This window comes from Siniperca chuatsi, linkage group LG1 (genome assembly GCF_020085105.1).
Source record: "Siniperca chuatsi isolate FFG_IHB_CAS linkage group LG1, ASM2008510v1, whole genome shotgun sequence".
Taxonomy (NCBI): Eukaryota; Metazoa; Chordata; class Actinopteri; order Centrarchiformes; family Sinipercidae; genus Siniperca; species Siniperca chuatsi.
Genome location: NC_058042.1, coordinates 13,023,809 through 13,268,429, shown reverse-complemented (window position 1 = coordinate 13,268,429; position 244,621 = coordinate 13,023,809). Strand labels below are relative to the sequence as shown.

Below are 244,621 nucleotides of genomic sequence, written 5' to 3'. Positions count from 1 at the left end.
TAAGAACCCCTCATTTATGGGCTCTAGATGTGAAAAGGAACGATTGAAAATCATTACTGAAATATTAAAATATTGTATTGTGACAGTAAACTTCACCTTAGTAGGAGGGTAAGTAGCAAAAGAGCAAGGAGGAAAGTGAGTGATGAAAAAAGAAGATGTGTGAAAAGGGAAAGCCAAGGAGGGAAGGGATGAGAGGATTTATTGTGAAACCTGTGCTGTAGTCCTGTCTGATAATCTGGAAGCAGTGGGTGGGTAGACAGCGGGAAAACACTATATTGATGGGACTGTTTACTCCATTCTCAGAGAAAAAAAAGGCTTGAACACAGAAAACAAAAGAGTGAGAAGGCACAGGCTGCTATCCCTGGGTGGTGGGGTGTTTGTGTGTGTGTCCCATTGGGCCGTTCCTTCAGCTTACCATTAATGTATGAAAACACACATCAAGAAATGTAAAAAGCACCTATGGGGCAGCAGGGTGGCTCAGTTTGGTGCCTGCTGACGATGACTGTTCTCTTTCTGTCTGAAAATAAAATATGAAATAAATGAATAACAGAAATGATACAGCACAGTCATGAATAAATGCAGGTTCTTAACCTTACTGTTGGATCCAAACTGTGAATGTTCAGTAAAATATATCTGTGATTATCCATAATGTCTCTTTTTACACTGAACAGGTCAAGAGCAGAACTCGACCTGAGCTACACCTGTTGGCATCAGTACTACTGTTCCCTACTTCAGTTTGTAACAGTAATTGTATTTGTACATGTGCTCGCCTGTGCATGGTAGACAGATGTGTGTGTTAGGTTTGTGTAGGAGGGATTTAAACTAAAAGTTCACACAATGCTACACAGACCTCAGACCTGTGAGTAAGCTGGGGTGGACTTTCCTAAAACAGAGCAATGCTTGGGATTCAAGCCTTCACTTTTGTGATGCACATCTTCCTGAGAAAAACAGGGAAATACAGCAAGTTATGGCTGAAATTAATGTAAATGTATTTGCTGTTAATGACATTATAAAATAAAACAAGACTAAGAGTCAACAGCCAGGCTAGCGGCTCTGTGAGGCTGTACTTAAGAACAACAGTGCTTTGACTTTAATGCATACTAACATGCTCACCTTGACAACATTAACATGCTGATGTTTAGCAGGTATAATGTTTACCATGTTCACCGTCTTACTTTAGCGTGTTAGCATGATACAAAGTACAGATGAGGTTGAATGGAACGCTAGTTTTGCAGGTATTTGGCGCTAGGTGTAAAGTTAAGGGATCGCCAAAGTTATTAGAATATTTCCCGAGGGGTACATGAATGTTTGTACCAAATTTTATGGAAATCCATCAAAATATTTCACTCAAAACCACAAATGTCAACCTAGAGGAAAAGCCAGGGAATCACCAAAGTCAGTAGGATTCATCCTCTGATGACCGTAAATGTTTGTACAAAATCTTGTGCCAATTCATCCAGTAGATGTAATATTTCACTGGATTAGTGAAAGCTTTGGCCTGCTGGTGGTGCTAGATGGAAAGTCAGAGGATCACAAAAGGTGTCAGGATTCATGCTCTGGGCGAGTCATTGTGTCAGTGTGGGCGAAAGTGGTGGACCGACAGACCTACGACTGACTGTGGAATGGGGAAATGTAAGCCAAGGGAAAAAATGATTAACTAAATTTGTTGTTAATACCATTTAGACAGTGTTACTGTGGTGATAATCCTTCCTTAGTTAAAAATGACCTCTCATATTTCACAATTTATCTCCTTGACTCATTGAAAGGCATGTCCTGTCTGCAGAGTTAAGCTTCTGAAAACACTGGCTTCACGATGAACACCTTTAAGAATGATACAAAGCCCTGTCTGCGTCTGCACTGTGATGATTAAAGCTCTCGTCTAAGTTGAGGCTAAACGTTAACCGTTGTCAAGGTCACAGTAATATCTTTGAGTGAAACAGAAACCTCGATGGGAATATGAAATTAATCTCTGTATGTGTTTAAGCAGTGCTCAGCACTATTCTCCTTAGAAGATCCCAGGAGCCCTTCTTCAGTATACAGAGATAAAAGACTCCAAAGACAACGGTTCAAACTATCTGAGGTTTCACCTCTGAGTAATTTTGAAGACACCAAAGTGTATCGTAATTGGACTCACTCCTGCACAGAGAAACTACTGAAATGAGAGCTATTCAAAAATGCCTATCTTCACCTCTTCTAAAATGCAGGAGTTCATTAATATCACAATTCATTTTGGGGTCTCTGTGTGGGAAGTGAACACTGTCCTTTTACTGTCCAGGTTTCCCAACTCCCAATTACCAGTAATGAAAAATGCCAAAGGCACAGTTCCTACTGAGAAAAACTGCACTTTGAGCACCTGTCCAAAATTACACATTCAATCATTTTGACTTGTTGATGTCGTTTGACTTCAATCATCATTGAAAAATATTTCAACATGTTTCATGACATTATCCAGCACTTTTAGTCAATTACGGTCAGCCTTTTAAAAAGAACCATGATCGGAGCCATGATAATGCTTGTGTAACTACCCTCTAATTCCACTGTATAGGATTGTCTTCTTTAGTGGCTTGTGGGCTGTTTGCACACATGCAGGCCAAGCAACACGTTATAGTTAGTGGCGAAAAGGGACATCCCTGCATCTAAAAAGCTAAGTAAAGCTAACAGCAAAGATAAACAGTTAAGATAACATGAAGTCCAAAGAGGTCTGGGGCTCTATCAGTTCCAGTGCAGTAAATTGTCGAGGAGCAACTTGTATTCAGCCACCGTATGTTAAAATGTGTGGAATAAAGCATGAACATCATCTAAAATCAGTGTTTTATTCATAAAAATATAATTCAATTATATCTTCATCTACTAAGATCACACGGCGAGTTGTAAAATCAGTGTTTGAAACCATGAGCACTAGGGCTGTAGTTAGATGCACCATTTATTGATAGTGACTGAAATTATCCAGGGAGCATCACAGTATTAATGAGGCAATGATTGTGAGGTTTACATGAAGAGATATCCTCTCTGAGAAGTAGGCAAAGCACTTTGTGGAAAACCAACATGTGACAGATACGTCCTCTGGACTGGAGATGGAGCTGGAAGCGTCTGAGCTCTCGGTGGCAAGGCTCAGTCTAGGTAAGTAGAGAGCAGCTGCTCCAGGTGAAGGACTTCAAGTATTGTGGGGTCTTATTCACCAGTGAGACCAACTGCCAGTTAGGGACACTATCCTCACAACCAATGTACAGCCAGAGCTGAGCTGTAAATGAAAGATCTCAATTTACCGCTCAATCCTTGTTCCAACTCTCACCTATAGTCACCCAATGGGTGAGATCAAAGATTCAAGGTGTCGAGATGAAGGCACAGTGTGTTAGAGTGAGGGGCTCGAGATCATGTCGCTTAAACAACAGGATGAAATTTCTCACCAGAATGGCTTCATGTATTGGATTCTTGCACACAGTAACTACCTTAAATCAGCACTGAAAGAAGCTGGTCAAATGTCATCAGAAATTGTTGTATAATCTTTATTTTTCATTATTTTATTAAAAAAAACTATTAACATGTATTAGAAGAAGAATGGGCAGAACAGAAATATACACCATTCTCTGATTAATTATTATTAAGTTCTGTCTTTTGAAATTAAATTTCAGTTTCCAAGAAGAAGCTGTGATACGTACTGGAGAGGAAATCATTTTAAAGCCACAGCAAACATGATACATCTCTCAGCAGGCCTGGGAATACTTGAGGATCCCCCAGAAAGAGTTGAGGGGTGTTACTCAATAAAAGGGCGATTGGGCTATGTAAAAAAAAAAAAAAAAAAATCCAAGTTCAAATAAAAAGTTGTTTTCCTTTAAAGACCATTGTATAAAATTTAATTATTGCAGGAAAAATCACAGTCTAAGTCAAAATAGAGCTGCATGTATTACAGGAATTTCTTTTTTCAAATAACACATTCACTCTCCGAATAGAATATCAGAGAGTAAACATGTTTTTCAAGAGTTTCTGACACATTGCAATGCCTGCAGGATGACACCTGTCTGGATGTGGATGCAAATCATTGGCATCATCATCATTAGCATCTAGCCCCTTTCCTCCCTCCTCTGGATAATAATCACATAGCACATCATATTGAACTCTTTCCTTTAAGTAAAGGAGAATTAGTGTAACCTGACATTTATATTTAGCCTCAAGAAACCTTTGTCTCTGTGCCTGCTACCTGTTAACTAGTTAAAGACTGAACACTATTCTTTAATAGTGTCATTAACGCAGTTGTTCAGATGACAATAGCACTGACTTTGATGGTGCCATCCTGCGATATAGTTGGTTTGGGGGAGCAGTCGTGACTTGTTAAACAATTGTATTAAGTTTGTTTTGGAAGCTCACCTCAAAAAGCTTCATTTACAAAACATTAAATATAAAATACAATAAGAAATGATGAGTATAATTGATCTCAGTATTATCATTTATAAACCTTGAGACTGTAGTTGGAAAAGCTCCATGCTACTCAAGTGGTTCAGATGCTCAAACAGCCTTGATTTTATATCACGATAAAAGTCTAACCTGCTACATTAAAGGTGAAAATGACTAATGCCAAAAATTACTATGCATGCTTTAAGACAACTGCAGCGTGACGAAGGTCGCATGCTTTTAAAATATGATCATACAGTATATGATCAAACAGAGTACCTGAGGAGACTGTACCTTTGGGTGGAAAATAAAAAGCTGTTTTGTGCCCTAATTTATAAGTAGTCATAATTTTACACTGTCAACTATTTGCAGTAGCAGCTTGAATGTTTTTCTTGTTTATCTCTGTGGTGTGTATGTATAGTATATACGTATACAGGTCATATATGAATAGTGAATAATGTATCATTTTAGTTTCTGTAGCATCTTAAAAGATGATTGTTTGTTTCAATACCACTGAGTACTTTTCTCTCTCAGCCATTGACCCAGACATGCATGGCATATGTGAAACAAATCATTTTCCTTTTCTCTGAACAGAAACCTGCCAGCAACACACCAGCAGTATGCAGTCAGGTAGCAGGTAGAAGGAATTGGATTCTTCCTCACCAGTGGCTCCAGGAGCTATCAGCTCCCATCCAGGTCTATGAAGGCAGAGGAGGATTGAGTTTGAAAGATGATAATAGACTCCTAAGGAAACAAATCTATTTCTAAAGGAGAAAGGAGTATGAATTCTCTCACTTCCACCTGCCCCCTCCTCTCCTCATTTCTCTCAGAAGCAGCATAACAGGTCATTTTTCAATTGAAATATACTAATTAAATGGACTCTAGACAGCATGGCAACTATTACAAGTGAAGGGAAGCAGATGTCGTGAATAATGTTTTGTTCTTATTAGCAGAATGCATAAGAACATACATATCTGAGAGCTTACTGTAGGTTTTCTACAATGACCTGAAGCACTGTCTGAAGCACTTTTATATAAAAAAATGTCTGTAAAAAACATGTTTATACACAGAAGGGATTCCTAGGATGGCATAGGAATAACAGGACATTTTAATATTTGGACTTGTACAAATACTGCATCTGAAAGAGCTGTGGAGACTGTGATGTTTTCTATTTCAAATGCAACATCAAAAGTAACCTTTTAGATTACTTTCACAGCAGTTGTAAAACCCCATTTAAAAGAAATACAACCTGTACTGTGTAGAGTGCATTACAGTGTGATATGCAGAAGCAAATTATTGCGTATATATCTATAGATCATATATATTATGTGCAGAAATACACTTAAATACCAGATTTTTACAACATATGCTGTATTTAGTTTTGACATCTGCTGTTATAAATAAGTCATTATTAGTGTTGATGAATGCCAGGTAACTGATAAAAAGAGTTAATATTTGCAAAGCTGAACCAATGTTTTACATATAAGCCACAGTGTCTTCTAATTTCCACACAGTCATTAGTGTTCAGTCCTACCGTGTCCTGCACTGTGTGCAAGTGGTGCTCCATTACATATTGGACGTCCACTGGCTCTTTCATTTCTGGATCAATAAGCTTGAAATCAAGTCTTGAAAGTTTCATGCTGCAAAAAGGCAGCTGTTAAAAGGCCAGGAGCACGTGTAAGCAAGGCAATATCAAGACCCAGATGGCTCCTGTCAGTCCAAGGCTACTGGATCTGCTCTCCATTTCTGAATCCTCGGCAGGTGGATAATGATGATGATGATGATGTTTGTGATCACTGGTCACATCTGGACTCACTGAGGAGAGAGCAGAAACCAACAGGACAGTCAGAAGGATGCTCATTATCAATATAACATCATGGAAGTGGTATTACTGTTTGCATGTTAACTTCAAGGACAAGGTTGATTTATTCTACATTTGTCTTCTTGTCAACAAATCCAAAACCAACAGTGTGTTAGTCTCTCAATACTTTTCCGACTTCCCTCCCCAGTCTGTGGCAGTCATATGTATTTTGGTTTTGTGTTTTTTCTCATAATTATAATTATAGCCATAATGCTTCACACATCTTTCACAGCTGCAATACATTGATGCTCCCACTAAACCATTAAGGGAATTTGTTAATTTTCCACCACCCTATTTATAGTGAGCTGATGCAACTATGGAGCACCTTCAGCCTCTGACTCCTTTGTGTCAACAGCCATCAGAATGTTTGTGCTGAGGTGTTAAGGCTGAACATACATACACAGTCATTACAAACTATAACATTTAAAAATAGTATTAATTAAGAGACTGATGTCTTTCCAGGAAATATTGTTCTTTTAATTTCTGTATAGATTCCTGTTTGTAGAAACTTTGAGATGGCACTTCTGAAAGTGACCAATATCCTTATAATTTACATTCAGGACGTTTACCACTGAGGATCATGATGGATGTAAAATAATTTTAAAAAACTGATATTTCAGGCTCTGCTCTGAATTATGTATATACTCTAAAGTGCTCAGTAACTCCTTTTCAAGATTTGGTGTTTTGGTAAGTTTTTAGTAAGAAGAGGTATAGACAGAAAAGATGGCAGAAAAGAGAGGGGTTTAACATGCACAAAGGTCCCCAGTCAAAATCAAACCAGGTGACGTTGCAGTTCAGTTATGCGTCTTAACCACTACTCTATCAGGATGCCCCACTTTGTTACCCCTAACTCATTCTCTACTCTCCATATTACAGGAGGTGCACCACAAGTGTCATTTCTAAGGGTCTAATGCTTTTTTATGTTTAAATGCTCCCATTGGGTCACATAATTTGTAATCACACAACACATACTCCCTTCCATGCAGATGATATGCTGCTTTATGCCACTTTTACACATCATGATCCTGACTGGTTTTGGTACAAAAGTACCTAATGTATAATCAAATTATCACAACTAGTAGAAGTCCAATGAGAGAAATAAGGCAAAAATCAAACATTCAAAGAAGAACTTGATTTATACTTTAAAACTTTCAGGAACAGTGCTGACAAATCAGACAATTTTTAAAGAATGAGTTGGAAATATAGCTACTTATAGCTACTTTAACCATCTAGAGTATGGATCTAACTGTAGCTAGATGTCAGAGGGACATTCATCAAATTTTACATCCAATCCAAATTTCTTTAGTTATCAGGGTTCCAAAATTAGGGAATGAGCTTCCTGAAGAGCTAAAGCAATCCAGCTATTTTGGAAACATATATTACAGAAGTTGCAGTGTTTATGCAAATACGCAAATTGTGTGTATCAGCATAATCTATTCCATCTGTAGTATGTATTTGCTGCTGATGTGATCTTGTAGTCCTTCACATATTGTATTTTGTACATTTTGCCATTGCTAAAGTCCCTACTTTGTTTCACAGTTTCATTTAAACAATTATGCTTAAGTGACATAATTCTCATTTTGATTATGCAGAAGTATGTTTATTATTAAGATGTTTGTGCTAACAGGTGGAATACCCTGTATCTAAATGACATACTATATGTTAACAGAGCAGAAATTGTCAGTCACCTTCTGGTTCCTGACACTGGTTTTACAGTGTCTGAGGGGTGCATCATTAAACCCAGTCAAACTGCTGAATAATACTGAGCCCATACAAATAAGTTCCTGTCAATCCATCACAGCTTGACTCTTTCTTTGACATTGTAAATAAGGTTTGAATAAGGGGAGATAAGGTAGATAAGGCAATTATTCAGGGAGGTAATTTGTTAATTTTGTTTTTGCTTCATTAGAACTCACAGTTCTTGTTAGTGCAAGTGTACAGACAATATTTGACCAAGGCAAGATACTAGACATACAGTATATGAGATAATGACTTAAAGCTTTAAAAAGAGAACAACAGCCTAGATTTTTCCCCCTCTAACCTTCACATTACATACTCCAAATTGCATGGACTTGAACTCAAACACCCCAATTGTCTACACTGTTGAAATTACACCTTAACAGCAATGAATATCAATTCAGACTGCGCCGCACTGATTGTCAACATCTCTCTCTCTCTGTTCACATCTCTATGGAGACCTCAAGTGCTGAGGGGGCAAATTCCGTGTCCCTTCCTGAGTGAAATAGCATGTCCTCTTTAGCCCTGCTGGTGTTACCTCAGTACACCTCATACTCCAACCTGTTCATCCCCATAGGGAAGGAGTAAAGCTGAACCCCGATAGATGACCTGCTGCTCCAGGACTTTCAAGTTTCTCACTTGGACCCAAGGGTCATAAGTCTTTCGTGGGCAGGATTAGTCTAACCCAGACCCTTTCAGAGTCTATAAAGGGTCTGTTATCAAACTTTATCTTACTAGCAGAAAAATAAGACCAGCTGCAGAGGCCATTTGTACTCTATGGACTTCAATTCCACTTTTTATGGTGCAGCAGAAATAGCCTGCAATTCCTTTCCCCAAAGCGGGATACACAACAATAACTTGTTGCTGTAATGGCTGAATTTCCATCAGAGGATCATTAAAATCTAATCCAATCTAATTTTATCTAATCTAATCTAATTTTATCTAATCTAATCTCATTGTTTGCAGTAAAATAATAGTTAATGAATGGCCACGTAGGTTTTCTAACTTGCAGATTTCACCACATTTTCATATAGAAATATAAATGTAAACTGCCTCTCCTACATGTAAGGGTCCATACATGAGCTACTATTGAAGCATCTGAGTGTGGCCTGAAATTAACTGCCTATTGATTCACTGCCGAGGAGTCCCCAGGACAGGTATTTGAAGGTCTACAGCTCATAGATAGTCTGTCTGAGTTTTTTACCCAAGAGTGCTGAACTTCAACACCTCAATCAATTCCTCTTACTGAAGCTTCAAGGTTTGTAATGCAGCAACAAAATGTAGACAGAATGACAGAATGTATCTTTCAGATGAATAAATTCTGCACCACTGAAACAACTTTTTTAATTTTAACTGCAGAGGCTACACTAAGCAACTCATGCAGAGAAAGTAAAACCTCAAAGAAAGTCATGGACATGAGGTCTGACCTCAAGAGATTTTAAAAAATTCTAATCTTATTTATAGGTGCTGGGTTAAAAAAACTAAATTAAGAAATGGATTGTACACAAAATGCTTTATTTGAAAAAAAAAATCAATAAGAATAATGTTTAAGCACATTTAAGGAACTGATTAATGTACATGAATGCACACAGTGAATTTAATACACTACAGATACATTATAAATGAAATAAAAGCATTAAAGTATGGACACATTAAATAATACTTCAGAAAAAGTTAAGTCAGCCTTACTAGTAAAATGACCAGAGTTTAAAATATGACACCACTTTGATTGCGTGACTTCTGCACATAATCAGAAGACAACTAAAGTTGGATGGAGACCACCTTAGAGAGACTGCCCTCCCAAGAAAAACAACAGAATCAGTCATTTTAGCAAATTCAGCAAAACGACATCTGTATACATTCAAGTAACAAAGCCCTCTAGCGGGCAGAGGAATTATGATTCTTGTCCATCAGGAGCAAAGGAGGAAGTCAGGTGATTACTTCCTCTGCATATGGAGGAGGTCGGTGTGGAAGGATGGGATAACAAAACGTCATACTTTAACACGCTGTTAATTTTTTTTCGGTTCCAATGCTTGGTTTCTTTTAACCATTACCACGGTCATTCCCTAACCTTAACCACGTATTTCTTATTGTAACCACCAAGGTCCATAGTCATTTTAACCAAGCACTTTGTAATAGTTTTGAAACAGTCACTTAACACAGCAGTCACTTAACATTGCAGAGTTTTGTATTACCTTGTATTACTAATATTGCTTCACATGCATGCACAATCAGATGAGGGAAGGTTGAGACTGAAGGAGGGAAAAAAAAGGATGCAGAATTAGACTGTGTTCCACTTCGTTGGGATTAAAGATTCTGCAATGTAGCACTCAACTGTGCATTAAAAATAATCTTTAAAATCTGAAATAAATTCTCAAACTAACATCTAAGTAATGGAAATCTCATCATTTGGCACACATATACTTGATTACAAACACAGACATGTACATGTTACTTAATATCTCACATACACACACACACAGTATTGACTCTGACTGCATAGCAGCTATTAATAACCATCATCACTGCTGAATCTTCTGGCTTTAAGTGGGTTCTTTTTTGTGAATGATAATGAAGGTCCAGGCATAGGGGCATATTACCCCTCTAAAAGCACAAGTACATCCTCAGTGTAACAACCCAATAGAGCATACATGTTTCTTGTGCTATTGAAGTATTTCAGGCCACAGAAAATCAGTCTCCAGTCTTTCTAAAGGCTGAAAATAACTATAGTTCTCTGTCTTTTTTTGGGATCCAAGTACAAATGATTTTGGAAATTTGCTTGAAAAGTTCTGCAGTAATGACATGTTTTAGTAAACCTTCAGCAGAGAGGTTAGGATGTTTGAAAAGGTGCTTGGTCTGAAAAGAGACATAGGTCAGAAAGAGAGGCTTACAACTGAAGTGAAATCAATAGAAGCTGATTCCTGAGGACTTGGACCAACAATGATCAATAACACACTAAGTGCACCAGGAAAAAACACTGCAAAACAACTGCAGCGATGGAAAGTGCCTTTTGTGTGATTATAAGACAGTCAGCATTCAGAGCTGTATGTCCACATCTTCAGCTGGTCTGTTTGAGTAACAGGGTTATTATTAACAGCTCAAGTTTGGCAAACTTTATTATAGCTTCTATTCCTTTAGTTTAGCAATGTTAATACTATGGAGAAGCATCTTACACGGAAACTGTCAGCTCATCCTCATCACTTTCTGATGATTCCATCTTAGTGCTGAAAACAGTATGTTAAGTTGTAAAATTCATTACAATTGAAATCAAACTGCACAGAGGGTGACATGAATAGTGTTTTGTGACAGTTGCCATTCTCTGTTGTTTTAGATTAGGATATACGGTTAGTGTTTCAGTGTTAGGAGTGTTGGAAATAAAAAATATATAAGTATTAAAAGTAAAAGTACTTACTCTTTCAGACTGGTAATTAATTGATGTATTTACCTGTAAACAATATTTAAAAGTAATAAAGTCCACAAAATAGTGGCACTAAATCTGACTACAGTAACTTTATTATACATTTGAGGGGTTCAAATTATAGTTCAGTCAGACACACTTGCATCAAGGAATTGACCATTTATTATTATTATAGTTAGATCTACTATGGTTTGGATTGTACCTCATTTGTACATCGCTTTAGACAAAAGAGTTTGCCAAATGAATACATGTAAATGTAAATGTGGTTAGATTTGGCAGAAAATGCTCTGCTTTTGAGGGAATTATCAAACAATCTGAGCAGAAACATGGATGTTGCTGAGAGAAGTGATCCCCCTAACACATTATGTATATTACACATGTATCTCCGAAAAATATTAGACTAAAGGTATGGAGTCTTACAAAATGGAAATAATGAAGTATACTACCAGAACCTCAAAATTGTACTTGCGCAAATATACTCTTACAATTACTCCCACCTCTGGTTATTTGGCAGATATATTTGTAACTTTTGACAGTATTGTTCTTATTTGTCATTATACCAGCCTTTGCTTCTGAATAAAAAAATGGGTTCATGGTTTTTTATGATAAACACAAATATCAGACAATGTAGATTTATGTGAATAGGCTTCCATTTGGGTTATTTCTGTTTTCAGAACTAAACAATCACTTTGTGAAAGAGCTGAGAGCCTTCAGTCGACTCCCGCCTGGGGTAGGAGCTTCACCACCATTTAACCACATTGATTTCTGTTTTATCTGACAGTGTTATTAGACTGTCTGCTGCAGGAAATAAACCTGAGAGAAGTCTTAGAATGTTCTTTTCAGTCTGCTGTGAACAAGTTAGAGGGATTACACCAGCATAATATTAAGAAGAAGCGATAGCAAAAACCAGATTCAATTATCTAATCCTTCTTTTCCAAAATGTTTCTATATAGTTTGATGGGAAGAGGGTGAGTAAATAATACCCCAGTGTCCAGAGTCAAAGGAGATTTTTGAGTACATTTTAATCATAAATAAGAATCCAAAATTAATACGATTGATAACAGCTTTTGTAGTTCTTATAGCACTGAGATCCCACTGTAATCTGTCTATGGGAGTTTGAAAATGTGTGTTTGTTTGTGTGTGGTTGGAGGATTAATTTCTAACTTGTCTGTTGTAATGCTATTGACATGTTGTAAGTTGTTTTTAAAGTAATGAAAAGGAACAGGATTTGAAAAATACATTATTTTGTTGTGTGTACCAGTAGTGTATTAATAGTGTATATCAATGATGCTCAAACTTTTTCTATTCTTTTCTTTTCTTTTTTTAAATCAAAGGTCCAGTTATAAATATACTATATGGTCAGAGGTCTGGTACAATGCCAACAAACGCAGAAACAAATACAAGTCAAGAAGTTGTCGAAACTGCAACAAAAACTTCTAACATTCAACAACCTTATATAACTTTAAACACCATACATTCAAATAGTAGCTTGAGGCTGGACACAAAAGGTGCTATTGTAAGATGGAGGCACGAATCGAAGTGTTTGACAAGTAGCTGTGGTAAGAGTTTTTCACAATGTTCATTTAGTCTTCTCTCATTGATATACAGTAAATGGGGTGGACAAAATATTAGAAGCACCTCCAAGTATAACACAATACAATTCAACAGCACCAAAAACTACAGCCCCAAAAATTACCACAAGTTGAATCAACACCTCTCTAAAACAGATTCAACAAAAACTGAGCATTGTAACATTTATTAAAGTCAGATTTATTGCACAAGATTTTAAGTATGTAGGCACACTAATAACATTCAAACACAGGAAAATGTGTTCTCACATTACATAATAAGTGGCACATAGTCTGATCCAGATTGGATCCAGATTTCAGCCTGGATCTAGACCTTGGTCCGAACTGAGAGGCCCCTGTGTATTCTTTTTGTCTGACTTCATGATTCATTACAACCTATAGAAGCATGTACAGAAAGGCTGCCACTTGGGAAATTTTTTATATATTTTTTTTTTTAAATCACATCATATAGATGAGGTCCTCTCACAACATCACAGTTAAAAAACATCTAAAATATGTTGTGGCTTTTTCTTGCTTTTCTTTGGCATGACATTCCAAATTTCTTCATTTGTCCATTTTAGTGGCTATATTGCAAACTCTGAATTTGAAACCTTTTCTCAACTGAGTTGTTTTTCAGATGACACACTTTATCTCCATATTTATAGTCTGAGTCGTCTTGTCATGGCTCACAAACTTGTGTGACAATAGATGTGTTCTTGGCATTTGTTGCATTTCCATTGCATTTAAACAGGTCCTTATTGTGGAGAGTCTGATACACACAGCTTTTAGGAGTTTTCCTGACACAAACTCCACGATGTTGTCGTCCTTTCCGGTATCTCCATTAATCTTGCCAGGAAGGGGTCCTGAAAAAGGCGCCTATTTCTGGAACCTGTCTCTATCATTTGACACAAATAGAAAAATGTCTATGTCAAAACAGATGCTTCTGTCCCCTATCCTGTCCATCAAATCAGACAGCGTAAGATGGGTGTCTGCTGTCATCATGTCACAGACGAAGAGGTTTATGTCTTGTTTTAGCTGCCTGTGCAGTTGCAGATTTCCCCTGAGCAAGTGCTTCATCATCGGCCAGACTGATTGCAAACTAATATCTTTGTCCTAACAGCAACAGGTCTGCTAGAAACCCTTCACTTTATGACCCTGTAGGTGATGATACAGAAGGCCTTGAGAAAAGGATGGGTTAAATTATCCCTGTGACACATACATGTAGACACATCAACATACAGTACACATTTTCACTCCCACACTCACTGCGCAGCTAAGCTTCTTAAAATGAATTTTAATGATATAGCCAAATCTGTGTATGGCATATAGAGCATGACAAGCAGGATAAGTGTAAATAAAAAGACACATGCATATTTCTGAGCCAGTTGTTTTCCCCCAGAATTGTTTTGTTTACACAAGAACGAGAGCAACTGAGTAGAGAAGCTAGATGAAGAGAAACCACAGGAGAGAAGGCTGAGTGCTCCCATTCTCAAACAGAACAATTGAATATAGCTCTGTGCTGGGGACGGCATCCCCTTTCAATTAAATTCAGACGCCCAGAGAAAACGGAATAAATTAACTCTTTATCCACAAAAATCATATCATTTTCCACAATATCATTCATTTAGGTCATCTGTAAAATTACAGTGGTTAATGAATAGCCAGTTTATGATGATTGATCCACAGTGAATGCTCCTATATTGTTTTCTTCTTTCTTTCTCAGTGTTGACATAATCAAGAAGTGTCACATCTGAATTTTCAGCTGCCACATGTGTTTACCGTATAGCAGTGCTAGAGGAGGAGGCAATATTAGTGTGCATCACCTGAATTGGTGGAAGTGGATTCATTAACCAGAATCAAATCTGAACCAGGGATCACACACTTATAGTAAGAATACCCTCTGTATTCTACAGCACCTGCAACAAAATCAGCCATGCACACATTTACAGGCTATGTATGCATCATACACAGTCACATGCATCGTACACAGTACTTTATGCTATACAGCTGTAATCTTAAAGCCAAAGGCTGGTGTTATTCTACATTGTTTAGCAATACTAGCGATGTGGCTCTTGGTAGTCTATTAGTCAGTCCACCACATTGGTCCAGACTGAAATATCTTGACAACTACCTGCCAAACTAATGTTATTACCATCAGCCTCAGCTGTTCTCTGTGTTTGGTGCCAATTAGAAAATGTTAGCATGCTAACATGCTAAACTAAGATGGCGTACATGGTAAACATTATACCTGCTAAACATCAGCATGTTAGCATTGTCACTGGGATTATATAAGCATGCTAACATTAGCATTTAGCTCAAAGCATGTATGTGTGATTGACTCAAAGTAAAGTACAGTGTGTGTGTTCATGCAATGAAGGAACTTGTCACCTAGTACAACAGTGTGGCTCGCTGATGTGTTTTCAATCGTTTTTAGGACAACAAAGGGGCTCTGAGACACAGTGGAATAAACTACAACAGGATTTGGCTACACAGAAAATACGTGTTAAAAGATTTGTTGGCGATGAGCAAAATATTGGATATCACCAAGCCAATCTTTTAAAGCAGACACATACTCTGTTTATAACAATTTCATATCACAAAATGAATAAAAAGTCAAATAAATATGAGAGTGGTAGCTCTGTCCAGAGACAGCTGGACTCTCTAAATGTATTGCATTTCTTGTACCCTTACTGAAAAGCAATCACAGACTGGCCAGGTTGGTAAACACAAACATACTGTGTTTACTGACAACACATCACATGACTGTTTGGGTAGAGAAGATCAAACAAACAGATATCTATTGCTGTCTTTTGTGGCTACCACCATGTGAAGTTATCTAGCACAGTTAAGGAACTACATTGTATTAAACAGATAAAACACTGGAGTAATTATATTGAGAATAAGTAAAGTGATTAGTAAATGTTTGTACAGTAAGGTTTTGAATAACTACAACACAAGTTTGCCCTCTACTATGATAAACATCGTCTGACAATCCCCTAATAGTCCAATCACCTTGAATCAGGTCAACCTGCCTTTTGTCTGATTTAATTTACCTCCTGTACTTAAAGCTAAAGTATTTCAAATCTCTGGTCTGACCCCAATAAAACCAGCATCCATCCTGTTTGTGCATTTACAGAGAAAAGCAGGATCAATGGAATCTAATTTAAGGCAGAAGCATTATTCTAAAACACAGAGCCCGGTGCAGCTCTGCATGGAGCCAGCAGAATGATTAAGTGCCTTGGTTATATCCTGTATAGCTCTGCTGCACATGCCACAGTGAGAGTGTTCATGTCCTGGATCCCATCACCCCAGCCTCTATTACATCCTCAGAGCAGTCAATACTGGGCTCTGACCGCCAGTCAGTCAGTCTCAGGTTGCACACACAGGCAGCATACAAATCATCTTGGAAAACTCAAAGCTCTGCATCCACACCTTTTCTTAGCAGGCTGATGTTTGGACAAACCTGTTCCCACAATTTTGGCGTGTCACAGAGAAAACTATATACATAAAGAGGAAAATAAAGGAGTCAGATTTTAGGTAATATACAAAACTTGTACACAAGGCTTCTTATTAGCTTATGATTTGTTTCCTGTAAGTGTGGCCGAAAACAAATCAGTTAAGTCTATGAAGATTGTGGAACAACATTAGTTAATGAATCTATCGTCAGAAAATGAATCGCAACTATTTAATCGTTTCAGCCATTTTTCAAGCAAAATTGTCAAACATTCACTGGTTCCAGCTACTCAAATGTGATGATTTGCTGCTTGTCTTTGTCATATATGAGAGTAAAGTGAATATTTTTGGATTTTGGACTGATGGTTAAATAAAACAGGCAATTTGCATACCTGGGCTGTAGGAAATGATAACAACCACTTTTCACTATTTTCTGACATTTTGTAAATTAAATGACTAATTTATAATGAAAATAGTCGCAACCTACAGTAGAAGTTCAAGGTGCACTACTGACCACACTACAGTCCTCGGCAATATAATCTTTTATTATTGCCTAAATCTAAATGAGAATTATTTAACTGGCAAAAGCAAGCAAGCTTTATTTCTTGTGTTCATTCCTGGCAAGTGATAAAATACAGTCTCAAAACAACCCTGTTGTATATTGTATCAGATGGAGCCAGAGAGTGTTAACAAAAGGAGGGGATGTGTTCAATTTTTCATGTGTAGTTCCTTTTTCCACTGAGGAAAACAAAACATACGAGCCTGATCAAATTGACATGCACTGGCAAAGGTCTGTGCAAGCCTGCCCTTCTCCGTCTCCTTTTTCCTTACCAGCAGCAGCTCATATCCTTGGAGTTAACCCTCACTGAGGTCAATTTTATGCAACAGCAAACTAACAACCTCTTGCACCATATAAACAGGACAAGGTCATCCAGCTATTTTATCTCCGTGTTCAGAAATGTATCTAACTATGAATGGCAGCATTAAAGGTCCTGAAAAGCTTTTTTTCTCAGTTACCTTCTTCTTCTGAATGATGGAGTGCCACATGAACAAAGTTAGGTGTCAAAGTCACAACAATTTTGGTTACAAGACAAAACTCACTGGTTTGAGGTGGACAGGGCTCAGTTGAAAAAGTGATGTGTCATGTGTTTCCATGCACAAATTATGATTTAGCAACATGTGAATCAAAACATGATGGCATCTATGTGGTTGCTTTTGTTGCCAGGCCTCTGTCATTCAAGTCTGATCCACAACACAGTTTCTAATGAAGCAGATTAGCTGATATTTTGATTTTAGTAACAACTAAGGATATATATTTCTGGATTTTAATGCTGATTGTTGCTCAGTTAGTCATACCTATTTTATGTTGCATAGCAAAGGTTTAGATTTGAAACCAAGTTTTCAGGGACATTAAGGGACGATCGTTCTTTGGGTGCTTGAATAAAAGCAGGATTAGTGCTGCTTAAAAAGTATATTTCATGTGATGATGATCATGTGGGAATGTTTTCAGTGTATCATTCCCCATCTGGCTCTATTTTTGGGGATTGTTGACTGAATACGAATCAGAGGGACGTATTGCACTCTCTTCCAGCCTCGCAGCATTATGTACGGGTTAGATGCTGAGCTCAGCATGACGTTAACCGCATCAGCAACCAATTGGAACGCACAGGTGTAGGTTGTGTACACAATAAAGCGTGCACACACAGTCAGAAAAGAGTTGATTAAAAGAAGGAGGAGATTGCTTAGCCAGGCGGCTTGCCATCAGTTCGACAGGTTATAATGAAACACCTCGATCAAGAATTATTTCACAGTTTGAGTAATCAGCTCATGTCAGCATCATAAATAATGAGATCTTTTCCTCAAATGTGGCTCTGTTTTAACCGGTGCAGAGACGATCTTTTAATTAGCAGGACCGCATAGCAACCAGATATTACTCCATTCAGAAAACAGAATTTGCATAATAAGGTTTTTGAATTTGCACTGTTCCCTCTCTTATTAACCTTCCATTAACCTTTAGATAAACATAGGCAGCTCTGAGCATTATTCCCTGGGATCACACACCAAAAGGCTTGGCCCAAATTCATCAGAACAGCTATGGAATTGCTTATAGGTGATTAGGGCACTGATAGCTGCTCGCCTCACTGAGGATGAAGATCTCATGGAAGCTACTCGGGAGCAAGGAGGTTACAAAACAGCTAGAGCTTTGTTTGACTATGCATGTCCTCATTCACAGGTAATTTGAGGGATTTATTGGTGATTGGTAAATCAATACAAGAGGAAACACTGATGATGACAATTTTGAAAGCTGTGTTTCTAAACTGAAGCCTTGGTGTTATTTTGTCTAAAATGTGTTCAGTGGAATTAAATTTCAGTTTGTATTTTGTGTCTGCTTGTTATTTGAAATGAACAGTACTCAAGCAACAAAGAAAGTTTAATAGCAAAAAATCATAACATATCTTGTACAATTTCTCTACAGTATCAAAAAGTAGAGAGAATAATGTCATTTTTGTAACTACTGGCTTTGTGTAAAGGGTTATGATGAGCAGCAGCAACATTTGAGAAATAAAAATCATGAAATGTATAATTATTCTGAGTGAGGACAGAGGTATAATAAAATTATATATATATGCTTGGACCTTCATCAGCAGCATCTATTTAGAGAATTCACAAGAAAAATGCCAGCATTTCAAATCTTAAAGAAAAGCTCAAAGACTGTAACAAAAAACAGAGAGAGAGACCTGCTGGACCTCCAGGAAGTATTCATACCATTTAGATTCTTTAGAGGAGAAAACATGTATTTTAAAAGATTCAAGGAGTTTTCAATAGATAAAAAATAGCAGCTACTTACTGGTGGCCATCTCACAAAAAAGATCTTGTGTAGAAAAAACAACAACTGATTTAACTAATTTCTGATGCATCAGAAGCACTACTGACCACAGCAAAGATGTGGAAAACAAGTCCTCCAAACTAAATAACAAAATATGTCACTTGCCATTGCCTCCCAACAGCATTTTCTGAACTGAAGACCCTACTGGAATTACAACATTGTTTGTCTGCCAAAACTGTTAAGTATAACTGTTACAAAAGATGATTCATATGACCGTTTGCCAATCTGGCACCGCAATGGTTAAGGTTCAGTTATGTTCAGGCATAAAAACTACTTGGCTAAGGTCAGAAATCAATCATGGTCATGTTTAAAAGAAGAATACTTGGTAAAGGTTAGAAAAGGTTGCAGTCACTAACGAAGTAAACAGTGGTCTCTCGTGTCCAAGTCACATGCTATGCACCCCGACCTCGTACCGTAGCCCCGTTTGGGACCGCCTCATCCACTGCATAAGTTCTCATAGTGTGGAGTCTTCTTCGCTGCATTGTGGTGAGCCAAACTGTATCAGGCTCATTACTGCCCCCTGAGACCGGAGGGCAGAAAACACTTACTGGTAGGTTACTTGACAGTTGGTGAGAACTGCAGTTGTAGAGGGTGTTTTTTCTCCAAACGGCCACAAGGGGCAACAATGAGCCCATTCCATGCTCAAAAACAAACTTTGACAAATGACACAAAGGTGAGATTTATGCTTTATCGGAAGTGTTTTCAAACAGTATTTTTCAGTTCACAAGGGAAAAGATAAGCCACTTCTCTAAGCTTTTTTATAGGAACTATCCAGAACAATCTCCTACGCAGTTAGACAGACCTAAACAGGGCTTTTTAGGCATGTGAACCAACAACAACTGCTGTCATTTGTCCTGTTCAAACTGTCTCGATGGGGAAGGTATCAGGTTAGCAGTTGGATCTGCTACTGAGAAAACCTGTAAAAGAAAATGACAGCCAATGTGTTTGATACTAAAGCGTGCAAAATAAATAATAAAAGATAAAAGAAGAGAAGAGGGCATGTTGGTCCAATGTGTGTTTCTTTTTATAGAGTAACAAATTTCATGCTTGATGGAACAGATGTGTGCGTCTTTTAAGCTACTATTATGGCAATTATATGCAAATCTGACAGCTTTGAATACAAATAAGTATTTACTTGAATTGCATTTCTTGTCTTAGCACATACAAATGACTACTCATGCATCATCATAAGCCTGCAAACACTTCACATCACTAAGTGCATATACGTCTGGTGTGGAGTGCCAACAGGGTCACGTCTTTCAGTATAAGACACTGTTAAGCTGCAGTGGGTATTTTACTATCTACATTACAGTTCAAACTATGAAGTCAAGGATTACTATTGATTTTTAATTACTGTGTTGTGCAGTTCAATGTTATATAATTTTAACTTAACTTACTCTTCTATTCTTATTGTTTTATCCTGATTTTTAGTTATTTCATCATTTTGATAAATAAACATTATTATTATTATATTTTTATGACTGATTATGATTATTATGTGTATGACCATCTATTGTTAAGCTAACACTTATCAGGTTACACCTAGCTAAAACTAATGCAGTCTAACACAACAGAACTGCAATAAATCCAACCTTCATGAATGTTATAATGTTCACTGATTTCGTGAGGTGGTGATTCCCCTGTATGGTCATTTTGTAGGATGTCATGTGTGGTGCTGCTGAATTGAATAGCATGATACTAAGTTTACCTTCACTGAAATAAATAGGGTAAACTAAATATTAGATTTTTAAAAATATGACATTAGTTTTAGCTACTGTAAGTGTACCTAATAAACTGGCAACTGACTGTTATTTACTGGGTTTCAGGAGAGAGAGAGAGAGTGTGTGTGTGTGTGTGTGTGTGTGTCCCAGAGGACTCCAGTCTAACGGTTCAACCTATTTCTCCAGTTCAGGCAGGCTCTCCCTGCGGTTGATTAACTTTGTGATCCATTAAGTGGCTTCATCCCCTCAGCAGGGAGAAAGTGCCCTCCACCCTACCCTCCAAGGATTAGGGGAATCCCTTAGACATCATCAAAGGGACTCCAAGGTGAACAGTGTTGCTGACTTTCTATGAAGTGACAATGAAGAGAGCAGCAACCCGGCTGGTCAAATATATATTGTCTTGTTTGAGCACTAACACAACAGCATTAATAGCAAAGGTATTGTTATGACATGTTTATAATACATGACAATTTACTGCCAGTGACCATTACTAATAAGAGGATTAAACTTGGACAAATAAAGGCAACAGTGTTTCGGTCGGGTAGAATGGCACTTTGTGGAAGTCCACATGCTACACGATGAACTTAAGTATATGAGCATTTTTGTAAATCTCTGTGAAGCAAACTAGATTTGTGCTTTTAATGCACTGTATTGATTAAGATTATTTATTTATTGAGTTGATTTCCTTTTTTTAAATAACTTTTTGAGGCTAAATCATCTTAAAACAATCTGATATGATGACATTTGACATATAAAAGTTCCAACACTTTTTAAAAATTTGGCTAATAATTAAGGATTTGGCGCAATATAATCTTTCAGAAACATACACCGTCCCCATAAATTTCATCTCTGTGAACTCTCCCAGATGAGCTTACGTAAAGATTTTTTCAAAATACACTGTATTTAAGAAGATTTTTCTTCCTGTCTGGATGCTGCCAGGCCCATTGGAAGATTTATCTTACATCGCCTGCATGCTACTTACTGGTTCACTATCACAGTCACACCATGAAAGTATTTATTCACAAGTGCACATTCTCCGTACACTTGTATGCTTCTTTGAGCATAGGATTTTATACGGTGGTGGAAGAAGCACTCAGATCGTTTACTTAAGAAAAAGTAGCAATACCACAGTGTAGAAATACTCTGTTACAAGCCAAAGTCCTGCTTTCAAACTCTTAAGTAAAAGTACAAAATTATTAGCATCAAAACAGCTGAACATCAGCTCCCTCACACGAAGAAAGCCCAACAGTGGATGTACTTCCTGCACCAGCTGAAGAAGTTCAACCTGCCAAAAACACTGATGGTGCACTTCTACACCACCATCATCGAGTCCATCCTCACCTCCTCCATCATCATCTGGTTCGCTGCTGCCACTGCCAAGGACAGACTGCAGCGTATCATTCGTTCCACAGAGAAGGTGATTGGCTGCAATGTATCTTCTCTCCAGGACCTGTATGCCTCCAGGACCCTGAGGCGAGCAGGAAAGATTGTGGCTGACCCCTCCCACCCCGGACAAAAACTGCTTTAGACCCTCCCCTCCGGCAGGAGGCTGCGGTCCATGAGGACCAAAACCTCACTTGATTCTGAATATGCAAAGTAACTAGTAACTAAGGGAATCAAATAAATGTAGCGGAGTAAAAAGTATAATATTAGTGGAGTAGTATAAAGTAGCAGAAAATGGAAATACTCAAGTAAAGTACAAGTAGCTCAAAATTGTAATTAAATACAGTACTTCAGTAAATGTACTTAGTTACTTTTTATAGCAATAGGCATCATTTTCACACAACAAATTACTCTATAGGTTGTTTTCATATAAAGGGAAGCTTATTCTTACAGTAATATCCTTTGTAGTATTATTGTTAGAAGCTACAGTGAAAAAAACTGATGTACTACAAAACAATTATAGAAATTTTCTTTTTGCCTCAATTTAGTTGTGTAGTGTGTTACATATCAGGCTGTGTTCACCATATCATTTTGAAACACTGTTTTAATATCAACCTTGTCTGAAAAAAAACAATTAATTTTCAAGCCAATTGTAAATATTTTAAATACATTTATATATTGCATGGATTTTATATAGTAACAAACTTATTACAGTTTTTATTGCAAGTACTGTCTACTAACTAAAGCATGCATTCTCCTTGGATGCCTTTGTGCTAACCTTAAGATAAAAATCTTGAAAGTTTCAAAAGATTTAAAAGACCATTAACTGCAAACCTTACATGTTTAACATTAGTCTCGAACCGTTTCCAAAGCTCAGTTTGACAGGCAGTTATTGGTACAGTACACTATGAAAATCAGCATACAAAAACTTTCTTGAAACAAGTAGTCCATCATTGTTGCCTTTATCATTTTGTTAGAGTTTTCAAAGCTGCTTAAACATCTGCAGTTTGGGAGTCAGCAACTAAAATGCCTTGCATTTATGAGCTGTTCTCAGACAATTAAACCCAGACAAGCAATAAGCCCACATGGGTAGTCTGAAAAGAAAAACGTTAATTTGGTCATTTTTTTGCATTAAAAAAGTTTCTGTTCTGTGAGGCAGACTGTAAAATCACACTTGATTGAGCATTCTTGAACACAGTGGCCAGCTGGTAAAGAGGAAAAGGAAAGTACACTTTGGAAAAGCCACAGAAATTGTATAAAAATAAAAAGAATGAACATACTTTTCCCCCTTGTTTTTAAGAAACACAGTTTCAAATGATTCAGTTATTTGTCCTAAATTCTTCCTCATTTATATAGACAATATATTTCTGCTGTAATGAAGATAAAAGTACCAACAGAAACTGGAGGTCTGATAAACCTTTTTTTTTAAATATAAATGTAAGATAAGTACAGAGTTACAAATACTTTGATCTGTGTGATTATGAGAATATGGATACTGCAATTATCTGTAATTATGTTAATTTGATGAAGGTCATAATCCAGCCATTAATACTTCTATGAAGTGAAGTGTTTTTTGCAGGCGACACTTGCCCAACATAATCTTACATTTTAAAGTCATGTACAGTGCCTCTGAGCATTTATTACAATATAGAAAACCTCAGAGCAAAACACAGCCACAGCTTATGACAGGAGGCTAATATCATCACTAAGCATCTATGCAGAATTCCTTTAAAATGTAAATGTTCAGTGGTGCATATAAACTACATATCAAAATTATTCTCTCAAAATAATGAAACAATCATTCATTATTTTATCAACAGAATGAGGCTTTAAACTAGCAATCAGCTGCAATCATTTCTCATATAAAGTAGTAAATTTTACTGTGTTCAGGTTTCATTCCAACTCTGAACAACTTTTTTTTGTGCACTCCCTGTAGAAATCATAGTGTTAAGACCATGATGCTCGAGCCGAGCACTGCTATGAATTATATGAAGCTGCAAGGCCACAACTTTCATTTCAACTTTTCCTCAACAAGCCCAGACAAGGTGTGAATGTGGCATGAAATGAGGTACGGAAGCAGGGCCAATTGATATTTAATTAATGCTAGGCCTGACTGGAGGGCCCAGGCTCATCTGCTGCATGTCTCATCCAATATGTATGATTTACAAGCGGGCTTCTTGCCACAGCAAACTTTCCACGCAATAAGGAGCATCAATGTGAAGTGGTGTACACAGCCACCACACAGAGGAAGCAAGTATTCTGCAGCAACACACTGTAAATCTTGACAAATGCCATGTGTGTGATTATGATAACATGCAGTATATTTGATGCATAAGATCAAACACATCTGAAGTAGAGTTGGGTATCGCCACCGATTTCCCGAATCGATTCAATTCTGATTCACAAGGTCCTGATTCAATTTCCGATTCGGTTATGGATATTTTAGTAATTATATATTAGTAATATTTTAGTAATATCAATTTTGCTTGGATATGAAAGAGATTCTCAGATAACTAATGCTGTAAATTGTACAAGGAAGCCTTTATCCTGGTGCATTATTAAAAATATAAATGTTTACATTAAGAATTGACCCTTTAAATCACCTATGACAGAGCTGATTTCTCCACTCAGACAACCCAGTGTTTCCCCAACCATTATATTATAAATCGATATCTACAGTGGGTACGGAAAGTATTCACACCCCTTAAAATTTTTCGCTCTTTGTTTCATTGCAGCCATTTGCTAAAATCAAAAAAGTTCATTTTATTTCTCATTAATGTACACTCAGCACCCCATCTTGACAGAAAAAAAACAAATGTAGAAATTTTTGCAAATGTATTAAAAAAGAAAAACTGAAATATCACATGGTCATAAGTATTCAGACCCTTTGCTGTGACACTCATATTTAATTCACATGCTGTCCATTTCTTCTGATCCTCCTTGAGATGGTTCTACTCCTTCATTGGAGTCCAGCTGTGTTTAATTAAACTGATTGGACTTGATTAGGAAAGGCACACACCTGTCTATATAAGACCTTACAGCTCACAGTGCATGTCAGAGCAAATGAGAATCATGAGGTTGAAGGAACTACCCAAGGAGCTCAGAGACAGAATTGTGGCAAGGCACGGATCTGGCCAAGGTTACAAAAGAATTTCTGCAGCACTCGAGGTTCCTAAGAGCACAGTGGCCTCCATAATCCTTAAGTGGAAGAAGTTTGGGACGACCAGAACTCTTCCTAGACCTGGCCGTCCAGCCAAACTGAGCAATTGTGGGAGAAGAGCCTTGGTGAGAGAGGTAAAGAAGAACCCAAAGGTCACTGTGGCTGAGCTCCAGAGATGCAGTAGGGAGATGGGAGAAAGTTCCAGAAAGTCAACTATCACTGCTTTCTGTACCCACTGTAGATATTAAGAAAAACAACTTGACCTGGTTGAGCTTTTTTCACTTTTTAGCTACCTAGCTAATGTCAATGTGCTTATCATAGAAACAAAATCCATGCAGTGTTTTTCTCTCACCGCACGTGCTTCACTCAAAAAAACAAAACAAAACACTAGGCTACATGAACACAAGCCCTAATGTGATTAAAGCTTCACACATCCATGGGAAGAGGCATATATTAAAAGATGGATTTTATTAATCGATATCCGATAATTCAAATGAAGATAGATTATAATTGGAAAATCACTTTTTTTTTTTTTTTTTTTTTTAAACCCAGCCCTAATCTGAGGGCACTAAATGCAATGAAATGTCAAAGGAACTCAGAGTACTTCAACTTTGTTTTGTTTGATTTTTCTATATCAGGATGAAGATTTGTGTTAAAAGGCCTTTGTAATTTCATTTGAAATATTTATAAGCAAAGCAAAATATAAACACCTTTGCTGTTTTGGGAAGCACTGAGCTGCAGAGGACACCTTTTCTTTTTTAAACCCTCCTGTTTTATTAATGAATGTGCTCTATAAAGACGAATCTGGTGCTGCCTGAAGTAAAATAAGATTCACACATTCCCTGCTGGCAGGATGGTATGTTTAAACTGTTTGACACATTCATAGTAACTCAACTACTTGCATTATTATGGACTGAGCACATTGTCTTTTCCCCTGAATATTTGGAGAATGTTACTTGGCTATAAGTGTTGGAGAAGTAATGTTTACACAATGCAATGCAATTGCACTCAAAATACAAAGAACAGTGATTGTACAGTGTTCCCAAAATTACTGTAAAACAGGACCACAAATTATGACATAACTGAATGCTTGAGTGTTTTATGATGGAGGAAATGGATATGTTTAACAGTATTCATCCAAACCACTGCTGATGTGCCAGGTTACATGTTTTTGATGTTCTTGCATTTTCTGCTGTGTGTAGGATTTAGCAATTTAAGGAACATTTTCTGTCCTATTATTGCTAATTATGTATTTCTATATATGAAAGCATTATTTTGTTCATATTGGGCTATTGAGGGTTGAGAGGGGACACTAATACTGTATCAAATTGAATTTCATCTTATAGCAAATGGTCAGCTGATGATCAGTCTTCCATATCATATTGGTGGGTGATGCTTTTTTAAACCATTGATACATGGGTGGGATGATGATTGCTGGATGTTTTTCTGTTATGCTGTCACTGATTGTTTTATGTGAGCTTGTGTGGTGGGTTTAAGCATATGTTTTACATATTTAATTCTGTTTTATATTCAAGCCTGTGTGTATTCTGTGTTTCACCTTGCTGCAAGACCAATTTCCCCTTGGGAACAATAAAGATGAGGTTGAAGGTGGAAAAAAAAGGTTTCAGTTTTTCAGCTTTTGCTTTGGAAAAAGATTGGTCATCTTAAATGGACAGCCTTGTCTCTTAAAAATTCTATTTATTTATATAGCGCCAGTTCATAACAGAAGTTATCGCATTGCACTTTTTCTATAGAGCAGGTTTAGACTGTACTTTTTATATTTACAGAGACCCAACAATTCCCATTTCCATGCCATCAAAACTGAATCATTCCATTTCCTTCTGTTTTTTTCTTTTTTTTTTACACCAGACATTTTATTTTATTATTTTCTACTATTAATATTTTACATCCATGAATGTAATGTTTTATGGGTTGGAGGTTATGTGTTTTCTTACTATGTGTCTTGACTGTTCTGCTGTGATTGTTGTTCTGTCATGAGCACACTGAGGCAAATTCCTAACAATTAAGTTGTATGGCAGTAAAGTAGTGAATCTTGAATTGAATTATGATCAGTTGATGACATTTTGTTGGTGACTACAAAACATTCAATGTCAACATAATTCAGTTGTTTTCCCTACAATATCTGCTACTGGCAACTAAAGTATAATTAACCATTTTAGGATTATGTTTAAGCACTTGGTTGAAGACAAAGTGAAATGAAAAATACATTTTCCAAGTTATAACCCTGTGTCCTTATGATCATTAATTTGTCTCTTGTTACATGCTACATATGTGTCAAAAAATACTTTGAGTATTTTTATACAAAAATCCCTCTCTTTTCTTTCTGTAAAACATAACAATACGTTTGACTCATCTTGAACGTGGGGGCAGTTACATATTTGTATCCAATCAAATGTGATTGAGTGATCAGCTAACCCAGCCCATCATATAAAACTGAACTTGAACGTTAGCTAGTGGGTAGCTAGCAGAGCAATATTTTAGTAGGAGGTGTGTGTTTGGATTTCAGCTAGCAAAAACTTTTTGACTTGTTTACATTTACAAAGAATGTGGTTGAGATCTAACCTATTTTCACCCTCATCCTCCTCCCCCTAATATACAGTAACAACGCAGGTGACGGAGTTGTGGAGGCCAAAAGTCCAGCAGCTCCAGAGCTCTGTATGGCGCTGTATTAGATAAGCCACACCTACTTTTGAGTGATCACATCTGTAGGATTTGTTTTAAATCCCTCTCGTAACTAAACCACATATTCCGTTTCACATTATAGAAGATAAACACACTATCTTCTGTTTCACTGTGATTTTAAGGTTATAGAGAGATTGTCGTCTTGGTTAAATATTGAAAGTGCTGTGTTTTGTTCAACCCACCACCTCCCTAAGACTTCTATACAGTATTGGGATGTCACACTTCATGTATTAGAAAAAAAACTATTACATTCCCAAGTGCATTTGAAAAAGCTTATTAGTAGTGTAGAAATAAATTCTGCAGGAGACAGAATATTAAGATAGATTCTAAAGTTCAGTTTATGTGGAGCCACTGATATATCCTCCCTGAATTAATGCAGGCTTTATTGGGGGGGGGGGGGAGTTTGCAGCAGATTTTACAATCCCATAGTATTTATCATATTTCCAAAAATGTACACAAAGAAATTATAGACTTTAAGGCAGTATATTCCTTCCCAGCTGATGTCCTATATGAATTCATCAGGAAGAGGTAACAGGACATCATTTTTCCTTCCTGGGCCATCTGTCAGCCCCCAACATTGCCCACGTTACATTAAATAAATGCCTGGCTTTTCTCAGGAGTCCCCAGCAGCGTTATTAAACTGCCTTCCTGTGTTACGATGATAGATCTCTTCCAAACTGTGGACCCCCAGCAAGCCCAGGTTAACCATAAATGCAGAACATAAAGAGATTGCTTGTGCGGACAACCAGTATAAGCAATGAAATCAGGCTACACACAGGTGACTGGGTCTTTATTTGGACAGAAGGCAACTAAAGGGGAAAGAATGATAAGCAGTCAGCTGTGCAAGCTGACTGTATTCGACTTTGATAGATATGACAACAATAAAAATAATAAAACAATAAATCCTAATAATAATAATAATATATGTTAGTGAATGTGTCTTGAAGTTCTAAAAGGAAAAATCCACCAAAAGAGATTTTAAATATTTTCCCCAAAGTACAGAATGCATGCGTCTCACTTAAATTCATCATGATCAAAGTAATTCAACCACTGCGAGGGCTGGATTACTAACTGGGCAAAGATGGCAACTGCCCTGGGGCCCCAGACACCCAGGGGTCCCAAAAGCACCAGAATAACTGTGTATCAAATAAAGTTGTGTTTAAAGTTATAATCCTCAAGATTTCCCTGAAATCAAAATCAATAGCCATTCAATGTATTTACATTTAGTAAATTATCTCTCTATATAATAGTTTTCATTGTCAGTGGTGGAGTCCGCCATTCCCGTGCTGGATTCACACGCATGAAGGATTCACAGGAAATGATGCAGCATGTAATCCAGCGTTACTGGTTTTAATTTTCTCTCACTGATATCTATCTGTATTACTGCAAAGGTTTCACTTTAAAGGCATTCAACTGGTAAACACAATGTATTTGTCACAGAGGTTAGTGCTTGCCGCAATTGTTCATCAAAAACGCCTGACAGTCATTTTTAGAATTTTTTGACAGCGGATGAGTTAAACACATGCACCAGTTTTGTCTCTGTTGTATTTCTGACAAACTAGTTACTCAAGGGATGTGTGCCCCCAGAATCTGAGCATTAAACCACACTTGCTGAGTGCGTGGGGGTTCAATAGGGGCCTAACAGCACGTTTTTGTCCAAGGGCACCCCGATAGGTTAATCTGAACATGACCACTGCAAATACATACAATGTCCCACCATGAGACGTATAAATATTCTATAAAGGCTAAAGATCAATGTTTCAATTAATTCAAGTGACAAGCTAAGAAAAAAAATATAAGAGAAAAACATTACACAAGTCACACAACTATTGACTCAACACTTTAAAGGCAAGGCTTAATCCACAACCTTAATGCATACTGTAAAATGCACATATTGTGGCTGACACAAAACAACACTCATGCATATTCTTCAACAAACCCATACAGTACAGGCTATAGTCGATTAATTATGCAATAGCTTGCTGACAGAAACTAGAGAACCTATATCTGCTTCTGCCTCACAGTCACAATCATGTCTGCTTGCCAATTTCCCACCAGGCCTTAGTGACAAGCGTGTGGATGGCGAGCGTGATAATGGATGGTTCTAATGGTCAAGCCTGGACCGCACATTAGGAATCCGGTCGATTCTCAGTATTGCAAACAGGAAGTGTTGCCAGCAATCAATGCTAGGCTAATGTGCGAAAAGGAGTAAGTTGAATGACAGTGTTGCTAATCAATAACTATTCATTTTCAGCAACCGCATTTCCACAAATAGGACACTTAATATTGTGTGATTGGATAATTACCATGTCCAATTAAGGATATGTGACACTAAGCAATGGATGGTGGATAGAAAACATCTGCCACAAGGTGCTAATGGAGACACGCGCCAGACTCTGATCGACAGTTGGGAGATGGATCTTGATGTCTGCAAACTGTGGGATGCCAGCTAAACCTGCAGGAGTCAGATAATCCTCTCTCAACCTCCACGGCACCACAGATAATGGATGTCCATCCTCTCAGATTCTGTTCTAACAGGAATATGCTGCTCCAAAGGGAAAAGGACACAATCACTTTACAACCACTGCATTTGTTGCTAATCCTACAAAAATTTTTTAATGGTTTTGAAAATGCTATCCTATTGCTGACTTTTTTTAGATAAATAATAGATGTTGTCATCTGCATTACTCATATTCTTTATTTTCACTGTTATAGAAAACATTATATAATTCCTCCAGTTTTAGCACAGCTGTAGCCTCATTTGGCTACAGAGTCTGAGCTGACTCAAACACATTTTGGGACCAAAGTGACACAAGGTCAGTACAGATTATCTTGTAGTGGGATGGAGTGACATCTCAATCTCATTCCCTCCAATCTGGTTGAATCCAGCCCGGTCTCTACTGATAATGTCAACGTATTTGAATTTTATGACTCAACACACACACAAAGTCCAGTACTGTTGGCCAGCAGGGCACTCAAACATTTGAAACTATGTGTAGCCCACGCTAGCCCCGAGGTAGACCTGACTTTCTTACAATGCATGCAGTGAAGCCCTCACACATCATGTCTTGCCAATAATCCTCAGAAGAAATGATTCTTATCTGATAAAAGTCATCTCTACATGCCATCTTTAAAGCTTCTTCTCAAATTCAGAACCAACTTGATCAACAGCCCCTCTATAACTGTACAGCAGCAATAATGTGAGCATACTGTGATTAAATGCACAAACCATACATATACAGTGTAGATGCCTCACAGTAGAACACTAGCACCTACTGTACTTTAACTGTTTTGTCTTAATTTACAACATAATAATTTAAACTCTGCATCTTTGATTTACCAGTGTACACAGATAAGTTAAACAACAGGAAAGATGCCACTCACACAAAAATGTAACTGAGCCTGAAGAGGCCCATTACAATTATGATTAAGGCTGATTAACATTACATTGTCATTTTAGTGATTTCATCATTTTGGTAATCCAACTCCTGGTCATTTACTCTCAACTGAAATGTAATAATTGGATTGGATGCATGATGTGCTGAGGATTTCTGTGACAGTGAGACAGGAAGTACTGTGATGCACCGTCACTGCCTCATTCCCTACTGAGAATGATGTTACCAATAACGTGTTTTAACTTACTGTATATACAGTAATTGTTCAGTATGAAAGACCCACTTCCATTGTCTGTCAGTATTCGAGGCATAGGTGCAAATTAAAATAATATGTGTTAGCCTAGAATATAAATTCTTTAGGGTCAATAAAGTTCATGTTGGAGAATGAGGAAATTTCTGATTGTAGCTGATTTCTATATTCTATTTCTATTTCTTTACTGATTAATCAAAAAATAATTCATCAGGATAATCTCACTGCTAAAATAATAAGTTAATTAAATGTGTAAGAGTACTAATACAGTTGTATTCGCTTTGACTTAACTAACCCATCTGCATAGTGCCCAAAAGCGCAAAAGATGAGATCAACATTCAGAGCAGCCCTCTGATATCTGATATCTGATATTAGGATACTGACAAACAGATAAAACACACTAGAACATGGAAAAAGTGCTGCTGAGGGTGTAAAACCTTGTTGGAGCACTTCAACTATCAATTCATTTTCATCTTCCTTTTATTTATGTAAACCAAGAATCTTTGACATTGAATTTGGATGTTACGTTCTAAACTTTCTGAAGCATTACTTACAGGATCCACAGAAATTCTTCCATTCATTTACTGGCAGTAAAGTGATTTGGGAGGCTATATCCAGCAGATACATAATAAAAGGCAAGGTCAAGGCTGCTTTCTACAGTATAATTCAAAAAGCAATTGGAGAGATAATATACTTTCAACATGAGTCTAATGGAGAATTTAATTGCTCAAAACCTGCCCACAACATTATCTTTGACTTTATTTCACTTTTACTTTACAAGAAAGTGTTTCTGGATAGCAATGAAATAAATTTCAGGTAAAATGTTGAGATCAGCGAGGCATTACTTTGATTACTCTACAGGCATTTTGGACCCGAGTGATGAAGAAAAAATATATACAGTTCCACTACATTGTGTTTGCCAAAGGAAGCACATTTCAACAATAAATATACAGTTCTGACAGACAAAGATTCTGATAGTATATTTATTTTTTTAACTCCACCTAAAATGTGTTTAAAGGACCTGTTTGTAGGATTTAGTGGCATCTAGTGGTGAAATTGCAGTTTGCAACCATTTGAATACCACTTGCATCACCCTCCCCTTCCAAGCATGTAGGAGAAACTACAGTGGCTGCGAAACTCCATTGTCCATTGTGGGTTACTGTAGAAACATGGCAGTGCAACATGGCAGCCTCTGTGGAAGGGGACCCGCTCCCTCTGTAGATATAAACGGCTTATTCTAAGGTAATAAAAACAACGATTCTTATTTTCATGTGATTATCCACTAATGAAAACAAACTCGTGAATATTATTTTCCATTTCTGCCAATAGATCCTCCTAAATGTTACACTGGTCCTTTAAGTCAGAGCATTAGCCACTCACGTTTGATAGAACAAATACGGGTGAGTAAATGTTCATTATTCTTTGGCAGTAAACAAGCTGAGACCATTAAACAGCTTGCAAAAGCTGACCCTATTAACAGGTTTTCACTGCATATAAAAGCACCCAGAGCATTTGTTTTATTACTGTGCTTTTTCCTCAAATGGCTTTGGTAGAAGTGGACACATGTAGACTAATACTGCATTTTGTAATTCAGGTCTTGAAAATGAGGATATGCTATTCCCAAAATGTTGAAATGTCTCTCTCTCATTGTTAGGCACAGCCTCAACTCCTCAAAGTTAATTGAAAAGGAATAAAGAAAACCTATTGCAGAAACCACAAAAACATCTCCCGTGTATGCCAACTGCTCCAGTTTTGGCATGTGTGCCTTTTACTGCACAATCATTCATTCATTGGAGGCATTCAAATGAAAATATGAAATTTGGCCTGAGATGGAAAACATTTTCTCCTGCTCCAAGAAGAAGCATAAAAGCCAGTTAAATTGTTTGCTTTAATAAGGCTCTTACTCTGCTGGGCTGTTCAGCTCCAGGGTCTACTGCTTACTATATGTGTGTGTTTGTGTGGTGCAGGTGACAATATGGTGCACTATTAGGGCTGAAACCTACAATTACTCTTCATCAAAACCGGAACTGCAAAAGTATTTACACATTTCACAGTCTCATTGATTCTCGTCAGGACAACATGCACATGACTATACTATGAACTGAATGTATCCCCATAACATGCTGGCCATTAAATCTCGTCTGGCTTGTTATCCAAAACATCGAGTCACAAAATGACTTAACATCTTTTACAAATCTTTGAGTCACTTTTCATACAAGCACCCGATCCATTAGGAGGCTCTAATTTAAACTAAATCTCTTCTTTTCAGAGTAGCTTTTGCTGCCAGCTACTATACCATCCTCTGTTGTGCACTTTAGCAGCAGAAAATTATGAGAGTAACATGCAAACCAATTCCACCAGTTCAACTTCCACTGAAGTAAGTAGTGCTGTGAGGATTTTATGCATGCCAAATGGAATAGCAGCTTCCACAGATAGATTTATTTTTGCTGCTTTGAACAAAACTGACAGTGTGAGAAACAGAGAGCAGAGGAGGAAAAGGCTGACTAGATCACACTTCACACTTGTGTTTTCACATTTTGACTGGTTTTACATTAATAACTTGAAAGGAACTTTCTACTGTTGTTTATTCTGTATTGTTGTTTTTGTTACAGCAAACTGGATTATAAAATTGCTTGAATTGTACAAGGTGTTTTGCTTAAACACGACCTGAGTTAACCAGCATTTTCAACAAAAACATGACTCCTTTGATGTAATCTGGATGAAATAGAAAACTTAAGCTTGGCCTACACTGTACTTTTTTTATTCACCTTGTACTCTATGTTGTGTTAGCTAATACTACATTTTGATTGGCCTTCTTGCACAGCCAAAACGTACGACATCTATGCTCACACCACACAAGTCAATCGACTGGTCACGGCATGGCTGCTCACACTGAAGGTAAACACATTGAATCTGCGATTGGTTTCATCCATTGACTATTCCAATTAAGTTTATTTAAATAAGAAAAGTCCTTAAAAATGTTCACGAGAAAGAGAAAGGCAGTGTTACTTTGTGCAATTCAACTAAGAGAAAAAACAAAACAAATATGGAGCCACAGATGGCTGTGAAGATGCAGACAATATGGCCTGTCTGTTCTGCAGCGAAGTTCAGTTTTATTTATATCACAGCAGTCTCAGTCAAGCCTACAGTAGCCACAGCTTGTAAAGGAATACTCTAGTAATATGAAAACACGGTCACTACAGTTTAGAACAGATTTTTGACAGCAGCCTTGTAGAAAATCAGGCCGCAGAACTGCTCAAAGTGCAAGACAGCTGACCAAAATTTAAGACATGCCAGAAATCCATCTAATTGTGTGACAGCCATATTGTTAAGCGTTAATCCATGTCATCTATGACAACCAATGTCAAAAATTAGTCGGAGGCGACTAATTCAGGGTTAAAATCTGGTTTAACCTGTACAATGTTCGCCTAGCATTAGGTCACAAGTTAATTCCTTCCCCCCATTAAGGCGATGGTCAGTCTGGTCAGTCTGCTCCTTGTGTGCATAACAGCTGAGGATATTTTACTGACTCTTGCTCCTATTAGGCATTACAGTTTGACACTTCTTGTACAATTAGCATAGTGTTCAGACATTTTTTGCTGATACTCTTGCTTCAGGTTATCATTCTGTTTTCAGAGAACTGGGTGAGTCTGAAAGCATCTATAAACAAGATGTATCTATATTCCAGCTTTGCAAATTGTGACAAGAGTGAGAGTGAAGCTTTGTGTATATAATGGATGGCAGTCATAAATCATCAATTAGTTCGACCAGGTAAAATGATAGTGATAAGGTGTGTATCCTGCAATATCTAAGGCTTATTTTTTTGTTTACTGCTGTTTATCACAGTTAAAACCAAAACAAAACAGGAATACATTTTTTTTAATTTAGCAACATCCAGTCAAAACGCAATACTTTAATTAATGAACAGTTTAACATGTCAATTTAAATGGTTAATTACAAATATTAAATCAAATTTTAATTCAGTTGAGTCGAGTCAAAACTTTATCTGAGCTGAATCATACACTAAATCAAATCAGCTTTAAATCACAGTGTATTGAAATGTACATCATGTATATAAATAGTAAAAATAGATACATACTATTTACATTTACCATTACTTTTGACATAAATTTAACAATTGTGTTTCCAAACACTAGACTCAACCTAATGTTGCTCAGAGAGAAGCTTGCAGGTGCACCTATTTATACTTTTTGCTGGTGGACTCTGTGTGTGTGTGTGTGTGTGTGTGTGTGTGTGTGTGTGTATGTGTATGTGTATGTGTGTGTGTGTGTGTATGTATGTGTATGTGTGTGTCTGGCATGTTAAGTGATTGTGATTTGAGGAGAGATATGAGAGTGTTTGAGAGCTGCACACAGTGTTGTGACATTCAATCACTCTGACGTGGAAAATGAGTCATTGTGGGTCTTGAGGAAGAAAACCTGGGGGAAAAAAATGCGACTCCCACAGGGGGATCACAGATCACTGACACATATCAGCTCTGATATCTGACTGATATGATCGTGTGGTTGCAACACTGTTGACACTGGTATATTTTCTGTTCCAGATGGTTATCACTGTCAAATGCTTAGTCTTGTTCTAAGTCTCTGCAGCTCAAGAAACTGTATTTTGTTCATTCAGATAGCATTTGCCTTGTTTCTAAGGTGCTGTGCTCGTCCAAAGGGGCAGCATCGACTCCACATTATCATTTACACTTGCTTCCATAAACAGCCATCTTCTCTAAATTTCAAATTATGTGGTTGAAAACTCAGCATATAAGAGCATGTAGACAGGGTCAAGAGGTCAGTACTGTTTTATTAATCAGAAGAATAAGACGACATCTGGTGCCAAATCTCCTTTAATAGCTGCCTCCCACCTGAGATGTTCGTGCACCACACAGAGTTTAAAGCGAGTGAAATAGTAAAGAGCAAATTGTAGTCAGTTTTGTGGGTGAAAACATCTCATCATGGAGAGAGGTCAAGGAAAACTGGCAAGAGTCATTCAAGCTAACAGGAAGGCCAAAAGTACATGAATAAAAATGCAGCACAACAGCGAGGTGGAGGAGGACATTTCAGTGCCACATCTTGTTGAACACTGAAAATGTGTAGGTTGCAGCACCAAAGGACCCTACAAGGTTCCACTGCTGTCAGCTAATGAGAAGGAAATGAGGCTAAAGAGGGCATATGTTCACCAAAGCTAGATGATTGAATAGTGGAAAGCCTTTGCCATGTTCAAAACCCTTGATTTCTGTTGCAACATGTTGCTGTAGGGTGAGAATCTGTTGTAAATAGTGTTCTGGATCTATCCCGTCTGTGTCGACGGAGCGAACAAGTAACGGTGGTGTAATTCTGTAATTCTTGGCACATATTAGGCCCCTTAATGCCAACTGAGCATCATTTATATGCTTCACCATTCTCAGCAGCTGACCAGGAGCATCCCTTCATGGCCACAGTCTACCCTTTTTCAAAAGGATACTTCCAGCAGGATAATGGACCGTGTTACAAAGCACTCATTATCTCTAGAAGCTTCCAAGAAAATGACAGTGACTTCAGTCAACTCGACCGGCCTTCACAGAGTTCAACCCAACAGAGCACCTTTGAGATGAGCTACAATGGGAGGTTTGCAGCATGAATGCATTGCCACATCCAAAATTCCTAACAAAACAACTTGTGAATTCATGCCTGCAAAGTGTATTTTGTCCTTAAAAAGCCAATAGAATAAGAAGGTAGAATAATCCAATGATAGTGTGATGCTCTGACATAACCTTAATGGTCTCTGTTCTTGTGTTAAATTTAAAAAAATAATAATTACATTGCTATCTCTGTAGTAGTTGTATTGTGAGAGTATTTTGTGTTCTGTTTTTGATGGATATAGGGCAGCAACTAACAATTATTTTCATATCACGTTAATATTGATTATTTATTCGATTCATTGATTAATTGTTTAGCATACATTGATTAATTGTTTAGTCTATGAAATATCAAAAAAGTGAAAAAATGTCCATCACAATTTCCCAGAGCTTAAGGTGAAGTCTTCATTTTGCTTGTTTTGTCTGACCAAAAGATCAAACCCCAAAGATATTAAATTTACAATTATGCATGACAATGAAAAGCAGCAGAAAAGTATCACATTTGAAAAGTATGTACCAGTGGATGTTTTTTAAATTTTTTAAAGCTAATCGAATACACAAAAAAGTTGCCGATTACGTTTTTTGGATTGACCAATCAATTAATCAACTAATCGTTTCAGCATTGGAAAGAACACTTTTTTTAATAATAAAAGTTTTTTTTTATAACTAACATGTCATAAAAGAGAAAGGAGTGTCCATTTTGAACAAATGTGCTTTAATGCAGAGTGCATGTGCAGAACCAGTCGGACACAGTATTTTTCAAAGAAAACACTGATTGCTGATGTATAATTTACATATTTTGGGATATTTTTCATTTTAGTCAGAATATGTTAGCCTGTATTTCATCAACAGCAAACAGGCCATTAGTTTAAAAGGTAAAATAGAAGCAACAACTAATAACTAAAAACATTTGACCAATATGATGGTTATGGTCACTATTAGTCAAAGAAGAGATCACCTGTGAGCAGGTTTGAAACAGAGCAGAATGGAGAGTTTTATAAAAGGATCCTGCACGCCACGAAAAGCTGTTTTTCTTATTCCAGTGCACTAATACAGACCTGGAACATTGCAATCAAAAGTAGATTATTTAAGATGAAGGATTCTGTATGCATTTATTTGAAAACAGACAAGGGTTCATTGCGAAACCACGCTTTTAATGATAATGTAACTGCTGCCGCGCAATAAATCACAACCACAATTTAGCATCAAATTTTAACATAATCAAACCTTTCCTCTTCATTCGTGACCATGACAAACATCAAGCTGTTGCAGCAACGTTTCCTGCCTAGGTATCAGCCTTTTCCATTTTTTTCTCATCCATTATCACTGAAGGTCAACACAGAACATCAGTCTGAGTAGATTCAGACACCTTGTTCCTGTTGGGTGACTCAGATTTTCACTGGTTCACCTGACGTGTTTCTGTCAACCAGTGTGTATGTGAGAGTGTGTGTGTGTGTGTGTGTGTGTCCATGCATGCTTGTGTATAGATGTGGTTGTGGGTGTGCATACTATTGAGAAAGAGGGTGAGCTGAGGGCTTTTGCAGCAGACATACAGTAGATACGTTTTTTCTGCCTGGCAGGGTAGGCAGACAGAGAGGAGGGATGATGGGAGAGCAGCGCGTGGGTCTGCCAGGGCTGCTGCTGATGCACATCTAAGGATGACCTTGGAGGTCTGAGGATGAAGGCTGAGTGAAATTTTCAGAGGAGATAAAGAGGAAGGAGACAAAACCTGCTTGTCATATGTCACCGTGTTGACAAGTGGTGTGGGTTATGCAAAGTCTACTTTCATGTTGCCAAAAGCTGCAGTATACAATTCTGAAAAAAGGGCTGATTTCAGCTGCAATCAATTGCAAATGCTTTTTTCATGTTATTGTAAGTGAAGTGGATTTTAGAACAGTTACAACCACTTTCTACCCACTTTCAAACATAAAACAGTGTTACATGGTATCAGAGTTAAATATCACTGAGGCTACACCACAAATGTTTTTTGAAGCCATGCTAACTGTGTGGCTCAATGGATGGCAGTATCGGTTGCCGGTCAGTCCACTCTTTGGTTCGGAGTGAAATATCTTAACTAACTACTGGTTGGATTGCTATGAAATTTTCATTCACGGTCCCCAGAAGAGGAATCCTAATGACTTCCCCCTGACATTTTCCCCTTAGATTTCTTCGAGCACCACCATGAGGTTGACTTTTTTAGTTTTTTGTGAAATGTCTCCACTACTACTGGAAAGGATTGCCATGTAATGTGGTAGACACATTCGCCCAGGGATGATTTGCAATACTTGGTGATCCCCTGAATAATCGTATATGACCAAATCCCTGCAAAACTAATGACATTCCCATCAGCCTCAGCTGTACTTTGTGTTCAGTGCTAATCAGCAAATGTTAGCATGCTAACAAGCTAAACTAAGCTTAGCTAAACTAAGATGGTAGACATTAAACCTACTAAACATCAGCATGTTAACATTGTCTTTGTGAGCATGTTAGCATTTAGCTCAAAGCACAGCTGTGCCTAAGTACAGCCTCACACAGCCGCTAGGATGGCTGTAGACTCTTTTACTTTAAAAGGTTCACATTCTACCTAGTGTGACTATAAGGATAACCTAATCAAAAACTAAGAACATCAATTATTAGCTAATGAAAAATCTAACTATGGAATGATGCAAGATGTAAGAAATGGAGAATTCAGTCAGCAATGGTGTAATTTATTACAGGAAAGTTTTTGTACCGTTATAACATCTGAGCTCGCAACAGACAAATTGTTGCCAGTCAATATAGCCTTGAAAGCATCTACTTGGCAGCACACAGACAAGAGCCGGGGTGACTAGGAGTAAACCGGCTGGAAGAGGGTCAGCGTCGATTGGTTGCCGGGCCAACAGAGAATAAGTTTTAATGAAACGTTCAGCATCTGTGCTTATTGATAGAGCAGACTTTTGGTAGATGGACTGTGTGTCTGACACTGAGCTGATTATTAAAACAGTTCACAATGATGTGTGCTTGCCCTTTTCATGGTTCATTAACACAATGAGATGTCCTTCCACATGCAAGCCGCAGCTCATTAAGCCAGCCATTAAATCATGTGCGGTATGAGAAAATGATTGAAAAACAGGAATGTGCCATCAAAGATAATGACATCTTACTGTGGTCAAAAAGCTTTGCTTAAACCCCCCCCCCACAAACACCTGGAAGGGAAATGATAAAGAAAATGCAAGGTTTCTATTATCTTACAATAAAAATGTCATTATGTTTGCTGTGGCAAATCAAAAAGCAATTGCATTTTATTTTCATCCAAGCAGGGTTTGAGTTAGAGCAGGCAGTGACATTCAAAGCACATACATAAGGTGGGTATTTCATCTGAAACAGAATCCAATCTGAGCTGTGACCATATATTAATACACAGCAGATATTAATCTGCATGCTTTTATCTGTCTGCTTTGCAGCTTACTTATGTGAAAGGGTACAAATTTTCTTACTCATAAACAGGCAGCGACTAAATCTTTATTTTTAATGTGTCCTTGAACAAGGATATAAAACAAAGAGAAAAAGCCCTGGAGCATTTGGAAAGTAGAAGGTAGTGTGCTCATACAGTATGTCTGTGATCTACAATCAACTGTATGTTATCTTTGATTGATTAGCGACAAGGCATATATCCCTTCACCTCATAAATATTATTTATTGAAAAAGTATAACTATAGATCCAGACTGTCCAGGGCTCTTATGGCCTGATTGTGGCAGAAACCTGCATTAAGTTGATATATTTATACTTATTTGAATGCAGTGTCGCACTGGTTTAGATATCTGTGACAAATAAAGTCTTTTAAATTAAACCACGTCAAAGTGCACAGCTTCACAGACAGTATTTTTGTTTTGCTAACATTACCTCCCTAATCTTTGTTTGATAAAAACAACAATTTGGATAAGTCACTCATATCTAACATTTCCAATAGTTAAAAGCAGGCTGAGTTGAAGAAAGGTGCATGATTATCCATATGAGTTAGATAAGCCCACAGCAAATGAGGGAGGCATTCATGAGTCACAAGAGACTGATTACATAAACTAATCCCACATTGAGGCTAAAACCTCGAACAATCTGTGGAAGAGTAGGAGGCAGCAGGGTTAATGTGTTGTTTAAGGTAGTTTAGTAATCTAGGGCATGTCAAGGTAACCTAAATTCAACTAAGAAAGCATCATAAACATAGAGCACATAACATGAAACACATAAAAACAAACATAGGTCTAAAAGGTACCAAGGAAACATAAACCAGGCTCATACTCAGGCCCACTGACAGCTTTGAGGAACAGATTAAGCTTAAAATTGATTGGGAGTTGCATAAAATGTTTCAGGTAATGCTGCCAATTTGAGAGTATATCAGCTGATTTTTGTTTTTCTGTATATCCAAATATATAGTTGACACTTTACTGTTTGTGTTAAGACATTTCTAGCAGCGCTGCAAAGGTTAAGCTGCAAAAGTTACACAGAACAGCCAGCGGTGTTAGGAGAAATAGTGCATAAGTTTGGCCAATAACCATTGAACTGTGAGGTCTAGAATGAAATATTTTCCCTCAGGTTTTTCAGCTCAAGATAAATCCATTCGATATAGCGGTTTTATTTCTGCAGTCAGAGTTTTGAGAATCCAAATTGTTTGGCTGTGGTATAAAAATTAATGAGACAGCAATGTATCACAACATTTGAGTACATATAAGCATTTGGTTCTGAAGCATTAATACAGAGAGGAAGTTGTATTGTATTTCATAAATAATAGACCACCCATTTCAATTAGGCCAACCATTTTGCATTGAGCCTATAGGGTGTTTCCACCGCAGGACGTTTCCCAGGGGACCAAGAGGTTTTTGTGGAATTGATCGGGAACTAAACATGTTTCAACCAGAGGAACCAGGGACTAAATTTAGTTCCTGTAGAATAGATCCAGGTGTAAAAAAAACGTCTCTGCTTAAGGGGTAGGTAGGTTCTTTCTGATGGTTCAGGAACGTTCAGGCGGAGTTTGCAGGGCTGATTGCAGCTGATTGGTCAAACACAGACACTGCGGCTGCTTCAACTTGTGTGCTGCTTCATTCATAAAACAGGGAAACACTCTAGTATCGATATTAGAACAAGGAGTAGATATTTCTTGTTTAATAATGTTAAAAATAAAGTTAGTCTTTGCTGTTTCCCGACTAGTCAAAAAAAGGAGTACTTAAGGTCACAGTGATGAATACCACCACCAACATGATAAATTGGCAATTTCTAAATGGAAAAACGTCAGTCACCTTTTACCTACAGCTGTAAAAATGTAAAATACTCTGACAGACCAGCTTTTCAAAAAATGCTGAATTAAGACTTTATTCTCGTTATCAAATCATTTGCTCCATAAGCTCTGGACCCTCCTAATGGCAGATGGTGTCTTTTTCTGGCAATCTCTGGCAGCCACCTCATCTGTCTGCTGATGACAGGAGCCATTTTACTAATGCACTCATGCTTCATGTTTCATACGGTACCCTTGATGCTCACCTCGACTGTCTCCAACTGCAGTAGAGGGTGATGGACTTTGGGTGGAATCCTCCATAGAGTGTGAGGATTTTCTGTTTCTTGATATTAACAACCTAGTTTCCTTTTTCTGCTTGTACAATATCAGCTAAATTTCTGACAACCGGTAGGGCATACTGTATGTATTGAGGTGATACTTATGTACGCTGGATGTTACTGCCTTTAGTTGAATTGTTTCCTAAAGCTGTCCTGTCTCCAGTCTGTCATGTGGCTTTTTGATAGTTTGACCCCTTCAGTTCCAGTTATTCTCCCTCCATTTGCATCCAACCGCCTACATGTTTCCACTCCAAATGGCTTCCCACTGTCATTACTGTAGATCCTGTTGTCATTCAGCTTGATGGCTTGCAATGTAGACGAGGTGACTGATGGTAACCCTCTTATGAACCTTTATCCACTCGTCATGGTGATGTGACTGAAAGGGTTAAAGCCTATGCAGAACAGCAACAGGGACGACTCATTAGGTTGGTATGGTATCAGCAAATGATGACTTGTGTGATCGACTTTGAGGGCAGCTTTTAGTGGTTTTCTCCACAAGGCCACTGAGTTTCTGATGAAGTCTCTTAGTTTGTTGTTGACCTTGCATACTGCAAGACGTTCCAAGTATCCACGAGTGCTGCACTGAGTCTTAAGCTTTCTGGTGGTTCATCCAGGCTACAGCTGAGCAATTTGGTTGAAATCAACATCATGACAATAAGAATTTTTTGAAGGATGTAGTTTGTGGTGCTGTTGAGCTATATTGCATTATACAGAGAGGTGTTTCCGTTATTTAGCCTACTCTCATTGATCTAAATGGGGTGGACAAAATAATAGAAACACCTGTCAGTATAAACGCAATACAGTTCAACAGCACCACAAACTGAGGCATCTAAAATGACCACAAAGTTAAATCAATACCTCTCAAACAGTTTCAACAAAAACAATTATAACCTTGCATTAGACTGCATTAGTTGTAGCTAGGTGTACCTGATAAACTGGCAACTGAGTGTGAGTGTGTGTGTGTGTGTGTGTGTGTGTGTGTATATATATATATATACACACACACATATATATATATATATATATATATATATATATATATATATATATATATATATATATATATATATATATATATATATATATATATATATATATATATATACACACATATATACACACACATATATATATATATATATATATATATATATATATATATATATATATATATATATATATATATATATATATATACACACACACATACATATATATATATATATATATATATATATATATATATATATATATATATATATATATATATATATATATATATATATAAGCGGCTGGATAGCTGGTAAGTCACAGGACTTTCACACGGGGGACCCAGGGTTCGAATCCCCCTCGGGACGCATTGAGCATTGACCATCATCCAGTGTGGAACGGCTGGATAGCTCGATTTGGTATGCCACGGGACATTCACGGGGGAACAAGGGTTCGAATCCCCCTCGGAGCGCAATGAGCAATGACCCATCATCCAGTGTGGGTCCTTAGGCAAGACCCTTCACGCAGACATGCCGGCTCAGACGTCGCCCGGCCAAACAAGGTCTGCGTCAGGTGTTGGACATACATGCACAGGATGTGGGATGAATGGTTACTTCGAAACCCACAATCAAGGCTTACGGCGAAGCAACTAGTAGCTCAGTGTTCCAACATCCACAAGCGGCAACTGCTATCACAACTTGAGATTGACGAGGTACAACACAAATGCTACGGCAAGGGGGAGCCAGGACTACAGGTCAGAGGGGAGCAGCTCCCCAACCAGAGATTGGGTACGGAGCCCCAAGAGAAATCACGCTGAACGAGGCAGCGACTGACCTGAAAGATAAGATCATGGCGAAGAATGAAGGCAAGGCAACCCCGACGCCAACTACAACGGCTAAGTGAAGTACCATCCGAAAGTCTCCTAGAAGATGTGAATGCAGCATTGAGAGCGATCCCTACCACAACCATCACTGAAACCAATGAGCTGATATACGCCTCAGCAGCAGTGATCCTAGAGATGCTTGGCTACAAGAGCAACCACGGGAGCCATGAGAGACAATACCCACCATGGAAACGAAGGTTGGAGGCAAAAATCAAGGAGGCCCGGAGAGAAGTGAGCCAACTGACAGAGGCTGAGAGAGGTGCAATGAGAAAGCAAGTACCCAAGAAGTACAACCAGATGCCCATACCTGAAGCACTCGAAACTGCCAAACAAAGGCTCCAAGCCTTGGCCAGCCGCCTAAAGAGATACACGAGAGATAATGAAGCCAGAAGAATAAACCGGCTGTTCGCAACTCAACCTGCGAAAGTGTACGCTCAATGGCAGGGTAATAACAGCAGAGCAGACCCACCAAGGCTGGAAACGGAGCAGTACTGGAAAAGTATATGGGAAAGGGAGGCATCACACAACAGCGATGCACAGTGGCTGGCCGCCCTGAGAAAGGACCACAGCAACCTCCTGAACAGAATCCAGTCACCATCACAGCGGCAGACATCCAAGAAAGAGTCTCAGGTATGAAGAACTGGACAGCACCGGGCCCTGACAGGATCCACACCTACTGGCTAAAGAAGCTCACTGCACTCCATGAGCGCCTAGCAGCACAAATGAACCAGCTGCTAAGAGATGGGACGCACCCTGAATGGCTTACCGAAGGCGCACAATCCTGATCCTGAAGGATCCCGCAAAGGGTACAGTCCCATCCAACTATCGGCCAATAACCTGTCTCTCCACAACATGGAAGCTCATGTCAGGCATCATCGCGGCTAAGATAAGTGGACACATGGATCAATACATGAGCAAAGCACAGAAGGGCATTGGCAGAGGAACCAGAGGAGCCAAACACCAACTCCTGGTTGACAGAACAGTCACCCAAGACTGCAGGGCCCGACACACCAACCTGTGCACTGCCTGGATTGATTACAAGAAAGCATATGACTCAATGCCGCACACATGGATCACTGAATACTTAGAGATGTACAACATCAACAGGACTCTAAGGGACTTCATTGCGAACTCGATGAGGCTGTGGAAAACCACCCTTGAGGCCAATGGTAAGCCACTTGCACAAGTATCCATCAAATGTGGCATATACCAAGGAGATGCTCTGTCCCCACTGCTGTTCTGCATAGGTCTGAACCCCTCAGCCAAATAATCAACAAGACTGGCTATGGATACCGACTCAGGAACGGGGCCACCATCAGTCACCTCCTCTACATGGATGACATCAAGCTATACGCTAAGAGCGAGCGGGACATCGACTCACTGATCCACACCACCAGGATCTACAGCTCTGACATTGGGATGTCATTCGGGCTTGAGAAGTGCAGTCGAATGGTGACAAAGAGAGGGAAGGTAGTCCACACAGAAGGGGTCTCACTCCCAGAAGGAACAATAGCAGACATTGAGGATGGTTACAAGTACCTTGGAATACCACAGGCAAATGGCAATGGCAAGGCGGCCGTGGACTAGTGAGTGTGAGAGCCACTATCCAGGATGAAACATCCAAGATCCACAAGTACATCCAAGATAAGGCCCCAACAGATGACGTGCTCAGGGAATGTCTCAGGCAATGGGGAACAGAGGAAGACGTGCTGGAGGAAGGACCATCATGGGAGGACAAACCCCTACACGGGATGTACCACCGGAACATAACTGAAGTGGCTGATATCAAGAAGTCCTACCAATGGCTAGAGCGGGCTGGATTGAAGGACAGCACAGAGGCACTCATCATGGCTGCACAGGAGCAGGCCCTGAGCACCAGAGCAATAGAGGCTCAGATCTACCGCACCAGACAAGACCCAAGGTGTAGGCTGTGCAAAGAGGCCCTGAGACAATCCAGCACATAACTGCAGGGTGTAAGATGCTGGCAGGAAAAGCATACATGGAGCGCCATAACCAAGTAGCTGGCATAGTGTACAGGAACATCTGCACTGAGTATGGACTGGAAACCCCGAGGTCAAAGTGGGAAACACCTCCAAAGGTGGTAGAGAATGACCGAGCCAAGATCCTGTGGGACTTCCAGATCCAGACTGACAGAATGGTAATGGCGAACCAGCCTGACATCGTGGTGGTTGACAAACAACAGAGGAAAGCCGTTGTGGTTGATGTGGCGATACCAAGCGATGGCAACATCAGAAAAAGGAACATGAGAAACTAGAGAAGTACCAAGGGCTAAGAGAAGAGCTGGAGAAGGCCTGGAAGGTGAAGGCAACAGTGGTGCCCGTGGTCATTGGAGCACTCGGGGCAGTGACCCCCAAACTGGAGGAGTGGCTACAGCAGATCCCTGGAAGAACACCAGACATCTCGGTCCAGAAGAGCGCAGTACTGGGAACAGCAAAAATACTGCGCAGAACCCTCAAGCTCCCAGGCCTCTGGTAGAGGACCCGAGCTCGAAGGATGAGACCACCCGCGGGGGGTGAAGGACCAAGTTTTTTTTTTTTTTTTATAAAACAAAAACTTCCATAACTGATTTTGTTAGTTTTTACAATTTGCTTAAAAACATAAGTTTAGCAACCAAGTTTGGTATTAATATAAAATAGTAAATAATTCAGCTCTAATCCCAGTGGTGGAAAGTAACTAAGTATATTTACTTGTACAGTACTGTACTTTATTTGAGTATTTCCTTTTCATGCTTTATACTTCTACTCCACTACAACTCAGAGGGAAATATTATACTTTTTGCTCCATTACATTATATTACAGTTTAAGTTAGTAGTTACTTTGCAGATTAAGATTTTGTATACAAAACATACATGAATTTATAAAAAAATATGATGTATTTTTGTTAGTTAAACTACCCAACAGTATCGTATGTAAGTACTTAAAATTAGCTCCACCTCGACCAACTACAACAGCAAAATGCTACTTACACATTAATGCATTAGTAATAATAATCCAATAACATAATATATAACGTGTAACACTCATAGGGGCCCTTTTTCTGCATTATGAGTACTTTTGATACTTTAAGTACATTTTGCTAATAATACTTGCATACTTTTTCTTCAGTTATATTTTCATTGCAGGACATTTACTTCTTATGGAGTATTTCCACAGTGCAGTACTGCTACTTTTACTTAAGTAAAGGATACTTCTTCCACCACTGTATAATCCAGACTATGCTCGGGTTAGTCTTCTTAGTCTAACTTTGTCTTCGTTTTTCAGTACCTGGTGCTTTGGGCCTCTGCTCTTGTTTCCAATCCCCTGCTGAGCTTTGCTCGAGTTTCAACACACATGTCCCTTCAGCTTCAAGACTTTGCTGTCTGACAGGAGTTTCCAGGTTTGACAGTAGTTGGATGGTGCTATTCCCTTGTGGGTGCCTCTCATGATCAATATAGTCCTGCCTTGTGTTAGACAGTCAGGGTGGGAGTCTGCTGTTAGTAACTGGTTCATTTGTGCTGCCTGGCATTAATGCAGCACTATTAGTTTCTTCAACCAGTGGGTGTGGATCATTTCAGGACCCATTTGCTTTGTAATGGTAACTGGTTCCTGCTCTGGAAGATTGCAGTGGTCTGGTTTTGGGTCAATTAGCCACTGAGCGTTGGTGTTACTTCATTGATCTTTCACCCAAACATGTATTTTATGCAAGTGTACAGTTCCAGACCCAAATATAAACCAAAGTTGTATTTCAACATTAGCTTCTAAAGCTTTAACTACATAACATTACACATCAGCTACAGCAGCTCCTCAATATCAATGAGACTGACATTCAACACAACCTGACCTACAGCCACTCAGCCAGAATACAAACAAACAGCATTTCCATTCTCCTGTGTAAATCATTGCTACTGTGGCTACAATTAAGTCTTATCATTTTGGCTTTTTACCAATTTTCACTGAAAAAAATATTTTTCACCCACCCAGAAGATTGGTATTTTCACCCATATTTGATTTGTTGATGAATGTAGGATATGTGTTCACCACAGCTTTTGGTAAATTGAGAACAACTCAGAATACGGTTCCATGAGCACCATTTGAGGAGAAAAATAGTGTTTGTGCAATAAATAGTACATTAATAATCTAATTTTCATTTACATTATGGTATTTTTTACAGATCTTTTCATTTTCTTAATTTTTTTTCAGTGTACACTGTAGTAAATTGAAGAAATACTGTGCATAACACAATTGCAGTTTTTTTAGTCATTTAACTATAACAATCTACCTAAATGTACTAGTTGAGCTGCTTACTTTAGTATTTGTATAGTGTATTTCATTGTTAAATACTCAGCATTTGACTAGCAACTGACAACTTTTGACCATAAAACTGCACTATTTGGAAAGATATAATGGTACAATCTTCCTGAGGCATGAAAGTCTTTCATGAATCACTTAGTTATTAATTAGCTCAGTGGGTTAATTTAATCGAGTAATAAAAAGATAACCTAGGAGTCCACCCAGTAAGGCTCACCAGTGAAAGCTTGAGACAAACTGCTGTAAATGACTTCGATCCCATTATCACTGGCACAGAGGAGGGCAGGAGTCACAGCAGGTGACCTAATTTGATCTCATGCTGTAATGAGGATAAAGATCTTACTAATAGACACAGCAAAGTATTACAAAAAACTCCAAACAGCTCCCAGTGATAGGCCTATTATAGTATATGTTCAACAAAGTGGCCATGATGCAATTCCCTATCTCTCAGATCTCTCATTTAGAGCTAGAACACATACAACACTGTAAATTATGACAGAAAATTGGTTGTACGAAATGTGTGCCGTTGAATGCTGTCATGCCAATTATCATTTGTATTGTGTTATCACAAGTATTAGATGGTGGAGGCATTCTACATGCAAAACAATACTCTCCTGCTGAGACACTACTAATTAATAAGAGTCATGGTAAAGGAGCCTCTCTCCTTCTCCTCATTTTGCTTACTTGCTAGAAATCGATTTGTGTCTCTCCTGCTGCCACTGTGTCTGACAGATGTCTTTTTGCAGTACAACACTCACACTTCAAGCAGTCACAGTGTCTGCAGCTGAACTATGCCAGGCCAGATAAAAGGCATAGAGCTGCCTGTTGGGGTTGGAGCATGAAAAAACCTTTCAGTTGTTCTCCACTGCAGACGTTGTTAACAGGTCACAGAAATCCAAGGTTTAGTATTGGATACAGGGCAGTTGAAGAACACCTCTGCTTTTCTTCTTCTAGTTTGTACTTCTACTAGTATGTGATTTCTTATTTTTTTGCATGTTTGTCACACTAAAATGTTTCAGATCATCAAACAAATTTAAATATTAGTCAAAGATAACACAAGTAAACACAAAATACAGTCTAGGAGTCAAAATCCTGACCTGAATCCTATTGAGATGCATGTGGCATGCTCGAAAACCCTCCAATGTGGCTGAATTACAACAATTCTGCAAAGATGAGTGGGCCAAAATTCCTCATAGCACTGTTAAAGACTCAATGCAAGTTATAGCAAACGCTTTGCAGTTGTTGCTGCTAAGGGTGGCCCAACCAGTTATTAGGTTTAAGGGGCAATCGCTATTTCACACAGGGCCATGTAGGTTTGGATTTTGTTTTCCCTTAATAAGAACAACCTTCATTTAAATACTGCATTCTGTGTTTACTTGTGTTATCTTTGACTAATATTTAAATCAGGAAGGGGGCAAACACTTTTTCACACCACTGTTGTAATCAGACACGAACTGTAGGTAACTTTGTTTTTTTAGCCATGCTAAAAAAGCAGCACGGCTCTAGGGATGGCAATGTGAGTCGGTCGGTCCACCACATTGGTCCAGACAGAAATATCTTAACTATTAGATGGATTGCCATGAAATTTTGCACAGATATTCATGGTGCCCAGAGGATGAATCCTAATAACTCTGATTATTCCCTGACTTTTTATCTAGTGGCACCAGCAGGTAAAAGTTATCCAGTGAAATATCTAAATGGTTCCCAGACGATGAATCCTGTTATCTTTGGTGAATCCCTGACTTTTTCTCTAGCGCCACCAGCAGGTTGACCTTTGCGGTTTTGAAGGAAATATCTCAACAACTATTTGATGTATTGCCATGAAATTTAGTACCAAATTCATGTTCCCCTCAGGATGAACTGTAATAACTTTGGTGATTGTCGGACCATACCTCTAGCACCATCATCAGGTCAGAAATACTTTGGTTTATTACTAAATACCTACTAAATACTAAATACCTGCAGCCAAGGCTGCACTTTGTGTTTGGTAATAAATAGCAAATGTTAGCATGCTAACACGCTAAACAAAGATGGTGAGCATGGCAAACGTTATACCTGCTTAACATCTACATGGTAGCATTGTAATTGTGAGCCTGTTAGCATGCTGACATTAGCCCAAAGCAGTGCTATGCTTATGTACAGCCTCACAGAGCCGCTGGCATGGCTGTAGTCTTGTCTGCTATTATCTCACAACTGTGCAGTTATTAATAAGCCACCGTGACTAAAATGGTAAAACTGTATTTATTATATTAAAAGGTTGAGATAGGCAAGGTTTTTATGTAATTAAACCAGGTGTGTAATTATCTCATCAGGCTCAATCATAAAGTAGGGCTGCAGCAGAGAACTGTCTCATCCCAACTACTTGAGACCTTTGGCTTCACCTTATTTACCAAAATGAAGTTCTGGATATCAAAGCTAAAACGTCTCTTCTCGCTGTTATTTGGGAGTGTAAAGTTGTCTAATTACACTGAAATATGAATTTGAGCAACAAGTACATAAAAGGAGTTTAAACTTTTACACTTGCTCAAAGCACACACAACCACAGTCTGGACCAATACAGTTCCACAGATATGGGATACATTATAGCTTTTCTTAATACGTATTCCAATTATGTCTATTATAATTAGTAATTATGATGCTTTACATTGCACTGTAATAGGATGCAAAACACAACACTGTGATCTTACAATAGATTTGACATTGAGGTGCTAGTTCGCATCAGTGTTAAATGTTTGTTTCATTTAATTAAGGAGGAAAAATCACATGTGTGTGTTTGTTGAACCAATAACTGCAAAAACAGGGCCTGATGTGGTGAGAAAATCCATGAAAGATCCTGGATACATGCTCTCTCTGGCAGTGGTGGAAAGTAGCTAAGTACATTTACTCAAGTACTGTACTTAGTTATAATTTTGAGGTAGTTGTACTTTATGTATTTAAATTTTATGCTACTTTATACTCCTACTCCACTACATTTAAGAAGGAAATATTGTACTTTTTACTCCACCACATTTATCTGACAGCTGGAGTTACAAGTTACATTACAGAGTAAGATTTTACAAAACATGTGATCAATGTATGAAATATGATTCTGTGCTATAGATTAAAATATCCAACAGTATAAAGTAGTTCAAATGAACTTCACCTCCACCGCTTGTAACATTAAAATGCTGCTTACGTGTTAAAGCATCAGTAATGATATTCCAATAAGATATGATATACAATATTTTAAAAATCCCCCTCTCACCCCCCTGTGGGCTGGTATGTGTCATCCTCAATCTCGGGAACTCTGTGAAAGGGACCAACCATTCTGCCCAACAAGTACTTTTACTTTAATACTTTAAGTACATTTTGATATTATTACTTTTGTACTTTTACTTAAGTGAAATCTTGAATTTATACAGAGTGGCATTGCTACTTTACTTAAAGGATTAGTGTGTAACATTTAAGAGGAGCTATTGGCAGAAATGGAATATAATATTTATAAATATGTTTTCATTAGTGTATAATCACCTGAAAATAAGAACTGTTGTGTTTTCATTACCTTAGAATAAGCCGTTTAAATCTACAGAGAGCGTGGGTCCCCTTCCATGGAGGTTGCCATCTTGCACTGCCATGTTTCTACAGTTGCCCAGAATGGACAAATTAACACTGGCTCTAGATTGGGCCTTTCGCGTTTTTCGCGGCCACCATAGTTTCGCCTACATGCTTGGAAGGAGAGGGTGAGGCGAGCGGTATTCAAATGGTTGCAAACTGCAATTTCACCACTAGATGCCACTCAATCCTACACACTACTCCTTTAAGTAAAAGAGATAAGTACTTCTTCCACCACTGCTCTCTAGTATGCCATGGATTCCTTACTTTTCTTTGTCTGCATTACCTGACAAGCTGTCAGTGCACCTCCATGTTGAAAAGCGTGAAGTGAATCAATCTTTTTTCTGTCTTCACTGTATGCTTACAATAATTCTCTGGGTTTACATAAAAAAAAACAACACTCAGATCAGCCTAATCGTATTTTTACAAAGACAGCAACTCGGTCAGGTAGCCCAGCGATCTGGAGTGCAATGCAATATTTCTGAAGGATGAACTGCTCCCCTTGTTGATTCTTGTCACATACATAGCAATCTTACACAACAGTAATTCTGCTTAATGAGGATAATCCCTTAAATCAGGCTTGCATTGTCAGTATTGAGCTTATCCCATTTTATTTCCTTATCATCCTGATCTATTGCCAGCATGTTCTGCTGATAAATATCAAAGACAAAAAGGAGAGGGATTATGGATAATTGCAGAGAAATAAATCAAATTGAATTATACATGGTGTTTAAGTTATATATCTGGCACTGAGATGGCAATATGAATGTACTCAATTTACTTTGATAGACTGGCATGCTTGTCATAAAATGGCAGCTGGAAATATATCACACAGCTGCCATTTTGTAACTTCTACATAGTCTAAGATTTTAAAACTCAGACTTTACTGTATAAACACTGCAAAAAAGATCAGAACACCAACCACCACATCACAAATTTTTCTCACTCTGTTTTTCAACACATCTCTCTTACTCTCCCTGTGATTTCATTCACTTGTGAATGATTCCACAATGATAATTAGTGAGCTGTTAGTACTTTTATCTCACCTTCATGGATTTTGTACCCGATTCTGTGGTTGCATTTGCTTCTAGTTCTGTAGTTGTATTAAATATTGTATTTCTGTCTCTTTGGCTTTCTTTTTTGAAGTTTCGCACACAGACTGAAATAAAAACTAACAACGTTCATTAATAGTGTATCACCACCACAGTGATTTAGCCTCATGGTAGCAAATTTATCAACTCTGTTGCTACAGTAAGATGTAATAACTTTTCAGAACTCTCAACTGTATTTCTGGCAACAAATAAAACTAAATTGATTATATTTTCCATCCATGGAGAGCAAAGTTAATGTACTGACTGTCAAAGCATTTGGCGACAGCTCAGTACAGCTGATTTGTACTACTTGCTTGTCTGATCTAAATGAGTGTGATGAGCATCCCAGACACAGCAAACCCTCTCCCTGCACTTTAAGCTGTGTGCTGTAGCAAATCAATTCATGTGCTATTTAGCATATGATATCATTAGGCAACTTCTAGTGACTTCAGTCAAAGCTTCAAATAAAAGTGTTGGGAACCCTGTTGAGGTGGCCTCTTTCTTGAGGAATCATTAGCAATTTTGTTTTGTCATCTTGATCAATGCATATGCAACCAATCTCAGCAATATTTGAGAGAACTTACAATTTTGAAAAATAATAATAAATTAATTGATATAACACCTTTCAAAACAAAGTTACAAAGTGCTTTACAATAAAGCAAATAAGATCCAGCGCTTAAGATATAGACATGATAAAATAATTTAAATAATTGCAATAAATACCGTCGGATTACTAAAAAGCCATTCGATAAAAGTGAGTTTTAAGAAGACATTTAAAAGAGGACACTGAGTTCCACAGCTGAGGGGCCAGAACAGCAAAAGTCCGGTCACCTTTATTGACAAGCCGAGATTTTGGAACCATTAGTAGGGCCCTGCCAGAGGATCTCATACAGCGATTAGGCTCATAGGGAGTTGGCAAACCACAGATATAAGCAGGAGCCTGACCATTCAAGGCTTTAAAAACAAGCAGTAAAATCTTAAAATCAATTCTATAACTCACAGGTAACCAGTGAAGGGCAGCAAGGATCGGTGTAATGTGGTTGCTTCTCTTAGTACGTGTTAAAAGCCTGCAATCTTTGGATGTTTCGCCTGCTGATACCAGAATAAAGTGCATTGCAATAGTCAAGCCTAGAAGAGATAAAAGCATGGATGACTTTCTGTCTGCAGAAGTCTGCAGAGGAAAGGAATGACCTGATCTTGGTTAGCTGTCTTAGTTGTGCAAAGCTGGACTGCACCACTTTACTCACCTGAGCATCAAAGGACAATTCTGAATCAAAAATAACACCTAGGTTGCGGGCCTCTTTTCGAACATTATTATAATTATTATTATTATTATAAGGCACCCAGACTAGAGGAGAGATTATTAATGGTGCTAGTACCTGGGCCACAGGGGGTAGTTATAATTACCTCTGATTTGGAGTAATTCAATTACATACATTTTTTGGACATCCAATTTTTAATCTTGGCAAGGTAGGACATAATACAGGATGCATCTGTGGTACCAGGCTTTATCGGGACATATAAAAATGAACTTGTGAAGCTGATTATTGTCCTTTCTATATGAAGTGATGCAAATATAAAGCATACAGTATCTACTTCATACTGAATGAAGACCTGAAGTTTGCCATCACTGTTATGGCTGCTATTCTCAAGAGGGCAGGTCTTGACTTATGTGAGCTTGTCAGAGGGCCGATGCCAGAGGGGGGAGTAGAGGGACATGGACGCATGCAACAAATCTTTCAAATTACGACAAAATATGGAGTTTGTCCATGCCCTCTAAAACGACACATAGAAGCGTTTTCTGATCTGACGCCCCAAGCAGCAGGACGACATAATTTGTATGCACCTTCCAAAACCGATACAAATCCCTGTTGAAAAATAAATCTGTTTTATGATGCGACAATGCTATGGTTAAGGTTTGTTTAGGTTTAGGCACAAACACAACGAGTTCTGTTTAGAGAAACATTGTGGTTTGGGTTAAAATTACTACTTCGTTAAGGTTAGGGGACCTTCGTCATCATGGTTACAATGGTAATCACGTGGTTGAGGATATGCATGAGAGTGGCATGCTGCAGATGAATGCAAAGAGCAACTTTTCTTTTAGACTGTGATGGAAAATGAATGATAACCCTAACCTACTTAAGTATTTTGGTATTTTTAGTTTCTGTCTATTTGTTAAAGGGGTAATATGTAGGGCAGTGTATGTATGCATATGGCAGGGCAGCATATCACATATCAAGTCATAACTGCTGCTAACTGCCATTAGCTAGTTAGCTCAACTAAGCGGTCCTAATAGCTGACTGAGCACCAGAACCAGAGCCAGGCAAGCGGGCAACAGAACAAGGATCAGCAGCCCGCCAGTGAACACGGCCAGACCAGGACTGAATACAGCTTCTGAGACTGACGGAGGCCAGTTTGACAACAGTAAATATATAGTGCCGAGGTGATTTACAGCAACTCCAACCAGGATTCTGAGTCGGGGGACGACGGCGACACGACCTGTTCAGGCAGGGACAGCAGAGGCGTAAAGCAGCAGAGGACTCAGAGGCAGCAACAGCGTGTAGAAGCAGTTGTATTTTTCAGTTTGATAAGGAAAATAGGTATAAGAATCTTTCCTTTCTTGACATTTTGTGAGTTTATTTAAATTTTTAGGCTAAAAAAGCTAAGCAAGGTTGTGTAACGTAATAATACAGAAAACAAGTGTATATGGTTTTCCAAACAGCCACGTTCAAAAGTAGAGTGCGCCGGGCGTCATTGAGAGGAGGGCAACACTATATAGTTTAAATATGGGGATAACGGCGCACATTTTGTGCAAATAGTTATAAATAGTTTTGTAACAAATGAAAAAAGAAAGCTAGAGAGAGGAGTTCAAAACAAGCTTACTTTCTCACATCCAGACAGCTGGCCAATCACGGTGTGAACTGGGTGTGAATGTCAGATTGTCAGCTTCAGAATGGTCCGACACAACCCACCCAATTCTACTAAACTAGAGGATTATTATTCAGCTATTATAGAATTGCTATAATTCTGTAACAGACATTTGAGCTAACTTCGACTCCTGTCAGCCATATCAATGTAGATACAATGGTAGATACTTGAAAAGCTGAAGAGCTGTTTTGTAAGCAAAACAAAAATAAGTACAATTCTGTCTGCAAACTACATTAGCAGACTGGGTCTTGTATGAATGGCAATGGCCAAGTGTTTATTGGTGACTAACAGTCTCACAGGATTGATCAAATGAGGGTTTAACACGTGTTTATTAACCTGTGTCATACACCAGTTTGTGTCTGAAAGTGTTATATGTCTATGTTGGTTACAAACAATGATGATGGAGAATGATTCAGAGGACAGTGGGTTGCTTGTTTATCTGTGACCTTTATTCACTCCTACAGTTTGAAGAGGTGTTTTGAATTAAATCTCTGATATTATACCTTCTATTTAAATTGCGCCTGCAGACAAACACAGAAATTACCCAATTTTATCTTCAAGAAAAACATTAGATGGACTGATTTTATTTCTTTTATAAAGGTATGGTCCGATTAAGACTCAAGCCCAAGAGCAGTATTTCCTTTCGGTATGATTTGAGGGCATGTTTTTATTTCTGTTCATAAAATATAATGGTTAAGTACTTACAGTAAGTATTTGCTGTGCTTTCAATCTCCTTTATATTGTGTAAGACTCTTTTTCAGTAAGAGAGAGCAATAAAATATTATGTTTTTAGTGCTGTTGTATTCTTGGCTTGCAGATTCTACTAATTAATTTAATTCTAATACAACAATAAACCCCAAAGAAAAATACCTACACCAAACAGCCACAAAAAGAGAAAAAAAAAATTTGTAGCTATAAATGCAAAAAAGCTATAGAATCCTGCTGGGACTGACCAGAGGTCTGGTTCAGGTGGGGACTTCTCAGTATTTGCGAGGGTCAGGCAGCAGGAGACAGATGCTCGACAGAGGTCACAACAGACAGTGGGTCATAAATATGGGAGACAGGCTGATCTGGCCTATGACAAAGAAAGGGCGGCTCTACTGTAATGGGTGATAAATGTCAGAGCCTCCTTACAGCCTCAGATGAGCGATTGTTAAGCAGCTTCCCTGAGCCTGAGCTGCTAAAGCCTCGAGACAGACTGACAAGCAGTAAAGGAAACATTTACACAGATAGAACAGCTTGTTTGGATGACCCCTCCTTCCTCACTGTCACCGTAGGCAAAATGAGAGAGGTGATTAATCAGGTTGTTAGCATGTTTGATGGAGAGTAGAGAAGAGAGGAAAGGAGGAATCCATGTGCTGAGAGGAAAGTGCGAAAGGTAGCAAAACGAAGAGGAGAGCTCCGCTGCTGTGATTCATCAGGGGTTACTGATCCTCTGGGGAGCAATAATTTTTAAAGTAATAGGCCTTGATTGCAATAATGTCCCCATAGCAACTATTATCTTTAATGATTATTATTATGGCTGTCATAAAATGGAGACTGGTCTTATTAAAATATAGTATTATGCAGCTGCACCTTTGAATGTCTTCACTGATAAAAGACTAGTTTTAATTTTAAAATTCTGCAACTTTAAAAAGATTGAATTTAATGCATGCGTTGAAAATAAAAAAACATAAGAACATATTACTTGTTATGGTATATTTATCGCTGTTATTTTATCAATCTTATTTCATTCTTTTGATCTGATGTGCTTTGTGAACCTTGATTATTCTCCTCACATTTTATCTTTAATTTTATAATGAATTGTAAGTTTATAATGTATTGCAAGTTATATGTTTTGAAACCTCTGTGTTTTTGCTTAGTTTAGTTTATTACATTTATTTGTCAGGGACTATCTACAAAGAAACGTAACCTCATACAAAGAGAAGCGATGCTTTATACTGTACCAGATTTAGCTACTAGCTGCTTTCCATCTGCAGCCAGCCTGCCAGGTGCAGGTAGACACAAACATTACTACTACTAATACAATTACTACAAATAAAAGTTTGTAATGCAATGAATACTAAATACAACCTTACATACATACAAATTAAAATCATTACACCCAATCCTATACAATATAAATGCTCATTCCCACTCGAATGTAATATTCTTGCCATTTAACTCTGTCACCTTAGGGTAAAATATGGATGCTTGGATAATGACTGCTGGGTAAAGATGTGTTCACATGTTTAATTGCTCAATAAAAATCACAAAAAGATGAGACTTACATTTGGAAACTCTGGAGACTTTCCTCTTATTTTCGCCACCACCTGAACCACCACAACCGTCCTCATCATCGCAGTCACCGCTGTAGCGTCCCTCTGCATCTCCACTTCCTGTTTCAATCTGGTCCAGTGACCCCAGTTTAGGAATGGACTTTCCCTGCAACAGCTGGTTGTATAAAAAAGACACAGAAAATAAATACATTTTGTCAAAAAAATATCCACATTGTTTAACAGAAGTAAAATGGGTGAATTTATGAGTTTATGTGTCTGTGCTTTAAAAGTTGCTGTTTTCCTGCTGCAAGCATTATATCTACATTATATGTATATCACATTCACATTCAATATTCACAGCAGCATACAGGGAACAAGGTCCCCTCATGACAGGACAGAAAATAAAGAGAAAAACATGGAGAAAATGCAAAAGAGCTGCTGATTATGCTGCTAATCAGCCACAGTCCTCAAAGTAATAAAAAACTTAAAAACTCTCTACAGAATGACCGCACTGCAAATGGCAATTTAAATAAAAATTTCTGTAAATTCCCTTTTTTGTTGTTTGTTTTTAAAATAATATGCCTAAAATATACATTAGGATGGTGAATTAATATTTATCAAACTGACTATGAGCATCAACAATTGTCCTGATCGCCACCAATTACAAACTTAAATTAATCCATAGTACGTTACATGACGCTCACCCTTCTTGGCCGCAGGGGCCTGCATGGCAGCTAAACTTTCTGCTGTATTGCTGTGCAGCAGAATCTCAATCAAAGACTTTGTGAACTCGATACCAGGGGAAATGCATACACTAATTGGCTCATATAAATTCATGGTGCATCATTGGAAACAAGAGAGACTGCTTTGTGTTGATCAGAAAGGTAGTGTCTATGCTAATTAGTTACTGTTGTGGTTCAGTGCAGAGGAGCAAAAGTGTCAGGGTTGCTGCCATGGCTGAGCTGGGACATATCTGTGCTGGTAATTAGCCTGTCTGGGGTCTCTGCTCCTCAATTGTGATGGGTTAGAAGATGGAGAATATTGAGAGGGCAATCTAAGCGCTCCTTCCATGTGTGTAATTGGCATGATTTTCTTTCCATTTATGTCAGAAATCTGACCAAATTTTTAATACATTATGTGGAATAATGACTTTCTGTGGTGCCTGACATTAGCCTGGTCTGGGAGTTTGACTGAATTTTAACTTTGCGCTTCACAGTCCAGGAGGTAGAGCACTGCTTGAGGGCTCAATATGTTCAGAGTTCAAAGGCTGTCTGCTCTGAACCCTGTTTACAGAGGAAACAGCATCTTACAATAATTAGTCTGCACCTGTGAGACAATACACAACCTGAGCTTTAAGATTAACTTTTTTATAGTTTGCAAGGAGGTGAAAGTTTAAGATGTATGTATAAATGAGCCTGTGTATACACTGTTCACACATACAAAGATTAACTCAATCACGTGACTTTAGGTCAAGTCACAACTTTGTTCTTTAGAAACTTTGATGCATGTGGAGAATCATGGGAGAGTTGACTTGACCTCAGTTCTACTGATTTCAAACTTTGATATTCTGAAACATTTTCTAACTTATTGACTTAGACAAATGACTATTTCCTGTTCCCAGTTCATTCAATTTGGTTTGCCATGCACACAAGGCTAGCGATATTCTATATTTTTGTTATTGTTAAAAAAAAAAAACATGACACAAGACAAACAATGAATTGATGCCACTAACAAGCATTGCCTGTGTGGCCAAAGCCTGATATAGATGAACTATTGAGAACACATCGGTGAGCTCTACTGCTGCACTGAGTGATATGTTCCTCCATTACGATAAACATGGACAGACAAGGTAGGGAAGTCAGAAAGTATTGAGAGACGGACTAACACATTGTTGGTTTTGGTCTTTTCATGGAATTTGTTGACAATAACAAAAATTGTATATCACTAGTCATATCCTTTAACATTCTTAGATGAACATTATCCATTAGACAATAATCGTCATGAATCTGTCAAATTTGCTTTCACATCCATAACACACAAGTTATAAAAGAAAACCTGTGCTTTGGGTTTATGTGGTCAGTGTCAGATGACATGATTTGCATCAAACAGTAGTCAGTCATTCATTAGTCAGGTTTTGTTAGCTACTGATATTTCACAACAAACGCATTTGTTCCAAAGTTGAGGAAACATTGGTCATGTTTAACCAAGTCTGTCAATCAGCAGGCTACTCAATTCTTTTACTCTTCAGGGCCAGGAGAGTAACTGCTCTATGTTTGATTGTAATGAACAGCTATACTGCTCTTTCTGACACACAATGAAGCGAGCCTGATATACTATCTGTGTTATTAGCCTCACTTCTGTGACTGACATGGGGCTTTGTCTAACACTGGCTGTGAGACAGGTGCTCGGATTCGTTCGGTGCATATCCAGATGAGAAACCGCTCTGAGTAGGCACCCTTGGGCAGGCCTCTGGCTGTTATTGCAGTGTGCGGAGAGTTAGTGACGACCAAATAATACCAATTACTCTTTTCACAACAAAGCTGCCCACACGCTAATAAACTGCACCACTGCGCACTTAGAATTAATTTTCTGAACACAGAGATCCCCTGCTAATGGGTCATTTTCATTTATTTTAAAATTGCTGCACCAATTAAGAACTAACACCACAGCAGATAATGATGAACAACAACTTTACTGCAAATCCTTACAGTTAAAACAAGTGTCACCCTAAATTTCTTTCATGTAACTGGCTGATTCAAAGAATAGTTGGTAGTATGATTATTTTAATGTCAAGAAGAATGACAGGACTTGATTAAAAAACCTTAAGCATGGCAGAAAATATGACTAGAATAGCAACGTAGGAAATTAATATTGTGATTATTACATTCTGATGCATCGTAGAAAAGGTTTCAGTCGTAGTCATCTGGACACTGTTTTCAGAATCAAGGCGTTTGGCTCCCATCCGGAAGTCATTTTCAATTGTGACTTCGGATGGGAGCCGAAACGTCTTGATTCTGAAAACAGTGTCCAGATGACTACGACTGAAACCTTTTCTACGATAGAACACTCCTGGACGAATGAGGGACTACACCGTCACATTCTGATGCAGTCAGTAGAATCCTAGGTAGCTCCTTTGTAGGATTTTGTGCTGCTCTTCATTCTGCGCAAAGCATTTGCTCTTGTGCGTTTAGTCTGAAACCGGTGTTACACAATATCTAGCGGCTTGCAGCGATTCAGAGATGGCTTTCATGTACAGCTGTCCTATGGAGTAACTGTTTGATCAATGGCGGGAAACACACTCAGGAGAAAAACAGCCGAGTCTCTGCTGTTTGCTCCGCTTGTTTATGAGGATAAACAAGCGATGGCTACAGGAGGTGAGGGAGGAACCAACTGGAGTGTAGTGGAAATTAGGAAAGTGGTTGAACAACAAACAATATTAGCAAAGTAGCAAAAAAATTATTTTCACTGTTACAAACAGAGACCATGCGGCCCTGGCTCCAGGCCCAAACTGTAGGAAGGACAATAAAAAGATATTTAAGTGAGAATTCTATTGTGGACAGTCTGTCTGTCTCTGCCTTCCTGTCACTCACACACACACACACACGCACACACACACACACACACACACACACACACACAGAGTGTATTCTACAATCACATCACTAATCAAGAACAAAATAAAACAAAGAATTCAGCTCACCGATCAATGTATTTTCACTGCACAATTAAACTCGAAACACAACAAGGCAGCACTTTCTCTTTTGAAAATGGCTCTTTTGATTGATAAATTGAGGCAATTTTTGGTAATTTCCCCAATAAGATTTATATAAATAGGTTTTTTTCAGTCTAGGGATGACAATATCGGTCTGGCGGTCCTTCCACCATTTTGGACCCAACAACTATTGTATGGATTGTGATTAAATTTGGTACAAATATCCCTGTTGCCTGAGGATGAATCATAATGACTGTGGTGATCTCAGGACCTTTCCTCTAATGTCATCATCAGGTCAAAATTTCACTTTGTCCAATACTTCAGTTAATGACCAAATACCTGCAAAACATTCCCTCCAGCCTCAGCTATAGTTTGTCTTCAGTACTAATTAGCAAATGCTAGGATGCTAACATGCTAAACTAAGGTGATGAACATGATAAACATTGTACCTGCTAATCATCAGCATGGTAGCATTGTCATTGTGAGCATGTTAGCATGCTGACATTACAATTTATCTCACATCACTACTGTGCAGAGCTGCTAGAGTGACTGTAAACTTAAAATCACCCATTGCTCCTTTTGACTGATATATATAGTCAATTGGGACATATCTGGTGTTTACATGCATTCTTGTCTTCCCTGTGTTTGTTAACTTCCGATCCCCACCCCCAAAACAGCCCTGATATATTTTCTAAATTTCTAATCTCGCCACTGTACACATCACAAACTTCTTCATAATACCAGCTGCTTCCTCAGGAAATCACGACAAAGACTGCAGTTTCTGAGGCGTCTGAAAAGATTTGCCTTGGGAACTTGCTTAGCTTAACTTTTGTCACTGCACAATAGAGATTATATTCTGACAGGCTGCATCACAGTATATGGTTTGGCAGTTTTGACTGTACAGGACTGGAAACTGCAGGAAAACACTGTAAATTCAGCATCAAAAATCTACTGGCAACAGACCTCCGATGGCTCTATGATATCTTCCTTACCGCTGCATAAGGAAAGCCCAAAGCATCATCAAGGACACCAGCCATCCAGCCCACACACTATTCTCACTCCTGCCATCTGGAAAATGCTACCGGAGCATTAAATCACGCACCACCCATCTTAGAGACAGTTTCTTCCCACAGGTAGTCAGAATAATGAATAGTACCCCCCCGCACACACACAAATATGCAGGCACACAGACACTAAAACTGTGCCTACAATGTATATAGTTCTATGTTTATTGTGTATTATACTATCTACTGTGCTTTTTTTTCATTTCTTGTTCAAGGTTGAAAGTGCCACAGTGAAACAATTGTATTTATTAACACAGCTGAACTTCATAGAGGGATCTGCCTCCAGAGTAAACAAACTGAAGCAGGTAAAACTAAAAAAATGAGACTAATTAAACTCTTTTAAACATTTTTGGCTGTAAATGTATTTGTTTGACCTCTATATAGAGTCATTAAAATATGAATACATGCCATTGTTTCAGCATTTCTAAAACAACATAATCAAGCAGAGAAAAAAGGTAGAAAATCTCATTGTACTGCTGTCTAATGTTCAAAATGTTCTAATGCTTGAAATGTTCCAATGTTCAGCTGTCAATACCAATTCGTGACCTCAAGCCATTAAGGTATGTACTTTCGCTGCATCTACAGTAATGGAACAAGGTGATGGCTATGTTACTCTGTATCTTGTAAATGTAAGGGCATTATCACTATATTTATCCTGCCTACACAACCATTCAGTCTACATTTCCCACCACAGATGAAGTTAGATCTAGTTCCCAAAAACTGAAAAGAATTCATAATTTCAGATTAACTCTCAATGACAAGTAATAGCATGCATTTATAGTCAGTTAAAATGTACAGTGCAGATTATGTATAGGGTACATTTCCTAAAGAGGTGCAGGGTGTCATGTGGCAAAATGAATCAGACCTTCAGAGATCCGAGAATTGAATCAAGCTGTGTGTGGGGATTTTTAAGCTCATTAGTATTCGCTTTGAACATGTACTTCTATATGTAAATAGAGGGTGGAGAAGAGATCTTACAATGATCATATTTGCCAGTCAGAGGAGAAAAGTGTCAGGATGTGAGTTGGCTCCCAAGACACACACTGTCATTTTCCATCTCCCTCACTGCAGCAGCAGCACTGACGGGGTGTTTATCCAGACCAAGTGTAGCAGCGGCAAAGAGGCAGCAGGTCAGTGAGTGAGAGGCCAGAGAAATTAGAATACAATGTGAATTTTAGAATAATATTATCATTCAAATCAACCCTTTGTCCTAAGACTCAACATTTGCAAAATCTCAAGTATAATGCTGGCGGTATTCTATATTTTTCTTATTGCCAGCAAATCCCATGAAGAGACCAAAATCAACAATAAAGTGATCCTACTAGCACATAAAGCCTGATATAGCGCATTCCTCTATGCAACAGACCTCCATTGTTGTCCAAAAACTATTACAAACACATCAGTGAGCCACAACTTTGCACTGGGTGACATGTTTCTTCATTACAATGAATATGAGCATTGTAGTTTATTTTGAGACAATCCCACATACACCGTCCTGCTGCTGTAAAATACTCACAAATGCACCAAATGTATATTAATCTGCGGTTGATATAGTCCCCAACAAATACACAATTTACTCCAGTTTGAGTAACATTTGCTAAAAACTACAGTGCCCAGCTGTCATTGGAAATAACTTTTTTTATTTTTATTAAAGTATATATTTCTGACCTGTTTTTAAAGATTTATGTCTTCAGTAGGAACCAATGGGCTTGGGGCTGAGTCACACACAGGGAAAGGAAGTCAGAAAGTATTGAGAGATGTAGATGTAGAGATGTAGAGTAATGGCGGCCTTATCCTTTAACCGTGATCACCACCTTCCTGAACCTTAACCAGGTGTTTTTAATTATCTAAACTCAACAATATCTTAGCCATGCAAGTTGTTATGAGCGGATATGATAGGAAAAAGAAAAGTAAACATTTAAATACACAGAAATACATCACAGTGAACAATTGCGGATACGTTCAACGTGAGCATTTTTCACCAACTTGAATGACGCAATTTATGACCAATTACACAAAGAGGATTATGCTGCTGTTGCTCAAACTGGATTTTAATTATGGATAAGCACATGCATGCATTTAAGATAAAGTTGTTATCTACAGGTATGCAGCTTAGCTGGATTTGTCTTTGAAAGTTTTTATTTACTGCGCTTTATATCCTCATGGGTATAATGAATGACACAATGAGTGTGGGTTAAAAACTAATTATTATGCTGTAGGTTTTGGGGTTTGTCTCCAATTAAGACACAGTCCTGACATATCTGACTTCTTGCTGGATACCAACATGAATTAATCTAACACACTGAATTTGTAATGGTAAATGGTAAATGGAGTGTGTGTGTTAAATATCTCTTCACATCAAGAGAACAGGATGATAGTTATTACCAAGATTGTCTTTACTCCTTAACTGGACTTCTATAGCAGTCAAATGTTCTGATGTGTTATGCACATTTAGGAGCACAACAAATAAAATGTGAATATACTCTCAGCGTTAATCCTTTGGACTAGAAGAGGGGGCATAAATAATTCACAAGCAAAACTGCTGGTCAACCACCACATCAATGACTGGTAAATAATTCAGCCCGCAGACGGGGTGAGGAGCTGCTTGCTCCTGATTTTGATTGAGAGACACAGGGACAGGGCCTACTTATAGATTCTTGATGGGTTTTACCACATCAAGAGGAGAGGACAGGAAAGGAGGAGAGGAGCCAACAAATAATTCATAGGAAAGAGCTGCTGATGAGCAAGATGATGAAATCTAGAGTTTGTACGCTTAGATTGCATGATGAATTTGTCAATAGCTGCATTGCTGTTTTGTGTTTTCCTGCAGTCTCGGCTGTGGAATAGTAATGATACATTTCCATTTGGTTCTAGGGAAACTGGGAGCACTTCAGTTAGTCAAGGTCAGGGGCAAATAAATGGAAATAGTAAAGAACATTTCTGATATGTAGATGAAAAACATGAAAATCAACATTTGCATGGACACGTCATTCTTATCCTCATAAAAATGCTTCAACAGTGGCATCTTTAAAAGGTAATAGAATTTCATCTTTCGCTTTTATCCATATATCAGCCTACACTTCCCTCTTTCTCTCCAGCCATTCAAACACTCAAACTGCCATTCATGCACACATGCATATGTACTTTAAGGTTTAATGTTTCATCATATTAATGAGGTGCACCATTACTACAGTGATTTATAGAAGTAATATACTGTGTAGTGTACACCCACATGTGCACACAGTCACTCGTGTACAATGGAATGAGTGTGTGCACTGGTATATGCAATTGATGTTTTTGCCGGTCATAAACTGAGCTGCCATGAACCCCCCCACACTCACACACACACACACACACACACCCTATATACTTCCTCCCCTTTTCATCCAGTATTCATCTACCACACATATATTCAAAACATTTTAATTTCTAAGAATCACCATTTAACACTGGCTGTATTCCAAAAATCTAAACATGGCCCACATACTGTATCCGCCTCAAGCGCCAGTTTCCATCTTAAACAGCCACATTGTCAGTGAATTATATGATGACCACTTCCTGGGACTTCCTGTCATGTATTCTGTTCAACTTGCCGTGTGATCAACACATTTAAGAAATCAGAGAAAAGAAATGTGAGGGTTGAAATTTGATGTTAAATGACAATTCAGATCATACACACAGGCTGACACTGGGCTGCATTTCACCAGCAAATGAGATGCCGATCAGACCCATTTGCAAATCAATTCTCAATGAGATGATAATGTAAACTAGACTCAAGAACTGTGAAGACACAAGCTGTTAAATGAATCGTACCAAACGTATAATACAAAGGTCTGCAATTCACAACATTTCTTGTAAGATTGCACCTTCCTCTATACTTTTTTTTTTACTCTGAAGTGCAATACAGTATACTCCAGAATCTACAGGAACCATTTTAGATGCCATGTTGATTCATTAGCTCTCTTAAAAACATTTCCTGCCTCAGAAAGCTTGGTCTTAACAGCATGAGTATGATGCTTATGACAGCAGGGTTTCTTTGTGTAAGGCAGCCTGCCTGATGAGGTGTATTTATTGCAAAAAAAAACAACAGTGCATATTAATAAGACCTCATTAACACGAAAAAATAGGTCGCCTGTCATTGCCTTCTAAAATGCAGCTAATGATTGTTTCTAAATTGTTTAGGCAAATAAAACTACTTGGTTAATATTAGTTTTGCCGGAGCAACCACATTGTGTCGACGGACTGGCTCCCTTCAAATTATTAAGAGGGCCGGGGGGTTTTTCACGCAGGGCTCAAGTTGGTCTGAACGCAGCCTTAGTCTATTTTTTTCCCTCTGGCATGCTAAGTGAAGTAATTTCCATAACCAGCTATTAAAATCACACCAATCTGGCTATATGTTGTGAACGTATTACCAAGTATCTATAATGACTGATCAAGGCCCACCATTTTGCTATGAGCTGACGAACAGCTGGTTTAGAGGAAAGTAACGGCCCAATACTGGTCAGTGTCAGTGTGGATCGAATCAGGGGACACCTCAGTATCACTTACGTGCCACTGACTTCTTGCGTCTGGTGTGAATTCGGGTGAGACTTTTTGCAGGACGATAACAACATCACACAAATTCTTTATTATATTCTTTATTCCCACGTTATCATTTGTACCAACTACCAATGCTGTCGTTCTCGGGTGAGAGACGTATACAAATAGAAACCACTTTTGTAAAGCTCAGTAAAGTTAGGACAGATTCTGTAATACTTTCGAGTACTGTCTGTTTCCATTCTGCAAACGCGTTTGGGAGAAAACATACACTGTGATAAATGATTTTGCAAATCAGTGCATTATGTAACTGATATGAGTTTTACAAGTAGCACAACAAAGCATTTCCTGTTAGGAATCAGTTTGACCCAGTGATGGAGTGTAATTTAGTTTGAGAGTACTCGAGATGTTGCTCAATTAATTTTAGGTTATTTGTATCTTGAATTCGCACAAAACCCAAACAAAACCTTGGAATAGTTTACAGTAAGGAGCAACTCATTGAAAACAAGAGCTGGATGATGACTACATACAAAACCGACAAGGTTCACTATTTACCCTATTGAACAGGCACATCATCTTTATTTTTATTTTGTCTGCATGAGCTGGAGGCAGTGCTGGCACAGACCATGAGGATTTGGCAAACAGCACTTGTGCACAAGGGCAAATGTTGAATTTCAACACAAGTAGGTTCTAGCTATAAAATCATACTTTTGAGGGCTCTGCCTTTGGAACACTACTGAAGGCAGCCATCACACTTCAACCAACCACTTCTGGACAAGATCTTAAATTGGCTGCATCCAGACTCAACAAGCAAAATAAACAGAGAAGAATGGCAGCAAACACTTATCACTGAGGTGCAATTTGATCTGGTTACCAGTCTCTCCAAAGTTTGTCTCAAATCACTCAAGATGGAGTTGGTGTCTCAAAGAGCTTGCTGGACCAAGAGATGTAAAATCTTTCATACATTATCATTAGAAATTATTATACGAGATCAATTCAAACATATAAATGAATGGATGAAGCTTACAAAGTTACAAATACTAATTTCTCAGTCAGCGTTTCAAGTGATGAGCTAAATGATTTTAAGACCTAAAGTAATTAAAGTTTTTGGTTCTTGTCGTTCATGATAATGACTCATATTTTCTCACCCATCACATGTACTTATTGAAAGACTATTTGTTGAACAACTAAAATTGCATTATCAACCACATACACAAAAATCGACTCTTGTGTTGCATTTTATTGTGTTCAATTAACAGAAAAGATATAAAGCTGTACTCAGTAGAGTGCAGCTCTCCGCCAGGCCTGGTATCACCAAATGGCGTATGAATAACACGGCAATGTCTTTTTGCGTGTTATCACAATGCTTTTTTTGCTTTTCGCGTGTCATTCCACGCCATTTAGTCTCTACTGACTTATATTGTGCAGAGACAGCGTGTCATTTTATGTGTACGTAATTAAAGTAACTTAACTGACGTAACTAACGTACTTATCTACTGGCCAGTTAAGAGGAGTGTGGGTCACCAGTCAATGGCAGTATAAAACAGAGCAGTCAGTAAAAACTTGTGAATCACAATCGAGATTAGCTGCAGACAGATACACGCACACACAGACACGACCAAACGCATCATCCCCTCCAGGCTTATGCCTGGCGATGATAAATATACTTTTATATTCTGTGGGACTAATTAGCACTATCTTTTCTTTATTATTTAGGTGGGGGATTTTTGTATTACAACTGTGGTTGATACTTAATGCTTTAATTTGCTGAAGGGTGTCAAATGTAGGTGAAATAAGAAGCTTCATTTGTGTTACACTTTGTGTAAACTTAAAATTCAGTGATTTTATGCAGCTGCCTTGACAATTTATGATGCCAACAATGTTATCATGCTCACGCTGAAATGTTTCATAGCTGGAGAATTGTTGGGACTCTAATTAGAGTATTTTTAGAAGATAGCTAAATCTAGTAGGGTGTCCACTAATTTCACTATTGATTAAATTTCACTAGCACCCCAGGTCCAAACAAGACTAAGAGTCTACAGCCAGAACTTTTTGGCAGAAATCGTGCATCTGCTCTGTCATTGTCTTTGAATAGTTCCAAGGACTTCTTCAAAAAAACATTACAAAAACTACGGTGCAGGTGCTAAAAACAGAATATTATTCCAAAACTGAAGCAAAAAACAAATCTTAGATGTACTATTACTATTGCAATACACCGATTTTTGAACAAGCTATGAATCTGAAATTCAAATGTCACATTGAGTGTTTTTTTTTTGTTGTTGTTTTTGCTTCAAGTCAGACCAACCTCAGTTAGTTTTTTCACACACCAGAGATTTTCCTCTCAGCTGGGTGAGCTAACTGATAATGAGCTATATATCAGATGGTGTGCCCAAGTGTCACTTTTCATCACTGTTTGTGACGGCACTAACAAGTTCAAGAAAACCATGTGTAAGGATATAAATGCTTTAGATATAAATGGAACTTTGAGAATGAAAAAAGAAACACAAGAAAGAAACAAAGATTAAAAAACTCTACTACTTGTCATCTAATATTAGTCCATGTATCAAAATACCTGTCAGTCAAACTGGGAGGGATAGCAGGTCCAAGCAGTAGAGACAAAGTTAGTGACTAGCTGGTGAACATAGTGGAGCATTTAGCAGCTAAAAAGCTAGATGTTTTCCGCAGGAGTTGGTGGAGACCAAAAAAGAGAAACTAAAAGAAGAGTGATTACTGGACTTATTATTATTGCAGGTTTAAGGAACTAATTTGTACAAAGTCAAATGTACAAATGTGCTGTCTTAAAGACATAGATCTCATAAATCTCCAAGTCCCTAATTGATGGAGACATACATGATTCTACTAGGGATCAATGACTGAATCACTGACTATTGATCGGTTATTAAATCGGGGGTAACCAAAGACCAAAAACAAAATGTTTTTGTTAAAAGAAACAGTTAGCAGGAAAGGAGATGGACAGAAGATGTAGACAAAAAGAGGTATGTGCAAAAGATACTGGGTGAAAAAAACAGAGGATTTAAAGTTACTGAAGTCACTGAAGTACTTGCTCTCAGCAGATTATAAATGATTACATAATCTGGGCTGAGTTGACAATCATGATCGTTTCGTAGTAGTTACAGTAAATCATGCGCAGCAGATAAACAATTTCTGAGTATTCAAGCTCATAAAACTTTTACATGTAAGTAAAAATCCACAGAACCACAAAGGAGAAAGGAAGCACATTTAAGATGCATATGGCAAAAACACACACAGTGGGAAAGACATATACACAGTGAATGCCAACAAGGCACATCAGGAGCTCTCAAATGGTTATGAAATAGATTTATGTGTTCTGACATCCCACAGATGGTGTGAATTAGTCAGGGAGGGGGTGCCAGCACGAGGTCAAGAGAGATGACCAGGCCTTCAGCCTGGCACTTGGGAAACCAAAGCAAAACATGTGAAGCTGCTGCTGCAGTGCAACCCAGTGGCTGCCACTGCAGCTGTTATTGTAGGTAGAGAAGAGAAAGTGCTCCCGTAAACTGCCCTAATCTCATCATCCTGAGAGATAAACAGCACTGAAAGGAGCCACAGCAGCACAAACCTGTAAAAAGCAAGCTGGCTGATAGAAAAGCTACATTGATTTTGACAAAGAGCAAAAAAAGAATTGTAAATATGAAGACACGCAAACCAGATCAAATGGGTTTCTAAATGTGTAATGATTGATTTTTTTTTCATTGCCTGGAGATGATTTTGCATTTGAGACTTGTTTTCTATTAGCCAGTACTTACTGGTAATATGAAATATTAAATAATGTGCATGCAGTAAATATGTAAAAGCAACGAGAGAGGCTCACCTGATTGATGTGTTTCAGTTTGTCAATGATCTGATTTATTACAGGGTCTGCTCCCTTCACTTTGACTTCGGGGTTGGTACTCTGAGCCTTGATCCCATTGCCCACCACACGGAGGGTGTAGCTGTGAACAAAAAAGTACAAAAAGTATTTTCAGAGTATTTTCATATATCCATCAGTCTTGTTAAAGTGAGGGTAGGTAACGTTGGAAAAACTAGCAAGAGACAGCTAGATTTTGAACGTATACAACTGAAAGAATCCCACCGCGTCCCTCAAAAGCCAATCCCCAAAAACACATTTTCATGCGCAATGAGTGCGCGGGCGGAGTGCACTGCGCAGATAGACAGGTAGATAGGCAGGTAGGCAGGTAGGCCAGCCAAATGAAATGATTGGATGGGCTTATTACAGACCTGTTATAGACAGCCACATATACCTGATTTTTTTCTCTTTTTTTTTCTTCAGAGCAGTTCATTTATTGATTGATGTAAAGACAATTTAACAAATATAACAAAAAATGCTTCTGAAATACATTCCCTACCCTAGATTTAAAGCATAACTGTTGTATATATTGTGATGTTTTAATTTTATCTAATAATGTTTTCTTGCACTAGTTGTATCTATGTTTTAATGTCTTGTATCAACTTGCCTCCTGTCGCTGCCTCTTGGCCAGATCGTCATTGTAAATGAGAATTGATTCTCAATTGATTTATCTGGTGTAAAAGGTGTGTCATAGCTACAGCTATGGCTGCATATTACATGTATGCTATATAAAAACTACATATCAAGCCCTTTATGAGCTCTCTTAGAAATGAAACTATTACACACTGTGAATAGTGTATACTGTACTCAACTACTAATTTATGATTTGTGCTTGAATGTTTCAATATGCGGCATTAATCCTTGTTTTGAAGCCGTTCATTGTAGTTATAGCTTGGTAATAGGCTTCAGTTTACTTCAAGGACTCCTCACTCTTTACTTTCAGTACAGTCTGTCAGCTATAATGACTCTGCGACCATGGTGGCCGGTGAGTGAGCACAATTCACTCACATCTCAATCTCCAGCATATCATTTAATCAAACTAGTAGATCAAGGTAAAGTCACTCATTGCGGAAAGACCTGCTGAGCTCTTTGTGTATGCTGTGCGCGTGCATGCGTACGCATGCGTGTGTGTATGTGTGTCTGTGTGTGTTTGCAACAGTTCTGACAAACTGCAGACGGAGCAGACCACCAAGGTGTTGGCCCGATGTCACTTTGAATTTAAATATCTGGATTAGAGAATTCAAAATAAAAAAATCAGTGGCTAAAATTGTAGCAGCTAACACAAATTGGGTGTGCTCTTCAAGCAACACAAGGTAAGAAAGAAAAAAAAAGTATGAATAAATAAAGTGCAGGACGCATGGGTGCCTAATTTATTTAAAAGAAAAGGTGGGTGGCATAATTCAAATTTAGCCAGGATGTCTGGGTCCTTGAGATGTAATTGTGATGTTAATTTCCTGCAAATCAGAACTCCTAAATGTGATTAGTTTTGGAAAAATACAGCTGCCATTTAGTGTCCTTTTTAATCAGCAGTTATTCTGTTATCGCCACAGTTTTTTTAAATTAAGCTCTTTCTTCCCTTTTTGTGGCCTCTGTCCTCTCCGTTTCTGCTGTGGCTGCTGTCTTTCTTTTGGCAGCCGTGTCAAATGAAATATTAAAGTGAACGTTTAAAAATTGGTCTAGAAAAACAGTGCTTTGGTTCAGAGAACAGACACACATGCCCAAAATTGTATTTATAAAAAACAAATTTGTTTGGCAGATTTATACAAAGGACTCTATCAAAGTGAAAAAACATAACACAATCTGAATTCAAGTAAGATAATATTCAAGTTTCTTGAATCCTGACCAATCAGGAGAAGGGAGTTGAGAGGCAAAAGGTGTTTCATATGAACTCATCAGCAAACACTTTTTGCACATGAAATTAATTGATTCTTTCATCTGAAGAGTATCTTCTACTTTTTTGTGTCAGTGCGCGGGAATTTTCTCTTTGTGTGTTGGGTATACGCACTTGACACTATCTCCTGATAAACCTGGATTCAAGAGTGCAAACCCTTTCACAATTCTTTGATGGAAATATACAACTCTGAGAGACCTGAAATACAAAGACAATAAATTTGGAGTGTTTTTGATGCAAAGTAAATTTTCGTCATTGTTTCTTTTGTAAGGGTTGTGTAAGCCAAAGCGTGTCACATGACCTGTAATTTCAGCTGTGGCCACTACACCAGTATTGCCACATAGCATGGTTTGGAGGTGAAAATCTCTGTATCATCATGCCAAAAAGTGACACAAAGCCAAACAAGAATGGAATTATAAGTCATAAGAAATGGCTTCATCAATCAGCGTCAGACTTGTTAGCATTGAATTGTACATTTGCAGGAATACAAGTTACATTAATTTACTAGCTTTGCTCTGTTGAAAGTTTTTTTCTTGTTTTTATTTTGGCACTTTTGATCTGTGGGTTTTAGTGCTTTTTAGCTTTGTTTTGTTGGTTTCTTTTCATCTTTTTATTGCATCACATTTTGTGCGAGCCCTGAGGGCAAACTTCTCCCACTGCTGCTTAAATGTAAATGCAATTTGTGCAAGTGCAATTAATATTGAGGTTCTTCATTTCCTAATTTTTGCAGGTTGAGCCTATTTAACATTCTGGTAAGTGACTGCATAGAAATTAGTATATCTTTGACACTTTTACATTCTAATGTTGTAATGTTCTAATGAACACTGTTCCTGATGAATAAGTAAACACAGTTACTGTGACTAAAAAAAAATACTCTTTAAACTGAAGCATCACACTGTACATGAAGTATACTTAACGTGTGCCAGCCTTTGATTGCTGGTGGGTTGACCTTTCTTCAACCAAAATTGAGTAACATCATCTTTCATAAATTATAAAAAAAGAGTCTTGATGTAAGGGATTGGAGACATCTTGTGGGTTGACCAGCTGCATGTTAGATTTTAGAGTAATCAGGTTACTACAGTGCATGTTAACTAAATGTAGGGATCAACCAAAACGTAAGTATGAGAGTGAAGGCCCTGTTTGCTCACAGCAGTAGGCGCCTGCGGCTGGAGGCTGATGTGTTGGGACTAAACTGCACCTGAACCGTGTATACTGGAGCGATGATCCCGCTGCCTCCAGCTCTGTTTAATCCCTGGACACAACTGCTGAGATGGAGATTGTATGTGTAAGAACTGGAATGAAGATAGTCCTTGTTGGGTTTGGTGCTACTATAAATTGTTATGGCTACACCTATACCTAAAAAATCAATAGTAAAGGGAGATTACTGTGCCCACTCGCACTTGTAGCCTTTGATAATCTCATAGGTTGTTTATACTTATCATAAGACGCCACCCTACATAACAAATGCAAAGTCCCCCTCTTTGTGACCTTTACTGCAGTCTTTTTCCTCCTTTCTGTACAGTGTGATTAATAGCAGGTTGAAGAGATTACATCAGAGCCATCTGTGCCCAGTTCCACCAAATTAAAATGTGTATAGCCACACATCTGCATAAAAAACTGAATGTTATTACCAAAAACTGTTTCATATTGTGAAAACCACAGACATGCATGAATTTAGTTCAGTTAAATGTGGAAGAACATATAAAATATAATTGGTATTCATGCACACACACACACACACACACACATACACACATAGGCAGCTCCTCTTGCATTCAGTAAGCAATGTATTTCATTATGCCACTGGGATCCATAACATGAAACACATACAATCTCTTGTAACATGCTGCTGGGTTAGCAATGCAACAAAGAGTCTCGAGGGGTTGCAACACCAGAAAATAAGGGTCTGCTCCTTAAAAGGTGTGACAGATAAAAAAACATTGATCACAGTCATCATATATTCTTTAGGTTGAGTAAAAAGCATACAGTAGCATCAAGTACAACCTATAAGAGGATATCAAACATCTGAGTGATTGCCTGTGTCTCTGTGGACCAGCAGCAGAATCTTATAATTCATATCCTTCTCACCAAAGGGACACTTGGTTTGCATCTCATCTCTGCTCACACTGCTGTTCAGCCCTAGATTGAAAATTTCAATCATTTTATTCGTGGCTCTTATCCCTATCTCATTCAACTATATTTGTCTGTAAGTGCGAAACCTTCACGTCTGGAACAAAGAAATCTGAGGCCTCCTTTGCCCTGTTGCTTGACTTCGGGACAAAGTAGGATTTGTATGTCAAAGTAATTTACTCTGATCAGCATGACTCTCCTCCAGAGATCCTCAGTCCAGTGTACTGTAAAACCGTGGTCGTGCATAAAACTCAGATGCAAGCTACTGCGAAGAATCTGATGCTTTCTGATTCTAATATTTTTGTCTTGTGTCATCTTATCTGTATCCCTTTGACTAGGGCTGTGATGAGGAATGATTGAGAATTAGGTATGAATTTGACTGTCGCACAACGCACTGCAACTTACTGTAAGAAAACATCCAAACATCTAAATAGAGAAAACACAATCAAATGAAGAAAAGATGCTTATCAATATGACAACACATATGCAGCATGTGCTACAAGTATATACAACACAACCAAAGACAGAAATGCTGTATGTTGCACAGAAGTTACAAAATTAAGTTTCCAGGAGACACTAAAAATGATGGTCGTGGCTCATGGAGTTACTTACTTCAGTTATAAACAATATGTTAGCCTGTAAATTATATACACTAGTTATGCACTAGGTGTAAAGCAGATACCTGCAATTATATCTGAATCATGCAATCAGAATGTTAAAACTACAATAAACCTGCAATAAGTGATTGTTTGGCCACTTGGGGGCAGCAGAAACAAGTTGTGAACACAGCATTGACATATCATCATCTTATAAGTTGATATGTTGAACTTGTGAGCAAACAGTTGCTTATTTACACATCCAGCTGTTACAGAGCAGAGCATATTCCACTATTTAGCTCTGTTTTTGGTCTCTACCAACTCCTGAGGGAAATATCTGGCTCTTTTAGCTGCTAAATGCTGTGCTAGCTAGTTGCTAACTGTGTCTGTCTGCCATTTGGTGCTGAGCAGGTAAGTATACAGTGGGTTTTTAGAGAATTTCTGCTGAAAAGAGCTGCCTGTTTCAGCTAAACAATGAGCTGAAACTCACTCTAAAGCTCGAGGGGATCTGCAGATTCGGGTGATAATTCTCTGTAGGTTCATCACTACAAGTGACCCCTTTCACATTGTCACATTGTTTTCACATTGTCTTGTTATTTGATACATTGTTATTATAAAAAACACCATCGCTGTAACGGTAACTGCCATTGATGTGTAGTCATCTTCAGTGCATTTCTGTATTTGGTTGTGTTTTCTATATTTGCAGTGTTTTTGTTACGCTGGCACGTGTTGTCAAATTGGTGAAGTTGTTTTCTTCACTTTCTTACTTTTTGTCTATTTGCATGTATTTCCTTAAGCTCTCGGAGGACACCATGGTTTTGTACGAATTGTTGTTAAAATTCAGTATTTGGCAGAATTCAAAATAGTCCCCGGTTTGAGATACATTGTAGATTCCTTTTTTATTTATTTATTTTTTTAAATTAGCTTAATCTGAAAACAACACTTACAAACTAAGACACAGCGTTTCAGTCTGCTAGTTGTGATTTCTGGAAGCAGTTTATTGATGGCCACTGAATATTTCCAACATCATTTAACTAGCAGGTCACAGACTGCTCATACTGTTTTAGATCTATTAGTATGCCTCTGCTGCCTCTGAGGTATCAATCATGAGTTGGAGCTGAGCATGCCTATTAATTATGGGCAGTCACCCCATCTGTCTTTCAATTGTGAGTTTACATGTATAATTACGATGGTGATAAATAAGACAGTGTACTTTTAAATAAAGAGTTTTTCCCTTTTTTTTCCTTCCTAATGTGTGAAGCTGGCCATTTGAAAAACTGTTAAAAGGAGGATAAAACAAGGCAAGAGCCAATTATTTTTATTCAAATTTTAATCTCGAATCAATGTCAGTTATCTATCAAGCTGATGTGTGATTTTCTTTTCAGCTGTGTAAAAAAAAAGAAAAAGAAAAGAAAAGCAGTTGGCTGTCTAAATACAGAAATGTATTTGTCCTGAGAGCACCTTCATCAAAATGTTATGGAGAGAGGAGTTCAGTGGCTCGGGAGATGAAAGAGGTAGACCATGCACGCTGTTCATGGTTGGCTGAGAGAGAAACAAAGCAGGCCTGTGGTTAGTAGGCTAGAAGGCAATACCTGCCTTCAAGTTGTCACTGAGGAAACAAAAGTCCTCATTGTTGAGCACAGAGAGGATTCTTGGAGAGTCTGCCACTTCAAAGCAGCCTGTTCACTTAAGCTCAAAAGGACAGAAAATACTTCAGGCAAGACAATGGAACATATGCAGTTTAATGTGTAAAATCAACAAGAGGGCCATGCTTCAAACAAACATCTGTTTGGTACAATAACCCAGAGTTAATATTGCAGTAAGGATATTAACTGTGCAACACTGTAATTAAATAATACATCAAAATTTCCAAACTTCCTGCAGTAAATAAGTGCATGTTTATATTCCACAACATGTTCACTCAGTAAAGAGTTTTCTGAAATCTGCAGGAATGTTGTTTTTATTTGTGCACAAATTCTGAATCAGATAAATTAATTGACTGACAAAACTTTCACAGACAGGTTGTAATAAGGTATTTTCATAAAGGATTATTATAATCAGGATTACATGGTTTGCCGGTGTGTGTATCTAGAACTGTGTACCTTTACCGGGAGCTGTGACAAAGAGGATAATACAACAGCAGTCAACAGTGCCTCTGGCAAAGATTTAGCTCCAAACATCACTACTGCCATGTTTGTTCCAATTACTAGGAAGCCCTGAGCCTTGAAGTTGTATTGACTAGTGCCAGGAAGACACTATGGAATTAGCCAGACAGAGCTGTCTGAGCAACGTGGCAGCGGTAATTAATATGGTCTGGTAGTTGGTCAGTGGGTAATGGGCATTTTGTGTCAGGAATCTGTACTTACACTGTTGTACTGAGATGTTGGGACTTGCTCTTATGAAGAGACAGAGTAATTACATATTCATAAACAACAAGTTTTGCAGGACTGAGAAAAATAAAAAACAGAATTTGTAAGTGCACTCTAATGCTGGTGAAGCAAACACTATTTTGAGGAAATGAGGGAGGAAAGATTGGCAATGTCAACAACAAAGTAGATTGCATAATGGAAGCTTATGATAATGACAAAACACTACATTGTCCTGATGGGGACACACTAATGTGTGAAAATAACAACAATATTAAATATGTTTCTATTTATTTTACTTATGTTTACGTTGAGTATGGAAGGATTTGGCCTACAGAATTAAGTCAGTGATTTAATCTAAGTCAAAATAGCATGTTTGATTTATTTAGGCCCAGGAAGCCTATTTTCTTATTTTTTGAGGAATGTGGTCTTACATCAACCAAAAAATATGCCAAAGTTGGAAAAAACAGATACATTTTTGTATTTGTGCTTTTATCTGGGCTCTTTTCACTGATTTGAAGTGGGCGTGGTACAGTTGGGAAAAGGTGATGTCACATGCTTCCAAGCACTAATCAGGAAACATAATGCCACGCGTCTAACTTTTTTTAAATCAACATGACAAGGAAACGTTTTGATTGAACGCATTTGCAAAGGGTTCAACATTAAAGCTGAAGTGAACTTTTGTCTCCCCCTTCTGGCAGTGAGAGTAATTACACAATCGCTGTTGACGCGTGCTTATGATGTATGCCTACTGGTGAGCTCGCCCAGGCTCGTGTTCAGAAATAGTTACAAAAATACAGAGAAATGTCCACAGCTCCAAGACAATAATCCATTGTTTAGGTAGAGTAAATGTAAAAGCTACATAGCCTACTCCAAATATATTACCAACCTGTCCAAGAGCAGTAACGTGACATCTGTCCCTTCTCTCAGCGCTCTCTGACGAGGAAAAGCTAAAGCTACACCAATGGTTATCTGTGTTTGTCTTCGCCATCGTGCTTTCTTGTTTTGACTGTAATCCTTCCTCTGAACGCCAAGTTTCTTTTTAATCTGGAGCATCAGACACTTTTCTTGGATGCTTCTTAGGTTTTACACCTAGTTGCTATAGCCTACTCCGTCGCTTAGGTTGCTCCAGAGCCATGAAGAGGGAGAGTTGCATCATCTCCGTTCAATTCAAGTGGCTTTATTGGGGTGACTCAATACAATACAATGTTGCCAAAGTATATTAACACAAACTCTACATAACTCTTCATAATAAACAAAATAAACAAACAATGCTCAATAATAAACATTGTCTCCAATGGACCTATTTTTTACAGCAATGGCGGATAGCGGAGCTCTCTACATGGCTCCCCGCTTCAAGCTCTGGCAAAGGAAATCAAATCAAGCATTGGTGGTTGGTGTAAAACACATCATTACCAGTATGCCAGCGTGGGAATGTCGCCACAGACACCAGATTTAAAAACTCCAGGTATACTGAGAAATAGAGAGAGATTTACCTGGTGGTGATAAGCTTAATCAGCATTGCGTGAACTAGTTTGGCAAGGGCTCGAATGTAACAGACATTCATTTATATGCAAAAGTCCAGAACTCTAGCTTTAATATTGAACGTATCTATAAAATGTTTACTGAACAACATAGCCTATTATATTTAATTTGCTTTCCCTACAATACCAACTCATGGCAACTAAAGCAGGATTAACGCGTTTTTAAGGTCATGTTTAGTTAACTAGAAGCACTGGAATAAGGTTGGTGGATATTTGGGATCAGTATGTCCCCATGAATCAAATATTACATTTTTTATGCTTTGAGTTATTCACTTGATTACACTTCTAATGCCTCTGACTTCAGGTGTATGTGCCCATTCAGTCTATTGAACAATGACACAACAGCTTAAGAGTTGTTCACTTGGTGTTTGTTTGTTTATTCATTCATTCATGTTTTTTACAACATGCACTGCTTGGGGAAATTAGGACACACGCTCTTTAAATGGCACAGAGCCCCAAGATCCTTGCACAAGAGGAGCACAGTGTGGGCTGGTGGAACAGACAGTATGCTAAAACTACAGGGGTCAAATCAATACATGAATTTATTTATTTTTTTCACCAAGTCTCTGAGTAACAACACTATGCAACCACCAGTACACTTTGGTGGTGATATCAAAGTCAATGACAAATTTCAATAATGCCCCTGTAGTTCAAATGGTGGAAGTGTGGAAAAACAAAGCTGATGTCCATCAGTAGTTGAATGAACATTAACTGCTCGATGTTTAACTTTATTGTGCCTGTTGTTGTTGTTGTTATTATAACCTCCTGGTGCACCAGCCTCACCTTGATAGCCACAACTAAACTATTTGTACACATTCCGAGCAAACTGTGTATAAACAGCATTCCTCCAACAATTTAAACACATTTACATAAACAAGTGCCAGCATATGGCGCCACACACTGATGCCCAAAATGACACCTACCCCCCATTCACAGAAATCCATTATTAGGGTTGTAAAAAGCGTGTTATATTGCAGCAATAATTTCCCTGCAAAGCTAAATGGTTCTGTGTGCATATGAGCTACTGCATCATGCACGCTGTTAATGCCAAATAGATATCAGAAGTCCTCAAATGGCAATGGAATTTTTATAACACCTCTTAAATATTTGAGTTTTATGGAAGGTAATAAGGACGAATGGAAAAGTTGCCTATGTAGGAGGTACAATGGCCTCATAAAAGCAGATGGTCAACAAAAGAGGGAATTTTTAAAGATGTTAATGCCCCATAAGGGCAATTATGTTGAGGATTAAACAGATGTGGTAAGAGCAGGGCAGACAATAAAAGACTCATCAGAGCTTTTATGATATCAGTGATCAACATGCTCACATCGAAAATAACATTCTGCTGTATTTTCTTTAGAATGCATGAATGCTTTATCTTTACCATCTATCTGAAAGGTTTATTTGACTGCAGAACACAAATAAATATCCTGCAGAATTTCATGTTCTGATTTCTTGGTCTCAATCCAGTGCAGATTATCAAAATCATCACTGATAAAAAAAAAATGTTTTTCCTCTCTGGCACAAAACTCAAGAGGCTTAGTCGTCTTTGCCATCTTCATCCATTGACCGAGCTTGTCCAAATTTCAACACGTGCTTTATGGAGATGCAGAGAAAAACACATTGAGAGGATGATTAGGAATTTATGAGGAGTTCTGCAAACATGCATAAACAACTCAACAAGCCTAGAGCAACACCCCTTATTTCCGGGCTATCAAATAGTGGAGGCAGCAAGGATGTCAGGTTTAAAGTAAACACTTAAGCAGTGATTGGACTTCCTCTCACAATGGCGATGTTCCAAAACAAGGTGTCTATCCAGCCCTGCAGTTGAGCAAAAGGAGCAGAGATAGATTGTATAAAAAGGCTTGAAGAAGAATGCAGCACCACTCTTATTTAGATATTTAAGCAGGATGTTAACATGTAATTGGTCAGTGCTATGCTCAGCAGTGCTGCAACTCTCAGCGTCCATAAATTATCAGTCCTTTACTTTCAAAGGTATGAGCAGGAAGAAGCACACAATTTCCGCAGCAATTTAAAACACACCAAGGTTAGCACTGATAGAGCTGTACCCTTTTAATCTCATGCTGGCAGAGTATGTGTGCATAGAAAACTATAACATGACTTATTGTTATTATTTTTAACAGGTTTTTCAAATAGTTACTGTAACTAAATGGATATTTGTAGCTGTGCGTTAAAGGCAGTGGTGGAAGAAGTATTTAGCTCATTTAGTGAAATAAAACTAGCAAACCCACAATGTAAAAGTACCCCATTACCAGTACTTTAATTGTAACTAATGGTGGGCAGCATGACCAAAAGAAGAACATTGATATAAATTAAACATAGATTATGATCAATAACTATGAATAATAATAATAATAATAATAATGAGAGATGCATTAAATAAACATTGTTCAGCACGCAGTATGTGATGCCATTTTACCACAGCTGGCAGGAACAAGTCACCACATCTGCTGTTTGTCCAGCAACAGACACTGAGATCACTACACCTCAGCAGCGGTAAAAAAAAATAATAATAATAATAACACATTGGCAAAAGGGACCAAAATACCAGCAGTCTAATCAACCCTGTGAAACTGTTTGTGGGTATTTGCTCTCAGGCCCATTCTTCTTTTCACTCAGTGTAACAGCGGCTGAATGGGCCAAAAGAAAAACTGCTGCTGATGGTAAAGAAGCTCATAAACCTCCTGCAGGACCTCGAAAGCTTCGAGGTGAATGACAGCTGCAAAACACCAGTCAGAGCGATTTGAGTTGTATTCAGGGCTTCTTCAGATTAAGAGGTCTGTGTGTCACCAAATTTAAAAGAATGACAGTCATCATTGGAAGGCAAACAAGTACAGCTGCAGAGAAGCAGACTCAAGGAAAAGTGTGGGTGGAAACGTTATATTGTACGATACATCAAAAATATCAGTGCTGCATGAATTTTATTTTGTTAATTAATATGCATAATGCAAAGTAGAAAATACAAAAGGAGATGTTTCTAATATTTCGTCAGCCCAATTTGATATAAATGGGGTGGACAAAATAATAATAAGACTTTACTGTGAAACGCGATGCAATTAAAACAGCAGTTGGACTAACACCTCTCTAAAACTGAACATAATAACCAAGTAAACGCACATAACCACTGTTTAACCACCTCTCAAATTCTGAAATAGCATTTATGTAGCTCCCCCTGAGCATTAATACATATACTGTGGTAGTTCACAGTTTACACCTGTTACTGAATTAAGACTGGGCTCCCTGTCACAATTTTTTTAGCAAATTCTAGGATCGCTCATTTTATTCTCCGTTTGGACATTGCATCTTCGTGTGAACACTGAGACAGGTATATACTTATTAAAATGGAGCGACCATCAAAGCACCATTTACTCGTGCTACGCTGGAATTAAAAAAAACATCCCACGATTAAAAGAAACCGTTAAAGGAGGAATGAAAAGACAGAAACACATTCAGAAGCAGCTCAGGAGTCTGGTGACGCTGACACATGTACAAATTCAAAGCAGGAGGCAGAAAAACTGTCCAAGCTTCTTGATCTAGATGAATTACTGTTCTGGTAATATTGTTTAAGACAATCTGTAATCCAGATATAAACAAAAGTGCAGCCCCATTAACAGAATTGAAAACACTAACTTGAAAACTTTTAAAACGGCTGACAGATCTTTTAATACAGGGACGAACACTACACAACAAACTGTTGTTTTCCTATGGCGCTAGCAGGTTATTTATATCAGTTACTGTTGTAAACAGCAGTAAATTTGGCGGCGTAGTTGTCAGCTATAATCAATTGAAAAAACTCTCAAAATGCTGATTATAAATGAAACTGTTCACTTATGTGATGCAGCTTTAAGTTTAAACACATCAATTCCACATCAGTCAGTTTTGCTCTTTTGTTATATTCTAAACATTGAGCTATAATCAAGACTATTTTTTTTTTTACAAATAGATGGATGGGTCCATTTATCCATCACAGCACTGTTGGCCGCTGTAGAGTAGTTGAGGTAAAACGGTGGGCAAACCCTTTTATTTACCACAACCGCCCTGATTGTAACCTTCATGAAGGTAGGATTTATTGCAGGGCTGTTGCATTTAATTGCATTAGTTTTAGTTAGGTGTACCTGGAAACTAAAAACAAAATGAATTTTAGAGCTGAGAGTGAAAGTGATAAAATATAATAAGATTGTTTAACATTTTCCTTCCATGTCATTTCATCAATCTTTCTTGAGAGACAGTAAAACTGCTCGGTCTAAGTCAATTTTATAGTTGACTGATCACATACTGTAGCGTCTCTCCCTTCATCCTGTGACAGGCTTATCTGTGTTTATGTTTGCACATTGTATCTCCCCACACTCGTCTCTGTATGGCCAATCACAAGAGGATAATACAACAGCAAAACTGCACCCCTTACCGCTAGTACGGCTCTTAAGTCTACTGCTGGACTCCCCTGAGGTCCATCACAATTAGGCCTCTCTCTCAATCTCTCTCTGTTTGATGCTAAATCAGTCAATATGTTTTCCCCTTAGGAATGGCTCACTGTTTAACTTGCTTTTGTAATTAAGGAAATATTCAACAAACACCAGCTTCTGGATGCTGTGCTCATAGCTGCAGTTCATTATTTTACAAAAAAGCTTTAAAAACAACACATTTATTCATTTAAAGATGGATGAGAAGTGATGTGCGTGAACAGTAAACAAACAAGTGCAGTTGTGAAAAGAAAGAACAGTTGATGCATGGGATTTTGTAGCTAATTTATTATTAGCTTATTCAACAAAAAATTCAACAAATAGTCTGTGCTGTTTTGGATGATGTGTTCGCACCATTTTACAAAGTAAGATTAAAGTTACATGTTTATTCATTTAAAGAGCACAAATTGGGCTGATCCTTATTAGCACAAACTATGATATGCTTCCTTGTTGACTATAGACTTTAGGGGGGAGAGTAATCCATCTTCCCACTGTCAGCCTTGTACAAATAGGCCTACTCTGCACACTCTGTGAAGATCATCATAATTTATCTGAGGAATATTGTGCATTATCCTCCAACACAACTTTTCAGTTACATTACATGAAGTTCTTAACAATACCTCCTGTTTATGAGCTTGGAACCACCTACACGCTCATAAATGCCACTTGATGCCCTCGGCGTGGATTGTATGCCAATGGATTGATGGGTTAATTTATTTGGTGAATTTTTTAAATAAGCCTGAGGGTCGGCCGTGACGTTTTGTGATTATCATCTGTCCTGTTACTGTGCTTTAACAACATGCCCTCACCGCTGGGCACAGCGATTAAGATTCAGTCCTTACTCAAAGAGAGTAATTTACCGCTGCCACAAGGTTCTTTTACGACAGCGGAGTGTCAGTGTAATTTAAATGTCAAAACAATGCCTTGACTGTTATTTCACTTTGGAGGGCAAAATCATTTGCTTCAGAGTGAGAATTAATTCTCATTCTACAAGCCTGACCCTAAGCGTAAATTTCATTATAACAGTATTTTTACAATATTACTTTATTTTAGGTTAATAGGAGATAGTCATCCATCTGACACTCCTATGCTGCAAGATGTCAACAAAGTGTGGTTTCCAAATTTTTATGATTAAGTGTTAATCAATGTATTTTATGGTGGTGTTTACATCAACCTGCCTCATCTGCTTGTTTAATTAGCAGTTTCCTAAATTTCCCTCAATAACTTCCAGTACAGGCATTAAGAATCTAAATTTGTCAGTAGAAGATTTGCAGATACGTTGTCAATTCAAGTCTCTTTTTTGTTTATAGAGCCCAAAATCAGACATTTATCACAGGGCTTTACAATCTGTACAACATACAATCCTTAGACCCTCAATTCAGATAAGTAAATATTACATTATATTAGGTATTTAGAATAAAGTTACCTAATATAATATCACGTAATAAGGGGAAACTAGTTTGGTCACCAATGCACTAGGACAAATAAAGTCAGAGACAAGTCAGACAGGACACAGCAGGCAACATACAGTATGAAAGACATACTGCCACAACAGTACACAACGCACTCATATTAATCTAGCTCAGACGTCCACCTAGCAATGTATTCAATACAATACATCAATTAATAAATAAAAGGCTGACCATAAGTGATGCACACAGGATCAAGCAGGACCAATAAAAGAGGCAATAAATATAAAATTAAACCTTAAAATGTACAAACGCATGTAAAACGAATACATATGAAACAAAACTATGGCTGCAAACAACGATTATTTTCATTATCGATGAATCTGCTGATTATTACCTCAATTAATATAGTAATATTTTTTTTCTATAAAATGTCAGAAAACTAGAAAATGCCCATTACAATTTCCCTGAACCCAAGGTTAGGTATTCAAATTGCTTGTTTTGTCCGACCAACAGTTTAAAACCAAAGATATTAAGTTAACCATCAAATATGACAAAGGAAAGCAACAGATTTGCACACTTGAGAAGTGAATGTTTGGCAAACGATTCATCCAAACAGTTGCCGATTAATTTCCTGTTGATCGTTTAACCGATTAATCATTTCAGCGCTAAACAAAACCCTAAAAATGCCCAAAATGCAACCCATGTCTCAGCAAACAAGCAAGTGTCACGTGTCATTCAAATGCGTCACAGCTGTGGCCGCAAAAGACTTCCTGAATCATTCTGTGGAGCATCTTGGAATCAATAACTGCTCCTTCAACACACTGAAAACCCTTTAAACAGGGAGAAGCTAGCAAACAATTTACGCAGCATGAATTTAGGTGTTACAGATGCGTTGTAATGAGAATTTATCTTATAACAAAAAAAAGTTCCCCCATCCAATTCTGTAAAATGTCAGAGTGACAAATGGAGCGTGCAGCGTATTTGGGTTTGTTCGAGCAGCAGCGCTAATCTTCACAACCTCTTCACACTTCTTCAGCCTGTGTCAACAGCACTGTGAGTCAGTTAGCCATTCATATGCTGCTACAGATGGTCTCATCCCTCTTCTTCAGCTCAGCTGCTGACATGATTCATGGGGCTCTGTGTCTTGATTTAGGGTCTCTTTCATATTTCTTCTCGCCCACAGCAGAGAAGCATTTCTCTAAGATACCCCTGAGGCAATGACCCTGGTCTGCCTGGCCTGCCTGATAGAAAAAAAAAAGAGCTCTGCTGGGCAAAACTGGACTCGACACAACGTACACACACACACACACGTTCTGTATATAATATGCACATATAAGCTAATACAAGCTTGTATGGGCAAAGGCAAACAAGTCAAAGAGTCTTTCTCACAAACACAAAATGTGCTATATAATCAAAAACAAAATTATAAATCAGGAGGTGGACAACCAAAATTGTGCAAATGAGCACTCATTTCTTTGCTATGGCCAAGGTCTCAGCCAACTCATTAACAAACAAGAAAACAGACCACTCTACCCTTCACTTTTCGCTGCTGCTATCACTCTGCTGTTATTTCCACTCCCAAAGTCAATGGAATACATGTCACTAAAAATTAAACCAGCATTCACTGGTGATTGTTTCCCCACTCAATCTCAGTTTGTAGAATTTGTATAATAATAACCTTGCATGTTTCCTTTCTATCTGGAGTCAAAAGTTTTCCTCCAATTTAGTCTCAATGGGCTTCAGATTGCCCTGTCAGAAAGGACTATAACGGAAGACTGTGCGCACCACTTCTTTATCGCTACCAGTAAATTACTTCAGGATCAGATACAGGCTGCCAACTCGCAGAAACTCCACTCACCAGACACAGAGACAGAGAGAGAGGAGATAGAAAAGAGGGCGAGAGAAGAAGAAAAAAAACTGACATGACAAGAGGAGGAGAGCCCCGTGGAGACTGATAGTTTCAGCTGCTCTCAAAGGTCATCTGATGTTATCTAAAGATCATCTTCAGTCACCAGCACTCGCCTTTTTACACTCTACTCAACCGCTGGAGTCAAGCAGCTGTCAATCAAAACTTTCATAACCTGCAGCTACAACAAAGCGGATTTCTCTTCCCAATGTTATCAATCAGGGAGACCAGCCAAATATCAACACGAGCATTAAAAAAAATGACAAACATCACCTGCAGTAGTTTGTAAAATATATCCTTTGTCATTCTGGTTACATGTACTATTTAACAAAAGAATATAGCAAAAATGTGCTGATGTTCATCATTTACACTGAATTTGATAAATAAGAAAAGTAAATAGGAAAATAAAACCAATCAAACAATCTCTAATTTGAAATTTGAAATCTAAAAACGACCCACTGGCAAGTCATATTTTGTAGGGCTGCAAACAATTACTTTCCAATTTATTATGTTCAACACAAGTCTGTTGTTTTGTCAAGCCAACTAAAACCCAAATATTCCATTCAATAAGATGACTAAGAAAACCAAAATATATTCACATTTGAGAAGCTGGAAAAAGTTTTCCATTAAATAATTAACTTAACAAACTTGAATTCATTGATTATTAAAATTGTTGCTGAATAATTTTCTGTCGATCAACTTATCAGTTAATTGTGTTTTCATTACCTTAGAATAAGGCGTTTATATCTACAGAGGGAGCAGGTCCCCTTCCAGGGAGGCCGCCATGTTGCACCGCCATGTTTCTACAGTAGTCCAGAACAGACAAACCAAAAACAGGCTCTAGATAGGGCCATTTGCGTTTTTTGCAAGTTTCACGGCCATCGTAGTTTCTCCTACACGCTTGGAACGGGAGGGTGATGCAAGCAGTAGTCAAGTGGTTGCAAACTGCAATTTCACCGCTAGATGCAACTAAATCCTACATACTGGACCTTTAATACCAAACCTGCTTAATCAATTATCAAAATAATTTTTGGTAAACATTGTATCAGTGGGGTGACCTACTGAATATGAACCTGAAATGATTTCTTGGTTTGTGATAATTATCAAAATCTATGACACATTTCTCATTAAATCTGAAATTCTGTTACTGTAATCGATTCATCATTTAAATAACTTTTCTCTGGTTCCAGCTTCTAAATTGTTACGATTTGCTACTTTTCTGGGTTTTATATCATTGTTCACTAGATATATTTGGGTTTTGGACAGTATGTTGGACAAAAAGAAACAATCTGAATACTTCACAATGGGCTCTTGCATCTTGTAATGCACATTTTTCACTAATCATTTTTGACATTTTATACACTAATAAATTAATTAAGAATACAATCAGTAGATTAATCAATAATATTAATAATAATCATTGGCTGCAGCCCTATTTCACACCCAGCTTCGCTCTGGTCTGTTTGTTTGAAACACTGGTCTTTTTACTTGAAACTCACTCATATTTCTTTAAATGTGTTGCATCATAAGTTATTAAAATGTTAGGTCTGCGGTTACTGCAACAACCTGATTCCCCAGTGGAGATGAATCATAAAACATTTCTGCTAGAAAACGAATACATTTTAGACATTGAAAATTACAGTATATACATCTGTGGACTCATTTCTTGTATTATTGTCTACTATCCCAAAATATGTTTGTATCTTATTGAGGATCTTAATGTCTTTCATCCTGAGATTTGGCAGTTGTCCTCTCTTTTAATCAAAACAAAGGGAAGATGAAAAGAAATCTATTGTAACACATAATATGTCAATAAAACCAGCCAGGCAAATTAACACATCATTTATCAACATTAGCATGGGCTGGGCTACTAATAGGTGATGCTGCTCAAAAGTTATGATGCGATTTTTCTTTTGGTGACCACTTTCATGTCAGCTGACTCGTCCTGGTTGCTCAGGTGATATAAAATAAGTGGCCTCAGAGACCAGTCACATCAGCCTGTGGTGTGGTGTGGTATGATTAAACCTGAGTCATCGGGATGCAGGCGGCGGTCTTTCACACGCGTCGAGGGACACTCGTACTATGGTACAGACGTGCCTCGACTCCTGTCTGCAGCATTGTGGGGAGCAGCTCCAGCGTGGTGGAACCGAGCAGATGGTGAACGTATGCGGCGCTCATGCATGTCATCATCACCTTCATTAGCTGAAGGTGACATATGACATCATCTGGCCCGCGTGCATTATGGGGGCCAGAAAGAGTTGTTTGCTTCTTTTTCTTCTTTTTATTGCAGCATGGTTCAAGGTTGTTGATGGGAGGTATTGTGAGTAATCACAAACCCCCTCCACACACACATACACACACACACACACACACACACACACACCTTCCACAGGCTACTCCCCCTCAAGCCTCCCCCATTCCCACCACCTCCCAGCATTAAGGTAAATAAGGGCTTCCAGCAGAGAGCCAATGAGCACGGGCCACTGAGCAGAGATGCATGTTTGTGTTGCCTTCCTCCCAGGACCCTGCTCGTTTATCTTGGCTGTCAGGTAAAGGGCAGACTTAGAGAAGGTGAAACTTTTTTTTTTTTTTTTTTAATAAGGCCGCCTTGGTTTCCATAGAAACTGCAGGACAACATTACAGGGACAATGATAAGAGAGCAAAGTCTGGTCTCAGGGCATCCCGCAGTGTGCAACATTGTTGTTGAAGACATTTGTGTTTACGTCAGAGAAATGAAAAAGCTATTTAGATTAATTCTCAGGGAGCCTCCAGACTCAGACCTTTTACAGTGGGAGGTGAGATTAATGAGAGCATATTCACACCTAGCTTTCAGCTTAGGTCAGGAGCTAAAAGGTAGGTTTCCACTTCTAAAGAGGTGCTGAGTCTTCTGTGGGTACAAACTCCCCGATAAGGACAAAACAGATCTGAAATGATTGTCTAGCTTTTTTTATAAGGATATCATACTGCAAAATGTAACGTTTAGAGGATATTTTAAAGATACTGGGGAAGTTTAACTGGCTGGAACTTATAAAGAAATAAAACATTGAGCATTTGCCTTCGAAAACTGTCAATATTCCAAATGCAGCCTACCTACGCATTCAGAATACTCTCCAGGCTAAAAGTGCATAAAGAAGAAACAAATTGCACAGGTAATGAATACTTAATGACTACTACATTTTTCACTTTGTGGCAGTAAATGGGAAGCATGTTTAGTTAACAAATGAGTGGAAAATCAAAGGAACAGAAGGTACCACACGCATTGTCAAAAGCCTGCAGCCGTGAGATAAGCTAAGACAATGATACGAAGATATGAGAGTCTTTGTTTCCAGACACACTCCTGCGAGAGAGAAATTAAGTTTCTTCTGCAGCAGAACTCAACATCGATATGGTCCACATGTAGTAATAAAGTCGATGTGAAATAAGGTGCCCTTGATAAGACACAAGACTCTAATTCATGTAGACATGCTTAGAGCTACTCAACATTAGGTACTGAGCTTTTATTCTGTATTCATCCCAACATAACAATTGTTTCAATAACAGAGAAAAATACTCAAGAGAATGCACTATGAACTCTCCATACACAAAACAAAACAAGAAAAGAAATATCAGAATATTTATTGTAGATGTCCATTACGAAAATTGCTCTGTTAGTCTATTGTTTACTGGTCTGTAGTGCAGAACTATTCCTGCTGAGAACTGTGAGAAACAGTTTCTGTTATCAAAACAATATTGCTGTGTCGTTGTGATTAAATCACAAGATGGGACTTTTTATCAGCACCTCCAATTCTTTAAGTCTTTTATAACGAAACAAATAGATCATGCTCACACAGAGGCTTTTCTCACCAAAGACGTGCTACCTTTGCTCCCTCTTTATGAGCATTAACTTCACATTTTTTCCAACTCTTTGTTCCCCGTTTTTCCGCAGCCTCTGATTTATATCCAAGCTAAAGAGGAAGAGTGCTCCGCGGGGACCGAGTGTGTGTGCTCGACGGTAGATGGAGGCAGGCTGATATCACACACCAGGGTGAGGGTGTGCGCTCTGACAGCTCATCAGTGGACAATAAGGCCTTGGCTGTTAATGTCCTGCTACCTGGCACACTGCAGGGTCACAATCTGCTCCAGATGCTGGAGGCAGGCGGCCAACTCGTGGCGGGGGGGGGAATCAGTGCTCAAGAAGCAAAAAGGGAGTGGACTCACTGAAAAATGAATGGGACTAGACAGACACACACATACATGCATGCACCACCTGCAACCAGCCAACTCAGAACTTACAGTCTTTTCTGCACAGTGGTCTTGTTGGCAGTTACTGTAGCAACATCAGGGATAATATCTGAGCACAAATAAATGAAATCTCTAGATAGATTGAAAATTTATCTGTTCAGAGCAATCATGCATAGTTCAAGAACGGGGGGGGGGAGATAAAGACATGCACACGTGCACACACACACACACGCAAGCGCGCGCGCACATCTACACGCACATACAAGACGGACTTATGAACTCAATTTAGTCAGCCAGACAGAGTTCTTGATTCTGTCACTTGGGATAATCGTCAGGATGTGGTACTCTGACCGAGCCCCTGCGTCTAAACCCAGGCAGGATATAAGGTCATGTTGGAGTGGAACTCTAGCCATGCAGCACCCAGACCTCAAGTGCTCCAGTGGTTTTGTGGTTATCTGCAGTAGCCAGCTGTCGCAATACAGAGGAACTTTCAAGAATGTCCCCTCTCCTCTTTCCCTCCTCTCTCTCTCAATCAAAAACTGTCCAATCAGCCCACCCATCTCTGTCCTTCTCTCTTTTGTCTAATTTTAGGATGTGTAAATCTGTGAATTATTGTTTGTTTTGTATTGTTGAATTATTGCTAGTTTTTAGTGTTTGCCTCAAAAGATTAAGACCTAGAATGAGTCAAAACAAAACAATTATGGTTGGTGTTAGGAGCCTGAGTTATAGAACAAGACACTAAATTACCCAGTTGGTTCCCAGGCAGGAAAAGAGAAAAACCTCTGCTATATTTGTATTCAACTTTATGAACTGTTGGTAGCCTTTGAGGTACTGGGGATTCTATACCACATTTATTTCAAGCTGGGGGTTTTTCATGGGATGGAAGGAAACAACTCTTACTTTCTCGCATGACTAAGTGACTAAGAGGACAGCTATGCATAATATATTTGACAGTGAATGTTTAAAAGGTTATTCCTTTCCGTTCAAAATTAGGTCAGTTCATCACTGTAAACGAATGCAGGAGGAGGCGGTGAGACTTGATGTTCTGCAGGGTGTCTGTTTATCACTTAACTTTTGTTGTCGGTCTGTCACTGTCAGGGACAACATGGATAAGACCCACCACTCAATGGCATTCATCATCAAAACTGATGCAGGGAAGCAGTGGAGTGATCAGCAATCTGGCATGTTTCTGGTGTGTGTGTAACCCAAAGTGCAGAGCTCCACCTGCTGGTCAAAGATAGCTACAACAGCACTAAATCAGGCCTGAAGCACAAGCATTTGGATTTACGACTGCAATGACCACAGTCATTTTACTGAACGGGAAGCCACAGTGTTGCCAGCAGGTTTATTAATGGACAACGAGTAGGCATTAATATGTGCACTGAACAAAGATAACCAGCTGTGATATTATGTTTATTTGAGGCAGCATATGGAGAATTCTCTACAATATGTATCTACTATCAGTATGAATTTCACATAATTATTCTTAACCCTTGTGTTTTGTTGAAGCTGGATTTACTTCCTTAGTGTTCGTGGTCCCACAGACACTACTGCTGTATGTGTAAAAATAATGATAACTGCAAAATCAACCAATTTTTTTACCTTTACATATTTTTTTATTCTGATCTTATTAAAACCCAATATATAGAAAAGTATTGAACTAGTAGGTCTTTCCTTGACAAATTACAGAAATAACCATAAAGCATTGTTATATCACTAAATATGGAAATTTTATATGTTATATAGGCATATAGCTGTGTTCTATGAGATCTCAATGCATCATTTTCTGTAGCAGACTTCTAAATAAGCTCAAAATTATACTTATAAATTTAAGAAAAAATTAGAAAAAAGTTTTGAGTTGTCAAAGAGGGGCGGGGTCTCCAGGATCCCAAACAGAACATTTCAAACCTCTCAGGACCTCAGGGGTCATGAGATAATTAACTGCATAGGAAAGAATAAAAATATATTTCTGCAAAGTAGTATGTTTTTATCAGACTTTTCTCAAGTCTTTGCTTTTTTCTTGTAAATTATTTAATAATTTTACCTTCAAATTACTGATATAAAACAATCCGGGAAGGCAAAATTACTCTTTGGCCACAAAGGGTCATTGCTTTGTTTTAAGGTGTCACACGTTGGAGAGTAGAGCGATATTTTACTATTCAACACATGCTGTCCCCTGATGGGAACACTGTGTGGATTTTGCATTGAGGCTCAGACAACCCTCAATGAGGAAGTATGTTCCCGGAGCTGGCTGGGATAACCTAAGCTCTTGATGCTTCTTCAGTGGATTCCTATTAGCAGAGCTTAAAAGCTGTCATTTCACATCTAGCTGGGGGATGGAAGCGGAAATTAGACAAATTACAAAATAGGCAAATGACGAAACAGTCGTATGAGGAACAGAAAAGAGCAGGATAGAATAAAATAGATATGAATAGAGCAGCATAGACCTACATTTACAGAATCAATCCCTTCCCCTGCTAACTGGCCACACATTGAGGAGAGGCTTGCACTACGACTCAGGGCTCTTATTACCATGTCATTAACCTCTTCAGGATTAACCGGGCTTCAAAGAGACACGGGAAAGGTCAAAGTTCAGTGCTCAAACAGCCACTCCAGCGTGAAGGGTGGCCGATTAAACGAAAGGCCACACTCATATCTGCCCGCCTGTCTTCAAGCATCTTTTCGATACATACTGTAACATTCAACCCACAGCACTCATCTCTCCATGGTAAATTCCAACAGCATGCAAGGTCAGTTGCCTTGTTATCATAAAAATAAAAAAACAGTTGTACTCAATTAGAAAAAGGCTCTTTGAAAATATAAACACACCGCCAAACACCTGGTGTGTGTTGGCAGCCGTGAGACAGACTGCAGGTGGGGATGAATTAAAGCGAGTCTACACCGGAGGAGGTAATCATGAATAAAACATCACACTTTCGTACTTGTTGAGGCTGTAGCTTTTTAGCAGAGATAACTCCTGGTTGTTGTCCCTCACTGGCAGGGAGAATGGGAAAAGAAGACTTTTTTTTTAGTCTAGACTTAATAATAAAATAGATTCCAAAATAGATTTGCTACCTTGCGCACGCTCACATATACGTTTTAAGATCAAGTGTCAAACTGAATTAGAAAGTATATGTGTGGCAACTGAAAAAGAATGGGAATCCCTGTAATCCCTTGACTAGGTCTTTGTTTGTCTTTGTCAATCTGTTACTCCGACAGAGAAACAGAGAAGAAATTGTTGCTTGTGTGTGTGTGTGTGTGTGTGTGTGTGTGTGCGCACACACTTATAGAGAGGGGACAGCTCATGGCAACCTGCCATTCCTTCAGTGTGTGTGTATCCATGACGGATGGAGAAAGCATGTGGGAATGTGTTGACCTTTCTGCCCAGACGGGGACAGTGTCTCCAACCAAAGAAGATCACCGTCACTTCCACAGTTTGAGGGATGTTTCACAATTTAATTTTTATTTACCTCCTGCTGTCTAGTGACATAAATCACAAGAACATTTTAATCAGTCTTGCAGAGTGACATACATAAGGGCGTAAGATAATTTTTTATGATACTACTGCCTATATGATACCTGAATTCTGGTTCTCATAATAAAAACTTTTTTCAATGCTTGAAAAAATGTAAACATGTTTTCAGAAAACTTTTTATTTCAAGAGTCTATAATCAATATTTTCATTTCCACATGGGATCACATGAGCACCCACCAAATATCACCCACCTCTGCATTTCCCCTCAGCTCTAAGGTGCTTTTTAGCATCTTTAAGCTAATTGGTTTTATGGCTGCAACTTTACTGTTTTGGTTCACTCTCACCGCTCTTTTCAGCCACAGCAGGCAGCTGTTTTCATCATAAAAAGCTCTAAAAACAAACTGTACACTACCTGCCCAGCTGCAGGGAGACAAAGTTGAACATAGTGGAGCATTTAGCAGCTAAAGAGCCACATATTTCCCTCAGGAGTTGGTAGAGACCAAAAACAGAGCTAAAAGAGAGTTAATATTGGACTTACATTCATCATGTGGACACAAACACAACTTAAATGAATGCTAACGTTGCTTCATACAGTATCTGCTCATTATCTGCTGGATGTTAAAATAGGCAACGTTTACGGCTTGTTTCCGCTGCCCTCAAGTGGCCCCAAAAAATCAATTATTGCCAGTTTAAGAAAAGACGACAAAGGTCTCCAATCTATATTGTTGATGAATAAGTAAACAAGACTGCAAATCTTACGAGGCATTAGATACCAACTTTCGGTACTTAACAGTCACATTCTGGTGTGATAACCAGCCCTACCACATACAAATCTTCAGAACATGCTATAGTATCGTGGAGCAAAACAGCCAAAACATTTGATATGGTTTGTTTTGCAGGTATGGTAATTGAGTCTTATTTTTTCTATTATTTAGCATCATTTCACATTCTAACTGTGAGCACAATAACACAGTTCAATGTGGGATTATTTCAAGTAAAATTAGCTGTCACAAAAGATGGAATGGATGGAACAAATGTTAATAAGCCATAATACTAATCAGAAAATGTCATGTCCAATCCCCCCTCCAGTATGAGTGTGTAAGCAAGGGACAAACCAGGAGACAGAGAGAGACAAAGAGAAAAAATGTGTTTAATGTGTTTACTAAATCTTCCCTGAAGCGAGGCCCCATCATCTACATTCACTCACATAGACATTGAGATGAAAGCTGCTTGTGTTCCTCCTCTATGATCTTATCTGATTGTTCTTTATCTTTTTGTTTACCAGGGACCCAGATGAGGATGTGCATTAAATCTCCCTCAAATCGCAGGCTCCTGTGTCATGTTTTTTGTGTTTGCCCTATTTTATTAAATAAGACAAAGCTCTGGTGCAACTCACTACTTTAAGACCATAAAACAATCTGTGCCAGCACGCACAAAGAAGTTATAAAAGGCATCCGCACACATTCAAATGTAGAGTCACACACACACAGACACACAGACACACACACACACACACACACAGAGCAACTGAACCAATCGTTTAAGGTCTCCGAGGCCTTGATAAGCTTCTGTAAATCAGCCACCATCCGACAGCGAGTTTTATTCCCCTCTCTCTCAGTGAATGTCAGGTTATGACCCGTAGGCAGGAGGTTATTTATTGCTTTAGTCTCAACTTGTGTTGACTCCCAGCCACTCATCTATGGTTCTAGGCTAATAGAAAGCAGCAAAGGGTTGTAGATCTGCTAAGCTGCAGGGACTCGGCTCAATAGTCTACTCAGAGCCTCGTCTCTCCAGATTCTTAATGTCTCTCAATTCTTCGGCTTTCTTCCTCTACTATTTTTTTTTTTTTGGTAATGACCAAATCTAAATGAAAACCTGTGAGTCCCTATCAATAAATGTTGGTGTGAAAGAAAAAAAGGGAAGGAGCGTTAAAGAGCTGAGAGAAGCCCACAGACCATAAACATTTCCCAGAGGCAGCTGGCAGAGATGATAGACAGCCTGCAGCCTGCTGGCCTGCCTCTTTCTCGAACACGTAAGTAACATCTCTATTCTCAGAGATGGCTGCCTCCTTTGTAACAGAAACCTGAGGTGTTATGTTGGAAGGTAACAAAGGATGAAAGAAGTAAATTGTCAATGCCAGAATGAAACTTACCTTAACTCTAAGATGCTAAGAAGGCTGTGAGAGACCTTCTTCCCCTCACCCACCTCCTTCTTTCTTACCTTCACACAGCTACTGCGAAACAATCTCAACAAGGCTGTCATCCTTTACAATGGACCATCTAAACCAAACTGGCAACCCCAACCTCACCGTAGTTTGAAATACGGGCCCACTTGCCATTTCTACAGTGCTGACAGCAGCTGACAGTTAAGAGGAACAACCACAGACTGAGGATATATGAGGGGGTCCTTGAGTGATGACAGCACAGGTAAGATGGAGAACTTTGATGTAATGGAGACAAGGCCGCTGACTGATACTTTGAAAGAGGCCAGTTTGTCTGCTCCAGTTCACAACCATTCATATCCAAGATCTATGTCTATGAGCACTAACAGATAATAGAATAATTCTACATCGGTGTCAGCTTGTTTGTGGGGGTATATATATATATATATATATATATATATATATATATATATATATATATATATATGTGTGTGTGTGTGTGTGTGTGTGTGTGTGTGTGTGTGTGTGTGTATTAGACCGAGGTCAAATGGTGTACAAACGGCCTACTCGTGCCAGGATCATTCAGTGAGAAGTCTCTGGAGCTGGAAACCTGCAACTTCATGCAAACTAAAACCCTTTTCAGACATGGAATACTAACATTGCTGGCTTCATCTTTCTGTTAAAGTGATGGATGTTCGTCATTCAGACAAAAGAGAGCTGCAGATTTTTAAACTTATTTTGCCGTTGAATCCTTAATTAATGACCATCATAAGCAGGGATCCTCTGCACAGTGAATCCACTGATACATTTTCACATCAATTTAATCATCTAACGTTATCAAATTCTGCTGCCTGTTTTATAACATCCGACAGTGCACAAGCACAGAACGACAGGACGTTCATTTGGGATTCCTATTAGCTCACATGCAGTTTGTAAAGCATTTTGCTGGATACTCATTTATTCATCCACGCAGCTGGCATGAATCAACATTGGAAATATATAGAGAGTGTGCTGGTCAGATTATCCCAGTGGCTGTACAACAGTTTTTTTAACCTCTTCTGCTGCTGCAGCCTTTAAGTTCAGATGTATGCCGGGCTGAAAGTGTTACAGAAATGTTACTAGGTCCTCTGCCAAGGTAATTTTTTCACCCTTGTTAGCTAGTTTAATTGTTTTTCTGTCTGCCAGCAGAATATAGGGAAGGTTTTCAAGAAATTAGCGGGCCAGGTAGGTCTTGAACCAAAGAACCAAGGTTTAGTTTAATAGTAAACCAGAAAGCAGATCTCTTCTATAACAATCTTTGTTTAATAGCAGTAACTAAGAAACTAACAGAGATTGAGACCCAATTCCATATTCTAAATGTATCTTTTCAGAGACCAGAAATCAATAAAACATCAAATATAAAGAACCCCCTACAGAAATATTTTAAGATGTATACAAATATTGTTACCTTGTTAAAAAAAAATTATTCCTTATACCTCACTGAAAAATCAGGAATCTATGAATATTCAAATATTGTTTATTTCAAAAGTTTAACTACTGGACAAAAGAAGTCTATGACTTCACTGAAAAGCCCATTTTCAGTATAAGTATATAAGTTCCATATTGGACAAGGATTGGCTTCCAGAGTAGTAAAATCATGCTGGTACGTACACGTGTTAAATTCAGATTTAAGGTGAGCACAGAGAAACTTTCCACCTTCAGCCAATGAATGTGAAAACAGCCTTCTAGTGCAAAAGTAAGGTCAAACATCCAAGTGAAGTAACAATAAGCAAAACACATTTTTGAGTGGAGGAGGGCTTTAAATGAAAGGATTGATTTCTCATGCGCTGCAGTGTCTCTGCTCTTCAACTTTGGAGCAATGTGAAAAATATATATTAATGTATGTAGTGTAAAATTGATGTTTAAATTCTGTCCATAAAAAAGGAGTTGCATAGTCTCAGTACCACATTGCTTTGTTGACACATACATGTAAAATAAAATACCTGAATGCTTAAAATAGTGGAGGTAAGGTATGCAGTTATATGATATGAACCAGTGGCATACCATAAAATTATCAGTGAATAATATTGACACCATGTCTGTCTAATCAGATGGGAGACAAATTAAAGGAAAAACCCTCTTAATAAAACAAACCTTTTTACAATATCGGTTCCATTCCAGCAGGACAGCCCATCACCGGAGGCCAGCTCACTCACACACAGCTGATCCGCCAGGCCACCGTAGTACGTGCGGTAGAGACGTAGACTGTTCAGAAAATCCCTAAAAAAGCAGCCACATGTAGGCACACAGATAATTAACTTGGTTAACAAAGTGTTTTACATATTAATTCTAGATTTAATGAAAAACAAATCTGAAAATAACACTTGCACACATCTGTCATCTTTCACCCATTTACCTTTTCCTGACAGCGAGTGAGTCCCCTAACACCCTGACAAGAGCTTTAAGAGGGATGGATTCTCTGCTGCTGCGCTGGATGCTGACTGACTGCGCAGGCTTCCTGCTTGGTGGGCCACACAGTTTGTGCACCTATTACCCAATGAGACAGACACAAATTTAGGTCTAAACACTGAGTGAGAAACATTTTAAATCTTGCAAAACTGCACTGATGCATGACCAATGAGCCATATTTTAGATGGTGAGTGACAGCTGTTTATACTAAGGCCATTAGTGCAGCCAAGCCTATCATCTCCCATTTCTGAATGTACTGCATGTGCGGCCTATCAAGCAGCAGCGACACTAGACAACCACTAGATGGAGCTGTGATGTCTCTATCAGAAAATGAAAGACACAGTAGTTCAGGAACAAACATCTTGTGGAATTCATTTCATAACATATAATAAATATAGACAGAAAGTTACATGTTCATGTTTCATATTTTATGGTTGGACTTTTATAGATACTTGTGTTTTATTGATAAGGACTTTCTAGTTTAAGTAAATTAGTCCAAGCCTGAAGAGTGACTGTTGCCACTCTCTTCTCTGTCTGGCAGTTAAACTTCTAAATGTCTGACTGCCTTGGAGCTGCACACATGGATGTATTTCTGGAGAGTTCTGGTCTGGTCTGTTCTGACTAACCTGTTGTCTGTGGTAAGTGCAATTTCAAGCAATTCAGCTTTGGTCTCCACACCACTTACCTATCTGACATGGAGCTAGCAGCTGGAACAGCAGTGTAATTCAGAATAAAAATCTCTCCAGGACTGACACTGAAATGCTTTATCCTTAATCTATTCCTCTCCCATTCACCCTGTCAGATTTACTGGTTTTCACCTCCCACAAAACCCCAGTACAGTTTCAACTCAACCATCCTAAACAATACTAAATCTCTCCTCAAAGATGATCTGACCTGTGCTGAGAGGCGGGGTCCATTTTTCTGAGCGTGTCCGACAGCATCATGAAGTAGTGTGTGAACTCCCAGAAGCACTTGCTCCAAATCCTGAGGTCCTTCCATCCGTGCTGACAGGCCCTCCAGCGAGCGAACAAACTCTCTCCAGTGGGTGTCAATCTCTGCCATGCTTGCCAAACAGCCCCGCATCACATTGAGGCAGTAACCCATGCAGGGCTTGGACTGGGTTAACCCCTGTGAAGCAAATTACTTTGGGATCAGTGATGCCGGTGAAGACTTCCATTAATTGTGACTGATAAACTCACTTCAGAGACATGCAACCATACCTGACAGTGAGGACAGTAGTGCATCTTTAGCAGGGCCCGTCTGCACTCGCGGCTCAGCTGTAAGTGGTCTGTGGTATTGATGACCTCGATGCCGAGGTGCAGTGCCTGAAGAAGAAGCTTCCCGGAGACCCCAGAGCGAGCAATCTGATCAGCCAGGAGGCTGGGCGCCCCACCAAACGGTCTCACATCACGGCTGGACGACCTTACACACTCAGCGTAGCCTGGTGATATGTCGCTGAGGCCTGGGTTGATCAGGTGATTGTAGACCAGCGGGAAGAGAGCGTCAAAGAATCGCTGTACTAACTCGTCAATGTTGAACTCAGACCCCAGCAGGAACAGACTAATATCTGTGAAGAGTTCCCGCACAGGGCCCACGGCCTGATCAGCCATGTTGCGGTATGACTCCTGGAGGACGGCATTAGTGTAATTCTCCGCCTGCCTCATCAGGACCTCAAATATATCTGTTGGATGGACAGCAGGAGAGGAAGAGACAAAGAAAGAAAGACAAAAGATTACAGAGGGACTGCAACACATTTCAACACATTGACAAAGTTAAGTTGCACTTGCTGCCTGTTGGGAGTCAGAGAGAGAAATTAATGACTAAATATCTTCTAACTGGTAACACTAAAGGCTGAAACTACTGTCTTGTAATGAATGAGGCTATATACACAATATAGTTCCCTTATTGAGCTTCTACTTCCATTAACCCAGAATGAAGAGAAGAGTCTCCAGGGGTCCCAGCAGGAGCTCAAGCTCCCTGCGTCTTTCCAGAAAGCGAGTAAAGTACGTGTAGGGAAGCAATTTGTTCTCTAATCAAAAGCTGAGCTGGCAAAAAAAATGGAAAAGAAAGTGGTTCCAACACATCAGTGTAGAAGCTGCTGTGATATAATATGAACAGAGCTACAGTATATATAGTGTTTTAATAAACTAACCACTTCTACCAAACCAGCATGAGTGGTGTCAGTGAGAGGAGAGGAAGACTCCTTGTGTCGTGGGAGTTCTTGGAGTGAGAAAAAGAACAAGTGGATAAAACTGAGAAGAGAGATAAGAGGAGGAACATGACGGAAGAAAGGCAGAGGTTAAAAGGCTGAAATGAGGGAGAGGAAAGGTTAAGAGATATGGGGGGATGGAGAATGGAAGCTTTACAAATTACTTCCTCAGAGAATAAGCAGTTATAATAATGTCCATTCCATTTGCATCCACCACACATGTACAAGGCATCGTGCCTGCCATTATACAAGCATGCACACATAGCAGACTCCATGCTTTACAAGGATAAGATGCTCACTTTCAACCTAAAATTCTGCTAAGCTTCACTCCAGAAAATACTGAAGTATCCTAATCCTCAGGCCGCTGCATCAGGAGGCAAAAGCATATCATACTGTTGCTCTTTTGTCTGCCACAGGAGTGTACCCAGTGCTGTAAGCAGTATCTAGTTTTGCTTACGAGTGTGTTTCTATGTGTGTTTTTAGGAGCGGTTGTTTGGGAACATGTACGGATAATGCAGCATTACGGCATCCAACAGTCACATAAGGGGAAAAAATGTCCAGGTCTGCCAAAAACACACTTGAGGACAGAAATAACAGCTAGTTCTGTTCAAAATGTGAAGTGAAGTGCAGTTAAAGATGTTAAAAATAAAGTTGGAACCAGGAGATGGTTAGCTTAGTTTAGCCGGGAGCAGTGACTTCTTTGAGTCTCTGCTAGTTGCCTGGAAACCACACGTGGACGACAGGATACCAGGAAGTTACTGTGCCCAGCTAAGAAATAGTCCGGCACATAACCCACTGCAAAACCTCAATTCGTTTTTTGTTTTTTTAAGGAATAAACAAACTAAATATAACATAGCTGTTTCCCCCTGCTTCTAGTCTTTATGCTAAGCTAAGCTAACCATCTCAGGGGTCACATCTGACTGATACCTGATCCATTTAATACGGTCGATATCAGCAGAGATACCAATTTAGTGTATCAGATGGTGCATCCTTACTCCTGTACAGGCATTTAAGCATTTATCAGTTTGGTCTGGAATAAAAACTAAAGACTATTTATAATCAAATTAATAGTCATGACATTGAGAAGCATAAAAATATCGAGTGTGATTCCATTTTAAAATAACCTATATCATATTTCATTAATTACTTTTGGTTTTTAAATACATTTGATTATACATTTTTGACAACAGAAAAATAACATATAGTATTACACATCACAGTATGATTTCCCTGAAACATGATATGAGAAAATGATAAGCGAGCTCTACATGTTTTACCAGACATGAAGGAATGACCTCAGCACAATAGAAAATGTTCCACCAGTGCAACAAGCTACCCTTTATCCCTTTGTCTCTCTTTTTTCAGTTTTTGTCTCAGCTAATACCTGAGCCATGGCCATTCTCACATCATGTGCTTGTCATGAGTTGTGAGGTAATAGTCAGAGTGAAGGCCTGGAGTTGCCTATGGGGGTATGGGGGCTGAGAGTCTGGGGGGGTGACCAGTGTGATAAGGGCTTAGATAGTTGAGTGCTGTATAATATGCACCGACATGGAAAGATTGACCGAAAGCCCCCTGGAGAGGGCGACTGCGAGGGGGAACAGAGAGGGGTCTGGCATCCCTACAGGCGCGCCGTCTCAAGCAGGCAGCATTAAACACAGGAGGTACCAGGAACTGAACCTGATCGCAGGATCTCGCACGGACGTGAGAGGTTTAACAAGATCTCAAAAACTCAAAGACGTGTGTTTATGTGTGGATGAGAAAAGAAGCCGCACCTCCTACACAGCAAGCACTCAGGTCAGCGAGCGGTATGAAAAAAAGAGAGAGAATGTGTAAAGAATGGCAGATGTGAAAGTGCAGCGAGGATAATATGTCTGTGTGACTGTGAATGAATAGACAGATAAAAGACAGGCACGCAGACAAGCAGAGAAACACAGAGAGAAAGAAATATGTGCTCGTGGAGTACAGTTAGAGATTATTACAGCCCTCGGGTGTATGAAGCAGAGCAGGCAGAGTTATGAACGGTCCCACAGGGATTAGAGCGCGTGCTTCAGGGGGGTTTACCACATTACATTGTGGAGTTAATGAATCCCACCTGTCAAACCATATAAGAAATATCTTTGTAGTAAACTAATTTGTCTGTGTTTTTTCTCCCTCACCCGTTTCTTCTTGTGCTCCCTCGGACGTAAATCTTTCATCAAGTCACTTACTGATTTTCCCGTCATAGGTCCATAAAGGTAAACTTGAAAAGGCATGGATAATAAGCTGATCAGTAATTCTGCTGTCTAAACAAGTCTGCTGTATTAGAAGAACACCTACACAGAAGTTGCTAGCTGTCCAGGCAGTTTTAATGACATTATTTTTCAACAAAGAGAGAGTTTGAAGCAGTGTCTCTCTCACTTGGAGGCCTAGACCAGCGGCCAGGCTTCTGGGCAAGCCTGAGGACAGAAATAAAGAGAGAGGGAAAAAAAAGGAACAAAGAGTAATGTAGTAGAGTTAGAAGGAGGAGGACGAGAAGAAGGTATATCTTTTACCTCTTTGAGAAATATTCAAGCCTATCTGACACTGTTTGCATTTTGAAACAGGCCAAATATGTTTCTTTAAAGCTGCTGTAATCACTATTTTTATATTAACAATGGATGAAATGACTATGTGTAATGTGAAAGGGTTGTCTCTCATCAACCTTGTTTTCAGTAGCGGCATGTAGCCATTTTCAGCTAAAAAGCTCTGAGAAAACAACTGTACGCTTCCTGCTCAGCACCTAGACAAACAAAGTTAGCGGCTAGCTGGTGAAGATACAGTAGTGGAGCATTTAGCAGCTAAAGAGGCAGATATTTCCCTCAGGAGTTGGTAGAGCAGCTGTTTGCTAACAAGTTCCCCATATCAACTTTATAAAGGCGCTAATGTGTAAATGTTGTGTTTACAGCTTGTTGTAGTTGATAACGTTTTCTAACCATATCAATATTTGGAATTATCTTATTTGTTGTAATTTTTTTAGCAGGAAAGAGAGCAGAGGAATGAAAAACATTCAGAGCTGTGGGCCTGTCTTTTGAAGACAGTTTAAAGACAGGTGTCCTGCTGTCTCACACAATGAGGACAAAGAGCAATAAAATAGCTTATAGACAAGACAAACAGACAACAATAAAACAAGTTAGACAAAACATTCTTCATATAGGGCGGCAAAAAAAAAATACATTTTTTGAAATGAATACGGAGTTTGACAGAAAACAACAACAAAAAAATTAAAGATTGGTTGTTGAAAGATTGTGTTCGTGGTTACAATTTTGATTCAGAAGATTAAAATAAAAATACCTGTATAAATGTTTAAATGTAAAAAGAAGAGAGTAAAAAGAGTATTTCGATGTGATGTGGAATTTTATTCCAGATTTTAGCACATGAACAAAAAAAAGGATCTAAACCAGTTAGCATGCATGCAGGTTTCAGTTTCAGACTTTGAAAATGTATTTCAGCATATTTTATTTTATTCTGAACATTTAACTGGTTTGAATGGTATCTATTTCTGATGCATGTTGAAGAAATTAAGGAAAGGATGTGTAACTTTCAATCCATCACTTAGAGTCACTATAAGAAGCCATTATAACATGCCACCCATCAACCTGCATGGGTTTCTCCCTCGCCTGCTGGCATGGTAAACAAATTCTCATTTACGAACAATTAATGTCTGAAAGCTCTGGTATCACTGGCTATCATCCAGATATATTGGCTATTATATACCAATCACAAAGCCCCTTCAGTTAAATTCCTCTGTAGCTGAGCTTTTCTCCACGTCTAAAAGGCTTTTAAATTTGATCCCATTTTCTTCCTTTCTCCTATAATTGCTGCACTTCTCATTTTCTTTAATGTAGGATTATCTGGTTAACTGTGACAGGGGTGGCTAACTGAGTGATGAGTTACACTTAAGGTCAGGGCTTCTGGCAGTTGGCACTAAACTAGGGAAAAAAAGGATTTTTATTTCACATCATTATGCCATCTATCGCTCTCTCTATTCCCCTCTGCATCTGATTGGTTTGGGAGGTAACAGTGATATTTTGACATAAAGTAACTAGATCAGACATCAGATGCAGATATATGACAATTATTAAATCGCCATGGAAACTATAATATACACAGTAAAAGTAGCACAAAGACAATTATAAGTTATGCCAGTTGAGGACGTGTACTGATAAGAAAATGCTGAGTGTTGCTTTCACCACCAGAGGGAGACATTTTTCAATTTAATGTGCAACTGTAGGAAATTGGATCAGTGTGATGTTGAGCAGGAGAAAACAGTACAGCCTGTTAAAATGGGCTAAACATGTGTTGCATGCTCCCTCCAGCTACTGCCCACCATCTCTATAACAACCACAGACAACCGATCCAGATTTTTATGCTGCACTTTGGTAAAATCTTGAGGTAAAGTGAACAGATATTTTTTTTAAATTACATAAAACATAAAAAAACAGCCCCAAAGTGGCAGATTTGCACACATTCCCATATGCTCACATCACCTGTTTAGGCTCAAATATTACAGAAGATGTTACTCATTGATTGAATTGATTAACTGAAGAATGTGCGTCCAGCGGTCTCTTCCTCCTCTCTCACCCTCATTTGTTCTGGGTGTCAACTAAACACCTACCAATAGCTAAATGTAATCCTAACCACAATGCATCCAAACAAATAAACTGTTATTTGATATCAAGGTCAAGATAGGTTTTGTGGCACAGACACACCTTTCTATTCTGGCAGTGAGAATAATTTGCCTTTTGTGACTTTTCGCGAGCATCAAATTTCTTAAATAATCATTAAAACACTGAAACATGACCATCAAATGTGGTTTACAAATCACTGTTTACAACTCCAAGAGATAAAAGTGGTACTACAATTTCAAAGAGATTAGCTGATATAGTTGCTTAAGGTATTATTAATATGCTGGATCAACCAGCCTCTGCTTATTACTGAGTGTGTGTGTGTGTGTGTGTGTGTGTGTGTGTGTGTGTGTGTGTGTGTGTGTGTGTATGTGTGTGTATTTGTATTCACAGACATGTCAATGAGGAAAAAGGTCAGCTGGATGAGAAATAAGAGTCTTTGTAGTCGAAGACCCTTTTAAAAAACAGACATAACACCGAGAGCTCCTGCTATCTCTCACACACTCACAGAATAAGCAGGAGCATGTACTATATTACAATGCATCCCTAAATGTGCACTGTAATGTGTGAGCAGATCACATCAATATCAGCTACTTTGTTTGAAGCTTTCCGTGTTTCCAGGTTTTCAAGCACTCAAATGCCACCAGACGACCTCAGCTGAGCTGTTAAGCAACGCAAAGATGGCTTTTATTAATGTGATTCATCCTCTCTGAATGGCTGTGACCACAACAGAGAAGCCCAATGACATCTGATAGGCTGCAGAAAAGGCCATTCTCCATCTAGAGAGGATGAGTCAGTGGCTCTGTGGGTTCAGCTCATCCCAGAGCAAAAGACATACAATGAAAGTCAAAAACTTGCAGGGTGGCACAGTTATTACAGTCAACAGAAAACTATGCCTTCATTGTGGCTTATTAGCGGATGAAACAAGCACCCGCACGCTTTGTTGTTTCTGGATGGAGTTTGATGACTATGTTTTCTGCACTAATGTTTGTGGCAACTAAAAAAAAACAGAAAAGGTTATAGTTCTAAAATTATAAAACTCAAAAAGATGTATGATAGAGCAACTGACTATCCAATCATCTCCCTATACACTGCAGAGTGACATGCGTGGTAACACTTTATTTTACAGGATTTCTTGTCGATTTCTTAAGAAGTTTACCAGAAAGAATCCTGTAATTTGGAACTAATTACAAGGAAAATGTGAATTTCATTTAAAAAGGAACAGCTCCCTTTTAACCCAAGTGAATGTTCATTTATTTTTGGATTTTTTTTCTTCATATAAATTGAATTGCGTGCTTGACTGTTGACACATTTTCGCATTTTTGCATTTTCAGCAGATCTGCCGTGCACTGACCAAAAGACTCTCTAGGTTATTCAGTTACCTGGAATTAATTCATTGGAAGTGTTCAAATTGAACAGTGCCTCTATTTTCCCTAAAATTTGTACCAAATTACACAGTTCTTTTTGGGAAACTTTGTGGAAATTATAATGAAATAACTCCTGTAAAATAAAGTGTTACCACATGGACTTCTACCTGTCTATCAAGTTTCTGTGACAGCCATTTTATTTTGCCTAACATCAAGAATTAATTACTTCTACATAAATCACAAAAAAAAAAAAAAAAAAAAAAAGTGTGCTTTAAATTTACCTGGTAATAACTTAGGTTTATTTTAATACATGACCTGCCTTCCTCTCAGGCTGTAAACTGGAGGCTGGTCTGACCGAGTTATGCTAACTAACAGACTCTTAAGCTGCTGGATATAGAATGTAAAAATAAATCTGCCTGTAATCTCTGCAAGAAGCAGCAGTACACGTTTACAACGTTAAAGCACTTATTCACCAAAATCAGCTGAATGCAGCACTGTCAGGGTTTTGATAAGAGTTTGAAATAATCTTATTTTAGTTTTTCCTGGGATGACAAATTTTCACACAAGCATGTTGGTTTGTGAGCTCCGTTAGCACACAACACAACACAGACACTTCCTTGACTCAAAACAAATGCAAATGAACGTATGATAAGATAGAAGAGTGACAAGAAAACAGATAAGGCAAATGAATCAGACTTTGCATCAAGACAGCATCATGGTACACACAAATAACACGCATACATCCTGGCAGACTGTCCCGATTTAGCAGGAGATTGAAGCGGAGCACAAAGTGTCATTCATTGTGCGCGAGTGAGCTCGGTGTACCTGCCTGCTCTGATCTACAAACAAACCAGTGAGAAAAACTGGGCCTTTTATGCATGTGTTTGTGTGTGTTAGGGCATGTGCAAGCATGTTCGCATGAGGAGGGGGAGAAATACATAAAGAGGGAAAGGCCATATCAAACTGCCCCATCTCAAAATGTTTCTCTACATAAGTTTCGACCTTCTGGATTGTCAATCTGCCTCCTTTTCAACTTGGCAACAGCAGCACCGCAAACACCGACAGAGTGACCACTCTGACCTGCAGATGGTAGAGAAAAAAGCCCTGGGATGTTTTCTTTTTCCTTCCATCTTCAGTTTCCATAAAGAGGGCATTGTTTTAAAAGTGAAAACAGTCGCCTGCTCAGAGGTGTTACAGAAGTTTGTTCTGGCTCAGGGTTTCTCAGAGAAGGGAGAGGGGTTGATTTATTTATTTAGTTAAAACTATGCATGAGAGGAAAGAAGAGGAAAGGATAAGAGAGGAGAGGAGAGGAGAGGAGAGGAGAGGAGAGGAGAGGAGAGGAGAGGAGAGGAGAGGAGAGGAGAGGAGAGGAGAGGAGAGGAATGATATGAGAAAAGGATGGGACGGGAAGGGAAGGGAAAGGAAAGAAGGAATGAAGGGAAGGAAAAGAGGGGTGGAAATGAGAGGAAATGAAAGAATAAGAGGAGGTTAGGAAAGGAAATGAGGAAAGGAGAGAAGAAAAGAGGAGAGGAGAGGCACATTAAGACCATAAGTCATTTTAATCTATTTTGCCTGGAGTCAGGCTCAGCTTACCATCAGCCCTTATCTCTGTGTACTTCCTCCTCCACATCAATAAACACGCTCCTCCCTATGTACATTAACAGTTGACAAACACATATTTAGCCAGAGCAAATTCAGCCCTTCTGTCAGAAATCTCATAACACCCACCTAAACTACAACAAAAGCCACTTCCCTCCCTCTGTCTATGCATGTACCTTTTTCCTCTCCATCTCTCTCTCTCTCTGCTGCTCTCTCTTTTCTCCAGAAGGCTTAAAAGTCAATATTTGAGGATCTGTTGCAGCTCTTGAACACTTCAAAAGAGCACAGAGCTCCGCTGTGAACATAGCCTTTAATATGCCGTTCAGGAAGAGAAGCAGAGAGGGTCAATAAAGTGGGGCACAAGTGCTTCTTGTAGGGAACTGTGTGTGTGCATGTGTGTCTGTGTGCCGTATGTATAGGTCAAATATCCTTTCATACATGCAGCACATGTAGAAACACAGGTTTAGATTCAGCACATGATGACTCGTAAGACATTTTCAGAGAACACACACACAGAAACCCAGACAGAAAGAGAGTGAGCTGCCACAGCTTTAAGAACCAGAGTGAAAATAATAATATCATAATAAAGCTTTCATTAGCTTTCAAAGGTGGTTCTGTGTGAGGCTGTGGAGGGTTTCCTGTGGCTGGCCTTAGGGAGCTGTTAGATGCCAGTGAAGGAGCCAACAGGCCTATCATAAGCCTGAACAGAGGGCCTAATGCACACAGCACGCCAGTGATTACTCTATTGAACTGGATAATTACATTAGATTTATAAAAAGATGATATGGAACATTAGGTTCAAGGGTCTGAATGTGGTAAGTTGTGTAATTTCACTTCGTTGACTGGCCTACAAAAGAGGAGCCATTATATTATTGATTACAATCTAAGCGTATGACTTGTACAAATGCATACAGGCGCGCTGGCATTCATGCAAAACTACGTCAGAGACAGTGAAGTCAGAAACCGATTTTAACAACAGTAAATCTACAATATATCAAGGCATCATTAAAGCTTCTCTGACAACCTGCTCAGCCACAGCTCATATATGTGTTATTAGCAATGAGTTAAAGAATTTTTGGGGGAAATTAATAATATTGTTCTGCTGTTATCAGCTCTGGTTACCTATGTTGTATTCAATATTCATTCATCTGGATTGTTTCCAGTAGGCCTGCGCAATATGAGGAAAATCTGCAATGTGCGATGACTTAGCTCAATATTGTGATGACGATATGACTTGTGATAAATAAACAAATATTGAAATGTGCATATTAGCTATGCAGTTACTATGTCAACCTGGTTGTCCTGAATATTTTAAATATAACTAAATGTTGTTTCTAGAGCAGCAACAGTAAAGTTTATTACAGCAAAGTCACTATATAAACTCAATATCTCATTGGAAACTAATCAAAAATGTGAATAAAATATCTAAGATATTATATTCCTGACATCAAAATACTGAGCAGAGCTAGCTTGCTGTGCTTGTGTAAAACATATAAGAGACTGCGGACAGAGCAGATTAAAATCTTTACTCGCAAAGGTTTTATTGCACTTACAGTAACAAGCATAGTTGTCCTCAACTCGAGTAATCTTCACTTCAATGTCTCTGCTGGCTGCCGTGCGTGTGCATGTGGAAGAGCTCAGTCCGACACGGAGAGCAGGGAAGAGGCTGCAGCGTGATAATAAATAGTATGGTCTTAGTCCCGGAGCCCGTTTAATACCGGGTTTCCATACCCATCTCTAAATTTATTGATTTTTCTTATTCATAGCGTTTCAGGCAGTCTTTTGTGGTGTGTTTATCATGCATGTTCATATCACGATGACGATGAAAATACGATTTATCGGTCAGCACTAGTTTCCAATGTGTCAGTGACAACTGATGAGCTATTAGCTATATCTGCCTTGCTTCGGCAGGTTTTCATTTTGCAACAGCAGGTGGATACATCTTTCTTTCGTCTTCCTGTTGCCTTAACGATAATAATAATAAACTTTATCCCGATAGCACCTTTCAAACACCCTTATACTATGTAACAGACAGAAAACAGGTCTCACCTTCACTGCAAAGAATATTAGCTGTTGGTAGAAAGCTATTATGGAGAAGAAAACATAGAAAACTAAGACATGCCTTCTTGTCTTGTCGCAGCTCTTGTAGTGTTCTCTAATGTGTACATTAATATGTTGCTTTTATTACTGTTATATGACTGAAAATTGTTGTTAAAAGTACACTTTCTCTGTGTTTTTTGTCTGTGTATGTTTTTAACCCTAATATGTCACATTTGTGTCCTTATGTATTGTGTGTATACTTGAAAGTATCTGATATGTACTGTTTTATGAGCCGTAGCTAAGCTTATTTAGAAGTATCTTACATTGTGGCACGTACATGTAAAAACTATCACGTACATCATGAATGTAAAAAGATGAGCAAAAACTCAAGTGACGCTAAAATTGTCTTGTTAAGCCAATCTGACCTTACTAGAGGAAGCAGATATTTCCAAGGGACAAATCAGAATCCAACAGTCTTATCAGCGGTACTGAACAGGCCATCAAACACTGGACTCCCAGCAGTAAAAACAACATTCATTTGTCACTCATGCCAGGATACTAGTGATAAGAAGGACAATTATGCCATTATATCTGCCATGTAGAGGAGAAGGACAGGATGAGGGGGAAGAGAAGAAGAGGAGAGAGTGGGAGCAGACAGTAGGCTTGGTGTATTGCTGTGTGTTGCTGTGTTTAGGATTTCATCGCCCAGACGACTACAGACTAATCCCTGGAGGCTCCTTCCTTACTTAGGAAATACTTCCTTCCGTCAGACTGACAGAAGAAGTGATTTCTCTTCTCCAAACAACTACAGTGAAACAGAGAAGCACAATCCAAAGAAACATGCCAAGAGTCCATTGTGAGCTGAAAAAACATCATACTGATGTTTTCATAAAAACTGCAGTGTGTTTGTGGTGAGCAGTTTCCTCTTGGTATCAGTTATAGAAAGTCATTTTTCCCAGTCAAATGGTCTGATGCACTGGCCCTAATTTGTGTCTGGTTTACTGTTAAGTTGGACATCTAAATTATTTAAAGAATCTTGGTTTAACTTGAGGGCTACTTTCTAGAAAAAGAGCCTATTATGGCTTGAACCATTCACTTAACATACCACCAAATCAAAGTAACATGGTTTGTGTGGAAAGCTGTGAGTGTCAGTTCAGTCTTTGCTGTATACAGCTAACAGTTGTAAATTTTGTAGCTGCACAGTCAGCTCTCCTGCACAAACATCACACTGGAATATCACATAGTGCTGGTCTCCACACAACTCAACACTATGTGAATCTCTAAAAAGAAAAGAAAACTGTAAATCTGTCATAAAGATACAGTTCCTGTTTAGCAGTGTGCTGTATCATCTAATCTAGAAAATGGCCCTAAGACAACAGCCAGCAGCCATAAATCTCCATTTCAAACAGCCACACAGGAGACAGACAAAGTGCTGACTGGTGTGTGTATTTTTAGGGCTCATCTCTATGCAGTGAGTGGCTACAGTTCAGTGTGCGTAGAATATACGTGTGTGTGTGTGTGTGTGTGTGTGTGTGTGTGTGTGTGTGAAAGAGTCAAAATGTAAGAGAAAGTCAGGGTGTATTCGTGTTAGCAAGTATATGTGACTGTCAACCTCTGGGACACAGCAGTGGTTTAGGATTTGAAGACGTGTGTCAACTGAACTGGATCTCCGGAGAGTAAACTGAACACACACACACACACACACACACACTCGCAGAATGACGGAGAGTCAGCAATTAGCTTCATGTCTGACAATGTAAAAGCTCTCAAGGGTTTCTCGTGGAATGTCAGATGAGGATGCTGGGTATTAAAAAGTTATTTATGGAAAAAGACAATATAAAACGGCAATTTGCATGCCTTAGGTTTCTGTGGATCTAAAGACTAACTAAACTAAAACGAAACATTTGTAAATGAAAACATGTTCACATAAAGGATATGTCATTAAAGAAATGGTTAAACATTTTGGGAAATACTGCTGTTAGATGTGAAGCTACAGCCAGCAGTTGGTTAGCTTAGCTTAGTATAAAAACTGGAGACAGCTAGCCTGGCTCTGTGTAGCTTAAGGTAACAAAATCTAGCTTCCAGTACCTCTAAAGCTCAATTATTAACACGTTATATCTCGACTGTTTCCGCACAAAAGACAAAGTGACAAAAACGACAATTCGCCATTTTATGAGAGGTTATGACTATTTCTTGGCTGGGAACAGTTGCCAGGCAACCAGCGGAGACACCAGGAAATCACTGCTTCCACACAAGAAATAGTCCAGCACATAAGCCCCCTGAAAAATGGCAAATTGGCGTTTTTACACTTCAGCTTGTATGGATTAAACAAACAAGATATATGTTAATTAGTGAGCTTTAGAGGTGCTGGTTGGCAGATTGTGTTACCTTTGACAGAGATAGGCTATCTGTTTCCCCCTGTTTCCAGTGTTTGTGCTCAGTCAAGCTAACTGGCGGCTGGCTGCAGCTTCACAGATATGAGAGTGGTATCAATCTTCTCATCTAACTCTTTGCCAGAAAACAAATATTCCCCAAAATGTCAAACTATGCTAACCAGCATGTCTGACACAGGAGCTGCAATAGGAGACAGAGGAAAAAACTGCTGTGGTTAGTCAGACTACGTTGATCTTTGCAGCAGCCCAAACACTTGGATTGTTGAAGGGTATTGACTCTCAATAATCCTGCTTCCCTCTAAATCCTCATCCTCTGACTTCAAACGCTGTGGTAAGACTTTCAATAGAATTTGGCATCCACCCAACTTTTTCTCCATCAGTCGCTCATTCTTCTTCTTCACATTCTGTTTCACTCTCTGTCCTCCCCTGGTTCAACTGTCCAGCCTTGACTCACAAAGCCAAGCCCAAACTCTGTGGAAATCTTGAGGAGAGGCCCTTGCAATGGCTGGCATACACACACACCAACACACACACACACACACACACTCTCACACACACACTCCTCTTGTAGGAGTGACAACAAAGAAGGCACGGCTGTAGAACCGGTGGACAAAGAGTCTGCTAAATGAAAGGTCCCACACAAAGGAGCAGAGAGCAGGTTAGAAAAAATTTTAAAGCCAGCTGTGAGAATCAACCAATGAAATCTTCAAACAAATCCAACTCAATATTTTCAATTTATGCAAGTAGTCATCACACACTCATCTTGCTGCTTACTATTGAAATCAGTGTTTTAACTCAAATTTAAGCCTTCCCATCTTTCATTCCCTGCACAAACAAGATACACTCATCAGCTTTCTATTCTTGACAAAAATAACTAAAAGTATTCTTTGTGGAGGGACTAATGATTTGCTAGTGTTATGAAACAACATGAGTAAGAATTTACAGGCAAGCTTGCAGCCCTGTGAGGTTGTACTTGAGGTAAACACTAACATCAGCATGCAAACAATCTCACACAAAAAAAACATAACATACCTGCTAACATGCTGATGATTAGCATAATGTTTAGCATTTAGCATAATTTAGCACGTTAGCAGGCTATCATTTGCTAATTAGCACTAAACACAGGAATGTCATTAGTTTTGTAGGTATTTGGTCATAAACCAAAGTATTGGACAAATTAAAATATTGACCGTATGATGACGGTAGAAGAAAATTGAAGGGATCATCAAAGTTATTTCAATCCATCCTAAGGGGGACACGAATGTCTGTCCCGACTTTCACTGCAATCCATCCAAACACCGCAGAGACATTTCACTCAATAAAACATAAAAATGTCAACCTTATGGTGGCGCTAGAGGAAAAGTCAGGGGATGAACAAAGTCATTCATCATCTAGGGGCCATAAAGGTCTGTACAAAATTCTGTGCAAGTCCATCCAGTAGATGTTGAGATATGTCACAGGATAAGTGAAAATGTTGACCTGCTGGTGGCGCTAGAGGAAACGTCAGAGGATCATTAGGATTAATCCTCTTGGGACCATGAATGTCTGTACTAAATTTCATGGCAATCCATCCAATGGTGACAGACATTGCCATCCCCACAGCCATGATGCTAACGTGGCTAAAAAAGCTAAAGATCTACAAATATGTCACTAAGATGGTATTCCGTGGATTACCTCCAGTCATTTTACAGAGAGAAACAACAACTGTTGTTTTATAGCAAATGTTAAACTGTATGTTTACTATTGCTGGTTACTCCCAATCAAAATGTAAAACTGATTTCATTTATTTTACACCTCTGATTTTTTCTTATATACAGTATCAGGTGTAACCAGTAACATCATTTTTTACATGAAAAACAAAAAGCAGCTTCTATGTGAGACAGCCTGGTGTTTCTTGAGGGGAATGTAACATGAGGAATGTTCATTTTCAAGACAAAAGATCCTAAAATGAGTCCTATAAAAAGCTGCATATTTTCCCTGACTGAGGCAAGCAGCCAATTTGTGACCAACATAGAAAGTTTACTGGAAAGGAACACTATGTTACTGTAGTCAGTGATGCAGTGCTGTTCAGGGCTGGTCACAGCACAATATCTGTCCTTGGTAAGAAATTACTGTTTTGAACTTGAGATTCTTGGAGAAATGTGGATTGCAAAGGAGCAGTTAGGTAAGTGTGGTGGCTGCTGTAGCACTGCTTTTAGAACAACTTTTTGCACAAAATCCATCGAAGAGCGACCTGGTAATCCCACTGGAATATTAAAGTAAATGCAGAAGAAGTGTGTTTATCCTAAATTCTGACTTCTGAAGCAACTAGTCAACAGTGGAAAAAATATCTTTTGTCATTAGTAAATAGGCCAGAGTTTGCACTATGCACATGACACAAAGAACCATTTAATTTAAAAGAATACACCAGATATTTTAGGTAGACTTAGTCATGTGTTAATAGTAGAATACATTGAAAATGTCATCAACCAACCAAGTGAGGTGGATACACATATTTTATTTACTTACGTGATGCAGTTAAATGATAGGTTTCACCTACTCGACAAAATAAGGATTTAACAAAGAATTTTGGATTTCGGCTTTAACTGACCCTTTGATTATGAATTTAAGTTGTGTTTTGATTGTTTTTATGTTCTTCACTACTAGGAAGAGCTCTGGCAACATCAGTTTTTTAGTTCAAACCACTTTTGGTCTAAGGAGTAGCATGCCCTCTAGACAGGGCCGGATTAGCCCACTAAAAATGAGTTGTGTGCCCCAACCCAATGTCAGTAGGGGTGGTTGGTTGAACAAAATTGTATTTAACAATATACAACATGTTAATTTCGACACTGGCCTCTCTACAAGACAGGTAATAATGCAGGACCTGCCTGAAGGCCCAAAAAAAATTGCAATTTGCCTTGGGAGCCCCCAGGGGCCTGGAGCCCCAGGATAGTTGCCCACTTTGCCCAATCGGTAATCCATCCTTGCCTCTATGGTGGCTACAAAAAGGGCTTTCAGACTTATCAGGCCTTCAACAACACAACATGCGTGAAGTAGAGCATAAGACAAAGCACATTACATCAGAATGTCACAGTTTGTTAATAAGTGAAATATATTCACTAGTGACATAAATAATGAGGCAAATTAATGCTTTTAGTTCTTTAACAAAATACGTGTTGAATACGTAAAAGAATACTTCGCTGTCCAAAGAAAACCATGCATCTCCAAAATGTGGTGTTTATGAATCTTACAGTATAAAACTGAAGGATAAAGTGTTCTTTTATGGGTTGATAAAATTCTCCTACTTCTTAAGATAAACAAACCATTTAAACACACACTGAATTAGTTAAAAAAATGCATTTTCACAAAGCTGAAAAAAGGCTGTTTTTCTAAGCTCATGAAAAGTTGACATTTTGTAGATAAGTGGTTTTAATAGGACAGCGATCTAAACTGATACCCACACCCTCTCAGATATTTATTTGTGAAATACATTCTGGCATGATCGTAGTGTACTGTTATACATTCCCAGGTTTCACAAAATTGAATTTTAAGTTCTTCTGTGCGGTCAAATTTGTCAGATTAAACACTGGATGTGCCTCAGAGCATATTTGGATTTCAAAGTTGAAGTTTATTTTAATGTGCTGACTTTCTGTTTCATGATTTCTTTTTTTTTCAATCAAATTAAAAATATTCTTTTATAGGATTCAAACCCAGGATTTTGTGGTGGTTACATGGTATGGGCATTAGCCAACTGAGTGCTGACTTTACTGGATTGAACACAACCAGAATTAATCCACTGAAATAGAAACTGCAACAAAAAACTTCATCTGTCTAATCAGCAGCAATCAAAACAACTTTACACCCCCCTACTGACACCTCCTTGTTTGGCACAGAGGGAGTTTGACGGCTGATTGTGGCCTCCTCTCAGTCAAGCAATGGGGCCACTGCCATTCAACTATGTTCCTTTTTCAATTCAAAGAGTAAAAGATGGGCAGTGAATCCTATAAAAGCTGGTTAACAGAAACACAATTAGCATTTATTACTGCATATAGCAAGTCCTGAGCACAACAGGCTAGCTTTCCACTTCAACGAAACCAGCACTCAGTCCTGACTGTTTGATCTTACATTCATCAGCACCACTTGTCTTCCTGACAAAACTGTAGCTCACAATTAGAAGCAGTCCAAATAAAAAAGCAAAGGCTGACTAACTGTGTCTGCTGGATTCCTGTGTCTCATGTTGACTACAGCTTTTTTTTCTTCTTCCCAGGCTAGAAACCAAAATGAGACACTGACTGGAAGGAAGACCACAAGCCACAGAGTGTTAATGGTCACAACAGCTTCATGCCACAGACATTCAAGTAACAGTAGCATTAAATTTATAACAGCCGGTCTCAGCTTGCTCATCAAGTGGTCGTGTAATAATAATTATGGCATATTTAATATATTTTTTAATGTTTTCCAACTTTTTGTTCTCATGAAATACTTACTCAATAAACTTTATTTAGGTTTGCCATGAAATTAGTCTGCATATACAGCACAAGTAGGTATTACTTGTTTCAAAGGAATAGCTCAATGTTTTTGAAAATACACTTCTTTGCTTTCTTGTCAAGAGAAGATCAAAAACACTCTAATGTCTATGCATACAAGGAGCTAGAGCCAGGAAATGGTTATCTGGACTGGAAGCAGGGGAAAGCAGCTAGCCTGGCTCTGTCCACAGAAAAAAAAAACAACAACACACCAACCAACACCTCTAAAGCTCATTAATTGTGTCTCATGTGTTTAATCTGTAAAAAAAACAGAAATGTAAAAATGACGCCGGCTGGGCTGGAGTCTCCGCTGGTTCCCTGACAACCTCTCGGAAAGACTCCAGGAAGTCACTGAGAAAGAGAGTTAAATATGTTGATAGGAAGATTTGAGCCAGGCTACCTGTTCCTCCGTGCTTTCAGACATTATGCTAAGCTAGGCTAATCACATTCAGGCAAATTATTTCAAACAAATTTGAGAGTGGTATTGATCTTCCCATCCTCTCGTTTCCCAAACTGTTAAACTATTCTTAGCAATAATTCTACATTTTGGCAAATATGTTTATTTGTTTGAGCTTTAGAGATACTGGTAGGTGGATATTGTTACCTTTGGACAGAGCTGTTTTCCCCTGTTTCCAGTCTTTATGCTATGCTAAGCTAACAGGCTGCTTGCTGTAGCCTTATATTCAACAGGCAGATATGAGAGTGATTTCGCTCTTCTCATCTAACTCAGTGTATTTCTCAAAATAAACTATTCCTTTGAGGGTTCACAAGCCAAAATGTTCAAAACTACTTGTTTATATTTTTATAGGTTCAGTTGGACCATGACTGACTGCCACACCAGCAGGGACCAAGTTATAACAAAATCCTTCCCTTCTTACATCACAAAAGGAAGGATACCAATTTTATTATTTAAAGAAGCTGGAGTATTCCTTAAATCAAAGCTGGTCCCAAAGGAGGGCATTCCTTTGATCTGGTGATCTCAGACCGTTTTGCTACGATTTGAGCACTCCTCCTCAGACACTCTCTGAGGCATCTCAACAGCTGATTCATAGTGGGTTCTGTTTCTGAGTTTTATTTGACTCCAGCCCCACGGGGCGCTGGGATTGCACAGGTTGGTTGCCATGGATGTAAGACAAACCTGTGCAGGATGAAAAAAGATCTCCCCTGAAGGCCTGCTCAGCAGGCTGCATATTTGTGCATTGTGTTGACGACGTGCAGGAACCTCACAACCAGTGAATGAAAACATGCAGTCCCGAGAGACTTACTGACAGACCAGGAGCAAGAAGGGAGAAAAAAGTGCTGGAAAGCTCAAAGGCCGTCTGCTTGACAGTATGCCATCAACTCAGTCTTTATTCTTCCTATTTTTTTCCACACTAGTTGCTCAGCTATCTTTTAGCTGTGAAATGACTTTAAAAGGCAGCAGTCAGGTTCATTTAAGGACGAGATATTGAAATGTTGTGGCACATTTCTCTGAGGAAAAGAGAAAAATGTAATGAACCATTACTGCAGGATGAGCTGTGCTTTGAAGCTCTACTCATAATTGACAGCTCTAGCGCTTGTTTTCACTTATTTGCGTTACTCATTATGTTAAAGTATTGAGCGCTTTTTCTACATAAAAGATGCCCTTGAAGATTTGTGAAGAACTGTGGCCCATTACAAGCACAAAAACATGAGCATCAAGTCCCCCAGGGGGGAAAACATTTTAAATAGGATTTTATTGGTTTGTGTTATTTCTCAGTGTCTCCTGAGTGTTTTAGACTGTTATACATCTGCATTCCTCTAATTTATTCATCCCCCCTCTCCCTTCAGCTGCATCATATAAAGATGCCTAATTGACGGCTTTGCACAAAACAAATGACCACATTAGCCTGCCCCCTTTTAACTCGTCCTTCTTCCTGTCTGTGGTTGTAATGCATTATACACTCTGTTTGTTCTCTGTTGTCTCTCCAATTACAGTGCAGGCTGCCAATCATTTGGAGACTAAAACTAAGGGACATGTTTTTATGCATAACTCCAACCCACCCACCTACTCTCTATTTTTTATTCCACAAAAGTGTTTTGGTGAAGCAGAACAGCAATGCTGCAAGTGCTGAGGGCAGCCAGTCAACATAACATTTTATTTTAATTTCAAGATGATCCTTAAAGTTGTTCGCCCTTTTCCACTTCCATTATAATCTGAAAACACCCAAAACAAAACTCACAGTCACACAAGATGAATAACAAACAATTCAGTCATGTTAATTCAGCATCACTGAACACTCCCTAGATAGGAAAGACGGATTAAAAGCCTGACTTGTGTTTCTTTTATGTCTGCACATGAACAGCAAAACAGCTCTTTCCCCCCCCCCACACTGTTAAGGTCTAAGAACCTGCCAGACATTTCTGTCCCTCCGTGCTTCCCATACATATGGTGCCACAGTGAGTTTTCACATGTGACAAAGGCTCTTAAAACCTCTACGGTCAAATAGAACAATGCCACGTGGGTGGCTCTCTCTCTCTGGTTGTGTATGCGTTTGAGTGTGTGTGTGTGTGTGTGTGTGTGTGTGTGTGTGTGTGTGTGTGTGTGTGTAAACAGATAGTGTAAACTGTGAGTCAAAAAGTCTGCATCAACATTTGAACAAATATCAGCTTTCATCAGCACAGATTTACTTTAGTAGTAAGACAAACAATATTGAACAGGTGGAGAGGAATAGTTTAGTTTGTAGTAGACATTTTTTTCATGTGAAATTTGAATATACAGTATGATGTATATAGTAATATGATAAATATAAACCACTTTTAATCAACTATGTCATAATGATTATGTATGTCATAACTTTCAAAGGAAAATATGTTTGGATTACAGCTGAAAGGATCGGTCAATTAAACATCCTGTTTTTGACCACTAATAGCGCTATGGAGCAATGTTTCGTTTGTATCATGCGTGCAAGCGAGGACGCACACGCGTGCTTTTCACACTCTATTCCCCTGATCGATAGTTGGTGTTTTTTTTATTTTTCCAACCAAAAATACCAAACCAATTAGCTCTGGTTTTCTGTTTTTTGGAGGAGTTGGTTGGACTAAACAAGCAATCTGAATATGTTAACTTGGGCTTTGGGAAACTGTGAAGAGCATGTTTCACTATTTTCAGAAATTTTAGAGGCCAAACAATTATTCAATAAATCAAGAGAATAATCATCAGAATAATCAGTTATGAAAATAGTTAGCTGCAGCCCTATTTTGGACTGTTATTAAATAAATCATAAAAACACCCTGGGAACACGACATAATGACCTAATAAATGTAATATTCAGAACAGTTATACTGCTGCTGTGCCTCCAATATGAGACTTAAATTGCTGAGCGTCTGTTGCCACTTGTATTATATAGCCTGGATGTTGGAAGCAGCCGCCAATGTTTGTTGACTGATGAGAGCCGATGTTGACAGGGAACTCTGTTTGGTTTGGCAGGAGCGCACACTGTCTGCCATTCCTCAGATGAAACCATGTGAGCGCTGCTCATTTTGTGAGGATTTTGAAAGAGCTACCGGCTCCTGCAGCCTTTTTTGACTTGCCCTGTGAGAACAAACCTGCCAGCTCCTAGAGCTGAGACCGAGACCTTTAAGGGTCAAAAAGAAAAATACACCTTCAGAAATTTAAGGATCCTAAATGCATATTAAAAGCCTGGAGATATTCTATATATTTTTCCTACTGTCAGAAAACAAAAGAAATGAAAAGACCAAAACCAACAATGAACTGATGCTACTAACAAGTACTGTCTGTGTGCCATAGTCCTCCATTGTTGTCCAAAAACACATCAGTGAGCCACACTGTTGCAAAGTGCGACATGTTTCTTTCTTTGAGTCAATCCCACATACAATGTCCTGCTGCTGTAAATACCTACTTGAGCACTAAATGTGTTTTAATCCACTGCTGGAGACAGTCACCAACAAACTCCTTACTCCTGTTTACAGTAACATTTGTTAAAAACTACATATTTTGGGCAATTATTTAGCCTATAAACTACATATTTTTGACCCGCTTTTAAAGATTTACATCTTCAGTTTGGGGCTGAGTGCCACAGACAGGGTAGGGAGAGAAGTCAAAAAGTATTCAGAGATGAAACTAACGTTTTGTTCGTTTTGTTCTTTTTGTTCTTTTCAGGGGATTTGACAATAACAAAAAATATAAAAAAACGCCAGCTTTGTCCTTTAAAAAAGAAAACTTGCACTCCAACAAGTTAACAGTATTTTAGAGGCGGCATGCTTCATAAACTTTATCATAAATGCTGAGTATTTTAGTTCAACTTCAGAGCCTGTGTAGACACATCAAACATCTGACGACAAAAACAGGGCATTGCCCCTGCAAACCACAACTAAAACACTGTGATCATGCGAGACTCTCCTATAAATCATTTGAGTTTAGGAGGAGGATAACAGCATGTCTTTTAACTGAGAGACATCGTTAAAGTGAATTGGTCTAATGATATGTCTGCACATTCAAGTCAGCTCTGTATTTGTTGCCCACCCATTTCAGCCGTCATATGACAGCTATCAGCTAGAGTGGGAGAAACAGCTGCTCCCTGTAAGTCAACTGTCAGTCATTTCTGAGTGAAAGGATGGAGAGGAATGAAAAACAATGAGAGAAAGAGGTTGAAAACAAATGTGGGGGTGGATATGAGGTGGCTATGATGGGATAACTGCGTTCCAGAACTCTAAATATGAAGATTTCATTTTCTTATCAAGATATAGTATAGAAGGACACCTTGCACAGGAAGAGAGGCTATTAGTAAAAGCCCCAGTACATATCCTTGACAGACATTCAGCCTCACAGACTGCCTCCTCCTGAGTCTCCTACAGGAACAGCCAACCTATCTTATCTCATGATCAGAGTGTAGCGGTAGATCTGGAAGGAGGACAGACCCTGCTCTGTTTGCTCTGAAGTGGAGCCTGACTGCACGCACGCACACACTGACTCATCCACTGTTTTTACAGCACCCACACAAACTCCTAAATGTATACTCCAACTCGGAAATACACACAAACATCTACACATACAATTATCCATGTAAACATGTCCGCTCTAATCTCAGCACGCGTTGAAGTGTTTTACTCTTACACCAGCGATGCCTCAAACCAGTTAAGTCTTACCTTGAAAAGCAGCCACATTGCGTGAGATGAGAAACTTGAGGCTGGAGCTGGACGTCTGGAGAAGGTTCTGGATGTCTCTCCGGGCCGCCACCTGGTACTTCTCCTCCATCTTCTTGGTGCAGCAGGTCAGGTTCTTGGACATGCACACCTGAAGGTCTGAACCTAAGGGTCATTGAGATCAAATGTTATGATCTTAAAACACATATGGACAGGGGCTAAGATTAAAATGGGACAAAACTAAGAAGCAGGGCAGCTCAGTGTTTGCTTTACAGTAAGAAAGACTATTTCCATCTTTTGCCATTTCTGTGTGGGATTCCAAAGCCCCAGTCAGTGCCTCTCATGTATCACCATTACATTTGAGTCACAGAGATAAGCATTTGTTTCTCTGAAAAATAAATACCCACCCAGAAGGTCGTTTAATAACACTTACCTCTGTTCTGAATTTCCTGAATCCTCAAAGACTCTTCTAACTATGTAGATGAAAAAATATTCTGTCTGCTCCACCCCGTTTCTCAAGTTGCAACTGTATTTCCTAATCCTGTTAGCCAGAAATGACATATGTCTTTGTTCTTTTTTTCTACACAAGAGAAATACTAATGATATTAGAAAAAAAAATTAAAAATTCAAAATAATATAAAGTAACATCAATATAGTCAAATATAACTGAGAATACATTTTCGGTTCACCTTGTATAAATTAAGCAAATACATATATCATTCACGGCCTCCATTTTTGTTTGGATCTATGGAGAAAAAAAGTAGTTTTGATTTTTCTGAATACCTTCAGAACAGATACGTGTTGTTGAACTGGGTTTTTCGAACATCACCGGGTATTTATTTTTCAGAGAAACAAATGCTTACCTCTGTGAATGTAATGCTAATACACAATAAACTGTGGCTAGGGATGTGCATGCTCTCTTTAGAGTGCTCCACTTTCCTTTACACATTCCAAAGACATGCAAGTCAGGTGGATCTGACACCCTGAACTGCCCGAAGGTATGAATAAGTGAATGCGTCTAACTATCTTCTGTTTTATCTGTATGATAAACTGGCAACTGTTCAAAGTGACAAGCAGCTTTTCTTTCTTTAGCAGCATTTATCAGCAAGAGAACAAGACTAAGAGTCTACAGCTATGCCTGCAGCTCTGTGAGGCTGTACCTGGGCACAGCAGTGCTTTGAGCTACATGCTAACAATAGAATGCTAACACACTCACAATGACAATGCTAACATGCTGATGTTAAGCAGGTATAACGATTACCATGTTCACCATCTTAGTTTAGCATGGTAGCATGCTAACATTTGCTGATTAGCACTGAACCTAAAGTACAGCTGGGTCTGCTGGGAATGTCATTAGTTTTGCAGGGATTTAAATAATAATAAACCAAAGTATTGGAGAAACTAAAATTTTGACCTGCTGGTGGTGCTAGATGAGACGTCACCAAAGTCACCAAGGTCATTACAATACATCTTCAGGGGCCACCAAAAGTAGGCCTACCAAATTTCACAGCAATCCATCCAATGGAAACATTTCACGCAAAACCACAAAAGTCAACCTGGTGGCGCTAGAGAAAAAGTCAGGGGATCATCATGGTCAGTCTGGGGACCATGAATGTCTGTACAAAATTTCATGACAATCCATGTTGATTATTTCAGTCTAGACCAAAGTGATGGACTGCCATCCAAGAGACACACAAATAGCAAAAATAAATGAAGAACAAGGTGCATAAAAAGCACACGATGGCAAATCTGAATGAATAATAGGCCTTCTCTTTAAAATTATTAGGTGATCAAGAAACCGATCATGTCTGTGTGAAATATTGGCAGTTGATTCTGGTCATATAAATTATTTACCATAATGGTAGTACACATGCCTAAAACATAAGGTAAATGCACATACAATGGTTGTGTATGTCTAGCAGTGCACAAGTTAAAAAATGCTTTAATGGAGCAAGAAAACCAAAACACCTAGATCCCGAGAGAAGATCTGAGTCACAGCGTTATCGCCTCACCAAGTGATGTCTCAGGTTTTCCACTACGAACAAATGTAAGCAATCTGCACACATACGGGACAATCAAAACATCTTAAAAGCAACACCAAAACTCTGCAAAAGCCTCTCTGACATGCCTAGGCAGAGCGTGCAGAGCTGTTGCCAGAGACGCTATCAGCTCCCTGCGAGGTTCAAGAGTGAGGAGGGAGCAGAGCAGGCGATGGCACACGTGGAGGAATTCAAACTCTCCCAGATAAGACGGCCTGAAAGCACCACAGGTCTTGCTTTTTTAAATGCTTCCCAGAACTATTTCCACTTCCAACACAACAGACAACAGCTTTGTTTGGCCGAGGTGACAGACTTCTGACTTGCTGTGTTCTGACCTTAACTGAAGGCTGTCTGGCACTCCCTCTTAGACAGGCATGGAAACAGCTCTCTCTCTCTCGAATTCCTGGAATTTCTGACGGTTATTTTTCACAAGCCCACGCTCAATTATACATAACTTCTAAAATCATGCTCTAGGATCGACTATACCTCTCGCTATCTCCCATTACCCATCTGATGTATTTCAGTACATTAATCTGAATCCATCAAGGAAACGATTTACATCTTTCCAATGTCATGATGCATTTGGGTTTGGAAGACGTTCTAGCTGTGTGAGGCTGCCAGAAAGGTCAGCGGAGGTGCAGTTATAAACAGTAGCAAGTGTTTTTACAGGGTTAGTGAATCAGGAGCTTATCATCACTTAAACTCCAGAAGATGCCCATTGCACACAATTTATCTCAGAGAACGTACTTTTCAGTTTGTAATTCTGCAGAGAAACAGCACAGATTTAAATCCGCACAGGCTCATTTAAGGGGCAGGAGTTGGCATTGCAAGGGTTATTTAGAGGTTTGGGGGCATTTGAGGGTTTTCTGTCAATTGAATCTGTTTCCTCACAGTGGCACAGAGGAAAGGGGTGGTGAAGTTTATAGGGAGCAGTTTGTGGCAGGATGGTAGTCAACACCATTAAGATTTATTTTTCCAAGAGGAGCACAGAGAGCAGCAGTAGCAGCAGCAAGCTGCCACATGAAATACCCATAATTCCCCCCAAATCTTGTAGAGAAGTATCATGTGGAATTACATTATGGGTGGTGTTCAGAAAGTTAAGTGAAGCCTACTTTACACAAAATAATTCCTGTTTATCCCTGCAAGCCACTTATCTGCTTTAGACAGCCAACAGGAGCAGAGTTTGGTTTCTTTTTCGTCATGACTAACAAGTAATCTCAGCATCTTTAGTTCCTAGTTTCACAGGATTAAAACAGCACATTTTATATTTGCCCATGCACTGCTGGTACAGTGAAGTAAACAATAAGTGATACCTTTTGTAGGTGGTTTTGTTGTACAAACACCAGGAACATCAATCTCCAAACCTACTCCTGTTGCCCAGTATGAAGTGCTTGAAAATGGGTTGAACATCATCCAGGATGTTTGAAATATTTCAACATTTATAACATAACATAAACTAGAGTAGATAAATGTCCTCCAAAGATTAGATATTAATCTAACAGAATGGACTTCTGAGAGTTTTATTCTTGCAGTAATTTAAGACACATACAGTATTTCCTCTAAATATCTTGATTTATAAGTCCCCTCAAAAAGATGCCATTTAAACAGCTTAAAGCTCTCCTGTTTCTACTGTCTATATTATTATCATAACTGCACACACGCCTCTAAAATGTGTTTTAAAAGGTGTGTTTTGTAACTACAGAGAGTGCTCCAAGAAGCCAGAAAATGACAGGTTTTAACAGCTAGTGCAGTTTATGAGCTCTACAAGAAAGAAATGTTGTGTTAAATAACTTTTTAGGCATATTTTCTTTCACTCAGCGGTGATGTTGATGCTTTGGTTGCTATGAAAATTATAATCAATAAGAAATGTGACACCATTTCTATTACTGGCTGGTTTATTTGGGGGTTTTCCTGCAGTTAAATTCTCATAAACCAGACAGTAACACGCACTACTGCTCAGTCTGGAAGCTTAACTCCAACATACCTGGTCTGGGACTTGGAGGCAATAATTGATTTGGTCCAATTTGCCTGAGTTGGAAAACTTTGCGCACTTCGTCGCATCTGTTTGGGATTCCAAACCCTAATCCAGAGCAACACGCCAGGAAGAAAACGCAGTTCGTCCACAGCACACCCATTTTAATAAAATCCCGGGATAATACTCCCCCAAAATAGAAGCCTGTTTGAAAGTTATGGTTTCTGTTGAACCTATAGTACGCTCAGGTGAGTCCCGTCCACATTTCAGGTTTCAGGATTCAGCGTCGAACATGCGGCGTTTGTGTTTGTGTCGAGGAAACGCTTCAGATAATCATTTAAATCCAGAGAGAAAGTTGCTGCGGTGTGACTACTCTGTTTGAAAGCGGCATGTTGTCCAAGTTGGTTGGACCGAAAGCAGAGGCGGTACCGTAACGTTACCTGCACTGAGCGGCTGGATCTGCAGCTGCAGCCTGGCAGCGCCATCTAGTGGACAGGCTGCAACCTCACTTTAAGACGATTTTTGTTTATGGACAGTTAAATACTATGCAGGCTACAGAGACGAAGTAAATCTGAAAACAAATGTTTGATCATTTTTCATTAAAATTTGCCCAAATTAGGGGTACTATCGTGGATTTTTAAGGTATTCACGAAGGCATTATTGGGCTGCACGATATGGTTAAAAAAAATCATAGTGCGATTATTTAGACACTACCATTGCCATGTGATTCATGATTTGTGGAAATGGTCATTTTTGCATCACAATTTTCATTAAAATCAGGATGGTGTGACATTTGTTGGGGTGTGTACGAAACACACACGTTTTCTTAAATCTGGAGAACAAGATGTGTAGGCCAAGGCATCTCTGCAGCATTACTATACTTCTGTAATATAATGCTGTTTTGTCACATTTTACCTTTATCAAAAAATTGCAGGTTCTGCATTAGGATATTGAACTTGGACGTACTGCGATTTCGGTATTAATTTGGTTAATTGTGCAGCCCCAGGCATGCGTAGTTTAGGATTTTTATTGTCCTTATGCAGAATTCAGCCAATGTAAATTGACACCTATCTGATAACACTAAATAGTACTCAATTTGAAAAGTATTTCTTTTTGTAAAGTTACATATTCAGTTATATTCTTTAATTACTGCCATTACTTAGTATACTTAAACCGAAAAATAAGGTGTTGCGTTTTAATGGCTATCATTTCATTTTACATGAAATTGGAAACTAAAAAGTTACAAATTTAAGGGTCGTTTTCAATGTGAAATTAATGTTTTCCCCTCATTAAATCCCAACCAATTTTAAGATTTTGCTTTAAGATTTAAATAAATGCAGGATCTGGTTATACATCTGCTTGTAACTTGTGGTCCACATAACGATTTCTAACCAGAAAAAAACGACATCAATACCAAATTTAAAAGACACATTTTGGGTATTGTAAGTGATTTAAGGTCACTTCATAATTTTTCCAACATTTGGCATGCAAGTCTTAATATGCAAAATGAACACCTTACTATTCTAGTCATTTGCTCCTGCTCTATAACCAGTGCTGCTCTTGATTGTGGACTGTGATGAAGCTGTCACTCAGGGCTGTGAGCCAACATGTCTACCTGGGGATCCTTGCAGACTGCACCAGTGCCGCAAACTCAATGTGATATTTCAAGATTATAAGATGCTGGGCAACATGATTCATTTAATATGGTGGCAGCGGTGGTCAGAATAATATTAGTAAATTCTTGAATAAGATTGCAGAAAGTGTGGAGCAAATCAGAAGTTATTGTCTGCAAGAGTTGTTGACCAAAACATGTCGTCATGATATTGTGCAGTTTTTACACTTGTTCCAAACAGTTTCTTATTAAAAAAAAAGGTGGCATTACAAAATGAAATACCATGATTTAAAACCTTTTCAGAAGTTTCCAATTAAAATCCAACTGACATGTGTTTACCAACAAAACTACCTTAAACTCTGCAACCCATTAATTGTTAGATCTACATAATAAAGCATTCAGAGGAAAAATTAAAAAAAGTTTTTTATATATTTCAAGCAACATTACAATTAACCAATCCAAACATCTCCATCAGTAAATCATATGCATTTCATACAGACCAAACTGACTAAAACATTACACAATATGGAGTTGAGTGCAGCAGTTTTCTGATAAACACTGGGGTCATGATTCAGGTCGGCTCCATCTCCTCGTTCCTACACAGGCCGGGACAAGTGCAATACCTCCAGGTACACAGCATTGCTACTAATCCCCACCTGCACAGGAAGGGCCATCTCCAGTATCCAGACCTTCATACACATCCAAGTATGTGCAAATACCTACCATGCAGTAAAAAACAAAAACATTCTTGATGAAAAGCAATCCAACTTGGCAGAGTATAGTTCATCAACCTAGTCAGTTTTGCATGGATTTGCACAGCGAACATTAGTTAAAGCTGAATGCAAACCAGCAAAACTGACCGAGTGACGATTAACAGATGAATCTTCGATGATTATTGAAAAACACCTGATTTTCAGAAAGATGCAGTTAGAAGTACTTCAAGTGCTTACATTGCAGTAGATAGGAGAAAACACTACCTGCACTATAAGCACTTTAGTACTGCTGAAACTGAGTCATTGGATGAGAACTTGCAAATTTTCCCGTTTTTTTTTTTTGTTTTTTAAAGAGTTATTTACAGATGTATAATGCAATCAGATTGTGTTTGATGTGACACCCCCAAAACCAAAATCTAAACAGGTGGAGAGCAAGCAGGCCACCATCAGTTTTGCATAGATTTGCACAACTCATCTATTCTTGTAGTGCAACTATGCAAAACTAGCAGAGAACTGCAAGATATTTGAGCCCAATTAGAAATTAAAAATGGTCTGGTGGTGCATATCACAGCCCCTTATGCCAGAAGGAGCACTTAGGGCAGTAGGTGCTAGTCTATTTCACTATCTGCACTAGATGCACCTTAGCACAAAGACAGTACTTCAAATGACATGAACACATCAATGAATCTGCACATCAGTGTCAGGGTATTGCTGTAAGTGCCTCCACTGCAGTAGGTATTACATAGTACTACCTGCACTGTAAGCACTTTGACAATACACAGACCAGTTACAGCTTCGCTGCCGTCCAGCACCATGGGATAGATGGTCACACCGCTCCATGTTGCAATTGTTTGGAGTTCTGCACTTCATGGTTGATCTGAAAATAAAAGAAAAAACACGTGGTAACATATTTAGACAATGAATACGACTTTTCGGCATTGCAACAAGTTAAAGGCAGGTTAGTGTGCGCACGTGTGACCAATTCCTTGTAATTAAATATCCAAAAACACGTGGAATTCGCACATCCCATCATCAGAAATGGGCATCATTATCACTGGTTAACCGATAATTACACGAGTAAGTTGTGACACAAGATGTTATGATTTATTGCAGCAGCACGAGGTCTCAAAAAACATGAATGAGCAGCACAGCCTGCGGCCCGCGTTCCCTGCGACACGGGCGCGCGTGCGCAGGGAACCGTGTTGTTCACCCCTCCCCCACCGTCTTTAACATGGCGCCTCGAAGTGCGCCAACCTTAGCATAAATGACTTTAAACCAAATCAAGCTAAACGCCAACGTAGTCACGTTACTGCACTCTGAAATTTGCAATTGCGTGTTGTTTATTTAAAAAAGGAAATGCCGTGGCTGGCGGTTTCGGACTTCCTAGAAAACAAGGCTACCGTCCATGTAGGAACAGAGGCTAGCAGCAGACCGCAGCCGTGCGCTGGCTGAGCAGGTAGCTTAGCTGCTGCGAGCTGGTGTTAGCTTGATGAAAACATGGCAAACCGTATTAACGTTACTACAGTTACCCTAACTACCACTACTGGGGATGGCACAGGAGCAGCCACGGTGTTTTCAGTTTTAAAAAAATAAAAATAAATAAACAGTTGCCTCTTTTATCTGGTTCGCAAGCTACTAATAAAATTGAGTTTGACGACACTGATTAGCCGTTAGCCAACAACAAACGAGCACACGTTTGAAAATACACCAACGGTGCATCTGTCCAGATGAATATTTACCTACTCTTATCTTTATCTCACTGTGGTGCCCGCCTTAATAATGTTATGTTTGTGTTTACCCCGCAGAACAACTAAGTTTAAGCAGCTAGGCTAAGCTAGCTAAGCTAAAACGCGCGGCCTAAAACTGCCCCATGTGCTGCTGCTTTGTTCTGGGGGGCACTTTAACTCACACACCACTGCACTCGAGACTGAGCAACAAATTGACCAGATTTACAAACTTACTTTTCAAATAGTGGGACTAGCATGTTTATACAAACTCGGGGTTTGTTATCGGGAGGCCAGATTTTTTTTTCAACAGTTGCTAAAGCGCAGCGGAGAAAGCTCCGGAAAGCTTTTCAAATCTCCCTCATTCCCTCAATGGTGGAGCAGAGGGGGCTGCCATGCGCCTCACGTTACACTGTTTTCATCGCCAGCATTATCATTTATGTGTTAATGTTTGGATGTCCCCACCAACATGATATTAAGACACATAAAACTGGCGTAAAACACACCTTTGGGGATTTCATTAACCAAAACAGAGATTAAAAAATAACCCAAAACCCGACTTCCTTGCCGATAAACATGCGCTCGGTAGACACTCACCAGCCGAAATCCACCATCTTCGCTCACTTGCTTGGGCTGCCGTGTAGTCTCTTACCGACAAAAAAGAAATAAATACGCGACTAATGCGAAAACTTTTCTACCGGCGGACAAAAACGAAACATTAAGTGAAATCCGAGCCGATCGTGAGTCAATTTATAGCCCAGATAAGCTGAATAATACTGATTTCGGGGTTAGGAAAGTGGCGCGAAGGCGACCAGTTGGTAACCATGTGGGTGAATGAAGGGCGGCTCCCACTGAACGTAAATATCTAGCTACAACCCCCAACTCTCCCTATTAGCATACATAAACTACGGTAGCCTACTTCCGACCCACATCTTCAACCAAACAGCCTCCACCTCTCCCAAGGAAGGAGAGGGAAACAGACAGATCTCTGCGGTTTTCAGCACCCTTGAATATAAAAAAATGATATGCATGCATAACGTAAAACAGCCTGCTTAGTCATACAGTTTAATGGCCATTAAAGTTTTGCATTGTAATGAAAGATAAATCATCTTAAACCATGGGCTCCGTTTTTATTTTCGTCAGAGTAATGGCTGAGCAGTAAAACTATTTTATATTGACCACATGTTATACTTTAGGTGCCCTCTATCCTCGTTTAACCGCAAAAATAAAACGACTAATTAACCTGTTGCTGCTCCACAACGCATTAAAATCAGCCTATAGTGTGTTATTTTCACATGTATCGACCTGTAGCTCATATATATATACATTTGTTTAATTTTTAAAAAAGGAAAATGGATATTTTTTATATTCTTATATTATATATTATATTCTGAAGTTTTACAGTGTAATTCAGGCCACCTTTAAAGATACAATGACAAAACAATTGGTCAATTATACTCTTGTATATTTTGAGTTTGCTCAACTAATATAACTTAAAATGTTTATATAAAAAAACGAGTACAAAAAATCAGTAAATTCCTTCCCTCCACCCATCAAAAACCCAGAGTTTGTTGGTTGTGAACAGGAGGATAAAGGTCTATCAAAAGTGTTGTTCTTTTTCCAGGGAAAATAAACATTTCCTTGTTTTACGTCTTTGAAAAGGCCAAAATGTTCAAAGAAACATTATTCAGTTCATTATAACAAAATAGGCTAACGGTGATGTCAGATTACAGTTGATTCTCTAGCTTTTGAAAAGTTGTTTACTGTTATTTAAAAATGATTTATAGGGAAACAACAACGAGTTTTGGGTTGGTTATCTGTTTTTGGGCGAGGTTAAATTAGCTTAATTTGAGTAAACAGGAATTCAACAACAATTGTCAATAAGGTTTTACAAAAATTGATTTAAAACAACATTTGCAACTGAAATAATAATAATAATCTACAGACCAAATAAGCAAAATATAAAAATGAAACAGATGAAGTTTTTAAAACAAATTTAAACAATTGTTTTAAGTTAGTAAAACAAATTTTAACATTAGTCCTTATATATAATTAGTCTCAAAATAGTCCAAATACACCTGTACTTCTCTTAAAATAACCCCATTAAAACTACAGATATTTGGTTTGTGCAATGTGAAAAATTGTGGTAATTAGCCTAAAACATATTATATATTACTATATTTAGAATTATGACTGCCTTTTCTGATTTTGTGTTTCGGAGTTCCACTCTGAAATAAACCAAAATATTTTTAACATTTCATGCCCACTGAGAGCTCACAATGTGCTCTTGCCCTGCTCTCGCTTTCTCGCTTTCGCTTGTGCTGCTCTCTCAGATTTAACACAAATGGTTGGATGTCGTGGAGACATTACAACCAAAAGCATAAGCCCATCAAACCACAACAGAAGGGCAGCCGAGTACTGTAACAAATTCAGGGCCCTCAGACAGGATGTAGGGCCCTGACTCTCCACACTCCACACTTTTTCTGCAACTAGTTCAAATTAAAATCTCTCTGAGCACTTTCACAGAAGATTCATTTGAATATGAGAAATCAAAGAATTGTTCAAATACTTTACAGTGAGCAAAGCATAGGTCGATACAAGCCTCCAATACATGTTTCAGATGCTTGCTGCAATCTGCAAAATGGACTTTTCTGCTTTTAATAGAAATTACAATGCCTTTGTGCACATTGACATTTTTGTGCACTATGTTGAATATACAAGCTCCCTGTGTTTTGTGTTTTCTTATATGTTGATGATGGGGGTGACCAGGATTTTGAATTTGCACTTTGATCAAAAAGAGTTACAGTTGTTCATTACAAAACAAAAATCTTAAATATCATATTACCAGTTGACATGATTTAGGTCGATTTCTTTTAACTTAAAATTAATAAAATGTATAAGTGAAATAGCACATTTCACTCACCTTTATTTTTGCACAATTTTTAGGTGGAAATGGTATAAAGAAGATTTACTCAACTACTGTAATTAAGTACACTTTTGAGGTACTTGTACTTTACTTGAGTAGTTCAATTTTATGCTACTTTAAACTTTTACTTCACTACATTTCAGAGGAAATATTGTACTTTTTATTCCACTACATTTAACTGACAGCCATAGTTACTTTTCAAATACAGATTTTACATTAAGACACTCGATAAGCTTATAAAATACAACTCAAAATCCCTTAACTTCTCGTGTTTCAGATGTGTATGAGTTGTTCCACCAAAGAGGCATTTCCCCTCAAAACTTCTCACATGGTTTCATTAAAATAATTGTTCGAAGCCCAAAGAAGTCAAAAATATCCAATGTATTCATTTTAAGCATTGTTGTATTAGTACTTTTACTTCAGTAAAGGTTTTGTGTACTTCTTCCACCCCTGAGGCTATTGGTGTTAGTTCCCCCCTGTTGCTTTAAGAACAAGTTAAAAAAAAATCCTTCCAGTGATGTTTTTGTTCACAACACAAACATGTAAATACAGTTAAACAAATTATAAAAGAAGTGAATTCAAGAGCACCCAGTACATTTTCACTGGAGTTTAATAACAAAGAAACAAGGGATGATCCCTTCAACGAAATGAATTACCACCTTTCCCCCCATTAAACGTAACCCTCTGGTAGTTAAGAGTATAATGGAGGCTTGATGAAATGCAGAGAGGGCTTTTTACCTTTCAATACAAAGTTTTGGAATTACAACAACTCATTGTTATTGGTAACTAACATGTGGTGTTGAGAAGTCACACAAATTTGAGTTGCTGCAGGGCAGATGCTGAAAATCCCTTATCTTTTGAAGAGCGTACGATCTGCTGCTGACCTCCAGTGGGTGTTTTTTTTATCAACTGTGATATCCAGTGAATTGTCACAAACATCTGAATGGGATACATTATGGTAGCTGGCCAGCAGAGGGAACTAGGAAACTAAATACTGTACTACAGTGATACGATTGCTTTTCAACTGTAAGAGGAAGCACTAACCACAACTTCTCCATTTCTGGAGTTTCTGTTGTTTAAAAAAATAGCTTTGTGCAATCCACTGAGTTTCAGAGAGGAGATGGGAAGTATGTATTCCAAACAGTTGATTGGTAGGTTTAACATTTTTAATTATTTAACTGTGATATCTCTCTTTTCTGCATGCTGCTGTAAATTACACTTGGTTGGAAAGTACTCGGGCAGGGATGGTGTCCACTTTAACAAAAGGAATGTTTGATTTGAGCTTTAATGCTCTCTCCCCCAACTGACCAGCAAATAGAAAACTTTTCCTAATACCCCAATATCTGCTCTTCACCACTTCTCTGGGCACACTGTGGGAGTGTGAGCGCTCAGTCATGACCCCCAACCCCCCACACAAAGCCAGTGGTGGGGCTAGTTCCTCTGCATATGGAAGTGAAGTGGGGGGTGGGTGGACGCAGGGAGGTTGTAGACTTCACATCGTCCCATGGGGTCAGATAAAAGCTTACTGCTCTCCTTATTAGACCTCTCCCCTCCTCTTCAAGCTCTATGCTCTCTGCACACATATGATAGTTAAAGATCTATGCGCTGGGATCCGAGCAGGTGTCAGTTGCAAAAGCATTTTAGGACACTTTCCATATGATAGTTTATATTATCTGGGATAAAGATAAAGGGAAAGCTGTCATACATGTGGACAATACAACAGCACATACAGGCCTGAAATCATTTTCTCACTATAATCATCATTTCTGCACTATAAAACTGAGCAGAGAAAAGACTCCGTAGATAAAATGGGCAACTTAAAACACCATGCTGGTAGCACTTGTGATATTCAAGCCTGTACTTGAGATCCAAAACATCCCCTCTGATGCAGCACCACTTCTTCCCCTTTTTTCTAAAATGGCCTACAGGGGGCATGAGCATGGGGGCCTCTGTTTTGTTCTTCCTACAGAAACCCGGTCACCATTGTCTCCGCGTGACCCCGAGGTCAACTGAACTCACCTCACCCAACCACAGCCCATTCAGCTGTGGAGCTTCACATAGGACAAAAACATCTCAAAAGAGCAAGGATCACTTGAAGCGAGGGGGTGGGAAGACATACACACACACACGCACATACACACAGTCAGCAAACACGCTTTGCAGTGTTTCAGAGTCATAAGCTCATTTATGTTATATTGTTTTTTCACAATGTAGCAGGACACCAGAACCATGTACAAGTAGTTCAAAGTGATCAAAAATATATAAGATAATTTCAATGAATCAAATGCAATCAGATGCAGTGAGTATAGTTGACTGTATAGTCAAGATAGTATGCGTACCACTAAGGGTGGTTTAAATTGGCAGAGACATGTTGGTCTATTAAAGAAGTCAATTATAGAAAGTAGTAATGACGTTATCTTTGACACATTTTCTAATTCTCCTTCAGATATTTTAAATACATCTCTTGCCAGAGGGGAAATTGCATTTTGCTGCAGGTTAAGAATGAGGCCATCCATGCCAATGTAATCCAATGTTTTCCTGCAAAGATTTAATTTTAAAAAGCCAATTTACGTATGTTTTCTGAATTCGAACTGGTTTAACTTTAGCTGAGTAGTTTCCTTGTTTGATGCACAGAGCACATGTCCTGAAGATCCTCCAGTATGGCTTCTTGCTTTCAGAGGCAACAGTGTCCCTGGTGGAGAGGAAGCTCATGGAAGCTGACAGGTTGAAAATGTGCAGCATGATGTGGCTGAAGGAGCATGAAACATGTTCACCCATGGATGCTGTGCACAGCGCCACTGGAGAGACTGTGAGACTATTACATGCTTAAGTGTTTTTATGCAAAAAAGATTTTCATTCCCTTTACAGATAGTTTAATAGCTTATAGGCCGATTACATAAATGTGTTGACCTGCAAAGATGACACTGCAGCTGGTTAACATTTTCATGAGCGAGAGTAAAAGAAGATTTTTATGTATAGATCTCGTGTCCCAATGAGTAAAAGATTACTATTATGACAGTAATGACTCTTATTTGGAGAAGTTACAAAACATATCCCAGAACCTTCCACTAGTATTTTGCATTATGACATTTTTTGTCCATTCAAGCTAATAAGACATGAGGAAAAACTCATCATGGTTCTGTTCGCTGCAGAATGACAGTCGCTATCCCATGAGCACCATTAAGTAGTGAAGAGTCATCATGCTCTTCTGAGCAGTGCCTCAGTGATGCATCTACCCACCCAAAATCATTCAGAAAACTGTGCTGAGTTTAAAGTTAGTTTCACGCTAAAAAACGGAAATGTCTAAAAGTCCTTTAAATATAATACAGTGGCTGTAATTGCTGAATAGGACCATGATGCTCTCAACAATAGTTGTATGCAAATAGTAGTGCTGCTTGAAGTCATCATGCACTGTGCTGCTTAGTAATTTTGTAACCACAAGGAAAGCTGAGGGAGTGATTTGCTGTTTCTGATTCAAACTTTCATTTCACCATTTTATTCTATTCATTTTCTGCCTGTGTGCCCATCACTTTCACTGTTGCTCTTGTCGGTTTTGGAAAGCAGAGACGACAGACACTGAAGAAGTGACGACTGACAAGTTGTTTTTAAACTTTCACACTTTTAACAAGTAACAAAAACATTCCCATGTTGAGTCATTTTTGTTTTACGCACAGCCCCCCTGGTTGTATATTGAACACTGTTTAAAAATAATTCTGTTTAAACAGAAGGAGACACAATATTAAATGTATAAATAAAAGCAGCCTGGAACTGGAAGATTAAGTGTGGAATCCCTTGAAATAGTTTTACTTTAATCAAAGCCACAAAATGATGATTTTCATTTCGCTGAACAACATTTCAAACAAAGTTTACACAATTCAGTTGTGATAAATTCATAATTAAGTGCTCAGAAATTTAGTGTGTTGAAGTGCAATCAATCTTTTTTCAGATTTATCAATACATTGCATTGAATGCACATTTACTGTACAAATGAAGCTGCCATGAGCAGTGGCAGCGCGATTTCTTTTCTTTGAAAAAATAAAACTAAAAACAAATTGACATTTGCCTGTGGTGGAGGAGGTATTCAGTTCTTTTACTTAAAAGTGCCAATACCACACTTTTAAAATACTCCAAGTAAAAGTCCTGCATTCAAAATGTTACTTAAGTATGTAAGTATTATCAGGAAAATGTGCTTAATATATCAAAACTAAAAAGTAAAGGAAATCAATGCAGAGAAAAATTGGATATGGATTAATCTGCTGATCGATTTTTTGATCTATCCGTTTATTGTTTGGTTTGTAAAACGCAAAAAAATAGTGAGAAATGCAACATAATTACCCAGAGCAGAGCTCTAAGTGAAGTCTTCAAATGCCTTTGTTTTGAAAAGCAGCAAATCATCACCTTTGAGAAGCTGAAACCATGAAATGTTTTTGGCATTTTTTCTTGAAAAACTCATTGTTCAAACTCAAGTTTTATACACTGTTGGGTAGTTCACTTTCTTAAAATGCATGTTCTTCATAAGTTTTGTGTGTAAAATGATTGATTTGTAAAGTAACTAGTAACTATGGCTGCGAGATAAATGTAGCAAAAAGTACAATATTTTCCTCTGAAATGTGGTGGATGTATGTGTCAGGAAATGGAAATACTTATGTAAAGTACAGATACCTCAAAATTGTACTTAAGTACAGTACTTGAATAAATGTACTTAGTCACAATCCACCACTGGCATTTGCTGCACGCTTCCAAACAAACTGAACACAACTTGACGTTATGACACATCAGTTTCCTCTCTGATTGTCTCTTCAATATATCAAGAAAATAAAGTGGTTCAACAACATTGTGTGCACTTTGTTCAGTGTGACACAATGATAACACTTGGCATTTGTCTGTCTAAAGTATACGGTTAGTGCAATACAGCTCATGCGACTGTTCTTTCACACCAACTACAAACTTTAAAACCAAAGCGAGGGAAGTGTTGTGTAATGACTGCAGCCTGAGTGTGTCCCCGACAGTTGGAATTTAGGATTATCAGCAAAAGACTGGCGTTAGAGCAACAAAGATTAGACTTTGTAGTAGATGTTGGTGGGACTCTGGGGTGTTATTTCCTGAACTATGTACACAGGGGGCCCGTAGTCACTGCTCACACGCTCATAATGACGACAGATCATGCTGTCAGAAGCCCGCAGAGGAAAGACAACATCGCTGCGGTCTGAGCCGTTGTTGTCGCTGCTGATGCTGTCCCGCTTCGGCACAGCCAAAGTGTTGAGGGACACGGAGGCAGGCTGTTGGCTATCTGGGACACAGTGGCGGCGATGGTACCTCCACAGCACGGCCAGCAGAATTATGATGACCAGAAGGAGGATCACACAGCCAGAGACAACCCACATGAACAGTCCTGGCTCAGAGCCGTCGCTGCCACTGGGGTTTGTTTGTCCCGTTTCTGAGCCCAAGTCTGCCATGAGAAACAGAGGAGAGACAGAAAAAAAGGATGAGATCAAAGAGTAAATCAGGAGACTTGACACAGAGATTTGAAAAACACTCAGTTTATGTCCTGGTGCAGCCCGATCAGTATGTGTTATCATGAAGAACCTGAGTCAAAGCTGGACACCGGAGAATGTGCTCTAATCTTCACTGTCTTACTGGTAAACAGCCTGGTGCCTCTCTCTGGCTCTGAATGGGCCAGAGTCATGTTCAGAGAAGGTTTGAGTACAAGTGCAATTCTATACAGTAGTACGCTGTTTTAGCAGTTAGTATACAAAAAAATAACAGACTTTACCAATTTATACCAACAGGAAATGATACAAAATGTGTGATGTGTGGTTGTCAATCAAACTGTTTCCAACTGCTTTGGAAAACTACTGCCAATAAACTGCCAATTTCCCCAAGATTGAATACTTTATGTTTTTGTTGTCCAAGATTTTTTGGAGCTGTTTCACCACAGCTGACAATTTATTAGATTTTTTTCCTGCTGTGAGCAGCTCCTCAATTTCCTTTGTGCTTTGCATTGTGGGAGAATAGTGTCCATCAACAGCTCATCTAAAAAAATCTACCCTATCTGGTTTGAGTATATTTTACTTTGTCACCAGTGTGAACACACTATATACTAAAAATGTAGTATGGGACAGTTATTTGATCCCTAGTATATCAGCATGGGTACAATTCAGATTATTTTTTTCCTTTCAAAATGTTTCCACATGGAGATGCATAGGATGCCTTAGATGTAAGAGGCAGGTGAAAATATTTTCCTTTCTGGAGCAAAGCAATAACATTTGTGAGAATTCAGATATATCAGTCTGTAAAGGACTATACAAGTGTTTTTGCATGTTTGTGCCTGTTCACCTCAAATTATGTAGACTTTAAATCACTGACAGCCATTTCCCAAAACATACTTTTAAAGATCGTTTAATGTATTATTCCTGCCGTCCAGTGTAGGGAAAATTGAAAATACAAAAAACTTCATCAGTGAAGTTTATCAGTACAGCTTAAGGATAAGTCTGGTGATATTCTAATTTTTTCTCACTGTCAGTAAATCCCATGAAAAGATTAAAGACAACAATAAATTGATCCTAACAAGTATTGTCTGACTAGCCTAAGCCTTATTCCTCTGCAGCATAGAGCTCCATTGCTGTTCAAAAACGATTAAAAATACATTAATGAGCCACACTGTTGCTCTGGGTGACATGTTCCTTCATTATGATGAATATGGGCACTGTAGTTGATGAGTTGAGTTGATCCCACATACACCATCCAGCTGCAGTAAATACTCATTGAAGCAACACATTTGTGGCTGAAAATAATCAACAAATACACTGTTTACTCCTGTTGGAGTAACAATTGCTGCATGAGAGAATATATTTGTTACCTGTTTGTAAAGATTCACATCTTCAGTAGGAACCAGTGGGCTTTGGGCTGAGAGTCACAGACAAGGTAGGGAAGTCGGAAGGTATTGAGAGACAAACTAACACATTGTTGGCTTATGGTCTCTTAATGGTAAATATGTGTCAGAACACTAACGGTACATCTGTACATATTCTCCAGGCAATATGTTTGCTTTGTCTTCATACCAGTTTTGCTTTTTATATCCTTTTCTTTCGCGGAGGGGTCCTTGGGCTTGGACTTTGGGCGTGTGGGTGGGAATCTGGTGGGGGACTCCTGGAGTGTTGAAGGTGGATCTGAAGAGCCTGGAATATAAAGCAGGACAGTTGACATGAAATCACAACATATGGCAATTAACAGCATACCTCACATCTCCTCATTTTCACTGTATGGTGGTGTTTTTGTCATTCCTGTGTAGGTGGGTTATGTCATGTCAAAATGGTCCTATTGCAGCTATAATGATGTCTGTTGGATCATTAGTGTTTGGTGTCACTCCCTCAGAAAAAAAAGTAACAAGAGGGTGTTTTCTGGACTGGCTATTTTGCGCCGACAGTCATTCAGGTAAAAATTCATCACAGAAGAAGTAGAGAAATCATTTTCTAACCTAATTAGACCACAAAATGTTGTGTTCCAAGTCACGACTGCGACACTCATTTTCACTTTCTGCCCCTTTATATTTGTAAACGCCAATTTTACAGTTGTATTGAGTTTACTTTGTTACATTTTGCTGATAATAATTCTGTACTTTTACTTAAGTAGGATATTTCATGCAGGACTTTTACTTTTAATGGAGTATTTTTTACATTGATTTATTGTACTTTTTTCCATAAGTAAAAGATCTGAATACTTCTTACACCACTGCTTTTTAAGTCTCTCACAAGTCCCTCAGCTTTATGGAAGTGCAATACTAAATTGCTTGAGTGCCTCTTTAAGTAAAAGAAGATGGCAGTTTGAAGGAAAATATTGAGGTCTGCAAAAAAAAGAGGCAAGAACAACACTTCACAAATCACAGAACAACTGCAGGAATTCATTTAACACCATAGATTAATATTATCTACTGTGTGCAAACGACACTGAGCAGTTTCCCAACCAAAAACAACTGAGAAATGTTTAGACTCACATACCTTTGAGTGAACTATGGATAAAATAAAATTGGAATTTCTTTAAGATTTCATAAAAGGGGTTTTATGTAATCATTTAATTTCCTTCATTGATTTCTAACACATTAATCAACACTTCTGTATGTTCCAGTGTTACATAGCCAGCCAGCTTATTTATAACTGCAGTCTTGTAGGTTTATGTTTTGTTTCAGTGTATTGGCATTCATTCACCACTGGCATTAATTAAATTACATACAATATTTTGCCTAAATGTACAAAATAACTTCATGATTAGATTTTCACTTTTAAAGGCAGAAATCGTAAATCTAAAAAGAAGAGGCGTGACACTACTAAAAAACCAAACACAAGGCTGAAAACTGCAATGACTCCCAAATTGATTGACAGGACTTTTAATATTTGTAGAGATTACAACTAAATCTAAGTTATTAATGTTTTCTACAAGGTTTGTTTACATCAGCAGTGTTTGTAAACACAGCAGGAAAAACAGCCCCATATTTTTAGTTATGATCAGTTGAGAAACACACAAGATGCTGATTTTTCATCTCTAACTCAGACTCTTTAATAATTAATATGAATAATACTTCACATTTCTGAGGTCAAAAAATTCCTTTCGGGGCTTTAATAGATTTAGCTTTTAATGTTTTTAGCAACACACACAGAAACACAGCATATGTTTAATCTGTTTAACTGATTCTGGGCAGCTCAATAGCACACCAAAACACAACATATCATATCATATATGCGGTTACTTGCCTAATAAAATAACGAATAACACCATAATATTGTATTGATAGTTTGAGAAAGGAGAAAAACCCAAATATGTTTTTGTGTGAATATTGTATTATAGAGTGATTTATCCTCAGGACATTTAAAGTAATGCCAGTGAATATGTTCAGAATATGCTTTATGAAATTTTAATGTATGTGATAAGAGCACAAAATGATGAAAAGGGACCACTGGCTATTCTGGTGTTAATACGGAGGGGGGGAAGATTATTGACTGCCACAGCCGGTCCGAATGATCGCATGCAAGATAATACAGATGGCTTTAAGCTGCCAGAGGTTTGAATTAAGGATTTGAGATAATTCATGATGGCAATCTCTTCAGGAGAATGAATAGATGATTGAGATTATCTGAACACTTAGTAATTCCAGAGAGGAGGTGATATATTGCATTACACGTATAATAATAACCAGAATGAAACAATTGTTATTGTTCCTTTAGCATTGTTTGTCAGATATCTGTGTCTCTGTGTGTCTCTATTTCATTCACACACCCAGCTTCATACACATGCCGGCACACACACGTACAAACACAAAGTACTTACTTTGGCCGACTCTCAGCACCAGCTTCATGGATTTGGTTCTACACACTCCTCCATTAGTATTATCCAGACCTTGCAGAGAACCTGTAGAGGTGGCTGATATACAGAGAGAGGAGACAAACATCAGAGTATAACTGCTTAACATTTTAAGTTTATATTTCATGCGATCATCATAATACATGATTATCAAGCAACGCATAGTTCCATTATGATTTCCTTGCAGACAGTGTAGCCGGTTGCCGAGTGTTGCATCACATAGGCAGGAAAAGGCAGCAACACAAACTATGATGTTACACATAGATAGTCACACACTTAAAAACACATAAAACCTGCAAAAGATGCAACCAGGGCTGCACCAAATGATTCATTGATGATTAATGATTAATTAATTGTTTGGTCTGTAAGATGTCCCATCACAAGTTCCCAGAGCCCAAGGTGACGCCTACGTAATGCTTGTTATGTCTCATCAACAGTCCAAAATCCAAAGATATTTGGTTTACAGTAAGACAAACAAAATTGGCAAATATTCATATTGAAGAAGCTGGAAGCAGAGAATGTTTAGCATTTTTACATAATAAATGACTTAAACTATTAGTTGATTATCAGAATAGTTCATTTTCTCGTTGAATCGACTAATCGTTTCTGCTCTAGATGCAAAAATGGGCGGTGGACAAATTGAATAAATACGCTTTTAGTTTAACTAACATAGCAATTACTAAAACACACACACACATACATATACATACCTACACAAACACACACACACACACACACACACACACACTAAGAACTCTTGTTCACCCCTGTCACTCCCACACACACACACACACACACACTCATAGACTTGTTAGCAGCATTTAGGTCAGATAACAACACACAGGCCACAAGCCACGTTGCCATGAAAGCTCCCATCAAATCTGCCTGATGCTGTAAAAGCCTTGTGTGATTTGGGGCATGTAAGCCGTTGGAATCACACTGGCCTGCCAGAGCGAAGTGTGCTGTCAGAGCGCGGCGAGGTGGATGAGGCTACATGGTCAGACTTGCTCTCTATCTCATGCATCACTTGCCACTAAGATGCTGGTTTAACAGACAGCGGCCCAATAACGAGGCCACAGTTTTTGATTCTCACGCAAACTGACAAAGTGAGAGGGAGCCGAGGATGATGGCCTCCTCTTCTCCCAGGAGAAAAAAAAAAGAAAGAAAAAGAAACAGTTGGTAGCATTAATTCAAATGTTGCTCCACCTGTAGGAACCAGCAGCTTGTGTCCTCTTGTTCTACTGATTTTAAAGTGCTGAACACACAGTGAGGTAACACACAGTGACTCACAGGTGATATAATAGTCCCTCCCCTTGAGGAACTCCAAACCCCACAGGTTGGGGCTGAACTCCTGGAACTTGAATGTGAACTTTACGTCCTGGTGAGGCTTGTCACAGTTCAGCAGGGGTGTGTCCATCTTGTCGATGGTGCAGCTCTCCATCTGACTTCGGGAGACCAGGTACACTCGGTAGAACTCCTCCTTCCCCCCCGAGGAAGCGTCTGCCCGGGGACACACAATGTCCATCTTGTCCCCGATCTGAGGATACAGGACCAGACCCTGACCTGGACTAAATCTGTGTGTGAGATAAGGCGAGAGACAAGAAGGTTAAAAGATGAGAAGAGTAAAACAACACAGAGTGACGCATCATTATTTCATTCCCAAACAAAAAAATGCCTAATCAACAGTAGTATATGAGCTTTTCAACAAGATCTTGTAGTTTCAAGACCTCCCGGCATTATCGCATGAATTAAGAATTACAAAATAGTGAAAAATTCTCATCACAAGCCCAAAGTGACATCTTCAAATTGCTTGTTTTGTTTGAGGAACCGGCTTTTGTTTTTTTTTTTAAAGCTGAAACAATTAGTTGGTTAATCGATTAGTCAAGCAACAGAAAATTCATCTGCAACTATTTATGATAATCGATTAATCCTTTGAGTTATTTTCCAAGCAAAAATTCCAAAAAATCCCCTCATTTCAGCTTCTCAGTTCTGAGGATTTGTTGCTTCTCGTTGTCTTATGTGATAGTAAACTCAATATATTTGGATTGTGTCCCAATTTTCGGACATTGTATACATCAAAAAATCCATCGATAATAGAGAAAATAATTAATCAGATTAATCAATAATGAAAATAATTGTTATCTGCAGCCCTCTTGAGTTTACAGTGATGTAAAACCTTGTAAAACATTGGAGAAGCTGGAACCAGACATGACCATGTTTGGCATTTTTGCTTTATAATTTGTTTTAGCTCTACATTACATCTACTCATATGAAATATCGAAACTGGTTTGCAGTAAAAATGGTTGTATCTCCTCTGATTAACTTAATCAATTAGGTCACATTAGAGGGACAAGGCAGCAGCAGAAGGTTGGATCCATCTGCAAGTGTGAAACTGATTCATCCACTTACTTTACGTTGGAGCTACTCCAGTGGATGGACTCCAGAGTGATGGCACGACATGACCAAACGATGGCCAGCAGGATCACGGCACCGCAGCTCCATGTGATTCTCCCCATCACAGGAATAAATCGCAGGTACACAGCGGCTCAGTATCATAAAACAGAGTGAAAACAGGTTAAAATCTGTTGCCTCTGCATGTCTCCGGCGGCTCCAGGTGCGCGCAGAGGACACACTCCTGAGTGAAATCCCACCAAGTTGCGACTCTTCCTCCTGTAGTTGTATGAAATTTTCCACATTGTGCGTAATTGGCTAGAAAATCATTCGTGTGACGAAATTCATGTATTGAGGACAGATATTGTGTGGAGTATTTTAGTCATCAGCTGACTGACCGGTCCGCCCACATACAGGCTCACGCGTAGGGGAGACCGGGGCTGATTGGCACACCCACCCCCCTGTACATTTCTTCACATTGATATACTGAATAAATATCAAAATCATTATATGGTTTTCTCATCTCATCACATTTTTAAAATCAATTATATAATTGATGTTTTAATATATTAAAAAAAGCTAATAATTTATCATGTCAGCTATTTTATTTACAGGAGTTTTTCCTCATCTGAATTAAGGCTTTAAGGATAGACAGACTGAAAATCCTTTTGAGGCAAATTTATGATATTGGGTTAAATAAGTAAAACTGACTTGACTTGACTGACAGCTTATGCTGTAAGGGGGAAACCTGTGATTTGTGTACAGAATTAGTTTTTGTGTATCTGGAAACCTACTCTTGTTTGCATTACCATAATCATCCAGGTATATCCATTCAATATTTATTTCTTTGCACTATTTGTATTGTTTACAAGTTACAGAAACACATGACTTGTGTATATTCACATTGGTGCTTTTTGTATATTTATGCACCTATTTTTTTCTTGTACATAATAGTCCTGTCTATTCTTTACCTTTATTTGTTCAGCTTTGATATCCTTGTTCTTGGCATGTCTATTTCTGTGTAAGTATATTGAGAGCCATTTTAAAATTGGAGTCAAATTCCTTGTATGTGTACACATACCCAGTCAATAAAGCTGATTCTGATTAGTGATTTTTTTCCCATAATCATTTTATCAGAGTTGCCTTTAATAATACCATTTTTAAAATATTATTTATTTTCTTTCTCTCCAGGTCGTTATTTGTTACATCATTGTCGACTGTAATGGGACTGAGTGTTTCTTATATATACTGTATATACATAGATGTTATGATATTTTCCCATTTAGACTTCCACAACACATTTATGTGAGTGTGCATCTCTTTGAGTATATTAGCTATGCACATCATATATCATGGATCTAAGTCAGATGTGTGTAGTTATTATGGCCACTGTGTATTGTTGGATCTGTCTGTGTTTGTGTTCATGTGTTGAAAAAGATAATAAAAATAGTTCAAATATATGTAAATATATTTTGTAGCTGCATGGCTTGCCCTGTAACAGATGTTTGGATATTGTTTATAAAGTCAGCTTACATCTACTGTCTTTTTAAAAAAAAACTCACAACAATTACATTTTAGGCATATTTTATTAGGCCATCTCAAAGAACAAAACTTATCTCCAACTCAGAGTTTTGATTCTCCTCAGTGAAATAACCATATGAGGAGTTCAGGACAAGACAGTACAGATTTGACTGATTGTGCACTTTGCGGTCTTCCCCTGGGAAACACTGATGTGGTGACAAACAGAAAAGACGAGTGAAAGCTGTGACTCAGTGATCACCTTAAATGAACCTTTACTACCCAGGACATAGACAGAGTTTTATGAGATCAGGTCATAAAGATGTACATCTACTTCTTAAAAGTGAGTACATTCCTCAAATTAAAAAAAAACTGTGACCAAATCCACCCCTATATCCTGAGCTTGATGTTTTATTGTTGTGAATTTTGTTTCGATATAACAAAACAAAAAAATCATCATTGAATGGGTGCATTTTCTTTAAAATCCTGTATATACTGCACTTGAGGAGCCATGGCTGTAACCCCCCTAGTTTTCAGAGAATTTAACCTAATGACAAAGTGGTTTAAAAGATTACACAGGCCTTCTGTCACAAGACTAAAGCACCATAAATGATGGCAGAACTGCACAGAACATGTCTGCGTTCCTGTCAGGAACTGACTGGACTGCGTTCAAGGTGCTGGCAACATCTTTCATGTTTATAATTCATCAACCTTGAGTTTTGTTGACATCGACTACCAGTGGTGGAATGTAACTAAGTACATTTATTCAAGTCCTGTACTTAAGCACAAATAGTATAACAGTCACAGGGGACATTTTACCGCATTTGAGCACTTTTACATTTAATACTTCAAGTACATTTTCCTGGTGATACTTACATACTTTTTTCAATGCAGGACTTTTACTTGCAATAGCGTATTTTTACAGTGTGCTATTAGTACTATGACTTAAGTAAAGGATCTGAATACAACCTCCACCACTGTCGACTACACAGATAAAGCAGATGCAGAGATGTTTTCTCATGTTAACACAGATTTATACAGGTCTCTCTTTTGGTTGAGAACAAACTTCAGATATACAACCATCAGATGTTTATGATTGATTTTATTTTCTTGTCATGCATTCAGCTGCCAGCATACATTTACAATGCAGATTCCAAACATAACACAAAGTCAGGAGTCAGTGGAACAGTCTGAATTATCTGAAGCATTTATCAACTAACCACATGGAAAAGACACACAATACAAATGAGAATATATCCAATATGAAATAAAGTGAGTTTAATCAAAAAAATAAACCTCTGCATGTCCTTGTAATTATGAAGTTTTTGGTTTGCCCGAGGATGAAATGGCCAGGCGATTTTTAACTTGTTTAACTGTTTTGTCTTTAACTGCTGAAAATTCAGATCTTAATCTTTCAGTTTTTCTGAATTAGATTCTTTCTGTCTTTATGGGCACACAGTGCTTTCAATGTCAAACTATAGCATTTGCAGCATTTGTTTCCAATATAGCATACTCAAATGTTCCTTTATATGATGGTATAAGTGATACATAAACAGTATGGGTGATTTTCAGAAGGATGTATTATTTTAAAGCCAGACAGCTATTTGTCTATTCTGGGTAATCAGGTTTATGTTGAGCAGACAACGCTGTAAACGTGAATATATTCTCAATTGAATCATAAAGGATTCAATCTGCACATGCCTAGGAAGAGGTTTAATGAGCCATAGTGACTGCTGGACCTATGTAGGTTTACATTTGAAATCATCTTTAACATGGGCTGTGTTGAAAAGGTTGCAACTCAAATGTATGTCGCCCGAAATAAGAATCCAAGATATGCTAAGAACTTTAAATGTGTTGTTTCTCATGTGCCATGACTGCAGCATTTTGACATCTTCACAGAGAGCAGGATCGTCTTTGATAGCAGTGATACAGTGTGTATTAGTCCATGCGCATTTCACCTTGTGTCTGTTTATGCATCATATTCCTCAGTTGCATGATGGGTTGGATGCAGCCATGGTGGCCCTGGTTAGTTGTTTTTTTTGTGAGATCTCCCAGAGCGAAGCTAATGCTAACATGTTAGGTGTCTGCCAATGGACAACCCCTATCACGATTAGCATTAACCTCAACCTGGGACTAGACTTGAGGGCTGTGTCATCATCCACATGCTCACCTCACTGTTCAGACCTGTTGAGGATGTCCTGCAGGGGGTGACAAATTCACTGATCACTGGTTGGCTTTGAGAGATCATTTATACATTTGAAGTGCAATGTTTCATTCACAAGTATTCACTACATAAGCAGATAACTGGACAGTGTTGTGACTTTGTGGTAACCTAGATTACAGTTTCATGTAGTTTACAAGAAAACATTGAATTGAATACCTTATTTTTTACTTTTTGTGAAAAAATAAATCCCAGTTAGGCTATATTTTAAAAGGTCATCTCTATCTAAACTCTTACTTTGCCGACAAAATGGCCCCATTAATTAGAAAACAAAAAATACTGCACTGTAGACACATTGAGCACTATGAACCCCAATTCTCTCACTATCTTCCTTATACTTTCCCTTAAACAACTTGGGTTTCAAATTTAATAAGACATCATTTAGGTATTTCCTTATGGCTGCTCTTTTTATACACCAATTCAGCCTGGTATAATTAGAAATATGAAATACATATCTGTGGGTTTGAACCACTTTTGTGACCCTCTAAAGGGTCAGTGGGATTAAAAACTTTAAGAGCGCAGAATCAGGTACCTGGACAAGTGTTTACCGATTTTATAAAGACAGAAAAGGTCCAGGAAACTGGAACTATAAGTACAGTTCTGTATCTATTATCTCTCTCCAGAGACGTTATGAGTTATAACAGGATGTAACACATGATGTTATATGGACTCTGGTTGAGAATCAAGATGCTAATCTAAATTGAGACATTGTCAGGAAGTAAGTTCATGTTTGTGTGTTTGTTGTAATGGTAGTTAGGTAGTTACTGACCTGTATCCTGAGTACACCAACAACACTTCCTCTTTCAGCAACTGGTGTCTCTCTCCTTTTTTGCCGTGCTCCTCTCTCTCTCTCTCTCTCTTCTGCCTTCTCTGCACCCTCTGTATTTGTCTCTCTCTCTCTCCCATTGAACAGTAAACCAAAATGTGGTCTACATGTCTTTTATACACTTGCGTGTGAGTCATGTGAAATCCCCTTCTAACAGAATGACTATTAAAAAGAAGAAAAAAAATCACGCAACAAATTTGCAGTAGGCTAAGATGCCATTTATCTTTTATGTAAATGCTGCCTACAGAAGAGAAAATGCATCCATTTCTTGGATTTAAAGTTTTTTACAGTTATGTTGACAGCAATAGAGGTTGACATGATGACAGCCGTTTGACATCATGAATTGAATTCAATTATATGTTCAACTAGGTAACACATCAAAGATTTGACGGGAAAAGAGAATAAATGCATGGTTGCGTTTGAGGAACATGTGTAAAAACTGAATCTCCTCCTCTTCACACCATATTAAATTATTTTTAATATGATATTCAGAGAAATGTAATTTATTTAATAAAGCTGGAGATAATTTAAGCAAAATGGATATGAAGAGAATGGATGGTTAAATAAAGAGGACTTAAACACACACTTGGTGATTCCTCACTTTCCCTTAAGAAATAAGACTGAAGCTGTGTCCCAAATCCAAACTACAAACTAATAATCATCATCATCAATAGTTAGTTATTTGTTCTTAGTTCTTTGTGTTTGTGACAATTGTCAGACAAATACAACCACAACAAAAAAGACATAACAATTAAAGACAGACATTTAACAACAAAATGCTCCACAACAACATCACTAACAACCAAGAATTAAGTAGCCTACAACAAAATGCAAGTTACACACATCTCATATTACAAGGATTTGTTGTCATAGTATAATGTTCAGCAGTTACTATACAAAAAAATCAACATACTTAACCACTTTACACTAATAGGAAATTATACAATAGCCTACATGCAACGTCAGATATCCATTAAACTTCACAAACTTCAGCAAAATGTCTTTCCCAAGATTTAATACTTATTTTGTTCTTCAAGATATTTCTGGAGCTGTTTCACCACCACCCACAATTTATTTAATTTCTTTTCCAGCTGTGAGCAGGTCTTCTATTTCCTTTGCGCAATGCACTCAAACATCAACCATATTTAGTCTGCATGGTTTGAGTGTACTTCATTTTCCAGTGTGAACACACTATATACTAAAAACCTTAGAGTTAGTGAGGATTTGGGAAACGCCCTACGAGCCATGCTAACAGCTCTTGGAGATTGTAATTAAGACACAGCAGGGCTTTAAGCTAAATGCTAACATCAGTGTGCTAACATGCTCACAGTGACAACGCTAACATGCTGATGTTTAGCAGGTATACTGTTTACGATGTTCACCATCTTAGTTTAGCGTGTTAGCATGCTAATATTTTTCTAATTAGCACTAAACACAAAGTACAGCAGAGGCTGAGGGGAATGTCATTAGTTTAGCAGGTATTTGGCCATAAACCAAAGTACTGGACACATTCAAATTTTGATCTGATGATGGCTCTATATGAAAAGTTAAAGGATCACTAACGTGCTTACAATTTATCCTGAGGTGAACATGAATTTGTGTGTGCCAATTTTAATGGCAATCCCTCCAGTAGTTGTTGAGATACGTCACCAAAAAAATCACAAATGACAACCTCATGGTAGCGCTAGAGGAAAAGTCAGTAGTGTTTAGTGGATACACACAGTTTGTCTTTGGATCAGGATTTTAAACTTGGATAAAGGAGACTTCTGACAACATTTTAATAGATTTTCTATTGGGGATCATTTCATTAACATCACAGCTTCATATTTACACCTTCACTCACACCTTTACTCATCAAGCCACCTGTACAATCACTGAACACAATGACTGTGCAGGGTCGTGAGATGAATAGGATTTCTGACAGTTATGGGAGTGTCACCAGTGGGGATTTTGAAAGAGACCCTTTTCCACTAAATGACTGTGATCCTGCAAACTATCCTCATTACATAGCTCAGATGCTGCTTATAAACTGGCCCAGAATATCACTGTTTGCTTGTGGTAACCCAGTAACCAAGTCATACTGCTCTGTTTCTGAGAAGACAAGGTGCCTCCCCATCTTTTCTCACTACTCCCCCCCCTGCATTGAGAATTGAATTTTCTTCTTTGTTCTTCTTCTGACTAGCTGGCTGCACACTTTTGCTTCATGCAAACCTTTTTCTTACACTCATTCAGTGGACTAGTATCAAGTACACTACATTCCTGTGAGCGTGTTAAAAAGAAAACACATTGAACAGACAGTCTAGTAGTTGAAGGGAAAAGGATGAAAGTACATGAGGAGGCGGGGGAAGAAGCAGAAATGCGGCAGGGACCCCCCCCTCGTGTACTGGAAATTCACAATGTGTAATATGCCAGCTGAGGAGGTTGCAAACGTCACTTCTTCTGTCTAGCGTTCTGTCTCAGTCTCTTACAAATTACAAATTTAGGGAGGAAGTTGCTTTATAAGTTTCTCTTTTCATTGTTGTGTATTAGTGATCAGAAAACTTCATTCACACAATCGTGAAAATATGTGTGTTGAGAGATTGTGTGAGTGTGTGTCTGTCGCCTCAGAGAGAACCGGACATTCTGTTTTGGTGTTGAGGGGAAAGCAGATCCTAATCCTAATTCTTTTGAACTTCAACTGAAGGGACAAAACATTTTGTCGAGAAGACCTTTATCACCACCATCACCATCACTCATAAACTCATCTACTTTCGTTTTATAATTTGTTTTTGAGCTTCTACCGAGAAAACCAGAAACGAGCCAGTGTGAACGTTTGTCTATTAGATTAAAATGATTTTATGAGCTGTATTTATGTCTAGTCAAAAGGGGGGAAAAAAACATACTTTCTTTTTCTCTCTGGTTCTACAGCGCCAAACTCTGTTTCAGTGTTTCCACGTGGGCAACCTGAGGGCCTGACTTCACTCTGTTTTCCTGTCATATATAGGATATGCATGATGCCCGACAGACATACAGCTGATATGATCTGATAGCCTTTCCAGCTCTCTATGCTGTCATCTTGTTTTGGTCTGTGTGTCCTCAAAGTGTGAAATGTGTGGCACCAAAGGGAAAATTTCAGACAGAGACATCACAGTCAGAGATTTTTAATTCTCCAGAAGACATATAGATTGTTTTTATATCATTACCAACATCTGTTTCAGACCGAAAGCAGCTATTGTTTTACTCCAAAACAATATTATAGAACTAATATCTAGATAAACACTATGAACAACAAAGAGCAACAAAGCAGAGTTGTCTTTCATTCCTGCTCTTTCACAGTGACATGTGAGCGCTTGGTTTCCTCCGATCAAAACCCCTGAATCTAAAATTAGCAGGTTTAAAGGAAGTGTGGGTGAGCTTCAGAAATGGAAAGACCAACACAGGTTATGATTCAGTTCTACAACTACTTTAAATATACGCACACTTCTCAGATTTTTGGTTATTGGAACTGTTGGTCGACTGATTCCATGAAAATCAATGTTCGATCTTTTTGAGGATTTGTCAGTAACTGCCACACAATGTAATATATATGTCATACATCATAGGTTAGTATTGTAAACTGCCTCCACGGTCTCCAAACAGAAACTAAAGAGAAGTCTTTCATCTCCCCAACATGTGATGTCACACTTGTGATGTAAAACACTGAAAACCGAAAGGCTCAGTTTCTAGAGCAGTTAATTTCCAAAGCTCTATAAATAATTATATAAGAAATGTATATAAAAAATGTATTTTAAAAAGCATTACTTGAAATAACTACAATACAAAATGTAGTTTGGTATGTATGCATATAATATATACGTATACATGTGTGTAAAAGAACATCAGTCTTAGTTGAGATTTTAAAAGACAAAAAAATGTGAAACTTGTTAACTGTATTGTAGTAAAGGATTTTTTTTAAGAAAACAAATTATAGTCAATATTTATAACAACATATTTGCACATTTATGTAACATGCATTTTGTTGCTTTGATATCATGGAAATGAGTTGTCATGACAACATTTTAGCTACAAACTGCTTCTGTTTCAGACTTAATTTGATTCATTTCTGTGTGTTTAAAGCCAGTTAATTATTTATATTTTTGTTTGTCTCCTTTTAGCTGCCGCCGACCGTCATAGCATTCTTTATCAGTCAAACCAAATGCTAAGAAAGATTGAGAGGACAGCATTAAGTGACCTCTACACTGTATTTAAAACATATCTATCTATTCAAAAGCATAAAATGTTTCGGATCCTCACATGTATTTCAAAACCCACATGTAATCTTAATAAATGTGAAATGTTGAATGGCCATTTATGAATATGGTTCCTTCATGGTTGTGTAATTATTATTATTATTAATTAGAATTTCTGGGGGGGTGCTAATAGGTCTCTAATGTCTAGTGTTAAAATTGGTTTCATTAGCCTAATGTTCTGTAACCATTCAGCTGATGTAGGAATGATAGAAAGAAAAATAAACAAATTATACAGTAAAATCAAACTTACTAGTTACCTGAACATGTGTCTATACCCTTAATTCAGATTCTGTCTGTCTGTCTTCTCCCACACGAGTACAGTAACAATCAGCAATATCAATCAAAAATGTAATTGCTTCACATTAAAACATGTCATTATAAATTGGTAACCAACCCTGTTTGAGTTCTAAAAGATTATCTTTAGTTGATGTCTCATACTTTTCATTCCGGGTTAAGTATTTAGTCACTGTAATTAATTGACTAATAGTTATGTCCATGGATTGAAGGTGGTACTGACAGCAAAATGGATACAAATAAACATTGAAGTTGCAGTTGTGTTTTGTTTTTGTTTTTTTGCTGTTAATAAATGAACACAAGCTGATTACAGTAATAAAAAGAAAAGAAAATGTAATGTTTAAATATTTAGATTAATCATTTAGATTCTGTTTGCATTCATAGAGTTTGATTAGCTTTAAAATTAATGATTGACAAAATTTTCTACAGAAAAGTTGCTTAAAAGTTACTTTTTCACGACACAGTGGACATACATATGAAAAAAGATATATTTCACTACTAACCAAATGTCACAAACATGTCAAATGTAACAATAAAATCCACTACAATGACTGAAGCAACTGTCTACTTCATTCCAGACATGAATCCTTTAAAGCTGCTCATGTGTTTAGAGTCATGTTCAGGTAAAGTCACAAAAAAATTAATAAATAAGCCTTTAAAAAAACAACAACATCTAAATCCTAAAAACCAGATCAGGAAAGAAATGACCAATTAGATTTCCTTGTTGTTTACAAAATGAGCAGCACTGCCATCTATTGGTGAAGGTCAACTATTGCATCATGTCATCATCACTGTGACGAAGTACTATAAAAAACTAAATGGTGTGGCTTTAGACCACAACAGAGCAGCCAATTGTCATCAAACACTGTAATTTGGTGATATTAAAATGTTTCTTGTCAACAAGACCAAAACCAACAATGAGTTGATCCTACCAAGTATTGTCTGAGTAGCTAAAGCCTGATAGGACTTATTCCTCTGTGTTCCGTTGTTGTCCAAAACTATTGCAAACACATCACTGAGCTACACCGTTGCACTGGGTGACATGTTCCTTCATTACCATAAACATGGGCACTATAGTTCATTTACTCACTGTCTTGCAGCAGTAAATACTAGTAAATTTGTTGACAATAACAAAAATATAGAATATCATCAGCCTTCTAAAATGAAACTATAACTACATATGGCCTAATTTTGTGAACTCATTTTTGCTGAAAAGACGTTTTTCAGTGCATTTAAAAGAGCCTCAAACTCCCAAATCAACCAGCTCCAATTGTAAAGCAAGTATCATAGTAAAGTGCAGTGATTGCAGTATCTTTAGCAACCCACATGTGTGTGGGCCAGAGTGAGATTTGACCCACAGACTTCTATAGGTTGGGAGGCAGCTGATGTAATGGCTGAACTTCAACCTCTGCAAAGCACAAGCACACACTTTTAACCAAAAATCATACTGCACACCGGTGTGAGCTGAATAGTCTAAGCAGAAACTTGTGTTGAATCAACCAAATTCACTTATCAGGTCGCTGTTTTGGTGCCATGAGCATCTTTGTCAACCAACAAGAAGGTTGGCCAGAAAATGAAACCAGGGACCTTTATATTTTGAGGTAACAGTAACCACTAACCCAACATCCTGATCTGCACAGGCACACTCTTTTACTGAAGACTAATTAGCCAAACAACATACATCTGTGTGAGCTGGATGAAGTCTTCTGAAGTTATGAGAGTGATATGGAAAATGACAATAATTGCCCAAAATGTATAACTTTAGATCTAAGTTTTTTAAAATTGTGAGCAGTGGCAGGAGTAGCTGATTATACAGGACATTGTTTATATATAACGTGTTCAAATTATGGAAGAATCTGTATGAAGGGGAAAATTAAGAAAGAGTCAGCCTTCAGTTTCAGAGGCAGTGATTGAGTTTGACAGTTCTCTCCATCGATGACAGGTTAGAACTGCTGTGGGTTCAACGTCTACATTTTGAGATTGTGCTGATATTGTAATGTGTATATATATATATATATATATATATATTAGAATCGAGATTTGAAACCGTGAGAATGAAAGCAGTTTCAATATTTTTTCCGGTGTTAAAAACCACAGTTTGTTACTCTGATGATGTTATCGGCTACTCTAAGTTTCCCTTAAATGTGCAATGGAGCTAAACAGACAGAAAACATTTAAAAGACATATATGTAAAAATCTAAAGCAAATATGGTGCGTCATGGTCAGAAGTATAAGAGGCTGGTCATGAAATCACAGCATCCCCAGTTCAAGCACAACCGGGAGACCTCTGTTGTCTCGTCACTTAATTAAGGCAAAAAGTGCCCAAAAAATACTTTTTTAAAAACTGAAACAAATATAAAACATTTGGAAAAGTTTAACAAAGTTTATTGCTGAATTTACAGTAGGTGCCCAAGTTTTGTCCAGAAGAACAATCAGAGGGAATAAAGAAGTACATTGGAGACCAGGAATGTGCATCACTGAAGCAGGTGCACTAATTAGGTTCCTTGCTGATGAGAAAATTGAATAAAATCATAGAAATCTAAAAGTAAAAAATCTTTTAAAAGCTTTCTAGCTTTTTAACTATTTCCCAGTTGGAAGAAATTGAATGTCAGTTTAATGTATAACTATGTTCAGTCATTTTATGACTCTAAGGTTAATGTTTACTCTTATAGAGCAGGTGATAAAAGCGGTTTGGATTCAGAGGAAATGGCATTTTATTGGTTGAAAAATATTTTGATCGAAAATAGCCGCTGATGTTCATAGATATGTTCATAGGAAGGAGTGTGTGTTGCAATCACACACAGGAAAGAGAGAGAGAGAGAGATTGTTCTCATAAGAGCCAGCAGGCACTCCTTTTTTCTTTATCTCCTGCTCCATTTCTCCCACACACAAGGCAAGGCAAGGAGGTAAGAAGCTAACTCTTTAAATTGATGTGAGGCCGCTTTTAACTGTGACTTTAAGAAATGCTGTTAATCCTAAACTTCTTGGTTACTGGTAGATTCTAGAAATCTGAACTTTATTTGCTTTTAATCAGAGAACCACAACTGCTATCAGTAACATTGGGACAGATTAACGCTGCTTCTGTGCAGAGACCAAAGGAGGTGTGTTCATTACCGCAGGAGTGTTTGCATGCATGCTGTTCCCATTCCAGCTGCACACAAACAGGTCCAGTCTAGATGTACATTCAGGCAGGGCCCTGGGGCGGCGGTGGCTACAGGAAAAAAATAACCTCTCTCTGTAACCATTACTGCTAATACAACACATGACACAAGTACTCTGTGTGTGTGTGTGCGCGCGCGCTTGTATTAATTATGGTGTGGGGACAAAAATATGGTCACATGGTGGCCACTCAACTCCAAAAAGCTGGTCCTTGCATGGTTAACCATTACATTTTCTGAGGATGGGGTTAGGGTAAGTCTCTAGCAAATGAACGTAAGTCATTGCAATGTCCTCTAAGTGATAAAACAAGTGTGTTTGGTGAAGTTGAAGAGATATGACACAGACTACACTGACTGTTGCATAACACCAACTGTATATGTGATCTTTGTTGTTAACTGTTACACAGAAGAGTTTTCAGCAATGAAAAAACACTGAGCAAATGTAAGGGAAGGAAGTCTGTGGTGTCATGTTGGTATGTGATGTGGACACCAGCCTGTCTGCGTTTTAGGCAACTGACATATGTGAAATCCATATTCACATGCAATCATACATGTTGCACATTTTCCAGTTTGTCAATGACAAAATGCACTGCTTTTATTTTCTTGTTATATTTCTAGTGGAATTTCAGTAGAGAAAAACAGCCACAAAATATATGCATCTGTAAGATCAAGTCAATGTCTTCTGTGTTTCAGGCTCATCTCCAGTTTGACATCACATCAATGGCCATCATGAACGGAACACAGAACCGGCTTCTAACTAGCCCCAACAGCTACAACATCAGCTCTTGGCAGGCGGAGGCAGTCAGGGGAATCCAAATCACAGTTACTCTGCTCATCTTCCTGGTGAGCAATCCTCTATGGCTCCGGAGCCAGCCTGTGCCATAAATATTGTACAATTTTTATTTGCATATATGGCTGGAAACATTGATAAGGGGGCTGCATAATAGTATATAATAGTTGGATTCCTCTGTTAGTTATGGGGTTTGGGACTACAAACACAACCTTGTTTAGGGCCACTGAATGACTCCGTCAGCTTGAACTTCTTGTATGTGCAACAGTATTACCTTTATGATAAATTTCAATTCCAGATGAGCATAGACTAAAATGTTGCTCTTAACAATTTTAAAGGAATAGTTCAACATTTTGGGATATACCTGTATTTGCTTTTTTGTCAAGAGTTCTCAAGATGAGAAGATCAATACCACTCTTAGGTCTGTATGGTAAACATGTAGCTGGAGCCAGCAGCCGGTTAGCTTCGCATAAAGACTGGAAGCAGAGGGAAACAGCTAGCCTGTCAAAATCCTCTAAAGCTCACTAACCAAGACGTTATACCTTTTCTCTTTATGCTAAGCTAAGATAATTGGTTGCTGGCTATAGCTTCATATTTATTTAAAAGACATGAGAGTGGTACTGAGCTTCTCATTTAACTTTCTGCAATAAAGCAAATAAGCATATTTCCCCAAAAGTCAAACTGTTGCTTTAAAAGTCTGTCATCCTGAATGACATTCTCTTGGTTTCTCAAGGTGGGCGTTCCTCTGAACGGGCTGGTAGTTTGGGCACTTGGACTGCGGAGTCATCGCCACCTGGTGCGCAGAGGCAGCAGTGAGGAGACTCGTGCTGCCAGCAGTTTCCGTATTTACGTCCTGAACCTGGCCGTGGCAGACCTGGTGCTGCTCCTGCGTACTCCCCTCATGTTGGGCTTTCTGGCTCACAACTACAGCTGGCCGTTTGGCATTGTCTTCTGCCACCTGACAATGTTCCTGCGAGGCCTGGGGTTATACGCCTCCGCTTTCCTGCTATGTGCTGTGGCCCTGGAGCGATGCCTGTGTCTGCTGAGGCCCATGTGGGCTCGACTGCGACGTCCCTCGTGGGCTGTTCCTCTGGCCTGTGGCATCTTATGGCTGTTAGCCACCATCTTGTCTGCCCCCTACCTCCACAGTGCCGTCCTGAAGGAGGTAAACGGTACATACCATTGCTGTGAGAGTGGGGAGTTTGACATGGCACTGTTTGTCACAGAAACGATAGCAGGTTTCATCTTACCCATGCTGGTGTTCTTGGGAAGTAACCTTGCTGTTTTGCTCACCGTTCAGCAAGCAATGCCGCCAACACCCACCACCTCCTCGTCCCCTTCAACTGCCCGCAGGTTGACCAGGATGTACCACGTGCTCTTTTTCACCATGCTCCTCTTCCTCACCTGCTGGGTGCCCTATTTTGTTTGTCGATTCCTGCGGGCCTTGACCGAGGGAAGTTCTGAACTGTATGAAAGAGCAGTTAGAGGCACATACATATCTCTGTTCCTGGTGTACATCAAAAGTGCTCTTAACCCTGTACTGTATGTGTTCGCTGCCCGAGGCTTAGGCCGTGCCATCAGAGCTTCTGTTGTCTCCACTATTGAACGACTTTTCAATGATGACTCCACAGAGTCCATACGAAGGAAGTCACTTAAGAACTCACTTAAGAACTCACAGATGTAGCGGAGAGGTCAACAATGTTTTTACATTAAGTAGTTTTTCTATATTCAAAATATTAAGACCTTTGATCTTTAAAAATGTTAAGTGTGTTAAATATTACTTTTAACTGGTTGATTTCTCCATTTGCGCAAATTGCTCATACCCCCCAAAAAGTGCGCTGTGTAAATAAAAACAGGCAAGACAGGTTTAAGGGGTTGAGTTACTGTAAAGCAAAGCATGTGCTTTAGGCCAGTGTTTTCTAAATGGGTCTGAAAGCCACCGCAAATGGAGAAATAGGTGAATATCATTAATATTATATTTCCTATATGTAGTGATGTAATCCTGATGACTGATTTGAGTGATCTGAGTTTATGACAGGACACTCCCTCCATTGAGGGATCCTTGGCATGAAAACAATTGATTTAAAGGCTTGGATTGATGGTGCCAGAAAACATGAGACAGTTCAACTCCCATGGAAATCACAGCACAGCAGTAAAGTGCAGAAGGAGGAACACACAAACACTGAACCAGGCTGGGTTTCTCTACTGTCAACTAAAATATATATATATGGACACAAGTTTCATCAGTAAAACTAGATGAGTGAAGACTTCAAAAATGCTGCTTCTGTTGTGGCATGCTGAAGGCAGGGTCATAATTAGAGATAAAAATGAATTCATGAATCATCTTGTTCATGTGTTAGTCATTAGGAAACACCTTTATGGTAAATAACAAGCCAAAGTCAACACAGCATCATTTCAATGCCAGTTTTCTGGCCCCAGGGTACCATCTGTCATACGGTTTCCTCCAAGATAAGGCACCATCAAGCTTGCATACTGTCTTAGTATGGTACAAGGAATGTAATACTGAATTTACCTTATCAGTATCAACGGTGACTCAGATAAATCACTCTGTTTAACTCATGCTCAAGGTGTCCAGAAACAGGTCCTAGTCTACATATCTGGTTCTAATTGTACCTCAGAAACCAATGAATGTACGTATGTCTATAGGCTGTTAGAGGACTGAAGCACAACATGCTGAGCAGGAAGTAAATATGTTGCAGGATCATTCTCATTGTGAATGCGCCATACTATCCGAAGATAGCTTTACTATTGTTTGTTTATAAAAGCACACCTATTCTGTCATTGTTGACAAAAGGGATACAACTGTAATTAATGGTAGCACTTAAAATTGATTTTCTTTCCACATTAAAACATGAATACACAAAAGTCAATTTCTTTAAATGTTATCTATTTAATTACATCTGTTCATACAGTCCCAGTTGATTGTCTACAACATGCACTCATGTCTTCAAGGTCCAACAGGAAGAATTTCAATTATGAACAACGAGTTAGTCTTTATTATCTATCTGTTATCTATTATCTATTTGCAAGTACAGTATTTCTTTAATGACATTTATGTGTTCTGGTGTTTAGGCAACAATGACAGAGAAGTTGGATATCTGAACTTTCTCTCAATCAAAAAAAGTGTAATAGTGGAAGAGGGGCACCCCAGTAGTCAAATGGCGAAGGCGCATACCACATGACCACAATGTCCGTGATTTGATTCTGGGTGCAGACCTTTGTTGCATGTTATACCCCTGCATCTCTCCCCTTGTTTCCTGTCAGCCTCTATGCTATCAGCTTTCAAATAAAGGCAAAAAAACAACAACAAAAAGAAAGAAAACTAGTGAAGGGGAAGGAGCAGCATGGTGCAGAGTGTGAATTTCAGTTTACTGTGTTTAAAGTAGAAATGAATGGCAGTTTTTCTCTTATTTTATCTGCCAATATGATGTTCCTTTTATTTTACCAAATTGCGTTTCTCAAACTTAAAGAAACTTCATGGTTTAAGCTTTGCAGTAAATATTGATTAAATTGCTGTCTGCCCCAGTGTCTTTTTTTTAGTACTACTACTGTTGGAAATTTTGTAATTGTACAGTTGGAAACTTTGTAATTCTACATTGTGGCTGCTATTTTGGGGGGGCTGAATTTGATTATTGCAGGTGTTTCACAACCAGAAAAAGTGGAACTGAGTAATATTAAGACAAAGTAATATTTCCCCAAACCATACCCAAACATTGTTTGGGTATATGGGAAAATGTGCACACTTGCAAACTTCTTACATTGGTAAATTTGCTTTTTAAATATTTTGACGTTTGGCAAGGTTCCAGTCTGAACAAGGTGCACCACTGGTCATGATGAAGCCAGGGTTGAAGAGCTGATCAGCATGTTTGTGTGCCTGTAGAAGCAGTGCCTGAGCATCCTGGGAGGCCTCTGATTTCTGCAGGATTTCTCCCAGTTTCCGGGCAGTGGTCTCAGAGTCCCTGTCTGCTATAATTTTTCTCATCCGAGCCTGAGGAAAACAAAAACATCAAGCACTGCTGTGTGATTTTGTGTGTTTCTAGTGAATGTGGAGTATTATGACAGTGTTTTGTGAAATGTTCTCTGAAACAAAAAACAAAGCTTTATCCTGTAATAAGACAGACAATACAGAACCACAGATGTCTCATTCTCTCTGTAAAATTGTGAAGAAATAGGAAATCTGTCTTACGAAAGGCACAAAGAAGTTGCAACACAGAGAACATGTTTAGACTTTCCTGTTACATTGTAGAGGTGCCTACTCAGAAATTTTAACCACATCTTATTCACAAAAAAAAGTGATGGAACAATATGAATGCCTTTAATAATGAAAACAGCTATTGTGAAATAGGGACAAGTCAAGCAGATACTAGATAGTAATAGATAGTTAGTGAAAGTGTGTTTTGTGAACGACTCATGCTCACCTCTAATGTTGTTTCATCTTTTTGTGGAGGGAGGGGGGCAAGGTTGAGAACTGCTTGTTCAGTTATCTGTAAGATCTGTGTGAACAAAGCCAGGAAGAAAGTGACTGCATTAGTATAACTTTATCTCTTCATCTAATACTTGAGGTAAATGAATAATGTCTGCTTTGATATGGTTCAAGTATATTATACTAACTGATGACTGACATTTCCCGTACTTATTGCTCAGACCTATTTTCTCAAGACTGATAACAGCCACGTGACATCATGCAGTTTAACTCTAATAAACAACAAGTGTGTAGACTCACTTTTGTCAAACAGGCTGATATTTGTGTGGATAAATGCAGTCTACCACTTCTGATCCTGGGTCATCTCAATTCTGATGTCTACAGTAATGAAATGGCCTATTTAATGTAGTAACATTTCAAAGACACTTTTGTCAGAGTTAATAAATCAAATTATGAAAACCTTATGACAATAAAAATGTCTGCCAAGAGCGTTTTGGCAATGGCTATGTGATGAAAGTAATATACCAAGACAGATTTTGCGTTTGTGAATTTTTTTGACAAAGAATTTCTCATGGAAACATATAATTTTATATATCATGTCTGCATGTTTGAGTGTAGAGATTTAAAGAGGATCTGTTGGATACTGTAGACCAGTAGAAGGATGGATAAAGAGAAAGCCAGACCAATAATTTTACCAAAACCTTTGTGTTTCCTGCCTGCAAATGAAAACATTAAGTTAAATAGTCCTTCACAAGCATGTCTGAAAACAGACAAAGAAACTCCTACCTAGTTTTAACTAATCAACAATCAGTTATAGAATAAAGTAATAATGTAGGAATGTTCCAGTGGAATAACACCACATATTAAAAGTTCAGAGCACAAAGACATTTTGTAAGGTTTATGATTTTTATTTCTGCATGCTGGCATGTGTGAGTGTATATTTTGCACCTCTTTAGCTTTCTCCTCCTCCTCCTCCACCTGGTCTCTCAGCATAGTGCGTGTGTGCTGTAAAGAGACAGTCTGCTCCTCTGTCTTCTCCAGAGCACTGACCACAGCTCTCAAGTTCTCCTGGAGACCCAGAAAAACAACAAGACATCATGTAACATAACTACAGACACCATTTACTTATGTATATTACAGATAATTAAATACACTGATTTACACTCATACATTATGCCTTTTTCAAGGTAGCTACATAGTAGTTACATTGTAGTCTCACCTTTGAGAGGCTGAAACCAACAAATGTTTGGCTTTTTTTGTTTTGTTTAGAAATGACTTAAATAATAAATGGATTATCAAAAATGTTAAAATAAAACAAAGACAGGTTTATACAAATACATTTTCCATCAAAAAGAATGATCGATTAATCAACTAATTGTTTCAGCACAATAGGGTTTTTGGGGGAGTTTTTCCTTATCCGAATCGTGGGTCTAAGGACTCCTCAGACTACAGTGTTTCTCACCTCCAGGCTGCTCAGAGTCTTCTTTCCAACTACTGACTTCTTGGTCTCCTCCTGGTGGCGGTGAGATGAACGAGCTAAATCCTTTTCTTTCTGCACTGGAACTTTGAGCTGTGCACATTGAGCAAGGAACCTAAAAAAGTTTGGGAAATACTGTATATCAGTGAAAAAATAACAAAAAGTGTTTTTGATGGTGTGGTTACCTTTTCTAGATTACTTACCTGCAGACTTGAAAACCCTACTTTTAAGGTGCAAACCCTATTTTTAAAAAGGCCCTCCTTTGAGTTGAAAACTCCTATCATAAGCCCAGCCACAAGCACTACATGATGCATAATATGGTCTGGCTGCTGCTGATTGGTTGCCCTGAACTCACAATATAGTGAACTGGAGACTGTATTTTATCTCATTTCATTTACTTACATATTTGTTTATTATCTATTTATCTTTCACCTTTGTAACTTTTAATATTTGTCTTGTCATCCCAATGCACTGTAATGTCAATGATGTGCATACTGATTGTATGGGTGGGGTGTAAATGTGGTTGTTATGTACTATATATGTGTTGTTTTATGTTCAATTTCGATAAAATTCAATATAAAAAAATGCAGGATAGACAAATATCACACACCTTCATTATTTTACTTACTTTAAAGGGTAGTCTTTCTACAACCCAGCCAAGACTAGCTGAAAAACATGTTATTATGGTATTCTGTGTGATTAGTAGACACTGGAGGATAATTCCAGAAAAAAAAAAAAACTACCCACTGTGCTGTGCAACATAACTAACTTGCTCTTATTCGTTAAATGTGTTAGTATTTACATCTTAATTTCTGACTCATTGCTCACCTGTTTTTCATTATGTTCAGATGTTCCTGGCTCTCTTTCTTCTCTGTCCGCCTCAAAGCAAGAGTTGCCCTGTGAAAACAGAACAAAGACGTCTTTGTAAAGTTGATTTTGACTATTCATTGGCAGTAATTGTAATTAAGTGCCTCCTTTTGTCAAGGGGAAAATTGATGGCTTGCTTATGTGGATACAATTATCCGATAACGATATATCAACCAATATTAATTTCTTTGTGAACATAAACACGTAACATAAACAAACAACTTGACACAGATCACTTAGATTTGTTATTTTTGTTTGTTTTTTTAAAAAATTGTGATAAAGATACGTACTGAGAAGGATGATTTACGGTATAAAAATCAACATGTCAGTGCTCTCTGGTGAACAAACTATGTAATGGTCACACTTTTTCTAAATGACCACAAACCTAGTTTGCATTTCTGTACAGCAATTTCTTGTTACTTATCAGTCGACATATACACCAATACTGACATATCTGCAACAAGCTGCTCTAGGTACAATACATACGTATGTCAAAACATACACTCCCTAGCCACCTTATTAGGTACACCTATACAATCTAATGCAATCCAGTACAACAGCTCCGCCACATATTCTGCCTTTACGAAGCTTATAATGGCTAGTTTTTGTTAAAACTTTCCGAGAGGTGTTAAACTGTATATTTACTACTGAGGTCATTATAATGGTGGTGTTCTACTGTACTGCATTATTAGTGAAATGTGTTTCTGCTATTCTTCTCCCCTCATGTTTGTAAATGCGGTAGGCAAAACATTAGAAACACCTTTCCATAAAATGCCTTCCAGTTCGACACCAATGAAAGCAATAATAAACTTACAGTTAAACTTATAGTTAAATGATAATAAAAATAATAAAACTTTATTTATAGAGCACTTATCAAAACAAAGTACAAAGTGCTTCACAAAGAAATAAAGAAATAAAATACCACAGTGAATGATAAAATAAAAAATAAATTAAAAAAATAAAATAGACAGCTCAGGTAAGATCAGGATATGCTACTCGATAAAAATGTGTTTTGAGAAGAAACTTAAAAGAAATCACTGACTCAGACAACCTAATTTCTTCGGGCAAAGCCTCAGGGCCCTGATGGCAAAAGCTCTGTCCCCCTTAGTTTTCATCATGGACTCAGGAAGAGACAGAAGACCCCTGCCCGAAGATCTCAAACTACGTGAAGGTTCATAAAATGTAATCTGGAGCCAGGTCATGAAGAGCCTTAAAAGTAAGATCTTAAAATCAATCCTAACACAAACAGGGAGCCAATGTAAAGAGGCTAAAACAGCTGTGATGTGGTCGTACTTCTTGGTCCTGGTTAAAAGCCTAGCTAAAACAAGTGAACAGACTGTTATAATAATCGAGGCGTAAGGAGAAAGCATGTACAACAGTTTCTGCATCACTAAGATTTAAAATAGATCAGACTTTTGCAATGTTTCTGAGGTAATATTAACATGATTGGGCAAGCTTAGTAATATGATGCTCAAAACATAAATTGCTATCAAACAGGACACCAAGATTTCTTGCAACAGGCTTGATATGTTGTGACAGGTTACCAGTAGATGGCAGTATTTAGTGTTTAGTGATGTGTTGGGGCCCAATAACAAGGATTTCAGTTTTATTTGAGTTGAGCTGAAGAAAATTTATTGACATCCAATTTTTTATGTCAGACAGGCAGTCCTGCAGAGAACTCAGTGTACTAAGGTCAGTGGGCTTGACAGGGAGGTACAACTTTGTTTTATCCGCATAACAATGAAAAGAAATCCCATGTCTGCGGATGACATCACCCAAGGGAAGCATGTATAAGGAGAACAATATTGGACCCAGAATTGAACCTTGAGGCACACCGTACTTGATATGGGAAAAGGATGACATGAAGTTATTAATGCTGACACAGAATGTCCTATTGGACAAATAAGATGAGAACCAGTCTAGTGCAGTGCCAGATACACCCAGTGCCTCAGTCTATCTAAAAGAATGCCATGATCACTTGTGTCAAAGGCAGCACTTAAGCACAAGAGCACATGCCTGCACCTGCATTCATTAAAAGGTCATTAGTGACTTTGAGAAGGGCTGTGTCAGTGCTGTGGTGCTGACGAAAGCTAGATTGGAATTTTGGAGATTGGACGATGGTTGTCCAGGAGGGTGGGATCAAGGTTTTTTTAGGACTGGATAGACACAAGCCGTTTTTTAAGTAATCTGGGATGCAGCCAGTAGACAGCGACCTGTTAAAAATAATGAGCAAAAGGGCCGCAATACAATCCATAACTTCCAATAAAAACCAAGTCAGGATTTTGTCCAGAGGGCTCGAGGATATTCTCATAAGAGACATGATGTCTGCGAGTTCAGGCAGAGTAACAGCAGAAAAATTGCTCAAAGAATCACTGAGTGGGTGATCCACAAAAAGGCAGGGTTGGGGGTGATACCAGATCTTATTAACTCCACCTTTCCAGCAAAGTGCAAAAGAAACTTTTCACAATCAGCATCACAATCAGCAGAGGCACAAGGAGAGGCAGGGTTAACTAACTGATCCACAGTGTTAAATAGGAATCTGGGGTTGTGCTGATGGACAGAAATAAGTGCAGAGAAATGGCATGTTCTTGCATCCTTCACCATCCCATTATAAAGGAGTAATAACTCTTTCATAGCCACAAAGTGGACCTGGAGACCTGATTTCTTCCATCTGCGTTCTGCTGTTCTGCATTTCCTTTTACAGCTTCGAATACTGTCATTTAACCATGGCTGTTTTCTAGTCCTTGAGTTTGGTCTATTTTTCAGAGGAGCTATGAGATCAAAGGTTGAAGAACACAGGTAGTTAAAAGAATCAACCAAATCGTTGGTGTTGGAGGAATTGGGAAACACATTGCCAGGAGAACTGAACAGTGTACAGAATTTTGAGGCACTATGCTCATTAAGGATGTGTGTGTACTTAGAGCGGGATAACTTAGTGTTATTACTTAGAGTTAGTGATATTTAAAAAAAAAAAAATCAGCAGCAAGGGCATTAGAAGAGTCATCAACATGAATATTAAAATCACCACAAAGAACAATTCTACCATAATTTAAAACAAGACTGGATGAAAATTCAGGGAGTTTCAACAAGAAGGAGCCAGCTGGTTTAGGAGGGCGATAAATAATAGCAAATATGACCGGGAGGGGGCCGCCAAGTTTAAACATGAGCACTTCAAAGGAGGAAAAATCATTGCAAGCTATGAGGTTACACGTTAAATGCTTCCTATAGAGTAACAAGGCCACCACCATGACCACAATCCCTAGGGCGACTAAAGCAGTCATAATCTGGAGGGCACAATTCAGCAAGCTGACTGTGATCACCAGGGTGTAACCAGGATTCTGTTAAAAAGATGAAATCTAAATCAGTAGAAGAGATAAATTATTTAAAATAAATGTTTCGTTAGAGAGGGATCTTACATTGAGAAGCGCCATCTTAAAAGGTCTGTGCTGGGTCAGAGCTGAGGTTGAGACTGGAGGTAGGGTTCTGGCCCGGATCTTTATTAAATTATTATTATTGCTGTGTCGGCTGTGTCTGTTTCGTATTAAGGACCTATGCAAAATTACCACAGGAATTTTAAAAGTAGCACTAGACGGATCTGCGCTCCGAATAGCAGCACTGTGATCAGTCCACAAGGGGGAGTTAGTGACATCAGAGGGTGCATGGCTGTTTATGGAGGGCAGAGAAGAGAAAGAAGAAGAGCGAGGGGAAACAGGTGATGTAAGTAGTCAACTATGTGAGGAGGACAGCACAGCGTGCTGCAGGTTAGCCACCAGCATGCGACTACCTGACTTGTTTGTGTGAAGACCGTTTCGTGCAAACAAGGAAGAACGATCCCAGTATAGGTTAAAATTTTGAATAAAACCAATGTCATGGGTACTGCAGACAGACTGCAGCTAGGTATGAAGGCTGAGGATCATGCTAAAGCGGCCAATTACACGACCCAGTGTAGGAATTGGACCCGAAATGAAAGCATGCTTTCTGGTGCTGTTGAGCAGGTCAAAGAGGCGGATGAAGTCTGCTTTGTCAGATCCAATTGCTGAAGGTCGGTGTCATCGGTGCCGACATGGACTATGATTTTCGTGATAGTCGTCGGGAGTGAAGCCAGAAGTCCGGGGAGCTTTTCGAGGATGTTAGGGGTCATAGCTCCAGGAAAGCAGTGTGTGAGCGCATTAACAAAACGGATATTCCTTACAATGGAATCTCCAACTATTAGCGCAGTTGGGGGGATCAGAGGAGGCAGAGTCGATGGTCGTGGAGACCAGTGAGTTCCATCAGCTGTCTGTGGGATATTCGTGGCCGGGGACTGTTGCGGCGAGGGTGCGGCGTCCTCCTTGGCATAGGTGTTTGCTGCTGTCTCAGGACAAATGAGACCTCCAGAGCTTCTCCTGATCATAGCCTCTTTCAATAACTTGCGACGAGAGGAGGAGGAGGACTTGACCGCTGGAAAAAGGGAGCGTCCCTCCAATGGAGGAAAGTCCTGCGTATCCAGGATGTCATACCTGTTGACCAGCGGGAGGTCCCAATGTGAAGGAGGAGGTAGCGGGCGCTTTGCACCATGTCTGCCCTTGCAGGCTACAGTACAGTGCTCCGGTTGATGTGTTGTCGAACTCACCGGAGCCTTCTCACCATTGTTGAAATGGCAATTGCTTTGGGTTTTGCACCCATGGGGAGCCACGGATCTTCAGGCTTAGCTGAAAAGGCTTCATGCTCCGGGGCGCCAGTGATGATGAAGCAGAGCCACGGAAGAGTGGGATCATTGTCCAGTTCTGGAGTGGAGCAGTCAGGGGAGTGAGATGGGATGGTCGCATTCCAGTTGCCGCAGCCAGGAGCTGAGGACTGCAAGGTGTTTTGCCTGGGCCAAGGCGACAGTGGAGAACTCCAGGATGAGCTTGTCTTTTTCTCTGAGCTTGGCTTCCAAGCAGGCGATACTTTGCTTCAGCTTTGAGACGGTAAGGTGACAAGATCCACACTCACCCATCACGCTTGCAGTTAGTCCATAAAAGTGCTAAAAGCTTAAAATCCTTAATAAAAGTGACTGGCTAGCCTAGCCACCGGGCTAAAGACAAACCTAGCTGAGCTAGCAGCAGTGGAGGTACTCCGGTAAACCACATCGAGTTGACAGCCAGCTTAAAATCATTTAACAGCCATACATCCGATGACTGAAAACTTTTACCAAGTTAAAACATATAGGTAAAACAATAGCCAGGAAAACAGTGTAGCATAGAAACTTGGCTTAAAAACTCGCTAAAATGTCAATTTATGATGGTTCAAGACAAAGCTTCTGGCGGGCACACTAAAGCGCCAACGCATGCGCATCCACTTGTTGAAATTAAGTGAATGAATACCTCTCTGAGAGTGTCAAACAAAACTGAACACTATAATCTTCCTTTAATAGCTAAGATAATTGAGAAAGTAGTTTCTAATCAACTCAGCATTTTTTTTTTTATTCAAGTGGTCATTTTGCCAAATTTCAATCAGGCTTCCAACCTCACCACAGTACTGAAACAGTTCTTATAAAAGTGTTAAATTATATACGGCTGAATACTGACTCCAGTAAAATACCAGTTCTGGTTTTACTAGATCTCAGTGCAGCATTTGACACTGTAGATCATAAAATACTGCTGGACAGGTTGGAAAATTGGGCAGGACTCTCCTTAGCAGTCCTTAATTGGCTCAGATCTTATTTAGAAAGCTGGAGTTACTTTACCATTGGCAGTTATGAATCTGATAGAGTGGCTATAACATGCGGAAATCCCCCAGGGATCAGTTCTCGGACCTCTCCTGTTTAATATTCACATACTGCCGTTGGGCCAAATTCTTCAGAACAACAACATTGATTACCATAGTTATGCATGATACTCAGATATATCTGGCTCTCTCACCAGATGATTTCAGCCCAACAGACTCACTGTCAATGTCTAGAGCAGATAGATGATTGGATTAGCCAAAATTTTCTTAAATTAAATAAGGATAAAACAGAGATTATTGTGTTTGGCAACACAGAAAAGAGAATTAGTATTAGTAAGCAACTCAACTCTTGAGCTCTAAAAACTAAAGACCAAGTCCGAAATCTTGGCGTACTAATAGACTCAGATCTCATTTTCACCAGCCATATCAAAACAATCACTAAGACAGCCTTTTATCACCTTAAAAATATAGCCTGACTCAAGGGTTTGGTGTCCCAAAATGACCAAGACAAGCTCATCCACGTGTTTATTTCCAGTAGGGTGGACTACTGGAATGGTCTCTTAACTGGTTTTCCCATAGCTATTGCTATCTGTGAAAATGTAGAATGTATGGCTGAGCTGTTGTATTGGATTGCATTAGATTTTACAGGTGTACTTAATAAAGTGGCATAAATAAGGACATGCTGCTTTTCAGAGTAACAACAGCTGAGCAGGTAATAAGCAGGTAAAAGTGTTCAGCTGTAAATGAACACAGTGAAACTCACAGTATTGACAAGTCCATTATGTTCTCCACAGCAGTGATGGAGGACCCCGGTATCAGCTTCCAGTTTTCCTGACCTTTGACTTTGTTAAGAATGGAAGATGAGCCTTCAGCTTTTCAGGACACAAACCGGAGCAACACAAGAAAACATTATGTATGCTGCATCATTATCCCTACATGATCTCATATTCATACATCTGAAGAGGCAGGACACCGTGGGCTGTTCTAACCTTTCCTCTTCTGTGCTGGTTTTGGGTGGGTGCTCTTGCCATGGTTATTGTCACTGCGTCCCGGGTCCTATAAAAACATTATTAAACCGTGTGAAGCAACGTTGGGTAAAAAAAAATTAACCAGAGGCTGACAGAACAATGCCGACATGGAGTCTACATCAGCTGGAGTGTTTAACGCTACCTTTTCTCACCTGATGCTCTGTTGCTTGTTGTTTCGTCGTCTGATCTGATTTGTTCTTCTTTTTCAAGTTAGGTGCTTTTGATGCGGCCCGGTTAGAACCTCGCACGGGCTTCATATCTGCTAGCTAACGTTAACGTAGTTAACGATAAAGTAAATATATAGCAAATGTAGCTAACGTTAATGTAACGCAATGTAATAACGTCTGGTTAAGCTAACGTAAATAAGACACTGGTAGAAGCAACAACAAACATCTTTCTTTGTGTACAAATTAAGATCTAAAACAAGTTATATAACGTTAAGACACAAATGTAGCACACATCTATGCGCATAAAATCGCAAACTAGACAAGTTCCTCACAGCGGCCGAGCTACTTTTCGCGCTGCTGTTTCGAACGGTTCAGTGCACAACGCGCATGCGTTAATCCAAAAACATCTTCCGGAGTTGTGCTTGTCAGGCAGCTCCTCTCAGGCTATTACATACCACGTCCAAATACCAGATAGAGTTATGAATATGCCCCCCCAAGTAAATGTATAGTAAAACTTCATTAACGTTTAGGCAAACACGGCTGCCTTCACTGGGAGGAAAAACAAATCCAGCATGGTTAAAACGCCATGGTGAGAAGGCTACCTGTGAGGTGAAACACAGGGCAAAAGAAACTCACTGAACTGAAGACCATGCAGTGGATTGAAGCCATTTTGGGTTCATGTGATTGTGATTCTGCAGGATATTGATATTGACATGCATTTTCTAATAGACGACTATTTTCAGTCTATCAGTCTTTCTGGAAACGTGAAGCATGATAATGGTGTTTATTTGTTCGTATTCTAAGATACTGTATTGGCTGGTAAAATCTGAACATCTTGAGATTATGACGGAGACAAATAAAATATATTGTACGTTAATTTCTCAGACAGCAGGTGAGGTGCTATGAAAAGCTAATGGGAAATGTAATTGTTGAATTTTACAGGCAAGAAAAGAAAAAGGCAGACAAGAAAATGAATATAACATAAGTGTAAATGTTGCTGCAACAAATTAGAGAACAGTTATTGATGTACCATAGCAACAGTTGCTATATGCACACAGCATCACTAATCCCAGCCATGGAAACCTGCCAGTGTTTTAAAGTTGCAAAAGGTCTCTCAGAAGCACAGACTCAAATTGTGCTCTACTTAGATTTACAGTTGTGCCATATTCTTTCCATTGTTTGTTTTTATGGTCTTTTGTCTCATATTTTTATCTTTTTGATTCTATTAATTTGGCTTAAAGTAAATTTTACCAGCAAATATAAAAATCAGCAATTGGAATTCCAGATTAATAATCACTTGTTACACTTTAAATACAAACAGGTGATCTCCATTCAACCTAATACACAATTTACAATAAAGAGGGTAAATACTTATGCAACCAACCATTTTGTGTATTATTTGTTTGTGTATTATTTGTAGAGATTTGTTTTCACTTCTCTTCACATATTTTTACATTTGATTAGACAGAAAAACCTTCAAATTCAATATTGTCACAATACTTGAGCCACCATGTGAAACTGAAATACATAATCTAGTTTATTAGTTTTTAAGCAGAAAAGGGAAAAAATATCCCTTTAACAAAATGTGAAATACATTTGTGTTATAAAACAAAAATGAAAGAAGATTCCAAAATATGACTGAAAGTCAGACCCTTTCAAAATTTTGGTTGCTTCTTCAATGGTGTGGTCTGGATGGTGTCACAATATGATACAGTATTGATTTCTGTCCTTCAGGCCTGTCACACCCTCCCCGGGAGGTGAAATTTGCCTGTGAAGCATCCATGGTTGTGCAGGTCAAAGGGGCTGAGCACCCTCCTGATACCCAGCATGTTGCCGTGCGCTATCTGCTTGAAGGTCCAGGGATTCTGGTTGTTCTGCTCCATATCAGCTTGCTTCTTGTGCAGGGCTGCAAGGCTCTCTCTGCTCATTACCTGAAATAAATAAATAGGACTAACTTATTGTAACACCAAGGGGTTTTGAAAAAACTGTCTGAAGTGCAGTAATTTCAAATCCATAATTAAAGTGATAAAAAGTGTTGTGCATAACATTTTAATTCCAACAAGAGCAAATGTTAAAAGATTTAACTATATTTTTATTTTTGTGTATTACAACAAAGGTTGTATGCAGAGGGAAATGAGCCAGACTTATAGGTACTTTGTGCAGAGAAACTGTTATAATTGATTAGGGGTTTAAACAGTTATTAGGTGGTAAACACAGGCAAAATTCAATGTGTAGCATATATTTACTAGTTACATTGGTGTAACATGTTTGTGTACATTCATCTCGGCAAACTATTCATTACACTTTTGCCAAGAGGCTTCATCAGAGCTTTCTAGATAACTATGAGAAGTAATCTTTCTTATAAAGTAAACTGGAGTTCCCCAAGGCTCTGGCCCTGGTCCACTTTTCTTCAGCCCATTTATATAATCAGCTGTCAGATTATGGGGAACACCTAGCTAAAACTAATGCAGTCTAATACAACAGCCTTACAACAGATTCTACCTTTATCTACCTTTACCTTTCACTTTAAGACCTCAAATTACATTAATTGAAACTCTTTCAGAATATATTATATCAAATTTATTAAGACAGCAACTGGCAGTATATATATATATATATATATATATATATATATATATATATATATACAGTATCTGCCATCTTACCTTGGCAGGGAAGGGCAGCTTCTTTGCAACTTCAATCAAGATATGCTCAACCTCCCCCAGCTCCACCTTTCCTCCCACCTCTACGATTAAACGTCCGTAGCGGACAGGTGTCACATAGTGGTCGATGGCTCCCTTGCCCCCACCCATGCGCTGACCCAGACCTTTACGTGTGATGGGCTTATATGGGCCATTGATGCGCCAGCGGGCAAATGTAGTCCGCGAATCCATCTTGCGGTTGATGGTCAGACGAATCATCTCTATGTGACCCCAATGAAGGTAGCCCCCTCCCAACGCCTGAGCATCAGAGAGAGAGACAGAAAGAGGGAAGTCACTTTCAAATGTTATGCTCTGATTAACCACTTTTTTTCACTTGGCATAAGTATAAAGTTAGAACATATGTATGAAGGGAGAAAGTTAGGTGGAAAGATAATGTTGATAATTTCTCTAAGTTATAAGAGCTATCGCTCCTGACACAAGACTGGATAATATTTTAAGTCACATAATATGTTGAATTACACTTCTCAAACAGATTGAGTCATCTTCTTATTTGCATAAATGTAAAACTGAAGTGAAAAGTTCCAGTGTATATTCTGTACTAGAAATAAGAAATATCTAAGCCCTTTGTACTCATATCCTGTAAGGACTGAATTATTTAACAGTTGGCATTACGATTCTGCTGATAAACAGTTACTTAAGGTTTAATATTAAAAACAAGTTACTGCAGGTAATATAATCTTCATAGACTTCAATGCTTGAAGCAGTTGTCAGATATCCCTAAACAGCTGTGTTTACAGAAGATAAATGCACTCACCACAATAGCATACTGTCCTGTAGTGAAGGTATTTGCCGCCCTAGCTGGGCCTTGGATATCCCGTAGCTTCTTCATCTCTTTCTTGGCCTTTTTGAAGTTAGGTACCTTGTTCACAAACTTCAGTTTGGGTTTCTCCGGCAACACCACATCTTCAGAGGTAAAAACAAGAGTGAGGAATCATGAACGACATTAACATTCGGCATCAGGCATGTCTACTTGAACAAAGATTCAAAAACTCCAAAGACTGGTGTAATGGAAAGAGCAAACAGACTCTCTGATATAGTAACATACAGATGCTATACATAATTGTTTGACGTCAATACTTGATCTGTGTATGAGTGTATGGACTGCGTGATGAGAACAGTACACTGATAATGATGATATGGAACTACAAAACATCCTATTGAATGTTATGTCCAGACTTCAGGGGACACTCTTCTCCCCGGGCTGAGGAGCCTGACCCTGAAGACTGGATAAATAACTGATGCTCCTTTCCCTCGGTACTCATTCAGGGCAGATTACTGATGTATGTTTTGCTGCTGTGAGTCTGGCTGCAGACGTTTGAAGTAAACCTACAGAAAGACAAGTGGTTGTCCTGAGTGTTTCTTTATTCTGCAGAATTGCCACTACAATTTGGCATTGTCTGCATTTTCAGTCGTGTGAGAGGACTTGGGTGCTCGGAGCAGCAGGTTAACACTGTGCACGCCTAGAGTCTGGGACTCTGTACCTCAAGGAAGGGTGGAGACGAGGGGGCCTGCTGCCCTGAGTGTCCGAGGCTCGTTCACTGCTTTGATCCAGTGAATATAGACGCTGTGGCAACACTCTCTTTCTGGTGAGTTTATTCAAAGGGGCCTGGGGTATACCAATTCTCACTACCGTGAGGGGTGTACGTGACAGGCGTGTCAGCAGGGCAGGTCTGGGACCGCTGTGTGAATCACTGCAGTATTTTGGCCAAACTTTTCACTGTCAGACAGGGGTATTTCTTACAAATCAAGGACAGAGGCCTGTGGAACTTTGTATGGTGTGTTGTTGCCCATGTCTTCGCCTTTGCTATATACATGCATACATATAACAATGTTATGTGTTAAATCAAATGATATGTAAAAAAAAAAAAAAATTTAAATTAGTTAAAACATCATAACAAATAAATGACAAGAAGACAAATGATTACCACTGTAGTCTGGAGGGATTTCATACGTCTTCAACCCAGCAGCGAGGACTTTCAAGTGGCTGTGCAAAAGACCTGTGGAGCAAACAGCAGTTGACACGGCTTGACATGATGTTTGTCAAAGTTCAGCCTAAAACTGCCAATAAAATAAAATGAATAAAATAAAACCCACTTGGATGTAAAGTGGTATTGTAAACAAAAACTTTAAGTCTTCATGTGTTTTTCAGCTTAAGGAGACAGTTGTTAAGAGTTTAAGCCTTGGTGTTACTTGTCCTTGTTTGGGACTGTTGTTCTTATGTCTCCAGATAGAAAAACGGTTAGTTGGTGGTCAGCTTTGTCTGAAAGTCCATCTCTCCTTGTTATCTTCTTGCTATCTTCTGTCTCTCTGTGCACTTGTCTTGCTGTCATCTTGTTATCACCACTAACTTATATCTCTATGTACTGAAACAGTTTTAAACCTCAGTTCTTGCATGTCATTTTGACCTCACCATTATTGTGCCAACGTGATTTATGTTTTTACTATATATGTGTTGCTTGCTCTGTGTATTATTTGCTTCTGTGCTGCATGTTAATGGTTGGTACCTGACAATGTAGCATAATAATGTTCGGTATAGTACATGTTATCTTAATTATTGCCTTAATATTATTGCGCTGCATACTTATATCCTACTTCAATAACTGTTTGAATTTACGTTGTTGTTGGGGTGACCATGTATGTAACATCTGTCCAGGGACTACCAGTTAAAATATATCCAATTGACATTTACAGCAACGCTTATTAATGTATACTGTTCCTATTAAACAAATACATAAAGAAATATATATATAACTCACACGCAATAAATACAGTCCCAAAAGGGGGCTAGTTTTTGTTAGCTATAGTTAGTTAACCAAAATGTCACAATACCGTTAACGTTAGCTAACTTGTGTTAACGTTACCTTGGTGACCATGGACTCTACTGATGCCGGTCAATCCACCGACAGCAGCCTTAATGAAGGAAATCATGATGTTCACCTTGAAACGGACACTAAACTAACACCAAACTGTCACTTCGTGTGGTCGATATATGAGCATTTTAGGTTAACTAACTAAACTGTTATGAACACCATGCTCTATACAAGGTCGCTGCCATTGCTGTGTCGCTTCCTCGAGATCCGCCAGAAGAAGAAACACTTCCTGTACAGAGTGTTTTTCACAATAAAAGCGCAATGTCCACAAATCCACAAAATGACACAGAAACCTCTTCTATTTACTAATTGATTGGAGTGCCAGGTCAAATGTCTGCTAGTTCTGCCCGCAGATCTCATTTGGGCCAAAATGCCCTATGCCTGATGGCTGTATGAGACAATGGCAATATTACTTATTTTTGTAAATAAAGGGTTTTTCCTATTTGCTGTTAGATGCATGCTGTTTAAAGGTGTGTTTTCATTGTAAACAAACAGTTTTGTTTGCACAGAGAGCTGAGGTAGAATTATTCATAGGGGGCTTCTTTTATCATTCTTTCTAAGCTGAAATATGACGTTTTCTGTCCATATTCTACTCAACAGAGGCAAGTCACTCGCCTTTTTCAAGGTAGCCACTGCACTTCTCAGCCAGACATTACTTTCCATAAAGGGTTTCTTTAATTGGTATTTCTAAAAAGCTTTCTGTCCATAGTAAAATAAAGTAAAGCAAAGTAAAATTAGTCTTAGCCATATAAGCACTATAAAAAACAAACCTAACCTGATTTGTAGATGTTCGATGCTCAAATGTTACTGAACAGTAATACTGTTGAATATAACATGCATGGAACATACCAGTATCTGTTTTTCAGAAAGACAACAATACCCTACATGGCAATTATATTAAACTGAAAGCACATGGGACAGAGGCTAACCTAGAAGTGGGACAGGACTTTGGCTCTTTATCTAAAAACTTATAGAATTATTTTCATTTGTAAAGCCTTTTAAAAAATCTTTTGAAACTTGCCTTGTTTATCCACTTGCAGTTTTCTTCTTCTCTTTTATTGTCACATTGCTACATTTTATGGTATATTACCATCAACAAATGTCCATATGTAGAAATAGATGAAAACGAGGGACATCAGGTGTTTTCCCACCTTTCATCTGATATACTGTACATGCCATGACGTGTTAATGGGCCTCTTCTGTTGAGTGATGGATACAACACGAGATACAAACAATACTGCAATAGTGCTCAATAACACTACAGGGTAAAACATCCACTTATGTTTTTATCTATCTCCCTCTCTCTGTGACGCACACACACACAGGACACTGACCAAACCAGATTAACTTTTGATTCTTATGTTGACACAGCTGATATAACACATGCTGTGTCCTTCACTTTTCATTCTGTTTAAAAATTAACCATAAACATTGAATATGTAGTAGGATAGAAACAGTGTGATGAACCTCTTTGGCTGGTCCAGTGATCTAACACACAGTCTTGTGTAAGAGACAAAGCAGTGTAATTGTACAGCTGTCTGGAGATTTCACAGAAATGCCTACCTACCACTTGTTCAAATATTGCAGCATAAATATCAAAGTGTAAAGGTCTTATGACATTTAGCCTTTAAAAGGAAGCTGCCAGTGACAAGCTGGTGAATTTGCTGTATCCTCCTGATGTTTTACAGGGACTTAATTAGAGCAGTGATCTGTCTCCATCTCCTCCAACATGCTGCTTTCGCTCCAGTGGTTTTGCCTGGTCCTTTTGCTTTATCTGATGAGCCTCAGAGGGGTGCAGGCTCAGTTTCCACGTCCCTGTACAACACCAGAGGCTCTGCAGACTCGGATGTGTTGCCCTCTCTGGAACGGCTCTCCTTGTGGGTTTAGCTCAGGGAGAGGAGTCTGTGCACCACATCCTGCAAGAGACCTCCCAAAACCAGTGGACTACAGGGTGAACTGGCCTCGTGCCTTCTATGATTCAGTATGTACGTGCTGGGGAAACTATGATGGATTTGACTGTGGTCAGTGCCTCCCGGGCTGGAGAGGACCCCAATGTCTGCAAAGGCACCATGTGGAAAGGAAAGAGATAACAGATCTGACTGATTCTGAGAGGGAGACCTTCCTCTCAAGCCTGCACCTGGCAAAACAGAGCCCCAGCAGCCGGTATATGATCCTTACAAGCAATGACACAACAGTGGACGGGAACTATGGATTTCACAACACAAATGTCTATGATCTGTATGTATGGATGCACTACTACTCAGCTAAGAGCTACTCTGGTTCTGAAAATAATGCTGCACACAGAGGCCCTGCTTTTATCTTCTGGCACCGAGTGTTTCTGCTCTTTATTGAGAGAGATATCAGGGAGCTCACTGGGAACCAAGATTTCTACATCCCATATTGGGACTGGAGCAGAACCAACCACTGCAACATCTGCACCAACCAGTACTTTGGGGGAGTTGGCCAAGATGGTCGTATAGACACTGCTTCCCTTTTCTCAAAGTGGAAGGTGAGATATCATTCTCATTCTTTTCCAAATGCCTGCGCTTTTTCTTCTTCTAACTCATGTCCTCCTCTTTCTTTTCTCCACAGACCACATGTCCGTTTCAGCAAAGTCTTGGTATAATCTGCATCTCTGATGCCTCTGATCCTGCACATCTGATCCGCAACCCTGGAAAGGATCCAGTGTACAAAACACTACCAACCACTGAGGATGTTGAAGACACAATGGCAACACCACTTTTTGACACCCCTCCATTTGACATAACGTCAAGGAACAGCTTCAGGAACACGTTAGAAGGTACGTTAAATTGTCTAATTCATAAATTATGTTTCTTATTAAGAACAGGTGAATTTTATTTTAAATCTCTGCCACCAGGATTTCAACCATTTGTAATTTGTGCAAGTAAGAATTCTAAAACATAAAGCAATAAAAGAGTAAGATGTAAAATAACCAAAAATAGGGCGAGGAAATTCTAAATCTACTTTAAATACCTCCGTCAGGTTTTGAGATTCCCGACGATTCCCGACACCTGAATGCCTCAATGCACAACCTGGTCCACAGATACTTCAATGGCACTATGTCTCTGGTACCCACTGCAGCCAATGACCCCATATTCATGCTGCATCACAGCTTCATTGACAAGTAGGTCATGTGATTTTCATTGTTAATAAAATTCCCATTAAAGGATAGGTTCACATTTTTTGAAGTCTATCTGAAAACAGTGCTGGCATGCCCATGTGTACACTGAAAGTGTTGTTGGCTGCTGGAATTGTTCCTCCTGACTGTACTGGCCACAAAGAAAACATTGAAACAGTTTCTGATCTTGTAATCATTCCTCCGTTCTGTACTGGCCGTGAAGAGATCCCTTTCCTAAAGTGATTTCAATGTAAGTGAAGGGGGACAAAATCCACAGACCATGATAAAGTTCAGCTGCAGCGAATATGAGGCTTCTGCAGTCTGTGTTAGACAAATAAGGTGGATAACTTCCAAAGCTACAATGTCTTGAAATTCCCTGTTTGTGCTTCCTTTCCTTGGTGAGCTCTGACAGCAACAAAAAGCGGGAAATTGGTACTAATATGACTATAACTTTGGAAGATACCCACTTGGTTTGTCTAATTCAGACTGCTAAAGCCTAATATTAGCTTTGGTTGAACTTTACACAAAAGAAGCACTATGGATTTTGTCCCCACCACTTACACTGAAATCGCTTTAGGAAGGGAACTCTTCACAGCCAGTACGGAAAGGAGCAATGATTACAAGACCAAATGCTGTTTCAATGTACACAAGGGCACGTATTGTTTTAAGACAAATTTGAAAAATTATTTACCTATTATTTAATCTTTGAAAATAAAGATACAATTTTGGGTGTCCACCTTTTGCTGTGCTCAAAATCACAGTGCATTTAAGTTCTTTTTACAGTATTCTCTGTGCTGTGTTAATGGGTGCAAGGCTTCTTGAGAGGTGGTTGCAGGACCACAGTGAAGCGACCTACCCTGACAGTGACCAGGTCCATCCGGCCCAGAGAGCGCAGGCCTACATGGCACCCTTCTTTCCGCTATACACCAACAACTACTACTGGGGCAGGGATACCCAGAGCCTGGGTTACAGCTACAAGGAACACAGCCTCCATCACTCTGGAGCCGAAAACAACGAGACAGCGAGACAGGCTGCAGGTGGAGATGATTGTAAAATCAATTTAAAAATAATTGATAATTTGTGCCTGTATATACCATGGTGCTGGACATGAAAAACATATCTATCATTATTAGGGCTTCTCGAGGAATCTACAGCCAGTGGAGTCCAATGGCAGTGGCCTGTTCTGGGTGTATTCAGTATTTTATTGCTCTGTCTTTGTGTTGGAGCTGCTATTAAATACAAAGGTAAGAATTATTATTAATTATAAGTTAATAGATTTAATTTGAGAAAGATTTTGATGACTATATCCATTACGGAGAGTTATGTTTGTCTAATCACAGTATCTCTATTTAGACAAAATATGGCAAACACAAGACACTGAGACAGAGGAGAAACAGACAGAGGTGAGCCATCACTTTTTAACATTATACCTATTTTTGATTACTCACAGAGGTGGCGACTAAACCAAACTGGAAAACTTATGATATCATATTACTTCTGACTTATTCCTGTGCCTTTGTCCTTGAATACAGTTTGAGAACAGGTTCAACTCTCTGTATGCAGTCTGGATTAAAGAGAGGAATGGGAACACTGATAAATCATCAGCAGCTGATGTTGCCTCTGATGGGGCTCATTCACAAGATGCAGCACCCAGGCCTCCATCAGAGGGGAGGAGAGAAAGCGAGGAAACAACTGTAAATGTGGAAATACACCTTTAGATTCAAAGGGATGAAGAGTGAATCAGATGCAGAGCACAGATGAATGACAGCTATTTTATATCAGCACAGCATCACTTAGATGGGACTTGGTGTTATATAATATATATGATCTTTCACTATTGGTTCATCTATTGATTGAAATTATTAGTGAGTTATTTAGTGAGTTGCTGCAATAAATCCTACCTTCATGAAGGTTATAATGTTCAGTTGTAGCGTTGATTCAACTTTATGGTCTTTTTGGAGGCTGCTTCTAATATTTAGTGGGATTCTTTAAAACTCTGAGAAATACATATAGCTACATGCTTGTATGACGATACAAGTTTATAACTGTAAACACAATCCAGACACGGCCTGCTACTCTTTACATACAAAAAGTGTCAAGTTTACATTAACACCAAAAAAGTGTTTTTTAAAAGCATAAATAGAGGCTACATAGAGATGGTGCAGGGGGAAACATTATGGAGCAAGATAAAATATAAAAGTTTATTATAAAAACAAAGCATGCACATTGGATAAATTAATTGTATCTCTGTGCTGATATGCAGCTCTTTTCCATGGGAAACATGATGATGATACTGCATTTTCACAAGAAATAAATAAAATCTGAATAAAGTTGCAGAACCTCATTTATCAAAATCATGATACTAACAGTATTCTCCAGAGGTTTAGGTAAACAGCGTTCTTGTGTACACGTTCTTTAATGGTGCCCTGTGGAGCTTCTTGTTGTTTACAGTCAGTTTACATATGTGTGTTACTCACCAAGACAAATTGTGTGTATCCTTAATGTGTTGAATGTATTTCCTTCCTCATTAAACATTTACAAAAACGTTTTTTCTTAAAAGTTTAAAACCCTGCATTGTTTACATCCATATTTACTAGATTGCAGTCTTTTTCACTGTCTCACAGAGCTTCCAAATTAGTATTAGTAGTAATTTCTTGACGTGTTATGTGTTGATCAGAGGAATAGTGTGAAACCACTGGCTGGAATGTGTATCACGTCAAAACGGGGAGCCACACATAAAACATTACTCGAAAGCGTTAATAGTGATAAAAAAAAAACTCCACAGGGAACCTTTAAAGATAGCAACAGAACAAGTAAAGGGCAATGTGCTGTTTGTAATTTGCCTTCTATGGGGAAATTAACATATTTATTAAAGTCTCCAAATCTGAAACACTTCAGCTTTAATATCAAAACCTGTTCAGATGGTTGCTTAGTGGCTGAAAGCCAAAGCTATTTTTTGTCAGTTAATCAACCAGTAGTGGTTATTGTGATCATAAGGCCGCACAGTGCAGGTGTGATTCTAAATTCCATGGTAGAGGAGGTCATATTTGGGAATATTTTGAGGATCTATGGGACTCTGGACAATCATCTTTCCACGCATGGCTCCTCTGTATATGACCTCAATCAGATCCTTGAAATCTTGCTTGGTCTTGAAGCTGCCGACAAACTTGGTGTGATCTGGGGAGCTGAAAAAGAAACAAGTAAAACCATTATGAACCAAATGAGGTCAAACCAACTGTTTTTGTATTACAGTGTGCACATATGTGGTAACTTATAGTTTGTTTGTGTATGTGTTGATATGCATCCTTAATGTTCAATGACCAGACTGGGGGCTGGCTAGTTAAAGTATGACCTTAATGTAGAGCTGAAACGATTAGTTGATTAATGGATTATTCAAACTAACAGAAAATTCAGCAACCATTTTGACAAGCGATTAACTGTTTGAGTCATTTTCTAAGCAAAAATACCAAAAAGAATCCCTGGTTTTAACTCTGTAAATTATGTTGGAGATGCAGATTAATTGTCAGTTTCTGCCCTATTTTGAAGCATTTTGACAAGGGTAATTATCTACTTATCAGACAATTACACATGCGGCGGGGGGAACCTCAGTAACCTTGTTAACGTTCACTCACCCATAATCCACTTTCATGTGCTGTCCGTTGAAAAAGAAAACAGTGGAGGGGATGTAACTGATGTCAAAGTATCTTGTGTAAATGGGAGCTTTATCCACATCAACGATGTAGATGGATGCCATGTTACTCAGGTCATGGGCAGTTTTTGACAGCTAAAATTGACAGAAATGACAAATTAGCAAAAGGCAAAATAGTCGTGACACTAACACTGAGCAGCCGTTTGGTTATTTGCATTAACGGTCCTGCTTACAATCTCATCGAGATGGAGACAAACCGAGTCTTCGTCTCTCCCAAACCTCAAAACTAATACTTTTTCTGCTACACCTTTGATAACTTCATCTATGTCTTTTTTGCAAGTTAATTTTGGCAAAAACAAACTCATTTTCGTGGCTAACAAATTAGCTTCCCTTGTTTTTGCTAGCAGGAGGAAGTTACGTCATTATTGCTGTACGACTCTGTGAAAAAATCCGGCTGGAAACTACATGAAATTAACGTTAATGGAAAAAATATTATATCGACGCGCCAGAGCGAGTGAAAGCTATAGTAAAAATGTTATTGGTTGAAATATTGTGTTATGATCAGCTAGATAAACATTTAACACCAGACACGCTGTGTCATGCCCTTTATACCGTCCATGGTCATGCCATGTAGTGGCATTCCACTACGACACATTATAGTGTGACACCGTCTAACAACGTGACCTTCCACATACATTTGACGAGCACTCTGCGACATGTGAACACAACTTCGGGGATATTTCGGACAATTAACAAGATGCAGATGTTACTTATAACATTTTCATGACAGCAGAAAACGGAGAGAACCGGGTTGATAACACCTTTGGTTCCGTTTAAATTCTTCAAGACGTAGCTACAGTCTATATTTCATAGTTTTAGTATTTTCAGCTGCAGCTTGAAATAATTTATCGCAATGTTACGGTGCTTCACTACCCAGGGCTTTTATGAACTCTGGAAATGCAGTCATATTGTGGCGTCCTGTGTTACCAAGAGGAAAGCCATAAGTTTTCTCCCAGTCAGCAGCGCCTGTCATCACCGACTATCCATCCATGCTCGCCACTTCAATACCGGAAGCCCAGTGTGGAAAGATGCCCTCCAGCCAAAAGGAGATAAATCCGAGGAAATACAGACAATAGATCTGGAAAAATGGAAATCTGTAATGAGATCCCAAACGGCATCAGAAGAGAAAGTCAATGATGAAGAAGAAGCAAGTGATGATGAAAACCTCAAAGAACCAGGAGGTGTTGTAAATGACAGTTCTTTACTGGAGGTAACTCGGGATCTGGTTGCAATGTGGCGGCAAGCTGGGAAGCTTGTACCTCAAGAGATGACTGATGAAGAGGTTCAGATGCTGGCAAAGCTCACCACCAAGTCCTCCAGGAAGAAGTACCTGAAGTACCTGGCCATCACGGAGGGCCATAAAAGGGCCCGTAAGGAGAAGCAGCAGCAGAGGAAGGCAGACAGGGAAGCTTCAATGGAGCAGAAAAGAGAACAGGACAGCGATGCAGAGGAAGGGGATGATCAGAGAGGACAGGGGCTTAAAAACACATTCCTCCTCCAGTTCTGGAGCCGCTCCCTGGACAAGCTGCTGGCCTGGAGGAGCGCCCAGGCCATGCAGTTCGGTCAGCCGCTGGTATTTGACATGAGCTATGAGTCCAACATGACCAGACGGGAGGTAGAGAACACAGTGTCCCAGCTGATGGAGGTGGAAGGGTGGAACCGGCGTGCCACCGAGCCCTACCACCTCCACTTCTGCAACCTGCAGCCAGACGGGGCCTACAAGCAGGAGCTGCTCAAACGATACGGCGCACAGGCCTGGGATCGCCTGCTCGTCACCAGCACTGACCGCCAGCATGTCGATCTGTTCCCCCGTGAACGGCTCGTATACCTCACGGCAGACTCCCCCAATGTTCTCCACACGTTTGACCACAACAAGGTGTACATCATTGGAGCTCTAGTGGACCGGTCGATCCAGTCAGGCTTGTCGTTGGCCAATTCCAAGCGTCTGAAGCTGGCCACAGCCCGCTTACCGCTGGATGAGTTCCTCCACTGGGAGATGGGAGCCAAAAATCTGACTCTGGACCAGATGATCCGCATCATGCTCACACTCAAGGAGACGGGGAAATGGGAGGAGGCGTTTAAGTTCGTGCCTAAGAGGAAGCATGATGGCTTCCACCAACAACAGACACAGAAAGAGATTACCAATAACAGAGTCAGGGGAGTCACAAATCACGCACCAAGAGAGGACGGTGACAGGTGCTTAAGATCTGGTGAAAGGACACTTAAAAATGAGAGCCAAAGTCTTTACAGGTCCCATAAACAGTCTGGGTTCACTGGTAGAGACAGAGTGGCTGGACTGGCCAGTGACAGAGAAAACAAACCAGCTTCAACCAGAGTACGGACATCATTTCAGAGCAAGATGGAGGGAAGAAAAGGTGCAGGCAAAAGCAAGACGTGGTGGGATTTCGAGTGAAAAACTGTAACTTAATGAGGACATGTCTGTTTACAAGCACTGTCTGAGGGAATGTCAAAAACAGGACAAGTGGTAAATAAAATGTAATAGATTGTCATTGGTGCTTACTTATTGCTTTTTTTAACTCCAGTGCAGGGTTATAAACAAGACAAGAACAAGACATTTTAAAAAGATAGAAACTAGTTTGGTCTTTATTTTGGTCTGACATGGAAAACAAAGATGTATTAATATTTTTACAGTGTGCTTTTACTGTAAATTATACCGTCATCATCACTGCAAAGTTTAAACTTTTCCATACAGATGCAATAAACCAAAATATTATACAGCTTGGTTTTAGAAAACGGCACAGAAAAAGGCATGTGTAATACATTACTAGTCGTTTCATAGTAGTACATTTTGAGGCAAAAAAACGTCATTTTTAAATAAGGAATTACAAAAAACATCGCCCAAACGAATATAACATGATTCAATGAAAACAAATCAAACATCAAAACTTAAAATCTCTCTGGAAAATTTTAGAAAAACGTCAAGCTTTTCTTTGAAACACCACAAAGTCAAACCATTTGCAAATTACTGAACGTGTGTGTGTGAGTGGGCATTTGACAATATCAGGGCTTTCTTTAAACAATACTGTTGCACAATAACAGTCTACTGTAGTACTGACAAACCACTTCAAAAATATTGAATGTATGTCTTTGCAGCATGCAATATACAAAATATATTAACACAATATTTTTTTAAATATGATAGCACCATCATACTGAGAAATTTGGCGAGACCTCTACAGTATAAGAAGAATCCTCACTTATTTTTGTTATTACAGTCACAGTACACATGTGACTGTGCAATTAGCTCATTATCTGTTGTTTGTTAACTTCCTGGAGGGTATTTCCACAACAGGCTGTCCTGTAAACACACTTATGCATTGCAACCTGTTTGCACATTTTACTTATTATAGGAATATGTAAATAAACACACTAGCCTAATGTTTAAGTTTGAATAAGCAGACACCCTAACAGTGTCCATCATGTAACACCGACTCATCTTGACCTCACATTCCAGCAATAAATAGCACGCTCCATGGTTTAAACCAGGCTGCAAAGGCTCTGAAATGCATTCTGTTTCACTTTCACATCATGATTCCTGAACAAACAACTCAGTGTTCCCATTTAGCTTTTTTTCAAGTTAAAGAGAGCAAAATAAACAGCAGCTTGAAAAAAATTTAAAACCATTATCTGAAATTATGAAAATCCAAACACAAAATCAGATACACAAAATGTCTGCTTGAGCTGCTAACTTTTGGTGTCGACTGAAGAAGTCACTTAAAAGGTGGGGAATGCGATTCTGGAGAAATCCAATACCATGACAAATACCATGATATAGAGCGAACAACAACACAGCAAGTAATGTAACTAAGGTTAGCTAGGTTGTGCGTTAAACTGTCGCTACAGTTGCTGCTGCAAAGCTGAAACAGCCAGAGAGGACGAGACGGTTTCCCAGAGGCAGCAAACCAGCTCCAGACAGCAAAACTCACAACTCTCCTGTTACTTAAGCTAACATCACCACAAGAGTATATCTTGGCAAATTAGAAAGTAAGCTGAATGTCCGTGAGCAAGTCATTTAACGTTACCTGACACACAAGTCGTGGCTGTAATAGTGTTGTGTGGCTTGGTCCGAGCCACTTTGTTTGTTTCCCATTTACAGAGCCAGGGCTGTGTACAAATACTGGATTTTTTTTTCAGTGCACACACTGATCGGACAGCTAGCGTACCGTGAGGAGATATTCGTTGAATTTGACAAAAAGACGTGTATTGGATTAGAATCGCATACCCCACCGATAGCAAGTAATATCCTCCAGAGTACACTCCTGTTCAGACCTCAGTCATTTGAAATAAGCTCTGATGCTGCATTGGTGTCAGACTGGGACGTTTTGCCGCTCTTTGACCTCTACAGCACCAGGATGTCTCCAGTGCAGCGCTCACAGCAATTAAAAGTAATGTTCTCATAGCGGGTATATGGGTGAAACCTGCCGATGCTCTTCTTATTGCTGAGGAAGTTTGAGGGGGTGGAGTCACTGAGTTGAGGCTCTGCCTTGTTTTCTGAACAGGAGATTGGATCTAAGATCTTCAGCACCTAAGAGAGAAATCAGATGACACATTTGTGAACCTCTGGATTTTATGACAAATATTAGAAAGTGGTCAGATTTTTACAAGGATATAGAGTTCTTACCTTCTCAGCCATCTTCTCAGCTGGTGTGCTGCAGAGCTGCTCAGCTATGGCACTGCTGCCCTTCACCACACCGCTGCTGCTGCTGTTGCTGCTGGTGTTGCCCAGCAGGTGGGAGTTGATAGCGTCTGCTAGCTTGTGATTGGCTGCTGCCAGCTCTCCTGTGCTGAGGGGCTGTGCACTGGGGTAGTACGTCTGCTGTCTGCCCCACTGCAGAGACACCAGGAGCTGCTCCAGAGATCTGATGACAGAAAAGCAAGCAAAGTCGGTACATAGACTCTGTCATCATCATTTTTGCTAACAAAATATTGCAGGGCTGCACAGACTCTTGAAGGGCCTTTACCTTTGGCCCTTCAATTATACCTGATTGGCAGCCAATGCCCACTGGCACACACACTGTTTTATTTTGAAAATGAAGTTGCTCGTCACTGTTTCATTCATGCTTTAGAATCAGTGGCTCAGCTGTGAACCTTGAACCTTATGTGTTGAGGTTTTTATTTTTGACTTGGCTGAGATATACTGTTCATGCAGTTATCTCTGTACGTTGTGTACTATAGCTCATCTATTGTTATGTAGGGAGATAATTTCTCACAGCAGAGTTTTTGTTGCTACTCAAATTCTTTAACAGTTCCTTCAAAAATAAGACCCTTTATATTTATTTGTTATAAATGTCAACTTCTTAAGATGTGTCTTAAGTGTCTCTAACTGAACAATAATATATTAAGGTGCAAAATTAAGGTTCCTAGTTCTTTTCATTTCTAATATTAAATACAACTTTTTTTACTAACTAAAATTTTTTTCAAATAACTCCTTTTTAATTCAGTAAAATGCAATCATTACATGTGACAAATGTTTCAAAATGATATATTTCGCCTGCATGGATAAACACCACTATGCCCATGTACTGTCGAATAGTAACGAGCTGATAGAATAGAAATTACTGAAAGCATAAAACTTTACTTTTCCAGGTTCAAGAAGTGATAAATGTTTTGTGAGCTATTATAATAAACACTACTTAATTTAGTAATTATGGATCAGTGGTTATGTTACCTGTGAGTGAGCACCATGTCCCTGGAGAAAACTTCTCTCTCTAACAGCAGGTCCTGAATTGCTCCTTGTGCCTCTCTGGTCTGTCTCTGCAGAGCTGCTCTGGCATTCGTCAGCTCCTCTGCCATGACTCTGTAGAGACAACATTGATGTGTGAAGTGTTTATTCAGTGTGATAACAGTAATTATGACATCTCTAATTGATCCTTACAAAAGAATAATCTTTTTTATTTTATTTGTCTTCCTCCAGCTATGCTGAAATGTCCTTGACAGATGCTTGCCCACATAAAGCTTCTTTTAAAACCGAGGATGAGAGGATAGCAGCTGGCGGTGCCCTGAAATAAAATGTCCCATCCCTTTCCATCCTTTCCTTGTCATTTCCAACCATTTACTTTGTTTATTTCATACCTGCTGGCCAGGAACTTGCTCCTCCAAACGTCACATTGGATACTCATTCGCTCCAGCTGCTCCGCGGTGTGCGCCAGACTCTGGCCTAGAGCCTCGTTCTCCAGAATCAGCTGGTTCTTCTCTCGTGCCATACGCTCAAAGTGGTACTGAAGGTCATCACCCACCGACGCCACCAGCAGTTTCTTTAGCTCACGGTTCACCTGGCAAATGGAATGAATAAAAGTTACCAAATTCCTTTTACAGCCGTTTCCTTTATATTCACTTAAAAGCACTTCATCACTGAAAAGTTAAACCAAAATACAGTGGTCTCATTGCTAAGTCCACTCAAAGAGACAATACGGAGCATGATTACGATCTATTAACTATTTGGACTTATCCAGACAGAACAACAAATTCAATAAATTTTACATAAAACATTGAAATTAATTAATAATGTTGCGATCTGTGATATTATCAATACCGTTATCCATACTTTCTGCAAGTTTTGATACACGAAACAGCAATAAACCTGACTATGCAAAGCCTAGTATGTCTAATATATAAATAAAATGTATCTGCTTCATTGGGGCCTTACCTCTGTCTGCACACGGAGCTGATTGGAAAGGCCTTCCTTGTCCTGCAGGAGCCTGCGTTCAGAGTTCTGCAGCTTCTCCATCTGTCCTCTCCAGTCCTCCACCAGAGGCAGCGGGGGAGAGCCCTGCTCCTCAGCCTGTTGCCCAGCCTCCCCTTTCCCCTCAGCAGGTCCTGTACGGCTGCTTCGGCTAATAGCGGCACGTGGGACGATAATCCTCACAGCCTCCACCTCTGTGCAGGCCTCTCGACTCACCTTGCCCAGGTGGAGCACCCCGAGAGGCTGGGGAGCAGCAGGGGGAGCAGGATGGCTAGATTTGAGGCTGTGTTTTGGGCTAGCCACCTTCAGGAGGGGAACTGCAGATGGACCTGGTAGCAATGTATCTGTGTTTACCTCCAGAATGGCCGGCGGTTTTTCAGTTTCCATGCCATCGCCAGCACCTCGGATAGGCACTTTGGCAGAATCTGGAAGAAATCAATACGACCAAGTTTACAATTTGCACTTGTATCCTTCGTGATCCAATCAGAAGTGGACTGCTCTAAATTCAGGTGTGGACATTCCTATGACTAACTAACATAACTAAGGATGCAATGGGATCCAGTTCTACACATGCATGTGTCATGTAAGGTATAGTATTAATCCTCGCCTTTACGTCAGTGCACACAGGAGAAAGTACTAGCAAACAATATGATACACTATAAAACACTATAAAAACAGGTCAGAAAATAAATTAAGTATCAGGTCGGTATAAGTATAAGATAAACTAAGTGTCAAGTACCAAGTGGGTTTACCGGTTGATGATGATAGTAGAGTATAATAATACAATGTAACAAAATAAGTAATAAGCAGAGGTGCATGTACTGTCAAGAGTAATAGAGGTATATAATATCAATAACAATAAATAAGAAAAACTAACATGGGAAAACTAATATTGCACGGGAGTAGTACACAGAATATTGCACAATTATTCAATTATGGCAGAGATGTAATGATCAATGTTCAGTTTAGTGGCCTAGGGTCATACAGACTAACCCATAGAGGGAGGAGTTAAAGAGTTTGATGGCCACAGGCAGGAATGACTTCCTGTGGTGCTTTTTGGTGGGATGAGTCTTCCGCTGAAGGTGCTGCTTTGCTTGACCAGCGTTAAATCAAGTGATCATCTAAGATGCTGACGGTATGATTTTGCAGTTGTAATGAAACACAATCCGGATCAGTCTAAAGTACACAGTATTTATAGTCTAAACAGGCTAACTACCAAGCTGGATACGAAGAAATCAGTTATCTGCTTATCAACCGTTAAATAAGTCAAATTGTATCTGCAATAAGCAGTAGAGAAAGACAGAATGAAGGGTCGGCCTAAGTCTTACACAAAAGCGGTCATTAACCACTCAGACAAGACAGACGTTTTATCACTTTGTTGCAACTGGCTGAACAGGTAGGAAATGTGAAATGTAAATACTGGAGATGTAATGAAAACAACACATACCTCTCACAGCAGCAGTCATGGTGGAGGTGGTTAGTTGAGAAGGAAGTCTGTAGTCTAGGTGAAACCCTGGTGACTCTTCGTCCTGTGACAATTGACAATGGGGAAAGTTACTTTGTTGTTAACATTTGTAGCATTTAGTGCTTGTGACAGCGATGAAAGAAGGCCGCTAGTTAAAGGACAGGGTTAATAGCTGAGGTACTGATAGCGTTACGCGATAACGGTAGCTAGCTAGTAAGCTAACTTGCTAACGTTAGCTGGTTGTCGAGCAGCGTTGACGGAAAGTTTAATAACCCAAGGTACAGTAACGTTAACGCTATCAGGATTAACTACACGGGAAGACACTTTCCAGTATATGTGGAATATATATATATTTGGGGGGGGGGATTCAGACAAATTATTAGATAGCATACCGGGAAACCTCCAGGTTCAACCTCCTCCCGATTAATTCTCTGTAAGCAACCGCAAGCTGTTTATTTTGTCACCGGACGCTGTTGGCCTCTGACGGTGGACAAAAACGACTTTTTGCCCTGAGATTATCCCCTCAGGCAAAACTTCCTGTCAAAAAACCGCTGCCCTCTTGCAAACTAAAGCTGCGGGGAGTTCACTGTTCGCACTGTGCACAGATAAATACCCCAAATCGTTATTTACCCCGACACTTTCTGACATTACATTTAACGTATTCATTTTGTCGAAGAAGCAATGTTATACAAGAAAGCCTGACAGGTGTTACCCAGGAAAATAAAACCCACAATGACAGCTGTCCGTCCCGTCGCCTCCCCACAAAACTCATCTGCGATCTGTTGCTGTGTTATTCTACCCGAGTTGTTATAACATCAACTAAATGTAAAACTGATTAAATATCATAACATTGATTCTGCCCGAAGCTGGTGGTGTAACAATTGAATGTAATCCGATGTGAATGACGCGGAACCTTCATGCGTAGTTAATGTGTGCTCTACGGACAAACATTGTGTTACACCAAACGTTGAAAAGTGCCGCTAAGATGCTGCTGCTTGTTTTTCCACTGCAGTGGTTTCGGAGTTGATACGAGAAAATGTTCAAATTAGTCAAGCATAGTTAACTTGTTGTCGTGTGTTTCAGTTTTTGATACTCGCATTATTTTGGGTGAGTTTTGGACTACAGTTATCATGGGAGTGCACGGACTCTGGAGGCTGCTGGAGAGTACAGGGAAACCCATCAACCCCGAGACTCTGGAAGGAAAGATCCTTGCTGTTGGTATCCTGACTTGGTGGTGATCTATTTATCTTTCTATGTGTCCTTCATTGCTTGAGTAGGGTCCCATCATCTTTCCTGCATCTCTCTGTCAGATGTATTGATGTAACTGACTATCTTCTGTTAAGCCATAGCATTAACCTTAACCGGCTACCTCTAGACATCAGTATATGGCTGAACCAGGCAGTGAAGGGAGTGAGGGACCGTGAAGGCAACAGTGTCCAGAACGCCCACCTGCTCACTCTCTTCCACCGCATCTGTAAGCTGCTCTTCTTCCGCATCAGGCCAGTCTTTGTGTTTGATGGGGACGCACCACTGCTGAAGAAACAGACTCTGGTACGTCCGGTTCTTCCTGAAGAACCACATAACCGGTCTGTGTAAATGTCTTCTAAATAAAGTTAACTGATTTTGGATATTTCTTCCAAATGGATGGGATTCATTTCCCACCTATTCGTTTAACATGGCTGTTGCTCTCCTGCAGGCTCTCAGGAGGCAGAGGAAAGAGGAGTTGAGCCGGGAGTCCAAACAGACCAATGAGAAACTCCTAAAGACATTCCTGAAGAGACAAGCTATCAAAGCTGCACTTGGAGACCGCAGGTAAGGGACAGGGGCAGTGTACAGGTGGAGGGATGGCGCTCCCGTCTCTGGAATCACATGACATCCCAACAATAGTTGTAGAAACAAATCGGATTAACTGTCAGATTAACTGTCTACTGCGATTACAATGACTGTTATATCTGAAGTGTCCGTCTTTTTTTCCTGCCACAGTAAGGATCCTCTACCCAGCCTCTCCAGTGTGAGGAGAGATGAGATGGACGACATGTATGTTCTACCAGCCCTGCCAGCTGCAGAGGAGCAGGACAAAAGCAGGTCAGAGGCCTGGGAAAGATTACTACTCACCTGTTATTGTTGATACAATGGCACTTAATTCAGTTAGTCATAATCCCCAGTCCACACCAGAGTTTTACATCCACCCTTTGCTAAACAGTGAGGAGGCTGGAAAGCTTCTCATCTTCACGCGTGTTAGATTGGAGAGTCAGGTACTCCGTGAAAACGAATGGGTTTGTATTAATAAGGTAAAATGATTTAAAGCCTCCTGACTAGTCAAGCCAAGTTTTGAGCTCAAGTTTTTTTTTTTTTTTGTCTGAACAGAGCTCACAAATAACTAAATACTCTTTTTTTCTTTAATCGGTGACAAGTTAACATTAACTGTGCATGAAGGAGCACTTAGCAAAATGTATAGTTTTATAAGATAAGATAAAACTTTAATCATCCCCATTGAAATTGTTGTGCAGCAGTTGCAGTACAAAGTAGGAAAGTGTGCAAATATATAAAGTGCGAATACAAAATATCAGTTAGGTGCAAATCCAAAATATACACAATGGCAATAATATAAACAGGTTAACGGTAAGGATCACGCTTGGTGAGTTGCATATAGATATGTATGAGAAGTGAGATATAACTATGTATGTACAATATCAAATCTCAAGTACAGGTAAGTGTATATGGTTAATTTGAAATGTTCAATGATTATGTCCATTATATAGTTATTTCATGTATAATACTGGTACTGTAATGATTGTGTTTCGTTCTTGCAGTTCAGAAGAGGAGGAAGATAAAGAGGAGGAGGAGACGACTGACAGTTTTCACATGTATCAGGTAAACATATCATACACTCAAGAGCATCACATTATATTGCACCAACAACAAATAAAATAGCTTCAAATAGTTTGTGTTTTAGCTGGGCAATTCTATCAATATAATATTGGTGGTAAGAGACAAGATATTATCTGGTATTTTTAGTTTAAATAATATTTTATTACCGCTTGGTTGTTGTTGGACCCTGGTCTGGTCCTGGCTATATTACAATAAAGTGATACAATTTTCTTCAAAACGTTTTAAACTGTTTTCGCTGAGTGAAATCAACAGTGAAGGCCTCTGTTAGGCCATCATGTTTTTTTTTTTTTTTTTTTACAAAGGATTGTTTCATAAAACTATACTATGTGTCACTATCTTCTGACAGTATTTAGAGTCATGTCCGAAAGAAAGATCATCACATTATTACCATGTTCTTATGTTGGTTGGCTTTATCGCCCAGCCTTTTTTTGTATGAATACCCTGTTTTGATAATTGACATTTGAAGCCAGATTGCTCGCTGTGTCTCAGGGAGAGTTGTATGGAGACCCCAACTCAGTGGACATCAACTCAGAGGAGTTTGCCAGCCTGCCTCCTGAAATGAAACATGAGATACTCAAAGACATGAAAGAGTTTTCCAAAAGACGCCGGACCATGTACCACAAACCTCCAGAGGTAGTGTCCACTCTCATTCCCACACACGCACACGCACACACACACACACACGCACACTCACTCACCCATCTCCTCCTCTTCAACACGGACTCCCTTTCACTCCCTCATAGCATTCAGGAGACTTTTCCCAGTACCAGTTGGCCGGCCTGCTGCAGAGGAACCAGCTGAACCAGCATCTGGAGGGTGTGGAGAAAGAGATGAGCCAGCGGAGCGCCGGCAACGCTCCACAGCTCTACCAACAAGACGGGGACCAGCAGAGTCACAGCGTGGAGTCACACCGACTGGTGTCAGAAGACCATTCCCACTATATCCTTATTAAAGGTGAGGGCAGCTATGGTGATATGTTTACAGTTTTTCAGCATTTTACAGGAAAATTCTCAATTATCACTGGTCGGATTTCTTGAACGCATCAAAAAGAAAGAGTTTCCAAAATAGTCACTTATCACAACTGTATTATTACAGTGTCATTTTGATATAAAATAAAGCACACTAATTGTTCAGTGTGATAAGTTACTCATCTCAGTCATATTTTAAATCTCTGCAAGAAGACTTGGTGCCATATTGAAATCTACAGAAACCAGTGTTTGCCTGGGAAGTAGGAATTTAATCTATAATCTCCTGTTGTGTTTTAGACAGTGGTTGTCGTAAAGTAAAGGTTGCATGACTTCTTGTGGAATGGTCCTTTAACAGGGTTTCACTGGTATCATTTAGACACACATCTAAAAATGTAAACTTGTTGTTCATATTTAAAACACCACTCCACTTTTCCTACGTAGGCTCCAAAAAGAGTGAGACTGCCCCCGAGAGCCAACCTGCAGCTGCACCCTGGTCTGGGAGCTCCCTGTCAGGCTGCAAAAGACAGGCAGCGGGCAGACCAGAGCCCCTGTGGCGCCCTGCTTGTGAGGAAGAGGATAAAGCGCGGGGTCCCTCCTCAAAAGACTCCAAACCCTCTGTCTCAAAGCCGTCTCAGGGAGACACATCACCGCCCTCACCTCGTACACTCAAGGCAATCCAGGCTGCAATGAACGACAGCTCAGATGAGGAGAAGGTGGACCGGGATAAGAAGGATGGTAGTTTGTCCCCTCGCACCCTGTTGGCAATCCAACAAGCCCTCACTGAGGAGGGAGAAGGTGCTTCCGAACATAGGATTCTAATCAGCAGCTCACCCACCAAACTGCAGGCAAATATTCAACATCCTGTGCCACAAGTGATCATCAGCAGCTCAGAGGAAGAGACAGAACCTGACGACATGAACTCTTTACCTAATGAAAAATCTGAATTTAAGGGGAACCCAACAGGCCAAAGTTTACACGTGAAAGATTTCAGTTTGTTTGTTAGTTCTGAAGATGAGATGGAGGAAGTGATTGGTCAGAGAAATAAAGCACTTCGCTTTGCGGCAGTGCAACAAACTCACAAGAGAGAGAGGAAGTCAGAAGAGGAGACAAAGAACGGACAGTTGGCAGAGAATATAAACACAGGAAGTAGAGGACAGACAGAGAAAGAAGAAGAAGAGCTGGAGAGAAGAGAATCAGAGCACGGACTGATCACAAAGAACAGTAATCTGGTTCAACCACAAGGTGCTGCTCCTTCCAACCGAAACACATTATCTATCAATGCCTCTGCTCAGATATATGGAAAACCTCTCCGTGCACAGACTGAAATTCATCCTGATGATGTGAAGTCAGAGGGCAGTGAGGAGAGCGAGTCAGAAGGTACAGTAATAGTCGGTTTAAGATCACACTCATTCATAATTTCTTAAACCAGTAGACATTAACAAAAGTGCTTTTTTTGTTTTCCCAGAGAGCTTCATTGAGGTGTCAGAAGATGAATTTAAAGATGAGGATGCAGATGATTCACTTGTATTGAATAAAGAGAAAGGATCTTCCGATGAGGGCCGTAAAGATGGGACCAAGAAGGAAGAAAAACCAGAGGAAAGTTTGACAGAGGCTCCCAGTGAACAAGCTGCTGCTTTGAAATTACAGGAAGAAGAGGACAAAAAGAGACATAATGAAGAGAAAGAGCTGAAGGAGGGAACAGAGAAAGAATCCTGCTCAAATCCAGCGATCAATGAATGGGAACACTTTGATGTGGTAGGTATTGTTCAGATGTGCAAGATTTTGACTTCAATGCTAATAACTATTTAAAAGGGTCAGTTCACCCAAATTACACAAAATATACTTGTGAAATGACTTCTAGTTGTATCTAGCCATGCATATAGCCACTAGATTTTTTTAAATGAATGCTGTGAGCACCACAAACCAAATTCACTTCCATTGTCTTGGGGTGGAGGCAGAAATGTGAGGAACAGATATCTCAAACCTGGACAAATGAAACTATCTGCTTGGCTAGATACCACTAATGTTTTTTTTTTTTCTAACTTGGGTGAACCAACCCTATAAAAAATGGTTGTACTACTTTTAATATGGCAAACGAAAAAAAATGTCAGGGTATGTTTTACACCACTTAGACAATTTTGTCATGACATTTGTTATTATAGTCTGAATAATACTGGATATTTGAGGCAGACACTGATATCTGAGAGTTTAAAATATATAATAATGAATCGGCCAATTTCCTTTTTTGTTTTTACATAAACACATAACATAAACAACTGTTTTTGGGAGGATCCCTTAAATTTGATTTTTCAATAATTGTGACCACAATGTAATTCTTTGTTACTTATCAGTTGACATATACATGTTTGAGCTGTTTAATGTGTATGAGACCAGGGCTGATGCAGCAACTGTCTGTGTGTGTGTCTGTTTGTGCTGCAGGATGAGCTGGAGGCTCTGGAGAGCTCTCTGCAGGTGGAGCAGAGCAGCCTGAGGGAGCTGAAACAGCAGCAGGAGAGGATGGCGAACACAGTCACTGGACAGATGTACCTGGAGAGCCAGGTGAACACAATGCACTATAAAATCACATCAACACACAAAATGGACAGAAATGTAAACACACATGCATACACTTTGTCACTGGACTGAGATATGAAAACGCAGAGAAGGTGTGAGAATGACGTTTATAAATTTCCTCTGCTAAACATTCCCAGAGCCATGCAGTCAGTATCAAGTCACTCACACTTTTAATTGTCACGAGTTGTCAGTATTTTCTTCTTCATAAAATCACCACTTAATGTAAAACCTCTAAAGTGCCTGATCTTCATTAATCCCTTTGGCTGTTTTGATAAGGCTGCAAAGAGCGAAGGTATCTTTCAGATGACTACAGTTGAGATAAAAAGGTTTTAGTTATAAGAACACGGTCCAAAACGTGTTTAAAAACCTGGCAAATAGTCTCAGTGTCATCAAGAAGTCAGAAAAAATTTTAAAATGTTGACAAGACAACATGACATAATCACAGTATAACCCTGATGATCAAGACACAACCCATCAGCATTGGTACCTTGTGTCTTGTTTTTGTTTTTTTGGAGGGGGGGAAGTAATGATTTGTTCGTCTTTGATACCAGGAGCTGCTGCGGCTGTTTGGTGTGCCGTTCCTGGTGGCGCCGATGGAGGCTGAGGCTCAGTGTGCAGCACTCGACCGCACTGACCACACACACGGCACCATCACAGACGACTCAGATGTGTGGCTGTTTGGAGGGCGACATGTCTACAAGAACTTCTTCAGCCAGAACAAATATGTTGAATATTACCAGTACAGTGACCTGCAGAACCAACTGGGTCAGTGCTCGCCTGTGTGTGTGTGTGTGTGTGTGTGTGTGTGTGTGTGTGTGTGTGTGTGTGTGTTTCTGTTTCTACATATGTCTGAGTCAGCAGGTCCAAAAAAGGTTTTACAGTGTTTAATCTTTGGTCCTTATAAAGTATTAATTCCTCTTGTCTCAGTTAACTTTGACCAACAGACCACATTTAAAATCTCAATTGCTTTATTGTTAAATTGGTTTTAGTTTCACTTCAGAGTCTAAAAGATCACATGAAAGGAAAAATGCCAAATACAATTACAAAAAAAACTGTATTTTATTTAATTTTTTGCCAGAATTTGACATTTGACATATTCAGTGTCTTCGTTTTTTTTTAAGATCTTTTGACTCTCTCATTTTGCATATAAAAATTCCTTTGGTCTTAGTTTTAGGGGCAACCCAGCCAACCTTCAGTCAAATCAGGTAACGCCTCACTATCCTGTCCTATCCTAATGCCACACAACAGGCAGATATGACATTTATGATGCCATTTCATTGGATCATTTTTTTCTATGAAACCTGTAGATACCCCGACTTTAATGTGTGGTCATGACAGACTCTTATCATTTGCAGCTGCAAAGTTACATATTTATTCAGTTTCAAAGTCATGATTATGGAACTGCAACTGCAGGTGATGTTATTTTGCTGTATTGTGGCCTGCTGAAATAGAAGAGTGAGGTGTTCTAGGATAACACATTACAAAATTATGATATTAAAATATATACAGATAAGTAAAATAGGATAATAATAATAATTTGTAGACTTGCAGTTAAAATACAAATACAAAAAGTAAAAACTAAACAATGCAACATTTTTTTGTGTGTGTGTCATTCCCTGTCCCTCAGGTTGTGGCATGTTGATATATATTTGGCAGCAAGATATGTCCCGTCTCCTTCTCCTTGGAGTATTTTAAATTTTAAGAGCTCATTTAGCTCTTTGAAATCTGAGATTACAGAGTTGAACTTGTTAAAGTAAACATTCTTCTCATATCTATAGCTAACAATATGACATATGAGAGCAAGGGTGACATCTCTCTCTCTCGATCGCTCTCAGGTCTGGACAGGACTAAACTGATAAACCTGGCTTACCTGCTCGGAAGTGACTACACAGAGGGCGTGCCAGGGGTCGGATATGTGACTGGCATGGAGATACTGAATGAGTTCCCAGGGCCAGGCATGGAGCCACTAACACAGTTCAGGTGTGTGTGTGTTTCAGTATTTGGGTACAGGAGATTAAAAAGTTAGTGGATTTTCAAAAGTGTTAATAAAGGTCCTTGATGGTTTGATTAATTTTCAAAACCTTTGCGTCTTTCATGTTTAATCCCTCCAGTCTGTCTCTACTGTGACTGTCAAATATAGGACAAATGTGTAAATAAACTGATTTTTAAATCATTTGCTAACATTTTTTAAAGTTCTAAATGAATTAAGGAATTAATTATAAAAAAAAAAATTATATTTGTCTCAGTGTTTTAACTGAACTGAATAAATGTCAACTCAGTATACAGCTCAGGCATGTGCCAGTATTAAAATGTTATAACGTAACTATCCTGGCCAATATACTTACTTAATACAATATTATCTTAATGATTTCATTAATTTTGAAAATATACAATACTTCTGTGGCTTCAACATTTACAATGAATGTATTATATTCCAAAACATGTGTTTTTGACATTACAATAACTAGTTTTAACAAAATATTTTAAACTTTTTTAATGTTTATGGTTTCTGTTTCTAAAGGCTTATTAGTGTTTGCCTGGTTATTGTTTCTTCCCTCTAGTAAATGGTGGTCAGAGGCTCAGGAGAAAAAGCGTCTGGTGTCTGATCCTCGGGACACGAAGGTTAAGAAGAAATTGAGGGACCTAAAGCTGCACCCTGGGTTCCCCAACCCTGTGGTGGCTCAGGCTTACCTGCAACCTGCTGTGGATGAGTCAGACTGCTTCTTCAGCTGGGGACGCCCACAACTCGACATGATCAAAGAATATCCTTTCTCTTTGTGTGTGCGGATGTGTGTGTTTGTGTGTGCGTGTTCATGAATGTATGAAGTTTCCTAAACCAGTCTTTTACATTCTGTCTGAGTCGTTTTGGCTGGAGCAGTCGGAAGACAGAGGAGACCCTTCAACCTGTGATCAAGCAGCTCAACACCCAGCAGGTAACTGAGACAATTCCCAGCCAGTGATTCCCAACCAGGGGCACTTGTGCAGTTAATTGCCAGGGGGGTATGTGGAAAGCTCAACTAATTAACTCAACTAAACTCAACAAAAAAAAGAATTTAAGATTTAATTTAAAAATATATATCCACATATTTGTGTTAATGAGGAAAATAAACCGCCAAATAGCATTACAAATTGGTGTGATGCTGATTTTGATTATATTTACAATAACGTTAGGCTGCCCATCACACACAACACCACCTGTTGTAATTGAGTTAACAAGTGGGGAGAGAAGTTGTAATTGTTGGCTAAAAGTATGAATAAACAGTTGAAATAGCTGAAAGGATGAACAGTTATAGTTGGGTAAAAGTAATGAATTAACAATTGATTTAGTTTGCTAAAAGTAAGGGATAAATGGTTTGAACATCCAGCTTCTGCCATTTTAAGTGGTAGTACTATAAATACAAACTTGAGCAAAGCAATTTAAACATTGACAATTCAATTGTATGAAAAAAATATTGTAACAAAATCCACTTTTATATACTGTAGTTAATAGTGTTGAATAACAATTTATAATCCATTCATAAGAATATATTTGGAACATGATGGGTGGTGCCAATGACTGGTACTTGAGTTCACCTGATAGGGCTGTGGATTACATAAAACATAAAAGGTTGGTAACTACTGCTGTAAGTTAAAGTAGATGGCTAAACATACTCCCTAGCATCCCTGACTCTTGTTCTTAGTCGCACTCTCTTGAATGTGTCCGGTTTGGCTGTGTAAATTTGATTTAATGGAGGAAATAAACCCACTTTGTCGTCTTAAATCAGTTATACCATTTCTCTCACTGTTTTGGTTTAGACTCAGCTGCGGATCGACTCATTCTTCCGCATGGAGCAACAGGAAAAGCAGGCGATCCGCAGCCAGCGACTCCGCCGAGCAGTCACCTGCATGAAGAGAAAGGAGAGAGAAGGAGGAGAGGAGGAAGAGGAGGACAGTGAGAAGGAAATGCCATCCCCATCCAAATCTAAGAAAGGGAAGGCAGCCAGAAAGAGTCTGAAGAAAGGAGGAGAGAGAGAAGAGGAGAGGTCTGTGGCAGGAGGAGGCTTTCTGGGGTCGGAGGTAATTGTTGAACCTCCTCTTACATCTCTGAAGGATGTGAGGAGCAGCACTAGCCAGGAGTCCCTCTCATTAAAGGCCGTCCCTCAGTCTACTAAGACTCTACCTCAGAGGGCCAGGAGGAGGAGCAGCAGCAGCAGCTCTGGTGAGGACAGCGATGCTGGCGGTGAAGTTGCTATGGTTACAGCCCAATCTGTGTTTGAAGGCAGCCGACGAGGCCGCGGAGCGAAAAGCACAAGAGGGAGAGGAAGCATGAGAGGAAAGGGAAGGGGGACATTGAGAGGGAAAAACTGAACTTCAAACATAACCTAAACATGAATTGTCAAAACAATTGTAATATGAAGCATGAAACATCTCCCAAATAACGTCTGTGTTATTATATTTAATATTTATAAGGTGAATGTGTGAATGAATCATGAACTCATTAACAGTGATAAATCAAGCTTTTTCTGTGTTTATAGATTATGTATTTTGTACATCTTTGTTTGATGTGACTGAAAATATTTTTACCTGTTTAGAGGTATATCTGTGAGAGGAATGACATTGTTTTGCATTAAATATTTGAAGTACATTTCCACAGTAGATGTCAGTTTGGCTCAACAGTGAGACTGAGACAGGTGCAAGTCTTGGGCGCCAAACATCCCTTAAATTTCTTTCAGGCTATATTTCACTTGCCTTTTGCTTCTGCACACATTCCCCCTCCTTGTCCCTCTGCCTTGAACACACACATAGAGGCTTTTGCACATTCTGATGTTGCTGAATCAATACCTGAAGTTTCTATCACTAGCAACGAGTTCTATTTTAACTTGTCAGTCAAACTGAGGAAACATTACTCCTCCTCTTCACTCCTCAGCTCCAGCTCAGCAGGCGGACAGGGCAGCTGTTGCTGTCCGTCAGTAGTCAAGCCCAGAGCAAGCTAGAAATTTGGGGTGGAGTTGAGGGTCGGGGCAGGGTGTTTGAACAAGAAGTTGGGAAATGTTCGATTTGTGTGTAATTTATAACCATAGAAGGTGACAGCTAACAGCCCGCTAGAGATTGACCCAGATCCAATGGACTTCATCTGGGACCACAATCTAAGAACGGCAGTTGGCTGCGATAGATTTTCTGTTTTGGGCATTCTTGACCTCGTGTTTGGACTCCTTCAGACACAGAGACTTAACAGTTCAAGGCCATGGACGACTCCAACACAAAAGAAGAAGGTGAGAATTTGGAGTAATACACAACAGACAAGCTAAAGACTTTTCTTCTCTAGAGTTTTTTTCTATGTGACATTAATTAGTGCTTGCAGAATGGCACAGTTTTTAGTTGTTTTTTTTTTTGACCAAAGTGACAATTAAGCAAACATGTTCTTTTTATATCTTAAGAGGTCGTATGCATGCATATTTCAATTTAAATCCCCATAAAACAGCTTGGAATGAATTTAATGTGAGAGCTTGTAAGACACGTCGCTCTGTTATTCCCAGCAAACATTTGCATCTCTGCTTGATAATGACAAATATAACAGAGATATTCATACACACACAAAAGCTATAAATTGAGCTCCTGAGCATTTACTCAACCTTTGCATTTTCGCTCTGTGGGCTCCCCTGACCTTTTCTCTAAACCAGTGTTACATAACTGAAGTTGTGTGTCAGATGCTCTGAGTAACCGTTAGTACTGAGACATAGCTGGAGTCCGACACATTGGCATGAAGTTACAAAGACAGCAGGATCAGAGGGGCATTATGAGCCTAAATGTGATTCATTTATAGAGCAGAGAATCAAATGTTACCTGTAATGGGATATGAAAGAAAAACAACATGATTACTCATCTGCTTGATTTAAGACTGGAGTATTTCAGTGCCACTTTTAGGCGATGTGCAGTGGTGGACAAAAATAAATACACACATATCAATACTGTACAGTAGCCCTTAAGTCATATTACGCCGTTGTTGACAGAGATTTTCTTAAAACCTTTGAGATGGTAGGTGGTAGGATTGTTAAAGGATTGGTTCACCAAAATGTTTTCTTACTTTCTTTCTTGGTGGTATATCTAGCCATTCAGATTTAAGACATCCGTCTATGAGATTTCTGCTTCCATTCCTCTACAATGGATCCACGGCCCTCACTGTGAATAATTTTCATAAGAACTATTATAGTTCCTTATCAAATTCAGAAACAAATTAAGCAATGAAGTGTATTTAGGTCAGTTGGTCTGTGTTGGACTCGGTCTATTTGTTCCCCTTTGCAAATACAGCTTTAATGTGTTTGTCATACTGTCTGCATGTTTTAGCAGGCCTTTCCCATTGGTATGTCACATAATTGTGATGCACTAGCAATTAAGTCAGCAACTTCTGTAAAACACAAATACCAAGGCAGGTGCACAGGTGAGTTATATTAAGCTTAAAAACTAATTAGTGTGTTTCAACTCAAATTGAGGTCTGACAAGTTTTCAAGGTAAAATGAGAATTTAGAGTCACATGTACTGTTGCTGCTGCTTCAGTTGTTGGAGCATCAATCAAAAACACTTCAAATTTATATAATGTGGCATGTAGAAAAACAATCTTTTTCACAGCAGAAATTTTGACTTGTCATAGCAGGAAAAGCACAGGTGCAACTAATAACATTAATTACAACTCCATACCATTTAAGTGTACCAGTAACTGATGCCAGTGAGTCAGAATACACAGCATGAGGGCTTGTAACCAGCTCACCTAAATGGGATTAATAACACCTGTGCATCTCCTGCTATGATGTCAAAATGTCTGCTGTGAAAAAGGTGTATTATTCTGGGTATTCTAGGTACTGGATTGTCCTCACTCACTCTACAGTACCACACTTTGTAAACTCTTTATAAACATGTTTTTTTTAATACAATACCTGTCTCTCCTGTGGATGCAGAGCTAGCCAAAGCTATAATGGCTCGGTGTTTCCACCCCTCTGTCATTGGCCCAGAGGCGTGGGAGGGATACGTCTTTTCTGATCTGGAGATCCGTATCAAAGAGTCCACAGACCTCTATGGAGCTGTACTCTGGCCCTCGGTATGCCCAAACATGTACATTATCCCAATATTTAGCATCTGTACATCCTTTATTTTGAGCCCTGCCAGTGAACTATGAATGTGTGTCCCCCAACAGGCAATGGTGTTGTGTCATTTCTTAGAGACCAACCGAGACAAATACAACCTGACAGACAAAAATGTGATTGAACTGGGTGCTGGAACTGGGCTCGTCACCATCGTATCCAGCCTGTTAGGTACGGAAACAAAACAATCCAGTGATTAGCTTTGGACTAGTTTGAACTTGTTCAGTCTCTTTGACTTCATCTGCTGCTGTTTGTATCTCATTCCCTTTAACGCTCCGCTGCACTGTCTCTCTCCAGGTGCTAAGGTGACCTCCACTGACCTACCGGATGTGTTGGGGAATCTCCAGTACAATGTTATGCGCAACACCAAGGGCCGATGCAAGTACATCCCTCTGGTAGGTTTTTAGATTTAGATTTCATACTGTCGGGTTGATAACCCATGAAATATATTCAAAACTCCAGCCAAAGAACTGGTGACAAGGGGAAAAACTTCTAAGAGGCAGAAACCTCAAGCAGAACCAGACTCAGGTTGGGTGGCCATCTGCCGTCGCGGTTGGTAGATGATCAAACTTGATTATCTAGAGGAAGTAAAAGCTGTAACAAGGTTTCCGTAGGTGAACCTGCGGAAGGATAATTACCAGTAGTGTATAAATTAACCCTATATCATCTCTGTTTCTAGGTCACAGAGCTCATCTGGGGTCAGGAGGTGGAGCAGCGTTTCCCACGTGCCACACATTGTTTCGACTACGTCCTGGCAGCTGACGTGGTGTATGCCCATCCTTACCTGGAGGAGCTGATGGACACCTTTGACCACCTGTGCCAGGAAAACACACAGATCCTGTGGGCCATGCGCTTTCGTCTAGACCCAGAGAACAGCTTTGTTGATCGCTTTCAGCAGCGTTTCCACCTGGAGGAGCTGTATAACCTCCCCAGTCTGAGTATCAAATTGTACCGAGCCTGGAGGAAGGACCAAGGAGAGGCTGCTGCCTGAACAGACAGAGAACACACAATGTATTTTCATTGTGTGAGTGTGTCTGTGACTGACAAATTAGGTCAAATTTGAAACTTGTCTTGCTGAATGGGAATATTTTATTGATTCTGTAATGTCAAGTGTTTTCATGGATCTCATGTACATATGTCTAAATGTCTCTAATACACTGAGACTTTATGATGTTCATAGTTTGAAATGCTAGTATATCACAATGTCAAGTTGTGATCCATGTTTTTACAGTTTATTATATTTATAGTATTTTCTGTTGTATTTGTCTTTTAGGTTACTAGAAACATTTCAGTATAATGCAATATCATTTAACAACACCACAACCTCCAAAATGACCACTGAATTCAATCTGACACAGTGTTAACAAAAGAATGAATAGTCTGATTTATTGCAGGGCTGTTGCTTTGCTTGTCATTTATGTGAACTTAAATAAACTGGCAACTCTGTATGTCTGGATACACTCAAGGTTTTTTTCATATGGGTGTTTAGTAAGTGGGCATTTTGGATTTGTCATTAGGTCATCTGGAGGCTCAGTCAGTGATTTATTTATTTTTTTAAGCTGGTTATCATTAATCAGCTGCACGTTCTAACACTTGAGGCTGACTTGGCTTGGTCCAGTCAGCTCACAGCACGACAATCTGGGCAAACATGGCTCTGGATTTTTCCAGTGGTTATCTGATGACCTTGTGGATTTTATTTAGGAGGTCTGTTGCTGAGTGACCTCACATGGATAATATGATCAGGTTTTATCACCGTTAGAAGTGCCAGTTTCAACAAAGACAGGAGAAGCACATAATCATTTTTTGTATTTCAATAACTATTGAATGGATTCTCTATAATATTGGAAAGGTCACTGCTGGTTCTCTTACGATGAATCCTCTGGGGACCATGAATGACTGGAGTGTGAACCTGATAAGTCAGCAGCACGCACAGCTGAGCTTTAAAGTACAACTGAGGCTGGTGAAAGTTTAGCCAGCGAAGAATAAGATGTCCTGAAAGGGACACTGTACAGAGGATAAACTTAAACATTTTTTCTCCATTTTGCAATCATTCATTCATGCAATGATTTTGTTTCCTGATGTATAAGCAGCTATAAACAATAGTTTTATAATAACATATCAAATGACAAAGTGAAAACAATGTGAAAGGGGTCATGACTCGCTCGTGATGAGGAACCTACAGAGAATTATCACCCAAATCTGCAGCTCGCCTTGGCTTTACAGAGTTTTACAGCGAGTTTCAGCTCAGTTTAGCTGTCCAGCCCGCAACCTTACTGTTCTGGTTCGCTCTCATGGTGTCTTTTTCAGCTGAAAAGCTCTAAAAACCCACTGTACATTACCTGTCATCATTTGACTATGAACTTTATGCATACTGTAACCTCCCAACATCAAAGTAAAACAGAATTTTTAAACAAATCTTTATTACTGGTAATCACATTTAATAGTTGGGACAGTAACATAAATAAGCACAACAATGTTATTGCTAAAAAAAAATAAAAATATTTTGCTATTATTTTTAGACTTTAATGTTCATCACCTCTGCATGTTGTGCCATGCATGAATAGCCCAGAAATGCTAATAGTATGGGGTCTTCCCTTTTCATAATATCATATAGGTCTACAGTACAGCAGGAAATCAATATTCATGATCAAGTTCACCTCTGTATGAACATAATAATCACACTGCACATTCAAAAATCAAACTTGTTGTTGAAAAGGTTTTTGTTGTTGATGTTCATTTGTTATGTTCACGCCTAGATGACTTCCTTGGGTAATATTTCACCAGCAAAACACTTTAAGGTCAAATTAAAGATCACATCCAAATTGGGCAGTATGTGCTGCTTCAGTAACATGAACACTAACGTGTCACACAAATTTTGCATGTTTTGGAAACTCACCCATTAGCTTGATTAACTTGGAAAGAGAAAGTTAGAGCCACCTGCTATTAATGTGACCTATTAAATGTGATATCTAATTTATGATTCCAAATGCGCCAACATTTTCTGTCCTGTCATTCCTTGTCTTTTTGCCCGTGTGATGGATATGTGTTGTTTGGCTGCAGAAACACAGGCGTGGTGAAGAGCTGGATTAAAGGGGAACAGAGAGGTTATCTAAGCTGGTGGCAGTGAAGCGCCATGCATCATTGTCAGGCCAAACAAATACTCAACAGCGGCTTGGAGAGATAACTGTTGACTTTATCACTCTTTCAACAGTCTCTTGATAACAAACAACCTTTCACTGAGAGACAGATGCTGCCTGTCATCAAGCTTAAAAACTCTTCTCTTTTATCCAAACAAGGCCCCACATCAACAACACAGTTGGGCAATGACCTAACCACTGTGCACTCCCCCATTAACGTGTCAAACCATCCTCAGGTCCTGGATGGATTTCATGTTTTGGGATGTGAGTGGACTTAGACTGAGGATACCTGAAACTGGGAGGCGATACGCCATGGTCAAAGACCGTTCAAATCTAACTGAGGGAGATCTAATTGAGGTTTATGCTACTGGAGCCCCCTTCTTTTCTGAGGGGGTTGATTGCATGCCAGCCTGATCCTATTACCTCCCATGTCTGGTGAAGCAATTGAGTCCATTGCAGGAAAAGCCAACAAGTAAGCACAACATGGACACATTCCAGACTACGTGTGTCGTTTTTTTACATAGACTTTTGTATGATAAGACCTCCTTTCATCTTCAGTTATCTTTATCGTCTGATGAACGCATTGCAGAGGAGGTGACACAAACTTAACAGCAATTACAATGAGTTTATGAGGCTTTTAGATTTTAAATGTTTTGGTGACAACACACACATTCAAGGGCTCTCTGTAAAGATGCTTTCAAGCCAAACACAAATGACATATTGGCCTGGTTTTCAGGGGGGCTTATCCCCCTATGTGTGGCTATTTGTAGACTACTAAATAAAACTGATGCATTACCAGTGTAACGTGCAAAATCTGGACTGGTTTGAAGCCACAATCCAAATCATAAAAAGTTATTTGATCACTGCAGCTTGAAATCATTCAGTAGAGTTAGTACAAAAGCCAGATTTTACAGGTTTAGTATTCCTTCATATTATATCTATTCAAATTATATCCAGTATGAGATTACAGACTGTGGAGGCTTCCAGGAAGTACCAGCAGAGAAGTCCATAAGCAACACTGGTATCAAAGATCCGTGACTGTTGGTATCATGACATTCCTGTCGTTCGCTCTCTCCTTTTGGCTCTCTCACCAAGTCATCTTCGTTAGTGTCGGTGTATGTGTGTGTTTGTATCTACGTGTACTCTGCTCCTGTATCTTGCTTGTGTTTATTTCTACTGGGCACAGCGCTAAAAATACCCTCATGCCCTTGTGACGATGATGGGTGTGTCCAACAGGATGCTGAGTCTCTATAACCTTGCACTCAGAGGTCTCCAGATGCAATCAGATTGCTCCTGAGATCTTTCACTGGGAAATAAAGCAGCAGCAGGTAGGTCAAAGGTCATAGGTAGGGTGTTTGAACGTGAAGTTTTCACCATATTACTTATACTTGTATAGATACCTTTTTTAACAAGAATTTGGATAATATGTTAGGGTTTGGAAAAATTGTGTTCTCCCAAACTTGTTTTGCCTTGTTTGACTGGCTAGACTATAGCTCAGGTAAAAGAAAAGAAATAATTATATAAACACAGCAAAATTATGGCGCACAAGGCTGAACTTACAGTTGCAAATAAGTAAGCTAAATATAAAAAATATCAGAATAGAAAATCTGTATGTGGGAGAAGTTTGCCTTCACGGCTTTCTGGCAGAAAGGCTTTCTGCCTTTCTTTTTTCCTAAACCTAACCAAGTAGTAAGGCTTTCTGACAGAAAGCCCTGGGGGCAAACTTCTCCCATGTGCAGAAAATCTTCTATATCCCCTCGTCTGTTCTCTTTTATTCTTGTTTTAATAATAATGATTTCACAATAGTATCAAAAACATGAAGACAAAGAAGAAGGATAAGAGTTAAGAGAAAAAAGCAATCAAGAACCATAAAATGAAGGTTAAAAATAAACAGAACTATTATTACATTAAAAAAGTTAAAAGCTCAATCTCTAATGCATTTTCTCTATTTTTACATGCATAACTGATATATCTGTCTGTCCAACAGTACACAGGATTTTATATGGATACTTTGTCCACACACTTTGTGGAGGAAACCAATTATATGAGAGGCGGAGAGGAAGAGGAGGAGGAAGAGGTGGAGGAAGATGGGGACGAAGAAGATAAAGAGGAGAAAAAAGGTGATAAAAAGCAGGAAGTAAAATTTCAAGACTCACACTGAGCAGAGATGGGTCTCATGTTCATTCAGACTTTTGTATCATTCAGATGAATCAGCCGTCCAGAAGCAACAAAGACCAGCCTGGGCGCCGTGTTTCTTCTACAGAGCGGGTAAAGAGGTGTACCATTATGTCGGGCAGGAGATCATCATCGAGGAGGCTCTTGACTCCTATGCAGGCATGATATGGCCGGCGGTGAGTAGCACCTTTTTTGAGATTTGTAATCTCATTTGTCAACACTGTATTTTGTAGGGGTTGTAGTAGTCTGTAGGTTCAAACACATGTCACAGTGTTAGTGTCAGTTCTGGATTATGGGGATGTCATAAATCAACATGCTGCTGTCTCCACTCCGAGCTGTCTTACTCATTGCTGGTAAATTGCCATTTTATATCTCATCTTTGCTGCTCTGGCACTCTGGCCCATACTTAACCTGCTCCACTGATGCTTCAGGAGCCCCACATCCCGAAATTCTTTGACCCTTCTGTAACTCAAAATCATCTCGATTGCCCTTAGGCTCTGGCTCTCTGTCACTACCTGGAAACTCATCGCGAACAGTTGAGTCTTGTGGACAAGGCGGTCCTGGAGATCGGGGCAGGAACTGGCCTCGTGTCTGTTGTAGCAGCGCTCCTCGGTAAGAGGTTCAAGTTCAACTTAATTTGCCATTTGCACAGGTACAGAGTACATGCCAGTCAAAAAACAAGAAACAAAGAAGAGTCGGTGGGTAACGAGTAGTTAAAAAGAAGAAGCACAGAGAATGCATCTGGGCCACACATTGAGTAAAAAAATGTAGTTAAAAGAAATAAAAAAGTACCTAAAAAGACATAAAAATAGAGGCAGAAAAAATACCTTAATATATATACAGTGGCTGTGGTGTGTGCAGGTGTGCTTAAGTGAACACATGTAGTATCTTGTACAGGTTTCACCAGCAGGCCTGTTGCACATGGACTGAACATGGTCATGTTAGTATGAGAATGTTGTGCATCAGTATGTCGATAGGTCAGTCTGTATAAGAGGAGAAACCATGAACCTGAGAGGTTACTTTTCTGAATTTTTTGAAATTTGGAATTTTGAATTATTTTTCTTACCGTCCTCAGGTGGCTGGGTGACAGCCACCGACCTTCCAGTGGTCCTGAGCAACCTGAGATTCAACCTGTGCAGGAACACCAGGGGGCGTTGCAGACACACTCCCCAGGTGGCAGCTCTGTCCTGGGGCTTCGACCTGGAGAGCACCTACCCTACATCCGTCTACCACTACGACTACGTGCTGGCAGCTGATGTGGTCTACCATCACGACTTCCTGGACGAGCTCCTGGTCACCATGAAGCATTTCTGCAAACCAGGAACGACTGTGATCTGGGCCAACAAGGTCAGGTTTGAGTCTGATCTGACTTTCGTTGAGAACTTTAAAAAGGCTTTTCACACAAGCCTGCTGGCTGAAGATGGAGAGATGAAGATCTTCATGGCAACGTGTAGAGAAGAAGAGGGAGAAGGTGATGTGGGGCCGGAAATCCAAGATCTGCTGAGAGAGAAGGAGGAAGGAAAGAGGGAGGAGGCTGAGGATGAGAAGAGCAAAGAGAAGCTTGTGGAGGAAAAACACAATCACTATGTCGGTAAAGAAAAAAGGAAAGGAAAAGACAATGATAACGATGTAACAGAGGAACCTCAAATGTCAGAGCCTGAAAAAGGAGATGATAAGGAAGAAAAAAACAAGCATAAAGAGGAAGAGCTGGAGGAGACAATAGTCCTCAAAGATGACGACTATAAAGAGGATGAGAAGGATAAACTAGATGATTCAAGTACCACAGCCAGTGAAGAAGACGTTACAGGTGAGTCATCTATCAACACATGTATCAAAAGTATTATAAGAGTCAGACATCAAAGTCCGATTTGCTTCTCTTTAAAGGGTCAGTTCACCCAAATTGCAAAAAGAAGAAAACATTTTCTCACTTACCTCTAACCATGACGACATGAAGAGAGTTATTCTTTTATTCGCTCAGGTTTCGAGATATCTGCCACCACCTCAGCATTATAAGGACTATTTCTTCAGTGCAAAGTAGTTCTAATGAAAACTGTTTATACAGTCTGTGGATTAATTAGAGTAACAAAGAAACTGATTCAGGAAAGAGATATTGATGGTGAATTTTTAGCCATGCTAGCGGATGGATGGCAGTCTGTCGGTCTGTTGATCGTCCGCTATGGTCCAGACTGAAATATCTCAACCATAGATTTTATATACAGTCTATGATCTCAACAACTATTGGATGAATTGCCATGACATTTTGTACAGACATTCATGTGCCCCTCTCATAGACTGTGGCCCCTCTGGATGAATTGTAATCACTTTGAGAACTTTCCAAAACTTTTCATGTAGCACAATCATCTGTTCAAGATTTTCTGCAACACTGGTTTGTACTTGATAATATGTACGAGGACCACCAAATGTATTATACCTAAAACATTACCATGTTAGCATTGTCATCGTGGCCATGTTAGCATGCTGATGTTAGCATTTAGCTCAAAGCAACACTGTGACTAAGCCTCACAGAGCTTTTAGCATGGCTGTTAGTCTTCTTTTAAATGTAATTAGCGTTGTGAGCACCGCAAACAAAAGTTCACTCATCTCCATTGTCTTGGTGTGGCAGCAAAAATTTAAAAGGCACACATCTCAAAACCTGCACAGATAAAACCAAACCTAGCTGCTTGGCTAGATACCACACACAAGTTACCACAGCAAGTGAGGAAAAACATTTAAGGGAACCCACCTTTTAACATGAAGTGTTTTTCATAGCTTATAAAAGACAGAAATACAGATCCAAAGAAGGTTCTATAGCGTTTGTTTCTCTTTGGTTTTTAATTCTGTCCGTCTCAACTTCTGTCTTGTGGTTTGGCAGCTTACTAAGTGAAAAAACTGCTTTGGGACTTTTATGTATCTGGCAAGATTAGTGGCAAGAATTAAATGTGAGATGTGAGATTTGAGATGTGAGACATGTGGTAAAACCAAAGGGCGGTGAAGCCAAAACTAGTCTCAACTGAAAGTCCCAATAAAACCAGAGGGCTGATGTTACTTGTCTACTGGTGTAGTGTCTGAACTTATAAGGAAGAGAAGCAGGGACTCCTTTTTATCATTGCAGTGAGGTTATTTGGTTCAAATACAACATTATGTTATGTCTTGTGCCTGTCAGAGTACTGCTGTGCGTCTTTTTATCATATTAAGCTACTGACTCATCAGCTTTTCTTTTTAACTTGTGTTTGATGTTAATGTTGTGTCAGTGTGTTTTCACAGAGTATTTCTATTTTTATCTTTATTGTTTTACCTCTGTCAAAAGTTTTGATCCATCCTTTCTTCACAGGTCAGGCGCACATCAGACAAACAGCTGTGCAGCAGGACAGAACACCAGCCTGGGTTCCCAACATCAGCAGCAGCATTGGTAAAGATATTTACCATTACGCAGGGCAGGACATTGTCATTTATGAGTCCATAGACTACTTTGGAGCAGTGATGTGGCCAGCAGTGAGTACCTACAACATTAAATAAACAACATTGCCGGTTATAGAAGTCGTTGGATACATAAATAGAAAACTAATATTTTCTAAATTATTAAGTAAGTAAGAAGTCTGTCTGTTTGTCCTGCAGGCATTGGCTCTGTGCTCCTTCCTGGACGACAACAGGGAGAGGGTGAACCTGCAGGGAAAGAAGGTGCTGGAGCTGGGAGCAGGAACGGGACTGGTAACCATTGTGGCCAGTCTGCTGGGTGAGCCGTCTCCAGTTCAATTCAGACAACATATACATAAGCCCGACGCAAACATCACAATCAGTCAAATTTGGAAAACATGGAAAGAGTTTGGAAAAGTCCCCATGACACAAAACACAAAGTACATAATAACAGAAATGTTTTATATAGGGTATACACACTCACACACACTGTAAAAAAATGTGTCTGGTATTATTAGGCATTAATTCATTTTAGCGAAATGTATTTGATTTATTGCTGGATTTTGCCACTTTATACCTCATTACAACAAATGAATGTTCATCACAAAAATCTACAAAGACAAAGCACTCTCACAGTAAAATACTCTTATTTATTTTTAGCCAGTATTTTTGCATATAATTTTGTATTTAGCCCATTTACTATATTTTTCTTACATTTGAGAGAGAAGGAGGAATGGGGTTTGCCTGTATAGATAGGCATGTCTACCTACCTATATACGTAGGTAGGCGCAGGAAAATAACTTAGGCTGAGTTGTGGTCTTGTTATAATAACTTAATAATAATAATTTTAGACAATCAACTTAATCTGGCAAACATGAAACTTGCTTAAGAAAGGTATTCTATCACAGTGATATTTTAATTGTCTGTACTTTTTTGTCAAAATAACATTGTGTGGTAATGCATTTGAAAGCAAAGTCTCTTTCTCATATTCAAAAATCCAGCAACAATAAATGTACATGGTCATAGTGAAAGGGATAATATGAGCTTGGTTGTTTCTTGCATTGAAAAGGTTTGCTGTTCAGCAGCCTACTTGGGATGTCTTTGGATGATTTTCCAAACAGTCGGTGCTTACAACTGCATTACCATGCTACATACACCTTAACAAAGGTCACCAGTATGGTCCTTTTACTGTTATTGTAGCTGTGGCGATGACAGATGTCCTGTTTCTGCATCTTCAGGAGCTTCAGTCACAGCTACAGACTTACCTGAGGTGTTGAGTAACCTCCGGGCCAATGTGACGAGGAACACCAGGGGGCGTTGCAGGCACCCACCCCAGGTGGCAGCTCTGTCCTGGGGCTTCGACCTGGAGAGCACCTACCCTACATCCGTCTACCACTACGACTACGTGCTGGCAGCTGATGTGGTCTACCATCACGACTTCCTGGACAAGCTCCTGGTCACCATGAAGCATTTCTGCAAACCAGGAACGACTGTGATCTGGGCCAACAAGGTCAGGTTTGAGTCTGATCTGACTTTCACTGAGAACTTTAAAAAGGCTTTTCATACAAGCCTGCTGGCTGAAGATGGAGAGATGAAGATCTTCATGGCAACGTGCAGAGAGTGAGAGACAGAACATATATGGATGATTACTCAACGACCCTACTGGGTACAGGCCCCCGGGGCCCCCTAAGTCAGAGCGACTGTTATTAATTAACTCTTCAGGAAGTCAAAGGGCCCAGTCAAATGTTTGCTCCTGGTCCTAATCTGAGTAATTTAACCAAGTATGTGTGGGTAGGAAATAGGATCCACTTATCATATTTTGTTAATTTTTACAATATAATACAGCGGCACAGTGTATATTTAAGCTACAGTAAGCCTACATTACAATTAGTAAGGCAATTTAAATTTGTTTGACAGTAGAATAGCTCAGCTTTAAGAAAATGTAACCTGCATCATAGGTTTCCTTTGATGGTTTCCTATAATATTTTGTACATAAATCTGTAAAATATCCAGTTTGGATCTGTAGTGGCAGGAAGCTGTGGTGAGGATTTACACAGCCTCTCTTCATCTCCAGCAAGAACAAAAGTACAATATTTCCTTGTGAGATGTAATGGAGTAGAAGTATGAAGTTGCATAAAATGGAAATACTCAAGCAAAGTACCTCAAATTTGTACTTCAGTACAGGACTTGAGTAAATGTACTTAGTTACATTCCACCACTGTGTGTGCATCCAATTCAATTCAACTTTATTTATATAGCGCCAATTCATTACAGAAGTTATCTCATTGCGCTTTTCCTATAGAGCAGGTCTAGACTGTACTCTTTATAATATTAATTACAGAGACCCAACAAATCCCACCATGAGCAAGCATTTGCAAGCAGAGGCCCATTGTCTCATAATGCGTCCATGAGGAGAGGGTGTGCTTCAGAGTTCATGTACATACAGATTTAAAGCAAAAATGCTAATGTTTTACACTTTCACTTACAGAGGATCTGATGATGTTTTTCACTCCATGTCATCCAGGTCTGACACTATATTTACTACTTTATGAAGCACTGTGTTCAGCCTAAAATGGTCAAACCTGTGCTACATAAAAGGTTCAAGACTAGTTCATTAGAGTCACATCAATTATCTCTGTGTGGATGTGAAACAATTAGTCGATTCATTGATTGACAGGACATCTTTTTAGTAATTTTTTCAAATAAATGCCAAAACATTTGGTGGTTCCAGCTTCTCAAATGTGAGGATTTAATGCTTTTCTTTTTCATAAATGATAGCAACCTAAATATCTTTAGGATTTGGACTGTTATGGGACAAAACAAGTTATTTGAATGTCACGTGGGGCTGTGGGACATTTCACTATTTTGACATTTTGACAAAACAACTGATCAATTAATCGAGAAAACAATCTGTAGATTAACTGGAAAAGAAAATAATTGTTAGTTGCAGCCCTTTCCCAGTGTGTCTGCATCAGTTATTTTGGCATGTGAATTTTTTGGCATGTAATTAATTTAAAATTTTTTTTTTTTTTTTTTTTTACATTTCTTTTGTTTAATATAGTAAAGAAATTGAAGGGAAACCACTTTATATTATTACTTCTTCTTGTGCTTTATTTTGTCATTTCTGGACAAACTCTTGAACAGCAATTTCAAATGTAGAGGGTAATGAAAAGAGTAAAACTGCTCACTTGCAAAGCTTCAAACAACGTGTAATTCATATTACAAAACACATCAAAATTATAGAAGCCGTTGTTAGATGGGTTGACACTCCTGGAGATGAGGTCCAGCACGAGTGATGACCAGGGCACACTTTGATTCTTCCAAATCATTTTTATTCAGTGTTGTTTTCCTTGTTTGTGACTTAATTCCATGTGACCACAAAATAGGGTGACAGTAGCTCGGGTCTTTCCCACGTCATCGAGGAAGAAATGAGTATAAAATAATACTAAGAGCATACAACCTTATCTCATAACATTCTGTAAAATATTGGCATTTACTAGATTTATGACTATAAATATAAACACTCAACATCCAGAAGAAGCATTTCTGAAGTGTTTCCTGACACCAGCAGAATGAGAGCAACAGATATGAGAAGTCTGTTTGGTGCCAGAAATGGACGGTACCAGTCCTGTGGTGAAAGTTAAGGCCATTTTCGGAGAGACTGTCATTGGCAACGCGTACTATAGACAGCTGAGCCCTGAACGTGATATCTGTCTGAACCAAACCCCAAACACAGGAAAGAGAAAAGAGGAGGGAGGGGAAAGGACAAAGAAAAGAAGATGCAAAAAGTAAAGATGATGAGCACAAATTGTGTCAGAAACCAAACCCAACTGACTCCAGTAAACCCCTGCGCACTTGGAGAGGCCCTGTGCTGAGGCCGCACAGTGTTATTACCCCTGGGTAAACATGAGTTGTAACCACTGATTCGCTGTGTATGTACGGTCATCCCAGAAAAGATTATTTACTCTGATGAGGACGAAAGGCCTTGGCTTGAAAGCAGCTGCTTTTATATTCTTAAAGCATGCGCCTTCCACTTGTGAGAAACAACAGTGAAAGACCACAATTCAGAGCCATTATGTCTAGACCAGTGGTTCTAACACAGGAGTTTGATCATTTGAGGGCAAATCCATTTTCTTCTTCTATTCAATATTATTATGCCCAATTTTATCATTTTTATTCTTTCTGATAAACTTTCATTTTCAGCCTTCATACTTTCTTTAACAATTAAACCAACTTGACATAGCAAAGTCATTCTTTGGTTAAAGAAATACTAGACTGTGACAGAAAATCTCACAAGCGAAAAAGTTTGAGAATCACAAATATAAAAGACAAAAAGTGAATATGTATCTTTAGCATGGTACTCTTTTGCACTGGCGCTGTGAAAACTGACAGCCATGTGTCTTTGTTTGTTACATGATTCAGGTGAGATATTTTAAAAAGACCATACCAGTGTTTTTTAGTTTTACCTCCAAACTTGCACGCGGTGCAGGTTTTTTACATTTTCAGATGCATTTTACCAACCAACCATTCCATACTGTTTCCCATTAATTTCCATATGACATGACAAGCAAATGGTAGACTCTTCAAACTTGCTCAAAGGGGAAGTCCACCGATGTAACACATCAGTCTGTTTGCTGGTCTTGGGGAGTACAACTGAATATGTGAGAAAAGTTGTATAAAAGCGTTTCGTGGCCACAGAGGGAGCTGCGTGAAATCTGATAAATGTCCTCAAGTGATGTCACTTGAAGACTATAAGTTTGGAAAATGAAAATAATCTGGGGTTGAGGAGTTAGAAAGAAGTGAGACCTCTGTAGCCCGCTCCTCATCTCTGCTTGAGGCTAGCGGCAGGCTATATTAGCCGCTACTACCATAACAGACCTGAAACTCGGACCGAGCGGTCAACGGTCAGGTTGCATTGTAGGTAATGTAGGCGGCAGGTTTTGACAAGGAAGAATGTGTGGAATAAAAAAAGATGATATCTCTGTATCGATTTTGATACTTAAAAACAAAAACAAATTTAAAATTGTCCATCGTTAGTTCGACAATGTCATAGGAGTGCGATGCTAAAATCGGTGGAGTACTCTTTCAAGTTGTGTTTCATCACAGTGAACATGAAGTCTGCATTCATTGTTGTCTGAGTTGCATTTTCTTTGCAGAGTGAAGCTCTGAAGACTTTTCAAATCAAAATGCATTTACACTGTACTGCCAAGCAGCAACATCGCAACTTCAATAAAAGAAATCCCCTGAAAACGTGGTTTCGAATATGTACTTTGACACTTAATGTTCATGACTAAACAAGCACCAATCAAAGTTAAAGTTAGTGGTGGAAAAAAACATTGTTGGTTATTATTTATTAAGAGTTTAACATTCAAAAACTCAGCTAATCTGCTTCATCAGGACTGTGTGGGTGTAGTTAAATTATGTTTTCATTAAAAGATTGGTAAATCCTGATTAGTGCTGAGAAATAGGCCTGTACCACCTCAAACCTCTGAAACAGAAATCTCTCATGTGAAATAATGAAAACTGTTCCAACTTGTTTGTGTGTTCATGTAGGACCCCATCGCTCATAGTAAAAAGATGGAGAAATGTGGTTTTCAGGGCCTTTAATGCAGACTTGGTGTTCACTATAGATTTATACAACTCAAGCAAGTTTAGGAAGTCAGCTAATATTATTATATTGTGAAGAAATTAATGAAACCCAACAGCTGCCTGGTCTAAATAAGATAATATGCAAAACGGTTAGCTGTGAGGTAAAGTATATGTGATTTGTAGTAAATCAGTTAAAACGTATAAAACCACTGGCACAGTCCTTTAAAGTAAATAAGGTATCTGAAGAAAAAAAACAATTCTCATACCCCCTCTAAATGGCTATCATTTCAGTTCTGTTGGGAGAAAATGTTCATGTACACAGAATATGCTCACAAGTACACGTAAAGTCATTCACAAACACACACTCATGAAAGTAACACCAGTGGATATCGTCAGAATCTTGTTTGGGATTTAAAATCTTTCAAATTGAGACAAACTAAAATCTGCTTCCAAATAAAACAGTTTTTTTTCCTAACATCCTAGAAGACATGCATATATGCAAAATACATCAATTAGAATAATATTTGTATTATATACCTATTGCATCTGACTATTTTTTACGTTATGTGTATGTACATTATTTTATGACACTGTGTACAAATGCAACATTTTGAATGCTGCAGAGAAACGTCTAACACTGTGTGAACATTTTACAATGAAATCTGATCTGAACATCCTACCGCTGCCCACAACTGCATCTGTTGTGATAGTGAGGTCAGTTGGATGGTCGTCAAATGTGCTACTCAGGTAACAGTAGTATGAAGTGGGTGGCCAACACCTCTGGGGGGTAAGTAGAAGCCAAGAAAGTGTGTTTGTGGCTTCCTATTACCTATTAGTCACTGACGGCCTGCATACAGTGCACGAACACGTCATACAGCCGAAATGAGCTTTAAAACCACATTTGACACCAAAGGCTGATGGGTGAAATAACTGCGAGTGGCTGAGTGTTGACTGACGCTACTGATTCTGCAGCTTCCTGTGGTCAAAACCCACGCATTGTTTTTCATCCCATCAGAAAAGGTAAGGTACATGTAGAAAGGCACCTCAACACTGTTTTGTGTTCTGAGACTGCATACACGAGTCTGAGCCTAAAAAGACAGACAAGACTAAATATTAATTTTATCAGCCTGGCCTGGCTGGAACAATCAAAAAACAAAGAAAAAAGATATTAAGTTCTGTCCAAGCCTCCCTTTTATTTCAGGGATCAGGTAGACTCTGCGTGCCCTCGTCTGTCCGAATATCGTGCAGCAGCAAGTCCTCCCCTCCTCATAATGACCAGTTTTTCTGCTGTCGATTTTTTGCTTTTTTTTTTTTTTTTTTTTTTTTAAAAAGACTTGGGATGCATCCCTGGAGTCCACACTGGTCCTTTTATAGTATTTACACAGGAGAATGAGGTTATTTATATGATACAGAGTCCGGACAGCTGAGAATGGGTGGATGTGAAAGCTTCCAACTGTGTAGATGACACCAAAATAAAAGGATTCAACACCCAACTAAGAAAGCACTGAGCTACAGTATCAACAAGCCTTGGCAAGAGTTTTGAGCATTAAATGTGACGTTCATGTGATGTTCAACAAAACATTAAAAAGACAGGACGAACTTGATCCCTCGCCCTATAAAAGGTGTCGAGCGCATCAAACCATTTACACTCAGTGTTACCATTCATTTTGGTGTTCACCTACATCTACATTTTGAAAAACCAGATGCATAGACCATGTGACCCTGAGGGACATAAGATCGAAGTTACCATGTAATGGACCGTGTATGGCCATGCTGCTCATGCGTGTGTGTGTGTGTGTGTGTGTGTGTGTGTGTGTGTGTGTGTGTGTGTGTGTGTGCCTAGAAAGGTGTGAAGTCTGCGGGGTACATGACAGGGAGCCAGTTCTCACTGAAGTTGGCGCAATGTGTCCATCGGAGGTGTCGCATCAGCTGGAAAACAAAATACAATTTTTTATAAATACTGAACAGGAAGTGATTCCAAGGGAACAAAGCTGAATTTCAGCTAACATTTGTACAATCAGAAATTATTCTACTCAGTTTTTGGAGAGTAAGCAGTCACAAATATCTAGCAAAGATCTTGTTATGTTGAACAGATATCAGCCGTCACTGCTCTCATACCTGGATGCAGTTCCTCATGTTCTCTTTGCTGGGCTTCTCCTCCACCATCTTTGAGGCGTATTTTAAAGCTCGGCCATACATCTTGTTGACAAGGGCGTGTTTGTATGAAAACATCAACACCTGAGCAGTGGAAAAGACAGGACAAACAAAATATATTAGCATAACTTTTTTTTTCCCCAGGAGAGAAACCAGAGGAAACCACATTGTTTTAGGGACGACCTTCAGAAAGTGTGGTCCTTGCGACTGATTATACAATGTGATAAAATTGAGAAAAATTCTCAGGTAAGGGGATGAGAACAACAACAACAACATTCATGGTTATTAAATGATAAGTCTGGTGATATTCTATACTTCGTAAATCCAGTGAAAAGACAAAAACCACCAAAGAATTGATTTTAATAACAAGTGCAGTCTATAGTCGAGGCCTGACATCTTATTCCTCAGTGTCGTAGACCTCAAAAATACATGTCACCCAGTGCCACACTGTTGCACTGGGTGACATGTTCCTTCATTACTTTGAACATGGGCACTGTACTTTGTATTTTGACTCAACCCCACATTCACCATTCTGCTTCTGTAACAAATGTGTATGAATAGGCGAGTGAAAACAGTCCCCAACAAATGCACCATTTACTCCTGTTTAAGTAACATTTGCCTAGAACTACACTGCCCAGCTGTTTTAAGAAATTATTTAGCCATTCTTGAAAATGAAACTATATATTCGTGACTCGTTTTACAAAGATACGTGTCTTCAGTAGGAACCAATGGGCTTGGGGCTGACAGCCACAGACAGGGGAGGGAAGTCAGAAAGTATTGAGAGAGAAACTAACACATTTTGGTTAAAAATATAGAATATCGCCAGCCTTATCCTTTAATCCCACATGGCAGATATATTCACATCAGAATATGTAGATCAGTCAACTAACTTAACTGTCCTCCATTACAATGCAACAACTTTGGCCTTTCCTTCATTTTCTAAAAACATTTTGCTCACCTTGGAGTCAGTTAGCTCCACCCACTTCTGCACCTCCCAAAATGTATCCATCAGGGCTTTGGCCACGCTGTGTAGGGTGTCGTCAGAACTGCTGGCCACCTGTTCCACAACCTCCTCTGCTGCCGTTTGTCCCGTGGCGACAGCAACGGCACCATCCTGCGGCGCAGGGGGCAGCAGGAGCTGGTCAGCCAGAGCACAGCCCTTCCTACACAGAGCGTCCAGCAAAGACGACTTCTGCTTCTCCATGTCACTGAAACAAAGATGTTAACACAGACAGAATTAAGGCCTCAGGGTTAAGCAGTTTTGTTGGCATGGTCTACTCAGGGTTCCCCATGTTTTTTTATAGCAGAGGTGGGCCGCCTCCCCTGAAACAAAGACCACATCATAAAGAAATCAATACATTTTTACAAAATAAAAAGTGCAGCTTTAGGGAAAAAGAGCAGCTATTGCCATATATTAAAAGTGAGACTATGTAACTTTTGCTGAACAGTGGCCACTGTTGCCACAAGTGACCATTACTGGATAGAGGTAAATGCTAAAATGTGGTGTAACAGTAAGCAAAACTAGAGTCACACAGTCAGTAAATTAACTCACTACTGTTGTTACACAGCAATATCTATCACAAGTTTGCTAACACTAGCCAGCATAAACTACTGGTCATATCAGACGACCGTGTAAGGCTGCATCGGCAAAACCCTTGAGTGCACTGAATTGAGTAAGGGTGTGTTTATTGCTTATGAATGAAAATAACGTGTTATTTCTTCTTTCTAAATTTACACAGTGCTGCTTTAATGGGTGTGTCAGGATCAGGGTGGGAAACTCTGCTACTGTACTTATGAGCTCATGTTCTATGCTTGACAACTTTTAAGGAAAATCTAACCGTAGATACTGTAATAGTCAGATATCACAATCTGTAATGTTCAATGCACAAAGAGTTTTTGCTGCTAATTTTTGTGTGGTTAACCCACTTTTTCTCCCCTTGCTCTGCTTGCCTCTTTACTATCAACTAAGTATGCCTTGATGAATGAGTCTCACGATGCTCATATTCCTACTATTAATATTATTCTTCAGTGTGACATACGTCTTGATAGAAGCGGCATCAGGCCGAGGGTCTGTCTTCATGGTGAGGTAAACAGCCAAGGCCGTCTGGTCAATGTGGGAGAGGACGATGTCAGCTGCTGATATCACCTCCCTGAGACGTTTTACACGCTCCTAAACACAAACAGGAGAAAGGAGAAATGACGTGAGCAGAGATTGTTGCATAGTTTAGATTCAAACATCTGGAACAAAATAATTATAACAAAATAAGTTTCCAGGAGCGTTTCCTCCATTTCCACTTTCTCTTGCTGGTGTGTATCATTACCTTTTCAGAGTCCAGCTGGTGCAGTCTTTGCACATGCAGTGGAAGGTAGTCCGAGTAGTTTTCCCTCAGTTCATCATAGACGGAGCTGGAGTCCAACCTGAACAGCAAAGAGAGAACATGATAGACGGTTATCAGGGAATTAAAAGAAAAAGGCAAAGCAAGCAATGTGTTGCTGAGCAAAACAGATGAATAACTGTGCACACTTTGTCATCCACTGAATCTTTAAGTCTCTCAAAGCTTCTGCAAACTCCTCCTTCACATCTTTCTCTTTGTCTCCTTCCTTGTCCTTCTCCTTCCCTCCATTCTTTGTTTTGTTGGGAGCAGGAATTAAGTGGTAGACGACTGGAACAATATCCTGTGTGAACACACAAAAAAAATAGTTTAGTCCAAAACCAGTGACTGATACATTCAACAATATCCATGACCTCTTTTACTACTCTGAATCAGCATCCCAAATTCTCACCCTCTTTCTATCAATGTCATGTCCTATGACTCCAAACTCCTTTTGGTTATCTCTCTTTAAAATCAGTTAAGAAAAATACTTTAATACCCATATACAAGTTTAAAGTAGTGCTCATTATCAACTGATGTTGACATTTATAGATCTATTAGTAATTTTACTGACCACCAGAAAACTTGAACTACTCTACATCAAAATAAATACCTAGACTGTTGCATATTTCAATACAGCAATATTGACATGCTTTGACATAATTAATAAAGATACAACAAATCCCAATTAAGGTAAGGAATAAGCCAGTTCCTGATGGTAGGAGAGCTGTGGACGCTCTGTTGTACAGTGTTTCTAGCTCATCCAGTACCTTTTTAAACTTCCCTTGTCGTTTTGCAGAGGCCTGCCCCTGGTGGTCAGAATAACACACAGTAAGGAAGAGACAACACAAACACACCAAAAAGGATTCTCTCTTTCTTCATTTTATCTTGCAACTTCACTCAGAGACTCAGAGTCTAATCCACCTACCTGTCACACTTAAATAAATGGTACAGTGGTAAACAGTGGTGTAATCCTTGTTTCGGACAAGCTCAGATTTCTATCTTGTGTTCACATCTAACAAATCTGATTGACTTGTTTTTCCTAAATCTGCTCTGCCACAAGGGTTAAGCACTGCATCTTCACTCAGCATGGGAAACTACAGTAAAATATAAAGTGGGTTCACAGTGAATCTTGAAGATAGTAAAATTATTGTGCGTATGAGACTCAGACAATACACAGATCTGCAGCAATGCAATGTGAAACAATATGAAAAACACTGAAGAAAATATTGATTTTTAAATGGGTGCTAAAGTTTGACTGGTAGATCTTTGCATTGGAGCCACTGAGTCAGGCAAGTTCAGCCAAAGACACATGAAAGCTGTATTCAGACGTGTGTTTTGATGAGACAACCCTTTAGCGATGTGAGGAGGAGCACCTGCAGCCATTTGCCATTATACTTTTGCCATTGTACTGTAGAAATGACAGTGAGGGTTATATTTTTGCTATTCCCTTTTAAATTTCACTCAAATCAATTTCTGTGGGTTTTTTCCACACACACACACACACACACACACACACACCTCTGAGTGGGCTCAAGAGAAAGCAGTAATTAGCACATACTAGCTATGCTAATTATGTGATGACATAATTTTCTTTTGTGCAATTTACTTCCCTTTGAAGACAACATGTGAACATTAGGGCTGGGTATCAAACCTAAATACCTTTTTTGACACCGACCACAATGTGTCTGTAGCACAAAGTATGGAAAACTGTCATGTACAGAAAGCTGGTCAGATTCACAATTTCGTTTACTAATCCTGTGATCAGATAGTTTCTGATTTAATCACAATTTTGCCCCTTTTAGACAGTTTTATTTGGGAAACGTTCTTGTACAGCTGTTTGTGTTTAGACATTTAACATTGTAGAACTTTGATTATATTGAAAAAGGTGTCCAGATTTGTCAAAGTAAGGTTTAAAAAATAATTATTTTGGCATTGATGCTGAAACCCAAGCATCCTATCCACACTAATATTGAAAAAATTCAGTTAAGCAACTGAAGCCATTTTAGACAGATTTTTTGTTGTCTTTATCTTTCCAAACTACTATTTTTTGCATTTTCACATTGTGCCTGACGGCCGACAGTGAAGACAAGGTCCAGAAGTCGCTGACTGGCTGACAGATTCCTTTTGAATTGATCATGTTCGCAACTAATTATATTTTTAATAATCTACTTTGCAATCTAATGAGCCAATCAACAGCCAGATCCAGTGTGTTGAGATCTGACAGAGGTGATGGCATGTGCAACATCAAATTGTGTTTTTTGAGAGACAGCAGAAGCATTGGCAAAGGCAAATAAGTGAGAAAAGGTAATAAAATGGCATGCAGTAACCAAAAAAAAAAAGACAGCAACTAATGTCAGAAGCAACAGACCAGACAGTTCAGGTCTGAAGGTGTAGAGATAAACTATACAGAACCTTAAAAAAGGAAAAGCAACAAGCATTGGTCTTCACCCCTGATCCTCAGGACCACAAGTACTTCAAATCACAATATTTAAATTAGTGAATTTCAGATTTTCATCAATAAAATCAGGTCAAACTAAAGGATTGGCACGCTAGGCCATGGTAACCAGATATATTCTGCAGTGCAGTTTGTTATGCATTCACACAACAATGTGGTTAAGTCCCTGATTAGATGAGGAGACTGAAAACTACCATGGCTTTAGATCCTGAGGAGCAGGATTGACTACTGCTCTGGAGAACAGAGGCTAACAACATATAAGGCCACTCACTGCTTTCTTGCCATACTCGCTCTTAGGGACAACCAGAGAGCCTGAAAGATAGCATCCTGGACTCGTCCCCTTTGGGATCCTGGGGAAAAAAAAAAAAAAAAAAAGGGGGGGCAGCAAGAGAGAATAAAGACAGGACATTTTAATCACAGTAATATCAAATGTTGAAATATTTATTCAAGGAAGGCTTTTGCTAACCAAACATGCACTTATCCAGCAGTATTTTTGAGTATTCTGAGGTTTAACACCTTTGATAAAGAGTACTGTAACAGTTAGTCTGTTTACAGGACACAATCTTCATCTCAAAGGAAATTTAATGCGTCTCCTGTAAATTGTAAGAGTCTGAAAAGATCTGCAGTTGTACCGTTATGTCCTGGGAGTAAATTAAAAGTAATCTTTGTATTTCTGTAGGGCCTCCTGCTTTTCTGTGATCAGGCACCAATCAAGTTCAGCAGACTGATTCTTAAGTAAGGCTTTTTTGTTTAGTGCATGATGAAATCCTTCTATAAGATCGTACAATAGAGTGCTGCAGGAATAAGTCCTAAAACCCAGAAAAGAGTTAGCATTTTTTGCACTTTCGGTTCCCTCGTCTTGAAGTCAGTGGGTTTTTTTTTTTTTTAATGGGTTTTTCGTTAGATGCCTGAAATAAAGTCTGTGGTTAACACAAGCTTAAGAGATTTTCATATTTTGTTCTACGACGTAAAATACGTCAGTAATAGCCCACTCGTGAATTTTGAAGCTTTTACGTGTCTTAAAAAAGGCAGTTGCTAACAAGTGGCTGAATGAGACTACAGAGGTTGTCTGGGACATTAACTGTCATCACGCCGAACACGAAAACTCATCTGCTCACTAGTCCACCTCTACAGCCTTGTTGTGTTTATACTCGCAGTCTTGCAAACTATTATAACTCACGCTAAGAGAAAAGGCTTTTGTAGAAGAGGTAAGCGTGCAAAATCAAATAGAGTTGGAAGCTTACTTACTAACGTAAGCTTTTTACTTCTGGCGATTGCATTTACGCTTCAAAAATCATAAAAGTGGTGTTTATTTGTGAGGATTATCTTGCTGAAAAAATGTATAAGTATCATAAAGTCTTGTTTGCCGCAGACCTATTTTCTTTTCTCTATAATCCAAAATCCAAAGGAAAAATCCCACTGGCTTTTTGTCGAGGGAACCATAGCGATGCTCACTTCCGGGTTGGCCTACAAAAATACATCATCCCTGCAGCACTCTATAAAAAGAGAAAAGTCCCTCGCCAAATTGACTCACTTGTCATCTGGCAGGGCTGTGACGTAGAAGGGTTGTGTGATGCCCGGGCACAAAGTGACAGAGTTCGCCTTCTTCTTGGCCATGAGGGCAGCCCGGTGTGTCTCGTAGACATCTAGACTGAGTGTGGTGGACAGACGGTGAGAAACCACAAAGGGTAGGTCCTTAAGGCGCTCCAGCTCACTGGATTGCTCGTGGCGGACCTGCAGACGCACAGTGTAGTCTCCCTTTTCCAGCTTCAGAGAATACTGGAGGAATAAAACAAACAGATGTGTTAGCTCATGGCATGCACACCTGGAACTTCTCCTTCTTATCCAAAAGATGTAATCTTAGGGGCAAGCCCTTCATGTGTCTCAGTGTACCTGGTGTGGGTAGGCGTCCCCTGAGCCCAGTAGCCTCTTGTTCTGATCAAACAGCATCCAGAGCTGACTGTCGAACTCAGACTCGTACAGCAGCTCACACAGCATGGGACAGCTAGGGGTAACCTCTCCACTCTTAGGCTGAGGACAGAGCAAAAGTTATACACACACAAAAAGAAAAAAGAAATTTGCATTTTCCTTATATATAAAGTGCTGCTGGTGTTGGCAGTACCTGGTGAAAACTGTAGGTGAGGACAATCTCGTAGAGTTGTCTGTTATTAGGCAGAACGTCCCTCACTCCCAGGGCTTTAATCTTTGAACTTAAGGGCCTTAAACAACATGAGGGATGAAACAATGAACTGCACTGATGTGGAACAACAAAATGTACGTTGTGTGTGAGTGTGAGTGTGAGTGTGTGTGTGTGTGTGTGTGCGCGCGTGCGCATGAGCAGTTACCTGAGAGGCTGAACCCAGGACTTGAGGGTGATAGTGGGGGACACCTCCTCGTACCTCAGAGGCGACGACACATCAAAACTCGTCACACCCTCTGAGGCATGCTGGGTAGAGAAAAATGAGAGTTCCAAATAAAGAACTGACACTGTCTGGGTTGTATCTTACTTGTCAGCGTTACAAATCTGTGCATCTGTACTCTTCTTACTATGTGCAGGGGTGAAGGGGAAGTGTTGAGTCCGTGGAACAAGATGCTGTAGTCGACTGTGACGTCGCCCAGGCTCGCCCACCAGCGTGCAATGCACAACTCTACTACCCTACCTGACTGGAGAGGAGAAATAAAACATGCAGAAATTAGTCCACCATTATGTCATTTTTATATGTATGCATCTACAAAATGAAGGGACCTCCATTCCAGGCACTTATGGATGTCATCTGGCAGAGGACTACAAATGACAACTAGCTTTTTTTAGCTGACACTGGTATATTTACAGAATGATGCAAAATCCCAGTCAAATAAACTTATATTATAAATGAAATATACGTACCAGCACAGGGAAGGCCTCAGTTAGTGAGCCTCTTTCCAACAGTGAAGAGAACTTGTAGAATTCATTAGCTCTGTATGCTCTCTGTTTGACGAGATGCACCGCATGGAGAACAAACTTTGACGACACATCTCCCGAATGAGAGGTCAGTGTGATCTCTGCAGGAGAGAGACAGGGACAGAGAGGTGGAAAACAGAAGAACAAGTAGAAGAGAGAATATAGAAAACAAGAAAGTGGGGGAGAAAGACAAGAGGAGGAAAAGAGAAAAAAAAGAATTAAAGATTAAAAAGCCACATTTTGATTATGCACATATGTTTTTTTTCAGTAGAGTAATTTCAAGTCTTACTACGGACTTCTGGGCTATTTGATAATGCTGATGGATTAAAATTTTTTCCTCCATGCTACAGTATATTGCACTTGTTTTGCCATTTCCAACAATAAATAAATTTGACAGCAGCACTCTCAAGGTAGGAGGACCGTGGGAAGAACAACCTACACAGACACTGAGGCATGAAGCTTTTTTTTTTTTCCTTTTTAAAAACACAGGAAGTAAGGTTTCCAATAAGGATAACCGAAGTGCAAAAATGGTCCTACTAGTAAGCATTAGTGTTGAGCCCTGCTAAGAAGCCACTTCACAAATAAGTGAGGCCAACTTTGAAATTGAAAACAATCTACTTCACTAAAGCTGAATGTTCAAATTGAAATGGAAATGTAAGGTCCTTCTTCAAGCACATGCTGTACTGAACAGAACAAAATTCAAACAAAAAAAATCTTGATTACCTGAACAAAACTATTAGTGATTGTAGATATGATTTGCACAAACACACCCCTTATCACACATGACTTATGACACTGACCTGCCCAGGAGGCTCCCTGAGGAACAGTGATGAAGTGGCGTCTGATCTGGCCTGGTCTGAAGTGGACATCTGTGAAACACACCTCCTGATTGCGACCATCTGTCACTCTGTCAGATGAAAGAGAGGGCTGTCAGAGACACACAAACCTCTTACTGGAAGAGTATATGATGTAAGAACTTACTTTGCAGGGATAATAACTGTGATTGGAACTCTGAAAAGGGGGCCACAGGTAGGTGCTGCTGTATCATACCCACACACCTAAAAATAAATACATTCAAAGTGACCAGATTAACATTAATAGACTCAGAAACAATGTCCATCTTTTCCTCCTACGCTCTTTCCTGTCCCTACCTCCGTGTAGTGCACTCCCTCTCTCAGTCCCACAGGATCGATGCGGACATTAACGTGACGACACTGGTTCATCAGCTCTAGATGGGAGGGGCACTGGACCCACGGGGCGGCACATGTTAGCGCCAAGTGTAGCTGCAAGGAGATTCGCTCAGAGTTTCCTGTGATGGACGTTAGAAGAAGACAGATGGTGTAAAACTAATGAAAACACTTGTCCACACTAAAATAAAAACCACAAAAAATGCCTGTGATGATTGTGTTACTAGCTGAACTAGCTATGAACTAGCTATGAACAGTACCTGTGTTCTCTGGGAAGATGGGTTCAATTCCTACTCCATGATCTGAGGGTGCAAGAATTTGGGCTGGGTCTCTGAGGTAGATGCCTTTCTGTGTTCCCACACTTACGGAGAAGCCTAGGTGGCTTGTGGGTAAAGAGGCGTGTTGAGTGAGGTAGTCTAATGCCCTGTCCACCTGAGAGGAAGAAAGGGAGTCGATTAGTGGATGGCACACAAACGCATGTAAAGAAATAACAAAATACTTATAATAAAAAGAAAAAAAAAAAGAACATGCTAAGACTGTTACAAGAGACAGAAATGGAAATGTATCCCCTCTAGCAGCTATAGTCAAGTCACCTGGATTATTCCATGGCCCTGTGCAAACACCTCAATGTCTTCAACCTTCAGAGCTGTGTTTTCCAGGGCTCTCCTCACCGCAGGAACAGAAGGACAGATCCCATTCTGCTTCAGTCCTTTTAAATCACACAAAACCACACACTAGCATCAGATTTGCATTTGCACACATTTCCATACATGACAAATACCCTCACGTCTAGTATCGGCCTGGAAGCACCTGAGAGGATTAGTGCGATGCCTCCACAGGCATTAGGGGATGACATGGATGTGCCGTTCATCAGCTGGGTACCACGAAGAGTCCAGTTCGGTACTGATGCAATGGCACCGCCAGGGGCACTGATGCTGACCCCCAGGGCCCCGTCTGTACTGGGGCCCCTGGACGACCAGGTGTACTGGTTGGGAGGCAGCTTCTCCCTCAGGGAATACTCTGCCACCATCATGTCTGGAGTCACATATGCTCCAACTCCTAAAGGAGAGAAGGGAGCAGGGTGCTAATTACTTTAACATCACAATGGCTAAGATTCTTATAGCTAATGTGTTTCTGTCTTTCCTGCTGTGAATAATAAAAACTATACAGCCATCTTGACTTACACAATTAAACAGGCTAAACTATTAACTTTAGCATGTGTCTGTTTATGACCCAGTGTGATCATGGCTACATACATCAGTTTTCCAGAAATTGTACATACTGAATTATTTTTGTTGTTTTGCTTTTGTCACACTTCAGGTTACATGCAGTTTGAAGATGTAGAGTTGAATGATAAGCACTTGATTGTTGGTTTAAAAATAAAATCCTTATGTCATCAGTGTTTGTACCTATGACACTGCTGGTGGTTCCACCTGGGCAGCCGACCGTGGAGAGGCACGGGCCATTGTTTCCTGCACTTGAAACAAACATCACATTGTGCTTCTGCACAGCCTCCGTGATCACCTCACAAATCCTCCTGAAAGACAAATCATGACAAAAATCAGTGATAGTGTGCAACACAAAATAAACCCACACAATCACACCCCCTGTTGGAATACATACCCTGAATTGGGCCAGTGGGTGGCTTCCCCATAGCTATAGTTAACCAGGTCACACTTGTAGTTGATGACTTCAATCATCTTTGGGTGACAAGAGAGATAAGAAAAATTGAAGGGTGGAAAAAAAAAAGAACAAAAAAGGTAGGCGAAATGCTAATTTATATTTGAGTTTGGGAAATATACCGCGCGGATGAGCCCTGTGCCTGTTTCCATGGTGCTGAGACGGGTGTCTCCAATCTTCAGAGCCAGGATTTGAGCACCGGGGGCCACGCCGTTGCGTTCAGGTTCCTCTGGGAAGTAACCTGCTGCAATGCTTGCCACATGTGTCCCATGAGCCCCTTTAAAAGCACACAAGTTAAACTGCAGAATACGCTGAGGACTTCTACACAATATGCAGCCTTAGTTGGTGAACCTGCCATAACTCGCTGTTACACTGAACATCTTTTTGTGCTAACTGACTGAATCATGTGAAGCCCTCTTTTCTGAGAAGATAGATTACGTGCTTTGGGATACCTCACCTCCACTGGTGACGATGCAGAGCGTGTTTCCCTCATCATAAATATTAACAGAGTAGTTAAGCATCTCAGCATTTCCTAACGTGGCATACTCTTGCTTCTCTCTGTAAGAGCTCAGCACAGTGCACTGGGACAGCTCGCCACACTCTGAAGTGTCGACTACAGCCCTAATGAGAACAAACAGTAACAGATGATGTGAAGGAATAATATTCTAATGGTAATCAGTAGTAGATAGTGAAAAGGAAAAGTAAAGAACTTGGTGTATAAAGAGGAACAAGTAAACAGTTGGTATGACTTACTTCCATGTGATGCCGTCGTTCCAAAGCACACAGTCATATACAGGACCAGGATCACTGTACTTCTTTTCTAGTGATGCCAGCAGCTCTGACTGACTCTGCAGCTCTTCTTTCTGCAACTTCTCCATCTGAGGAGAGGAAGCAGGGTGAAGGATACATGTGAGAGAGACAGTAGTAGAGAGAAATCAGATTAGGAAACACCACATTACTGTGACAATCAACTGCATGCAAACCCTGACTAGTACACAAAGAACTCAAGATTGTAGGTCTGACCTGTGAGGGTGTTGGGTGAGAGAGGTCAAACTCTTCTGTCTTGCGAGAGACCTCAGCAAGTGCTGCTCTGTGTGGTGGGTCCCACATCTTCTCCTTCCGCTCTTTCTAGTAGACAAAAGTGCCATAACAACAAAAGTACCTTAAAAACACCCAGAGGATGACAAGCCGTTACATTTTCATTCATTTTATCTACAGGATTCTGACAATATAAATTCTTGTTTTACTAGTCTGGAATTAAACTATACCAAGTAGTAACACTGCAATGGAGAGAGGCTATCAGCAAGGATAGGACATACAACCACACCTTAGCATCTAAGCTAAGAAACTAACCACATCTAAGCTTGTGTTTGTGTTAGCAGTCCCTGTGCATCTAGCCCTGTGCACAGGTCTCCAGAGCACAAAGCTCTGTTCACAATCATAGTTGCAAAATCAAACCCATGAAAGACCTAGTCCAGTAATGTCATGTCTTCCTACCTGTATTCTTTCCTTAAGAGCCTTAGGGAAGAACTCATAACCATTTTTAACTCCAATGTGATACTTCCCTGATGGATTGACCCAGGCAGGAGGGATCTGGAAGACATAAAAAAAAAAAAACAGCGTGTGACAAATGTGAAGAAAAATACATAGTTAGATTTAAAAATGGGCTATACATAATCGATGAAAGAAATCATTACACATAACCACAAAATGATTTCAGATGTAGGACAATACCTGTAATGGGATATTTCCTATGTGCCAGCTGTTATTCATTTGTTTTTATTATTAGTCTTAATATCAAAAAGGTGTCTACTGACCTTAAGTGTTCTACCAGAGAGGCCAGTGATTGTCCCATCTTTAGGTTCTGCCACCATGGTCATGTTCACGTCACCACTGCCTGTTGTATCGATGATGTCGATGATCTTTGGCTTCCCCTCAGTTGTCACCTAAAGAAGCAGAGATGAAGAAAGCGATCAGTACTCAATTAAGAAATTCAGGCAGAAAAGAACGCAAAGTACTTATTCAGTAACTTATACTGTCCAGGGAGGACTGTGGACGTCTAACTAAAACAAAAAATCATAACCTGTCATTTTGAATCTGAACTTAAATCTGAGTAATGTACAAACCATCCTGAAGAGTGAATAACGTCCAATGCCTTGCAACATCTATGTCCCCTTTTACAAATTTGTTTACACAAACAGAAGGGGTCAGATTCAGTCTCTGCCCTTTTAAGCACGAAAGTGGAAGGTGACGTGGTTGAAAAGAAACGGTTGAGCTTAATTTTGTGTATTGATGTGCCAACTAACCTAGTTACACAGACATAACTGTATGGAAATTGGCAGGTTCGTATTAACTTATTTAACTACAGTACTGTGTAGCTAGCTAACTAGATTCCAGTGTGACTTGGCACTTAACGTGCAGTGACGGGTCACTAACCGACAACTAACCTACCATATTTATTTTATTTTAGCTTCTAAGTTACTAATCAGGTCGCAACAGCCCAACCGTATTTAGCCGACTGACATCACAAAATGCAATTACTGAGGAGATTGAAGGAAAACTGACGCGGACAAATTCAACTGTTAGCTGCCAGGCTAACATGCTAGCAGGTATGCCAACTAGCTAACGTTCAGTTAGTTAATTATACGTTAGTCTAGCACCGAAACACAATTTAACAGCAGGGGGAAATACTTGCTATCAATTGCTTTGTGTTGATTTGGTTGTCATAAAAGCTTTAAAGCTAACTGTCACAGTTGTATCTACTGATGCTAACAAGCTAGCTAGCTTTTGACGTTAGGTGACACATTGTGTACAACATACGTGAATGAGTCGGGCCTTTAGCTTTGCTAGCTTACACTAACTAGCTCGAAGCTAACGTGAGGCAGCCGGTCAGATTTACCTGCATGCCGGGGGCCCCGGGATCCACGCCGGTGTCGAGGATAGCGATGAGCACTCCTCGGCCATCGTACTCGGGGAACCTGGTGAGAAAAGACGCGGCGCCAGTTTCTTTTTTGGGGAGCAGCCCGTGGAAGGGGAACGGTTCTTCAGTAGAATGAGCAGCCATGATCAGAAGAGCGACAATGAAAACAAAGCAGCGAAATGGGGAAGAGAGCAAGACGCTGGGAGAGACGGGGAGGAGAGCTGTTTAAAGGGCCAGTGCGGTTCCCCTGCACAGCCACATTACTCTGTAACCTTTACTCAGTAGGCCTTCTAACATTATGTCGCTTAAAATGTTTGAGCTACCTTTATATATCATCACAATGTTTTGCTGATCATACCTGTATACCCAAGGCTGGCTAATCTAGTGGTAAAAGCCCGGACCCTGAACTCTCTGGATCCCAGAGGCCCCAAGTTCACCATGTGGCAGTTTGATCAAACTTAAATTTGTTTGATTATAAGGAACATTTAAACACTTTACACAACACAAACTGAAAAAACAGAGGCCCTATTTTTTATTACATATTTTGGGGTCTAAATGACTAATGGGTACAAAAAGTTTTGGAACTGGCTCAGTAGATCATGGGCGTAGCCTGCATTTCATCAAAGTTTGGGGACGCGTGTCAATATCTGGCCTTTTAAAACTGCTGCCAGGGGCCACTAGTAGTCTACCTTTTTTGTGCTAGACCAAGGTATGAGTGTACCATAATTTGGATGGTGTTTTATCAGTAACTATCACATGAGCTGTCAGCTGAACTGTCTTTGAACTTCAAGAACAAAATAACTAAATAGCAGCTTGGAGAATCATCAGGAGATGTAATGAGCAGCGTTGAGGCTCAGGAAATCCAATCTGTGTATCACTTAATCAACGCCTAAAATATCGGGACTACTACCTCCATCCTGTAAATCTTGTAGTTGGATTCACTGCCTGATAAGTTTACACTAGGTGGTGCTATAATACTGATAGTTGTGTGATTGCTGCAGTCACACTTTGTGCTCTTTGCTCCTAAGGGCTGACTATACTAAGCTGAAGTCATTCATAGTAATGTTTGGCAGTACTGCTGCTACAATTCAAAATAAATAGATTTTGTTCCATAATTAAGGACAACATAATGGACATTGATGTCAAAAGTTTATCAACTTTATCAAAACAAGTCTTCGTGTAAACATCCATCCTTTGAGGAGTAGCTGCTTGCACCAACCACAAGCAGAAAATGCACTTTATAGTTTGAATTGGACCTCACATTTGATTGAATGATTACAAACTCCTCCATGAAATGACACCATTCTCAACCTCCTAGGTTCATAAAAGCCTTCAAACAACTGAATAATAAAGCAAACAAACATAAACAAGCATGTTTTCTTAGTGTCAGGAAGGTTTACATTTTTGAGATACAGATTTATCACTTAAACAGCGATCTTTAATTTTCTGGTTTGGTTAACCTTCTGGCCTTAAGCAATTACTTAGTTCACCTCTGTCTCAAGTCAGCTCTGCTTAGTATACATATATACTGCTCTGTGTTCGCTTCCTTCTTTCTTTCTGTATCTAAACTACAGATCACCTCTGACTCCAGATTTTAACTGAATCTTACAATCTTAAGTAAACTGATAAAATATAGTCATTTTATCTTTTGTTCTCTTATTTACAAACAGAGACTGAGGCAGATGAACAAAAAGGTTGTGTTTGGATAAATGTTTGGATCTGTGGTTTAAGGACAGAAGAAAGGACTATCAGCATATCTGCATGTGTTGCTCATTAGTTTTTCTGTAACCCCACTTCTAGCCTACAGCACGATTTCTGCTTTTTGTATATTTTATTTCCTACAGATGCCGTGTTGAGAATGGAGGAGGGTGGAAACAATCAAATCAAAAATAACAAATCTGATCAACATAGAGGTTCTGCTTATGTGAGTTGGATATATTAAAGATAACTATGTACCCAGAGACGTTAATTAAAGTTGTATTGGTGTTCTTTTCACATATCAAATCACATGCATTCTTCTTAGATGTGATTCATGCTCTATTCACACAGATTTTACTTGTTAATTCCCTAACTTGTACTCTCTGTCTCTCTCTCATTATACACATTATATCCATACACATGTGTACAATGTACGTTACAGTGTGTGCTCGTACTACAGAAAATAGCACAAGCCACAGTAGGGAGGGTTATTTGTAAGTGTACAGTTATTTTAACTGTGCCAACGCCCTCAAACGCTGCTCTAGTGGCTGGCTTGTGCATAATAAAACAACAGCATCCTTTCACTAATCTGCTTAGGATCAGCATCTGCCTTCTCTTCCTCTTTCTGTCAATGGCTCTGCATTGTCAGACAAACACATACATATATATGCAAACACATATGCTACATACACTGTTTGATGCCATGTTTATACTTAGACACATATTTTGATATCATTGTTCACTTTTTTGCTCAAGATAAATTAGACCTCCAAAGTATGAGGGGCTTCTCTGCTTTTCTGTTTTATACCATTAACACTCACACACACATGCAGTTACACACACAGGCTTGTGGTTTACCACAGGGCGTAGCCCCTTTAGCTAAACTGAAATATATGCTTTTCATAAACGTCTTTAAAGCATTATTTCCCTATGTGATGCCGTGCATACAGCTACAAAAAACTGTATTCTCCTCCTCCCATTTTTGCTTGCAGATATGATGCTACTTTGGCTGGTATGTCATGATAGTGGCAACCCTTCACTCTTGCATTGTAGTCTTGTATTATGGTGATTTGACTGGTGTTACATCTGTGCATGCAAAGTTATAGTCAAGAGGAGCGATATCGCTTTACCTGCTGGGCTAAATCAACTTCAAATGAAGTTAGAGGCCAAATCGCTCTCCCATCTTGCTACTTGCTGCAAAAACATGCCACTGACAGGATGTGGCAAACATAAAGGACCTACATTATAACTGTTTTCCACCATGCTATCACCAAGTTTTTCTTCAAAATAAACTTGTCTTGAGAGGTTATTTATACAATATGGATAGCACCATGGTTATTATCTATGAAAATAGCCACAGAGTTTTAGAGGAGGCACATAACCCATGTTGTTAACTGCATCACTGATATACACACAGTATGCACATTCAGTCAGTGTTGAAAAAAGAACTCTATATTTTTTTAATCAAATATTTCATCAAATACTACTTAAGATACTGTTTGGTAGTTTATTCTTTAATAATGTATCATAACTTAATGTTTTGTATTAATGATCTGCACTGGTGGGAGAAGTATTCAGTTCCTTAAGTAAAAGTACCAAAACAATAATGTAAAAATACACTGTTAGAAGTAAAGGTCCTATGTACAGTTTGCTAGTTTAGTCCAGTGGTTCCCAATCTAGGGGTCGCCCCCTCCAAAGGGTCACAAGATATATCTGAAGGGTTGTGAGGAGATTAATGGGAGAGGAAAGAAGAAAAAACATAGCTCTGCTACACAAATCTGTGTTAATTTTTTTTTTTTTTAGTTTTCTCTAATTATTGCTGTTTTTTGTGAAATATTGGATAATTTTACCTCTTTAGACCTTGAACAGTTATTTAAATGAAACCATGTTAGAAGCTTAGAGGTGAGATGTCTCTTTGGTGGAACTGCTAACAACTCATAGACATCTGAAATGTGACAAGATGCACCAACTGGACACTGCTTTTTGTAAGTGGTCACAAGCCAAAAGGATTGGCTGATTGAACTAAAGTATACGTACTAAAAAATTGTACTTAAGTACAGTACTTCAGTAAATGTAGTTAGTTACTTTCCACCACTGATGATGATGAGTCTGCAAAGTAACTAGAAACCGAAGCTGTCAAATAATGTAGTGGAGTAAAAAGTACAATATTTCTCTCTGAAAATATATAAGTAGCATAAAATGGATATACTCAAAGAAAGTACATGTACCTCAAAACTGTATTTAAGTGCTATGCTTGAATAAATGTACTTAGTTTCCTCTACTGCGTTCTGTTAACTATAGTGCATGGCAGAGTTGTTGCTGTGTGGAGGCTGTAATTTCTCTTCTTGAAGAGGGTCTAACAGGCTAACGGTAGCGATGAGACATATAGCCTCATTAGATTTAGAGCTGTTCTAAAGGAGTCACAGCTAATCCTAACACCTTGGCCGGCAGCAGACGCCCTGCAGCTAACTGTCGTTCCTGGTAGAGAGACTGTCCTACTGTTCTTTAGTCCCACATCTCTGCTGGGTTGGGTTCAGCCAGCTGGGTTTGTAGAGCGTTCCAGACCAGAGTCGGGCTATTTTGAGGAATGTGGTCATAGTGATCTCAGAGGCGTGGCCCAATAGGCTTAAGTGTGGGCTGATGATGACCGTACGCCTTTCACCTGAATGGATCCCACCAGGCAGGACAGCACCTGGTCTATTCTTCCATCTGTTCAATTTGGCTCAAGATCAGTGTCAACAGGACAAACAGGAACCACTTATTCTTTGCAGGTTATTGCTGTCTTGTTTTGTGACTGCCTTTAGGAACACCTCTTTTAGCTCTATAGCTACCTCAGCCATGGAGGTTATGTTTCCATTAGCTCTGTCTGTCACCAAGGTAGTTTGACAAGAGTTTGGGGGTGATTCAGATAAATAATAGCATTTTTAATTACAACTGTGGAACGCTGAGAGACACAAACTTGATCTCTCTCTCAAACACTGTGTTTGATGATGATTCCTCCCTTGAGTTAGTGGAGATTTGCACACTTGAACAGAATAATCTGAATAGATAACAAAGACAATGACTGCAATATATGAAAATAAGTTAACGTATGTTGCTCAGTATTATTGATGCACACTGTCTGTTTATGGAGTTAAATTTAGGTTGTATGAAACATAACACACAACCAAACAAATCATCTTTTAAAGTTACCAACAATCACTCAGTAATTACAGGTTGATGTTTAAGTTAATTTTAAGGGACATCTTTGTTTTCTTTGTGCATTTTGTCTCATTTTTCAGTCACTGTGAGGCGACACTGTAAAACCCTGACTAAACACAAATTTACATTTTGCTGCATGAAGCGTGGCCGTCGATTCAGTTTAGGCCAAAGCTGATGTGTGTTGACTCTCCCTGTGAAAGATTTCAGACACTTGTGACAGATTTTAAAGCATACAGCAGTTGTTCAAATAGGAGTAAGGCTAATCCTTGGTCATTTACAGCCTGCAAAGCTCAGATCATGGGAATAACAATAGATCATCAGCTCCACAGAAATAACAGTATAAAACTGTTTTGTTGCTTTTTGCATCTGCAGTCTATTTGATGTAGGAAACAATCTGAGGAAATCCAGTAGAGTCAGGCCCGTGCTGCTGCATGTGGGGCCCATAAAGGGGGAGTAACACTCACACTCACTGAACAGCCACAGATGATGCATTGCCAATTCTCAGAGAGGGGGAGGGTACAAATAAAAAGCTGATGTATTGGAGTATGGTGAGCTAGCTTTGCCAGCGGCTACAATTATATTTTCTAAATCATTCAACATTGTGAGCTAGTTCTTGTCAATTCAGCCAGTCTAGCCATGCTCATGACGTTGTAGCTATTATGAGGGGCGATTGATGCCAAAGAGGAGCAGGAACATTGAAGCGTATATATGAGGGGTGATTAACTCCAAAGAAGAGCAGGAAGAGGGGAAGCAGTGTCATCCACAACTCCATTGCTGCTATTTTTGAGGGGATTTGGTATGTCAGATATTTCAACATACAACAACGTGTCTGTTGGACACGGGTTTTGGCCAGTGGATGGTACTTGGCGCATGGTGTTTTGATGTGCTGGTAGCTGCTGCCAAAGTTACTAAATGTGAAGTTGCTTGTAAGCATATTGCTCTCGCTAATAAGTGAGGAGATTCACTTTTAAATACAAATCAAATACAACAGGGGTGTCCCAGTGGCTCACCTGGTAGAGTGTGCTTGCATGTCATCGCCTCTCTCTCTCTCTCCCACATTTCCTGTCTCTCTTCAGCTGTTCCTATCAAATAAATGCAAAAAGTCCCCAAAAATCTAACAAAACAAAACAATTCAAACAAACGAATTAAATACAACATGTCTCA

General features: G+C 39.2%; 13 protein-coding genes and 2 long non-coding RNA genes across 24 annotated transcripts; 6 read left to right on the top strand and 9 right to left on the bottom strand.

Annotated features, from left to right (window-relative positions):
• Window positions 1–3,482: 3,482 nt before the first annotated feature.
• gpc5a (glypican 5a) lies at window positions 3,483–129,377 on the bottom strand. Of its 3 annotated transcripts, XM_044200531.1 has the most exons (10): window positions 128,920–129,377; window positions 124,900–125,061; window positions 102,237–102,697; window positions 101,911–102,144; window positions 100,964–101,094; window positions 100,702–100,827; window positions 72,350–72,470; window positions 59,197–59,359; window positions 10,183–10,239; window positions 3,483–6,204 (listed from the first exon to the last, which is right to left on the bottom strand). In XM_044200531.1, exons 1-10 carry the CDS (start codon window positions 129,068–129,070, stop codon window positions 6,047–6,049), a joined length of 1,764 nt encoding a protein of 587 aa, XP_044056466.1. In that variant the 5' UTR covers window positions 129,071–129,377; the 3' UTR covers window positions 3,483–6,046. The 3 variants fall into 3 exon arrangements, with proteins under 3 accessions (XP_044056466.1, XP_044056475.1, XP_044056484.1); XM_044200540.1 differs by lacking the exon at window positions 10,183–10,239 and having other exon boundaries at window positions 128,920–129,376; XM_044200549.1 differs by lacking the exons at window positions 3,483–6,204; window positions 10,183–10,239 and adding an exon at window positions 42,788–43,527 and having other exon boundaries at window positions 128,920–129,376.
• Window positions 129,378–130,924: 1,547 nt separating this feature from the next.
• Window positions 130,925–133,859, bottom strand: LOC122878136. The gene is made up of 3 exons (XR_006378418.1): window positions 133,554–133,859; window positions 132,017–132,109; window positions 130,925–131,238 (listed from the first exon to the last, which is right to left on the bottom strand). It is a non-coding gene; the product is annotated as an uncharacterized LOC122878136 (long non-coding RNA).
• A 4,879-nt stretch (window positions 133,860–138,738) lies between these two features.
• On the bottom strand, window positions 138,739–148,000 carry LOC122878133 (ephrin-B2a-like). Its single transcript, XM_044200507.1, has 5 exons — window positions 147,646–148,000; window positions 146,527–146,810; window positions 145,204–145,296; window positions 142,944–143,060; window positions 138,739–141,331 (listed from the first exon to the last, which is right to left on the bottom strand). The coding sequence occupies exons 1-5, from the start codon at window positions 147,750–147,752 to the stop codon at window positions 140,940–140,942; spliced, it is 993 nt and encodes a 330-aa protein (XP_044056442.1). The 5' UTR covers window positions 147,753–148,000; the 3' UTR covers window positions 138,739–140,939.
• A 2,230-nt stretch (window positions 148,001–150,230) lies between these two features.
• Window positions 150,231–152,256, bottom strand: LOC122878126. The gene is made up of 2 exons (XR_006378413.1): window positions 152,136–152,256; window positions 150,231–151,343 (listed from the first exon to the last, which is right to left on the bottom strand). It is a non-coding gene; the product is annotated as an uncharacterized LOC122878126 (long non-coding RNA).
• A 7,187-nt stretch (window positions 152,257–159,443) lies between these two features.
• Window positions 159,444–164,237, top strand: LOC122878100 (C5a anaphylatoxin chemotactic receptor 1). Of its 2 annotated transcripts, none has more exons than XM_044200448.1 (3): window positions 159,444–159,660; window positions 160,606–160,755; window positions 161,436–164,237. In XM_044200448.1, the coding sequence occupies exons 1-3, from the start codon at window positions 159,508–159,510 to the stop codon at window positions 162,384–162,386; spliced, it is 1,254 nt and encodes a 417-aa protein (XP_044056383.1). In that variant the 5' UTR covers window positions 159,444–159,507; the 3' UTR covers window positions 162,387–164,237. The 2 variants fall into 2 exon arrangements, with proteins under 2 accessions (XP_044056383.1, XP_044056392.1); XM_044200457.1 differs by lacking the exon at window positions 159,444–159,660 and adding an exon at window positions 159,783–160,165.
• LOC122878110 (centromere protein Q) lies at window positions 163,594–174,801 on the bottom strand. Of its 2 annotated transcripts, none has more exons than XM_044200477.1 (8): window positions 174,359–174,801; window positions 174,168–174,234; window positions 173,942–174,020; window positions 167,452–167,520; window positions 166,609–166,738; window positions 166,095–166,214; window positions 165,142–165,216; window positions 163,594–164,711 (listed from the first exon to the last, which is right to left on the bottom strand). In XM_044200477.1, the coding sequence occupies exons 1-8, from the start codon at window positions 174,461–174,463 to the stop codon at window positions 164,499–164,501; spliced, it is 858 nt and encodes a 285-aa protein (XP_044056412.1). In that variant the 5' UTR covers window positions 174,464–174,801; the 3' UTR covers window positions 163,594–164,498. The 2 variants fall into 2 exon arrangements, with proteins under 2 accessions (XP_044056412.1, XP_044056403.1); XM_044200468.1 differs by having other exon boundaries at window positions 173,942–174,050; window positions 174,359–174,796.
• Window positions 174,802–175,886: 1,085 nt separating this feature from the next.
• mrpl16 (mitochondrial ribosomal protein L16) lies at window positions 175,887–180,189 on the bottom strand. Its single transcript, XM_044200487.1, has 5 exons — window positions 179,958–180,189; window positions 179,022–179,093; window positions 177,851–177,999; window positions 177,040–177,333; window positions 175,887–176,304 (listed from the first exon to the last, which is right to left on the bottom strand). Exons 1-5 carry the CDS (start codon window positions 180,022–180,024, stop codon window positions 176,113–176,115), a joined length of 774 nt encoding a protein of 257 aa, XP_044056422.1. The 5' UTR covers window positions 180,025–180,189; the 3' UTR covers window positions 175,887–176,112.
• Window positions 180,190–181,470: 1,281 nt separating this feature from the next.
• Window positions 181,471–185,435, top strand: LOC122878052 (tyrosinase-like). Its single transcript, XM_044200378.1, has 7 exons — window positions 181,471–182,475; window positions 182,559–182,766; window positions 182,970–183,111; window positions 183,919–184,142; window positions 184,239–184,349; window positions 184,459–184,508; window positions 184,638–185,435. The coding sequence occupies exons 1-7, from the start codon at window positions 181,696–181,698 to the stop codon at window positions 184,821–184,823; spliced, it is 1,701 nt and encodes a 566-aa protein (XP_044056313.1). The 5' UTR covers window positions 181,471–181,695; the 3' UTR covers window positions 184,824–185,435.
• On the bottom strand, window positions 185,293–187,239 carry txnl4b (thioredoxin-like 4B). Its single transcript, XM_044200436.1, has 3 exons — window positions 186,988–187,239; window positions 186,738–186,889; window positions 185,293–186,290 (listed from the first exon to the last, which is right to left on the bottom strand). The coding sequence occupies exons 1-3, from the start codon at window positions 187,117–187,119 to the stop codon at window positions 186,125–186,127; spliced, it is 450 nt and encodes a 149-aa protein (XP_044056371.1). The 5' UTR covers window positions 187,120–187,239; the 3' UTR covers window positions 185,293–186,124.
• A 164-nt stretch (window positions 187,240–187,403) lies between these two features.
• trmt10c (tRNA methyltransferase 10C, mitochondrial RNase P subunit) lies at window positions 187,404–189,324 on the top strand. Its single transcript, XM_044200388.1, has one exon. The coding sequence runs from the start codon at window positions 187,668–187,670 to the stop codon at window positions 189,225–189,227; it is 1,560 nt and encodes a 519-aa protein (XP_044056323.1). The 5' UTR covers window positions 187,404–187,667; the 3' UTR covers window positions 189,228–189,324.
• Window positions 189,325–189,389: 65 nt separating this feature from the next.
• blzf1 (basic leucine zipper nuclear factor 1) lies at window positions 189,390–196,116 on the bottom strand. Its single transcript, XM_044200400.1, has 7 exons — window positions 195,375–196,116; window positions 194,965–195,046; window positions 193,482–193,942; window positions 192,908–193,107; window positions 192,504–192,632; window positions 191,457–191,694; window positions 189,390–191,360 (listed from the first exon to the last, which is right to left on the bottom strand). Exons 2-7 carry the CDS (start codon window positions 194,981–194,983, stop codon window positions 191,175–191,177), a joined length of 1,233 nt encoding a protein of 410 aa, XP_044056335.1. The 5' UTR covers window positions 194,984–195,046; window positions 195,375–196,116; the 3' UTR covers window positions 189,390–191,174.
• ercc5 (excision repair cross-complementation group 5) lies at window positions 194,537–206,040 on the top strand. Of its 3 annotated transcripts, none has more exons than XM_044200333.1 (16): window positions 194,537–194,652; window positions 196,066–196,200; window positions 196,358–196,533; window positions 196,679–196,794; window positions 196,966–197,067; window positions 197,796–197,856; window positions 198,364–198,507; window positions 198,618–198,828; window positions 199,284–200,219; window positions 200,308–200,597; window positions 201,282–201,401; window positions 201,968–202,181; window positions 203,252–203,396; window positions 203,978–204,178; window positions 204,265–204,349; window positions 205,212–206,040. In XM_044200333.1, exons 2-16 carry the CDS (start codon window positions 196,113–196,115, stop codon window positions 205,761–205,763), a joined length of 3,441 nt encoding a protein of 1,146 aa, XP_044056268.1. In that variant the 5' UTR covers window positions 194,537–194,652; window positions 196,066–196,112; the 3' UTR covers window positions 205,764–206,040. The 3 variants fall into 3 exon arrangements, with proteins under 3 accessions (XP_044056268.1, XP_044056278.1, XP_044056288.1); XM_044200343.1 differs by lacking the exon at window positions 194,537–194,652 and adding an exon at window positions 194,665–194,913; XM_044200353.1 differs by lacking the exons at window positions 194,537–194,652; window positions 196,066–196,200 and having other exon boundaries at window positions 196,434–196,568.
• Window positions 206,041–206,181: 141 nt separating this feature from the next.
• Window positions 206,182–209,979, top strand: mettl21e (methyltransferase like 21e). Of its 3 annotated transcripts, none has more exons than XM_044200409.1 (5): window positions 206,182–206,668; window positions 208,349–208,488; window positions 208,585–208,702; window positions 208,829–208,926; window positions 209,211–209,979. In XM_044200409.1, the coding sequence occupies exons 1-5, from the start codon at window positions 206,641–206,643 to the stop codon at window positions 209,520–209,522; spliced, it is 696 nt and encodes a 231-aa protein (XP_044056344.1). In that variant the 5' UTR covers window positions 206,182–206,640; the 3' UTR covers window positions 209,523–209,979. The 3 variants fall into 3 exon arrangements, with proteins under 3 accessions (XP_044056344.1, XP_044056361.1, XP_044056353.1); XM_044200426.1 differs by lacking the exon at window positions 206,182–206,668 and adding an exon at window positions 207,972–208,226; XM_044200418.1 differs by lacking the exon at window positions 206,182–206,668 and adding an exon at window positions 207,975–208,249.
• A 2,615-nt stretch (window positions 209,980–212,594) lies between these two features.
• Window positions 212,595–219,430, top strand: LOC122878043. The gene is made up of 8 exons (XM_044200366.1): window positions 212,595–212,996; window positions 213,656–213,788; window positions 213,874–214,019; window positions 214,338–214,455; window positions 214,919–215,650; window positions 217,175–217,335; window positions 217,459–217,576; window positions 218,496–219,430. Exons 2-8 carry the CDS (start codon window positions 213,671–213,673, stop codon window positions 218,879–218,881), a joined length of 1,779 nt encoding a protein of 592 aa, XP_044056301.1. The 5' UTR covers window positions 212,595–212,996; window positions 213,656–213,670; the 3' UTR covers window positions 218,882–219,430.
• Window positions 219,431–220,572: 1,142 nt separating this feature from the next.
• On the bottom strand, window positions 220,573–238,863 carry tpp2 (tripeptidyl peptidase 2). Of its 2 annotated transcripts, XM_044200312.1 has the most exons (29): window positions 238,538–238,863; window positions 237,456–237,584; window positions 237,136–237,231; window positions 236,662–236,766; window positions 236,392–236,516; window positions 236,096–236,259; window positions 235,761–235,915; window positions 235,582–235,658; window positions 235,368–235,495; window positions 234,769–235,017; window positions 234,552–234,667; window positions 234,219–234,390; window positions 233,923–234,080; window positions 233,753–233,829; window positions 233,572–233,678; window positions 232,718–232,872; window positions 232,378–232,494; window positions 232,176–232,276; window positions 231,953–232,049; window positions 231,724–231,861; window positions 231,365–231,609; window positions 230,102–230,180; window positions 228,143–228,181; window positions 227,525–227,676; window positions 227,322–227,418; window positions 227,040–227,170; window positions 225,959–226,208; window positions 224,965–225,084; window positions 220,573–224,775 (listed from the first exon to the last, which is right to left on the bottom strand). In XM_044200312.1, exons 1-29 carry the CDS (start codon window positions 238,700–238,702, stop codon window positions 224,686–224,688), a joined length of 3,834 nt encoding a protein of 1,277 aa, XP_044056247.1. In that variant the 5' UTR covers window positions 238,703–238,863; the 3' UTR covers window positions 220,573–224,685. The 2 variants fall into 2 exon arrangements, with proteins under 2 accessions (XP_044056247.1, XP_044056255.1); XM_044200320.1 differs by lacking the exon at window positions 228,143–228,181 and having other exon boundaries at window positions 238,538–238,858.
• Window positions 238,864–244,621: the final 5,758 nt, after the last annotated feature.

Bases quoted from the DNA above. Each gene is read 5' to 3' on its own strand.
- gpc5a (XM_044200531.1), bottom strand. From the start codon at position 129,070: ATGGGTGTGCTGTGGACGAACTGCGTTTTCTTCCTGGCGTGTTGCTCT. The intron at 101,095-101,910 runs GTCAGATCATCT...ATTGGGTAATAG, and splicing joins GACCCCGCCTCTCAGCACAG to GTGCACAAACTGTGTGGCCC. The intron at 100,828-100,963 runs GTAAATGGGTGA...CTGCTTTTTTAG, and splicing joins TCACTCGCTGTCAGGAAAAG to GGATTTTCTGAACAGTCTAC.
- LOC122878133 (XM_044200507.1), bottom strand. From the start codon at position 147,752: ATGGGGAGAATCACATGGAGCTGCGGTGCCGTGATCCTGCTGGCCATC. The intron at 145,297-146,526 runs GTGAGTCACTGT...TCTGTATATCAG, and splicing joins GAGGGACTATTATATCACCT to CCACCTCTACAGGTTCTCTG. The intron at 143,061-145,203 runs GTAAGTACTTTG...TTTATATTCCAG, and splicing joins GGTGCTGAGAGTCGGCCAAA to GCTCTTCAGATCCACCTTCA.
- LOC122878100 (XM_044200448.1), top strand. From the start codon at position 159,508: ATGTTCATAGATATGTTCATAGGAAGGAGTGTGTGTTGCAATCACACA. The intron at 159,661-160,605 runs GTAAGAAGCTAA...TCTGTGTTTCAG, and splicing joins ACACAAGGCAAGGCAAGGAG to GCTCATCTCCAGTTTGACAT. The intron at 160,756-161,435 runs GTGAGCAATCCT...TGGTTTCTCAAG, and splicing joins TTACTCTGCTCATCTTCCTG to GTGGGCGTTCCTCTGAACGG.
- LOC122878110 (XM_044200468.1), bottom strand. From the start codon at position 174,463: ATGAAGCCCGTGCGAGGTTCTAACCGGGCCGCATCAAAAGCACCTAAC. The intron at 174,235-174,358 runs GTGAGAAAAGGT...ATGTTTTTATAG, and splicing joins AACAAGCAACAGAGCATCAG to GACCCGGGACGCAGTGACAA. The intron at 167,521-173,941 runs GTGAGTTTCACT...CTGTTTTCACAG, and splicing joins ATAATGGACTTGTCAATACT to GGCAACTCTTGCTTTGAGGC.
- mrpl16 (XM_044200487.1), bottom strand. From the start codon at position 180,024: ATGATTTCCTTCATTAAGGCTGCTGTCGGTGGATTGACCGGCATCAGT. The intron at 178,000-179,021 runs GTAATCATTTGT...TTACCTCTGAAG, and splicing joins AATCCCTCCAGACTACAGTG to ATGTGGTGTTGCCGGAGAAA. The intron at 176,305-177,039 runs GTAAGATGGCAG...TATTTATTTCAG, and splicing joins AGCTGCCCTTCCCTGCCAAG to GTAATGAGCAGAGAGAGCCT.
- LOC122878052 (XM_044200378.1), top strand. From the start codon at position 181,696: ATGCTGCTTTCGCTCCAGTGGTTTTGCCTGGTCCTTTTGCTTTATCTG. The intron at 182,476-182,558 runs GTGAGATATCAT...TTTTCTCCACAG, and splicing joins CCCTTTTCTCAAAGTGGAAG to ACCACATGTCCGTTTCAGCA. The intron at 183,112-183,918 runs GTAGGTCATGTG...AATGGGTGCAAG, and splicing joins CATCACAGCTTCATTGACAA to GCTTCTTGAGAGGTGGTTGC.
- txnl4b (XM_044200436.1), bottom strand. From the start codon at position 187,119: ATGAGTTTGTTTTTGCCAAAATTAACTTGCAAAAAAGACATAGATGAA. The intron at 186,890-186,987 runs GTAAGCAGGACC...TGTCAATTTTAG, and splicing joins GTCTCCATCTCGATGAGATT to CTGTCAAAAACTGCCCATGA. The intron at 186,291-186,737 runs GTGAGTGAACGT...TTTCTTTTTCAG, and splicing joins CACATGAAAGTGGATTATGG to CTCCCCAGATCACACCAAGT.
- trmt10c (XM_044200388.1), top strand. From the start codon at position 187,668: ATGTTACGGTGCTTCACTACCCAGGGCTTTTATGAACTCTGGAAATGC.
- blzf1 (XM_044200400.1), bottom strand. The intron at 193,108-193,481 runs GTAAGGCCCCAA...TCCATTTGCCAG, and splicing joins AGCTCCGTGTGCAGACAGAG to GTGAACCGTGAGCTAAAGAA. The intron at 191,361-191,456 runs GTAAGAACTCTA...TTTCTCTCTTAG, and splicing joins CTGAGAAGATGGCTGAGAAG to GTGCTGAAGATCTTAGATCC.
- ercc5 (XM_044200333.1), top strand. From the start codon at position 196,113: ATGGGAGTGCACGGACTCTGGAGGCTGCTGGAGAGTACAGGGAAACCC. The intron at 196,795-196,965 runs GTAAGGGACAGG...TTCCTGCCACAG, and splicing joins GCTGCACTTGGAGACCGCAG to TAAGGATCCTCTACCCAGCC. The intron at 204,179-204,264 runs ATATCCTTTCTC...CCAGTCTTTTAC, and splicing joins CAACTCGACATGATCAAAGA to ATTCTGTCTGAGTCGTTTTG.
- mettl21e (XM_044200409.1), top strand. From the start codon at position 206,641: ATGGACGACTCCAACACAAAAGAAGAAG. The intron at 208,703-208,828 runs GTACGGAAACAA...GTCTCTCTCCAG, and splicing joins CATCGTATCCAGCCTGTTAG to GTGCTAAGGTGACCTCCACT. The intron at 208,927-209,210 runs GTAGGTTTTTAG...CTCTGTTTCTAG, and splicing joins GATGCAAGTACATCCCTCTG to GTCACAGAGCTCATCTGGGG.
- LOC122878043 (XM_044200366.1), top strand. From the start codon at position 213,671: ATGGATACTTTGTCCACACACTTTGTGGAGGAAACCAATTATATGAGA. The intron at 217,336-217,458 runs GTGAGTACCTAC...TTTGTCCTGCAG, and splicing joins GAGCAGTGATGTGGCCAGCA to GCATTGGCTCTGTGCTCCTT. The intron at 217,577-218,495 runs GTGAGCCGTCTC...CTGCATCTTCAG, and splicing joins CATTGTGGCCAGTCTGCTGG to GAGCTTCAGTCACAGCTACA.
- tpp2 (XM_044200312.1), bottom strand. From the start codon at position 238,702: ATGGCTGCTCATTCTACTGAAGAACCGTTCCCCTTCCACGGGCTGCTC. The intron at 232,277-232,377 runs GTAAGAAGAGTA...TTCTCTACCCAG, and splicing joins CCCCTTCACCCCTGCACATA to CATGCCTCAGAGGGTGTGAC. The intron at 231,610-231,723 runs GTACACTGAGAC...TTATTCCTCCAG, and splicing joins GGGACGCCTACCCACACCAG to TATTCTCTGAAGCTGGAAAA.